We start from the raw sequence: 271,610 nt of genomic DNA, 5'->3' as shown, positions 1-271,610 counted from the left end.
GGCTTGCATCTGCATACAATAATTTATCTGGATGAAATATAAATGGTGGGATCAGATGTGTGTTTGGCTGGTGAGATGATGCCACCCTAGACACTGTATTGAATAATTCATTGACTGATGGAGGGTGGTGAGCAGCACTGCCTTGATGACTGATGAGGTTGAGGAAAAGACAAACTCACGCCCAGTTCTGTTCTACAACCCTGCACACTTCAAAGTACTAAGACTCAAGGATTAGTCAAAAATCTGATAAACCTCTCCACATACTTTGTTCTATATGAGCATGATATGCCCTAAAAGCGTCTGCTAGGCGAAGCGAACGTCGGTTCCGAATTAATCTAAGAAATCAGGAAATCGAATTAATTTACGTTTTTGCCAAGGTGTTAGAATAAGATGTTTGGTGCATTATTTCTCAAGTAAAAATATGTGCATGAAAACTAATCGTCTCAAGTTGAATGACAACACTTCAGTGAAGTATCCCGTCCACAGTTCCCACTCAACTTGTACTGTTGACTAATCACAGACGAAGGGGCGTAGGCTTCGGCTACCAAACTTCGATTTGCCTCAAGAGAAATGTGCGCCAGCAGCCCCCCAAAAACTCTGCCGAACTCCAACGAACAAAAACTTCACAAATGTGTCATAATATATGCGAACTGTTTCGAATGGGAAGGATGAAACAGGCTTAAAGTCAATTTATGCTTGATCTGTAAATGTGGTAGGAGGCTCCGTCTGACGCAATTGCGGAGCCCTTTAGAGGCATGCAGAGGCCAAATTGAGCTCCATACCAAAGATTTTTTTATAACTAAACCAAGATAGACCGCAGCTTGTCGTTTCCAATGTGAACAAATTTGTTATAGTGGGCAGAACAGGCGAGGTGGGCAGAGCCAAGCGATATCCTATTGGCGCTTTCTAGTACGTCAACTCCGTGAAGTGCGCATGTGCAATAACTACATTTGCCTTTGCGCTCCTTCTTAACATCGTCATTTTTTAAAACTTTTGCAAAGAGTAAAAGTCTACCAAACTAGTCCACTCTGATCATAACATATTCTAGTTTTGGAAAAAGAAAACTGTATTGAGATCAAATGTTTAATTGATTAAAACATTTGTAGAATGTCGGCCAAAATACATCTCATTCGATCTTCTCCCACTGCTCGCCATATTTTGGTAGTGAGTGAAACCGCCAACCGGATGCTTCACATATATACATCCAGTAATATCTGTCTCGATGTTCTATCTGTGTCCGTAGCACAGCACCATGCGCCTCCATGATTGGTTGACGGTAGGTGGGGGCGGTAAGTCGGGTATAAACACAAACTGACTTCCTTGACAACTTCCTTCACAAAAGTGCAGCACTTCACAAAAGTGCAGCAGTGCAAGAAATATGAATGCCTGTAGTAAATGCTGCAATTTTTATATTTAATTTTATTTCACCTTTATTTAACCAGGTAGGCAAGTTGAGAACAAGTTCTCATTTACAATTGCGACCTGGCCAAGATAAAGCAAAGCAGTTCGACAACATACAAAAACACAGAGTTACACATGGAGTAAAACAACATACAATCAATGATGCAGTAGAATAAAAAAATAAATAAAAAAAAATAATAATAATAATAAAAAAATAAGACTATATACAATGTGAGCAAATGATGTGAGATAAGGGAGGTAAAGGCAAAAAAAATGCCATGGTGGCAAAGTAAATAAAGTATAGCAAGAAAAACACTGGAATGGTAGATTTGTAGTTTGAAGAAAGTTCAAAGATAAAATATAAATAATATGGTGCAAAGGAGCAAAATAAATAAAATAAATAAATACAGTAGGGGAAGAAGGTAGTAGTTTGGGCTAAATTATAGATGGGCTATGTACAGGTGCAGTGATCTGTGAGCTGCTCTGACAGCTGGTGCTTAAAGCTAGTGAGGGAGATAAGTGTTTCCAGTTTCAGAGATTTTTGTAGTTCGTTCCAGTCATTGGCAGCAGAGAACTGGAAGGAGAGACGACCAAAGGAGGAGTTGGCTTTAGGGGTGACCAGAGAGATATACCTGCTGGAGCGCGTGCTACAGGTGGGTGCTGCTATGGTGACCAGTGAGCGGAGATAAGGGGGGACTTTACCTAGCAGAGTCTTGTAGATGACCTGGAGCCAATGTGTTTGGCGACGATTATGAAGCGAAGGCCAGCCGACGAGAGCGTACAGGTCGCAGTGGTGGGTAGTATATGGGGCTTTGGTGACAAAACGGATGGCATTGTGATAGACTGCATCCAGCTTGTTGAGTAGGGTATTGGAAGCTATTTTGTAAATGACATCGCCGAAGTCGAGGATTGGTAGGATGGTCAGTTTTACGAGGGTATGTTTGGCAGCATGAGTGAAGGATGCTTTGTTGCGAAATAAGAAGCCAATTCGAGATTTCACTTTGGATTGGAGATGATTGATGTGAGTCTGGAAGGAGAGTTTACAGTCTAACCAGACACCTAGGTATTTGTAGTTGTCCACAAATTCTAAGTTAGAACCGTCCAGAGAAGTGATGCTGGACAGGCGGGCAGGTGCAGGCACCGATCGGTTGAAGAGCATGCATTTAGTTTTATTTGTGTTTAGGAGCAGTTGGAGACCACGGAAGGAGAGTTGAATGGCATTGAAGCTCGTCTGGAGGGTTGTTAACACAGTGTCCAAAGAAGGGCCAGAAGTGTACAGAATGGTGTCGTCTGCGTAGAGGTGGATCAGAGATTCACCAGCAGCAAGAGCGACATCATTTATGTATACAGAGAAAAGAGTTGGCCCAAGAATTGAACCCTGTGGTACCCCCATAGAGACTGCCAGAGGTCCAGACAGTAGGCCCTCCGATTTGACACACTGAACTCTGTCAGAGAGGTAGTTGGTGAACCAGGCGACGCAATCGTTTGAGAAACCAAGGCTACTGAGTCTGCCGATGAGGATGTGGTGATTAACAGAGTCAAAAGCTTTGGCCAGGTCAATGAATACGGCAGCACAGTAATGTTTCTTATCGATGGCGGTTACGATGTCGTTTAGGACCTTGAGCGTGGCTGAGGTGCACCCATGACCAGCTCTGAAACCAGATTGCATAGCGGAGAGGGTGCGGTGGGATTCGAAATGGTCGGTAATCTGTTTGTTGACTTGGCTTTCGAAGACCTTAGAAAGGCAGGGTAGGATGGATATAGGTCTGTAGCAATTTGGGTCAAGAGTGTCACCTCCTTTGAAGAGGGGGGATGACAGCAGCTGCTTTCCAATCTATGGGAATCTCAGACGACACGAAAGAGAGGTTGAACAGGCTAGTAATAGGGGTTGCAATAATTTCGGCAGATAATTTTAGAAAGAAAGGGTCCAGATTGTCAAGCCCAGCTGATTTGTAGGGGTCCAGATTTTGCAGCTCTTTCAGAACATCAGCTGAATGGATTTGGGAGAAGGAGAAATGGGGGAGGCTTGGGCGAGTTGCTGTGGGGGGGTGCAGTGCTGTTGAATGCAGTAGGGGTAGTTAGGTGGAAAGCATGGCCAGCCGTAGAAAAATGCTTATTGAAATTCTCAATTATAGTGGGCTTATCGGTGGTGACAGAGTTTCCTATCCTCAGTGCAGTGGGCAGTTGGGAGGAGGTGTTCTTATTCTCCATGGACTTTACAATGTCCCAGAACTTTTTAGAGTTGGAGTTGCACGAGGCGAATTTCTGTTTGAAAAAGCTAGCCTTGGCGTTTCTAACTGCCTGTGTGTATTGGTTTCTAACTTCCCTAAAAAGTTGCATATCGCGGGGGCAGTTCGATGCTAATGCAGAACGCCACAGGATATTTTTGTGTTGGTTAAGGGCAGTCAGGTCTGGGGAGAACCAAGGGCTATATCTGTTCCTGGTTCTAAATTTCTTGAAAGGGGCATGCTTATTTAAGATGGTGAGGAAGGCATTTTTAAAAAATAACCAGGCATCCTCTACTGACGGGATGAGGTCAATATCCTTCCAGGATACCAGGGCCAGGTCGATTAGAAAGGCTTGCTCGTTGAAATGTTTCAGGGAGCGTTTGACAGTGATGAGTGGAGGTCGTTTGACCGCTGACCCATTACGGGTGCAGGCAATGAGGCAGTGATCGCTGAGATCTTGGTTGAAAACAGCAGAGGTGTATTTAGAGGGCACGTTGGTTAGGATGATATCTATGAGGGTGCCAGTGTTTGCGGCTTTGGGGTTGTACCTGGTGGGTTCATTAATAATTTGTGTGAGATTGAGGGCATCAAGCTTGGATTGTAGGATGGCTGGGGTGTTAAGCATGTCCCAGTTTAGGTCACCTAGTAGCACGAGCTCTGAAGATAGATGTGGGGCAATCAGTTCACATATGGTGTCCAGAGCACAACTAGGGGCCGAGGGGGGTCTATAGCAGGCGGCAACGGTGAGAGACTTGTTTTTGGAGAGGTGGATTTTTAAATTAGAAGTTCAAATTGTTTGGGTACAGACCTGGATAGCAGGACAGAACTCTGCAGGCTATCTCTGCAGTAGATTGCAACACCGCCCCCTTTGGTCGTTCTATCTTGTCTGAAAACGTTGTAGTTAGGGATGAAGATTTCAGAGTTTTTGGTGGACTTCCTAAGCCAAGATTCAGACACAGCTAGGACATCCGGGTTGGCGGAGTGTGCTAAAGCAGTGAATAAAACAAACTTAGGGAGGAGGCTTCTAATGTTAACATGCATGAAACCAAGGTTATTACGGTTACAGAAGTCATCAAAAGAGAGCGCCTGGGGAGTAGGAGTGGAGCCAGGCACTGCAGGGCCTGGATTCACCTCTACATCCCCAGAGGAGCAGAGAAGAATAAGTATGAGGGTACGGCTAAAAGCTATAAGAATTGGTCGTCTGTGACGTCCAGAATAGAGAGAAAAAGGAGCAGGTTTCTGGGGGCGATAAAATAGCTTCAAGGTATAATGTACAGACAAAGGTATGGTGGGATGTGAGTACAGAGGAGACGTCTAATTGACCATGTAGCACCTTTTAGTGGCATACATTTAAGACCAAGATCAGTAAAAACCTTTTAGGACGAGCAATATCGATGTGTGTATATATATATATATATATATATATATATATATATATATAGGCACGGCAGTTGCAACCAAAAATCGCAAATTTGGACTCATCAGACCAAAGGACAATTACCACCGGTCTAATGTCCATTGTTTGTGTTTCTTGGCCCAAGCAAGTCTCTTTTTCTTATTGTGTCCTTTAGTAGTGGATTCTTTGCAGCAATTCGACCAAACTTTTGACGAGTACTGTGTGTATATAGATATACACTGCTCCAAAAAATAAAGGGAACACTTAAACAACACAATGGAACTCCAAGTCAATCACACTTCTGTGAAATCAAACTGTCCACTTAGGAAGCAACACTGATTGACAATAGATGTCACATGCTGTTGTGCAAATGGGATAGACAACAGGTGGAAATTATAGGCAATTAGCAAGACACCCCCAATAAAGGAGTGGTTCAGCAGGTGGTGACCACAGACCACTTCTCAGTTCCTATGCTTCCTGGCTGATGATTTGGTCACTTTTGAATGCTGGCGGTGCTTTCACTCTAGTGGTAGCATGAGACGGAGTCTACAACCCACACAAGTGGCTCAGGTAGTGCAGCTCATCCAGGATGGCACATCAATGCGAGCTGTGGCAAGAAGGTTTGCTGTGTCTGTCAGCGTAGTGTCCAGAGCATGGAGGCGCTACCAGGAGACAGGCCAGTACATCAGGAGACGTGGAGGAGGCCGTAGGAGGGCAACAACCCAGCAGCAGGACCGCTACCTCCGCCTTTGTGCATGGAGGAGCAGTAGGAGCACTGCCAGAGCCCTGCAAAATGCCCTCCAGCAGGCCACAAATGTGCATGTGTCTGCTGAAACGGTCAGAAACTCCATGAGGGTGGTATGAGGGCCCGACGTCCACAGGTGGGGATTGTGCTTACAGCCCAACACCGTGCAGGACGTTTGGCATTTGCCAGAGAACACCAAGATTGGCAAATTCACCACTGGCACCCTGTGCTCTTCACAGATGAAAGCAGGTTCACACTGAGCACATGTGACAGACGTGACAGAGTCTGGAGACGCCGTGGAGAACGTTCTGCTGCCTGCAACATCCTCCAGCATGACCGGTTTGGCGGTGGGTCAGTCATGGTGTGGGGTGGCATTTCTATGGGGGGCCGCACAGCCCTCCATGTGATCGCCAGAGGTAGCCTGACTGCCATTAGGTACCGAGATGAGATCCTCAGACCCCTTGTGAGACCATATGCTGGTGCGGTTGGCCCTGGTTTCCTCCTAATGCAAGACAATGCTAGACCTCATGTGGCTGGAGTGTGTCAGCAGTTCCTGCAAGAGGAAGGCATTGATGCTATGGACTGGCCCGCCCGTTCCCCAGACCTGAATCCAATTGAGCACATCTGGGACATCATGTCTCGCTCCATCCACCAACGCCACGTTGCATCACAGACTGTCCAGGAGTTGGCGGATGCTTTAGTCCAGGTCTGGGAGGAGATCCCTCAGGAGACCATCCGCCACCTCATCAGGAGCATGCCCAGGCGTTGTAGGGAGGTCATACAGGCACGTGGAGGCCACACACACTACTGAGCCTCATTTTGACTTGTTTTAAGGACATTACATCAAAGTTGGATCAGCCTGTAGTGTGGTTTTCCACTTTAATTTTGAGTGTGACTCCAAATCCAGACCTCCATGGGTTGATAAATTGGATTGCCATTGATTATTTTTGTGTGATTTTGTTGTCAGCACATTCAACTATGTAAAGAAAAAAGTATTTAATAAGATTATTTCATTCATTCAGATCTAGGATGTGTTATTTTAGTGTTCCCTTTATTTTTTTGAGCAGTATATATATATATATATATATATATATATATATATATATATATATAATAAGGCAAACTGTGTGTATATATATACACACAGTACCAGTCAAAGGTTTGGTCGAATTGCTGCAAAGAATCCACTACTAAAGGACACAATAAGAAAAAGAGACTTGCTTGGGCCAAGAAACACAAACAATGGACATTAGACCAGTGGAAATTGTCCTTTGGTCTGATGAGTCCAAATTAGAGATTTCTGGTTCCAACTGCCGTGCCTTTGTGAGACACAGAGTAGGTAATCAGATGATCTCCGCATGTGTAATTCCCACCGTGATGCATGGAGGAGAAGGTGTGATGGTGTGGGGTGCTTTGCTGGTGACACTGTCAGTGATTTATTTAGAATTCAAGGTACACTTAACCAGCATGGCTACCACAGCATTCTGCAGCGATACGCCATCCCATCTGGTTTGGGGTATTAGCTATACGCCTTCCTATCTGGTTTGGGGTAAAGGGTGGCTACTTTGAAGAATCTCAAATATAAAATATATTTAGATTTGTTTAACTTTTTTGGTTACTACATCATTCCATATGTGTTATTTCATAGTTTTGATGTCTTCACTACTATTCTACAATGTAGAACATAGTAAAAATAAAGAAAAACCCTTGAATGAGTAGGTGTGTCCAAACCTTTGACTGGTACTGTGTGTGTGTGATGGGATGTACAGACATTATGGACAGTGTGTGGATAGAATGTATAGTATATCTGTAGAATATGTGCACAGCAATAGTTGAATAGAATGGACTTTACTAGAATACAATATACGCATATGCAGTGGCGATCTGTCATTTTGATCCTCACCTGTAAAAAAAAAATTGTTGCCTGTTTTGCATGTTATTTTGACATTAATACGTCTCACATCAGTTGACAAATAATGTAAAAAATATATTCATTCAGTTAGTAAAGCTGCATACAAACATAGTCTCTTTTATGCTTTCTTGAGTAAGGCAGCTCCAAAATTCAGGTGTTTCAGCCTAGCTCAGTGCTTTCTGTGGTGGTGGGGCAGCCAGCAGAAAATACGGAGCATAGGGGTTGGTAATGTTCTTTAGTTGCGCCGTGATTGGTTCAGAGTTCTGTCACTCATGGGGACACTATGTCACCACAAAATCTAAAGGGAGAGCTTGAAAATTCAAGCCCCTTGGGTGCTGCTATAGAGTTACATTTGAAGTGCCCCTCCAAGAAGGCTCAAGGTCATTGGCCACAGATAAAATGACGTCAAATCACATTATATCTACACTAGCTTTGATTGGACTGATCATGTCAACATCATACATTCAAAATCTTAGCTAGCAAGCTAGACAAGCAGTCATCATCATGAATCCCGTCGACAATCTCCTGGCAAATCCTTTTCAATCGTTGTCATATGAAGTGAAATTCTAGATAAAACATATCAGTGCTCATCAGCCATTGAACATAAACATTACACAACAAGTTGGAAATTGCAAATTCAACAGTGAGTGGTTTGGAAGGAATCAGGGGCTAACTGCAAGCGTTGCAAAGCAATCACTAGCCTGCTATTCAGTGGAGTGGGTGTGTGACCCAAGTCTGGATTTAAGGGTCTCTTTTACAAGATTAAAAGGATAAACATTCACATGCCATGGGCCAGAAAAGGTTGAAAACATTAGCCATGCTGTCAATCTCGCATGACTTCTGCTGCATTCAAAACAACTGGAAACTCAGAACTGGGAAATATCAGACTTCTGTGAGATCAAGACAACTGGGAACTCGGAAGAAAACAAGCTCCGACTGGGAAAATACATTTTCAATGATCATCCAACTCGGAATTTTAAGTCGGGAACTCTGGCCTCTTTCTTGAGCTCCGACCTGAAGATCACTGACGTCGTGATTTGACCTTATTTTCTTCAGAGTGCACAGTTGTCTTGAAAGCACCATAAAACCAGAGAATGCCAGACTTTGATGACAAAGGTTGATGACAACATTTTCCCACAAGGACCACCGTGCCACATTCCTGTTCAAGTGAGCACAGCACAAAGTGAGTCCAAAAATGGCTTGTATGCTGCTGCATAAATGATGTAATATGCCAGGGAGATATGTATACTATTAAATATTAAATAAAGGTTAAATAAAAAATACTGTAGCTAAGAAAGAAATACTAAGTGTATGTAGTGTAGTTGTAGTGTAAGCTGTTAGTAGCCCATGTACCCCGCCCTGATAATTTGGTCCCTTTCCCTCTCATAACTTAGCCTACTGTTCTGACTTAGTGGTGCACATTTAGCCTATAGCCTGTTTTAGAGAAATGTAATAATCAAATATTGTAAGGGCTTTCATTGTCTGCTTATATTCCCCCTTGCTCGCACACGCTTTTTCAGTTCTGCCCACAATTTTTCTATAGGATTGAGGTCAGGGCTTTGTGATGGCCACTCCAATACCTTGACTTTGTTGTCCTTAAGCTCTTTTTCCACAACTTTGGAAGTATGCTTGGGGTCATTGTCCATTTGGAAGACCCATTTGCGACCAAGCTTTAACTTCCTGACTGATGTCTTGAGATGTTGCTTCAATATATCCACATAATTATCCTGCCTCATGATGCCATCTATTTTGTGAAGTGCACTTCCTGCAGCAAAGCACCCCCACAATATGATGCTGCTACCCCCGTGCTTCACGGTTGGGATGGTTTTCTTCGGCTTGTAAGCATCCCCCTTTTTCCTCCAAACATAACGATGATCATTATGACCAAACAGTTCTATTTTTGTTTCATCAGACCAGAGGTCATTTCTCCAACAAGTACGATCTTTGTCCCCATGTGCAGTTGCAAACCGTAGTCTGGCTTTTCTATGGTGGTTTTGGAGCAGTGGCTTCTTCCTTGCTGAGCGGCCTTTCAGGTTATGTTGATATAGGACTCGTTTTACTGTGGATATAGATACTTTTTGTACCTGTTTCCTCCAGCATCTTCACAAGGTCCTTTGCTGTTGTTCTGGGATTGATTTGCACTTTTCGCACCAAAGTACGTTCATCTCTAGGAGACAGAACGCGTCTCCTTCCTGAGCAATATGATGGCTACGTGGTCCCATGGTGTTTATACTTGCGTACTATTGTTTGTACAGATGAACGTGGTACCTTCAGGCGTTTGGAAATTGCTCCCAAGGATAAACCAGACTTGTGGAGGTCTACAATTTTCTGAGGTCTTGGCTGATTTATTTAGATTTTCCCATCATATAAAGCAAAGAGGCACTGAGTTTGAAGGTAGGCCTTGAAATACATCCACAGGTACACCTTCAATTGACTCAAATTATGTCAATTAGCCTATCAGAAGCTTCTAAAGCCATGACACCACTTTCTGGAATTTTCCAAGCTGTTTAAAGGCACAGTCAACTTAGTGCATGTAAACTTCTGACCCACTGGAATTGTGATACAGTGAATTAATTATAAGTGAAATAATCTGTCTGTAAAAAAATGTTGGAAAAATGACTTGTGTCATGCACAAAGTAGATGTCCTAACCGACTTGCCAAAACTATAGTTTGTTAACAAGAAATTTGTGAAGTAGTTGAAAAACAAGTTTTAATGACTCCAACCTAAGTGTATGTAAACTTCCGACTTCAACTGTACATGGGGCATTAGCCTCTAAGGTGCAGGAGTGAGTAACCAGGTGGTAGCCGGCTAGTGACAGTGACTAAATTCAGGGCAGGGTACTGGATGGAGGCCGGCTAGTGATGGCTATTTAGCTGTCTGATTGCCTTGAGATTGAAGCTGTTTTTCAGTGTCTCGGTCCCAGCTTTGATGCACCTGTACTGACCTCGCCTTCTGGATTATAGCAGGGTGAACAGTCCGTGGCTCGAGTGGTTGAGGTCCTTGATGATCTTCTTGGCTGTCCTTTGACACTGGGTCCTGTAGACATCCAGAAGGGCAGGCAGTGTGCTCCCGGGTTCCATACCAGACGGTGATACAGCCTGACAGGAGGCTCTCAATGGTTCATCTGTAAAAGTATGTGAGGGTCTTAGAGGCCCAGCCACATTTCTTCAGCCTCCCGAGGTTGATGAGGCGCTGTTGCCCCTTCTTCACCACACTGTCTGTGTGGGTGGACCATTTCAAATTGTCAGTGATGTGTATGCAGAGGAACTTGAAGCTTTACACCTTCTCCACTGCAACCTCGTTGATGTGGATGGGGGCGTGCTCCCTCTGCTGTCTCCTGAAGCGCCTTAGTTTTGTTGATGTTGAGGTTATTTTCCTGGCACCACTCTGCCAGGGCCCACACCTCCTCCCTGTAGGCTGTCTCGTCATTGTTGGTAATCAGGCTTACCACTGTTTTCATCTGCAAACTTGATGTTGGAGGCGTGCATGGCCACAGTCATGGGTAAACAGGGAGTACAGGAGGGGGCTGAACACACACCCTTTTTGGGCACGCGTTGAGGATCAGCGTAGTGCTGTTGTTGCCTACCTTCACTACCTGGGGGCACCCTGTCAGGAAGTCCATGACTTAGTTGTACAGAGCGGGGTTCAGACCGAGGGCCCCAAGCTTAATGATGATCTTGGAGGGTACTATGGTGTTGAAGGCTGAGCTGTAATCAATGAACAGCATTCTTACAGTTATTTCTCTTGTCCAGTTGGGATAGGGCAGTGTGCAATGCGATGGCATCATCCGTAGATATACTGGGGCAGTATGCAAATTGCAATGGGTCTAGGGTGTTGGGTAAGGTGAAATGATCCTTAGCTAGCCTCAAAGCACTTCATGACAGAAGTGAGTGCTACAGGGCAATAGTATTTTAGTTCAGTTACCTTTGCTTTCTTGGGTACAGGAACAATGGTGGACGTCTTGAAGCAAGTGGGGACAGCAGACTGGGATAGGGAGAGATTGAATATGTCCGTAAACACTCCAGCCAGCTGGTCTGCGCAAGCGCTGAGGACGCGGCTAAGGATGCCGTCTGAGCCAGCAGCCTTGCGAGGGTTAACACGCTTTGATGTCTTACTCAAGTCGGCAACGGAGAACGAGAGCTCACATCAAGTCGGCCACAGAGAACGAAAGCTCACAGACCTCGGGAGCAGCCCGTGTTGGCGGCACTGTGTGATCCTCATAGTGGGCGACGGTGAGGTTTAGCTTGTCTGGGAGCAAGACGGTGTCCGCGACGTGGTTGGTTTTCCCTTTATAATCCGTGATTGTCTGGAGTCCCTGTCACATACGTCTCGTGTCTGAGCCATTGAATTGTGACAACTTTCTCTATACTGATGTTTTGCCTGTTTGATTGCCTTACGGAGAGCATAAATGGATTGCATGTATTCGATCATATTCCCAGTCACCTTGCCGTGGTTAAATGCGGTGGTTCGCCTGCCATCCATCCACGTTTTTTGGTTTCGTTAGGCTTTAAAATTGTCAGAGTAGGAACAACATTCCCTATACACCTCCTGATGAACTCAGTCATGTATATGTCAATGTTTTTCTCAGAGGCAACCTAGAACATGTCCCAGTCCGCATGATCGAAAACTTCTTTAAAGCCTATTTACACATTTTAACCACATCTGGTCAGAATTATCAGAATTTGTGATTATTATTTTAATTACAGCTACATTTCAAGAAACAAAATGTTCTTTATACATGCTTTACAGAATGTACAAGTCAAGATTCAAAAATACACTTGACAAAATGCAAAACTTCAACAAGTCAGAAAACAAGCAGCATTGTGAATATTGCCAGAGCATTACTGCTGAACTTTGGTAGAATGACAAAAACAAGATGTTCCGGGAGCAACACAAAGCAGACACTAAGACGTGTTGGTGAAAAGTGAGTCATAAATGTGTGATGGTTAAGCGATCAGCTACAATAACAATAATTATCCTGCAGAGAGTGTAATCTGTGACCCCTATTTAAGCTAATATTGAATGCAGTGGCATGGGCTTGGAATGGTTTTGTACCAGATGCTTTATCAAGCAATGCCACATGGAATGTCTCAAAGTTTTGATTCAAGCAGGAATGCGTTATGTAACAGTAAATAAAGAGCATGTGACAAGAAACACTTATGTTTACGCATTGTGTTTTTATAGCCTACCCAAATCTACATTTTATTCTGAAGTATCCTTGCTCCATTGCCAAAATGATTCAGTGATTTTATTTGAGCAAAGGAAACAGGTATGTTTCTACATAAACACTGCAGACTTGATATAAAGAGAACTAGTATTAAAAGCCTTTGTTTAAGCTTGTTGAACTTAGTACCAACATTTATGGCCAAATCTTTCAATGTTGTGGAAACCTCCCATACCAAGTTAGGATTCACCCAGGAGTAACTACAAAAATAATACTGACAGACATATATACATGCAACAAATAAAACAAAACTTACTGCAGTTTAGGAATAAAACGATTCTGCTTAGGTCTTGAGGGACATAGTATTGAATAGATGAATGACCATATGCACATACATTCTTCACAGTCCAAAGGTAAAATCTGGTCAGTATCTAGGGTTGATGAAATTGGGGGTAAAGGCATATTATCCTTCTAGGAATCTAAAATGGCATGCACACTGCATAATAAAACATACCACCATGAGAGGTAAGTGCCTGTAAAATAAGATTTTGAGGAAAATATGATCAGTGCATATAGGTGACGAGAAACCATACCTGATGGAGTGTTACTGAGAATGCCTGTTGAAAACCCTCTGATAAAACCATCACAAAGAGGCCACCAAAACCATGATTGTCAAATGTGCATGAACAAATATTTTCTTTGCTTTGACAGTGCGCGTTCATACAAAAAAAACAAAAAACAAAAAATGATGTTGGTATGACTGCCTCCGTTTGACACAAGGGAAAACAATCTGAGCTTAAGATACATTGATGAGAATAGGGGAAAATAATATTGCATATAGACACACCATGTCTGGTGTCAGTCTGAGTTTGTATAATAGCAGACTATTAGTCAATACAGATGGCTAGAGGTGGGATCCATTCAGTGAGGGTCCATCTTGACCTATAGGCCCTGTTCGGTACGTACCACTCACTGCTGAACAAGCAACGACTGGCGTCTCTGACCCCTCTAGTCCTGGACGAGAGAGCAGAGGTGGTCCTGGACTTGTACCTTAAATCATGAAGGCTGCTCCAACAAGTGACTGTAGAAATAATGTGGCAACTGCAAGTGTAAAGCACAACGCTCGGGAGATCCACCAACACTGCTGCCATTCCCTACTTCTGTACAGAGGACAGTGTTAGCACGTTTCAAACTTCTGATGTCTTAAAAATCAAAAAGGAAGCATCCAAAATGGCTCTTTGACAGATACATTCATAGTTTCCTCTAGAAAGGGAGGGAGTGGGAGGAAAGGGAGGTGGAGGGAATCCGGGAGGGGGGGGGTGTTAGTGTTAGTCACCTGTTCAGTCCTTTTTCAAATTCGTAGGAACAAATTGTCTCTGCATGATTGAAAGTAATGTAAACATACAAGAAAGCATTTTTGGCAGAAAGTGATACGTCTCTTTGGAGGTAGTGGCTGGAGCAGAGGACCAAGTGAGAGAGGATGGCCGGGTGTATAGGGGAGAGGCTTTATGTGGGGGAGTGGGTATGCTCTTGAGGCTTAGTCCTATAAGAGGCACTTATGTGGTCCTGTGTGCTCTGGGAAAGGGAGGCATCCCCCTTTCCACTCATCTCTCCCCCCACGCCAACTGAGGACACGTGGGGAGTCTTGTGCACATTCACTGGCTGCTGAGACAGACCTGGTTGGGGCACTGTAGACAGGTCCTCTCCTTTGCCCCAAAACAACCTGGAGGGAACATCTGCAGAGACCAAACATACATTATTACTCAACAAAAAGGGTTTGCATCCATAGGAGCTCATAGATTAGACTGTGCCAGAAAACTGACTTAAAATTAATGTGTCAGTTCACAGTAAGTCTGAGGTCACTGTTAGATAACATATCTGTGAAATCACTGTCTAAACACATCTCTGTGAGCTCATTGTTGACATGCAAGCCACTGAGGTCAGATAGCCTGTCTGTAGCTAGTCTCTCACCGGTGCTGTAGTGTTGTTCTGGGGGGCTGAGGGCTGTGCTCAGCCTCTTGGTGAGGTCGTGGCTGGTGAGGAAGACTGAGGAGTCCTGGTTGTTGATGAGGCTCTCCAGGGCTGTGTCCTCATGCTGGGTGTGCTGCTCCCTGTAGGACTCCTTGGGGAAGTGGGCCATGATGCCTGACAGACTCTTGTCAAGGGAGTCATCCTCGGCCAGGTAGGCATAGGGGCAGTACTCCCGGGTTCGAGAGTAGATGTTAGCGTTGTCGTAGCAGTCTGAGCAGATGACCAGCGGCCCTGCACCACCTGTTGAGGACAGTCAACTACAAACTCTTACTCTGAAACAAATCCAGACCTTTCAACAAACTGTGCTGTAAAAGTGTTGTTTAGGAGATCGAGTTTTGTTTGTTGGTTGGTTCTAATGACTAAACCCACCTGTAGGCACCCCAGCCAGTCCCTCGCGCGGCTCCCCAGGATGGAAGCTGCTCCGTCCCGTAAACAGAGAGCCCACGCGGCAGTGTGGCATCCCGTTGGCCTCGGTGTCCACCTCGCTGCCTGTGTCACCATAACACACACCTGGACAACACACACACAGGATGGGGACTCATCTTTCTGCTCACCAGTAGGGGCCAGTCAGTTTACCAGTCAATCAAAATTTGAGCAAACTGTCTTTAGTAACAGAGTGTAAAAACATTGTAATGTCAAAGGGCCTCAGATGAATGACACTGAATCTAGGAAGTCAGTATAGTAAGGTTACCGTCAGTGCCCTTGTGGACGTAGCCGTTGGACAGTGGTGGCATGAGCTGTTGGTGGCTCCCTGCTTCAGAGTTGCTGTATCCCTCTTGAGGCTCTGACAGCGTGCGCTGAGAGGACAGGTAGCTGGGGATGTCTGCCGGCAGGTTCAGCTCATCTGTGTTGGTGATGCTGTAGTCCTCGCTCTTCCGACGCATGTGGTAGATGACGATGACCCAGACCAGCGAGGTGCCCACCACGCAGCAGACCACCACGATCACCACGATGCCCACCGTGGCCCAGCCGTCCTGGTCGAAGCCGCCGGCCGTGTCACAGTTGGGCGATGGCGACACGCTGAGGTAGATGTGGCCGCGCTCCGTGCCCAGCGTGTTGGACATGATACATGTGTACTTCCCGGTGTCCGCCGGCCCCGTGTCCACAATGATTAGCAGCTGGTTGGCAGCAGCAAAGAAGTGGCGCTCAGTGAGGACCAGGGGCCCGTCGTCCTTGGTCCAGTTGAGACGGGGCGCAGGACTGCCCCCTGCGATACACTGGAGCACCGCCGTCTCCCCACGAGCTACCGTCCTGTCCTCCAGGGGACGCATTAAGGAAGGCATTTCTGGGAGGAGATTTACATTTAACAATTACCAATAAAATGATGACGATATAAAACTGTATGTATTGACCAGATAATTGATAATGAGATGGCAGTTTACCTAGAACAGTGAGTGTAGCGTTGGCTGACAGGCTTCCTGCAACGTTCTGGGCTGTGCAGCTGTACACACCCATGTCCTCTGTCTTTACATGGGCAATGAAGAAGATGTCATCGTCAGGCATGACGTGCATCCTTCTCTCCCGGGCAGCAGGGAAGTCTGTGCCCCCGTCTTTCTGCCAGGCAATCTGGGGTGAGGGGTGACCCTCGGCGGCACATTCCAGTCTGGCCATGGTGCCTGTACGAATGGTCAGATCCATGGGAGTCTTCAGGAAGGATGGTAGCTCTGAGAGGAAAGTAAGAAAAAAAGATTGAAGATCGCAATGCCTTGATATGGAAGCCCAACCATGCCAGCTCAAACTTAGATCAACAGCTCAATGCCAACCAAGGAACAAGTCATGATAACAGTTTGTAAATGTATAAAAAAAAAAAACTTTTGGGGAGAAAACTTTAAAGCCTCCACACCATTGACTGTGAGCTTGGCCCGGTTGGAGTAGTTGGCACCAAAATGGTTGGAAACTACACACTGGTAGCGTCCCTCGTCTGTGAAGTTGACGTTGAGCAGGTGCAGCACGGTGGTGTAGACCAACTCTCCCTCCTGGTAGCGGGCGTAGTTCTGCACCTCTGCATCGTACAGCACCTCCCCGTCCTTCCTCCAGGCCGTGGTCATGGGGGAGTCACTGCTGCTGGACGCCAGGCAGCTCAGAGTCACATTGGTCCCACGCAGGGCGGTGGCAGTCTCAGGGTGCTCTGTAATCCGGGGCTTCGGGAAGTCATCTGTGGGAGAGTGGAGGGAGTGCCATGAGTTAATTCAAAACTTCCAGAAAGGTTCTGAGACACGTTGTGTGATAATTGTCCCAGTCAGTAGCTAGGTTTCCATCCAATTGGCGACAGATAATGCCGATTTTTGAATATTCGCCTGATCAAAAACTATATGCGCATTCTCCCACAAGACAATGTGTTTTCATCAAATTGCAGATAAAAGGCTGTGCGTGATAACGTAGTGCACATAACATAACGTTTACGGATAAACTCTCCTGATGGTTTTATAAAGCGAATGTGCTCACTCTGGTTTTGGCACGTGCGCTCTAGCCAAAAGCTTGCAGACACAATGTGGGTATAGCCTACATTTGATTATTAACGACAAAAGAGCGTGATCATTTCTATTTGTCAAACGGCAGCCAAGCATCGATCATCACCAGAATAAAACCCTCAGTATTTATTGGAAAGGAGCATCAAGCTCATCACCATGCACTTTCACCACATCATAACTTGTTTATTCTGTAGCCTAATAAACAGCCTGCTTTCCCGAGTCGTAGTGGGAGGACCACACAAAATGTCATCATGTAACTCCAAGTTTACTTCCATATGATGGTTATTATAACAATATTTGCGCATAAAAGCGTTTCCACCACCATTTCGCGCATGATTAATTTTACCGACAAAAAGATCCCACTAATTTGCTGTTTCCATCAGGCCTGTTGTGAAATGTTTTATCTGACATGTACTTTACTCACATAGAAAGGTTGGATGGAAACCTGGTTAGTGAGATCTTGTCCAGACTAAATACAGCAGGGTAGGTAGCTAGGTGACTAACCACAGACGAACTCCTCCAGGCTGACAGACACAAGGTTGCGGCCCAGCAGGCTGGCAGGGTGGGCACACATGACTGAGACAGACTGCAGGAAGTGGTTGTCAGTCAACCACGGGCCCAGCCACTGCAGCTGGCAGTCACAAAGCAGGCTGCTAGTGTTCAGGACACTGAGGACAGGACATACAACCACAATATTATGAAATGATTCAAGCATTCTTCAATTTGTAAATATTGTAGCCTCTGCTACAAGGACTCAAGACCACCACCTCAGACATTAGTAGGTCCTACTTACAACACTTTCAGCTTCATGTGAGACAAAGAATCAGGGTGGATGGACATGATCCCATTCTTGCTCAGGTCGCTGTTGGCAAAAATAAATATGAATGAAGTGCTATGCAAGCATCATGACATTATCATTGGTTTCCTATGATACGAGCGCAATAAAACAGCTGCACTGGGGTAATCAGAACCATCTCCTGTCTCGGGCTTGAAGTGATAGCTGCTGAATCGTCTGTTAATGGAGACCAACCATCTCTGATGGGTTTGCTGTAGTGGTACTTACAGGTGCTCAAGCTCCTCCAGACCCTCAAAGGCCTTCTTTGTGATAGATTTGATCTTGTTCTGCTGGAGAATCCTGGGGGATAAACAGTCTCAGATGAAATATGCCTACAAATATTCTGCTGATATCAGTATCCATAGCAACAAAATGAATATATATTATGCAGAATGCCCTTACAAGGTGTTCAGTTTCTTCATTCCAACAAACACACCAATGGAGTCCTCAATGGCCCAAGAGATCTCATTATCCCGTATGTCTCTGAAATGCAAACAGAAATACAGTATGTAAGAAAGAAAATACTTTCCCCAGAATCAGAAGCACAAAGCTCACTCTGAGCCTCTTTGCTTGGTGAGAGAAAATAAGTTAATTTCTGCTCTGTGTGTCTAAACCAATTTGATTAATTTGGCAAATGTGAAGCGGCATACTTTACAGAGTGTCATAGCTCAGTGCTCCTGCAGTTCTGATGAGGGGATTAATTGGCTGCGTTTAGCATTTAACGGTTCACGGGTCCTTTTAAAACCTGCAGAGGGCTTGTGTTCACAGGACGGGTCATGGGCGCTTTTGTTTCTCCTTCCTCATGCCTGAGTGGCTCTCAAAAGGGCCTTAACCCTCTAATTCCCCTGCCACATAGGGCCCAGGGAGGTGTGCTGAACCCGAGCCCTGACCTCCCTCTCTTTGCAGCTCAATGCCTTCTTGGAACTCAGCACATCAATTGTGTTAGTGCCCCTTCTCTTCCCAGAGCAATTTTGGAAAGTATTTGGTTAATTGAGCCAATCTACTGGCTGGAGGCCACATTCACTATTTATTTTGTACTCAACATTATTCTTCCTGTCTCAAAGGTCTTTAAAAACAATTATGAGTTGTCTATGTTTGTCATTATTGCATTTAAACACTACACAGTCTAACTAAGCAATGGAAAGAGTAGTTCTATACAACAGGCAAAGACATGACGATGAGAACATGAAGGTGCTAGTTACTATACTACAGTTTAGTGGTCTACCATACAACAGTCTAACAGACTAATAAACAAAACAAAGCCAGGACAAATCAACAAATAAAACAAATACACAAACCTACTGTTGTTTGCAGCCTTCATCAGAATGCAGAGGCGCCAAAAACATGTTAGTGTTTATTGTGTTATGTGAATGCATAATGAGTGAATGAAAGGCACAGGTTTTTAAGAGTGAGGTGTGACATCCTTACAGTGAGCGCAGATTGGCCAGGCTGCTGAAGACTCCCTCTCCCAGGTGGCTGACCGAGTTATCTCCCAGATTCAGGTTCTCCAGAAGACCCAGTCCACTGAACGCTGTCTCCTCCAGCCGGGTCAGGTGGTTGAAGGACAGATCTCTGAGGAGGACATCCACAGGAGACAAGCTTGGACAATGGTCTTGTGCAATCACACTTTACTAAAACATCATGGCCCCTTAAGAATCAGCATGAATACATGTGAAACATAAAATGATCTGCAATACACCCTCCCCAAGTCCCAACTAGATATTGGTCCTTCAGTTTCATAAAAGGGGTCAAAATGACTCTTATGCAAAAAATGTGCAGATGCACTCCCATGGGGATGGGGTTAGGTAGAGAACACTCACAGTTCCTCCAGCTTTTGGCAGAACTCCCAGGCGTCTGGTCGGATGATGCCGATGGCGTTCTGGCTGAACCGCAGCACACGCAGCATGTGCAGGCCATACAGCCAGCCTTTGTTGACCTCCGTCAAGTTGTTGTGCTCCAGCTCTCTGAATACATTAGAAAACAAAGGACGGGGTATTAAAAAGACAGGGTATCACAACTCCTAATCCTACATGCATATAAACACATACTGTAACGATCGTTCTAATGGAAGACAATAAGGAAAAATAACTCACAGCTCCTCCATGTTGTTGAGCCCAAAGAAAGCACCATCCATCAGCTTAGTTATGCCATTCCGCTGCATCTTCAGTGATTTCAGTAAGTCCATCCCTTTGAAGGTCAGACTGTCCACTATCTTGATCTTGTTGCGCTTTAATTCCCTAGGGTAGTCAGACAGACAATTTAGAACCATTTGTTTTAACTACTTGAAAATAGTACAACATCGAATCTGTGAAATCTAAAAATTCAGTCATGAATGCAAACTTTTGAATAAAAAATAATAATATTTAACTGCTAATAATTACTACGGTAATGGATTGACTAAAGATTAAAATTGACTTACAGAAACTGCAGCTGGGGAAGCCTGAATACTTTGCATGGCAGCAGTGTTATTCTGTTCCTGTTCAGCTTCAGAACCAGCAGGGAACTGGAGATGTTGTCAAAGCAGCCAGGTTCAAGGACACTGATCTTGTTATTGCTTAAATTCCTGGGAGATGAAGAAACACAAAATGAACAACCCAATGACAACAAGTACAGTAGAATGCCCTTCTGGGTAATGGCCAAAGACTGGGTTATGACTTAAATGACCAGTTCTTCCCTCATTAGAAGAAGTTTACTATAGTTGGAAAACAATGCTACAAGCAGGACCCACAAGTATTTCAGCTGCATTGGTGGGAAGGCTCCAGCCTTGATCTCTGAGATAGAGTTAGATGACAGATCAAGTGTCTCCAAGGAGATGTACAGCTGCAGCTGATGCATCCACAGTTCTGAGATCAGGTTGTGGACCCTGTGCACAATGATCAATAATGTACATAATTATCAACATGGATCTACATGATGACACCATCAATGTGAACATGTGAAGACCCAAATAAACCTTAGCTATGAATAAGGCCGGGAAGACAAGTGATTCCTTTCTTTAACACTTCTCTATCATACTACAGGACATCTAGGAATCACATTGGTTATTGCACAACTTGCAAGACTTACAGGAGGATTAATGTGTTTTGACTTACAATGAGAGTGTTGTGATGTTTGAGGTAACTTCACCAAGGTATGGAACAGTTGTCAGATCATTGTGATTCATAGTGCTGAAAAGGAGATAGCATTATTTATTACATAACGTCACAGGTGAATTCCATTGCCACCTTTCACGTAGTCCACTACAGCGGATGTAGCATTTGTCTTTCCATCTTTACAAGAAAAACTAAAAATGATCACATCCAGATAATAGTATCTAGTGAGTTAAACAACTGATATAGACTTAGCTCGCAAGCTAACAAGGCCAGGTGGCTTGCTAAGGTAAGGAGCCACCACAGAGAACATGGGAAACCCACTGTTAACTAGGCTAGCTACTTACAGATGAGTAATCCCGTTAGGTGGATCCAGAGGGGCCAAGGACAACCTTTTCCTATTGCAATCCAGGATTTGGATTTCGTCTGATCCCCTCATACAAGAGCACGGAGCAGGGCAGGAATCCACTTCCCAGCAGGCACTCAAACTCAACAACAAAAAGAGGGCCGGGGGTCTGGGCCAGGCTTCCGCCATTTTAAAAGTCTAGCTAGCTATCAATACCTACAGTACTGTAGCTAGCTACTTTACGTGGCTCGCTTCTGACAGTTATGAAATATGTCTCAACAACAATACCAACCGATTCCTATAACTTGATATTAATAAAATAACCCCCCGCTTTCACGAGTTGGGAAACCCATTTGTCGCATAACATCGGGAAAGTCTTTCTTCCAACTTGCGCAAGGCATCCCACGTCCTACCACTGATTTTCCCCTTCTTTTCCCTTCGAATTTCCTTCCACTTCCAATCTCAACACAACTCCTAGCTAGCTTTCGTCAAGTAACCAAGATACTTCGTATCAAACGGCTTTGGATCGTCCATAGTGTTCTAGCTAATTTACCACAATAAATCGCTAACTACCAAGTAGACATGATTTCCCCGACTTCTGTTTAATCGAAGGAACAACAAAGGCGTCTTGGGTTCAGTCGTCACTAGTTACCACAGCCACAAAGTCATAACTACCGTCTTCTTCTTCTATGATATCATGGCGGTCCACAAACAATCGTTTAAGTGCATGCCGCCACCTACTGTGCTGGAATGTACGATCAATCATGATCTGCTCAATTCTGTACTACCATGAAGATAAAATAAAAAACGAATAAATCCCTACTAACTTCTACCACCCATCCCCGCCTACCCCATTAATTAAACGTTGTCTATATCATGCTCAAACAATCCACCCTTAGGATTGTTCAGCATATCAACAACCATTTCAACAGTAGCATCTGATACCCCCGATATCTCTTTTGCCGTCTCTACAATAACCTTCAACCTGGCATTTCTGCTTTCCACAACCCGAGTAGTATTGATAACCTTACCAATAAAAGCTATGAAGTCCACTTTATTAAGTGTCCTTTGACGCCACACATTCATGAGTTCAAGATTTCTGAGCAGGCCTCCAAACCATCCCAGACATTAGGCCCACTTACCACAGGAGTAGCCATAGAAGCACCATCCTTCCACACTGTAGTTCCACCGATCTGTCTTACAGCCTCCAGATACGATACATCATGACTAATTCTATATCTCTGAGCCTCTCTAGCCTCTCTCTGCACCTGGCATCCACCAAATGATGCACTGTGTTCCCGTCCCCAGATTACAACACTTAACCTCCACATTGCTCCCACATTCACCGTAATCATGTTCCCCTCCACACTTGGTACATCTTTTCCTTCCTTTACATTGAACAGCTACATGTCCCATGCTTTGGCATGTAAAACTCTGCAATGAGGATGGGACAAATTCTCTGACATTGAAACTAAGGAATCCTATCTGTACTTTCCCAGGCATAACCTTCTCAAACCTCAGAAGCACTGATAGGCTTTCATTTCTTTGACCTTCTTTTCAACTGATCAACCTTTTGGCCTCAATCCCTCTTCCTCCCTTCACATTTTCTTTAATATCATCTATTTACATAGATATTTGGACCCCAGGAATGACTCCCCCCAATCTAGCATAAGCACCAGGGACATGGCTTTTAATCTTCTTCCCATTAAGCTTTTCCATTTTCAGAATCTTCTCTTGCTGAGCCTGGCTACCACAAAATATGAACAATCTACCATTTCCAATGAACCAAGCTAATTTCCCTTCATCTACCTCTTTCTCTAGGGCAAGGTCATAACTATGGCTAAACCCCACCTATTTCTACAATATTTAAAACCTAACCTTATCCCCAATCTTAACCACACTGATAACCTTATATCTAACCTTAAATTAAGACACATTTGTGGCTGTTTTATGAATATCTGGGAATCTGGGAAAACTTGGAATATTTAGCCTAGGAAACATTTCTGGTTGGTCTAGAATGTAAAACAGTTAAGAAGGGAGACTTAAAATGGGATTGAGTGAAGTAGCAGCAAATATGTTGAATGAGCAACTAATGAGCCTCACACATTTGCCGAAATGACCTTATATCTTTCAGTCTAATATGCCTAGCAGCAAATATGTTGAATGAGCAACTAATGAGCCTCACACATTTGCCGAAATGACCTTATATCTTTCAGTCTAATATGGCCTTTGTAGCTCTTCATTAGAAGCATACTTTTTGTAAGTGTACTGAACAAAAATATGAACGCAATATGTAAAGTGTTGGTCCTATGTTTCATAAGTTGAAAATAAAGATCCCATGTTCTTTACGCAAAAAAAAGCTTATTTCTCTCAAATGTTGTGCACAAATGTGTTTGCATCCCTGTTAGTAAATAATTCTCTTTTGCCAAGATAATCCATCCACCTGACAGGAGTGGCATATCAAGAAGCTTATTAAACAGCACGATCATTACACAGGTACACCTTGTGCTGGAGACAATAAAAGGCCACTCTAAAATGTGTAATTTTGTCACACAACACAATGCCACAGATGTCTCAAGTTTTGAGGGAGCGTGCAGTTGATATGCTAACTGCAGGAATGTCCACCAGAGCTATTGCCAGAGAATTTATGTTAATTTCTCTACCATACAACGCCTCCAAGGTCGTTTTAGAGACTTTGGCAGTACGTCCAACTGGCATCACAACCGCAAACCTTGTGTAACCACACCAGCCCAGGACATCCACATAAGGCTTCTTCACCTGTGGAATGGTCTGAGACGAGCCACCCGGACAGCTGATAAAACTGTGGGTTTGCACAACCAAAGAATTTCTCAGAAACCGTCCCAGGGAAGCTCATCTGCATGCTCGTCGTCCTCACCAGGGTCTTGGCCTGAGAAGAAGTGGAGTAGTGTCCTCATCACAGATGGATCCTGGTTTCAACTGTACCGGACAGATGGCAGACATCGTGTATGGCATTGTGTGTGCGAGCAGTTTGCTGATGTCAACGTTGTGAACAGAGTGCCCCATGGTGGTGGTTGGGTTATGGTATGGGCAGTCATAAGCTACGAACACAATTGCATTTCATTGATTGCAATTTGAATGTGCAGAGATAACGTGATGAGATCCTAAGGCCCATTATCATGCAATTCATCTGTCGCCATCACCTCATGTTTCAGCATGATAATGCACAGCCCCATTTCACAAAGATCTGCACACAATTCCTGGAAGCTGAAAATGTCCCAGTTCTTCCTTGGCCTGCATACTTACCAGACATGTCACCCATTGAGCATGTTTGGGATGCTCTAGATCAACGTGTACAACAGAATTTTCCAGTTCCCGCCAATATCCAGGCTGCATCACATCCGGCCGTGATTGGGAGTCCCATAGGGCGGCGTAAAATTGGCTCAGCGTTGTCCCTGGTTTGGCCGGGGTAGGCTGTCATTGTAAATAAGAATTTGTTCTTAACTGACTTGCCTAGTTAAATAAAGGTTAAATAAAATTTACAAAATCAAAAAAAATATCAAGCAACTTCGCACAGGCATTGAAGGGGAGTGGGACAACATTCCACAGGCCACAATCAACAGCTTGATCAACTCTATGCGAAGATGTGCAGCACTGCATGAGGCAAATTGTGGTCACAGCAGATACTGACTGGTTTTCTGATCCACACCCATACCTTTTTTTTAAGGCATCTGTGACCAACAGATGTATATCTGTATTCCAAGTCATGTGAAATCCATAGATTAGGGCCTAATTCATTTATTTCAATTGACTGATCTACTTATATGAACTGTAATTCAGTAAAATCTTTGAAATTGTTGCATGTTGCATTTGTATTTTTGTTCAGTGTAATTAGGCTATAACTGTTAGGCTATAACTGTCCTCTCCGAGTTCAGCTGGAATTTAGCCCGAAAGGATTTCACAAATGTGATTGGTTGATGATATGACATTGGTGTATGTCTAGTCTTACGCTGTGCAGAATATCAGATATCAACAACAATTGGAGAAGTGTTTAACATCACCACTACCACATCCTTATGATATAGCCTATATCTTGTCATGTGCAACTTGACTGCAAAAGAGACAGGTTGGAATGTCAATTCTCATCAAATGAATAGGATCAATGAAGACACTCAAGTTTTTTAATCCTCTATCTCTCGACACATTCACTAAAATAGTCATGGCCTCTAAACCTTCCAGCTGTCTACTGGACCCTATTCCAACTAAACTACTGAAAGAGCTACTTCCTGTGCTTGACCCTCCTATGTTGAACATAATAAATGTCTCCCTATCCTGCGGATGTGTACCAAACTCACTCAAAGTGGCACTAATAAAGCCTCTCTTGAAAAAGTCAAAACTTGACAGGAAAAATTTGAAGAACTATTGGCCTATATCGAATCTCCCTTTCCTCTAATTTTTTTGTTTTGAAAAAGCTGTTGCTCAGCAAATCACTGGCTTCCAAAGACAAATAATGTATGTGAAACGCTCCAGTCTGGTTTTGGACCCCATCATAGTACTGAGAACAAACTCATCAAGGTTTTAAATGACTTTTTTAAAAAAGCGTCTGACCAACGCTCTGCAATTGTCCTCGTGCTCCTAGACCTTAGTGGCGCTTTCGACACCATCAATCAACACATTATTTTAGAGAGATTGGAAACACTAATTGGTCTACTCGGACAAGTTCTTGCCTGGTTTAGACCTTATCTGTCGGAAAGATATCAGTTTGTCTCTGTTGGTTGTGTGTCCTCTGTCAAATCAATGGTATGTTTCAAGTTCCTCTGTTCTAGGACCACTAGTGTTTTCACTATATAGGCTACCTCTTGCTGATGTCATTCAGAAACACAATGTAAACTTTCACTGCTATGCAGACGACACACAGTTGTACATTTCGATGAAACCTTGTGAAGCCCCAAAATTGCCTACCCTGGAAGCCTGTGTTTCAGACATGAGGAAGTGGATCGTGGCAAATGGTTTACTTTTAAACTCTGATAAAACAGAGATGCTAGGTATAGGTCCCAAGAAACAAAGAGATCTGCTGTCAGATCTGACAATTAATCTTGATGGTTGTACAGTCTTCTCAAATAAAACTATGAAGCACTTTGTTGTTATTCTGGACCCTGATCTGTTTTTTGACAAATGTATAAAAAATATTTTAAGAGCAGCTTTTTTCATCTTCATAACATTGAAAAAATCATAATATTTTGTTCAAAAATGATGCAGAAAAGCTCATCCATGCTTTGTCACTTCTCCTGCAATGCTCTACTCTCTGGCTACCCAGATAAGGCACTAAATAGACTTCAGTTAGTGCTAAATATGGCTGCTAGAATCTTGACTACAACCCAAAAATGTATCATAGCATCCAGTGCTAGCCTCTCTACACTGGCTTCCTGTTAAGGCTAGTCAAGGTTTTACTGCTATCCACAAAGCATTAAATGTACTTGCTCCTACAGTGAGGGAAAACAGTATTTGATCCCCTGCTGATTTTGTACGTTTGCCCACTGACAAAGAAATGATCAGTCTATAATTTTAATGGTAGGTTTATTTGAACAGTGAGAGACAGAATAACAACAAAAAAATCCAGAAAAACGCATGTAAAAAATGTTATAAATTGATTTGCATTTTAATGAGGGAAATAAGTATTTGACCCCCTCTCAATCAGAAAGATTTCTGGCTCCCAGGTGTCTTTTATACAGGAAGCAAGATAAGATTAGGACCACACTCTTAAAGGGAGTGCTCCTAATCTCAGCTTGTTACCTGTATAAAAGACACCTGTCCACAGAAGCAATCAATTAATCAGATTCCAAACTCTCCACCATGGCCAAGACCAAAGAGCTCTCCAAGGATGTCAGGGACAAGATTGTAGACCTACACAAGGCGGGAATCGGCTACAAGACCATCGCCAAGCAGCTTGGTGAGAAGGTGACAACAGTTGGTGCGATTATTCGCAAATGGAAGAAACACAAAAGAACTGTCAATCTCCCTCGGCCTGGGGCTCCATGTAAGATCTCACCTCATGGAGTTGCAATGATCATGAGAACGGTGAGGAATCAGCCCAGAACTACACGGGAGGATCTTGTCAATGATCTCAAGGCAGCTGGGACCATAGTCACCAAGAAAACAATTGGTAACACACTACGCCGTGAAGGACTGAAATCCTGCAGCGCCCGCAAGGTCCCCCTGCTCAAGAAAGCACATATACATGCCCGTCTGAGGTTTGCCAATGAACATCTGAATGATTCAGAGGACAACTGGGTGAAAGTGTTGCGGTCAGATGAGACCAAAATGGAGCTCTTTGGCATCAACTCAACTCGCCGTGTTTGGAGGAGGAGGAATGCTGCCTATGACCCCAAGAACACCATCTCCACTGTCAAACATGGAGGTGGAAACGTTATGCTTTGGGGGTGTTTTTCTGCTAACGGGACAGGACAACTTCACCGCATCAAAGGGACAATGGACGGGGCCATGTACCGTCAAATCTTGGGTGAGACCCTCCTTCCCTCAGCCAGGGCACTGAAAATGGGTCATGGATGGGTATTCCAGCATGACAGTGACCCAAAACACACGGCCAAGGCAACAGAGGAGTGGCTCAAGAAGAAGCACATTAAGGTCCTGGAGTGGCCAAGCCAGTCTCCAGACCTTAATCCCATAGAAAATCTGTGGAGGGAGCTGAAGGTTCGAGTTGCCAAACGTCAGCCTCAAAACCTTAATGACTTGGAGAAGATCTGCAAAGAGGAGTGGGACAAAATCCCTCCTGAGATGTGTGCAAACCTGGTGGCCAACTACAAGAAACATCTGACCTCTGTGATTGCCAACAAGGGTTTTGCCACCAAGTACTAAGTCATGTTTTGCAGAGGGGTCAAGTACTTATTTCCCTCATTAAAATGCAAATCAATTTATAACATTTTTGACATGCGTTTTTCTGGATTTTTTTGTTGTTATTCTGTCTCTCACTTTTTTCCCTCACTGTATCTGTCTCTCCGATTTGGTGTTGCCATACATACCTATACGTATGCTATGGTCACAAGACGCCAGCCTCCTTATTGTTCTTAGAATTTCAAAGCAAACAGCTGGAGGCTCCATTTTTATGAAATGGTCTGGAGATCCATGTGAGAGAGACAGTCTTAATCTTAACCTTTAAGTCTTTACTGAAGACTTTTCTCTTCAGTAGGTCCTATGATTGAGTGTAGCCCAGGGGTGCGAAAGGTGAACCGCAAGGAACTGGAGTAACAAACCACCCTTGCTGTCTCTGCCTGGCCGGCTCCCCTCTCTCCACTGGGATTCTCTGCCTCTGACCCTATTACGGGGGCTTAGTCACTGGCTTGCACGTACTCTCCCATGCCGTCCCTAGGAGGGGTGCATCAGGTTGTGCCAGGAGTTTTATTCGACTTGAGTGGGTTGAGTCACTTACGTGATCTTCCTGTCCGATTTTGCGCCAATCACCTTGTCCAGGTTGTCCACACCTCCTTTGTTGTGGTTGTAGTCCAGGATGATGGCTCGCTTCCTGTCCTCACGATCACTGATCTCAGCCATTTTGTGCAGTGTGCTCAGGAGGACCACATTCTTGTTCCTCTTTGGGAGGTAAGAAACTAGAGTGGTGGTGGGGTGAAGGCAAACTTTGAAGAGAAGGCCTCTCTCCCCCTTTGTTGCGAGGAGTGCAGGGGGGAGCTCAGGCTTGTTCTTTCTAACTGTGCCAACCATGGTGATCTTCCTCTTCAGGAGATGCTGGCTGAGTTCATAAGAGGTGAAGAAATTGTCACACGTGACATTGTGTCCCCTCAGTCCATCTGTCACATCAAGCACAACCCGCATCCCCTGCTTCTTCTCTGGGCCTCCACTGGTCGGCTTCCCTGTAGACTTGCATCTTACAAGCGTAGCTGGATTGTGCGTCACAGGCCACCCATATCTTGATGCCATACTTTGATGGTTTGCTGGGCATATACTGCCGGAAAGGACAGCGGCCTTTTGACAAATGAGATTGCTATCAGTAATTAGTATCAGTGTCACAGAAAACAATCACATAAATCAATGATATTACAGCAATACATAATACAATTAACAGTGAAAATCACTTACATTACAGATATGAAAATAAAAATGTACCTCCGAATGGAACCAGTTGCTCATCCACTGTTACTTCAGGCCCAGGGTTGTAGAGGTATGGCAGACGCTCCACCCACTTCTCCCAGACCTCTCTTATGGCCGCCAGTTTGTCTCTCAAACGTCTTGCAGGTCCTGACTCACAGTTATCAAATCGTAGCATTCTTGAGACAGTGTGAAAGACTTTCAGTGGCATTGTGGCACGGAAAATCGCCTTTCCACTCTCTGCATCCCAGAGACTACATGTAGCCTCGCCTCGGGACCTATACACACCTGCTAAGATTAGCCGCCCTATGTAGACACGCAGGTCAATCTAATCCATCCTTTTCCAGTTGTCTCCATATTTATGGAAACCCTTCAAGTTTGTCATCTCCAGGATGATGTTTTTCGATGGCTGGTGTGATGAACATGTAGAATGTTGAGGCAATGTCCTGGGCATGGGCAACTGCATGTCTTGTGGGCCCTGGGGTCGTCCTTATGACATTTTGTGCTGCCATCCTGCCCTGGTTGTCATATGGTGACAAGGACCATGCTATTTTGTCGTTCTTTGACAAAAACATCTCTCTTTCAGCTTGGGGGATTTCATCTGAAGATGATGCATCGTGCTCTGGGTTGTATTCTTCCCCATGTTCTTCTTCAGATACCTCCTCCTCTTCTAAATCATTGTTCTCTTGTTCGTCCTGGACATCTGAAAAAATCCGACCTATGACCTGTTGGGCACTGAAATGTGCACTCATGGCTTCAGCAAAGAGAGAACTGGGGGGACTGTCATCTACAGCACCTTTATAGCCTCTAACTGCATTCCCCATTAGTAAACAATGCTTTCAAGAAATTATTATTTTGTCTGAAATTTAGTTTATTTTGTCTAAAATTGTTTTTATTTTGTCTGTGAACTTGAGTCATGTGTGGGGTCATGGAGCGGAGATGCTGCACATGTACAAGAAAGTTTTAGTTTTGTCTGAGTTCAATCAGTAGCACACAATCTCAATGTCTCATTGTGTGTGTGTGTGTGTGTGTGTGTGTGTGTGTGTGTGTGTGTGTGTGTGTGTGTGTGTGTGTGTGTGTGTGTGTGTGTGTGTCAAAAATGGCGGGTCAAAAATGACCCTAAGACAATCTTTGTACCCAGGTGGTGTACAGCTTTCATGGAAATATGAACAAAGGCGATGTTTCACTTTTTCTAATGTTTGGGTCAATCTAGGAAAAATCATCATTCCACCTTTACTCCACACACAGAGTCACGTACAAAGCTCTCCCTCGCCCTCCATTAAAGCAGGAAGCACCAGTGACTCGGTCTATAAAAAAGTGGTCAGATGAAGCAGATGCTAAACTACAGGACTGTTTTGCTAGCACAGACTGGAATATGTTCCGGGATTCTTTCAATGGCATTGAGGAGTACACCACATCGGTCACTGGCTTTATCAATAAGTACATCGAGGACGTCATCCCCACAGTGACTGTACGTACATACCCCAACCAGAAGCTATGGATTACAGGCAACATTCGTACTAAGCTAATGGGTAGAGCTGCCGCTTTCAAGGAGCGGGACTCTAACCCGGAAGCTTATAAGAAATCCCGCTATGAGATCCGATGAACCATCAAACAAGCAAGGCGTCAATACAGGACTAAGATCGAATCGTACAACACCGGATGTGGCAGGGCTTGCAAACTATTACAGACTACAAAGGGAAGCACAGCCGAGAGCTGCGCAGGGACATGAGCCTACCAGACAAGCTAAATTTCGTCCTCCGCGACATGAGCCTACCAGACAAGCTAAATTTCGTCCTCCGCGACGCCATTTTCCAAACCTAGCCAACTTTTACCAACGAGCAGCATTATAGAAACTAAATACATTACAAAGGAACGTCTTGATTAGTGTTATGTTAGCTAGCTACATAGTTGCCTTTGTATCATGATAAAGTACTGTAGTACTGAAACTATTGAGGTTACCTAGTCAGCTACACTTTCAAACAAAGTCAACAACGCAGCCACTGCTAGCTAGCCTACTTCACCAGCCAGCAGTACTGTATCATTTTAGTCATTTTAGTCAATAAGATTTTTGCAACATAAGCTTAACTTTCTGAACATTCGAGACGTGTAGTCCACTTGTCATTCCAATCTCCTTTGCATTAGCGTAGCCTCTTCTGTTGCCTGTCAACTATGTGTCTGTTTATCCCTGTTCTCTCCCTTCTGCACAGGCCATACAAACGCTTCACACCACGTGGCCGCTGCCACTCTAACCTGGTGGCCCCCACGCGCACAACCCACGTGGAGTTCCAGGTCTCCGGCAGCCTCTGTAACTGCCGGTCTGCGGCCAACAAGGCAGAGTTCATATCAGCCTATGCTACCCTCCAGTCCCTCGACTTCTTGACGCTGACGGAAACATGGATTACCACAGATAACACTGCTACTCCTACTGCTCTCTCCTCGTCTGACCACGTGTTCTCGCATACCCCGAGAGCATCTGGCCAGCGGGGTGGTGGCACTGGAATCCTCATCTCTCCCAAGTGGACATTCTCTCTTTCTCCCCTGACCCATCTGTCTATCTCCTCCTTTGAATTCCATGCTGTCACAGTTACCAGCCCTTTCAAGCTTAACATCCTTATCATTTATCGCCCTCCAGGTTCCCTTGGAGAGTTCATCAATGAGCTTGACGCCTTGATAAGTTCCTTTCCTGAGGATGGCTCACCTCTCACAATTCTGGGTGACTTTAACCTCCCCACGTGTACCTTTGACTCATTCCTCTCTGCCTCCTTCTTTCCACTCCTCTCCTCTTTTGACCTCACCCTCTCACCTTCCCCCCCTACTCACAAGGCAGGCAATACGCTTGACCTCATCTTTACTAGATGCTGTTCTTCCACTAATCTCATTGCAATTCCCCTCCAAGTCTCCGACCACTACCTTGTATCCTTTTCCCTTTCGCTCTCCTCCAACACTTCTCACTCTGTCCCTACTCGGATGGTATTGCGCCGTCGCAACCTTCGCTCTCTCTCTCCCGCTACTCTCTCCTCTTCCATCCTATCATCTCTTCCCTCTGCTCAAACCTTCTCCAACCTATCTCCTGATTCTGCCTCCTCAACCCTCCTCTCCTCCCTTTCTGCATCCTTTGACTCTCTATGTCCCCTATCCTCCAGGCCGGCTCGGTCCTCCCCTCCTGCTCCGTGGCTCGACGACTCATTGCGAGCTCACAGAACAGGGCTCCCGGCAGCCGAGCGGAAATGGAGGAAAACTCGCCTCCCTGCGGACCTGGCATCCTTTCACTCCCTCCTCTCTACATTTTCCTCTTCTGTTTCTGCTGCTAAAGCCACTTTCTACCACTCTAAATTCCAAGGATCTGCCTCTAACCCTAGGAAGCTCTTTGCCACCTTCTCCTCCCTCCTGAATCATCCTCCCCCTCCCCCCCCTCCTCCCTCTCTGCGGATGACTTCGTCAACCATTTTGAAAAGAAGGTCGACGACATCCGATCCTCGTTTGTTAAGTCAAATGACACCGCTGGTCATGCTCACACTGCCCTACCCTGTGCTTTGACCTCTTTCTCCCCTCTCTCTCCAGATGAAATCTTGCGTCTTGTGACGGCTGGCCGCCCAACAACCTGCCCGCTTGACCCTATCCCCTCCTCTCTTCTCCAGACCATTTCTGGAGACCTTCTCCCTTACCTCACCTCGGTCATCAACTCATCCATGACCGCTGGCTACGTCCCTCCCGTCTTCAAGAGAGCGAGAGTTGCACCCCTTCTGAAAAAACCTACACTCGATCCCTCCGATGTCAACAACTACAGACCAGTATCCCTTCTTTCTTTTCTCTCCAAAACTCTTGAACGTGCCGTCCTTGGCCAGCTCTCTTGCTATCTCTCTCAGAACGACCTTCTTGATCCAAATCAGTCAGGTTTCAAGACTGGTCATTCAACTGAGACTGCTCTTCTCTGTGTCTTGGAGGCTCTCCGCACTGCTAAAGCTAACTCTCTCTCCTCTGCTCTCATCCTTTTAGACCTATCTGCTGCCTTTGATACTGTGAACCACCAGATCCTCCTCTCCACCCTCTCCGAGTTGGGCATCTCCGGCGCGTCCCACGTTTGGATTGCGTCCTGCCTGACAGGTCGCTCCTACCAGGTGGCGTGGCGAGAATCTGTCTCCGCACCACGTGCTCTCACCACTGGTGTCCCCCAGGGCTCTGTTCTAGGCCCTTTCCTATTCTCGCTATACACCAAGTCACTTGGCTCTGTCATATCCTCACATGGTCTCTCCTATCATTGCTATGCAGACGACACACAATTAATCTTCTCCTTTCCCCCTTCTGATAACCAGGTGGCGAATCGCATCTCTGCATGTCTGGTAGACATATCAGTGTGGATGACGGATCACCACCTCAAGCTGAACCTCGGCAAGACGGAGCTGCTCTTCCTCCCGGGGAAGGACTGCCCGTTCCATGATCTCGCCATCACGGTTGACAACTCCATTGTGTCCTCTTCCCAGAGTGCTAAGAACCTTGGCGTGACCCTGGACAACACCCTGTCGTTCTCCACTAACATCAAGGCGGTGACCCGATCCTGTAGGTTCATGCTCTACAACATTCGTAGAGTACGACCCTGCCTCACACAGGAAGCGGCGCAGGTTCTAATCCAGGCACTTGTCATCTCCCGTCTGGATTACTGCAACTCGTTGTTGGCTGGGCTCCCTGCCTGTGCCATTAAACCCCTACAACTCATCCAGAACGCCGTAGTCCGTCTGGTGTTCAACCTTCCAAAGTTCTCTCATGTCACCCCGCTCCTCCGCTCTCTCCACTGGCTTCCAGTTGAAGCTCGCATCCGTTACAAGACCATGGTGCTTGCCTACGGAGCCGTGAGGGGAACGGCACCTCCGTACCTTCAGGCTCTGATCAGTCCCTACACCCAAATGAGGGCACTGCGCTCATCCACCTCTGGCCTGCTGGCCCCCCTACCTCTGAGGAAGCACAGTTCACGCTCAGCCCAGTCAAAACTGTTCGCTGCTCTGGCACCCCTATGGTGGAACAAGCTCCCTCACGACGCCAGGACAGCGGAGTCAATCACCACCTTCCGGAGACACCTGAAACTCCACCTCTTTAAGGAATACCTAGGATAGGATAAAGTAATCCTTCTAACCCCCCCTAAAAGATTTAGATGCACTATTGTAAAGTGGTTGTTCCACTGGATATCATAAGGTGAATGCACCAATTTGTAAGTCGCTCTGGATAAGAGCGTCTGCTAAATGACTTAAATGTAAATAACTTCTATGCTCGCTTCGAGGCAATTAACACTGAAGCATGCATGAGAGCATCAGCTGTTCCGGACGACTGTGTGATCACCCTCTCCGCAGCCGATGGGAGTAAGACCTTTAAACAGGTCAATATTCACAAGGCCGCAGGCCCAGACGGATTGCCAGGATGTGTACTCCGAGCATGCACTGACAAACTGGCAAGTGTCTTCACTGACATTTTCAACCTCTCCCTGTCTGAGTCTGTAATACCAACATGTTTCAAGCAGACCAAGAACACTGCCTAAATGATTACCGACCCGTAGCACTCACATCTGTAGCCATGAAATGCTTTGAAAGGCTGGTCATGGGTCACATCAACACCATTATCCCAGAAACCCTAGACCCACTACAATTTGCATACAGCACCAACAGATCCACAGATGATGCAATCTTTATTGCACTCCACACTGCCCTTTCACACCTGGACAAAAGGAACACTTATGTGAGAATGCTATTCATTGACTACAGCTCAGCGTTCAACACCATAGTGCCCTCAAAGCTCATCACTAAGCTAAGGATCCTGGGACTAAACACCTCCCTCTGCAACTGGATCCTGAACTTCCTGATGGGCCACCCCCAGGTGGTAAATGGTAGGTAACAACACATCGACCATGCTGATCCTCAACATGGGGGCCCTTCAGGGGTGCGTGATCAGTCCCCTCCTGTACTCCCTGTTCACTCATGACTGCACGGCCAGGCACGACTCAAACACCATCATTAAGTTTGCTGATGACACAGCAGTGGTAGGCCTGATCACCGACAATGATGAGACAGCCTATAACGAGGTCAGAGACCTGACCGTGTGGTGCAAGGACAACAACCTTTCCCTCAACGTGATCAAGACAAAGGAGATGATTGTGGAGTACAGGAAAAGGAGGACCGAGCACGCACCCATTCTCATCGACGGGGCTGTAGTGGAGCAGGTTGAGAGCTTCAAGTTCCTTGGCATCCACATCACCAACAAACTAACATGGTCCAAGCACACCAAGACAGTTGTGAAGAGGGCTCGAGAAAACCTATTCCCCCTCAGGAGACTGAAAAGATTTGGCATGGGTTCTCAGATGCTCAAAAGGTTTTAAAGCTGCACCATCGAGAGCATCCTGACAGGTAGCATCACTACCTGGTATGGCAACTGCTCGGCCTCCGACCGCAAGGCACTACAGAGGGTAGTGCGTACGGCCCAGTACATCACCGGGGTCAAGCTTCCTGCCATCCAGGACCTCTAAACCAGGTGGTGTCAGAGGAAGGCCCTAAAAATTGTCAAAGACTCCAGCCACCCTTGTCATAGACTGGTGGTACCGGAGCGCCAAGTCTAGGTCCAAGAGGCTTCTAAACAGCTTCTACCCCCAAGCCATAAGACTATTTTGCATTGCCCCCCTGCTGCTACTGCTATCTATGCATAGTGACTATAATAACTCTACCTACCTATTACCTCATACCGGTGCCCGCACACACTGACTCTGTACCAGCACCCCCATATATAGCCCCGCTATTGTTATTTACTGCTGCTCTTTAATTATTTGTTATTCTTACCTCTTACTTTTTTGGTATTTTCTTAATTTGCCTCGCCTGGCTCACCAACTACTTCTCAGACAGAGTTCTGTGTGTCAAATCAGAGGGCCTGTTGTCCGGACCTTTGACAGTCTCTATGGGTTTGCCACAGGGTTAAATTCTCGGGCCGACTCTTTTCTCTGTATACGTCAATTGCTGCTGGTGATTCTCTGATCCACCTCTACACAGACGATACCATTCTGTATACTTCTGGCCCTTCTTTGGACACTGTGTTGACTAACCTCCAGACGAGCTTCAATGCCATTTGGGACGGCAGGTAGCCTAGTAGAGCGTTGAACTAGTAACCAAAAGGTTGCAAGATTGAATCCCTGAGCTGACAAGGTAAAAATCTGTCGTTCTTCCCCTGAACAAGGCATTTAACCCACTGTTCCTAGGCCGTCATAGAAAATATGAATTTGTTCTTAACTGACTTGCTTAGTTAAATTAAGATATAAATAAAAATAAATACAACTTTCCTTCCGTGACCTCCAACTGCTCTTAAATGCAAGTAAAATTAAATGCATGCTATTCAACCGATCGCTACCAGCACCTGCCCGCCCGTCCAGCATCACTACTCTGGACGGTACTGACTTAGAATATGTGGACAACTACAAATACCTAGGTGTCTGGTTAGACTGTAAACTCTCCTTCCAGACTCACATTAAGCATCTCCAATCCAAAATGTAATCTAGAATCGGCTTCCTATTCCGCAACAAAGCATCCTTCACTCATGCTGCCAAACATACCCTTGTAAAACTGACTATACTACCGATCCTTGACTTCGGCGATGTCATTTACAAAATAGCCTCCAACACTCTAGCAAATTGGATGCAGTCTATCACAGTGCCATCCGTTTTGTCACCAAAGCCACATATACTCCCCACCACTGCAACCTGTATGCTCTCGTTGCCTGGCCCTCGCTTCATATTCGTCGCCAAACCCACTGGCTCCAGGTCATCTATAAGTCTCTGCTAGGTAAAACCCCTCCTTATCTCAGCTCACTGGTCACCATAGCAACACCCAACCCAGCAGGTATATTTCACTGGTCACCCCCAAAGCCAATTTCTCCTTTGGTCGCCTTCCCTTCCAGTTCTCTGCTTGCCAATGACTGGAATGAATTGCAAAAATCACTGAAGCTGGAGACTCATATCTCCCTCACTAACTTTAAGCACCAACTGTCAGAGCAGCTCACAGATCACTGCACCTGTACATAGCCCATATGTAAATAGCCCATCCAACTACCTCATCCCCATACTGTTATTTATTTTTTTGCTCCTTTGCACCCCAGTATCTCTACTTGCACATTCATCTTCTGCACATCTAGCACTCCAGTGCTTAATTGCTAAATTGTAATTATTTTGCCACTATGGCCTATTTATTGCCTTACCTCCCTTATCTCACCTCATTTGCACACACTGTATATATACTTTTTTTTCTTCTATTGTGTTGACTGTTTGTTTATTCCATTCCATGTGTAACTCTGTGTTGTTTGTGTCACACTGCTTTGTTTAATCTTGGCCAGGTCACAGTTGTAAATGAGAACTTCTCAACTTGCCTACCTGGTTAAATAAATGTGAAATAAAAAAATACATAAATAAAAAACTGCATTGTTGGTTAAGGGCTTGTAAGTAATCATTTCACTGTAAGGTCAAATGCAATTTGACTGCTATGCCATTTTAGCCACATTTCCTTTTTGGGATCCTTATTATCCACCCGCACAGTAGCTGGTGGAATGCACATCCAATTGTTGAGTACGCCATTATACTCTAGAAGACTTATGCAAATTAGCATAGGTTTGGTTTGCTGGGTAATTGCAGCCTCATATTACATGCAGAAAAACACCCCCTCAACAATAGGGCCAATCCTTAGACCTGTATACACTACACCGCCATGTCTCATTCCATAATTCTGATTCACTGCAACGTAGCCCATCACCATGAATGTTTCCCAGGAGCAAGTTTCTTTGACCGGGCACCCTAATCTCTTTAATAGGAGAATAGCCACCGACAAGCCAGTAGACCAGATGTACCAACGGACATTTCGCCTCGACCTTGACAAAACTTCGAGGGCTCTTTACGTTGTCGGCACAGTGTTGAAAGTGAACCTGAACAGGTATGTGTCAATGCTACCCGACCCAGATAGAATTGTCTCTTCAGGCGGTAGTAGCTGGGTAGCCCTATTATTGTTAGCTAGTGTAGGAGACAAATTGACATTAAACACACTGATGTAATCTGTTTTTAAATTGCATTGTTGGGAAGGGCTGGTAAGCAAGCATTTCACAGTAAAGTCGACACCAGTTGTATTCGGCGCATGTGACATACAATTTGATTACCTTTGAATTAACAGTAGCCCCGTTTGTCCCCGGTTTCCTTGTTCTGACTATCACATGAACGCGGCATAAATCCGCATTGTTTTATTTCGTTAACGAAATTGTAAGCTATATGGCGATGCAACGGTACAATAAAAGGTGCACTATACAGAGATCGTGCCCACATTTCCTCGTTGCTAAAATTGTTTCAATTCAGACATTGAAAATGTGATAACAAGCAAGTATACCCATACGGAAAAGTAATGTGGCCATATGATAATATATTTATAAACGTGACAAACATTTAAAATGTTATGTATTTTAATAATATACATCTTACCCTCACAAAAAGTGATGTGTACAGTACCAGTCAAGTTGACACCTTATTCAAGGGTTTCTTTATTTGTACTATTTTCTACATTATAGAATAGAAGACAACACATGGAATCATGTAGTAAAAGTGTTACATCAAAACATAGAGATTCTTCAAAGTAGCCACCCTTTGCCTTGATGACAGCTTTGCACACTTGGCATTCTGTCAACCAGCTTCATGAGGTAGTCACCTGGAATGCATTTCAATTATCAGGTGTGCCTTGTTCAAAGTTAATGTGGAATTTCTTTCCTTAATGCATTTGAGCTAATCAGTTGTGACAAGGTAGGGGTAGTATACAGAAGATAGCCCTATTTGGTAAAATACCAAGTCCATATTATGGCAAGAACAGCTCAAATAAGCTGAGAAATTAGTCCATTACTTTAAGACATGAAGGTTAGCCAATACAAAGCACAACGAACTTTGAAAGTTTCTTCAAGTGCTGTCGCAAAAACCCATCAAGCACTATGATGAAACTGGCTCTCATGAGGATCACCACAGGAAAGACCCAGAGTTAACTCTGCTGCAGAGGATAAGTTCATTAGAGTTACCAGTCTCAGATTGCAGCCCAAATAGTCCGACAGTCCAGGTCACAACAGGTAATCCCACAGATATTGTTCTCTTTACTCCCTCTCTTCATATAGCACTTTGTTCAGGCTGATTCCTCCTTTATCCCCAAGCACTCCCTGGCTTAACAAACAACATCCTTGCCTCATTGGGGCAGGAAGTCCATATAAGGCTCGGGGGTGGAGCCAGCAGGCTACAAGATATCTCCCCTCAATAACCCCTCCTCACCTCTCCCTGCCTTCTGCCACAATACATAGAGTATATAAGCATATATGGGCATATGTTTCCACAATATATGCCACTACAAAACATACAGTATAAGTAATATACATATATTGCCATATTACTTTCCCATATGGGTAGTGTAGAGAATCATTGTACCATCTAAACAGCTGTGAAATTTATTTTCTATAACCAAAAATATTTTATTTTCAGCTGTTTTTGAAGCTGGTGAGCAAAGATCTACGACTTCTTAGACTTATTTCAATACGAATGACAGATCTATAGCTCATATTTCTATGTGAATTTGTTCGGGACACCCAAAAAGTTACGTATTGTAGCTTTAAGATACAATCAAAGACAGTACAGTATGAATATGGGCTAAAACTGCTTCTCCAATAGAAATCCCTGATCACATTTATAGGTGATGTCATGGCGACGTTGGCTAGATAAACTCATACGTAGAAACACGTCATCGTGTCTAACGGTCGTCTCGCACCGAACTGCCCATGTGCTCAAATATGGGTTGTCGTGTTTTATTTATTCATTTATTTGAATTGGATTAAAAATATTTACTAATGTCATGCGTTGGTAAAAATGTTTGATTTGAGGCTAATATACAATAATCTCTGTTATTGTTTGTGGAAAAATGTACCCCATTTGTTTTATTATTCAGCTATGAGTAAAATTAAGATGGCACACAAGATTGTAATAGTTACTATAGACAATTTGTCTCATGTAAAGTGGTGGTGCCATTATCTACATTTCATTAGCCTGAGAAGTTACATCAAATATCAAATGATGGTGATATATTTTCAAATGACTAATTAGGCTACATGATCAACTGACTATTTTGTTGTCATATATTTGGGATATTCCAACTGCATAAATATTTGGATCATTCCCTCTATTGGACTGAAAGGACTGTTTGTGCATGGCATTTGTATTCAGCGGAGGAGTCGGACCACATGTTCTTAAGAGGGAGTCTGCATCAGTGATGTCTTTCTGCTAGTCAACAGACTCTTTTGTTATTCTTACAAGCTGCCAATTCATATGACACCAGTCTTGCCAATCGAGGGCAAAGATACAGTGCAACTGAATTAGACGGGTTATGAACAAATATGGCCTATGATTTTGACGTTAACAGGATAGAAAAGAGTGTTAAGCCCAACACAAACCACCATTCTGAAGAAATAAACCTATCGTAGGGAATTCCAACTGGGATTTGAACCCAGGTCCAGCGACTGTCAAGCCAACACGTTAACTGTTACACCAAGAGGTAAGAACCTGTTGATGAGCTAGCTAGGTGTTGAGTTAAGGTCGCTACAATATTGTGGAACTGTCGTGCCTCTGAGGCTGTGGTAGGTTTATTGGAGACTCCACAAGATATTATTACACAGCAGATACAGATGGTTTCATAACAATGGTATGTGCAAAAAACGAAATGCTTCCTCTCAAGGGACATTTCTATTTGGTATTGTTTAGAGTAGCCTAGACTGTTGTTCAGGTAAATACTATTCTTCCGTGAAAAACTCTGTTCCTTTGGCATGGACCACCTCCCTGGTCCAGCCTGGAGCCCTGGACTTCAGGTGTTATGTTTTACAGCCCGAGCTTAATGTTTATAAACAGGTGTATACTTAGTATAAACACCTTGAGATGTAGTTTGATATATATATAATATATATACTGTAAGTACATCCTTATTGCCAGTATTCTTGTGAAATTATACTAGTGTAGGTTGACAGTCCAGTATTTCTCCCCCTTTGGTATGTTACTCATTTTAGAGGGATGTAGTAGACATCATACCTCTACGATGACTGTAACAATGTAACTGTAGAACGAGCACTACCATCTGCTGCCTCTGGAAATAGGAGATTATGAACTGTACTCACTGCTGGTGGTCCACTGCACTATAGGCACAGTATATTCACTTGTTCTCTTATATTCTTTTATTTTGTGTCGTTGACTGTACATTTGTTTATGTGTAACTCTGTTGTTTTTGTTGCACTGCTTTGCTTTATCTTGGCCAGGTCGCAGTTGTAAATGAGAACTTGTTCTCAACTGGCCTACCTGGTTAAATAAAGGTGAAATAAAAAGAAATAAATTGTGTTGTCTCTGTTATTGCTATAGATTTGTGCAAGCAAAGCATCAGGATGTGACGTGTAACTGTCACGTGTATGTTTTTCCCCTAGGAGTGCCCCTCCCAGCTCTACGTACTTCTCTGTGAAATGCAGCCCCAACGTGCAGTACAGGATCACCCCACCCCCAGCGAAGAGTGGACCAATCCCCACCCCTTTCAATGGGAATACAGTGCTTCTTCTCACCATGGACACTGCCAGCGAAGTGGAAAATGATAGCAAGGTAAAGTAGGCCACAGGCCTGTACTGCACGTTGGGGCTGCATGAAAACTACTCTGAGACATCAGTATGTGAAATCATATTAAAATAATCCAGAGTTGACTATTCCCCCTTGTGACTGAACACGCTGCAGGGAAGTATTTAATTAAGACAAGTATCCGCAGCTCCTCTCAAGAGTGGCATGCAAACCACACAGAAATAATGCCAATGTGGCCCTGTCTCAACCTGATACCAGAGAAATGTCAAACGTTGGAAAGTGAAGTGGTACACCACAGTGCCAGTCCTATTGATAAGGGATTCCAGGGTTATGTTAAGCCAGTGCCAGTTCCAAAATGGGCCGGGTGTCCAGATTCTCCACTGAAGTAATGTACTGTACATATCTGGACAGGAATATAACATTGAAGACCCCCCATCAAAACACAACCACTGCTTTGGTCTAGAGATGTTATTACTTTACCTGTGACTTTGTAAATGTTCTCCTTTGTTGCAGCTATCGGTCATGTTTTATGGAAAGAAGAAGGAGGTGTTGGGTAAAGCTGTCGTTCACCTCACCGCTTTTGGTATGTCATGTCATGCTGATGACAGGAGAGCACACACATATAAACTACTCTGACCCCATTAATACCATACCTTTTGTACTGTAAATCTGTCAGTTGTACATTTCGTGTTAGAGACAATCTGCGATTGCTACATCCATTTATGGATCTTTTCAAATAATGATATACTGTATATCCATTGATTCTTGAAGAATATAACCTCATTAGCGTAGGTCTACTATCGTACCACATCAGAACCCAAAATATAAGCTTGTTTTACTCCAGTGTTTGTAAGCTATGTAAACAAACACTCTATGGTCTCAAAACATGGTTAAAACTATCATTTTATATCATGAATGGTCATCTCTATGAATTTGTGGTTACATTTCTCTAGTGGTTATGTTAGCCCCATCCCTCAACTTTTTACAAGGGGCTTTGTTTGAACTGCAGATGGCCTCTTTAAGGTATATTTCATTAGTCTATTCTAGACCCAAAGCAGCTTATGAGCTTCAATGACACAGAGGCCCTGTCGATCTTACAGAGATCTCCCTGGATGTTGATGCTGATCGAGATGGCCAGGTGGAGAGGAACAACCCCAACAAGGTTAGTTATATCTGCTGGGTTTGTCCAGGCAGGTTGCTTTCAGCACAGATGTCACTATCTCTGTCTCCTAACACAGCAGGACACAGAAGGAGACGCTCTAACATGAATAGGCATGTCAGAAGATTAGTGTTCATGCTATAATCCTGGAAGATTGTCAATGCATTCATAGGAAATTCAATTGAATGTTGTACTTTTCCACTCAGCTGTAAATGTAATCTAACCTCTTGCAAACAAATTGGGAAAAGCTCATTTGACAGGGCAGTGTTTGTTTGTTTGTCCCTGAATGATCTTCAGGGATCCTGGATGTGGGGGCCTAATGGCCACGGTGCCATCCTACTGGTCAACTGTGACTCAGAACACACCTGTCGGAAGAGCCTGGACAGTGAGCATGCTGAGGTCACAAGAGTCTCAGGTATAACAACATCCAAGTCGTCCTGGTCTACTGAGCTGACAGCCAGGCTGACAGTGCTGCAGGCATTGCAATAAATCAACATTTAAAGGCTGCAGGTCTCTTGTGTGGATTCATTAGAGAGGAGCAGCAGTTATGTTTGTGTTGGCTAAATACAAAATGCCTGAGCTAGGAGTGTCTTGTTTGATTAGATGGATCCTTGTGTCTTGTGTGGTTGATGGGTTGACAATTGATATACATTAATGCCAATATTTCGAAATGTCAGATCTTAAAGATATGTCCCCCATGGTGCTGCGGACCAGTGGCCCGGCCAAGCTCCCAGAAGGCTACAAGTTGACCATGCACATCTCCCAGGGTGATGCAGAGTGTGTGAGGGTCTTCAGGACCAGGTCCACAGCAGGCATGCACCAAACACTGAGTGAGTCAAATAAATGATGTAATGAGTCCAGTCTGTTCAGATCTTGTATGTGGTGTGTGTGGCTGTCCTTGCATGTACAACGGGAGTGTCAAACTCATTCCATGGAGGGCCTGTTGTTTGCTGGTTTTATTTTTTTCCTTAAAATTAAGAACTAGACAACCAGGTGAGGGGAGTTCCTTACTAATTTGTGACCTTAATTCATAATTCAAGTACAAGGCAGGAACGAAAACCCGCAGAAACTTGGCCCTTCGTAGAATGAGTTTGACACGTGATGTACAATGTGTGTACAATTACAGTTTTATGGCTGAATATTATATTAATGGGAGGTTAAAGAAGTTAAAGAAAGTGTGTTTTATCACTTTACCCCAATTTGCTAAATGTTACTTAAGACAAAATCAAGATGTCAATATTCTTGCTGTTTTTTGTAAAAACATTTTTAAATTACAAATTAATTGGAGCAAATTCAGAATTTGTCATTGAGTTCAGGTCCAACAATTTTTTTATTTCTTTTTTTTATCCCACCGCCTCTGAAAGAGACACATACAGGTTGGAGCCACACTGGGTGCCTGTGTAGCAGGTGTTGTGGGGGGTTAAGTGCCTTGCTCAAAGGCTCAACAGTATCTAGGTTTTGATACCAGCAACCCTCTGATTGCCAGCTCACATCCCTGTCAGACCCAGGATTCAAACTTACGGTTGCTGGTTCGCCTCTCTAACCGCTAGGCTACCTGCCGCCCTGTGGTTAACTTGATAACATTTGTAAAGATCACTCTGCCAGATCCTGGTTGCTAATATTCTAATAGTTAATTTAAGTTTATGTGACAAAACAAGTAAATATAGTGTAGAGAATCCTTGTACCATCTAAACCACTGAAATATATTTTCCAAAACCAAAAATATTGTTGTTTCAGCTGTTTGAAGCTGGTGAACAAAACTAAAAGAAAAAGATGGAAAAACTAAACTTTAAAACATGAAGCATAGAAATAGTGCACATAGACCTGATCTACTGCTTCTTAGACTTGCTTTCAATGAGAATGACAGATTTATAACTCACATTTCTATGTTAATTTTGTCAGGTCATACAAAGTGTTACATATTGCAGCTTTATGCCAGCCCTATTATTTACATTTAAAATATTATTTACTGCAGCAGAAAACCTGTTTTACAAGAGCTTTGTGAAGGACTACCCACTAGTGGTAGGAGGTGAGGATCTGTCCAAGGAGGTACCTTGCCTCTGGGGAAACGCTGAGATGAACTTTTACGTTGAAGGCCTGAGGTTCCCTGACAAAGACTTTGAGGGCCTAATCAGCATCAACCTCAGCATGCTGGAGCCGAGCTCTCAGGTACGTTGTAGTTTAACACTTTTATTGTTTGTTTGTTAGGTGTGCTTGCTGAAAGCAAAGCACAACTTTAGAAACTGTTCATACTTCTTATTATTCCACTGGGAGCTCTAGGGCCAAAACCATAAAAGCTACCAACACCAAAACAACTTAAAATGTGCAGACTGGCACCGGTCAATGTGCTTGAGAAATAATTGTTTATACTACTTATACTTTTCACACTACAATCATTTTTGCATAAATCCCAATGCAATTTAATGGCCATAGACACGAATGGGAAAAATTCAGGTCATAACTAGTCTTTACCGTTTAAGCTAGAAACACCATTCAAACTTTAAAAGGTGCAGACCGATCTGGAATAGTGTGCTTGTATACAGCTTTTTGATACCATTTTATGCTTTTGAACTATAACCATTTAAAGTGTACTTAAAAGCTCCATAGGCTTGAATAGGAAGTATTTGGATTCGCCTCTGCTCTTGAACTGTTAAAGCTACAAACACAACCCCAATGTTGGCATGGGTAGACTGACTGAACTTAGATTTCTTCAACACAGCTTTTTCTACCATTCCTACTTCATAAACTAAAATGCTTGTTGTATCCCCATTTATTTAAATGGCGGAATGTAGACTTCAATATTCTAAACTGAAATCACAGGCACAAAACTCTCAGAATATTCAAACAAAAATATTTGGAGCTTAAAAACACTTGCTGTGTGATGATCTAGTACTTACCCTAGCCTACTATATTAGCCCACTATAACCTCTATTGTAAAATAGGTCACTATAATTAACACAGCCTATGAAAACTATTACTACTGCCATCACTACCACTACTACTACCATTTCACAACAATAAATACTTTGACTAGCAAGCACACCACATTTACTTCAATAAATGTCATTTTCTAGTTTAAAACTTCCAAGGTTATGTATCTTTATCCTGGACTCATGTTTTTTTTTTTTTTTTGCCAGGGCTTTCCTGAGACGCCCATCTTTACAGACAAGGTGGTGTTCCGAGTGGCTCCCTGGATCATGACACCCAACACACTCGACCCTGTGGAGGTTTTTGTCTGCAGGTGAGAGGCAATGATGATGATGATAAAGAAATTATGATGATGGCATTGATGTTGATGGAAATAATGATGCCAGCTGTAAACGTACTGAGACAAGTGTTTTTGTGCATTGGTAACACAGCACAACTGATAATGAACAGTTCTTAAAGAGAATGAGGAGGCTGGTGGAGAACAGTGGGTGCAAACTGAAGATTTGCCCTGAGGATATGAACAGAGGAGACCGTTGGATGCAGGTACTGTAAGCCGTGGGATTCAGCTCGTGATCTTTCAAGCCATTTTGTGCTTGAACTCTTTGTCACTTGAACACTTTTGAATTCCAACCTGTTTTCAATCTAAACAAAATGTCTTCCATATGTTTGCTAATCATTGTGAATTTAAATTCTAGGTACCCTCTTCTTTAAATGAAAGACATCAGAACAAAGACTGGTGTCTTGTTTCTAACTGCACAAAAAAATGTATAGAAATGTAATAGAGGTTTCTCTCTCAGGATGAGATTGAGTTTGGCTACATTGACTCTCCTCACCAACGTTTCCCTGTTGTTCTGGACTCCCCCCGAGACGGACACCTACAGGACTTCCCTTATGATGTGCTACTGGTAAGAAAAGGCATTCACAACACCTAGAGTTAAAATGTACTTATCTCTGAAATGTGAGTGGTGTGGTGGACCTGTGTCTTAACCTCTCTCTACCTGGTGCCCTCAGGGCCAAGACTTTGGCTATGTGACTAGGACAGCATATGGCAAGGAAGTGAGCAGCCTGGACTCGTTTGGTAACCTGGAGGTTAGCCCTCCAGTCACTGTAAATGGAAAGAACTACCCACTGGGTAGGATCATCATTGGAGTGGCCTTCCCCACGTGAGTGTAACATATACACCTTTCAAACCAAGGCATTTTCCCGCCAACTTTAGCATCCCACCAACTGTTTGCAGACTTTTATTTATATATGAAAGGTATTGCCGGTGACAAAGCTTCTACTTTTATTTCCGCCAAATGACCTAGTCATGATTGTGGTAAAGTTCTGCCTATGGCTTAGCATGAAATGTACTAAGGCATGTCACTTCACCCATCTCTATGCATAACCCTCCATGTGGTGAGCTTTCTTAACCACAACTGGATGGATTCATAAAGAATTACTGTGGGAATAAATATTCCTGAACGACGAAAATATGGAATAAAGTACGCTAATGCAATTGAAGGCATCAAATTGTTGGTTACTGAAACTCCCAAAGTAATCCAATTGTTATAATAGGCCTACATTTGAAGCAAAAGCCTACAGTGGGGGAAAAAAAGTATTTGATCCACTGCTGATTTTGTACGTTTGCCCACTTACAAAGAAATGATCAGTCTATAATTTTAATGGTAGGTTTATTTGAACAGTGAGAGACAGAATAACAACAAAAAAAATCCAGAAAAACACATGTCAAAAATGTTATAGAATTATTTGCATTTTAATGAGGGAAATAAGTATTTGACCCCTCTACAAAACATGACTTAGTACTTGGTGGCAAAACCCTTGTTGGCAATCACAGAGGTCAGATGTTTCTTGTAGTTGGCCACCAGGTTTGCACACATCTCAGGAGGGATTTTGTCCCACTCCTCTTTGCAGATCTTCTCCAAGTCATTAAGGTTTTGAGGCTGACGTTTGGCAACTCGAACCTTCAGCTCCCTCCACAGATTTTCTATGGGATTAAGGTCTGGAGACTGGCTAGGCCATTCCAGGACCTTAATGTGCTTCTTCTTGAGCCACTCCTTTGTTGCCTTGGCCGTGTGTTTTGGGTCATTGTCATGCTGGAATACCCATCCATGACCCATTTTCAATGCCCTGGCTGAGGGAAGGAGGTTCTCAGCCAAGATTTGACGGCACATGGCCCCGTCCATCGTCCCTTTGATGCGGTGAAGTTGTCCTGTTCCCTTAGCAGAAAAACACCCCCAAAGCATAATGTTTCCACCTCCATGTTTGACGGTGGAGATGGTGTTCTTGGGGTCATAGGCAGCATTCCTCTTCCTCCTCCAAACACGGCGAGATGAGTTGATGCCAAAGAGCTCCATTTTGGTCTCATCTGACCACAACACTTTCACCAGTTGTCCTCTGATTCATTCAGATGTTCTTGGTGACTATGGTCCCAGCTGCCTTGAGATCATTGACAAGATCCTCCTGTATAGTTCTGGGCTGATTCCTCACCGTTCTCATGATCATTGCAACTCCACGAGGTGAGATCTTGCATGGAGCCCCAGGCCGAGGGATATTGACAGTTCTTTTGTGTTTCTTCCATTTGCGAATAATCGCACCAAATGTTGTCACCTTCTCACCAAGCTGCTTGGCGATGGTCTTGTAGCCTATTCCAGCCTTGTGTAGTTCTACAATCTTGTCCCTGACATCCTTGGAGAGCTCTTTGGTCTTGGCCATGATGGAGAGTTTGGAATCTGATTGATTGATTGCTTCTGTGGACAGGTGTCTTTTTTACAGGTAACAAGCTGCAGTTAGGAGCACTCCCTTTAAGAGTGTGCTCCTAATCTCAGCTCGTTACCTGTATAAAAGACACATGGGAGCCAGAAATCTTTCTGATTGAGAGGGGGTCAAATACTTATTTCCCTCATTTAAAATGCAAATCAATTTATAACATTTTTGACATGTGGTTTTCTTGATATTTTTGTTGTTATTCTGTCTCTCACTGTTCAAATAAACCTACCATTAAAATTATACACGGATCCTTTCTTTGTCAGTGGGCAAACGTACAAAATCAGCAGGGGATCAAATACTTTTTTCCCCCACTGTACTTGCACGTGGTCAACTATTTCAGTACCCAGATGTTGTGAAAATAGGATCCTGAGACTCGCATGCTTTTGAAAACCCAGATTGCTATTATTTTCTATCAGTATCGTGTCTGTTTTAATTAACAAAATAAATATTGATTTCATGCATGGCGTAGCCATGTAGTATATAGGCTACACAGACCAGTATAACATAATTAAACTCAAAATATACCATTATATTCTTTTGAAAATACATTTTATTACTTATGTTTCTTAGGACCTAAAATGAATTATTAATGGATTTCATTGTAATGGAGTATATTCACTGGATTTATTCAAATCGATCCACATCTACTCCCAATCCTAACTTGCTGGCATGTGCATGGGAGATATAAAAGGCTTACCCCTGCACGAATGTGGTAAAAAAAACATTGGTCGATTTTTGTATTTTTTTTTATTTGTATTTTTTTACAGGCAACATACCGTAAGGACTGTCTGTAAAGGGTAATAACTAGGGGTTAGCTGCTTTGAAGGAAATTCATCAGTTTTTTTAGATACCAATATTTATCTTTAGTTGATTTAAGACTTCAATAACCTTCCTGGTACTTCCTTCTATAAAGTTCTTGTTAATGAGTATGTGGAACATTCAGATAAGTATGTGGCCAGTGGTGATAAGGCTTTTTGACTTTTCAGGGCTACTAAGGGCCGCAACATGACCAAAGTAGTGCAAGACTTCCTGTGGGCTCAGAAAGTCCAGGAGCCCATTGCGTTGTTCTCTGATTGGCTCCTGGTTGGGCATGTGGATGAATTCATGACCTTCGTCCCAGCTCCGGACAAAAAGGTACAAATCTTCTCAAGGAAAACATTTTTTTTTCACTCTTTCAAAAAATTCTAGTAAAATGACATTGCTCTGTAATCTAGAGTAGAAATTAGTGAGATCCTTTGAGCACCAGAATTGTTCATCCCATCTATTTGCACTTGGACATGACACGGACTTTGGCTGCCCTGTGGTTATGTGATAGTGTAAAGCTCTCAGGATGTCAAAGGAAGGGCACAGCCAATGTTGTCTTTGTCTCCCTTTTGCAGGGATTCCGGCTTCTGCTCGCCAGCCCCGATGCAAGCTACAAACTATTCAGGGGCTTACAGAATGACGGGCATGGACAAGCCAAAATGTTTGATGGTAGGCCTTTTGTTAGGGTGGGTATTCCCAAACTGGGGTACGTACGCGCAATGCCGTTGGGGGTACGCCAACATTTTCAAACAGTCCATTTAGATTTTCCAACCGGGCTAAACATTTGGGTGAGGTTTTTTTCTCGCTTGAGTAGCCTCGTTTCACTGCCAAAAATAAAATGAAACCATCTAGTGTTCAGAGAAATAACAACACAATGTCAAATACAGGTAGCCTAGTCAAATAATTAACATCCAATCACATTAACCTTTACTCTCTCGCGGGAATTCCACTAATGGTCCGTATGTAGCCAAATGTAGCTGCTGCTCATTCCGTTTGTTCAAAAATTGATTAATGGTTAAAAAAAGTAAGGCCCGCGTCCATAGAGACACATACCAGCTCTACTGGTAGTACTGCTAGTACCAGCAGTACTACACCTGCACCTGTCGACGACACAAGCTACCGAGTGGCTAGGACAGGCAAGCCCTATACTATTGTGGAGGACTTAATTCTTCCTGCTGCTGCGGATATGGCTGGGACAATGCTGTATTGTACTGGACAGCTTTGTGACATCAAATGGACTTTGGTGGTCAAGATGTGTTGGTATCTGTACTGATGGAGCAAAAGCCATGACAGGGAGACATAGTGGAGTGGTAACGTGTGTGCAAGCAGTTGCTCCCGACGCTACTTGGGTACACTGCAGCATCCACCGAGAGGCTCTTGCTGCCAAGGGAATGCCTGACAGCTTGAAAGATGTTTTGGACACTACAGTGAAAATGGTTAACTTTGTTAAAGCAAGGCCCCTGAACTCTTGTGTATTTTCTGCATTATGCAATCATATGGGCATCGACCATGTAATGCTTTTACAACATACAACAAGTGCGCTGGTTATCAACGGGCAAAGTATTGAGAGACGAGCTTAAAGTTTTCTTTACTGACCATAATTTTCACTTGGCTGACCGCTTGCATGATGACGAGTTTCTCACACGACTGGCCTGTTTTTTTTCTTGCCTGAATGATCTGAATCTAGGATTACAGGGACTCTCCGCATCTATATTCAACGTGCAAATTGAGGTTATGATTAGGAAGTTGGAGCTCTTCTGTCTGCATTAACAAGGACAACACATAAGTCTTTCCATCATTGTATGATATTTTGTGTGCAAATGAACTCAAGCGTACGGACAATGTCAAATGTGATATAGCGAAGCACCTGAGTGAGTTGGGTGTGCAATTACGCAGGTACTTTCCCTAAACGGATGACACAAACAACTGGATTCGTTATCCCTTTCATGCCCTGCCTCCAGTCCAATTACCGATGTCTGAACAAGAAAGCCTCATCAAAATTGCAACAAGCAGTTTTGCAAAATTTTTATTTAATCAGAAGCTACTGACAGATTTCTGGATTGGGCTGCACTCAGAGTATTCTGCCTTGGCAAATCGCGCTGTTAAGACACTGATGCCCTTTGAAGCCACGTACCTATGGGAGAGTGGCTTCTCGGCCCTCACTAGCATTAAAACTAAATACAGGCACAGACTGTGTGTGGAAAATTATTTAAGTCTGAGACTCTCTCCAGTATAACCCAACATTGCAGATTATGTGTATCCTTTCAAGTACACCCTTCTCATTAACCTGTGGTGAGTTATTCACAATTTTAGATGAACAAATAAGGTTTTATAAATAACATGGCTAAATAAAGAGCAAAATGATTGATTATTATATTATTATTTGTGCCCTGGTCCTATAAGAGCTCTTTGTCACTTCCCACGAGCCAGGTTGTGACAAACACACTCATTCTTATGTTTAATAAATGTATCGTATAGTGTGTGTGGCAGGCTTACAATGATGTCAAAAAACAATATTTGAGAGTGTGCTGACCCTGGTTCTAGATGGGGTACACAGCTGGAAGTTGAATGTTTGAAGGGGTACGGGACTATAAAAAGTTTGGGAACCACTGTGTTAGGGGACTCATTTCAGCATGTCTGTGTGTTTCACTGTATTAATAATTGTATTTGTCACTCATCAACACCAACTTGAGCTTTTTGATCCCACAGGTCTTGGAGCAGAAGAGATTACAGTAGATAAGATTTTGAGTGATGAGAAACTCAAGGCAGAAAACAACTATGTCCAGGTGAGGCCAGAATGACTAGTTACTCAGAAGCAAGCAGAGCTTTGCATGGCTTGGTTTTTTTCCAAGATGGCGTAGCAGTGCAGACGTGTTTTGTTCGTCCTCTCGTGTACTTTTGTATTTTTCGTATTTTTTTGTATATATTTCAATTTTATTTTCAGTCTCTTTTCCATTTTAGTTCAATTATACCTTCCGGTAACCTGCCTCACCCAATGTGATACGGAACCGATATTATTTTAACCTTATAGCAAGAACCATCTAGCGATCAGAAGCTAACCAGCTAATTAGCTACAAGCTATTTAGTCATTGTTAGCCACTGCTAGAGGCCTTTACCTTCTGCGCAGATACCAGCCCTTTTTTTAGCCTGGATAATACTCGCCAGCCTACCAGTATCGGACTGTCTCTCTACTACAACGCCGGATTACTTCCGTAATCCCAGGACCATTACTCCTGATCTTCACAGCTAGCTAGCACCCACCGAGTTACCTAGTACTGAAGCTATCCCTGAGGCCCACCTCCCGGCCTACTCAGTTGTTCACCCGGACTCCACCCAAACACGGCTTGAACCCACTACTCCACCAGATCCTCGCCGTAAGCTCTTGACCTTGGCACTGGATCACCGCTGCTACCGAGTGGCTATAGTGGCTAATGCCCCTGCCCCGAAGCTAGCACCAGTTAGCCGTGAGCCAGGTGCATCTCCCAGCTAGCAAACTAAATTACTACAACTGCAATACCTCTTTCACCATCTGGCTTGGATCCTTTGTCAACACGCGCCAGCATGACTGGTCTGCCGGACGAATACTCCATCTGCTGTGCCTTCAACCTGCCTCCGTCGGATGTCGGAGCAGATGCTTCTACTAGCCCTGGGCTACTAACTTTAAATGCCATGTCGCACGCGTGCTAGCGTAATAGCGACTACTCCGCGGCTTCCCTGTTCCATCTATTGCTGCCCCCTGGACCCTATGATCACTTGGCTACATAGCTGATGCCTGCTGGACTGTCCATATATCATGGTACTCCATTCTGTTTATTTTTTGTTTATCTGTCGGCCCCAGCCGCGAACTCAGGCTCTGTGTGTAGTTAACCGACCCTCTCTGCCCAGTCATCGCCATTTTACCTGTTGTTGTTGTTGTTTTAGCTGATCAGCTGTTGCTGTCTCGCCCGTTGTTGTCTAGCTAGCTCTCCCAGTCAACACCTGTGATTACTTTATGCCTCGCTGTATGGCTCTCTCAAATGTCAATATGCCTTGTATACTGTTGTTTAGGTTAGTTATCATTGTTTTAGTTTACAATGGAGCCCCTAGTTCCACTCATCATACCTCTGATACCTCCTTTGTCCCACCTCCCACACATGCGGTGACCTCACACATTATAACCAGCATGTCCAGAGATGCAACCTCTCTTATCATCACTCAGTGCCTGGGCTTACCTCCGCTGTACCCGCACCCCACCATACCCCTGTCTGCACATTATGCCCTGAATCTATTCTACCACGCCCAGAAATCTGCTCCTTTTATTCTTTGTCCCCAACGCTCTAGGCGACCAGTTTTGATGGCCTTTAGCCGTACCCTCATCCTACTCCTCCTCTGTTCCTCGGGTGATGTGGAGGTAAACCTAGGCCCTGCGTGTCCCCAGGCACCCTCATTTGTTGACTTCTGTGATTGGAAAAAGCCTTGGTTTCATGCATGTCAACATCAGAAGCCTCCTCCCTAAATTTGTTTTACTCACTGCTTTAGCACACTCCGCCAACCCTGATGTTCTTGCCGTGTCTGAATCCTGGCTCAGGAAGGCCACCAAAAATTCAGAGATTTCCATACCCAACTACAACTTTTTCCATCAAGATAGAACTGCCAAAGGGGGAGGAGTTGCAATCTATTGCAGAGATAGCCTGCAAAGTTCTGTCATACTTTCCAGGTCTATGCCCAAACAGTTCGAACTTCTAATTTTAAAAATTAATCTCTCCAGAAATAAGTCTCTGACTGTTGCCGCCTGATATCGACCTCCCCCTTCGCTCCCAGCTGTGCCCTGGACACCATTTGTGAATTGATCGCCCCCCCCATCTAGCCTCAGAGTTCGTTCTGTTAGGTGACCTAAACTGGGAGATGGAAAACTCACACCATCAATCACCATTCTTGGTTGTAATGTGACTATACCATCTGAGGTGATCATACTCAACTCAATTGTTCTGCCACACAAAGACCTCAACAGGAGCTTCAAAAACCAAATTATACTGTAGTTCATTTGCTGCGTTCATTTAGTGTCAAACTAATTAAGGATTGTAGCTTGAAGAACAATGTCACTGCCTCTGGGTTATTGTATATAAGATGACGCTGGGTGTTTGGAAAGATTGTGTAGGTTTTAGCCTTTATGAATTAAAGGATGTTATGAGATGGTTGGGAGGATGATAGTGGGTTGGTTAGATTACCTCGACATGAATGTCATCCCTGTACTCCCGTAACAAAGCGGCCACACACCTGTGTTTCGGTGGAAAGCTGGGGAATGGGCCTGGAGAAATGTAACCACTCAATTTCAGAGCTATGGATGCAACCATGTTGAGGCTAGACAGTGTTTTAACATCGGAGTGGAACCAGCTTTTATTATTTCGGGTTCTGATGGGGTGCGACAGTTGAACTAAGCACATGCGGTATGTATAAGTTCATCTTCAAGAATCAAAGTGGATGTGTGCACACAATTAAGTCCAATGGATGTAGCAACTAAGGATTCTAGTTTCACATCCCTATGATTAGCTCTGGATTCACTACCATGTAAGGGAAATTAAAACAATGGGTACAAAAAAAATGCATGAAATGTATGTATTCACTACTGTAAGTCGCTCTGGATAAGAGCGTCTGCTAAATGACTAGAATGTGATATGCTTAACACCCCGGCAGTCGTACAATCTAAGCTAGATGCCCTCAATCTCACACAAATCATCAAGGAACCCACCAGGTATAACCCTAAATCCGTAAACATGGGCACCCTAATAGACATTATCCTGACCAACTTGCCCTCCAAATACACCTCCTCTGTTTTCAATCAGGATCTCAGCGATCACTGCCTCATTGCCTGTATCCGCTATGGGTCTGCGGTCAAACGACCACCCCTCATCACTGTCAAACGCCCCCTAAAACACTTCTGCGAGCAGGCCTTTCTAATCGACCTGGCCCGGGTATCCCGGAAGGATATTGACCTCATCCCGTCAGTCGAGGATGCCTGGTCATTCTTTAAAAGTAATTTCCTCACCATCTTAGATAAGCATGCCCCGTTCACAAAATGCAGAACTAAGAAAAGATATAGCCCTTGGTTCAGACCTGACTGCCCTTGACCAGCACAAAAACATCCTGTGGCGGACTGCAATAGCATCGAAAAGTCCCCGCGATATACAACTGTTCAGGGAAGTCAGGAACCAATACACGCAGTCAGTCAGGAAAGCAAAGGCTAGCTTTTTCAAGCAGAAATTTGCATCCTGTAGTTAGGTACCACTGAGGCTAAGTAACACGGTCACCACCGATAAATCCATGATAATAATAAGCAATAAGCATTTCTCAACGGCTGGTCATGCCTTCCTCCTGGCTACTCCAACCCTGGCCAACAGCCCCCCCCGCAGCTACTCGCCCAAGCCTCCCCAGCTTCTCCTTCACCCAAATCCAGATGGCAGATGTTCTGAAAGAGCTGCAAAACCTGGACCCGTAGAAATCAGCTGGGCTAGACAATCTGGACCCTCTCTTTCTAAAACTATCCGCCGCCATTGTTGCAACCCCTATTACCAGCCTGTTCAACCTCTCTTTCGTATCGTCCGAGATCCCTAAAGATTGGAAAGCTGCCGCGGTCATCCCCCTCTTCAAAGGGGGTGACACCCTACACCCAAACTGTTACAGACCTATTTCCATCCTGCCCTGCCTATCTAAAGTCTTCGAAAGCCAAGTTAATAAACAGATCACTGACCATTTCGAATCCCACCGTACCTTCTCCGCTGTGCAAACCAGTTTCCGAGCCGGTCACGGGTGCACCTCAGCCACGCTCAAGGTACTAAACGATATCATAACCGCCATCGATAAAAGACAATACTGTGCCGCCGTCTTCATCGACCTGGCCAAGGCTTTCGACTCTGTCAATCACTGTATTCTTATTGGCAGACTCAATAGCCTTGGTTTCTCAAATGACTGCCTCGCCTGGTTCACCAACTACTTTGCAGACAGAGTTCAATGTGTCAAATCAGAGGGCATGTTGTCCGGACCTCTGGCAGTCTCTATGGGGGTACCACAGGGTTCAATTCTCGGGCCGACTCTTTTCTCTGTATATATCAATGATGTCGCTCTTGCTGCGGGCGATTCCCTGATCCACCACTACGCAGACACCATTCTGTATACTTCTGGCCCTTCCTTGGACACTGTGCTAATAAACCTCCAAACGAGCTTCAATGCCATACAACACTTCTTCCGTGGCCTCCAACTGCTTTTAAACGCTAGTAAAACCAAATGCATGCTCTTCAACCGTTCGCTGCCCGCACCTGCCCGCCCGGCTAGCATCACCACCCTGGACGTTCCGACCAAGAATATGTGGACAACTAGAAATGCCTAGGTGTCTGGCTAGACTGTAAACTCTCATTCCAGACTCCTATTAAACATCTCCAATCCAAAATCAAATCTAGAATCGGCTTTCTATTTCGCAACAAAGCCTCCTTCACTCACGCCGCCAAACTTACCCTAGTAAAACTGACTATCCTACCGATCCTCGACTCATCTACAAAATAGCTTCCATTACTCTACTCAGCAAACTGGATGCAGTCTGTCACAGTGCCATGCGTTTTGTTACCAAATCACCTTATACCACCCACCACTGCGACCTTTATGCTCTAGTCGGCTGGCCCTCGCTACATATTCGTCGCCAGACCCCACTGGCTCCAGGCCATCTATAAGTCTATGGTAAAGCTCTGCCTTATCTCAGTTCATTGGTCACGATAACAACACCCATCCGTAGCACACGTTCCAGCAGGTATATCTCACTGATCATCCCCAAAGCCAACACCTCATTTGGCCGCCTTTCCTTCCAGTTCTCTGCTGCCAGTGACTGGAACGAATTGCAAAAATAGCTGAAGTTGGAGACTTTTATTTCCCTCACCAACTTTAAACATCAGCTACCTGAGCTGCTAACCGATCGCTGCAGCTGTACATAGTCCATCTGTAAATTGCCCACCCACCCAATCTACCTACCTCATCCCCATACTGTTTTTATTTTATTTACTTTTCTGTTCTTTTGCACACCAGTATTTCTACTTGCACATCATCATATGCTCATTTATCACTCCAGTGTTGATCTGCTAAATTGTAATTATTCGCTCCTATGGCCTATTTATTGCCTACCTCCTCATGCCTTTTGCACACACTGTATAGACTTTCTTTTTTTTCTACTGTGTCATTGGCTTGTTTATTGTGTTATTGGCTTGTTTATTGTTTACTCAATGTGTAACTCTGTTGTTGTCTGTGTCACACTGCTTTGCTTTATCTTGGCCAGTTCGCAGTTGTAAATGAGAACTTGTTCTCAACTAGCCTACCTGGTTAAATAAAGGTGAAATAAATAAAAGTAATAGCCATGCTGCCACCCTACAGAGCTGTATAGACTGGAACAGGGATGTCCTGAAGAGGGAGCTGGGTCTAGACGATGATGACATCATTGACCTGCCCATCCTTTTCCATGTGATAGAGAACAGGGCAGTGGCCTACTACCCAGACATGGTGAGAATACATTGGTTCTACACTAGAACACCTCATGCTGATCCCTAACCCAGAACCAAAGTACTTCTTACTTTATTTCTGGGACCTATTATTCTTACAGAATGGCAAACCTCTCAAAAATGCTGCCAAATCAGCTTTGTAGTTTTGTGATGATTTTCTACATGTGATTAAGGAGTATGTTCAAGTCATCTACTACCCAAGTAGCCCAAGAGGCAGTTCCTAAATGAGGCATATGTCTCTACCTCCAGGTAAACATGATTGTGTTGGGAAAGAACCTGGGCATCCCTAAGCCGTTTGGGCCCAAGGTGGATGGCCGCTGTGCCCTGGAGGCAGAGATGACCTCCCTCATGGGGGGCCTGGGACTCAGCTGCACATACATTGATGACTTTGCCTCCTACCACAAACTGCTGGGAGAGGTTCACTGTGGCTCCAACGTACGCAGGGAACCGTTCTCCTTCAAGTGGTGGAACCTGGAGATGTGAAGGATTTGGGGGGGAAGGAACGGTTGTAGTTAGAAAGAAGGAATCATGCTTGAAATAAACAGCAGTAACAATCACCAGCAGCAGTTGCCTTCAAACAACCACAGTAGTCCTCCAACGGTATTACACCTTTGTCTTTATTAAACATATTTGGCTTCATTTACAAAAGGGTGAAAAGCAATATTTACAAACAAGACTTTGGAACTTGAACAAGGGCTTAAGCGGACTGTCAACGAGAAGAGCAATACAATCACCTGAATCAAGCACATTGCAAATTAGATATGTTGTTTGAATTGGCTGGGGGCTCAATCCAAATGTCTTGCATGTACCAACAGAACAACAGGACCACAGAGAAATGTGCAAATATAATCTGGAGCCACCAGAGGGTGTAATCCAACTACTGGTATTCAAGCATTTTACAAAGACTAGTGATACCTTTTGTGATAAAAAATTTTTTTAAATATATTTTGAGTTTGTGTGCAATACACACTGACTCCAAAGGCTCTGTTAACATGATGAAACTTAACTTTATCATCTTTCCAATTAATAGTATTTTATTTCATCGTAATCTTCAGAATGGTGTTTTAATGATTAAATGCAAGACTAACTGCATTTTTGATGTAGTGTTACTTAGACAGGGATCCTTAAGATTCAACTGAAAGATTGTATGAAAACCGAATGTTCTAATGTCAACAGAGAAAGCACAACTAAATTCCACATTGGCTCTTCATTTTATTGAAATAAAAAGTAATGAAAACCATGCCCTTCATATCAGTTATTTTCATCACATACATTGGAGGGAAAATGTCTCTACTCAGGCAATGTTAGACGTTTCACAAGAGACCCAGGTTCCATTCATTGAGAGCAGATATGTACAAATTAATAGACATCTGTTTAGTTTTACATTCAAACCAGTTGGTGATAGATTCCAGTTGGCAAAGTCCACCGTTGGATAGATTCCTTATATGAAGGGGGTTACCCTCCTACAAAGCAGCTTAACACAATCATCAAAAAGGCAACTTCAAGACTTGTCACAGTGTAATTATTTTTAGAAATAAGTCCGATTTTCAAACTATCAGCAATCTGAAAACGTAGTGCCGGTTTCCCCATCTTTCTCAATCAAAACCTATATGAAACTGATAAAGTGATTGTATATGTGCATTGTGCACTGAAGTTGACTGGTTTGGAGTAACACATCACAGGAACAGTCCAGGGACAACACCTATTTCGAGCATGGTACCAGTTCACTGGGGGTTGCAAGCAGATTTACACCATGCACAGTTGTATACACATCCAAACACATACTTTATTCCAAACCACTAGCTTGATTTAAAGAAAAAGCTGAAGACTGTAGTCACTGGACAGTAGCTTGACTTTGGAGGCTGTCTGCTTTGGTTAGGTCACCTTGGTGGAATGTCTGCGGTATTATCTACAGTATGGAACAGGGATGAAGACTGATGAGTCATTTAGTTTGGACACTGGACCTTATCAGTAATTCAATACTTCCATGTTTTTTGCTCAGCTTAAATGGCATGAAATAGGATGAGCATAATTGTTGAGTCAGTAAAAGATTTTCCATTTATCAACATCAACTGTGAACTGTAATTGTACAGTTTGTTAGGGGAAGTAGTGAAATTGAAACCAGCAGCAGCATGATGACAAAAGTACCTTCTATCAAAAACATGTAACATTTACTAAAAGTTACTAGTCAACATCCACCATTACACTCATAATTGAAACACAAGGATTGATGTGACAACAAAGGATCCAGGACACCAAGAGTAACACATGTACAGTATCATGGTGGAATGTGAGGTTGATGGGTGCAATAATGTAATTTCTTCCCACAATGGCAACAGGACAACACCCTGATATCCTCCTCATGCATTCCTCCTTAGCCTAACAGAAAGTCCTGTTGTACCTCATACATGGTCTCCTGCAAAACCAATCTATTGAATGCATAAGATCCACCCCTGCTTCGACCTTCAAAACAAAACAATAAACAATGCCATTGAGAAGACAAGGGAGACTATACAATGAGAAACCACATGAACAGATGCAGGCTAAGCGAATCAACAGACGACAGCCAGAGGCGATGCTGTGTGAGTGGCATTCCTTTTGGATGGGGTGCTGGACACTCCTCTCCTTCACCCCTCTAGGCATGCTGGGAGTCAGCCACATGGAGTTAGAATGAGGGTGGGCTGTAAGTGCATGTCCATGGACCTTGGCTGTACAGACTAGACTAGCCTACACCAGGTCTGCCTGTCCCAGCGACTAGCTCTGATCCTCCTCTGCGTCTGTGGTGGAAAACACGTGTGCTTGCTTCATCTCCTGCAGGGGGTGCCTCTTATGGGAATGCTGTGAGAGGAGAGAGAGATTGGGGTTAGACCCTATCTGGTCATCACACATAACCAATCCAAAAACAGACATGGGTAACACATGGTTAGTTACATCTACTGACTTGGAAAACTCCAGGTACCTGCTAATGGACACCCATGTAGTGATCAATGGGGAGAGGCTAACAATTCTGGACACACAGACAGACACAGAAAGAGATTGACAAGGTTAACAAAGACCACAATTACTGAACAACAATGAAGGGTAAGTTTATACATTTATAAGCCCATTTATTAACACCGATATATACCTGTATGTCAGTGGAGGCTGCTGAGGGTGCTGACAGCTCATAATAATGGCCGGAACGGAGTGAATGGAATGTCATCAAACCATGTGTTTGTGTTTGATACCATTACACTTTTTCCACTCCAGCCATTACCACAAGTCCGTCTTCCCCAATTAAGGTGCCACCAACCTCCTGTGCTGTATGTTAGCAGAACGAAATCTGTATTTGATTGTATTCCATTGTACACATCTAGTACAGTGAACGAGTGTAGATGTTACAGTGGATCTGATTATTAAAATAGTATAACCAATCTTACCGATGACGACTTATCCTGTGACCTCTCTGTCTTGTCTCGGCTCTCTGCCCTTTTGAGCTCTACCCTTTTGCCCCCCTCAGTCTGATGGGGCAGTGCAGGTGCTGTCAGGGAGGGGCAGACGATGGGCCATCATGACAAAGTAAACCTTTGGAGCCTTATGGCAGTATTGAAAACACTATTAAAAAGCTCACCTGGAGAGCCGACCTGGCTGGTGGCACTAGTATTGCTCATACTATCCTCTACCCAGGAGACGTACGCAAATGAGTCCTTCTTGTGTGGTGTTCCAGAAGAGCATAGACTCTCCTGCAACAAACAAAAACACAAGAGCAAATGTCAGTCAGGATATTTTTCGAGTGTGTGTCACAATTACATAGACATGAACCTCTATGTTACGGTGTGTTGTATGTTAGTGAGTGAGGGTGGGTGGGAAAACAATGGCACCTACCAGTCCAGTGTTGTATTCCTCGATGCACACATTATCGTGTTCCTCCACCACGCTGGCAAAGCTGCTAGCATTGGATGAGGAGCGGGACAGGTCCTGGGCCTCAGGGATGTATGGAGCCCTGCAACAGATGGCGGAACTACACACCTGGGTCACTCTGGGGTGACAGGAAGCCTACAGGTTAAGCACGTTGGGCCAGTAACTGAAAAGTTGGTTTATATCCCCGAGCCGACAAGGTAAAAAAATCTGCCGATGTGCCCTTGACCAAAGCACTTAACCCGAATTGTTCCTGGATAAGAGAGTCTACTTAAATGACTAAAATGTAAATGACCACTAATACACACTGCAAAAAGTGCAAACTAAATGTAACCGATGTGAAATGGCTAGTTAGTTAGCGGTGGTGCGCGCTAATAGCGTTTCAATCAGTGACGTCACTCGCTCTTTGAAGTAGGGTTTCCCCTTGCGTTGCAAGGGCCGCGGCTTTTGTGGCGCGATGGGTAACGATGCTTCAGTTGTTGATGTGTGCAAGGGTCCCTGGTTCGAGCCCAGGTTGGGGCGAAGAGAGGGACGGAACCTACACTGTTACATTGATGCTGTTGACCCGGATCATTGGTTGCTGCGGAAAAAGGAGGAGGTCAAAGGGGGGGTGAGTGTAACCGATGTGAAATGGCTAGTTAGTTAGCGGTGGTGCGCGCTAATAGCGTTTCAATCAGTGACGTCACTCGCTCTGAGACTTGAAGTAGGGTTTCCCCTTGCGTTGCAAGGGCCGCGGCTTTTGTGGCGCGATGGGTAACGATGCTTCGTGGGGTGTCAGTTGTTGATGTGTGCAAGGGTCCCTGGTTCGAGCCCGGGTTGGGGCGAAGAGAGGGACGGAACCTACACTGTTACATAAACAAGCCAAAACATCTTATATTGAGTGATAATTCACTTTTTTCCCCTTTTCTAGTTGTTTCTTATCAAGTTAAATTATCTAACGTCATATAATTTGTCTTATTTTAACCTAAAACAGGCTAAATACAAATAAATTATATTATTTCAAGATATTTTACCTTAATCATCATATTGAAGGTAAATTATCTTGAAAAATATCTTGAAATATTATAAATCATTTTTTGCAGTGCACACACACACATTCTTCAGCCTGGGTTCAACTGAGCCCTTTTGAGTGCTGTCAATTCACCTGGTTCTTGTGGTGGGCATCTCTGGTGAGCTCTGATTGGATGAGCTCTCTGATTTGGGGTCCTGGGAGATGTGTCCGCTGTCTGGGGTCCTCTGTGTGCTGGGGGACACTTCCCGACTGAGGGAGGTGGAGAGAGAGAGATCAGTGTGCAGTCACAGCAGCAAGATTTGTGACCTGTTGCCCCAAGAAAAGGGCAACCAGTGAAGAACAAACACCATTGTAAATACAACCCATATTTATGTTTATTTATTTTCCCTTTTGTATTTGAACCATTTGCACATCGTTACAACACTGTATATACATAATATGACACTTGACATGTCTTTATTCTTTTGGAATGTCTGTGAGTGTAATGTTTACTGTTCATTTTAATTGTTTATTCCACTTTTGTTTATTATCTACTTCACTTGCTAAGGCAATGTTAACATATGTTTACCATGCCAATAAAGCCCCTTGAATTGAGATGAGGATGCTAATGCCCATCGGTTTGTTGATTGGAAGAGTCAAACACCAACATGTCTCTCCAGTGACCTCACATATCTTCAGAGCTGCCAACTCTCACACATTGGCCGTGAGACACACGCATTTGACTCTCTTCTCGCGCTCTCACGGCTAGCGTGTTTACTTTTCAACTGTGCTCCAAATCGTTTTGAAATCAAACCACCTGCTCCTGCGATTCACAGCACTCTGAAACGCGGCACATTAAAGCATATGATTGGTCTAGTTATGTGAGAGATCAAGGGGATTGGATGCATGTTTTAAAGAAACGCCTCTCAGATTAGGGTGGCGCTGAATGGAGAGAGAACGTACTCCGCTGATTTTATATTTGTCTTAGTTTAACCTAAAACAGGCTAAATACAAATAAATTATATTATTTCAAGATATTTTACCTGTAAAAAGAGTAGCATGCTAGCACTATTTTATGTAAAATGTTGTGAACAAAATTAGGTTACTGTTACTCCCGTCCATAAATCTATTGCAGAATGCAGCCCTTTGACAGCATGTTCTAAAATCGATGTAATCCACACTTGCAACAAAAAGGCAGCAGACCTACGTTATGTTTTAGCAGGGAAGTTTTGTAGGGTGACCTGATTCGTAACTGTGAAAATAACTTTGTCGAACAGATTGTGAACCCAAAGTGTACATTTGATTCTAGAGTGGGGAAAAAATGTATTAATAATTTGGTTAGGGTGTAAGGGCAGATTCATGTCATCTTGTCTTCATTAGATTTTATTATCGATTTACTTTATTTAGTCTGATCAGTGAAACAATTCTAATTCTTAACACTGGGCTAAAACATAGGGTCATTTATTTTCTTATCAGCAAGAACACTACTGTTATTCCCCAAACGTATTTTATTATTCCACTTCTTACCAATTTTCCCAGTTTAACCACATATTTGAAATTTGATATGCCTACTATTTTTGCAGCCATTCATGGACAGTTTTGAATAAGGAATACAAATAAGCATTGGATATTAAAAGCTCCAGGAATCAAATATTATTTTTGACATGTTAGTATTATGCACATGCTAGGCAGAGATGGTAGGGGGACTCACAACTCATAAACATGTCATATTTTCTCTATGTGGAGTAAGATGATGGCAAGGATATTCAACTAGTAGGCATGAACCACCAGAATATTGATATTCATTAGATGTTTCTTGAAGATTGGGTGATTTTGAGAAATTAATTGTTATAACAAGAACATTTTCAAACACCCAGCACTTGGGAAACATACTCAGTGGTGGCCAACCCTCCTGGAGAGCAAGCAGGATTTTCTTCCAGTCCTATTTTAAAGAGATAGTCCACCCAAATTATAAAATGCTTGTGTCCTTACCTTGAAAGCAGTCTATGGACAAGGAGACTGTAATCTATGATTTGGTTACCTTCTGCCATCATCCATTAATATAACACAATATCTGTGCAGAGCCTTGGTGTAGTGGTAACACTCCCTGGCACATGTTGCATATAACTTTCTAGCTGATAACAGGGATCAATCCAACTTTCCCACTGTTTCTAGCATTTGCCTGTCTCCCTATTTCATTTCATTTCTATCTGATTGAAGTGTCAAACCACCTAAAAAATACCCCCCCCAAAAAATATTAGCATACTTTAAAATGTATCCCCCAAAATCTTAAAGTAACAAAGTGGTCGAATTTTGAGTGTTCATTTAATGGTCAAAGCATCCTGAATACACCTGACCTGTGGTTTTTATTTTGTTATTTTCCACTCTGGTCATAAACCTAAGCCATGTCAATATATATAGAATTGCAGGAAATGAGCTAGAAAACAGAACAATTTTCATAGTCCCCTTTCTAGGGATTGTGCCAGGGGTCAATGAAATTCACACAACAAATCTCACTCCAAGATTTCTTCAAAAGTTGGCAGCCCTGTATCTTTGAATGCCTCATCTCTCTCTTTACCGCGTTGTCTCCCATCTCTTGAGGCATAAAACCGTGCCAAGGTGCGGACAAACCCACTAGTTTGTAACCATCATACCATTGGCAAAAAAAAAACACTAGGCAATCTGATGTCGTACGTTTTGGGAGGTACTTTAGACAGAAATAAAAGTAAGGAGGTTGTTGGGGATGATAGGTAGGCGTATAATACGAATGTTTTGCAACCTAAACGTTGCGTGTTTGAATCATCTCAGGGACAACTTTAGCATCTTAGCTAATTATAAAATCTAGCTAAACACAACCATAGCATTTTGCAACTACTTAGCATGTTAGCTAATCCTACCCTAACATGAACCTATCCCTAACCTTAACCTATCCCTAACTCTAATCTAACCGGCTATCTAACGTTAGCCACTAATGCTAACGCAACTGAGACACTTCTGTAAAATGCAACCACGTAACAGCTGACAGCCATTTAGAGTGACTTGTGGTATTGGCCTGCACTTCTGATATGTTTAATTTCTCCATCTCTTTCTATCCATTTTCTCTGACACTCCCCATTTTCCTCTTTCATCTCCAGGTAGCCCAAGCCCTCCTCTCACCTCCTCTCCTGCACCTCCTGGATGTTCTCGATACCGATGGCGCTGCTCCGTCGGGTGCCGAAAGGCCCAGACTTCTTCCTGGTGGGGCTCTTTCCAGGAATGATCAGAGACTGGGGAGTAGTGGATAGGTTAGTCAGCCACAGTACTATATTCCTGTAGCATGACTTATAGTAAAACATGGAGGCTATAGTACACTGTCTAAGATATTACTTGGTCTGTTTTACAGCCAGTGAAAACGTGAATTCCATTCAAATATGAGTGAAAGGCATTTGTTAAATGTCATTGAGAGTCTGCACAATGACTCAAATGCCTTCAGTATATGATACTTGCTATCTACAACACATGATAAACGTTATGGGGGGACTAAAATGAAGTGACAGCGGCTTGTTGGTGAAAGACACTTTGAGATAGTCCATCACTTCATCATGAGTGAAAGAGAGGAATTGATACACGGAGTAAGGTAATAAACCAGTAAGTATTCTCACAAACCAAAACCCTTTTTGTGATGGATACTCTTCATAAACTCTTTATTACCTAAATGATAGCTTTATTATAACCCAGTGGTTTTACCCCACACTTGAGATGTTGAAAATGATTGCTTCATAAATGGATCTAAAAATATTGGTTTAGGCAGAAAGCAACAGTAATTGAGTTATGCAAAGAGACAGATAACCAGACAAATAAGCAAAGAAAACAGCAGAGAAACAGTGAATTAGAAGGGAGAATTATACATGAACCTCTTCTATTGTTCCTATCCCTATGGCACTGCCGCGACGTCCATGATACCTACTGGGACTTTTCCCTGGGACAAGTAATGACTGAATCACACAGGGCAGTAGAAAGCAGAGAAAGAGAAAGAGGGATACATAGAAAGAGATTGAGAGTTGCAGAGAAACGAAGTCACCATGAGATTTCATGCAGCAGGTAGCATTGGAACAGCAAGGTGCAAATTAGAACATGAGCTCACAGTATACCATAGGACAGAGAAGACAGGCGACATATTGAGCACACGTTGAAAGGCCATTCATATTGAAAGCTCGACTAGAGTCCGAGACCACAGAGTGGCATAACGTACTGTATTTGGTAGAGCTGGGATGATAAACCAAAAAGTATCGACACCGACCATACCGACAGCTTATCGTGGATATTTTGCAGATATTGTTCACTACGATAAGTAGCCTTTACTAAAGAAGTGTGATGTTTAAAATGAAATCAGTTTGCTAATATGGCCGATCGTTAATGGAACAACATTCAAAGTACTATTTTTAAGGGAAACATTGTGGTGCACAATGCTATAAACTTATCCTTCAATTTATCGTTATCGTGATCATTTAGTCAATTTATCTTGATTATGGCTTTTCAAAATAAAATATGACAGATAGAGAGAGATACAGGAGGGTCTGTCACAATCCAAAGAGTTAGTATGTGAAAGGGCAGATTTACTTTGGCGAACTAATTGAAAAACAGCAGCTGTTTCTTTGGATTGCCAGTCAGAGTATTCTGCAACGGTGTGTGTCACAAAGTGGAAATAGGTGCATTCATACAGGAGACTGTGTACTAACTTCTCGTCTTCACAACTGGCCGCCCGGCACAGCTCCATACCAGATAGGCTTCATGCAGCGACAATGCTAGGCTGCATAAAGAGGCTACAGCAGCACATGCAACACTCATGCCAGCAAGGTAACAAGGGAGGGACTCTGGGTAGTCAGACAGCTCAACTCATCTCTTCTCAACTGGCTCTCAGGTTGTCAGAGAAAGCAAATCTGGATTCAAAATGTTATGAGAGTCTGAGTCAAAAGCCCACTAAGTCTGTAAAAGGGCAGAAAGGGTATTTGGGATCATTCACATAAGAAAAACTTTAAAAAAGGTGCACTAGTGCCTACTTTTACACCTCAACAGATCTGTGAACTGGGTTTCACAATATGACAATTAATATGGTTTAAGATTGAGCATGACTGTATAACATTATCATGATATGAAAATGACAATCATTACTGTGAAATGAACAGTGGTTCATTTAAAAATGCCATGAAAAAAGTAATGGAAAATGGCAAACTATGGAGGTGACGGATATGAGGGTTAAGGCGGGGGGCACATATATGAAACAGTGTGTTAAATAAAGTGTTTGAGCACAGGTAGGATAGACAAGGAAGGGAGGAGTAAGGCGTTTGCTACAGACGGTCTAGGCCAATCCCACAGGGCTGAGAGGATAGGGTATGAATGTATTGGGTGTTGTTAGGGGAGGGTCAGTGTTTACTACAGGGGAGTCAGTAGTTAGGCCCACGTGGGCCTCTGGTAAAACCAAAAGGGTTACTTACTATCCCTGGGGTTTTGGGGGTCTCGGTAAAGCTGCTGCTGAGACTAGTGGAGACAGTGTGTGGCTTCTTGTTACTGAGGCCCATGGCATCCATAGACTGGCTTCTGCTGCGGATCACCCGCTACATAGTACAGAGAGAGACGAGGAGACACGGTCGGTGAGTGTGTATGGACCCTAACCCTCGCCTTAACCACACTAACCCTGATTCTAATGATAACCAGTGATGGAGATCATGCAGGACCATATTTGAACACTTGGGGGCAGTGTAGATATGTGAGAGGGATAGAGAGGCCAAAAGAGAGAAGATGTCTATTAGTGTAAGACAATTCCAGAGCTTCACACTGACAGGAAAGTGTAAAATAAGTCTGAGGTCTGAGAGTGGGTGTTCAGAGGAGAGTGATATAATCCTTCAATGTCTTGCAGGTGCTCAGTAGACTCATCCATGAATGATGTGGGGTGGCAGGCAGCCTAGTGGTTAGAGCCTTGGGCCAGTAACCGAAAGGTTGCTAGATTGAATCCCCGAGCTGACAAGGTAAAAATCTGTCGTTCTGCCCCTGAACAAGGCAGTTAACCCACTGTTCCTAGGCCGTCATTGTAAATAAGAATTTGTTTTTAACTGACTTGCCTTGTTAAATAAAAAATAAAATGTGCGGCGCTGGATAGACAGCGAGAGAGAAAATAGAGAGAGAGAAAAGAGGGAGAGAGACAGACAAGACAGAGCCAGAGAGGAAAAGAGCATAGTGGCACATGGGTTGCCATGCGAGCAGCGTCATCAGCTCGCTAATGAGAGTCCATTACAGTGTTCTTCAGAGACACATAATCACAGCTCCTCCACTGCCATGGCACACTGTCCTGCCCACACTCCACGCTCAGCCACCCTAATGGTCATTGATGAAGGACATAGAGTCAGAGTGCAAGATGCACATTGACAGGGATGCTCCCAACTCCCTGATCCTCGCCTGGTCACATGACACTAAAAGTGGAATGTGATACGGTAACAGCTAATTATGGAATCTTCAACAGCAACAGGGCACTGCCAGAGAGCACTTCCTTTTCTGTGCATTATTTTTCATGTTTGAATACCCAGAATCCCTTCCAGGAAATAATATTCAACCTCTCTCATGCATGTCATGTGCCCGATTAAGCTTGCACCTCGTATAGTGGAGGGTTACCTTAAAGGACTCAAAGAAGCCCCCCCCCCCTCCACCCCCATTCTCCAGTTTGTCCTCGTCCCCTCCCAGGCCCATCATGGACTGGCTGTTGATGTGTAGCTCCTCATACAGCGTCTCCAACAGGGCCGACCGTGTGCGCTCCTGACAACAACACACATTACGCCAGTCAGAACTATAGAAATCAATCGTATGTAAACACTTGTGCAACACACACACAAACACACACACACACACACACACACACACACACACACACACACGTGTAATGAGTATGTAAACCGACACGATCCAGTCATTCATCATCACATACAGCATCTACAAACACACAGACAGACATCATAGTAAAGTGGCGCAGCGAGAGCAGCGTGACTCCGCCCCCACACTGCACAGCATGCCGTGGCACGCTCGTGCTCTCACCTCCAGCTTGGCAAACTTCTCAGCCTTGTAACAGGCGTACTCCGCATTTATCAGCTTAGTGAACAGGAACTCATGGAACTCATGTCCCTAGAGAGGAAGGGGAGGAGGAAGGGCTACATGAATATGTTGTCCCTCTCATGGGCTCACCTAGTTTATGTATTACTTAGATTCATGACTTCTCACCTTTTTAAAGATGGCTGGGTCCGGTAGAGCGGGTCCGAAGAAAGGCACATCGTCTCTAGCTGTCACAGACACCTGGAGGGGTAGAAGAGAGGTGAAATGTATCCAAATGACAACAGCCCATTATGCTACCACTAAATCATATAATACTGGCTAGCCCCTAAAAACCTTTATGAGGAAGATAATGGGCACTCAGTTACTGATTGATTTCTAGTAAGGAATATGTAGGTTGCCTTGGGCCAAATCTTTATGTATTGAAATAGCAGGCTTGAGCAGGGTTATAGACTATGAGGAGTGTCCCTGGGCTTATAGTACCTTGTACGTGACGTTGTCTGAGCAGGCATTCTCCACCTGCACCACCACATAGGCATGCAGGAAGTTGGAGGCTATCATGTCTGGCACAAAGGGCGTGTTTTCCTCCTGAAACAAGATGGCCACGATGTCGTTGCCTATGTGCCTTTTCCTCTGCAGCTGCAAACACAACAGCACAAACAACAGTGTCACCATGAAGGACATAAACTTTACCACTGCATTAAGGTCAGCCAAGAACACCTAGATTAATTAAACAGGTAAAAACTCCAGTAAATGCATAGTACAGAAACAATTTGTGCTTACTAATTGTAAGTATGAAGCATCTCTCTAAAAGCAGTTTTCAAGTAACAGTTGCGGTCATGTGATGCATATTGAAAGGCATAGGGCAGCCTATAGCCCATTCAGTGAGTGGAGACTAAAAAAGGGACAGCCCAGTGAGCACCGTTTTGATTTCAATGTCCACAGACGTCCCTTCAAATCTGAACCGGACCAAATCTGAACAAATCATAGATGTCTAGGTTTCAGAAGTTTGGACAGTCAGTACACCACAGTACAGAACAGTTCAGTACAATACAGTAAATTAGAGTATAGTTCAGTACAGCAGAGTACAGTAATGTACAGTAAAGTAGAGTAGAGTATTTATACTTCAGTACAGTACAATACAGAGGAGTACAGTACAGAAGAGCACAGTAAAGTACAGTATAATTTACTATATTGTACTTTACTGTACTTTAGTGATTACCAACATTTCGGTTATTTTAAACGACTAATCGACCGACGTCGGATTAATTATTTGAATTCCATTTCGTTCTGTTTTTTTCTATGAGCTCAATGCGCGCATTGCGTAGTTTCTCTAGAGGTAAATCAGATCAAGCTTGAACTGTGCCATGTAGTAGGGAGTTGGAGATTCCAACAGGCACATATTCTACATAGTTTAGTGCAGAAAATGTGGTAATTAACTTCAATGACCATAATCCATTGCACGCCTACTTGTCCGGTCTGTATGTTTCTTTTAAGCCTGCTACGTTAGTGTGGGGCAGACATGGAGAGGGAGCGAAGAGACAGAAGAATGTGTGATCGAGAGGGATAGAGAGCAGTTGCTTCACAAGGTATCTCTACCTGAAAATACATTATCTAAGTGATTGATAGTTGGTATTCAGCAGTCATAAAAGTATGCCTTATTTACTTTGACGAACTACTAAAATTGTGATTTAGAGGAGCTCTATAGAGGAGATAATGACTTGGAATGAAATAATAAATTCATCAAATAAAATAAATGTAATATAAACAACAATTGAACATTTTTATTAAAGTAATGTGAATAAATTATGCTTAATAAGTGATAAGCAGTAATGGGAGGTCACTACCATCATGGGACTTTTATGAATTGTTTTATTCTGTGTTGTTACAGTATTCAACCCACATAATGCATAGTACATTTAATGTTGAAAAAAATTATCGAAACCAAAATCGAAATCTGTGATAATTTTCCGAAATTGAACCGACCTTAAAAAGTAGTAATCGCTCAGCACTACTGTCTCTTACTGTACTGTTCTCTGATGTACTGTACTCTACTGAACTAAACTCTCCTGTATTGAAATAAACTCTACTGTGTTCTGCTGTACTGTGCGGTACTGTGCTGTCCAAACTTGTGACACATAGACTTCTGGTCCGGACCGACCAAAATTGGTCTTGTTTGGGAGTGGAGCTCATTACAATAATAAGAAAAAATGGAAAATACATATTTTCAACTTCTGTAAAATACGTATTTTCAACTTCTGTAAAATATGTATTTTCAAATTTAATTCAGAACCGAAAATTAACCTAATTTCAATGTCTGGAAAACCTAATCAAATCAAATTTGATTTGTCACATGCGCCAAATACAACAGGCCTTACCGTGAAATAGACCTTACTGTGAAAATGCTTACTTACAAACCCTTAACAAACAATGCAGTTCAAGAAATAGAGTTAAGATAATATTTACTAAATAAACTAAAGTAAAAAATTTAATGAAAAGTAACACAATAAAATAACAATAACGAGGCTATAGGTTAGTCGAGGTAATTTGTACAAGTATATAGGGGTAAAGTGATTATGCATAGATAATAAACAGCGAGTAGCAGTAGTGTAAAAACAAAGTGGGGGGGTCAATGTAAATAGTCCAGGTGGCCATTTGATTAATTGTTCAGCAGTCTTATGGCTTGGCGGTAGAAGCTGTTAAGGAGCCTTTTGGACCTAGACTTGGCGCTCTGGTACCACTTGCCGTATGGTAGCAGAGAGAACAGTCTATGACTTGGGTCACTAGGGTGACTGGAATCTATGACCATTTTTTTGGGCCTCTTTTCAACTTCATTTTGGTCACTGGGAGATCATATTTCCCTGCACTGTGATTATAGGCCTCTACAGCTTAGCACTTGCTCTCTAACATGTGTTGACTCACTGATCAGTCACCAGTTTGACATGTTATTCTGCACACCACTGTGAACATTGGGGAGTTATTCATGACACCTGTTGATTAATGACATTCACTGCAGAGCAAAGCTCTGCCATAAAATAGCACAGAGCATACTGATAGTATGCATGAAACAGTAAGGCAAATATTTATTTTTAGGGCTTTAGCTGCTGAATTGCTTTATAGTCCTGTGTTTTACACATGAGAACAATCAACCATCTGTTTCAAGCTCTAAAGAAATAAGGAAGATGTTGTTGTTATTATCATAAAGGCTATATATCTATTCAATAATCACGCACGCACGCACACACACACACACACACACACACACACACACACACACACACACACACACACACACACACACACACACACACACACACACACACACACAGGGGCCAGTAGGTACCAGATGGTACCAGATGGTACCAGAACAGCCACTATGCATGAGGGCAGATGGACAACAAGAGAGTGAGAGCTGTCATGTATAACCATGGTGAAACACAGACACTCAATAATGATCTCAACACAAGCTCAACACCAAGTAAACCTCCACTTTGGACTGCTAGTTGTTTTCCTTCCTCTTCCTCTCAACACATTGTGTCTGTTCATCTTTTCATCTTTGGTGTCACACTGAATCTCTGCTCGTCTTTGCCTACAAGGCTATCTTCTGTGTGCCCACATGGCTCAGCTCTGTTGCTCATTCGTCTGCTGAGAATATGGACTCTCCTTGGGATGACTCTCCCAGGGGGGCAGGTGAGGTAGCTAAAATCACTCACAACAGCAGGATAAAGCATTAAGCCACCAGACTGTCATCAAATTGGAAACTACATGTTGCTCATGCCTAGCTACTCCACATCCATCTTCACGGAAGTAACAACTTGTCATGAAAAATAGCCCCTTCAGGTCAAAGCAGACAGGGTCACTGAGGACACCAACATGAGAAAAGAACAACAGTGAAAAAGCATAATAGTGTTTGTTCATGGTGGCTAGTCCCTCTGGCAAAAAATATTTTCCACAGATTTTACAAACCGGTACTTATTACCCAGTGATGTTAATCAATAGAAATTAAGTAGATATAATATACAGCCAGTCTACAGCTACTGACAGACATAATGACAGACAGGATAGGGCCTGTGAGTTGACTGAGACAGTTACCTGCTGGGTGTCTCCCTCTGTGTATGGCAGCTTGGTGGACACGTGGAACATGATCTCCTTGTTGTGAAAGTTAGTGTAGACTGACTCTGTTCCTGTCTGGCCATGGGTGACGTCCAGTCCCCCTCGGAATCTGCAGAGCCAGAGCGTGAACCAGACTGTTACAGCGGCAGCACAGGTAGTCTCAGTCTTAGTGCAACCAGACAGCCCATCCACACCACTCTGTCTCATCCATCATGCAGTGAATGCGAAGGGCATTTATTCCCTTCCACTCAATCATAATGTCAGTATCACTAAGAATATTATATTGCTCTAAATTGAGAGAATAAGAGCAGAACTACGGTAATAAACATAGATGTATTATCTCCATGGCTGAAAGACTGCAGTGTCATCACCCAGGGAGTCATGTCAAAGTAAATTCTAATCAATAAGAGACATGACCAGTCTATCATCTGCCATGCCAATGTCTTTCTAAGCCCACTCTTACCCTTTAAAGTCATGGAGCTCAATCTTGTCGCCCAGAAACTCCAAGAACTCCACAAAAGCAGGACTCTCGTCGCTGTTCCCAAAGAGCTCCTCCTCAGTGGTCTGCAGAGAGAAATACAAGGCCGTGAAGAGGAAGTAAGACATCTGAACTCAACAGTTCCACAGGAGGAAGCACAATAAATCCTCTTAGTTTTGGGAGGGAGAAGCTCAGACACCTATACTCTATTAAAAGTGGCCAAGCTGTCATGCAATGATGAGTAGCACAGTCATAATAACACTCCAAACTCAGGAACCCATCAACTGTTATACAGTATATATGACTTTATATGATTTTACTACCACAGGCTATATACCACTCACCTGGCCAAACTTCTGATAAATGACTCCAAACTTGAAGTTGTTGCTGATGACATGCTCATCAAAGGTGACAACGAGCCTTGAGGCCTGTAAAATGATAGTACATTCAGCAGAGTCAAGGTGAAGGTGACTACCTATTAGAAAAAAGGGTTCCCTCTGTGGAAAGGGTTCCACATGGAACCAAAAAGAGTTCTACCTGGAACCAAAAGGGTTCTACAAAGGGGTTATCCTATGGGGACAGCCGAAGAACCCTTTTAGGTTCTAGATACTGTAGCACCCTTTCTTTTTCTAATAGTGTAGCATCAATGTAGAGCAGTGATGGGGGGGACATAAATAGATGAGAAATACAACATTAATACAGCAATAAATGCTCCTTGCTGGACCATAATATTACTGTATAATAAAAAAGTAATAAAATAGTTTGCTACTCCATTGTACATTTCACGATGAATACAGAGCCTACCTTCGGGTAGAGGACTGGGTAAAATCTGTCCACGTTTACCTCTTCAAACACCAGCTGCAAAATAAAAATGTACTTTCAATTTTTCCTCCTGCCATTGCAACTTTATACAATAACTTTTGTTTCAACTCCACATCTAGGAAGTCCCTTTCCAACCATTGTCCACAACATGTCCTCTGGGCTCTGTCCGCCTACCTTGGCCATCTGGACCACGTTGGGGAACTCAGTCAGGCAGGAGATAGGAATCACATCATGGTGGGTTTTTAATTTGGTCCTAAAAGACAAAATGTTGGAACAGTCACATAGATATTCACCATTCTGTTTCTAGAGAGGGGATTCTATTTGTTTTCCATGGCAAGACCCTTCAACACTTTGGTGCCATTTCAAATGTGTTTCCTTCCCATTTTGTTGACATCCCTGCTGACGCAAATGTGATGCAGAACTATTGTAGAGAATCTTCCCTTGGATGCTGTGGAGACACAATGGTGATTTGCATAGCCTGCCTTGCCACAACCAACTATGAGCAACACAAACTGTTCAGACCGGCACTGTACAAAATTATTCAGGTGGTTAGTAAATTATTCTTGAAAATATCATTATTTTGACATAAAAACATTTACTTGAATAAAATGAGTACTTTACTCTTCACTTGTTCAACCAACCTAAAAAAAATGATTTCAACATAAGATAAATGCATAATATAAACAAATATTTGTGTGTAAAAACAACTACAAGGGAAATTGTGTTTAACTTACTCAGTTTTCATAATATTTCCTTTCATCTTAGGAATTTTAAGTTCTTCCAACAACTTGCCATGTGGCTCTGTTTTCAGAGCATTGTGGGTCATTTTGTTTTGTTCAACTTTACGATACTTTTACACAATGTTGTATGCATGTTTGAAGAATGAAAAGCACATTTCTATATTAGTGTCAAACAATTTGATATGCTTTGAGGTGTAATGGATCATGATGAACGGATATCAAAACCGTTGGGGAAACTGACAATCAATGATGAGACCAGCCATTCGCACCATTAGTAACATCATGAGAGCCACTTTTAACAGAGGCAATACATCAAGCTACAAAGCTTTCAGCTTTACCTCCAATTAGTGTTAGTGGAATGAGCACTGCGCTCAACAATTCCTGGATACAAATGTAAAGTGATTAAATATGTAAAGCCATGTTTAACACTAAGACACGATCAATAAAAGTAACTCATCAGAAATATTAAGTAGATCCAATGTACAAAATCAGTTCTAGATTTGATAAAATTAAGTTGATCTTCACCATTTTTTATGCTGGACTTAATATATTAGTGTTTGTGAAACACCATACCTGCAAACTGAGCACACTAACTAACACAACTACTCTCAGTCACACACCACCTGCAAACTCAGGCCACATTGGAATAGAGAGCCCCGTCTCAATATTTTCTGTCTTCATGGGTCATTTCTCAGTATAGCCCTTGAGCCAACTCAGTAAATGTTGGTATTTGACGTAACTGAGGTCGTGACTGTACCAGAAGCATGGAAACTGCCCAGCTGATCATTAGACAGCAGGTGGGCCACCCGCTCGCCAGCTTCTTTCTTCCATCAAGCGGGAGGGGGAAAAACAGCCACTACTGCTGGAGTGTTCTCTCAAGGGTCGTAAAATTCATTCACAGCTTTCATGGAGCGTTGAGTGCTGCCTCCCGCCTTGCTACTTTATCATTAGTGTTATAACGGGGAGGAGTTGAGAATTTCAGTGGCCTGTGTTTAAGGCTAGAGTGCTAACTCTGAGCTAAATTAACCTCTCTCTGACCACATAGTGGACCTCGATGGGGATGGAAATGTGGACAGGACTGCTTAGAGGCTGAAGCAGACCGATGCCCTCTCCTCTGCTCTGGGTCAGGTGTTATTGAGCACTTCATGGTGGTCAAGCGCCTGCAGTCCATTATTGACTATACTGTCCAGGAACAGTATTTGTACTGAGGAGGCCACAAAGAAAGAGAGAGAGAGAGAGAGAGAGAGAGAGAGAGAGAGAGAGAGAGAGAGAGAGAGAGAGAGAGAGAGAGAGAGAGAGAGAGAGAGAGAGAGAGAGGCACATGGGGAGAGAAATAAAGAGAGTGCTGGAGACAGAAGAGAATGGGGGAGAACGCCAGTGAACAATAGAGAAAAGAAACAGGAGAGGAGATAATGTGTAGAAGGAGGTGGCAGGGGAGAGATAAAGATAATTGTACCTTAGCAGCAAGCGGAGGTGCTCCTGGTCCCCGATGACGTCATACTTCATGGAGAAGACCAGGTGGCCCAGGGCAGTGTCCATGGAGTAGTAGTTAAAGTGTTCCTATAGAGACATTACCAGGAGATCCCCTCAGATAACAACTCATCCATGCCTCAGGCACTTGTTCATTAATTCTCTGACTGGCCTAGTTCCCCTCAGCTCCACTGCTCAAACAGACAGAAGGTCCTCCTGCTAACCTAACAGTGGTAAATACAGAAAATACTTTCATTTGTTAGAAACACAGTCTCCCCCCAGGAGAATGACTGGATGTAGGCTCACCCTGTGATGTAAGCAACCCGATGGAATCTGAGCTAGCAAAAAACATACTTCCTTCTATTTCCATTTCAGTTTCAATCTATTCCAATGTCAGCTGGAATAAATACTCCAGAAAAACATGGGGAGCAGAATGCTGCCTATAAGACTATGCTCACCTTGCCCATGAACTGTTTCCTGTAGATCTTGGCAATGCTATTGGTCTCCAGCTTGATGTGGGAGGCAGCACATGGCTGCTGCTCAGGCCCAGGTGTGGCACTGGATTTGTGATTGGTCCCCTCGATCCAGTAGCCTCCAAACTGAGGCAGCAGGATAAGGGGGAAGGGGCTCCTACGACCCAGGACCTGATATCAACCACGATGACACAGGTTAATGGTTACATGAAAACAAACACAATACGTGGAATTAAATTCAACAGCAGATAAAGGGTTACCACACTGTGGGTTCACACAGAATGTTTATGACGAATCACAAAGCTCTATATGCGAGACAGATTTCAGTTTCAGATTGTTTGTACCTCGTGAACGCTGGGGTAAGGGATATAGTCCTCCTCTGTCTGCAGAGAAAATCACATGTCATACTGATGAACAACATTGTTCTATTTCCCATCATAGTGCCCTCATAAATGCAGCATGTGACTTTTGTGTTCAAAGCACAATCAATCAATATACAAATGCTCAATCTACAAAGCCCATTACTTAAATGATAGGAACCTACATTACATCATAGACTGAAACCACTTTAACTCTGAGTGGGCAACCCAACTAAAACGGCACCATTTTTAGAGTGGCCAACACAATAAACTCAACAATGTATTCACATCTGTATTATCCCCTATTGTGACACTCAGAGCCTTGGCGAGCATCCCTTTGTTTGGATACAGACTGTCAACCCGCTGAGGATATGTTACAAAGTCTACCGTTCCTCGACTCACTTTGAGGGGTGGAGGGAGGATGCATCTCTGCTCGTCCATTCTGCTGCCCTGTGGAGGGAGATAGAGGCATGCCAGGGGACAGGTGATATACACAGTACACACACACTCACACAGCTGCACAAAATATTAGACTTCTTACTCCAATGCCACTTTTAAACATTTTAATATTCAAGTTCATAATGTCTCAAATGTTCCTCTATAACGAACCTTGGCATTACTGGTACAAAGGAAAAGAGAGACATGAGAAGCTTTCAGATGAAGGGCAATACATTGTTTCAACATATCAACTAGACATATGTAGCATCATGAGGAAGCAAAGGCAGAGAGAATTCAAATGTAAGTGGAAGAGAAAAGAGAGGGTAGTAACTGAAGCAGAGGAGTGACAGTGTGAAAGACAGGGGACAACAGGGAAGGTGTCATCAACAGCCAGATCCCAGACTACACAGACCAGGGGTCTATTCACAGTATCCAAGTTCAGAACGTGTTTGGGGCATCGAACAGTACTGTATAGAGCAGTGGTGGCATGCAACGCTCTTCCGTCGCAGCTTGCTCAAGCGAACAGCAAGATGAGCTTTAAAAGACAAATCAAGCAGCACCTCATGGCAAATGACCTTAACGTCCCTCATTTTCTGTATATAGTTGGTTTTGGATTTGCATAATATGTATGATATGTAATTGTTTATGTTCTATTATTTTTCTTTTGTAGTGTATTATGTTGCGCTTTTATGTTTTTATGTTTGTGGACCCCAGGAAGAATACAGTAGCTGGGGCTTATGCAACAGCTAATGGAGATACATACAAACACACGTCATTGAGATAATCTGAGTGAGTAAACAAACTTAAAACAGAAGCAGTTAAAAGGCCCACTGCTTCACGCAAGGAGCTAATTGGTCACTGTTCCAACAGGAAGAGTTTATAGCTTAGAATTAGCTTTGCTACACATAGAGATAGAGACTTTGATAGGCTCTTAAGGACCGATAGCTCTTGGAGCTGATAACGTAGATAAAGAGGGAATATTCCAATACGAAGACCCAGTATGTATTATGCAGTATAGTAGTAGCACTCATAATTCATCAAACCATCTAAGATCTGTGTCACTTATATACTCTACTACGCTGTGCTCATCAAATGAATAAGAATATGAGCTGGCTTTGTCTCCTAAACCCTAACAGTGTTACACAACAAATAAAGCACAAATGTTGTAAACAGGAAACAGGACGAAGACACTTTCCATCTCAGCCTCTCAGAGCACAGAGGAGAAACTACAAAGAAGACAAAGCAGTGAGGATAGTATACAGCAGAGCTCTCAGACCACTTACTGTACCTGCATCCTCTCGATCATTGCAAATAGGTCCGAGGTCTGAGGGAGAGAGACAGACAAATCGAAGAGGGAGAGTGGTTTACTGACTGGTAAAAAATGCTGGCTCTCCAGTGTTCTTCACATGAGATTTCACTTGTGTTCATCCCAACACATTTCTGGATATGGAGCTGGGAGTTTTGTTGATCCAAGTCCTATTTTCTTCACAGCCTGCCTGACTCCTCCATGGCATTAATGTGCTGCACTTCTTTCCCAGGCCTGTCACACCACCCCAGCACAACACCAGCCCAACTGAGACTCCATTCAGTATTCACTGAATTGCTCCTCCACACTGGAAAACAATCTCCTGGAAACACATATATATTCCTCTGAAGGAGTGCAGCCCAGTGCCTCTAAAGGCGGTGGAGGAATATTAAGGCTGCAAACAGCCACTAACCACCTCAGCTGACTTCCTGGCACTGTGTGTTAACTCTGGACACTCAAGGTGTGTTGATGAGTGACCGTAATACACTTAGCCCATTAGATCAACATGGAATGGGGAGAGTAGATATAAGTCAGCAAATGAAAACAAATGAGATACCTGGCTTTACAAACTGGTTCTAATATTACCCTCCGTCTGCCAGCGCTGTTAATTTCTAATCAATAGAAGTCTACTGTACAACTCCTGCAAGAAGTGAGGCAGAGATCCATCAGATTCATACTCCTCTAACCAAAATCAACACCAATACTGTAACCTCTTTGCAAACTCTATTCACTATCAGCTCCCATTAACTGCAGGATCCATTCTATCCCAGATAAGAGACATTCATATAGAGTAAGAGAAGTAATACCCACAGCCAGGCAGTTGTTCTCCACAGAACCTGCTACCCTGATGCTGTGCAGCTCCACCCTGACCACAACGCATCAACTAGGGGAGTTACCAAGTAAAGACTTTGTGAGCTAGAGCGTCACATAGCCAATGATAGCCCAGAATGTTGCGCAGAGAGGCCCTCTCTGTACCATGTAACAAACGTGGAATGAGGTGTCAAGCTGATGTTTCCACATGACAACATACATTTACTATGGGCACACCAGGACTTACTAAAAGGGTGCATACACACACTACTCACATACACACATGCTGACCAACATTGGCTTGTCTCAATAAAGCCATGGGTGCAACCCATTGTTCCCTGTGTGAACAAACAGTGTCATATGATACGCTGGTAGATCCTACTGCCGCCTTGAAAACAAACATAAGTGCAAACCAACATGGACAAAATTACCAGTGTGTATCGGAACCCAAAACTAAGATATTACTGTTTTTCATACAGAAATATTCACCTCACCAAATCTGTGATTGTGCAGTAATAACCTAGCCTGCACGTGCAGGACGACTGAACTATCTGCCTGAGACAAACAGACCGGTGAGAGGTGCTGACATGATAATGAGTAACAGTGATGGGACTGGAAACTGCACTAAAGACCAACCCTGACCTAATGGTCTCCTATACTAGACTCTCAATTGTCTCTGTAGCTACTGTAAACTGTCCTATCAAAACCAAGCAAACCAAATGAGTTGATCACACATCTGTCATGTTCAACCAATCTCTGTGCACATGAGAAATCAACAAATTAATATGAATGATAAGACACAGCTGTGCCTTCAAGTGAGATCAGCTGTTCAGACTGCTACAGAGTAATGTCGATCAGATATGCATTTAGAGTAACACTACACTGAAAGTTATCTAAGATCACAGTGATCTGCACTACAGTATCACTCAGTCTCTTACTCATTGACAACAGTAAGAATAAATACTTACATCGCTGTGTCGTCTCCTCTGGCCCCGTGTAATAACCGCAGGACTGATGAATACATGGCCACTCTTAGTCATCCTGAAGTCAGTCATAACTTCAAAACTCAGACTCCAAAAAACAGTGTGTCTCACTGTGTGTGTAGTGACCAGATGGTCAGAGGCCTGACTACTACTGTCACTTTACACTCTGTATTCTACTGCATCTAAAGACACAACAGGAACTGCTGCTGTGTCTTATGTCTAAATAGTTCTGCATGCCCATTAGAATGCATGGGTGTGTCTGTGCGTATAGGTCTGTATGTACTATATCTGTGTGAGCATGTGCCTGACTGTAAAGATCCTCCCCCTCTCTTCTTCTTTTCACACACTCTGTCTGTTCTCTAGGAAGTAGAGAGAGAGAGAGAGAGACACTGCGTTTCTCCACCTCCCACTGTGAATAAATATGCCTCTCTCTGGCTTATTTGCCCTGCCTCGCTTGCTTTGTACAGTTCTCTTTTTTACCCTTTCATATGGTGAGAATAATGTGTTCCTCTTTCTGTTCTTCCCCCTCTGTCTCTCAATCCAAAGGGCTTTATTGGCACGGTAAACATGTGTTTACACTGCCAAAGCAAGTGAAATAGATACTAAATTAAAGTGAAATAAACAATAAAAAATGTACAGTAAACATTACACTCACAAAAGTTCCAAAGGAATAGAGACATTTCAAATTCTCTCTCTCTCTCTCTCATAAATATCTGAGGACAAAAGCACCATGAACTCATAAACAATCATCAGAGGCCTTTCCCACTCTACAGCATTTCCCCAATAAATGTACTTCAAATAAAGCTTGTTTCTCCACCACACACTACAAACAACGACAAAGTCAAATGGTCTAGCTAAATTAATTTTCACACTGGTGATTTGTGATGTTTTATTTGTGCTAACAATGACTGTGTTTCTGTATTTAAATGTGTATGCATATCATATATTTATATAGTATTATACAGAGCGCATTTGGAATTAAGACTTAGGTATCAATATGTCTTCCCTGTTAAAATAAAGGTAAAATAAACACTGTGTTGAATATAACAAGAATACACATTGTCTAAACTATCATACACACAGCTGTCAAACTATGCAAACATACAGTCCACGAGTGCCATAGTCCACACATCCTCTGCGCTAAACACATATCATAAATATACATTCTGTACATACAGTAGTCTGCTCAAAACTAGCTTATTTACACTGTAAAGTAAGTCTACCTTCCAGTCTGAATAACGTGTATAAACTGCCTTCCATGAACTTAAGAAGAAAATGCTCAATTTATTGATGTGCTCTGTAAACACCATGGTTCTTGATGTTACAGTAAGACCCTCCTTCTTCCTGTATTGACAGCCATTTTCTCCAGGGGCCTTTATTGACCCTGTGAAAGTTTTAATAGGCCTGGTCTCAGATGACTCAGCAGGCTGCAGGAGCCCAAAGAGGGTCTGCTGATACTGCAAGGTCCAGGGTCAGAGGTCAGGGTATCAACATCTCATCTCTTCAACTTTCAGAACAACAAGAAGGGTAAACATTCTGTAGTATATTGGGTTGTATGTGTGAGTAAGAAGAAGAGAAAGAGAAAGAGGGAGGTGAGAAAGGGTAAGAGTCTAGTTGTATTATTATGTGGAAGTGTACACTTGTGTATTTTCTGGAACTCCTCCTCTCTCTGGTACTCACCCACTATCACATTTACAACCAATACTGACCTACTTCCTACCACAGAGAAACACATTTCAGAAACCTCTCAATGAAAACCGATTGGGTTCATTTTCTAATGGCGCTGCAGTTGTACAAGAAGATGAACGCTGTCAGTTCATCCACCAAAATACATTTCTGCAGAGAGAAAATCAATGGACAAAACACTAGAGGGGAGAGTTCTGAGTTTCTATAATGAGGAGGCTATGTATGCAGCATTAAACCTCTAATACCGATTGATGTCCTTAAATAAAATGGAGACACTTTACTGTGAAGGATCTTTTGTTGTACTGTAGGAAGAGCTTTGAGCGAAGCGTACATTTGCATTAATGGCAGCAGATGAAGTTGGATTTGGTAGGAGAACACATTGTACAGGCCAGGGATGGGCAACTGGCGGCCCACGGACCTATAAATACAATTTTTAAAAACTCAGTCTGGGTATCTACTTACTGTTGGGAGTTAGAGTAGTAGAATACATCAGGTGCAATTTCAACATTTTGATGTGCATAAGCTGTCACTCAATTAGCCCATGTCAGCTAAATTGTTTTAGATTGGTAAATTAGTCTTGCGGCCAGCTATCTAAACTTGTAGTAAGCATGGTTGAATTACTGACCGGGGTGGGGCTAATTGATCATCAGTTATTATATTAAAAACTGAAAACATTAGCCTCCACCCTATGGCAAAATATGTAGAATTGCAGGAAATTAGCTTTAAAAGTGCTCATTTTTCTCTACGCAATATGGCAAAATGAGTAGAATTGCATGAAATTAGTTATAAAATGCAGTCTTTTTGTGGCCCCACACCTATCAAAGTTGCCAATCCCTGGTCTAGGCTCTTTAGAATGTATTACATCTCATTTGTCAGTCTGTATACTCAGACTTTATATTAAATAACCGAACTTGGGTTCAGCAGTAATATCCTAAAAAAGGTAAACCCTGTCGATATTGTAAAGATGTGTGCAAATGTTTGAGAACATATCAGTGTATTATTATTAGACGCAAGGCTACAGGGTAATACAGTGCCTTCAGAAAGTGTTCACATCCCTTGACTTTTCACACATTTTGTTATGTAACAAAGTGGGATTAAAATGTATTTAATTGTCCTTTTTTGTCAACGATCCACACACAATACTATGTAATGTAAAAGTGGAAGAAAAATGTATTTTTATTTTTATTATGAAAAATAAAACACTAATATATCTTGGTTAGCTAAGTATTCAACCCCCTGAGTCAATACATGTTAGAATTCCATTTAACATTGATTACAGCTGTGAGTATTTTGGAGTATATCTCTAAGAGCTTTGCATACCTGGATTGTACAATATTTGCCCATTATTCTTTTAAAATTCAAGCTCTGTCAAGTTGGTTGTTGATCATTGCTAAACAGGCATTTTCAAGTCTTACCATAGATTTTCAAACCGATTTAAGTCAAACTGTAACCAGCGCACTCAGGAACATTCAATGTCTTCTTGATAAGCAAGACTGAACCAGATTTTCCTCTTATTGCAAACCAGATGCATGTTTTTGAATATTTTTCCTTCCTTTCACTCTGTCATTTAGGTTAGTATTGCGGAGTAACTATCCATCCTAAATGTTCTCTTATCACAGCCATTAAAATCTGTAACTGTATTAAATTAACCATTGGCCTCATGGTGAAATCCCTGAGCGGTTTCCTTCCTCTCCGGCAAACGAGTTAGGAAGGACGCCTGCATTTTGTAGTGACTGGATGTATTGATACACCATCCAAAGCGTAACTGACAACTTCACCATGCTCAAAGGGATATTCAGTGTCTGCTTTAAAAAAAAATTCACCCATCTACCAATAGGTTCCCTTCTTTTCGAGGCATTGGAAAACCTCCCTGGTCTTTGTGGTTGAATCTGTCCTTGAAATTCAATTCTCAACTGAGGGACATTACAGATAATTGTATGTGTGTGGTACAGAGATGGAGTTGTCATGTTAACCACTATTATTGCACACAGAATGAGTCCATGCAACTTATTACGTGACTTGTTAAGCACAGTTTTATTATTGTACTCATTTAGGCTTGCCATAACAAAGGGGTTGAATTATTATTGACTCTGTCACACCCTGATCTGTTTCACCTGTCTTTGTGATTGTCTCCACCCTCCTCCAGGTGTCGCCCATCTTCCCCATTATTCTCTGTGTATTTATACCTGTGTTCTCTGTTTGTCTGTTGCCAGTTCGTCTTGTTTGTTCAAGTCAACAGCGTTTTGGGTCTCAGCTCCTGCTTTTTCCAGTCTCTTTTCTCGCCCTCCTGGTTTTGACCCTTGCCTGTCCTGACTCCGAGCCCGCCTGCCTGACCACTCTGCCTGCCCCTGACCCTGAGCCTGCGTGCCGACCTGTACCTTTGCTCCCCTCTGGATTACAGATCTCTGCCTTACCCTGACCCTGAGCCTGCCTGCCACCCGGTCCCGTTGCCCCACCTCTGGTTTACTGACCCCTGCCTGCCTTGACCTGTCAATTGCCTGCCCCTGGTGGAATATTAAACTATTGTTTTTTCAACATGATCTGCATCTGGGTCTTTCCTTCATACCTGATAGACTCAACACATTTCAGCTTCTCATTTGTAATTAATTTGTAAAAATGAAAATAAAAAATCCACCTTGACATTATGGAATATTGTGTGTAGATCAGTGACCTAAAATCTCAATGTAATACATTTTAAATTCAGGGTGTAACAAAACAAAATGTGGAAAAAGTCAAGTGGTGTGAATACTTTCTGAAGGCACCGTAGACATCAACTATTGACATTTAAACACATTGAGAGAGAATAGATCTTTATTGCCATTGAAAGTAGCCTAAACACAAAAAAACTATCAGGAAGAGGTAGACAGTTGTGCTACTGTACCTACAGTGTACGAGGAAAGTATTCAGACCCCTTGACTTTTTCCAAATGTTGGTACATTACAGCCTTATTCTAAAATGGATTAAATGTTTTTTTGTCCTCATCAATATAAACACTATCCCATACAGCACTTTGTTGAAGCACCTTTGGCAATGATTACAGCCTCGAGTCTTCTTGGGTATGACGCTACAAACTTGGCACACCTTTAGGTGACTTTTATCAAACTCCAAGCAGGCGGTCATGTGCCTTTTTACTGAGGAGTTGCTTCCATCTGGCCACTACCATAAAGTCATGATTGGTGGAGTGCTGCAGAGATGATTGTCCTTCTGGAAGGTTCTCCCATATCCACAGAGGAGCTCTGGAGCTCTGTCAGAGTAACCTTCGGGTTCTTGGTCACCTCCCTGACCAAGGCCATTCTCCCCCGATTGCTCAGTTTGGCCGGGAGGCCTGCTCTAGGAATAGTCTTGGTGATTCCAAACTTCTTCCATTTAAAAATGATGGAGGCCACTGTGTTCTTGGGGACCTTCAATGCTGCAGAAATGTTTTGGCACCCTTCTCCAGATCTGTGCCTCGACACAATCCTGTCTCGGAGCTCTACGGACAATTCCCTCAAATCAAATCATAGTTTATCTGTCACCTGCGCCGAATAGAACAGGTGTACACCTTACAGTGAAATGCTTACTTAAGACTCTAACCAACAGTGCAAAAAACATATTAGGTGAACAATAGGTAAGTAAAGAAATAAAAACAACAGTAAAAAGACAGTGAAAAATAACAGTAGCGAGGCTATATACAGGCACCGGTTAGTCGGGCTGATTGAGGTAGTATGTACATGGTTAAAGTGACACTGCATATATGATAAACAGAGAGTAACAGTAGCGTAAAAGAGGGGTTGGCGGGTGGTGGCTGCCGGGACACAATGCAGTTAGCCCGTTTAGCCAATATGCGGAGACACTGGTTGGTCGGGACAATTGAGGTAGTATGTACATGAATGTATAGTTAAAGTGACTATGCATATATGATAAACAGAGAGTAGCAGCAGCGTAAAAGAGGGGTTGGAGGGGGGGGCACACAATGCAAATAGTCCAGGTAGCCATTTGATTACCTGTTCAGGAGTCTTATGGCTTGGGGGTAAAAACTGTTGAGAAGCCTTTTTTGTCTGGTATCGCTTGCCATGCGGTAGTAGAGAGAACAGTCTATGACTGGGGTGTCTGGGGTCTTTGACCATTTTTAGGGCCTTCCTCTGACACCGCCTGATATAGAGGTCCTGGATGGCAGGCAGCTTAGCCCCAGTGATGTACTGGGCCATATGCACTACCCTCTGTAGTGCGCACTACCCCCCTACGCACTACCCTCTGTAGTTCGATCTCATGGCTTGGTTTTTGCTCTGACATGCACTGTCAACTGTGGGACCTTATATAGACAGGTATGTGCCTTTCCAAATCATGTCCAATCAATTGAATTTGCCACAGGTGGACTCCAATCAAGTTGTAGAAACATCTCAAGAATAATCAATGGAAACAGGGTGCACCTGAGCCCAATTTTGTGTCTCATAGGAAAGGGTCTGAATACTTATGTATTTTTAATACATTTGAAATCATTTTTAAAAACCTGTTTTCACTTTGTCATTATGGGGTATTGTGTGTAGATTTGATGAGGGAAAAATAATAATTTTATCAATTTTAGAATACGGCTGTAACGTAACAATACTTTCCGAATGCACTGTATGTGTTCATTGCATAACACTTTAGTCAGATTTTGACTTTGTTTTTCATTGACATCAATTATAAGTAAAAATTAAACTGAAGTGGAAGTTAGAATTCCCCCTGGATGTGGGAAGTGAATGTAATAAACAAGTCAAAACTGTTAAAATCTTAGCTCATTGTCAAATGCACGGTGTAGCGCTCAATGGAAACCATGTGGAAACCATGCATACACACAGAGAAGGGATGTGGGCTGAATGATAAAAGGGAAATACTGTAGAGAAGTAATAACCAGCATAGTGAATAGATAACAGCTCTCTTTCTCAAGCCCCAACATCATATTGAGAGTCCAAGTACACTTTACCTTGATTTCCTTTTACAAGTCCTTTAAGCACACCGTGTTATTGCCCTAGGATAGATGCAATAAGGAGCCTCTCTCCCTCTGATGCACTCTCACTGCCCTCCCTTGCCTGGGGGTCTACACGCTACCCATTTTTGTTTTCTGACTTGATTACCAGAGCTACTCTGTGTGAGTGCAATGACGTTCCCTCCAACCATAAATATAACAGTGTGGCAACGCTTCAGTTAGAAGGCGCCTGATAGGCCCAGGACCTGAGGGAGAGACGATTCGCTGTGGCTCATCTGATACCAATGAGTTACACAGCAGTAACATTGACCCTATTGACCATGAATCAATGACTACGATCGCTACAAGGCTTTTGCATACAAGGACATGAACACTTTCAGCTATTCCTGACTATTTCGGTAGTGTTATAAACACATCGTATAACGGAAGGGATGTTGGTAACATCAGACAAACTGGGCTGAGGAAGATGGACCTGAATCCCCCATCACCACTGTAACCCATAGCTCACATCACAACTTTCAGCTCACTCCCACCACTTATTCCAACACCAGATCACTGAACTTCCCATCCCAGACCTGTGGAGAGACCTGCCAATGCTTTGGCCACGCCACTCTTCCGTCCAATTCTCTGCAATCATGCTCTCTGATTGACTAAAGGAGTGTTCAGTGTGCACAAAAGCCAATTGCCACGGGCCGGAGAAAATGCATCAGGATCCATTCATTGTGGCCGTCAGCAGCAGACTCCCACATGACCTTCCTCTGGCTAGCCGAGCTGAGGAGCACAAAGAGGCCTCAGTCTCCACTGCAGCAGCTGCTCTGGTCTGCTCTCCTCTGCTCTTCACACATCCATCCATCAGAGGGATTGACTGATGCAGAGGGCAGCAGTGTCTCCAGGACCACCACCACCACCAGAGAGACATCTGCAGGCTGAGGCACTGTGCCCCAGCACACAGCAGTGGGAATATGGACCGATATACACTACGGCAATACAGTCTGGACCAAGAGCATTTACCGGATACAGTTATATTGAAGTACTCTGTGATTCATATTCTGCTGAATATGTTTTATATAAGAATGCAATGCATAATCATGGACATTATGCATGACTATAATGGACAGCTTCTTGACGAGGTCACTCACCTATAAACGTGCGCATTACTGCAGACCTAATCTTTGAGTATTCCTCATGTCCAAATGAGTCACAGCACCACAGCATAAATGAATCACCATGAGAGTGAGTGAGTCATCTGAGTGAGTGACAGCGGGATTGCAGAGGTTGAGGAAGGACCACTAGAATCTAGACCACAGGAACTGTTTACCTCACTCTAACACTCCAGTTCTGTAATGTGAAGGGTAGATGTGGGTCTTTGAGAGACAGATATTCTTTATGAGATTATCTATGTGCCTGTGATGAGCTGGGATCCGGGAGCCAAAACAGTATGCTATGAAATATTTATTTCTATATGTCCAATTTATAGTATACTTTTTCATTTATTTTTAATAAAAACATTTTTACCCATTTTTCTCGCCAATTTCGTGGGATCCAATTGTCTTGTCCCATTGCCGCAACTCCCGTACAGACTTGGGAGAGGCTAAGGTCGAGAGCCGTGCGTCCTCTGAAAAACACGACCCAGCCAAATCACACTGCTTCTTGACACAATGCCCGCTTAACCTGGAAGCCAGCCGCACCAATGTGTCAGAGGAAACACCATACACCTGGCGACCGTGTCAGCATGCATCCAGCTTGCCACAGGAGTCGCTAGAGCGCGATGAGACAAGGACATGCCGGTCAAACCCTCCCCAAACCCGGACGATGCTGGGCCAATTGTGGGCCGCCCTATGGGTCTTCCGGTCGCGGCCAGCTGTGACAGAGCCTGGACTCGAACCAGCATCTCTAGCGGCACTGCTAGCACTGCAATGCAGTGCCTTAGACCACTGCACTACTCGGGAGGCTCAATTTATAGTATTCTGTAAGTCTCTCAGCCCCCAGCATCATAAAACTTTTTAAGGTGTTTGGTTGGTGCACCCACTAACAACTTCAGGACTATAAAACAAAAGCTTTTTCCTTGGCTGTTGGAATAACCTATGTATTATTTAATCAAAAGTAATAGATCAAAGGCCCCCACAAACAATAGCCTTGATAATAACTTTTGATTTTGACTTCAATGAATACCGGACCCAACCCCTGGAGCTTGTGGCATATAGGCCATCACTCAATGTGAGTGTAGGCCGTCATTGTAAATAAGAATTTTTTCTTAACTGACTTACTTAGTTAAATAAAGATTAAAGAAAAAAAAAGAAAAAAAAGAAAGAAAAAAAATATCAGAGCAGACTGTCCATGAGACTGGATCTGGAGCGATCTGATTGGTGACACCTTTCACCTGCACACAGAGCAGCACAAGGGAACACAACACAGAGAGGAGTGGGGATGAATAGAAAACAGGAGAGAAAGAGACAGGTAAGAGAGAGGCTTGTGAAGAGAGGTAAGAAGTCATGGCTGAATAGAAGAGCTGACAGGGTGGGTGCAGTGGGCGGTTTGGACCCCCCTCTTACCTTTGATAACGAGCGAGTGCGATACGAAGGGTGGGAGTGCGACAGCGAGGGCTCTAGTGTGTTAGAGATACGAGGAATCCTTCCATCCTCTTTCCTGTGGGGCACAGAGGAAAAGTCAGAGTCATTGACATTTATATATCATGACTTTATGTGGGTATGATTAGAGTCTATTTCAGTTGAAAAATCAGGTTAGGTTGTTTTTGAGTGGAAAATCTCTGGTAGAGATCACATACATAGTAGTGTGAATTCTGGCCTTTATAGAGTTCCAAGTTTGGCCCTCACCACATTAGAGAGAGAAACATGCTAACACTGTGGATCATGTGACTGAGCTGAATGTCTTTCCAGTCTCTCAATAGTAAATACTTGGGGTAAAACCAGACTTGTTTTTCTGCCTTGATCCACTAGCCTACAGTATTGTTTCCTGAGCCTGTGAAGTGGTGAGGACAGGCTATAACTAGGGCTGTCAGGAAACTGGGATGTCTGAACCATTGAAAAAGAACTACTAAGTAATTCTAATTGTATTATCTGAACAACACAGAGGGAAAAGGGAGGTTAAGATCTCCTACTCCTTCCCTCTGCCTGTGCACGTTTTCTCTGGTGACAGGATCTTATTAGCATTCTGGCTAGAGCTGTATACTGAGTCAAAACATGTTACTTCACACAACATCTCACAAAGCAGTCAACTGCTGGATTGACTGGCAGTCAGGCTTTTAACAGCCCATATAAAATCAATTAATGAGCCTCTGCATTCTGCACACAAACCTTGAGCAGAGGGCACCATTACTGAGCCTTTAAGCTGGAAGCGCTCTATTAACTTTAGGTGTCTCTTCTTGAAAAGCATGTAGAAAAAATTATTTCACCTTAAATTCCTATTTCTAACAATTCAAATAAGAATTTCCAACATTTATTTTTTGCATCTTGATGTTTTTTTGGTGCAATAACAAAGCTCTACCAGGCAGTTAAGCAGTTAGAAGAAGGTCACACCAGCAATGCCATACTAGAATTGCAATTTTCATTTTACAAAAATTACTTTATGTCTGTTTTAATGGCTTTTATAGGTAGGTAAACATTGTTAAATAAGAACTGATGTTATTATGGTAATTCTGTATGTCCAAATATGAATATTCGATTACATTGAAATGAATATGCTTTCAGGTGGTGTATAGTGCAATGTAGGGGTACGAATGTTTTAACGTTATAACGTTTAAATGAAATTGGGATCTTTAAAGTTAATATTTTTTTCACCAAATTTTTGTCACAGTGAAGCTGGCTCGCCTGCTTTTTCTCTTTGCTAATGATGCGAGTGTGTGTTCAGTCTTCGGTCTGTTGCGTATAGAATATCCTAGCCTATTCTTTGATGACAGGCCCTGCATTACTGAAGTTGCGAGACATTATAAGCCAAGAAATTATGAAAAAAAGCATTCCATTGCAAGATTGCAAGAAGATAGGCCTACTGCACGGTTCTGAATCCATCTGCATGGTGGCTGACATGCTTCAAGTGTGTCCCTCCCCTCTCTCTCCGTCCCTCACAAGCTCGCTATGAAAGATGCGAGTGCTTGTGTTCTCTGAAGTACTAATCAGTCTCCTCCGTTCCAAAAATACTGAATCTTAGGAGTCGATTCTTAGCGGAAGACGCATTCTTTTTCTACTAAATATCTTGGTAAGTCACAGTATTTAACAAACTTTAAAGTACGTTTTTAGGAGAGTGCAGGCAGCTCAAGATTATTTGCTTGACTTCTGGTTGCCTAGTGATGGATGTTAGTGCTTCTTCAGAAGCGGCATTCCTTTACAGAAAAGTAAAATGCCAGTTCAGTGGCGCTTCGAAACTATGGTAGTAGTGTTCAGACCCTTTGACTTTTCCCACATTTTGGTACGTTAAAGCCTTATTCTAAAATTGATTAAATTGTTTTTTTCCCCCTCATCAATGTACACACAATACCCCATAATGACAAAGAAAAAACAGGTTTTTAGAAATGTTTGCTAATATATTAAAGATAAAAAACATAAATACCTTATTTACATAAGTATTCAGATCCTTTGCTATGAGACTTGAAATTGAGCTCAGGTGCATCCTGTTTCCATTGATCATCCTTGAGATGTTTCTACAACTTGATTGGAATCCACCTGACAACCCTCTTGGAGTTTGACAAAAGGCACCTAAAGGACTCTGACCATGAGAAACAAGATTCTGTCACGCTTGTCGTCGGTTAAAGAGGACCAAAACGCAGCAGGTATGTGAATGCTCATCTCGACGTTTTAATAAGTACCAAATGAACACCAAAATAACAAACAGGAATACGATCGACAAAAACAGTCTGGCAAAGCATAAGGCTAAACGCAGAACAATCTCCCACAAATAACAAACACACCAGAATATATGGGACTCTCAATCAAAGGCAAACAGACAACACCTGCCTTCAACTGAGAGTCCCAACCCCAATTAACCAAACATAGAAACAGACACACTAGACTAAACATAGAATACATGAAAACCAAACAGTGCCCAAAAACCCCGGAATACTTAAATCAAATGCCCCTTCAACAAACACACCACCCCGAACCACATAAAAAGAATACCCTCTGCCACGTCCTGACCAAACTACAATACCAATTAACCTTATACTAGCCAGGACGTGACAGATTCTCTGGTCTGATGAAACCAAGATTGAAGTCTTTGGACTGAATGTCAAGCGTCACGTATGGAGGAAACCTGGCACCATCCCTACGGTGAAGCATGGTGGCGGCAGCATCATGCATTGAGGATGTTTTTCAGTGGCAGGGACAGAGAGACTAGTCAGGATCGAGGGAAAGAAGAACGGAGCAAAGTACAGAGAGATCCTTGATGAAAACCTGCTCCTTAGCTCTCAGGACCTCAGACTGGGGCGAAGGTTCACCTTCTAACAGGACAAAGACCCTAAGCACACAGCCAAGACAACGCAGGAGTGGCTTCGGGACAAGTCTCTGAAAGTCCTTGAGTGGCCCTGCCAGAGCCCGGACTTGAACCCGATTTAACATCTCTGGAGAGACCTGAAAATACCTGTGCAGCGATGCTCCCCATCCAACCTGAAAAAGCTTGAGAGGATCTGCAGAGAATAATGGGAGAAACTCCCCAAATACAGGTGTGCCAAGCTTGTAGTGTCATACCAAAGAAGACTCGGGGCTGTAATCTCTGCCAAAAGTGCCTCAACAAAATACTGAGTAAATGGTCTGAATAGTTACGTAACTGTGACATTTCAGTTTTTATTTATTTATACATTTGCAAACATTTCTAAATACCTGATTTTGCTTTGTCATTATGGGGTATTGTGTGTAGACTGATGAGGGGAAAAAAACGATTTAATCCATTTTAGAATAAGGCTGTAACATAACAAAATGTGGAAAAAGTCAAGGGGTCTGAATACTATCCGAATGCATTGTATCTCCAGAAAAGGTTATATGTCTGCATTTAAAAAGCCGTAGTTTACCCTTACAGACAAACATGTTGTACCCAAGGTGTTTTCAGGGTTATATGACTGCGTTAAATATAACTTTCGTGGTCATACATATGTAATAGGAAGAAAAACTATACAAAAAATGGTTGTTTAAACGTTAAGCAAAATTGTCCATTTGTCACATCCCAAATGGAATGTCCCTCAAAATGCTTTTCTTAAATTTCAAATCCATCCAGGTTCTTCCACCATGTTTCCCACATGTTCAGACTACATTGTGAGATAATATATGACAAAGAGCAGTTTTTTATTACTATTATAGGCATTATTTTACAGGCGACCTTAAGTCTGAATATTGATTAATTGACCCCATGGGTCATGAAATGTGATTTAACCAATTTATGTTGCCTAATATAGTGTGTTGTCAAAAATGTTATCATATTTTTCACCATATCAACCATGTGGTTGAACACTTTCTTGCAAAATTATTGCTTTTTAGCCTTTTTACATTTTAACTATTTATTTTCATATTCCTACTCTTCAAGGTCTCTACTTACAGAAATGATGCAAAATTAATCTCTCGCCAACTGAATTCCTGCCATTTAGCTCATATCTTTGGTGTCTGAGTTCTTACAGCCCTCTGAGTGGGCAAAGTTAGAGTGCCACAACACTGAACTACAACAACCCAAAAGGATACAAATTATATAAATTGATGCAGGAGTGCTGGGGGAGTTGACGAATCAAGTTCAAGTGAAGATTCTTTTCATATCCACTTCTAAAGCCATTGTCAAAACATGCTCAACCAGCCGGTTGAGAACAGGGTTAAAGGGTTAAGGAATAAGGATTGTCACAACAACCAATCTCTGGTTGGCATGGGAAGGTGAGCTGCTAATATATAAATCCCCCCACTCACACACAAATACACACACACTCACACCACATACGGTCACATGCATGAACACGCTCCGTACGCACACACACACACACACACACACACACACACACACACACACACACACACACACATTTCCATCACATGGCACAGGGGGTGGTTTGGAGGTTCAATAAGCCAATTTACCAAGCGGTCTTGTTTCTCAGAAATACTTTATCTGCAAATTGCAGCTCTACTCTGCCCATTAACCCTGCTGCATCCATCAGTGCACACCACTGAACATCACTGACAATACACTGTTGACCTGGAGCAGAGGTGTGTGAATACATTTCTTAATCTCCTCTATAGCCTTTAGCTACGCCCACTTTTGGCAGCACTTCCACATTCCGATTAGCCAGTCTGCCTACTTCCTGTGACACCGGAAAATAGCTATTTACTTGTCTGTCACAAAGTTCTTCTACACTCGGTGCATATTATCAAAATGTGATGTCAGGTTTGAAGATGTAAGTACTATTTAGCTAAAGTTATTGAACACATCAATAACATGTTAGCCGCCAGAGTGAATTAATTCATTGGACAGCTCAAATCCATTAGTTAGCTAGCTAGTTAGCGATTGTTAGCTAGCTAGTGAATTAGCTTTAGCCATTCATGTTATTTTGCTAGCTAGCTAGCTAGCTAGCTATTAAACTACTGTAGATATTTTTTTGTATCAAGCTAGTTATAGCTGATTTAGAAACCGTGGCTTAAGTCTCTACTCAAGTTACTTGCTAACTAGCTTTTTTTTTAAAGCTAGAATGGCTAACATTAGCTTGGTCTTGTCTAGGAATCAAGATGAGGGAAATATGCAAGATGGGATGTGTACAGCAAGAGAGAGGATAGGTGAAGCGAGAGGGATAACTGTGCCCAAAATCTTCTTCTCCAGCAGGTGGCATTTGTTTAGTTTGTTTTTGAGTTTTTGTATGGAGGTCAATGATAGTGTGTCGAATTTGGTCAACAAAAATGTGTATGGCTTATTTGCTATGTGAGGCTTATTTGATCGAATAGAAGTTTCGTAATGCTGAGGTTGTTACAAGTGTATGGATATAAGTAGGATGTGACATCCCGGCAACTTTACGAAAAAACACATTAAATCGGAGTTGTTCCTCTTGTTCACATGCATATCTGCCCTCTCATTGGCTAGAATGGTCCCACCTGCCTTGCTTCTTCCTGACTGCCTTGCTATTTTAATTGTATGAGAGGCCACTTGAGTATCTGGTCAATATAATGGATAATCTGTGGTACAGCTATCTGTGGTGTGCCAAGACGACATGAGAGCAAGCTGCTGCAAAGATAGGAAGGTTAGGTGCGACCTTGGTAGATTTCAATGCATTTTTTTGATTGGCTTTCTAAATTAACTGCTTTTTATGCAAAGTGTTTGCTAGATACATTATGATATAGCTAGCTAGCTGTGGTTCTCAGTATGCTGATTCATACTAAAGACTAAAAATGGGACCTGGTGCATCTCTGCTTGGCACTCAGCATTAAGAAGATAGATTGGGGGTGAGGCCCTGCGATAGACTAGTGTCCTGTCCAGGGGGTGTACTTCCGGCTCGCACAAGCTAATGCAACCCTTTCCTTTATGTCTTTCCTTGATACCATTTACACCTCTGCCCAACATGGGCACGATGGATAAATCATTTTCAGTCTGACAAACTGTAGGCTACTGATTAACAACAGGTAGCCTACAGCCTATGCGCCCTGTCACCTCTGGCCCGGGAAAACAAAGCCGTTACATCAGGCATTTAGCTATATAAGCCCATTGATTTGCGTCGGTACAAATTGTGAATGTGATCAATTTTACTTTTTAGCCAAGCTTCGGCTGGTTAGGCTACCTAGACCTTTTCATTCCAAATTATTGACTGAAATGAATTTATCAACATAGGGATGACATAGACTATGTGAATAACTTTTTAATTATAGGTGCATACTAGACGATGCAACCCTGCATAAAGCAAGCTCAGCCCTATTCTTTCTCTATTGTCCAATTGTAGTTGTTATCTCTGTCTCCCTATTCATCCTCACTAGGGTCCAGAAGATTTTTTAAATATAGTGACCTGATTAGAAAAACTCATTGCCCATTGTGAGTGTTTTACAGTTTTATGGTTGGAAAACTGTCCAATAGACATCTAAATATCCTTTCACTATTTACAGGAGTTCAGCTATCCAGAATACATCATTGTTCCAGTGCACCAGGGTAGAGAGAGGGGTGGAAACAGAGACATCTTCACTCTACACCTTCACATTTCATAAAGTTATCCCATGTTTGGTTTATGCATCATTATATATCATCCTGTAAAATAAAGTTAATTGTGTAATCTGTTTTCTTTAACATTACATTAGTAAATGTTGCATTAGATAATGCCAATCAATCGTATAATGGATTCAATCACCACTTGATGAAAAATGATGCATATCTCTTTTGGTTTTATTGGCAAACTTGCTGTAGTCTGATCTTTTTGGGACAGAATATGTTCTACTAATCTCTAGGCCATTTCATTCATCGGCAAAATTAGGGGGCAGGGAAGAAACTTGCCAGAAGTGAACATGGGTAGTATAGTAGTAGTTGGCTAGAATGCATTGGTGATTCACATAGTCCTATGTAAACATGTAAACAGGGGACATCCAAGAGAGTTTATGAACAGTAGTTCTTATAACATAGGTTGACCCTATTACGGCAATAATGGTGCTCTTTGTTTGCCTGCTTCTTTCATTTTGGCTCTATAGTATTTTCAGATGGCTGAAAGTGGTTGTCAGTTTCTATGTCACCCTAGGCAGGCCTAGACAGAAACGCTCCTTTACTAGAATTATTTCATAGATTCAATATGAAAACACAGTAGACAGAGAGCTCATGTCAAAAGCTTTTCTAAACCAAAAGCATGGCCGTCATTATACTGTCCCATTAAAAAGCAGGGCCTTGCTGCGCTTTTATGCCAAACAACAACAGCGCAACACGTTGGCATCAGGTATTAGTCTGGTTTAGATAGCGGCTGGGTAAAGCCCAGGCACTAATACACAGGGAGTCACTAAAGGTACGGAGCGATTAGAAGGATCAGCCTGAAACCTGTCACCTCACCCCAGGAACACACAAAGCCTGCTTAATGGCTCTGATCATGGGAGCAGAATGTGTGCGTGCGTACGCGTGCCTATCAATGGCAGCTTAAAAGCCACCTAACAATGCACACATACAGGGAGTGTATCATCATCATTTCACTAAGGGTGAGTTTTTACAGAGGGTGAGTTTTTACAGAGGGTGAGTTTTTACAGAGGGTGAGTTTTAACAGAGGGTGAGTTTGACAGAGGGTGAGTTTGACAGAGATAAGAGATGATGGTCTCACAGTGTGACTGATGACACCACCAATACTATCCTATATGTGTCACATCACAATACCAATTACCGGGACACCTACCATACGATGAATGTTCTAAAAAATACACTGATACACCAAGTCCAGATCAATGGTTTTGCGCACCTCTGAGTTAGAACTATGTAATCTATTTTATTTAATAGTGACACTGGCTTAACTGACAGATTGGTGCTGGTGGTCATCCATGCGTGCCTCAGTTAACATACTCTAACGGAGGAGTGATTGGCAGACAGAGGGAATGTCTTGGTTCAGGGCTAATCTGGGGAACTGAAACAGAGAATGAGTCATGCAACCATTACATAATACAGCTGTCCAAAAATAGCCCCAGGCAAAGAGGACAAGAGGTCACCAACCTTCAATCACAACTGATTAAGATGCCACTACCATGAATGCTATGTGTGGGTGTTTGTTTGTGTGTCCCACACCGACTGTGGAAACTTCCAGTCAGGGAGAGCATTTTAAACCTGGACAGCCTTCCTCCTCACAGTACTGCTGGGTCATGGGCTCTGATAAGAAAATGCAAATTGGCTCGCTCTCCTCCCCTGGTGGGTGTGGAGTACACCTGGAAATACAAATGAACTGGACAGGTTTGCATGTATTGCAACAAAATGGAACAACATTAATTTCTTTAGCCCCTGAGCTGCAGCAATAGAGTGAAAGAGAAAGAAGATAGCGAGAGAGTGGGAGAGAGAGAGAGAGACTCTGGAGGGTCCTTTGACCTTGAGAGAGAGGAGAGAGAGAGAGAGATAGAAAGGAGAGAGGAGAGAGTGAGAGAAAGAAGAAAGAGAGAGGGAAAAGAAAGTGAGTGAGAACATGTTTGCGCCAAGACAATAGCTCAATATCCTCAGTCCAATGTTCCCAGTTGGGTATAATCCATACCAGTCATACTGTATAAACATATCCAGCAGACCACTGATACGCCTGCAATGTGGAGGGAAAATACTCACTGATTATTGGTGCAACCAAGAGATGGATACCATGGTTCAAGATGCAGTAAAAATTCAATTTAATCTAGTGATTAACTTCAGCAGCAAAATCAAGTCTGTTGAGGAGTGCTTATATTATAAAGTTTTATACCAACATGTACTTAATGAATGAGGTATCAAAGCATAATAGTAAAAGCAAAATCAAGACACAGAGTATAAAACATTTTAATCCGAAGGTATTGAATGTGTCACTGACACAAATTGTTATCTCATCTGGATTGCAAACATAGCCTACAGACATAAAACCATGAATCCAAGCACTATCAGATTTTTGGATCGTTATCATGTATACAACCACTCTACTACGCCAACATGCTAAGTAATCCCCTGCCATCTTAAAGCTAACAACAGCTAGAGTTAATGTTCCTGCCTTCCTTTCCCTCTGCCCCACTCCACTGGTCATCTACCCACACACACATTATAGTTACCGGAGCTTATCCAGCCAGTCCAGCCAGCCAGGACACAAACAGACAGGAGGCAATCAAATCAACTGCAGCAGCTAATGCACAATGAAAGCAGAGTTACTTACTCTAGGCATCAGTGTGTGAGCAGAGCGAGCAGCGAGCAGAGAGCAGAGCGCAGAGGCAGGGTCCAGCATCGGATGAAGAAATAAGCGGAAGATCAGCACTGCTCTATGCAGCAGAACCTAGCCAGGAGACCGTTGATGGAAAGTGCTGGAGACACCTATATTCTCTCCTTCTCACTCTCTCCGTCTCTCACCTGCTCTTAGTTTCTCCCTCCCTCTTTTAAGTTGCTTGCTTCACAGAGTCGTCTTTCGCTATCCCTCACCACCAAATGTCTTCCCACTTTCTCTCTTTCCTTCTGTCACTCTACCTCTCTGTCTGACTCAGTCGTAGTGCTCTAACACCTGCTGTCAGAGCTCTGCCTCTCCTATCAGATGATACTGTGGAAGCTCCCCCTACCTTCCTCTCACACATATACTCCCTATCTCTCTCTTTTCCTCTCCATCCCCCTCTCTCTTTCTCTTTCCTCACGCACTCTCACATGTACACACACACCACATGCACATATTTTCTCTCTTTCCCTCTCTCCCCCCTCTCTCTCTCCTTTCTCTCTCTATTTCTCTAACTATAACAAGGGAGACGGAGAAGCATGTCCATCCAAGCTGTTAGTTATTGGTTCACTTAGCATTCCTCTCACTGTGACTCCTCAATAAAAGGGCAATGTTTATATGAGTGACGAGAGTGCAGTGGGTGCATGGAGTGGTGGAGACTCATGATGTGAAGTGCTAACTCACTCACTCATCCCCGTTGCGCCAGCTGGCGCATAGGGCAGCAACAAAGCCACTCCATTTCTGTCGGTCTCTGGCCATCGTCTCCAGCTTTGCTGATGTTGTTGAAGCTCGGTCTTGATTTATTCTCCGCCACGTTGTCTTGGGCCTCCCACTCTTACGTCTGCCCTCTGGAGTCCAAAGGACAGCTATTCTTGGGATAGAGTCTGTACTCTTTCTCATGACGTGTCCAATCTAGCTCCAGCGGCATCTCTTGAGTATGGCATCCATGGCTTCCTGCTTCATTTGCCTAAGTATGTTTGATATTGTGTTTGGTCGGAAGATGTGCATGATTCTCCAGACACAAGTTGTGTGAAAGATAGATTGTTTTTTCAGGTCTGCTTCTGTTATTTTCCAGCATTCTGAACAATAAAGTAGAGTTGCCAGCACACAGCTCTGGTATATTTTGAGGTTTTATTTGTGCTATATTGTCCGGATTTCCAAAACTTCATAAAAATTACTCTTGCTTTATTGAATCTGGTGCAAATGTCTTTGCTGGTGCCTCCATTATGGCATATTGTACTAACAAGGTAATTAAAACTGCGGGTGAACTCCAGGTCCTGTTCCTTGATTTTGCCTGCTTTTGCTGTGTTGATGTTGATGGATATGACCTTTGTCTTGCTGCAGTTGATAACCAGGCTGACTTGCTGGCCAAAGGACTGGACTCTGTCAGTTTAGTCTTGTAGATGTTGGTGTGTGATAAAAGAGGAAGGTAATCTGCGAAGTCAAGGTCTTCTAGAGTAGAATACAAGGTCCATCGTTCTCCTCTTGCATGATCTTCTGTTCACTGCATGACCCAGTCTTTTGACAGGTTGAAGAGTACAGCTGACAAAACACAACCTTGACGAACTCCAGACTTCACAGCAAAGCTCATGTCGCTCGTTCCCACATTGCATGAAAGGTCGCTGTAGAACAGTTTTCTGATGTTAACAACATGGGTAGGGATCCATAAATTCTTAAGATCTTCCATAAACTTTTCCAGTGGATGCTGTCAAAAGCCTTCTGGAAGTCAATAAAGTTGATGTAGAGTTTCCATTGCCACTCACTACATCGCTAAATGATGTTCCTGAGGGGCAAAGATCTGGTTTGTACAGCTCCTACCTCCCCTAAAACTCGCTTGTTCGTTCCTAAGCACTTTGTCTACAGAGGAAGACATCTGTTGTACGATAATCTTGCAAAAGATCTGGCTGGGAACAGATAACAGTGTGATGCCCCTCCAGTTGTTGCAATCGGATAGTGTGCCCTTCTTAGGTACCCTTGGTCCAATCTGAAGGTATCTTTCCCTTCATCCAGATGTTAGTGAAGATTGGAAAAAGGATGTTTGCAGCCAATACAGGATCGATTTTGAACAGCTCTGCATTGAGGTTATCAGGATCTGGAGATTTCCCATTCTTTAGTGACTCGGTGGAGCAGCTTCAGGTGTGTTAATTGGAGCCACAGGGGGTCCTCTATTGAGAACCTCTATGAAATGTTCTGTCCATCTTGCTTCCTGTTCATTTTCTGTAGTCAGGACATTGGCTGCCACCAATCACCAGGTTATTTGTGATGCAGAATGTTGCCAGTCTCTCACCGTTGTCATTCATCTCTCCACAGCCAAGCTTCCCCAGTGTTCTCTTGTAGTTGGTGTTGTAGGTGCCAACCTTTGCATTAAGGTCTCCGATGATGAGGAGCAGGTCTTGAGCAGGTGTCTTCTCTACTTCAGATTGGAGGGAGTTATAGAAAAGGTATTTTTCTTAAACTTTGTCATAGTTTTTATGGGAGCATAACGTTGGATTATTGTTAGTTTAGTATGTTGTCCAATAACTCTGGCTTGTATCATTCTGATGCTGATTGGTTTCCATTCTATTAGAGTTTTCTATACCCCTTTCTGTAGGATGATGGCGACACCTTGACGATGTTGTCCGTCCTTCCATCCAGAGTGTAGTACTGTTTCTCCAGTGCTGGTTCTCGTGGAACCAGAGCTAGTCCACCTGGCTTCACTCACTCCCAGGATATGTAGCTTGTATCTCCTCATTTTGTTGGTAACCTGTGCAAGCTTTCCAGATGGAAACATTGTTTGAACATTCCATAAGCCAACGTGCAGTTAGTTTTTGGTGTTCAGTGCTTTCATCTTCACATCGCCAGTTTACCATAGGCTTTCACTGATGGCGGTCATACAAGTCAGGGACTCTGGGAGATCTTCGCATCCAGTTGTTGAATTGTCATTTGTTGCGGTAGCCCCATGCCCAACCGTCCACCATTTCTGGTTTAGGGAGATTTTGGAGTTGATTTGTTAGCTTTTTGTCCTCCTGGTGATGGATTACAGTCTCATACCATGTGAGGCCAGACAGGCTTTGGGTCGTGTACAAGCTGCCCTGGCGTGTCAAGCCCAACCAACTCCTGCTGCTGTGTGGTGAAAGCCATAACTGAAAGCCAACAGAATATGTTGGTTTGGTTTTAGCAGTTCATACCAGCAGTGCGAGACCCACCAGCAAAGTGCTAAGAGGGACATTATCTACCAGACAAGATATAGTATCAAATCACTCAGTTCCCATTATCTACCTCATCACTCTGACAGGCTCTTCACTAACTTTATAAAACCACTTCTGCTCAAATGATCCCATCCAACCCATGCTCCATTTGACTCTATGGCTGACAGCTGACAGTCGCTCAAATACCTAAAATCTCAAGCTTTGATAATAGATTCACATATTAAAATAGTTAAATAGGCAACGGACAAAGTCAGGTATCAGCCAATGATACTAATGAGAGTCTGTCTTTCATAGAGGACAATTCCGATCAAACACAGCCAAATGAATCTGTAAATAGCATCATCATTAAACCACTATGTTTACCAGGTCTAGAAACCTCTCTCATCCCCCACTGAGCCAGACTGATGTCTCTTTCCACCTCCCCTATCAGTCCTTACCAGATGGGCTGCAACTTACAGAGGATCGTATCAGAGAAGCTGCCTCTCCTGGTTCCATGCTGCCTGCTCCTGTCCTCTTGCTCTGAGGCATGTTCTCTGGCTGCTGCAGCTCTACACTGGAGTAGGGTCCACCTGGACCTGCCTGGACCACTGAAACTCAGCTAGACAAAGGACCATGGTGGATGTCCATTGTTAGGGAAACCAAAGGTCATTGACGGAAAGAAGACATACGGCTCTTTTCAATCAGATCCACTGTTGTTTTGGGGGTGTCAGATGTGGAACTGCATTGAATCTGTCAATCCACAAGCTGTTCCTGGCATTATAACTAAAGTGGACATTGCCATTGGCTGCATGGAGTCACATTAACAGAAATTCCATGCAGCCTTGTTTACAAGTTCAAACACTGGAATGTGAGAACTAATCTACACCTCGATTAGGATGATAGAAATCTTCATTATTTCATTTAATGATTTTTCAATTTGAGCAGAATTATTCTTATATATAGCCTACACTTTCTCGTTTTTAACTTCTAACACGAGTGGGGTGGATGTGGCTTTGTGGAAATGATCGCAAGAGCAGCTGCTCGGTTGATTTGACGGCTCAAATGCAGTCCTGACACCGGCAAAACATCCGCTATGCGGGTGTCTGCTATCGGCGGTTAATGCTTGATCTGATTGAATCTAGGCCTTAGTCCTGTGGCCCACACCAAGTTCAGAGTGTAGTCTTACAAGTCAGTCCAGAGCTCCCTAAAGCCCATCCAGAACACCCCTCTCAAAACAGTTTTTTTTAAATTTGCTTTTAACAGCCGGTGGTTTCCCCCTGTCTCTCTCCCAGGTGAACTACTTTGGCACTCAAACAGGGAAGATCCTTTTACCTCAGATAACGTTTCCCCTCAGGAGACAATGACCAGACTAATTCACAGGCAGCCTGGATGGGCTGATGAGGCACGTGGCGTGTGAGGCTAGACACACATCTCAATCTGGGCCTCTCAGATTTTGGCATGGCTGCAATAGGATTAGCAGGGGATCATTGTTCCCAAACAGAGAGAATCAAAAGTCAAACCAGCTCATGGGGAGTCAATATCCCAAATCACTCTCATTGTCAGCCCAGGCAGGGATCCACAAAATGTATTTGAGGAATATTTAGAAAACGAATGTTCTTTGGACTGTGCTGCTAATTAAAGGAATGTACAATACCTCATTTGACTGGAGTTTAAACTGGAGATTACGCTCTCCCTCTCTCTCATCTATCAGTTTCTATTTTCATCCCTCTGTTAATTTTCTCCCTTTCCGTTCACTCCCTATCCCTTTGTCACTGTCTTTTCAGTCCCTGCAGTCATCTGTGGAGGCAGCTAGGCTAAACTCTACATTTACACACTGTCATACTGCAGATAATTCACTCTATGCTGAGAGGCTAACAATGACTGTGTAGGAGGAGGCATGGTCACACTTTATTTGGATAGTCCGGATAGTACATCTGTAGAAGCTCTACAGATGGTCATATCAACAAACTATCTGTTGATAAACAACTGCTCACTAAGGTTACGATTATGGTTAGATTTAGAACAAGTATGGGCAACTTTGATGGGGGTGAGGGCCACAAAAAATCTTAACTCATCATGAGAGGCTGCCGTGGCTTGCGGGTCAGCGTACCCACATCCATCCCCACACATGCAGTCATGTCAAATAGTGTCCCTAGCCTTTTGGGGACTGTCATGTCAAATAGTGTCCCCCTGCCAAAAAGTGTCCTTCCCTGCGTCACAATGGGATTTGATGAGTTCTAGCTTCCGTTGCTAGGGCTGTTGCTAGAATTTTCAAAATTCTGACCAGCCTACGTAATGAACTAAAGCGTACGTTGCTATTCTGGTTGCTTGGCTTTATTTTACCTAGCAGTTTTAGTTCTATATCACCTCATAAGTGCTCGCTTAGTTGTCACAAAAATATTACCTCATAATCGCTCTCCAAGGACAGCGTTTTTGACAGTGACTACTTGCTGACTACCTACTGCTTCAGAAGACCGAAAAGACTGGAAAGAGAACACTCTTTCTTTACCATATACCGGTTTTTACATAAGAAAATATTGTTAAATAGGAATAAATAATTTAACCTGTTTTTAGATTGACATTGCTAGCTACTGTACTTATTTACCTCAGTCTGCCTAGTCAGCTAGCTAGCCAGACAGTTGTATTTAGCTAATGTTAGCTAGCTAGCTAACTGTTATTGTAGCTTTCTGTTGTATGTAGCTTGCACTTCAACGGCATACCTTGAGAAGATTTTCTTCTATCTTCCAACTAGACAAAGTACTATGAAGGCACCACTGATCTCGACAAGAGGCGCAACATTCAAAGAGGGCTGAGAAATTCACAATTCAGGGTAACATTAAGCAGTTAACTTACATTAGATAACTGGAAGGATTTAGCTACAGTACCAGTCAAAAGTTTTAACACACCTAAACCTAGGGTTTTTCTTTATTTTTTTACTATTTTCTACATTGTAGTATAATAGTGAAGACATCAAAACTATGAAATAACAGATATGGAATCATGTAGTAACCAAAAAAAGTGTTAAACAAAACAAACTATATTTTAGATTTTAGATTCTTCAAAGTAGCCACCCTTTGCCGTGATGACAAATTTGCACACTCTTGGCATTCTTTTCCAACAGTCTTGAAGGAGTTCCCACATATGCTGAGTACTTGTTGGCTGCTTTTCCTTCACTCTGCGGTCCAACTCATCCCAAACCATCATCTCAGTCGGGTTGAGGTTGGGTGATTAGGAAGGCCAGGTCATCTGATGCAGCACTCCATCACTCTCCTTCTTGATTATATAGCCCTTACACAGCCTGGATGTGTGTTGGGTCATTGTCCTGTTGAAAAACAAATTATAGTTCCACTAAGTGCAAACCAGATGGGATGGCATATCGCTACAGAATGCTGTGGTGGCCATGCTTGTTAAGTGTGCCTTGAATTCTAAATGAATCACTGACAGTGTTATCACACCTCTTTCTCCATGCTTCATGGTGGGAACCACACATGCAGAGATTATCCGTTCACCTACTCTGTGCCACACAAAGACACGGCAGTTGGAACCCAAAATCTCTAATTTGGACTCATCAGACCAAAGGATATATTTTTACTGGTCTAATGTCCATTTCTCGTGTTTCTTCGCCCAAGCAAGTCTCTTCTTCTTATTGGTGTCCTTTAGTAGTGGTTTCTTTGCAGCAATTGGACCATGAAGGCCTAATTCACACAATCTCCTCTGAACAGCTGAGGTTGAGATGTGTCTGTTACTTGAACTCTGTGAAGGAGGAGTTATTTGGGCTGTAATTTCTGAGTCTGGTAACTCTAATGAACTTATCGTCTGGGTCTTCCTTTCCTGTGGCGGTCCTCATGAGAGCCAGTTTCATCATAGCGCTTAATGGTTTTCACGACTGCAAATGAAGAAATTTTCAAAGTTTATGTTTAGCAGATGTTATTGCGAAATGCTTGTGTTTCTAGCTCCGACAGTGCAGTAATATCTAACAAGTAATATCTAACAATTTTACATTTACAAAATACACACAAATATAAGTTAAGGAATGAAATTAAGAATATACACTGCTCAAAAAAATAAAGGGAACACTTAAACAACACAATGTAAATCCAAGTCAATCACACTTCTGTGAAATCAAACTGTTCACTTAGGAAGCAACACTGATTGACAATAAATTTCACATGCTGTTGTGCAAATGGAATAGACAACAGGTGGAAATTATAGGCAATTAGCAAGACACCCCCAATAAAGGAGTGGTTCTGCAGGTGGTAACCACAGACCACTTCTCAGTTCCTATGCTTCCTGGCTGATGTTTTGGTCATTTTTGAATGCTGGCGGTGCTTTCACTCTAGTGGTAGCATGAGACGGAGTCTACAATCAACACAAGTGGCTCAGGTAGTGCAGCTCATCCAGGATGGCACATCAATGCGAGCTGTGGCAAGAAGGTTTGCTGTGTCTGTCAGCGTAGTGTCCCGAGCATGGGGACGCTACCAGGAGACAGGCCAGTACATCAGGAGACGTGGAGGAGGCCGTAGGAGGGCAACAACCCAGCAGCAGGACCGCTACCTACGCCTTTGTGCAAGGAGGAGCAGGAGAAGCACTGCCAGAGCCCTGCAAAATGACCTCCAGCAGGCCACAAATGTGCATGTGTCTGCTCAAACGGTCAGAAACAGACTCCATGAGGGTGGTATGAGGGCCAGATGTCCACAGGTGAGACAGAGTCTGGAGACGCCGTGGAGAACGTTCTGCTGCCTGCAACATCCTCCAGCATGACCGGTTTGGCGGTGGGTCAGTCATGGTGTGGGGTGGCATTTCTTTGTGTGTGCTCGCCAGAGGTAGCCTGACTGCCATTAGGTACCGAGATGAGATCCTCAGACCCCTTGTGAGACCATATGCTGGTGCGGTTGGCCCTGGGTTCCTCCTAATGCAAGACAATGCTAGACCTCATGTGGCTGGAGTGTGTCAGCAGTTCCTGCAAGAGGAAGGCATTGATGCTATGGACTGGCCTGCCCGTTCCCCAGACCTGAATCCAATTGAGCACATCTGGGACATCATGTCTCGCTCCATCCACCAACGCCACGTTGCACCACAGACTGTCCAGGAGTTGGCGGATGCTTTAGTCCAGGTCTGGGAGGAGATCCCTCAGGAGACCATCCGCCACCTCATCAGGAGCATGCCCAGGCGTTGTAGGGAGGTCATACAGGCACGTGGAGGCCACACACACTACTGAGCCTCATTTTGACTTGTTAAGGACATTACATCAAAGTTGGATCAGCCTGTAATTGAGTGTGACTCCAAATCCAGACCTCCATGGGTTGATAAATTGGATTTTCATTTATTATTTTTGTGTGATTTTGTTGTCAGCACATTCAACTATGTAAAGAAAAAAGTATTTAATAAGATTATTTCTTTCATTCAGATCTAGGATGTGTTGTTTAAGTGTTCCCTTTATTTTTTTGAGCAGTATATAAATATATGGACGAGCAATTTCAGAGTGGCATAGAATAAGATACAGTAGAATAGTGTAGAAGACAGTATATACAGTTGAAATCGGAAGTTTACATACACCTTAGCCAAAAACATTTAAACTCAGTTTTCACAATTCCTGACATTTAATCCTAGTAACAATTCCTTGTCTTAGGTCAGTTAGCATCACCACTTTATTTTAAGAATGTGAAATGTCAGAATAATAGTATAGAGAATAATTTATTTCAGCTTTTATTTCTTTCATCACATTCCCAGTGGGTCAAAAGTTTACATACACTCAATTAGTATTTGGTAGCATTGCCTTTAAATTGTTTAACTTGGGTCAAATGTTTCGGGTAGCCTTCCACAAGCTTCCCACAATAAGTTGGGTGAATTTTGGCTCATTCCTCCTGACAGTGCTGGTGTAACTGAGTCAGGTTTGTTGGCCTCCGTGCTCGCACACGCTTTTTCAGTTCTGCCCACAAATGTTCTATAGGATTGAGGTCAGGGCTTTGTGATGGCCACTCCAATACCTAGACTTTGTGGATATGGATACTTTTAAACCTGTTTCCTCCTGCATCTTCACAAGGGCTTTGCTGTTGTTCTGGGATTTATTTGCACTTTTCGCAGCAAAGTACATTCATCTCTAGGAGACAGAATGCGTCTCCTTCCTGAGCAGTATGACGGCGCGTGGTCCGGTCCCATGGTGTTTATACTTGCGTACTATTGTTTGTACAGATGAACATGGTACCTTCAGGCGTTTGGAAAAATGCTCCCAAGGATGAACCAGACTTGTGGAGGTCTACCATTTTTTTCTGAGGTCTTGGCTGATTTCTTTTGATTTTCCCATGTCAAGCAAAGAGGCACTGAATTTGAAGGTAGGCCTTGAAATACATCCACAGGTACACCTCCAATTGACTCAAATGATGTCAATTAGCCTATCAGAAGCTTCTAAAACCATAACATCATTTTCTATAATTTTCCAAGCGGTTTAAAGGCACAGTCAACTTAGTGTATGTAAACTTGTGAAATAAGTGAAATAATCTGTTTGTAAACAATTGTTGGAAAAATAACTTGTGTCATGCACAAATTAGATGTCTTAACCGACTTGCCAAAATTATAGTTTGTTAACAAGAAATTTGTGGAGTGGTTGAAAAACGAGTTTTAATGACTCCAACCGAAATGTATGTAAACTTCCGACTTCAGCAGTACATATGAGATGAGTAATGCAAGATATGTAAACATTATTAAAGTGGCCAGTGATTTCAAGTCTATGTATATAGGCAGCTGCCTCTAATGTGCTAGTGATGGCAATTTAACAGTCTGATGGCCTTGAGATAGATTTTTGTTCAGTCTCTCAGCTTTGATGTAGTGGCTAGGGTGGTTGCTGTCCTTGATTATCTTGTTGGCCTTCCTGTGACATCGGGTGATGTAGGTGTCCTGGAGGGCAGGTATTTTGCCCCCTGTGATACGTTGGGCAGACCGCACCACCCTCTGGAGAGCCCTGTGGTTGTGGGTGGTGCAGTTGCCATAGCAGGCAGTGATACTGCCCGACAGGATGGTCTTAATTGTGCATCAGTAAAGGTTTGTGAGGGTTTTAGGTGACAAGCCAAATTTCTGTTACGCATTCTTCACCACACTGTCTGTGTGGGTGGACCATTTCAGTTTGTCAGTGATGTGTACGCCAAGGAACTTGAAGCTTTTCACCTTCTCCACTGACGGCGATGTGGATAACGGGGTGCTCCCTCTGCTGTTTCCTCAAGTCCACAATGATCTCCTTTGTTTTGATGACTTTGGGTGAGAGGTTATTTTCTTGGCACAACACTCCCAGAGCCCTCACCTCCTCCCTGTAGGCTGTCTCTTTACTGTTGGTAATCAAGCCTACTACTGTTGTGTCATTGGCAAACTTGATGATTGACCTTGGCCACGCAGTCATGGGTCTAGGAGGCTGAGCACACACCCCTGAGGGGCCCCTGTGTTGAGGATCAGCGTGGAGGACGTGTTGTTACCTACCCTCACCACCTGGGGGCGGCCCGTCAGGAAGTCCAGGATCCAGTTGCAGAGGGAGGTGTTTAGTCCCAGGATCCTTAGCTTAGTGATGAGCTTTGAGGGTACTATGGTGTTGAACGCTGAGCTGTAGTCAATGAATTGCATTCGCACGTAGGTGTTCCTTTTGTCCAGGTGGGAAAGGGCAACAGCATCATTAAGTGTGCAGATGACACAACAGTGGTTGGTCTGATTACCGACAATCACGAGACAGCCTATAGGGAGGAGGTCAGAGACCTGGCCGGGTGGTGCCAGAATAACAACATATCCCTCAACGTAACATAGACTAAGGAGATGATTGTGGACTACAGGAAAAGGAGGACCGAGCTCGCCCCCATTCTCATCGACGGGGCGGTAGTGGAGCAGGTTGAGAGTTTCAAGTTCCTTGGTGTCCACATCACCAACAAACTAGAATGGTCCAAACACACCAAGACAGTCATAAAGAGGGCACGACAAAGCCTATTCCCCCTCAGGAAAATAAAAAGATTTGGCATGTGTCCTCAGATTCTCAAAAGGTTCTACAGCTGCAACATCGAGAGCATCCTGACTTGTTGCATCACTGCTTAGTACGGCAACTGCTCGGCCTTCGACCGCAAGGCACTACAGAGGATAGTGCGTACGGTCCAGAACATCACTGGGGCTAAGCTGCTTGCTATCCAGGACCTCTACACCAGGCGGTGTCAGAGGAAGGCCCTAATAATTGTAAAAGACCCCACCCACCCCAGTCAGAGACTGTTCTCACTACTACCGCATGGCAAGTAGTACCGGAACGCCAAGTCTAGGACCAAAAGGCTTCTCAACAGCTTTTAACCCCAAGCAATAAGATTCCTTAACAGGTAATCAAATGTCTACCCGGACCATTTGCATTGGGTCATCCCCCCCCCAACCCGTCTTTTATGCTGCTGCTACTCTCTGTTTATCATATATGCATGGTCACTTGAAATATACATTCATGCACATAATACCCCAATTAGCCCGACTAACCGGTGCCCCCGCACATTGGCTACCCGGACTATCTGCATTGTGTCCCGCCACTTGCCACCCACATGTTGCTAGCTCTGCATTTAGTTATATGTCTGTCATATTGAGGTGCTGGTATCTAGCTATAAGTTAACCCTGATCAATCAAATGGATAGGTGTAAGCAATTATGGTAATTCCAACATCCTTTAACTAGGTATATTGGCTAGACAGACACTGACAGAGAGAGAGAGGTTGGAGGAGGAAGAAAGTGAGAAAGGATGAGAGTGAGAGAGAGGTGTGTGAAGAGTGAAAGATAGAGAAAGAGAGTAACAGGGAGAGAAATCAGTGCAAATGTACATAGACTTGAGTTTTTCGAAAACGCTTGTCTTTGAACTTGTTAGGAAATCACATCTACCTACGGGGAAAGGATACCCAGCCACACAAGAGGGTGATTTTCACTGACGAGAAGGAGGCCGTGATGACCGAGAAGCATGCTGGCCATTTGGGAGTGAAGCACATGATTGCCAAAATCAACCCACGCATCTTCTGGTGTGGGATTGTCAAGGATGTGGATAGCTGGGCAAGTGAAATAACCTTTTGTTTATCAATCACATTGCATTATATCTGAAAATATTTGATTTCAATGAATTTCATATCAGAGAGCACACAATGTTTAAATTTGTCACTGTGGTTAAAGGTCAGTACCTGTCTAGCCTGCTAGAAGTTTGAGTGGGTAAAGACTGTGGCGCTGTAGTTGAAGCCCATCAAAAAGTGTCACAATTCATATTTCGCCCTAATACGTTTTTTTGTTGTAATGGTTGCATTATTTGACCACAGCAGAGTTAAATATTATAGAATGTCAAATCAAATCAAATTTTATTGGTCACATACACATGGTTAGCAGGTTATTGCGAGTGTAGCGAAATGCTTGTGCTTCTAGTTCCGACAGTGCAGCAATATCTAACAAGCAATTCCACAACAACTACATAATAAACACAAATCTAAGTGAAGGAATGAAATAAGAATATGTACAAATAAAAATATGAATGGGCCATGACCGACTGGCATAGACTAGATGCAATAGATGGCAAAAAATAAAATACAGTTTATACATTTGGGATGAATAGTGCAAGATATGTAAACATCCTTATTAAAGTGGCATTAATAAAGTGACTAGTGATCCATTTGTTAGAGTGGCCAATGATTTCAAGTCTTTATGTAGGCAGCAATCACTCTGTGTTAGTGATGGCTGTTTAGCAGTCTGATGGCCTTGAGATAGAAGCTATTTTTCAGTCTCTCGGTCCCAGCTTTGATGCACCTGTACTGACCTTGCCTTCTGGATGGTAGCGGGGTGAACAGGCAGTGGCTCGGTTGGTTGTTGTCCTTGATGATCATTTTGGCCTTCCTGTGACATCGGGTGCTGTAAGTTTCCTGGAGGGCAGGTAGTTTGCCCCCTGTGATGCGTTGTGCAGACCGCACCACCCTCTGGAGAGCCCTGCGGTTGTGGGCGGTGCAGTTGCCGTACCAGACGGTAATACAGCCCAACAGGATGCTCTCAATTGTGCATCTGTAGAACTTTGTGATGGTTTTAGGTGACAAGCCACATTTTTTCAGCCTCCTGAGATTGAAGAGGCGCTGTTGCTACCCAGAACACGCCCTAGTCCGCGTGATCAAAACAATCTTGAAGCATTCCGATTGGTCAGACCAGCGTTGAATGGTCCTAGTCACGGGTACGTCCTGTTTGAGTTTCTGCCTATGGGGGGGGAAAGCAAAATGGAGTCGTGGTCGGATTTCCCGAACGGAGGGCGGGGGAGGGCCCTGTATGCATCGTGAAAGTTAGAGTAGCAGTGATCCAACGTTTGCCAGCCTGGGTACTAAAATTGATATGCTGATAGAATTTAGGTAGCCTTGTTCTCAAATTTGCTTTGTCAAAATCCCCAACTACAATAAATGCAGCCTTCGGATATAAGGTTTCCAGTTTGCATAGTCTAGTGGAGTTCCTTGCGGGCCGTCGTGGTGTCAGCTTGGGGGGGATATACGCCACAGTGACAATAACCGACGAGAATTCTCTTCGGAGATAATAATGACGGCATTTGATTGTGAGGAATTCTAGGTCCGGTGAACAGAAGGACTTGAGTTCCTGTATGTTGTTACAATTACACCATGAGTCCTTAATCATGAAACATACACCCCCGCCTTTCTTCATCCTTGAGAGATGTTTATTCCTGTCGGCGTGATGCACAAAGAATCCAGGTGGCTGTACAAACTCTGACAGCATGTCCCCAGAGAGCTATGTTTCCATGAAACAAAGTATGTTACAATCCCGAATGTCTCTCTGGAAAGCAACCCTAGCCCTAATTTCGTCTACCTTGTTATCTAGAGACTGGACATTAGCGAGTAAAATACTTGGAAGTGGTGGGTGGTGTGCGCGCCTCCGAAGTCTGACTAGAAGGCCGCTCCGTCTACCTCTCCTGCGGCAACGTTGTTTTGGGTCAGCCTCTGGAAACAGTTTGAATGCCTTGGGTGGTTCGAACAAAGGATCCGCTTCGGGAAAGTCATATTCCTGGCCAGAGTGCTGGTAAGTTGATGTCGCTCTGATATCCAATAGTTCTTCCCGACTGTATGTAATAACACATAAGATTTTCTGGGCTAACAATGTAAGAAATAATACATAAAAAAACAAAATACTGCATAGTTTTCTAAGGACTACAATTTTTTTTGCTTTTGTGTGTGTGTGTCAGTATCCTTACAAATATGAAAATCAGCATACTGTATGACAGATACGGATAAGAATGAAGAAATCTTCTCTCTAACACTTTAAGTGTTAGGGGTGGACCTCATCGGACCCTTCACGAAATCCAGGAATGGCAACAGCTGGTGTCTGATGGCGACCAATTATTTTACCAAGTGGGTGGAGGCAATACCCATTAAGGTCAGTAAGCTTAACTCTAAAATTCCATTCTGTAACCCATTAAAAAGGGTGCTTGGAACCAAAAATATATTTTCATTTTGTAATACCCATCAAGGACAAGACTGGCGAGGCCACCTTCAAGGTGATGATGGACATCTTCACCACCCACGGTTGAAGCTGAGGTCATCTTGAGTGACCGAGGTCGTGAACTCTGGAACAAGGTATGGATGTTATACAGTTGAAGTCGGAAGTTTACATAAACTTATGTTGGAATCATTAAAACTCGTTTTTCAACAACTCCACAAATTTCTTGTTAACAATTATAGTTTTGGAAAGTCGGTTAGGACATCTACTTTGTGCATAACACAAGTCATTTTTCCAACAATTGTTTACAGACAGATTATTTCACTCATAATTCACTGTATCACAATTCCAGTGGGTCAGAAGTTTACATGCACTAAGTTGACTGTGCCTTTAAAAAGCTTGGGAAATTCCCGAAAATTATGTCATGGCAAAGGACCTTGTGAAGATGCTGGAGGAAACAGGTACAAAAGTATCTATATCCACAGTAAAACAAGTCCTATATCGACATAACCTGAAAGGCCGCTCAGCAAGGAAGAAGCCACTGCTCCAAAACTGCAATACAAATGCCAGACTATGGTTTGCAACTGCACATGGGGATAAAGATCGTACTTTTTGGAGAAATGTCCTCTGGTCTGATGAAACAAAAAAAGAACTGTTTGGCCATAATGACCATCGTTATGTTTGGAGGAAAAAAGGGGAGCCTTGCAAGTGGAAGAACACCATTCCAACCGTGAAGGACAGGGGTGGCAGCATCATGTTGTGGGGGTGCTTTGCTGCAGGAGGGACTGGTGCACTTCACAAAATAGATGGCATCATGAGGAAAGAAAATTATGTGGATATATTGAAGCAACATCTCAAGACATCAGTCAGGAAGTTAAAGCTTAGTCGCAAATGGGTCTTCCAAATGGACAATGACCCCAAGCATACTTCCAAAGTTGTGGCAAAATGGCCAACAAAGTCAAGGTATTGGAGTGGCCATCACAAAGCCCTGACCTCAATCCTATAGAAAATGTATGGGCAGAACTGAAAAAGCGTGTGCGTGCAAGGAGGACTACAAACCTGACTCAGTTACACCAGCTCTGTCAGGAGGAATGGGCCAAAATTCACCCAACTTATTGTGGGAAGCTTGTGGAAGGCTACCCGAAACATTTGACCCAAGTTAAACAATTTAAAGGCAATGCTACCAAATACTTCTATCACACTGGGAATGTGGTGAAAGAAATAAAAGCTGAAATAAATCATTCTCTCTGCTATTATTCTGACATTTCACATTCTTAAAATAAAGTGGTGATCCTAACTGACCTAAGACAGGGAATTGCTACTAGGATTAAATGTCAGGAATTGTGAAAAACTGAGTTTAAATGTATTTGGCTAAGGTGTATGTAAAGTTCCGACTTCAACTGTAGGTCATATTCTGTCACCAATGTTTTTTGTGAGTGTTTTTTTTGTCACAATTTGTTTTAGTTTTTCCGTTAATCAGACATATTTGGTTGGTTAGAGTGTTGGGCCAGTTATCAAAATGTTGTTGGATCAAATCCCCGAGCTGACAAGGTAAAAATCTGTCATTTTGCCCCTGAACAAGGCAGTTCCCGGTAGGCCTTCATTGTAAACACAAATTTAACTGACTTGCCTAGTTAAATAAAGGATAAATAAAACAATTAAAAATTGTCAATAGATATCCCTTTCCTACCCCCTCCTCCAGGTTTGGATGAACGGACCAACCAACCCTCAAGACTGCCATGGGCGAGTCCCTTGATGGGTAGCAGGAATGGTGGGAAGACAAACTGAAGGTAATTAATTCTCTTTGCACACAGCAGAAGCGTCCAGGCCTCCACCAAGTACTCGCCCTATCGCCTGCTGTATGGACGGGAGTTGCAGCTGTTGACTGAGGTAAACAATGCAATTGTATATACAATTATTGTAATATTGTCTCGGTTGTCTTTCAGATTTGTGAATTACTTAGTGTTGTTTGTCTATTGCTATTTTTGTATAAAATACTTTCAGATCACTGAAACTCCACCGGAGGTGCTCAAAGTTGTCGAACCAGATCATAACGCCTTCAAGAACAATCTTCAGGCATGGGCTAAGAAGGATGTGGAGGTTTTTGACCAGGTAAAAATGATTGTCCGCTATTAATTTATTTTCTGGCCCTCCAAGAGATATGAAAGATATTTACTTGTAATAATATTAAATATAATTGCATTTATTTCTGTTATCAATCAAGGTGAGACTGAACATCGACAAGGTGCAGGAGAAACAAGAAGTGCTTCGACATCCGGGCAAATGGCGGTTTGGAAGAAGGACGAAAGGAAGGCAAGACCTGGGAAACCTCGCTGCTCTTTCACTCCAAGCTGGGGTCACCATCCATTATGTACCTCTTCAATTTAACTCTTCAAATGACTTTAGGACCATCGACTGTCCAAATCCCCCATGTGGTATCCCATCCATCAGAGCCAGTGAGTTACGATTAGTCTGATTCTCTGAGCTCAGAGCCGGAGGGGGACCAGCTTGAGGTAGGCTATACCTTCAAAAACTGTTGAAAAGTACATATCTCCCAGTTACAACGCTGCACTAATCCATCAAATTTTCTCACAGGTGGTTTGTGTCAGACTGGAGGTGGAAGGCATCGCCATGCCATCAGCAGTACCAACACTGGCCCAGGGGTTTGTCCAGATAGTGAAAGGCTAACCACAGGGTCACGTTAAGTAACCTCCGCTGCCAGGTAGGTACTGTTAAGGTGTATGACTCCAGTGATCATGACACCACCCCAGAGTTGAATCAAACATTTAATTTCAATTCAATAATTCAATAACTGTATTTTTACATACCTGATCTTACGTCTCTGTTCCCTTTAACTCTGCTCCTGTTCTCCAGGACCTAGGGGTTCTGCCCAACACCCAGATGTGGATCCACCTGATGTCCTCCATTACCAACCACCCTCCAACTTTTTATTACATCATCTACAGCTACTGCTGTTGTCATTATCTGCTTAGAAAGTTTATTGGTCTACCATAATGGGCACATAATATGTGAGATACAAAGATGAACTAAAAACCCTAGCATTGCAAACACTCTGAGAACAAGTGACAGGCAAAACCTCCAACCCACACAGCACCCACCCTCCTCTCTATTCCACACACCAGAATTCAGTACTCCAGTCTCTGTTTCCCATGCGAGTGTTCAAAAAATCTGTGAACATAAAATAATGACACACCTGAACCAAAAAAAGATCAATGTTTATATAGTTAAATCTTAAATATTGCCAGGTTGGTTTTCACAGCTGTTTCATGTGGTGTTCATTGTTGCAAATTGTAAGGTATCCCTTGATGGTATTTGTTAGTTCAACATTATTCATTGTTGTATCCTAACACCTACAATAGATACATATAGTACATTCAGAAAGTATTCAGACCCCTTGACTTTTTCCACATTTTGTTACATTACAGCCTTATTCTAAAATGGATTTAAAAAAAAATTCATCCCTAATCAATCTACACACAATACACCATAATGAAAAAGCAAAAAGAGGTTTTTAGAAATTTTAGCAAATTTATTAAAAACACAAAATATCACATTTACATAAGTATTCAGACCCTTTACTCAATACTTTGTTGAAACAACTTTGGCAGTGATTACAGCCTTGAGTCTTATTGGTTATGATGCAACAAGCTTGGCACAACTGTAATTGGGGAATTTCTCCCATTCTTCTCTGCAGATCCTCTCAAGCTCTGTGAGGTTGGATGGGGAGCATCACTGTACAGCTATTTTCAGGTCTCTCCAGAGATGTTCGATTGGGTTCAAGTTTGGGCTCTGGATGGGCCACTCAAGGACATTCAGAGACTTGTCTCGAAGCCACTCCTGCGTTGTGTTGGCTCCGTGCTTAGGGTCGTTGTCCTGTTAGGTCCTGAGCACTCTGGAGCAGGTTTTCATCTAGGATCTCTCTGTTCTGACCACTCTCCCAGTCCCTGCCACTGAAAAACATCCCAAAAGCATGATGCTGCAACCACCATGCGTCACCGTAGGGATGGTGCCAGGTTTCCTCCAGATGTGACGCTGGCATTCAGGCCAAAGAGTTCAATCTTGGTTTCATCAGACCAGAGAATTTTGTTTCTCATGGTCTGAGAGTCCTTTAGGTGCCTTTTGGCAAACTCCAAGCGGGCTGTCATGTGACTTTTACTGAGAAATGGCTTCTGTCTGGCCACTCTACTATAAATGCACGATTGGTGAAGTGCTGCAGAGATGGTTGTCCTTCTGGAAGGTTCTCCCATCTCCACAGAGGAAATCTGGAGCGCTGTCAGAGTGACCATCGGGTTCTTGGTCACCTCCTTGAGCAAGGCCCTTCTCCCTCAATTGTTTAGTTCAGCCAGGCAGCCAGCTCTAGGAAGAGTCTTGGTGGTTCCAAACTTCTTCCATTTAAGAATGATGGAGGCCACTGTGTTCTTAGGGACCTTCAATGCTGCAGACATTTTTGGTATCCTTCCCCAGATCTGTGCCGACACAATCGCGTCTCGGAGCTCTACGGACAATTCCTTCGACCTCAAATGTTATTAGCCACATGCACCGAATACAACAGTGAAATGCTTACTTACGAGCCCCTAACCAACAATGCAGTTTAAAAAAACATGGATAAAAATAAGAAATAGAAGTAACAAGTAATTAAAGAGCATTAGTAAAATAACAATAGCGAGACTATATTCAGGGGGGTACTGGTACAGAGTCAATGTGCGTCACCGACTAGTTGAGGTAATATGTACATGTAGGTAGAGTTATTAAAGTGACTATGCATAGATGATAACAACAGAGAGCAGCAGCGGTGAAAAGGGGGGGGGGGGGGCGTCAATGCAAATAGTCTGGGTAGCCATTTGATTAAATGTTCAGGAGTCTTATGGCTTGGGGGTAGAAGCTGTTTAGAAGCCCCTTGGACCTAGACTTAGCGCTCTGGTACCTCTTGCCATGCGGTAGCAGAGAGAACAGTCTATGAATAGGGTGGCTGGAGTCTTTCACAATTTTTTGGGCCTTCCTCTGACACTGCCTAGTATAGAGATCCTGGATGTCAGGAAGCTTGGCCCCAGTGATTTACTGGGCCATTCGCACTACCCTCTATGGGTGCCTTGCGGTTGGAGGCCGAGCAGTTGCCATACCAGGCAGTAATGCAACCAGTCAGGATGCTCTCGATGGTGCAGCTTTAGAACCTTTTGAGGATCTGAGGACCCATGCAAAATCTTTTCAGTCTCCTGAGGGGGAATAGCTTTTGTTGTGCCCTCTTCACGACTGTATTGGTGTGCTTGAACCATGTTAGTTTATTGCTGATGTGGACACCAAGAAACTTGAAGCTCTCAACCTGCTCCACTACAGACCCATCGATGAGAATGGGGGCGTGCTCGGTCCTCCTTTTTCCTGTTGTCCACAATCATCTCCTTTGTCTTGATCACATTGAGGGAGAGGTTGTTGTTCCTGGCACCAAACGGCCAGGTCTCTGACCTCCTCCCTATAGGCTGTCTCGTCATTGTCGGTGATCAGGTCTACCACTGTTGTGTCATCGGCAAACTTAATGATGCTGGAGTCGTGCCTGGCCGTGCAGTCATGGGTGAACAGGGAGTACAGGAGGGGACTGAGCACGCACCCCTGAGGGGCCCCGTGTTGAGGATCAGCGTGGCAGACGTGTTGTTACTTACCTTTACCACCTGGGGGTGGCCCGTCAGGAAGTCCAAGATCCAGTTGCAGAGGGAGGTGTTTAGTCCCAGGGTCCTTAGCTTATTGATGAGCTTTGAGGGCACTATGGTGTTGAACGCTGAGCTGTAGTCAATGAACTGCATTCTCACATAGGTGTTCCTTTTGTCCAAGTGGGAAAGGGCAGTGTGGAGTGTAATAGAGATTGCGTCATTAGTGGATCTGTTGGGGCGAATGCAAATTGGAGTGGGTCAAGGTTTTCTGAGATAATGGTGTTGATGTGAGCCATGACCAGCCTTTCAAAGCACTTCATGGCTACAGACGTGAGTGCTACGGGTCGGTAGTCATTAGGCAGGTTACCTTAGTGGTCTTGGGCACAGGGTCTATGGTGGTTTGCTTAAAACATGTTGGTATTACAGACTCGGACAGGGAGAGGTTGAAAATGTCAGTGAAGACACTTGCCAGTTGGTCAGCGCATGCTCGCAGTACACGTCCTGGTAATCCGTCTGGCCCTGCGGCCTTGTGAATGTTGACCTGTTTAAAAGTCTTCCTCACATCGGCTGCGGAGAGCGTCATCACACAGTCTTTCGGAACAGCTGGTGCTCTCATGCATATTTCAGTGTTACTTGCCTCGAAGCGAGCATAGAAGTTATTTAATTTGTCTGGTAGACTCATGTCACTGGGAAGCTCATGGCTGTGCTTCCCTTTGTACTCTGTACTGGTTTGCAAGCCCTGCCACATCCGATGAGCACCAGAGCCGGTGTAGTACGATTCGATCTTAGTCCTGTATGGAAGCTTTGCCTGTTTGATGGTTCGTCGGAGGGCATAGGGTGATTTCTTATAAGCTTCCGGGTTAGAGTCCCGCTCCTTGAAAGCAGCAGCTCTAGCCTTTAGCTCAGTGCGGATGTTGCCTGTAATCCATGGCTTCTGGTTGGGGTATGTACATGCGGTCACTGTGGGGATGATTTACTGATGAAGTGGTACTCCTCAATGCCATCGGAGGAATTCCGGAACAAATTCCAGTCTATGATAGCAAAACAGTTCTGTAGCTTAGCATCTGCTTCATCTGACCACTTTTTTATTGATCGAGTCACTGGTGCTTCCTGCTGTAATTTTAGCTTGTAAGCAGGAATCAGGAGGATAGAATTATGGTCAGATTTGCCAAATGGAGGGTGAGAGAGAGCTTTGTATGCGTCTCTGTGTGTGGAGTAAAGGTGGTCCAGAGTTTGTTTTCCCTCTGGTTGCACATTTAACTTGCTGATAGAAATTTGGTAAAACAGATTCAAGTTTCCCTGCATTGAAGTCCCCGGCTACTAGGAGCGCCGCCTCTGGGTGAGCGTTTTCTTATGGCAGAATACAATGCGGTCTTAGTGCCAGCCTCAGTCTGTGGTGGTATGTAAACAGCTACGAAAAATACAGATGAAAACTCTCTAGGTAGATAGTGTGGTCTACAGCTTATCATGAGATACTCTACCTCAGATGAGCAATATCTCGAGACGTCCTTAGATATCATGCACCAGCTGTTATTTACAAAATACATAGTCCGCCACCCCTTGTCTTACCAGACGCCGCTGTTCTATCCTGCCGGTACAGCGTATAACCAGCCAGCAGTATGTTGATAGTGTCGTTGTTCAGCCACGACTCCGTGAAGCATAAGATATTACAGGTTTGAATGTCTTCCGTGTAGGTCATCTATTTTATTTTCCAAAGATTGCACATTTGCTAGCAGAATGGAAGGAAGTGGGAGTTTATTCAATTGCCTACGAATTCTCCGAAGGCAGCTCTCTCCTTTGGCCCCTTTTTCTCCACCTTCTCTTCACGTAAATCACGGGGATCTGGGCCTGTTCCTGGGAGAGCAGTATATCATTCACGTCGGGCTCATCAGACTTGTTAAAGGAAAAAAAGGATTCTGCCAGTCCGTGGTGAGTAATCGCAGTCCTGATGTCCAGAAGTTATTTTCAGTCATAAGAGACGGTAGCGGCAACATTATTGAGAAAATAAGTAAAAAAGAAGTTACAAAAAATGCAATGAAATGAAAAAAAAAACACAATTGGTTGGGGACACGTAAAACGTGAGCCTTCTTCTCCAGCGCCATCTTATATATACAGGTATATGCCTTTCCAAATCATGTCCACTCAATTTAGTTCAAGTTGTAGAAACATCTCAAGGATGATCAATGGAAACAGGATGCACCTGAGCTCAATTTCGAGTCTCATAGAAATGGGTCTGAATACTTATGTAAATAAGGTATTTCTGTTTTAAATTTTTTATACATTTGCAAACATTTCTAAAAACCTGTTTTCACTTTGTCATTTTGGGGTATTGTGTGCAGATTGATGAGGGGAAACATTTTTTTAAAGCAATTTTAGAATAAGGCTATAACGTAACAAAATGTGGAAAAAGTCAAGGGGTCTTTCCGAATGCACATATTCAACCACAACGGTGTACTAATGAGATATGAGAGATTGAAAAATTGCATCATAATAGAGGAGTACTGAAATAATACTATTTCAGTGTAGATAAGGGAAGGGCAGCTTAAAATAAAAACATGCTAGCCAGACAAGCCAGTGTATGAATGAAATGTATTTGCATATGGATGGAGTGGAAACTCACTGACTTTGTGATCTGTAAGGTAAGTAACAATGTGTCAAGCAGAGTACACGTTTTCTTTGCTATTTCCGAAATGTAGCAATGTTTAAGACATGAATTTCATGTTGTTAAAATAATAACAAGGTACCCAAAAGTAGCTTGACGTAATGTTTTCATGATATTAGCTAAACAAAAAACTTCACGGAAATCAGCTTTGTTTGCATACTTTTTGGCAGGGGGAGACTATTTGGCATGACAGGGCCCTAAATGAAATTTTGTTGCCACCTCACCTTGCAAGCAAAATAATTTGACAGCGGAGAGAAAACAATTGAAGTTTTAGAGTACATTTTCCTGCAATTCTACACATTTTTCCAAGGGACGGAGAAAAGATTTAGCAATTTTATAACTCTTTGAAAAAAGATTGTGGGGGATTGATCCTACAAAAGGGTGAGAATAAGGTTTAGGGTAGGGGTTAAGGTAGGTGAAATTTACGGTTAGGATAAGGGGCTTGGGTTAGTTGATAGTTGAAATGTTACTGATAGTCTGTAGAGCAGCTACAGATGAACTCGTACCACTGCACATCGACTTTGTACTGGTACCCCATGTATATTGCCAAGTTGTTGTTACTCATTGTGTATTTATTATTACATGTTTTACTTTTTTACTATTTCTCTATTTTCTTTCTCTCTGCATTGTTGGGAAGGGCCCATAAGTAAGTATTTCACTGTTAGTCTACAAATGTTGTTTACAAATCATGTGACAAATACAATTTTATTTGATTTATTCAAATAAAATGTTACCAGAGTGCACAGACACTATATTGAGTGTGTTGCAGAGAGAGGTGAGGAGAGGGGCAATGGCCTCCTCACTGAGTGTGACTGAAGGAGTAACTTCATCAGAATAAGTAACTCCTGTCTGGCCTGTCCTGGGGCTGTGGGATTCTGACTCATCGTTCCCTCTGAGTCTGCTGGGACTAGGATTACATATGGCTGGCCGCACAGCAAATGAGAACCCTGTCAACCCTGCCTCCCTCCTCTGCTTCTCATAATTACATTGTGTTTGGAACTCTACCTCCATTGATTTTGGCAGCCCTGTGCTGGAAACACAGTGTGGAGTGAGACCAGAATGCTGCCCCTTTCCCCAGTTCCCTGCAGCTCAACGTGATTACACACAGGCAGGCAGCAGCATCCTGGTTCATTTCACAGTGTCAGCTCCAGTCACCAAGACCTCTGGGAATGAAGCGAGGCTGCTCTGCTCCGTAATGAGCCCCAGCCCAACCCAGGTGATCCTTTGTCCGTGTGCTTCAGTGTACTGTTCTGCTCTGCTCTCCACTGATCTTAGTCCAGGGGGAGCTAAGCTCAGACGTATTCCTCTGTGGCTTTTCCTCTGCTGACAAGGTGACTAATTGGGTGATTACCGTCATTAAGTGGACAGCCAGGGGTCTCAACAGGTGCTCCAGTGGACCTCAGTGGCTGACTGAAGTGCAGTAAACTCCAACAGCAGCAGCAAACAGCAAGGCCAGCCATACGCCAGTCTACCATGAATATACCACCAGATGAAAGCAGCAGAGTTAAATATAAAAACTGGCTTCAAAAGAACTGTTGGAGATGGATATGAATCATTCAGGTATTGTTATGCTGATGCACACAATGCCCAAAGCACTGGGATTTGTATAAGAACAATATAAGAACTGTGAATAGTTTAATTTCATTGTTACACTTATAAGTGGGTGGACAACATTCTTCAAACTGCGTCAAACCAGGCCAGATCCTTCTGACTGACGCATTAATTAGTCTGTGAATGACCAAGGCATGACAACGCACTAATAACAAGTTAAAATTGACATTCCCTTTGTATCTTCATTGAGGTAGCCTACACACTTCAATTCATCTAGCGGCAGCTCCTTTAGCCAATCCCCTGAGCTCATACTAAACAGATTATAACAACCCTTGATTAGATGAGAATGACTATAGGGAAGGCTCACAACTGCATGGGACATTACTCCCTCAATGAGTCTCATCTAATCGATTAATTGCATGAATATATGGACCCTTAGTGGAAGGACTCTGACTGATTAACTAGATCACAGCTAAGTGAATGCACTCTCACATGCTAATGCAGAAAGATGCCGCAAATCAACACAATTCATAACAAGCCTCTACGGATGGGAGGAAGGTAGTGAAGAGGACAGAACACACTGATGCGCGAAATGAGTTTCCTCTTCAATCCACTCAACTAGACACGCGAAGGAAGCATTTCTTAGTCATACACTACATGGCCAAAAGTATGTAGACACCTGCTAGTCGAACATCTCATTCCAAAATCATGGGCATTAATATGGAGTTGGTCACCCCTTTGCTGCTATAACAGCCTACTCTCTTCTGGGAAGGCTTTCCACTAGATGTTGGAACATCTCTACGGGCACAAGGGCACTAGTGAGGTCGGGCACTGATGTTGGGCGATTAGGCCTGGCTCACTGGAACTAAGGGGACTAGCCCGAACCATGAAATACAGCCCCAGACCATTATTCCTCCTCCACCAAACTTTACAGTTGGCACTATGCATTTGGGCAGGTAGTGTTCTCCTGGCATCCGCTAAACCCAGATTCATCAGTCAGACAGATGGTGAAGCGTGATTCATCACTCCAGAGAACGCGTTTCCACTGTTCCAGAGTCCAATGGCGGTGAGCTTTATACCACTCCATCCGACGCTTGGCATTCAGCGGTCCCGTTCTGTGAGCTTGTGTGGCCTACCACTTCGTGGCTGAGCCGTTGTTGCGCCTAGAAGTTCCACTTCACAATAACAGCACTTACAGTTGACGGGGGAAGCTCTAGCAGGACGAACTGACTCGTTGGAAGGTGGCATCCTATGATGGTGCCACATTGAAAATCACTGACCTCTTCAGTACGGGCCATTCTACTGCCAATGTTTGTCTATGGAGATTCCGTGGCTGTGTGCTGGATTTTATACACCTGTCAGCAACGGGTGTAGCTGAAATAGCCAAATCCACAAATATGAAGGGGTTTCCACATACTTTTGGCCATGTGGTGTATGTGGTATCACTGAGAAACATTTCCCTGCATGATTGGATGGTATTCACAGTCCCATGCATTATCATGTCATCAGATATGAGGGGGAAACTGGAGAGGTAAATGTGATGGATTGGCATTGAGTCATTAAAAGGAATGGGGAGGGAAATCGCTTTAGACAGCTCCCTTCCTTTGTCACCCTTCAACACATCATCTTCCTAAAGGTATGATGATGTAAGTAGATGATGATTTCAATTCTAATTTCTCTTATTGCAATGATAAGGTAAGTGTTACGGTGGAGACAAATTTTGAGGACAGGGGAGTTTTTCCCTATAGTATTAAAATGAGCCTATACAACTATAGCAGGGCAGATGGGAGATGGTCATATTGTTGGTCATATAATATTTCATACTTGAGTGGTAATGTGGGGGTGGGACATTATTTAACAGGGTATGATTGGTGCAAATTACAAATCTGGAAATGGGCGGATATGTGTGTGCCTCCAGCTGCCTGCTCTCTACTATGCATTAAACAGAAAAGGCACTTCGGCTAGAAGTGAAGTGTAAAGACATCTACACACTCTTAGTAAAACAGGTGCTATCTAGAACCAAAAAGAGTTCTCCCTCGAACCAAAAAGGGTTCTCCTATGGGGCGAGCCAAAGGAGCCATTTGGAACCCTTTTTTCTAAGCGTGTACAATCTCCACCAGTCACCTCATGGTAATAGAGGTCATACAGTAGAATGGGTTCTATCTAACTTGTGTAGACAACACCTGTCTGGATCACCACTTAGACAAATTGATTGCTCACTGAATGCTCAGCTTTCTCTGCTGTCCTCATGAGGCCAAGAGTACATGTTCAGTGACTTACAGTACCCAAAATAACCAGACCCCATTCCAATGCATAATGAGAATCAGTCAGGTAATCAGGATCCTAAGCACCCCCATTAGCAATTGAATGAGCAAATTCCGTCCTCCTCTTCTTTCTGTGCCATTAGAAATGCCAAGGGGACTACAGAGAGCAGTTTAACAGGTGAGACATTTACATTTACATTTCCGTCATTTAGCAGACGCTCTTATCCAGAGCGACTTACAGTAGTGAATGCATACATTTTCATACATTTCATTTAATTTCATGCATTTTTTCTGTACACACTGTGACACAGTTCAGCTTTTCCCCTCACGACCTGCTGCTACTACCTGCATGTGTTAGAGTGGAGAGGAGGAACATCCTGTTAATGAAGTCCTCCTCATCACTCACCACTGACAAGCACTTCATGACTTCATGACACAGTGCTCTGGGGCCTGAACGGGAACAAGGCTGTGGCAGCAGTCAGAGGTGATACCCATAGGGCTCACTGACTCGCAAATACACACAAGCATGCATGCATACTCACACACACACCACCTCATTAACATTCTCTAACTCCAACACAAACAAATTATTACACACACACACACACACACACACACACACACACACACACACACACACACACACACAGGACAAAGTTCTTGCCATTGCTTATAGCTGGTTTATGTCCTTGGGGAAGTGTTATTTCCAAAAGCACAGTTAAGACTAACTCTAAAAATGTCATGACATTCAGAAGATATATATATATATTTTCAGCGTGGCAGTGAAAAAGATTTAGAGGGTAAGCGGTTCCATAATCAACAGTAATAAAGTTTACAACTGTTTCACTACAGAACATTATGTTGTTAGAATTTCAACATCTTGAAAGGATTTGTAAGATACAGTATGTTGGCTTATCCCAAAACAGTTATTGAGGGGTAGAGGGTCTGAGATGGAGATGATTGATAATGAACCACAAGAGGGCACTTGCCACACATACACTGAGGGATGAACCGAGGGACGAACCGAGGCGGATGGGGTTTACTTTGTACCCACGGCACAAACTGGTTCAATCAACATTGTTTCCATGTCAATTCAACAACAAAAAATGTATGTGATGTTGAATCGATGTGGAAAACTGACTGGATATGCAAAAAGTCATCAACGTGTACTGTGTGGCTCAGTCGGTTGAGCATCGTGCTTGCAGCGCCAGGGCTCGAGGGTTTGATTTCCGCCGGGGACCCATATGTAAAAGGTATGCACACGACTGTAAGTCGCTTTGGATAAAAGCATCTGCTAAATGGCATATATCATATCAACGTAAAGGAACTTTATACCCCACAACTTTAAACCTAAATACAATGATTTTGTGTTGAATTCACATTAGTTGACTCAATGAACTCAATTAAATGTAAGTTAACAGGGTCATTCCACCAATTAGGTGCCTTTTGAGCTGTGTAACTTGGTGAAACAACTATAGTGTCTATGTAACCGATGTGAAATGGCTAGCTAGTTAACGGGGTGCACGCTAATAGCGTTTCAATCGGTGACGTCACTCGCTCTGAGACCTTGAAGTAATTGTTCCCCTTACTCTGCAAGGGCTGCGGCTTTTGTGGAGCGATGGGTAACGATGCTTCCAGGGTGGCTGTTGTCGATGTGTGCAGAGGGTCCCTGGTTCAAGCCCAGGTAGGGGCGAGGAGAGGGACGGAAGCTATACTGTTACATTGATGCTGTTGACCCGGATCACTGGTTACTGCGGAAAAGGAGGAGTTCAAAAGGGGGGTGAGTGTAACCGATGTGAAGTGGCTAGCTAGTTAGCGGGGTGCGCGCTAATAGCGTTTCAATTGGTGACGTCACTCGCTCTGAGACCTTGAAGTAGTTGTTCCCCTTGCTCTGCAAGGGCCACGGCTTTTGTAGAGCGATGGGTAACGATGCTACGAGGGTGGCTGTTGTCGATGTGTGCAGAGGGTTCCTGGTTCGAGCCCAGGTAGGGGCGAGGAGAGGGATGGAAGCAACACTGTCACATCTATTAAGTGCCAAATAAAGTACCAGGGTTGACGACTTCATCTTAAATCAGCCATAAATCCACGTGACAGAGGGAATAGAAGCTTGTTATGTGCAATAGTGAAGAGCATTTGAATGCAAGCTTCACACACATATTTCAATTGTTAAACATTTCTAGCCTGTCTATCTATGGGTAACAGGTTTGACGTGTTATGCTTGACCCACTCAGTTTTCTACCACAAAACACCAGAAAATGGCCATAAAGTGTAGAACAAGCTCACCTGCTTTTACGCTATGATTTGACTATTATATGTTCAATGTCTCGTTTGAAAAAAATATTTAAAAGAGAATAGTTTCACCATATTAAAGGGATACTTCAGGATATTTTACTTGCCAAGTGTCAGATGAACTTGTGGATACCATTTTTATGCCTCTGTGTCCAGTATGAAGGAAGTTGGAGGTCGTTTTGTGAGCCAATGCTAGCAGATACCCATAGTCTTCCAGTCATTACGCTAAGCAGATACCCATAGACTTCCAGTCATTGCGCTAATGCTAGTTAGCAACTTCCTTCAAACTGCACGCAGAAACATAAAAGTTCAAGTTCAACTGACTCTGGGGATGTAACGGGCGTCATATAAAGGGGACCAAGGCGCAGCGTGTTGAGCGCTCATCTTTACTTTTAATTAACACTTAAACAAAGAAAACAAAATGACAGCCAACAGTTCTGTCAGGTATACGAACAAAACAGAAAACAACTACCCACACAAACCAAGGGAAAAAGGCTGCCTAAGTATGGCTTCCAATCAGAGACAATGATAGACAGCTGCCTCTGGAAACCATACCCGGCCAAAACATAGAAAACAAACACATAGAATGCCCACCCACCTATCACACCCTGACCTAACTAAACAGAGAAAACACAGCTCTCCTAGGTCAGAGCGTGACAGGGGAAGTAGATAATGGTCTAAATTGCCAAAATCCCGAAGTATCCCTTTAAAACGAGAGATCAGTTCACATAACCGCGTTGACCTTAAAATGAGAGACAGTGTATTTTTTACTTTTAAACTAATCACTAATAACATGAAATAAATAATAATCTTCAGAAATGACATTGTCAAAGCAAGAAAATAACTATGGCTTTACAGTGATGGTGAAAACTTTGAGAAATTTCTGAGGGTTAAAATCTTCCTAGAAGTCACAGAGGATGCACAGGAGGACATTGAGAGCTTGGGACTATAAGGTTCTACCTGCAAAAAGATGATTCTGAGATAATTTGCTTTAAAGTTCTGAACCCTAATTGGTTTGAAAGGTGGCAGCAATTTTTTTATCTAGTATTCTTTTGAACTTAACAACATTATTTATTCAATAAAAACAAGGTATAATCTTTGGAAATTATTTCATAAATAGGACTAGTGGAGTTATGTCACACATGCAGCTAACACAGACATAATGTCTGCTCTACCCAAAATTACAACCAACTAATTGAAGCATTACCAGAAAAATGGAAGAGGCAAGTGGAAGGGGGGAAATGTAAGGAACTTGTCTGTCGGCCCTGTATTAAAGACCAAAAATGGTTAAAGAAAATTGTGATAAATAAATAAATATACCAGTTTCATTTAAGGATCAAAAACTGACAGCTGGGCCATATAAATTGCAAAATAGTTGGCAAGAGATTTTCAATGTACCGATTCCATGGCACATGATTTGTGAATTGAAACGCAAAACGAAACCGGATTCAAAACTTCAAATTTTCAATTAAAATTATTATACAAAATTATTGCAACCAATAGATTGTTATATACATGGGGGATACAATCTTCCCAGCTCTGCAGATTTTTCTACGAGGAGGAGGCAGAGTCATTGGATCATTTATTTTGGTACTGTGCATACGTAGCTTGTTTTTGGAGGGGTGGTAGGGTTTGCGGGGAATAATAAAAATATATTTTTAAAAAAGTGTATATGTGTATGTTTGTACATATGTATGTGTGTATACATACATACATACAGTCGTGGCCAAAAGCTATGAGAATGACACAAATATACATTTTCAGAAAGTCTGCTGCCTCAGTTTGTATGATGGCAATTTGCATATACTCCAGAATGTTATGAAGAGTGATCAGATGAATTGCAATTAATTGCAAAGTCCCTCTTTGCCATGCAAATGAACTGAATCCCCCAAAAACATTTCCACTGCATTTCAGCCCTGCCACAAAAGGACCAGCTGACATCATGTCAGTGACTCTCTCGTTAACACAGGTGTGAGTGTTGACGAGGACAAGGCTGGAGATCACTCTGTCATGCTGATTGAGTTCGAATAACAGACTGGAAGCTTCAAAAGGAGGGTGGTGCTTGGAATCATTGTTCTTCCTTTGTCAACCATGGTTACCTGCAAGGAAACACGTGCCGTCATCATTGCTTTGCACAAAAAGGGCTTCACAGGCAAGGATATTGCTGCCAGTAAGATTGCACCTAAATCAACCATTTATCGGATCATCAAGAACTTCAAGGAGAGCGGTTCAATTGTTGTGAAGAAGGCTTCAGGGCACCCAAGGAAGTCCAGCAAGTGCAAGGACCATCTCCTAAAGTTGATTCAGCTGTGGGATCGCAGCAGGCAGGTGTGAGTGTATCTGCACGAAAAGTGAGGCGAAGACTTTTGGAGGATGGCCTGGTGTCAAGAAGGGCAGCAGAGAAGCCACTTCTCTCCAGGAAAAACATCAGGCACAGACTGATAATCTGCAAAAGGTACAGGGACTGCTGAGGACTGGGGTAAAGTCATTTTCTCTGATGAATCCCCTTTCCGATTGTTTGGGGCATCCGGAAAAAAGCTTGTCCGGAGAAGACAAGGTGAGCACTACCATCAGTCCTGTGTCATGCCAACAGTAAAGCATCCTGAGACCATTCATGTGTGGGGTTGCTTCTCAGCCAAGGGAGTGGGCTCACTCAGAATTTTGCCTAAGAACACAGCCATGAATAAAGAATGGCACCAACACATCCTCCGAGAGCAACTTCTCCCAACCATCCAGGAACAGTTTGGTGATGAACAATGCCTTTTCCAGCAGGATGGAGCACCTTGCCATAAGGCAAAAGTGATAACTAAGTGGCGCTGGGAACAAAACATCGATATTTTGGGTCCATGGCCAGGAAATTATGCAAGAATGGGCTGCCATCAGTCAGGATGTGGCCCAGAAGTTAATTGACAGCATGCCAGGGCAGATTGCAGATTTATTGAAAAAGAAGGGTCAACACTGCAAATACTGACTCTTTGCATCAACTTCATGTAATTGTCAATAAAAGCCTTTGACACTTATGAAATGCTTGTAATTATACTTCAGTGTTTCATAGTAACATCTGACAAAAATATCTAAAGGCAGCAGACTTTGTGAAAATTAATATTTGTGTTATTCTCGAAACTTTTGGCCACGACTGTACAGTTGAAGTCGGAAGTTTACATATACTTAGGTTGGAGTCATTAAAACTCATTTTTCAACCACTCCACAAATTTCTTGTTAACAAACTATAGTTTTGGCAAGTCAGTTAGGACATCCACTTTGTGCATGACACAAGTAATTTTATCAAAAATTGTTTACAGACAGATTATTTCACTTATAATTCACTGTATCACAATTCCAGTGGGCCAGACGTTTACATACACTAAGTTGACTGTGCCTTTAAACAGCTTGGAAAATTCCAGAAAATGATGTCATGGCTTTAGAAGCTTCTGAAAGGCTAATTGACATCATTTGAGTCAATTGGAGGTGTACCTGTGGATGTATTGCAATGCCTACCTTCAAACTCAGTGCCTCTTTGCTTGACATGATGGGAAAATCAAAAGAAATCAGCCAGGACCTCAGGAAAAGAATTGTAGACATCCACAAGTTTGGTTCATCCTTGGGAGCAATTTCCAAATGCCTGAAGGTAACACGTTTATCTGTATAAACAATAGTACGCAAGTATAAACACCATGGGACCACGCAGCAGTCATACTGTTCAGAAAGGAGATATGTTCTGTCTCCTAGAGATGAACATACTTTGGTATGAAAAGTGCAAATCAATCCCAGAACAACAGCAAAGGACCTTGTGAAGATGCTAGAGGAAACAGGTACAAAAGTATCTATATCCACAGTAAAACGAGTCCTATATCAACATAACGTGAAATGCCGCTCAGCAAGGAAGAAGCCACTGCTCCAAAACCGCCATAAAAAAGAGACTACGGTTTGCAACTGCACATGGGGACAAAGATCGTACTTTTTGGAGAATTGTCCTCTGATCTGATGAAACAAAAATAGAACTGTTTGGCCATAATGACCATCGTTATGTTTGTAGGAAAAAGGGGGAGGCTTGCAAGCCGAAGAACACCATTCCAACCGTGAAGCATAGGAGTGGCAGCATCATGTTGTGTGGGTGCTTTGCTGCAGGGGGGACTGGTGCACTTCACAAATTAGATGGCATCATGAGGAAAGACAATTATGTGGATATATTGAAGCAACATCTCAAGACATCAGTCAAGAAGTTAAAGTTTGGTCGCAAATGGGTCTTCCAAATGGACAATGACCCCAAGCATACTTCCAAAGTTGTGGCAAAATGGCTTAAGGACAACAAAGTCAAGGTATTGGAGTGGCCATCACAAAGCCCTGACCTCAATCCCATAGAAGATTTATGGGCATAACTGAAAAAGGGTGTGCGAGTAAGGAGGCCTACAAACCTGACTCAGTTACACCAGCTCTGTCAGGAGGATTGGGCCAAAATTCACCAAACTTATTGTGGGAAGCTTGTAGAAGGCTACCCGAAACGTTTGACCCAAGTTAAATAATTTAAAGGCAATGCTACCAAATACTAATTGAGTGTATGTAAACTTTTGACCCACTGGGAATGTGATGAAGGAAATAAAAGTTGAAATAAATAATTCTCTCTACTATTATTCTGACATTTCACATTCTTAAAATAAAGTGGTGATCCTAACTGACCTAAAACAGGGAATTTTTACTAGGATTAAATGTCAGGAGTTGTGAAAAACTGAGTTTAAATGAATTTGGCTAAGGTGTATGTAAACTTCCGACTTGAACTGTTTATGGGTATGAGTATGTATGTATATGGATATACATATTTATCCCAAAAATATATGGGGGATTGGAAATGAGGCAGACAATTACATTGATGGAAGCAACAATCCATCCGCAATATTAAAGCTGATCCATCCCTCTAAAAATATATATTAAAAAAATCTGACATTTACATAAGTATTCAGACCCAGTCCTTTGTTGAAGCACCTTTGGCAGCGATTACAGCCTCAAGTCTTCTTGGGTATGATGCTACAAGCTTGGCACACCTGTATTTGGGGAGTTTCTCCCATTCTTCTCTGCAGATCCTCTCAAGCTCTGTCAGGTTGGATGGGGAGCGTTGCTAGACAGATATGATGCTGCAACCACCATGCTTCACCGTAGGGATGGTGCCAGGGCACTTTGAATTCAGGCCAAAGAGTTCAATCTTGGATTCATCAGACCAGAGAATCTTGTTTCTCATGGTCAGAGTCCTTAAGGTGCCTTTTAGCAAACTCCAAGTGGGCTATCATGTGCCTTTTACTGAGGAGTGGCTTCCGTCTGGCCTGATTGGTGGAGTGCTGCAGAGATGGTTGTCTTTCTAGAAGGTTCTCCCATCTCCACAGAGGAACTCTGGAGCTCTGACAGAGCGACCATTGGGTTCTTGGTCACCTCCCTGACCAAGGCCCTTCTCTCTCTATTGCTCAGTTTGGCCAGGCAACCAGCTCTAGGAGGAGTCTTGGTGGCTCCAAACATCTTCCATTTTAGAATGATGGAAGCCACTGTGTTTTTGGGGACCTTCAATGCTGCATAAATGGTTTGGTACCCTTCCCCACATCTGTGCATACATTTTTAATAAACTATTTTTGCTTCGTCATTATGGGGTATTGTGTGTAGACTGATGAGGAAAATGTTTTATTTAATCAATTTTACACTAAGGCTGTAATGTAACAAAATTTGAAAAAAGCCATGGGGTCTTAATACTTTTTTCCGCATGCACTGTATACACATATTTGAAGGTATGTGGACACCCTTTCAAATTTGTGGATTCAGCGTTTCAGCCACACCCGTTGCTGACAAGTGTATAAAAGTGAGCACACAGCCATGACCATTGACAAATATCGGCAGTAGAATGGCCTTACTGAAGAGCTCAGTGACTTTCAATGTGTCACCGTCATAGGATGCCACCTTTCCAACAAGTCAGGTCATAACATTTCTGCACTGTTAGAGCTGCCCCGATCAACCGTAAGTGCTGTTATTGTGAAGTGGAAATGTCAAGGAGCAACAACGGCTCAGCCACAAAATGGTAGGCCACACAAGCTCACAAAACTGGACCGCCGAGTGCTGGAGTGTGTTGCTCGTAAAAATTGTCAGTCCTTGGTTGCATCACTCGTTACCAAGTTCCAAACTGCTTCTGGAAGCAACGTCAGCACAATAACTATTCACCGGGAGCTTCCTGAAAGGGGTTTCCATGGCCGAGCAGCCGCATACAAGCCTAAGGTCACCACTCGCAATGCCAATCGTCGGCTGGAGTGGTGTGAAGCTCGCTATCATTGGGCTCTGGAGAAGTAGAAATGCGTTCTGTGGAGTGATGAATCAATCACCAGTCCGACGTAAAAATCTGTGTTTGGCCTATCCCAGGAGAACGCTACCTGCCCCAATGCATAGTAACAACTGTAAAGTTTGGTTGAAGAGGAATAATTGGGGTTGTTTTTCATGGTTTGGGCAAGGCCCCTTATTTCCAGTGACGGGAAATCTTAACACGAGAGCATACAATGACATTCTAGACAATTCTGTGCTTCCAACTTTGTGGCAACAGTTTGGGGAAGGCCCTTTCCTCTTTCATGACAATGCCCCCGTGCACAAAGCGAGGTCCATACAGAAATAGTTTGCCAAGATCAGTGTGGAAGAACTTGACTGGCCTGCACAGAGCCTTGACCTCAACCCCATCAAACACTTTTGGGATGAATTGGAAAGCCGACTGCGAGCCAGGCCTAATCGCCCAACAGTGCCCGACCTCACTAATGCTCTTGTGGCTGAATGGAAGCAAGTCGCTACAGAAATGTTCCAACATCTACTGGAAAGCCTTCCCAGAAGAGTGGAGGCTGTTATAGCAGCAAAGAGGGGTTCAACTCCATACTAATGCCCATGATTTTGGAATGAGATGTTTGACAAGCAGGTGTCTACATACTTTTGGACATTGTAGTGTATGTAGAGGACATTGAACAGAACAAGGCTATATCAAAATCTATATTTGGACAATTTTCTTTGGCATTTTAGCAAGTCTTTATTCATATAAATAAATCTGATTTATTGAATTTTCATGTGGTATATTAAAGGGCACTTCATTTAATATAACAGGCTTTTAAAGTGCAATATTTGTGCACAATATCTCCTTAAATACAAATACCTAGGTGTCTGGTTAGACTGTAAACTCTCCTTCCAGACTCACATCAATCATCTCCAATCCAAAGTGAAATCTCGAATTGGCTTCCTATTTCGCAACAAAGCATCCTTCACTCATGCTGCCAAACATACCCTCGTAAAACTGACCATCCTACCAATCCTCGACTTCGGCGATGTCATTTACAAAATAGCCTCCAATACCCTATTCAACAAGCTGGATGCAGTCTATCACAGTGCCATCCGTTTTGTCACCAAAGCCCCATATACTACCCACCACTGCGACCTGTACGCTCTCGTTGGCTGGCCTTCGCTTCATAATCGTCGCCAAACACATTGGCTCCAGGTCATCTACAAGACCCTGCTAGGTAAAGTCCCCCCTTATCTCCACTCACTGGTCACTATAGCAGCACCCACCTGTAGCACGCGCTCCAGCAGGTATATCTCTCTGGTCACCCCCAAAGCCAACTCCTCCTTTGGTCGTCTCTCCTTCCAGTTCTCTGCTGCCAATGACTGGAATGAACTACAAAAATCTCTGAAACTGGAAACACTTATCTCCCTCACTAGCTTTAAGCACCAGCTGTCAGAGCAGCTCACAGATCACTGCACCCGTACATAGCCGATCTATAATTTAGCCCAAACTACTACCTCTTCCCCTACTGTATTTATTTATTTAATTTATTTTGCTCCTTTGCACCATATTATTTATATTTTAACTTTGAACTTTCTTCAAACTACAAATCTACCATTCCAGTATTTCTTTTCTTGCTATACTTTATTTACTTTGCCACCATGGCATTTTTTTGCCTTTACCTCCCTTATCTCACATCATTTGCTCACATTGTATATAGTCTTGTTTTTTTTCTTCTACTGCATCATTGATTGTATGTTGTTTTACTCCATGTGTAACTCTGTGATTTGTATGTTGTCGAACTGCTTTGCTTTATCTTGGCCAGGTCGCAATTGTAAATGAGAACTTGTTCTCAACTTGCCTACCTGGTTAAATAAAGGTGAAATAAAAAAATAAAAAAATAAAAAAATATCAAAGGGACGCAAAAAGGCACTCATTTTGCGGAATGATCCACCAATATCACTGCTGCCATAATAGCAAAAGCAAGAGAGACAGTGACTGAGTGGTTGGACATAGTCCCCTTGTCACGTACACACGCACACACACACATCTCGCCGGCTGCTGAGAGAGAGGATGACTGAGGCTATGATGGATTCAAGAGGGATGCGATGGCATACTGTGTTTGATTTAGACCTGCTATCGTAAATCTGACCGAGAAGCTGCTAGTCTTACACAGTGACACCTTTCAGACCTGTATAATGTAGATGGAGTCCCGGACATCCTTCCTATGACTTGAGGATTAAACCCCTTCTTAGTAAGTCATACATGCCCTCCTAAATGATTGATAGCAGTGATGAATGAATTTAATAAATATAGATCAATGGTAGTTTCATTTTTAAGAAATAAGAGAAATTCTCACAAACAAACCTAAAAAAACAATGCTTTTCATGACTTTGGGATTTTCATCTGCCTGTATGTAGAGGCTGATAGAATTCACCAGAACATAATGACTTACTGAGTGCAGCGAGAGCCCTGTTCAGAGCTGCACTGTTCAGTGGCTAGAAGAAGCCCTGTTCAGAGCTGCACTGTTCAGTGGCTAGAAGGAGCCCTGTTCAGAGCTGCACTGTTCAGTGGCTAGAAGGAGCCCTGTTCAGAGCTGCACTGTTCAGTGGCTAGAAGGCGTTCCTTCCATTTGGTCTCCCGCTACATTAGCATGCGCTACAGACCTGTTTGGAACACGGCACAGAATGAACCCCCAATCCCCTCTTAATTCAATTCAGCAGAAGTACGGGCCAAATGTTACCGTCTGATGATCCTGCAGAATCATCCTGGTCCTCTATTCGCTCCTTCCACATCCCCCCTCTCCTGCTGCATTCACACATCTTTTTCTCATACTGCCAAGGATGGAATATTACATGGCCATACTTCTCAATATTAATTTTGTTACCAGATGCCCTGATCCACAGCCATGACATTAGGCTTCCTCACTGCCAATATACAGCGAGTATACAAAACATTCCATGACATTGACTGACCAGGTGAATCCAAGTGATTCAAGTGATTCAATATGATCCCTTATTGATGTCACTTGTCAAATCCACCTAAAATCTGTGTAGATGAAGGGGAGGAGACAGGGTAAATAATAATTTTTATACCTTGAGACAATTGAGACATAGATTGTGTACCCCTATTCAGAGGGTGAATGGGCAAGACAAAAGATTGAAGTGCATTTGAAAGGGGTATGGTAGTAGGTTCCAGGTGCACCCGTTTGTGTGTGTCAAGAACTGCAACGCTGCTGGGTTTTTCATGCACAACAGTTTCCCGTGTGTATCAAGAATGGTCCACCACCCAAAGGACATCTAGCCAACTTGACACAACTGTGGGAAGCATTGGAGTCCAGATGGGCCAGCATCCCTGTGGAACGCTTTTGACACCTTGTAGAGTCCATGCCCCAACGAATTGAGTCTGTTATGAGGGCAAAAGGGGGTGCAACTCAATATTAGGAAGGTGTTCCTAATGTTTTATACTCTCAGTGTATGTAACTGTCTGATGTAGCACTTCTCTAAGGAAACCCAAGCGTGGCTACAACAGCAGTATGGAACATTGAGCATAGACATATTTGGTACAATATAAACAGTAAATAAAGACATTTGCTGACATCCATGTGATGTTTCATGCCCTGTTATTCTGACTGTAATCAGTACTTAACCAGGGGTGGACAGTATCGCTGGATAAAGGAAGCTATGTAGTGACTATCTTTAAAACCTCTAAGATAATCTACAGTACTTTTAAAAGTGATCTAGAACCAACTATGCATAAAACTAAGTTATCCCACACAACATTAACTGAATTTCTTAATGTCAAGGAGTGGGGTAAACTCACCATAGACTTCTGGTCCTTGAAAAGGTCTTGTCGACACTAGAAAGAGAGAGAACAAAGAGAGATAGTAGATCAGACTTCTGTCCCACTCCCACTTCACCTGGTCTGGTTTAAGGTCATCTAAGACTGATGAAGTGTCTAGAACACCGCATTAACCAAAGACTACAATATCAAAACAGAGTTTTAGGTGAAACTTTGAGGTGCAAGCATCTGGGACTATTTTGGCTGAAAATAAAATCTACGACATTAATATACCTGTAAAAATCATAATTCAGAAGTGACTTTTAATAATAGTGTGTATTAAAAAACAGAATCAACCTCCATGGACCCCTATGGCACCAGATGAATGAGTCTATAATTTCCTCTCACCACTTCTCCTCTCTCTCTCCCTCCATCTCTACCTCCCTCCCTCCCTCCCTCCTCTGCCTGCCAACCAGCTGATGGGCATGCTCTCAGGCCGAGGCTGACACAGTCTCCTAGGTGAGTAGGCAGACTGGTTGAGGTGCCAGTCATACAGTCAGAGCCCACTGTAATACCCTGAGCAGGCTGGCACATCATTACCCAAACCCACTCAGTAATACCGGCACACTTCAAATGAAAGTGTTTTCAGCCGTAGCCCACCCAGCCAAGATATGAGAAAAGCCATAGCGAATAGGATTGATGAGATAGAGGGAGCAACATCCCGTTTTATTGTCTTGGCAAATTTTCCATGGATTTGTTTGTGGTGTTTGCACGTAGGAAAAGAGCGGTTGAAATTCTGACTACATTTACAGCGCTACATACAAATCAAACTGGCAAATGCTCTGCCTGGATCAATCACAGGAGCCGTCGTGGGGTTGATGCTGAATAAATGCTGAAAATTGGTCAATCGATCAAGCGCTAATCACCGCTTATCCCTGCTCCCTGAATACTAAGCCAATCAAACAAATGTCATTGTCATTCATAGCAAATCAAACTCAAATGAAAGCCATCCACCATGGAAAATAACAAACAGGCAATCAAATACCCAGCCGTCTCTGACGGAAAGAATCAGAGAAATTCTGAGTGGTGCAACATGCTTTAGATGTATTGGTGCCACTGGATGTCTCAGTAGAGCTGAAGGTTCAGTCTGTAGAGAAGAGCCATGGTTTCCCTTGGCTCTTTTTTGTCTCTAAATTGCTGAAGATATGAGTAACTATGGCTGAGGAGAGGAGGAACTACCGAGAGACTTACTACTTGTTGTATGAGATAAGTAATGTGAAAAAACGCAACATTTGCTTAACAATCCAATAACCAGAACCAACTGTGTAATTTCTTAAACAAACCTCGCAGGATCGCACTGTTAGTTGATCATACGAACAAGTAGTCCCACCTCGTCGTGCGTGACAACAGGAAATGGCCATGCGCTTTCTCCCTGTTTGTGTTTGACTGATAGGAATAAAAATATCAGGCTGTCTTTCAGGGGTCTCTCTGCTCTACTTTCTGCTGATTGAGGAAGAACCTCTGTTTTGCTGTTAACATTCCACGGTGGAAAACACGCCTACACAAAAACAATGTCACAACCTTCTACCACGGGACATGCATGTAGGCCTACTCATATACTATGAACAGTCAACCCTTTTTAAATACACTGCTATTACTGAATGGAAAAATAATAAACCATAACACACTGGCTGTAAATGTTACCGGGCATAACAAAAAGCTCACAACAACAATAAAAATACAGAACATGGTATCAAACCAACCATAAGAGTAAAAAACATATTTATTTCGGTCTTATCAAATAAATGGCAACGAGCATATCTTAGACAGTGATATCTAAAGCCTGCAGAGCCTAGAGGTTCTTCAAGGGAATCATACTGTGTCTTGCATGACACTTTTATCTTTCGTGTGTGTGTGTGTGTGTGTGTGTGTGTGTGTGTGTATTCACTCTCTTGTGTCTGACTGCTGTATATGTTGGCATTGGGAGCATGTATTTCCATGCAAATGACCTTGTTTAGATGTTAGTGTGTTGTTGTCTGTAAATGTATGGATAAAACACATTTACATGTGAGCGTATACAAAATTGCATGTTAACAGTATACAGTTGAAGTCGGAAGTTTACATATATTTAGGATGGAGTCATTAAAACTCGTTTTTCAACCACTCCACAAATTTCTTGTTAACAAACTATAGTTTTGGCAAGTCGGTTAGGACATCTACTTAGTGCATGACACAAGTAATTTTTCCAACAATTGTTTATAGACAGATTATTTCACTTATAACTCACTGTATCACAATTACAGTGGGTCAGAAGTTTACATACACTAAGTTGACTGTGCCTTTAAACAGCTTGGAAAATTTCAGAAAATGATGTCATGGCTTCAGAAGCTTCTGATAGGCTAATTGACATAATTTGAGTCAATTGGAGGTGTACCTGTGGATGTATTTCAAGGCCTACCTTCAAACTCAGTGCCTCTTTGCTTGACATGATGGGAAAATCAAAAGATATCAGCCAAGACCTCAGAAAAAAACAATGGTAGACCTTCACTAGTCTGATTCATCCTTGGGAGCAATTTCCAAACGACTGAAGGTACCACGTTCATCTGTACAAACAATAGTACGCAAGTATAAACACCATGGGACCACGCAGACGTCATACCGCTCAGGAAAGAGGGTGTGGTACTATAAAGTATAAACCAACAATAACATTCAAATGTCAGAGATGAACGGATCGTTTTTGGTAAGATTAGTTTACTTGACATCCCCTGTGCTGAATCTTTAACCACTCCTAAATATACTAGGTGTTTATGCAGTTCCTCCCATTTAAAATATTGATCATTTTCTTTTACATCTTCATCTACCCAAAATGATTGCCTGTGCTAAATTATACCCTCAAAACAGAACTTAAAATGGCATATGAAAAATGGTATTTTGCGTGGCCCAAATAGATGTCATGCATTTCTAGTTTAACATTGATTAAATCCTCTGGTTTGAAATTACTGCATGTGTCATAGTTTTGAACACGCTGTAGGAAGCATTATCTACTAATGGCAATTTCAATTTTTTTCTGTGTACGTGTGACAAAGTAATTTCCGCAAAGACAGAACACAAAGATAAATGATTTTGTGGCCTGAATTCTATTCCTGACAACAATGCATTTGTTGCCTAGGCTATTTGTTGTAATTTCCTTTCACCGCTTCTGTTGAAAGTTGGGGCATTGTCACGGCAACAGTCTTCCTATTTTCTCCTTGAATAAAACTAAAGATCTAATTGAAATATGTGCAGTCACAAACAAACCTTTCAATGTGTAGCCTATGTCTATGTTAGGAATAGACAATCCCTAAAGCAAAGTGACTATGCTTATTACTTCATATAGTTTCTCAATATTAAGTGTCAATTAAGTGATTTTCAAAGGCTTTCTAATTAATAAAAAAACATTCCCTGCATGTCTTTTCACTTCTCTGTAGAATGGAGTCCAATACAGCTACTGAAGGTTGAGATGCCCGTGGTTTAATTTTCAGGGCCTTTCTCTCAAGGATTTCTCTTTATACTAAAAGCATACAGTCAAAGAAAACAAACAGAGAACCTTGTCCAGCCTGAACAAGTACATACAGTACAGTTATGACAGCATGGCTTTTCACCATGGCATACAGTATTCCTTATTTTTACCTGAGGCCCACCACCTGTCACGACACCTACGGAAGGTGACGCCCCTCGTCGCCCGGGCGGCCGTCGTCGCCGGCCTACTAGCTGCCACCGGTTTATGTTTCACGTTCGGTCAGTTACGCACCTGTTTTGTGTTAGTAGTTAGTGGGGAAGGGTATTTAGGCTAGCTAGTTAGGTTTGTGGTTTGTGGGGGATTGTTCGTTGTCAGGGTTGATTGTTTGTTATGAGGTTCTGTGGTTTTCCCCCTTGGAGTTACGTTGTATTGTTTTTGGGCTGCGTCCCTGGTGAACGTTCTTTTATTAAGGGTGGTGCCTTTATTTTTGAACACCCTGCACTCCGTTCTTTGCATATTTTTCCGTGTGAATATTTTATTAAACTTCATTCCCGGAATCATCTTTCTCCTTCTCCTGATTCCTCAAGCCACCCGTTGTGACACCCACACTGTGTCCGCAAAAGGGTGGAGTATAGCTTTTTGAACCATGAGACTGAACTGGGTCTCGTTTAGCAGTTGCGATGTAACTTAAGCAGTACAATGATCGTCGTATCAGACGCATCGTTATTTACCCACCAACTTTTTAAGTGTTTCCCCCAAAAAACACGCAGAGATTCGCTAGGTGCATCGTTAAACCATGTGTCCATACCCATAGGATCGTAAGAAAAGCAGCGCAGCTCTCGGATCAGCTTATTCCATTCAAATCGTACCTTAACATTAGATTTATTCCACAATACTGATGACGGATCAGCTCCTAGAGCGATATTACCACCTATGGCTGAAATAGGTTATTGAGGCAGCTTATTATGCTTACCCAATAATAATGCACTAAATCATAGATTGGGTACATCATTGCGCACTCGTTGAAACACATTGCTGCAAAAATCCCAAAATATAACTCATATAAACCTCATTCTGAAGTGATCGGCAGTCACAGTCAGAGAGAAAGCCTAAACATCTTGACTCTACGTTTAGCGGAGATCTTCTGTGAATAAAGTGATGCGGAAGAGAAAAAAGGCATCTAATGATGCCCTTTGGCTGCTCTTCGAGTAGACTGGATCACTTGTAGACTGCAAAGGTTTTTAAGAACCACATTAATAACCAAGGCTCTGGAAGACACCTTGGCTACTAAAGATACATCGTAAGAAGGTTCTAATGATCTTAGCGCTTCAAAGGCTCTGAGAAAAGAGGCCCTGAACAGTGTTGTGTTTTATGTCTTGTTTATATACATTTCTTTGTATTAGTATTATCTCCCTATGTATTGTTCTTCTCTTATGTCCTGAGTTCCATTAAACATTTATGTGCTCGGGGATGCTGTGTATGAAAAGATGCATGCAGTTATAAAGATGTGACGAAAAATAAAATGGAAGAATAAAATGTTAATTTGGAGGAGACAAGGTCCATTTCGCAGAGTGCATAATTTACTCCACAATTCAGAGCACATTCTCACTGTGTGTGTATGTGGGCGAACACATGCATGTGAATGTGGTTCCTCCCCCACTTCTATAGCTGTATAAACTAAACATCCTAAGAATCTCCATCTGTCGATAGAATTCACTACAGTGCCAACCATAGCATGTAGAGCCTGAACAATCGGTTGATGCTGGGCTGGAGGATTATCAGCCTTGATGATCCAACTCTGAATCAAACTGTGTCCATGCACACTGTACACACTGAACTCGATGCACTGTTCTATTCACACAGTGCCTAAGGGTCAGCCAAAGTGGTGAGGTTGTACTCTGTCTCGTGAGTGAGATGTTTTCCTGCGTGTAGCTGTTAGTGCCCAAGGCCAGGGTCAACAAAATGATGGAAGTTATAGTTATTCCAGTCCCAAGGGGTTTGATGCAACTAGTCTACACAGCAGTATACGTCATTGAATGCACATCAGTGCTGTGCTGAAGTGTATCATTTACACATCTACAGTAGAAATAGACCCTTATAATGCATGAGCCACATTCACTGTCTAGCTAACCTCTTCATACACCATACCATTTCCTATCCACAGACCACAATAACATTGAATTAATTGTAACATCAGAGTGTATTTTACAGAGACCGTATATAACATATTGACCCATTTTACAGCGTCCTTTGAACTTTGGCCTCACCACCCGATGTCACAGGAAGGCGAAAAAGATCAAGGATGACAACCACCCGAGCCACTGCCTGTTCACCCCGCTATCATCCAGAAGGCGAGGTCAGTACAGGTGCATCAAAGCTGGGACCAAGAGACTGAAAAACAGCTTCTATCTCAAGTAAATCAGACTGTTAAACAGCCATCACTAACATTGAGTGGCTGCTGCCAACATACTGACTCAACTCCAGCCACTTTAATAATGGAAAAATGTATGTGATAACTGTATCACTAGCCACTTTAAACAATGCCACTTCATATAATGTTTACATACCCTACATTACTCATCTCATATGTATATACTGTACTCTATACCATCTACTGCATCTTGCCATCTTGATGTAATGTATCACTACCCACTTTAAACAATGCCACTTTATATAATGTTTACATATCCTACATTACTCATCTCATATGTATATACTGTACTCTATACCATCTACTGCATCTTGCCTATGCCGTTCGGCCATCACTCATTCATATATTTTTTGTATGTACATATTCTTATTCATTCCTTTACACTTGTGTGTATGAGGTAATTGTTGTGAAATTGTTAGGTTAGATTACTCGTTGGATATTACTGCATTGTCGGAACTAGAAGCACAAGCATTTCTCTACACTCGCATTAACATCTGCTAACCCTATGTATGTGACAAATAAAATTTGATTTGATCAATGCAACAAATTCCAAGCATCCCTCTACCCCAAAAAGCCAAAGCAAAAGGTTGAAGTGCACTTATTTCTCCAAATAAACAATCAAATCTAAAACCTATCATGAACCTCTCAAAGGCAAACTAATAAACATACACACCCCCACCATTCCTATCTTTGTGGTGCTGAGAATAAAAACAATAAAATGAAACAGATTACTCTTCTACACATGACTATTTTGTTTTGGTAAAGTTGACCTTGTCTTTACAACCTAGGAAAGGGGGCAGCTTGACCAAAACATTGACAAAGTAATTTAAGAGCTAATGATGTTTCATTGACCTCCTTATGAGACCACTTCATTAACTTCCAGCGCTAATCAGACGCTAACAAGCTGTAGTTTAGAGCAGACACTGTTGTTTGACCTTGGTATTATCCTTTCACTGCTAGCCTGCTGAAGATGTAAAGCATGATTCCACAGGGGATCTCATTTGATCTTAGGCCTAAGTACTCATCAATTCTTCAGTGATGGAGTGAATTCCATACCAGGTATTACTCTCCCCCACCGGCTATTTCTAACATGCAGAGAGACAGACATGAGTAAATGTTATCTTTTGTCCGAATGGGCTTCAACCTTACCCTCCATATGCTCCGAAAGTGAAGCTCCTCTTTCTCTGTGACATCCTGCTAGCTAGGGGCTGCTGAGGCTTTCTGGGGAGACTGTCCACATCAGCGGAGTTCAACAGCAAGTAAGCAATGGGAGCAGTCATACATCTCCCCTACCTCCCTCCCTTCCTTTCTCTTCCTCCCTCCCTCAGTTATTTTCTTTAAATCCTCTAGGCTGACGGAGGGTGCGTGTGTTTTGCAAGAGTACATTTCCTTCTGTTAAACATCCTTGCCCTCCACCTCCCTCTCTCCTTCCTTTCCTCCTCACTTCTCTACTCCGCTCTCTCAGTACGTCATATCTCCCTCAGATTAAGAGAAAGGTGCGTCCGACCATTCCGTTGCCCAGGTAACAAGCAGGTGCTCCTCTTCCTCACTTATACTGATTCTAAATTCATTTCCAGGCTATCAGAAAGAAAGAACCCACATCCCACTGGGCACAGACGTCAATTCAAAGTCTATTCCATGTTGGTTCAATGTAATTTTATTGACATTACGTGGAAACAACATTCATTCAACCAGTGTGTGCCCAGTGGGATGTCCTCAATTTCAATCCTCATCCTAAATAGGTAACTTCTTGTGCCATCTTAAATCCTCAGTTGTATTATCACTGAGTTATTCAATAGAACATGTCCTTTACTCAAGTAATCTTAATATTGCACAAGGGAAATGTTGTATTCCTTAGCAGCAGCAGACATATTCAAGGCTCTGACAAAAGTTTGAACAGTGTAAGTAAGATAATGACCTGTATTGATCTTGTACTTACCCCTATTGGAATCCCATTACCTTTTTCCTACCCTACAGTCAAGTCAGATAAGTCTATGTAAAAGTAACCCAGTACACCAAAAGGTTAAAGAGGTCAAACCCAAACAAACACACTTGCATCTCATGTAGAAATGTTGATCATACAGAAAGCTGGCAAAGGGTGTGGTATGTCAGTTGATCTGCTGACAGAGGGGGTCCTAAGCCTGTCAAGGTCAACCAAGGATGAGGGATGGGCCACCCCTCCGATTTGTTTTTTTCCTCTCCCTTCCTCTGCTCTGGCTTCTATATAAGTGTATTCCCCTCCTACCTGCCCACTGTACCATGGTCAGAGTGTCCCGTCCAGGAACATCTAGTGGTACAGGGTGACCTCTACTCCTCTGTTCTCCATCCATCAGCTGTGTTGTTGGGGTGCCCGTCGCACCTTCTCTTATTCAATTAGGCTCAGAATGGACTGAGGCTAGACATAGGCTCTTAATCAAATCACAAACATGCACAGAATAGGAGTGTCCTGCCCGCACCAGTCTGCTCCCCTCCGCTCGCCTACCTAATGCTTTTAATTGCTTGCCCTTGTCATTGAGTGGAGATTCATCAGACAACATCCAAGGGAGATATGACTTTAGGACGTGTCTTCTCCACAGCTTGGCCACAGCGTACTTCAGTAGTCTCTATCTAAAGTGGGCTGAGGTAATAAAAAGAATACCCAGGCGCTGTATTGGATTTTAGTTAGCCATGTTAGAAAGTCTTTCATTGTCGGCAGGGATTACCTTGTCCCATCGCGCACTAGCAACTCCTGTGGCGGGCCGGGTGCAGTGCATGCTGACACGGTCGCCAGGTGTACAGTGTTTCCCCCTGACACATTTGTGCGGCGGGCTTCCAGGTTAAGTGGGCATTGTGTCAAGAAGCAGTGCAGCTTGGTTGGGTTGTGTTTCGGAGGACGCACGGCTCTTGACCTTCGCCTCCGAGTCCATACGGGAGTTGCAGCGATTGGACAAGACAGTAACTACCAATTGGATACCACGAAATTGAGGAGAAAAAGGGGTAATAAAAAAATCTATTTCATTTGACAACTGATGATTATACTCTTTGTCTTCATCTAACTTGACCAGTGTTAATATGTCCTGTATGAACTAGCTAATGACAGAAAAACATGATAAAGTATTTGCATAATCAATCACATTTACAAGATTAAACTGATAAAAAAAACACATGTTCCTCTGGGGGAATTTAGTCTTGGTTCCAGCTATGCTGTCTGTGTGCTGTGTCTGATAACCATAGCTAGTGAAATGTAATTTGTGACCGGTTACATGAACTGAGGCATTTGATACTAGTTCCTACTTCACAGTAGGTCCGTTTGATAAAAATAAAAAAAATAAAAAACTTGCGTAGGATCCGTAAATATGAATAAACATTTCTAATTAGGAGCCTAGTTTAGCCAAGGAGAACGCACCGAGCTAAACAGGGAAAAAGACAGGATTGTTCCTGGCTAGTCATGATTAGCTGAGAAAATGGAGTGGTTGGACATGCCGAGAGAAGAGCCCTAAAAATATAAATGCAAAATGAAACAATTTCAAAGATTTTACTGAGTTACAGTTTCTAGAAGGAAGTCAGTCAATGGAAATACATTCATTCGGCCCTAATCTATGGATTTCACATGACTGGGAATACAAATATGCATCTGTTAGTCACAGACACCTTTAAAAAAAGGTAGGGGAGTGGATCAGGAAACCAGTCAGTGTCTGACGTGACCACAATTTGCCTCATGCAGCGCGACACATCTCCTTCATATAAAGTTGATCAGGCTGTTGATTGTGGCCTGTGGAATGTTGTCCCAGTCATCTTTAAAAAAATAAAATATTTTACCTTTATTTAACCAGGTAGGCCAGTTGAGAACAAGTTCTCATTTACAACTGCAACCTGGCCAAGATAAAGCAAAACAGTGCGACACAATCAACACAGAGTTACACATGGAATAAACAAACAAACATAATAGAAAAGTCTATATACAGTGTGTGCAAATGAAGTAAGATTAGGGAGGTAAGGCAATAAATAGGCCATAGTGGCAAAATAATTACAATTTAGCAATTCAACACTGGAGTGATAGATGTGCAGAAGATGAATGTGCAAGTATCTCTACTTGGGGTGCAAAGGAGCAACAAAAAAAAACAATATGGGGATGAGGTAGTTGGGTGGGCTATTTACAGATGGGCTATGTACAGGTACAATGATCTGTAAGCTGCTCTGACAGCTGATGCTTAAAGTTAGAGAAGGAGATATAAGTCTCCAGCTTCAGTGATTTTTGTAATTCGTTCCAGTCATTGGCAGCAGAGAACTGGAAGGAAAGGAGTTCAAAGGAGAAGTTGGCTTTGGGGGTGAACAGTGAAATATACCTGCTGGAGCGCATGCTACGGGTGGGTGTTGCTATGGTGACTAGTGAGCTCTCATAAGGCGGGGCTTTACCTAGAAAATACTTATAGGTGACCTGGAGCCAGTGGGTTTGGCGACGAATGTGAAGCGAAGGCCAGCCAACAAGAGCATACAGTTCGCAGCGGTGGGTAGTATATGGGGATTTGGTGACAAAACGGATGGCACTGTGATAGACTGCATCCAATTTGCTTGCGGAGTAGAGAGTTGGCGGCTATTTTGTAAATGACATCGCCGCCAAAGTCAAGGATCAGTAGGATAGTCAGTTTTAGGGTATGTTTGGCAGCATGAATGAAGGATGCTTTGTTGCGAAATAGGAAGCTGATTCTAGATTTAATTTTGACTTGGAGATGCTTAATGTGTGTCTGGAAGGAGAGTTTACAGGCTTCCACATATTCTAAGTCAGAACCGTCCAGAGTAGTGATGCTAGACGGGCGGGCAGGTGCGGACAGCGATCGGTTGAAGAGCATGCATTTAGTTTTACTAGCATTTAAGAGCAGTTGGAGGCCACGGAAGGAAAGTTGTATGGCATTGAAGCTCGTCTGGAGGTTTGTTAACACAGTGTCCAAAGGGACAGAAATATACAGAATGGTGTCATCTGCGTAGAGGTGGATCAGAGAATCACCTGCAGCAAGTGCGACATCATTGATGTATACAGAGAAAAGAGTCGGCCCGAGAATTGAACCCTGTGGCACCCCCATAGAGACTTCCAGAGGTTCGGACAACAGGCCCTCCGATTTTACACACTTAACTCTGTATGAGAAGTAGTTGGTGAACCAGGCGAGGCAGTCATTTTAGAAACCAAGGCTGTTGAGTCTGCCGATAAGAATGTGGTGATTGACAGAGTCAAAAGCCTTGGCCAGGTCGATGAATACGGCTGCACAGAATTGTCTTTTATCAATTGTGGTTATAATATCGTTTAGGACCTTGAGCGTGGCTGAGGTGCACCCATGACCAGCTCAGAAACTGATTGCACAGCGGAGAAGGTACGGTGGGATTCGAAATGGTCAGTGATCTGTTTGTTAACTTGGCTTTCAAAGACCTTGGAAAGGCAGGGTAGGATAGATATAGGTCTGTAACAGTTTGGGTCTAGAGTGTCTCCCCCTTTGAAGAGGGGGATGACCGCGGCAGCTTCCCAATCTTTAGGGATCTGACGATACGAAAGAGCGGTTGAACAGGCTAGTAATAGGGGTTGCAACAATTTCGGCGGATAATTTTAGAAAGAGAGGGTCCAGATTGTGTAGCCCAGATGATTTGTAGCGGTCCAGATTTTGCAGCTCTTTCAGAACATCAGCTGTCTGGATTTGGGTGGAGAAATGGTGGAGGCTTGGGCAAGTTGCTGTGGGGGGTCGAGAGCTGTTGACCGGTAGCCAGGTAGCCGTAGAAAAATACTTCTTGAAATTCTCGATTATCATAGATTTATTGGTGGTGACAGTGTTTTCTTAGCCTCAGTGCAGTGGGCAGCTGGGAGGAGGTGCTCTTATTCTCCATGGACTTTACGGTGTCCCAGAACTTTTTGGAGTTTGTGCTACAGGATGCAAATTTCTGTTTGAAAAAGCTAGCTTTTGCTTTCCTAACTGCCTGTGTATATTGGTTCCTAACTTCCCTGAAAAGTTGAATATCGCGGGGGCTATTTGATGCTAATGCAGTACGCCACAGGATGTTTTTTTGCTGGTCAAGGGCAGTCAGGTCTGGAGTGAACCAAGGGCTATATATGTTCTTAGTTCTAAATTTTAGAATGGGGCATGCTTATTTAAGATGGTGAGGAAAGCACTCTTCAATGGCTGTGTGAAGTTGATGGAATGGAATTCGAACACTTTTTTTGTACACGTCAATCCAGAGCATCCCAAACATGCTCAATGGGTGACATGTCTGAGTATGCAGACCATGGCAGAACTGAGACATTTTCAGCTTCCAGGAACTGTTTACAGATCCTTGCGACATGGGACCATGCATTTTCATGCTGAAACATGAGGTGATGGTGGTGGATGAACGGCACAATAATGGGCCACTCATCATGGTATCTCTATGCATTTAAATTGCCATCGATAAAATGAAATTGTGTTAATTGTCCATAGCTTATGCCTGCCCATACCATAACTCTATCGCCACCATGGGGCACAACGTTGACATCAGCAAACTGCTTGCCCATCAGACGCCATACATGTGGTATGCGGTTGTGAGACCGGTTGGACGTACTGCCTAATTCTCTAAAATGACATTGGAAGTGGCTTATGGTAGAGAAATGAACATTCAATTTTCTGGCAAAAGCTCTGGTGGACATTCCTGCATGCTCCCTTAAAACTTGAGACATCTATGGCATTGTGTTGTGTGACAAAACTGCACATATTATAGTGACATTTTATTGTCCCCGGCACAAGGTGCACCTGTGTAATGATCATTCTGTTTAATCATCTTCATGATAGGACATCTGTCAGGTGGATGAATTAGCTTGGCAACGGAGAAATGCTCACTAAAAGGGATGTAAACAAATGTGTCTTATTTTAGCTCATAAAACCTGACCAATATTTTACATGTTGCATTTATATTTTTGTTCAGTGAAGATAATCTTTGCTACTGCAGATTTATGGAAAGATAACTGCAAAAGTGGTACTACATTTCTCAAAAACATTGCTGCCATTAAGTTAGCCGGGTTTAAGAAGAGAGACTACTTTCGTGAGGGCAATGTCATGCTGACTCATGCATTTACTTGTGTGGGTGGGGTGGGGCTAAGGCTTAAGAGGGTGTGAATGATGCTGAATGGGCATAAACAAAGAAGCACTCTTTAGGAAGTGTGAAAATCTCATAATCTTCCAAAGGGCATTTCTACTACTTGTCTCCTAAGTTTATCAACTTTTGAAGCAGAATAACTTTCCCAGGTTTCCTTCAACTACAATGTAAGCAAATTACTTACATTTTACTTAAGCCTCAACAGAGAAATCTGGACACATTTCTCCAACAGAATGACAGCAGAATCCTCAAGATTGGGGGAGTCAAACTAATTCCATGGAGGGCCAAGTGTATGCTGGTTTTTCTTTTTTTCTTTCAATTAAAACCTAGACAACCAGGTGATGGGAGTAAATTACTAATTAGTGACCTTAATTAATCAATCAAGTACAAGGGAGGAGTGAAAATCCGCAGACACTCGGCCCTCCGTGGAATGAGTTTGATATGTGCTCTAGATCCATACTACCGTCTCCAAATTATAATTGTTGCAAGGTAATGCACTTTGAAGTGTTCTTTTGACTGCTGTTTTTCCACTTCCCCTCCAGAGATGTCCTTTGCTGGGATGCAAAAAAGGAAAAAAAACGATTTACCCAGAGTAATTTGTGTGGGGCAGGTGAAAGGGAAGGTCACGTTGGCGTAAAAAGTCTATGTCCGCCAGTCTCAATCGCCTTGGTGATGCATGTGCTCTACTAAAAGTGGGTGAGATATCAAATGGAACATCCAGATATATACATTACAATTATCAATAGGCAGTCCACGTCTACACCATAAGGGAATGGGTATGTTCTGTGGTCAGCCACAAGTAATCTGAAGATGGATATTGCTTAATAAGGCTTGTTGATGGGGAGACTTTATGTGAGTAGAGTTTCCAGCCACAAACAGGGCCGATGGGAGTGTATACTAACATTACAGTGCAATAGAACATTTGTATGGATTTATTTTCACAAATAATTTATCTCAGCACTATTTCTTCAAATATGAAAGTATGCCTTTCAACTAGAGGGTAGCTTGTCCAAAAGAGGTCTGCAGAGGGGCAATTCCACTGTAACGGAATTACGCTGAGACTCCAATTTTCTACTTTAAAATGTATGCCAAAAAAAAATACATTGATTTCAAAGTTTTCCAAACCATGAAACTCTATGCATAATGAATACTTTGAACAATTTACACAGAACATTTTACTAAAACGAATTTACAGGAAGAACTGTTTGTAAACAGAATAAAACTGAGGGAGATTTTAGTGTAATTATGTTACCAAACTTCGTATCTGCACAGTTCTTCCTATAAAAAAAGGTTATTTTTTTTGGGGGGGGGGGGTTAAGAGTAGTCCTTGTGTATAGAGTGCTATGATTTGATACACTTTGAAATCAATGTGAGTCTAAGCTTAATTCTGTTACAATGAAATTGCCCAGGGTCAACAACCCATTACATGATTCTCATGTTAACTGGGAAAGGCAATAAAAAAATAAAAGTATTAATCAATATGGTAGGGATAAAGCACAGCAAACAGAGGACATAGAAGGCACAGTATGTGCGGGTGTATTGTGATGGAACGTGGGGTGAGTGTTTTTGTGTTTGGAAAAGTGTGGAGTTAAGTGAGTGAAAAAGAAAAATGGTTGCAAATGCCGAACCCATGTGTGTCTGCGAGCAGGAGTTGTGACAGAGAGCTTTCAATTTTGTGCAGATATGGGATATACATTTTAAATAAAATTATAAATATAGTTTATTTATTTATTGTCCTATCATGATGGTCCCCAACCCTATAGCCTAAACAGCTGAGCGACCCACACACTAAAGATATGTTTTTATCTGTTTTATATGCCTACTGCAAGTAGCCTACACGCAGCCAAGACAGAAAGATAAACGCGGTCAGAGACTCACTAAAGCAGCACTGCCCCCTCAAGTGTCTGAGCCTGCCTGGCAGGGTAGGTCCAACAAAGCCAATGCCCCCGGATGGGTGAGAATAATATACAAGGAATTTTTCAAAGCTGCTAATGAGAACCTTGAAAACCTTGTACCTAGTGGGAATTCCGGTGGGGTGCCCCCACCCAGGTAGTGGCAGTGCTGGTAACACAAGCTGCAGTAACCCATTGGGAGGGGGTCACACTCAGAGAATCAGAGAGGGGGCAAATTATTGTGGCCCTGGTAGCACAAAATAATTAAAAGGTCTGACTGCACAGAGATGCTAGGGAAAATGGTCACAACGGGGGATCAGCGTGTGTGTGGTTCAGGGGAAAGGGTGTATCTGAGCTCCATCAGCTAGGACTTGACATTGGTTAATCAAATCTCCCCATTCTTGCTGAATTTTGCATGCCTTCTCAAACTGCCCCAACTCTATATAAACCTGCACAACAAGTCTTCTCTTGAGTTGGGCTCAGGGATGGAACAACTGTTGAACATCTAAGCTTGTGGTTGTTTGTGAGGGAAGGGTGGGGAGTGTGTACAGTATGTCTCTGTGTGTGTGTGTGTGTGTGTGTGTGTGTGTGTGTGTATCCCACATCTGTTGCTATGGGGTAATGCTGTTAGGGACAATAGGATGAATCATAATAATTGCTTGCCAAAAATGTAATTTTTGTAACGCCAATCCTGGTTATAGGTAACAACCCTTCGTATGAACTGCCAACATTATTGTGCATATTATTAGTTAATTGTGGAAATAAATTAAGATATGCAAGATTTTTTTATATATATATTTTTCTATAATTGTATACAAAACAATCGAGGTGAGGGTGTTGGAAATGCTTTTGACAGTTCATCTGCTTTTGTTCTATGGGTGGCACTGTGTGTTCTTTTTAAAGGATGGGTCCCAGTCTCTCAAAGGCCCTAAGGTCCAGTTGGCCAGTCACTGGGACGACAACCCAACCTGGGATGGGGGGAGGTTTTAGTGGGTGGAATAGTGGAGAACAATTGGAGGTTTACTCAGTAGCAGTGTAAATATCATGGTACAGCTTTATAGACACTCAATCATTATGGTACTTTTTAATGGTACATTTACAAACATATATTATGATAAATAGAATTGAAACTTGTATCTCATTATGGTAAATGGTGATATAAGTATAGCCAGCTATAATTGTAATGTCTTAGCAGATAATAAGAAAATAAGATCAGTATTTACCTGGCTAAAAGAGAAGGAATATAATATCTATTGTTTTCAGGAAACTCACTCAACAATTTTAGATGAGGTTGTGTTGAAAAATGACTGGGGGGGAGGTGGGGAGCAAATATACTTCTACCATTGGTAAAGAAAACTCAAAAGGGGTGATGATATTAATTAACAATAATTTTGATAAAATGTGAAAATTGTCCAAACAGGTTTCTTTTAAATTCTTTTAAATATGTTATTGGACCATAAACCGATTTGGCTCATTAATCTATATGGTCCAAATAGTGGGGGACTATAATATGGTTTTAAATACCTCAATGGACTGTAAAGGAAATCACACTACAAACTATCACCCTCATGCACTTAAGGAAATCACGAATATCATGGGACATATTGGAACTAGTGAATATATGGAGCCTTAAATATCCATACCTAGTGAGATAAACATGGCGGAGGCAAAATAATGCTAGTCGTCTTGACTACTTTCTTATGTCATTCTCGCTGGCACAATTTTTTTTATAAGTGTTGATGGGGGACAGAATGCAGTCGGACCAATACATTATTGGCATATACAGTACTCTTACAGAATTTCCAGGTGGGCGAGGATATTAGAGATGTAATCACAGCCTATTGGATGACAACTTGTTTTTAACCAGGACAGATACATTTAAAACTGACCTTTTCCGACATAACATAGGTATAACATATCCCCTTATTGTATGGAACCAATGTTCTCTCTAAGCTGCACACTTCCTCCAGGACTGCGGTGCAGAAAACATGCCATGCTGCGCAGAGACGCAAGAGATTGAACTTCACTAGGTTCAACCCATTAGTTTGCACTATATAGATCAACGTTTTTTGTGTGATCGAATCAACATTATAAACTGGGTGGTTCGAGCCTTGAATGCTGATTGGCTGACAGCCATGGTATATCAGACCGTATACCACGGGTATGACGAAACATTTATTTTTACTGCTCTAATTACGTTGGTAACCAGTTTATAATAGCAACAAGCCACCTCAGGGGTTTGTAATATATGGCCAATATACCACGTCTAAGGGCTGTTCTTAGGTACGACGCAACGCGTCCTTGGGCCTTATTGCTTAATTATATTAGCCCTTTTTCTATACAACAAACCAAAACAAATCTAACTTTGCAAGATTGAGTCTGTGATTTTGATGTAGGCAGAGCCAGACCACAACGGAGCAGAATTCTATTGGTGGAGGTAGCCCACTAGAGGTCTTTCAATCACCTGCGAGTGCACATTTGTTATTAGCTAAGTTATAGACAAGTATAGGTCAGCAATGGGGAGTTACAGCTTCCTACAAGAGCGTTTAGGCTACATTTCAAGCTGCCTTTGAAAAGCCAGTTGGGTAAAAAGCTTATGTCTGAAATTGTTTAACTTGGGTCAAACGTTTCGGGTAGCCTTCCACAAGCTTCCCACAATAAGTTGGGTGAATTTTGGCCCATTCCTCCTGACAGAGCTGGTGTAACCGAGACAGGTTTGTAGGCCTCCTTGCTCGCACATGCTTTTTCAGTTCTGCCCACACATTTTCTATAGGATTGAGGTCAAGGCTTTGTGATGGCCACTCCAATACCTTGACTTTGTTGTCCTTAAGCCATTTTTCCACAACTTTGGAAGTATGTTTGGGGTCATTGTCCATTTGGAAGACCCATTTGCGACCAAGCTTTAACTTCTTGACTGATGTCTTGAGATGTTGCTTCATTATATCCACATCATTTTCTTTCCTCATGATGTCATCTAGTTTGTGAAGTGCACCAGTCCCTCCTGCAGCAAAATACCCCCACAACATGATGCTGCCACCCCCGTGCTTCACGGTTTGGATGGTGCTCTTCAGCTTGCAAGCCTCCCCCTTTTTCCTCCAAACATAACGATGGTCATTATGGCCAAACAGTTCTATTTTTGTTTCATCAGAGGACATTTCTCCAAAAAGTACAACCTTTGTCCCCATGTGCAGTTGCAAACCGTAGTCTGGCTTTTTTATGGTGGTTTTGAAGCAGTGGCTTCTTCCTTGCTGAGCGGCATTTCAGGTTACGTCGATATTGGACTCATTTTATTGTGGATATAGATACTTTTGTACCCGTTTCCTCCAGCATCTTCACAAGGTCCTCTGCTGTTGTTCTGGGAATGATTTGCACTTTTCGCACCAAAGTACGTTCATCTCTACGAGACAGAACGCGTCTCCTTCCTGAGCGGTATGACGGTTGCGTGGTCCCATGGTGTTTATACTTGCGTACCATTGTTTGTACAGATGAACGTGGTACCTTCAGGCGTTTGGAAATTGCTCCCAAGGATGAACCAGACTTGTGGAGGTCTACCATTTTTTTTCTGAGATCTTAGCTGATTTCTTTTGATTTTCCCATGATGTTAAGCAGAGGCACTGAGTTTGAAGGTAGGCCTTGAAATACATCCACAGGTACACCTCCAATTGACTCAAATGATGACATAATTTTCTGGAATTTTCCAAGCTGTTTAAAGGCACAGTCAACTTAGTGTATGTAAACTTCTGACCCACTGTAATTGTGATACAGTGAGTTATAAGTGAAATAATCTGTCTATAAACAATTGTTGGAAAAATGACTTGTCATGCACTAAGTAGATGTCCTAACCGACTCGCCAAAACTATAGTCTGTTAACAAGAAATTTGTGGAGTGGCTGAAAAATTAGTTTTAATGACTACTCCAACCTAAGTGTATGTAAACTTCTGACTTCAACTGTAGTACTGCAGATAGGTGCTGGAGGAGGCCTGATACTCCAGGGCCTATTCTTGGTTACCAAAGTTGTGGCAAGGGTCATGTTATTTGGAATATGTCCTACCCCATGTAAGACATTCTGTGAATTCTCCTTTTTCACACCGTCATAAAAGTGTGATTACAGAAACTGAGAGATTCTTTGTGATTGCTTTTCCATCTTATGGTATTTCTAAAATAGCACGGGAACTTATTAATATGGCTAACTCTTTGAAAATTCTAGCGAATAGAACAGCTGAGAGTCTTGAGTTAATTACAGCTGAGATGGTTGACATTCGGACTGTGGTGATGCAAAATCGTTTGGCTCTTGATTATCTTCTGTCCGCACAAGGGGGTACATGTGCTGAATGCTGTACTTACATTCCTGATAATTCTGAGGAAATAACTGACCTAATCCAAAAGATCAGGACTGAGAGCGCTAAATATCATGATTGCAATCCAGATTATTTAGGCTTGGTCATGTGGTTGTCTTCCACATTTGGTACATGGAGACGTTTTTTGGTGAGCGTGATACTTCCAATAGTGGGAGTTGTGGTTATTTTTTTCATCCTCATCCAGGTTATCAAGTATGCTATTGCCCGATGTTTGTCTGCTAAAATCCGATGGTTATGTGATAGGGGATATCATAAGATTCATCAACCGTGCCTTTTTGGAGATGGGTGTCAGTCGTGTCCACAAGAATGTTGTGGGGATCATAAGGGTCTTCATCATCATACCAAGCCTCATGATTGTGGTCAGGTTCAGGAATGGCTGAAGAATTGCAACATTTACCTGGAGCTAACTCTACAAATAGCACTGCTGGGTGATTTGAAAAGTCATAGTCAATTAATCAATAATATTTTTATACTCTTAGCGAAAATGTTTATCTTTAATTTACAATGTGTAGAAACTATGAGAATAGAAAGGTTCAGAACCCTTATGAAACATTACAGCACATATATGGCAAATACTGGATGGTGTTCAGAGATAAATGAGAGGGGTTGAGGGTAGCTGAAGGATGGGACTAAAAACAAACAAAAGATAACTATTGTAAAATATACTGTGTCCATAAAATGTATATAGTATGTATAAGCTGGAAGTAGAAGCCTAAATGTTGTCCATTAGTTTACTCCAATTAGCAGAAGGGTGGTGGGGTTAGAGGAAAATAATAAAAAGGAAAACAATGAAAAAGGCAGATTTAAATTATTTTGTATTTTTTTATATTTACTCTCTGTCCACACAACTACACCCATGATGCAATCTGAAGGTTTTTCCCATCTAGTCTGCAAAGGTCTGATAAATGACCAAGAATCGCACACGTCATGGTTGGACAACGTCTGTCTTGCAGTACTGCAATGTGTGCAGGATTTTGTTGCAGTGTCTATTTGTTATCGACATTTCTCGTGTCCAAAAGACATGTTTACTGTTTCTCAACTACACACAGGATGTACAACAGCATCAGTTACAGGCAGCAACACTAAACTGTTCTAGATTACACCTATCTAAACATACTTTACATTGTTTGCGAGATCAAAAATATTATTATTATAATCCGAGTGTTCATTTTTGGAAGTTGCATTCACTTTAGCGCATCTAATTTGTAAACATTTCAACTGTATTAAATGATAACTTTTTCAAGTGCAAGAAGCTTTAGTGTTCTTATAGATTCAACGGAAAGACAATGTATTCCATTGAGCCCATTTCAGCCATTACCGGAGTGTGTTTGACAGGTCATTACAAACATTTCCACGGTCATACTGTTAACGGGAAAAAACGTCAGACACAAGCAAGAGTATAAGAGTTGCAGGAGTAAAATGAAAGCAATCAATCCAGCGAGATTTAAATGACAAGAGGATTTTGCACCCCTCAAACGCAGGAAATAGATGGCTGAAAAAGACAGATCCTCAGGTGTGCGGGACATGCTTGTTGCTAGTTCTCCACCCTCTCCACCACTGACTGACATCACAGTTCCACACTCTGTTGTTTTGTTGCCAAGTATACTTAGTGCCGCCCACCATCCCACCCCAATTGACTAACCAGACAGATGTTGTCAGAAGCCTTCAGCACCAATTAAATCAGGAAACATTGGCAGAGAAAAGGACACAGACACAGAGGCACAGAGAGATGAGTGTGATAGCACCTTTCCATGAAAAAAAAATACTGTTAACCATACTGTTTAATATGTTAGGTTAGATTGATCTGAATCAGAATTCATACAATGTGTACCCTGTACTATTAGAGTCCCCTACTTAAAGTTTAACAGTATCTACTAAATCACAATGCACTGAAAAGCAATACCAGTCAAGGAGTGGACTAATGCAGTCCTCTAAGAGCACCATCACCCCCTCTGTTCAGAAGAGGAACTACTTTCCATTTCAGATGTGCAACGGAGGGGATCATATTAGGGGCTATTTCAAAAGCTGTGTGTGTCATATTTCATGCACTATGTGATGTGTCACTTGCAAGCTACAGTTCTTTGTTGTCTTTTAACAAAAGGATCTTGCGAGAAACTCAAACTGCAATCGATTTCTTAAGGTTGAGTTAACAGATGCTGTCAGAGGCCCCGATACACCCCATACCAACAGAAGAGAATTAGAATAATGAGCCAGGTGAAGGAAAACATCTTCAGAAAATATATCCCATTAATTGACCAAGCCAGAGATGAAAATGATATTCAAATAGTAGCTATTTTATTATTGCCTGTCTCACATTGTAAAACACACATTAACAGAAAGATAATGAATAACCCTGTCATCAAAGCAGACAGTTTCCAGTAGAAAGAAACCAGTGGCGGTCAGTGCCGTTTAAGATGAGAAAAGACGATTTCTTTCCTTTTCCATTACAGCATATTGGATGACTGTCATTCATATTCCATTCACCCAGTTCAATGCAACATCGATAGGTTTAGGCTACTACATGATACTCAAATTTTCCCTATACCCATCATGAGGTTGCTACAACCTAGCCTGTGAATGAAAGTTTACAATGTAGGTGCTAACAGGTCGGGAGACAAATTTGGATAGACAGTGACATTCAATAACGCCTTGCACACTCTTGCCTGCATCTAGCTGATATAGGATGTAACCATTAGTCCAACAGTTGCAAACGAGAGTTCTGTTGGACAAATTCAAGTATGTTTACGCCCGTTTTGTTCTGTTTAAGAAACGGTTTTTAACAAAATTGGTGGAATTAATACACCCCTGATCACGTGTAAACACACAGCCACTTTGTATTCCTTCTCGCATCCATGCTCTCTCCTCCTCTCACCTCTCTCCAGCAGAGAACGTGTAATATGGCATAATCTTTTATCGCAATACTGCAGAGAGACATGGACAGAATCCCCGCCTGCCTGTCTCTCTCAACTGGACCAACCCACACAGACACTACAGTATAACAGATACACACCACACGCAACACATTCTCTTAGGTGAATACTGAGAGGCAGAGGCCTCTAGAGAAAAACAACAGAGAGATATGAAGGGAGGAAGAGGGAGAGAAAAGACCAGAGCTGATTTTTCTTTCAGCTCAACTAGGGAGAGAGCAGCCACGAGCCTGGGTTAATGACTGTGCAAACACAGAGGCTTGAAGGACACAGTTTGAGATCTATTTTCATTTATCCAGAGGCGAGGGACAGACACAGAGAGGGACAGACACAGTGGGGATGTCTCATCACACTGCTTTATTGAAATAACACAGGCTTGCCTACTAGCTCTCACTGCGTTATTAATGAATTAAGGTGTTTTAACAACCTTGAGCTGCTTATACCTAATGTAACAGCCTCACATACATTTTGAAAATCATAATGAAAAAGCAATCAATTACAGAACTTCCACAAAATGCCAACCTGAATCCCTGGAAACATTTTAGTCATTTAGCAGATGCTCTTATCCAGAGCGACTTACACTAGCAATAGTGGATCAGACCACGCGGAAAAGGAGAGGCTGAAAATAATACTGCTTCAAAAGGACTGATCTCACTGGGAGCTTTTGGATGAATGACAGATGCTGTTCCCCGGCAACACGCCACTCTTTGGGTTTTGCTCAACTCTATTGTTTCTATGTCTGGAGTGTGTTTCAGCACCCAGGACTGTGTACGTCTCTTTAATTACACACACACACACACACACACACACACACACACACACACACACACACACACACGTTAGTCTAGTGGTAGGGATTATCCCTGACTATTTCCCAGATCATGAACCTGATGCTTTTCAATGACAGCTGTATTGCTGAAGGTATGGACAGTGCTGAAGGTATGGACAGTACATTAGTGGAACGGCCCCTGTTCGTAGTGTGATCCCTGTGATAGGTCTGTAGTCCTTCCACCCTGCCCCCTCCGATAGCCTTCGTCTTCAGTCACACCAAAGGGCCACTGCCTTCTTTCATTTTCCTTTGTAGTGGGCGGCAGTGGCATTTACTTTATTTTAGTGCCATGGCCAGCCCCTGCTGTGCCTCACCCTCAGGGAACCAGGCTCCAGCCTCGCATGCTTATGACAACTATATAGCCTTGCGTGAAACACATGGTCCCAGGAACCACCTGGGGTAGGCCTATTTGGTTGCATGTAGTCCGGTCTACTGTGTATTCATAAGCCCCCCCCCCCCCTGTCAATAAGTATCCTAACAATATAATTACTTTTAGCCCCATAACCATAAAAAATGTATTACAGATTATAAACATCAGCGGCCCTCCAGTAGTTTTCTTCATCACTCGCTAGTATTTCATCGTCAGACATGTTTGTAAGTTGTTGTTTACTTTGTATAACTAATCAGTAATGTCTACACTTCTCCCCCGAAAAATAATCACATCTGTGATTGTGAATAAGGGCCTTATGATTCCCCCACGAGAGCACACATGCACAGTTGTTACCTATTTCCGCTATTGTTACAGTCGGCCACATAAAAAAATGATAGCAAAAATAATAGTTTTAGGTGGAAAAGTACACATTTCCTGACTCCGATAGTACGTGCGATTAAAAACAGCTATTTCGGCCGTACGCTTTCAATACAACAAGAAATGTGTCAACAAATTGCGGATTTCTCAATCGATCTTTGACTGACAACGTAGCAGAGCTAGCAGTGCACAAAGATACATCACAACTGAGCCGTGTGGCTCAGTTGGTAGAGCATGGTGTTTGCAACGCCAGGGTTGTGGGTTCGATTCCCACGGGGGACCAGTACGGAGAAAAATAATTATGAAATGTATGCATTCACTACTGTAAGTCACTCTGGATAAGAGTGTCTGCTAAATGACTAAAATGTAAAAAGTCACAAGCCAGCTTTTTGTGCAGATTTCCAGTTCTAGACTAGGGAGAGAGAGTGGGAAAAGGCAAACTAGTTTCAATGTATGGAATCAATTAGAACATTTTAGATAAACTTTCACTTTAATAAACATTTTATTTTACCTCTGTGTGCCTATTTCCAAAAATAAAACACACACACACACACACACACACACTCCATTACTCTTGCTGCAGTCTTCCTTTCAGTATATGGTACAGTGCATAGTACTGCACAAGTCATTTGGGAATGGATTGGAGGACAGTGTCTGTAAAAGCCATAAATAGTGTTGGAGAGTGAGGGGGTGACTAAAGCAGAGTGACAGAGGTGTAGGTCAACAGCAACATCCCATTTCATCATCATAATAGTATTCTGCTAAGGGATGAAAAACTGCCTCTCCCCCGGTCTTCCTTTCACACCAAACCCAATCACCATGGGTGTGTTGGGAATGATGGACGACCTGAGGCACTGAGAGATGCTAAGGGTAAAATACGAGTTTGGATTTGCCTTTATGGCATCTACGCTTGTAGGAATCCAACTCGTCCAGACAGCGAATTTGGCCCCTTGATAACCTATGGCTATTTCTACTAGTGTTTTATAAAATGTCAAAAAACAAAGTGTTATTCAAATGGAGTTTGATGTTTTAATGCAGTATAAAGTAGCACCTTGAGATGTGAACACTTTTTTAAGACCCATTAGAGCTATGGTAAAAAACAACAACCGCAGAGTAGTTTGTAATACTTAAACTAAAGCCAAGAATTCACACAGTAGTGCTGTTTTTACTACCAGTTGGATACAATAAACTAAACTTTAGCATTGGTAAAAATATTCCTTAGACCTTTATGTTAGAAAAGAGGTACCTAATGGTGAATAATTACATTGAATCAAATCCTAGGCCACTGTCTAAAATGGCTTTTTACAAGCCTTAAAAAACACAATAATTGGAATGGAGTTTTGTTTTTTTCAGAGAAACGGTGCTTTATTAATGTTGTCTTGTATGATTGGAGAGATTGGAAACCCAGATCTTCTGTGGCTATATTCTGAAGGCAATCAGGCTAGTCCCAGCAAACTGGGAACATCCGCTAATGCTAATCGCTAGTTAGCTGGCTAGCTAATAAATGTACTGAGTCAGCTAGCTAACACAGCCTGATACCAGTGTTGGTGTAGGCCTTAATCAGCATGGTGCTTGTGCAACAGTATCTTCTAAATCAAAGACGAATAGGCAAAGCATGAATATGTTGGCTACATGTAAGACACATTTAATGTAGCCAAAGATTATAGGTTCACCTAAGAAACAATGACCAACACTTTGGTTCCTAAACTGTCACAATAACTCCTCCCTAGTATTTTCATTTGTTGTCATGTCAACACTGTATTCAATGTGCACACTATTATATTCTAACTATAGAATTATAATAATCATTCTATTTCCATGATTCTAACAGTTCACCCAAATGTTTTCATCTAAATCGCAAGTCAAATCATAATTGCAACATTTGGTTAAAAATAAGGCCTAGTCTTTTTGCCCATACCTACGTGGCATTGTGAAAATGATCTCAAATGAGAAATGATCTCACATGCACAAACATTTTTTGGGTTGAAATGAACAGAATAAACCAATCAGAATGGAGAAAAACCCATTGAAATCACTTAGAATGTATGTGTTGCCATCGTAGGACCAAAAAGCTAATTTAGAACTTGTATTATTCAAAAACATAAAATACTGTCAAATACCATATCATACTATGATATGATATTTTGGCCATATCACCCAGCCCTAAAGGTGTGATATAAATCCAAACCATTATTACCTGCCCACCTATCCTCACGAGGTGGCACTGCACAGGTAAGGCCTAGCATATACAGTATGATGCAATATTGTAATATTCGTCGTAAGGATAGGACCAAGGCGCAGCGGGTATAGTGCTCATCTTCTTAATTTATTTAAAGATTACACTTAAACAAAATAAAACGACGAAACAGTTCCGTAAGGCAACACAGGAAACAACCACCCACACAACACAAGTGAAACAAACCTCAACTAAATATGGCAACGACAACCAGCTGCCTCTAATTGGAGGTCCTACCAAAAACCCAACATAGAAATAGAAAACTAGATTTAAACATAGAAATAGAAAACAAGAACCTAAACCAAAAACACAGAAACACACAAAACAGCCACGCACTGACCAAACGACAATGACAAATAACCCATTTTACTGGTCAGGATGTGACAAATATATACAAAATATTTCTTTGCAAACCCAATGAATGCCAACTGTTTTGGCTCAAACAATAGCAGAAACCTAGGCATAGGTATTTATAATTTTGTATAGTGATCAGAATATTATAGTTTCTGCTCTGTGTTACTGTCTAGACTATATATTAGGAACAGACAGTACTTGTCTAATTTCCATGTTCCCTGTGTTTCTCTCTCTTGTCAGGGGCAGGATTTATTTCCTCTACTTCTCCCTGGGCCAGCCTCTGGTCATGGTTAGGACCGGCACCAGTCCTGTGGTGGTCATGGTGAGCCCAAGACCCGGCCAAGACCTTGCCCATCTCCTGCTGTCCACCATAAGGCTCATCAAGACAGCGAGGACACATGGCGCGAGCAGATCACCAACAGAACTGTTGCCCCCATTATTAAGGTTTCTGTTCCAACGCTTATGTTGCTACTGTAGGTATCTCTAAAAAGGTTGTCTTTCAGGCCTACCTGATGACAGAGGTTCCACAAGAAGGATAGGTTGCAGCACAGTAATGTGACGATCAATAAAAGGCTGGTACCAGCATTAACAACCACTCACAGCAACTCTACTGACACTCTGGATGTTGTCTTTGGGGTTGGGGTTTTTCTGCCATCTGCATGTGTTTATCCTGAACTGCATTAGGCTGATCAAGTGAAGTTTGCATCATAGTCAACAGGTCAAGCTTCCTCCAGTTGAAGCCAAGGTTGCATAAATTATGCTGAATGGGCATAGGCTACCCATGAAAGGTACTTAAGCACTGAACGTTTATTTTTCTGTTGTGATCATTTTACTATACCGTATGAGCCAATAGAGGAGGCTTGAATTGATGGAGCTGTTAGCCTCTTGGCCTAGCCCAAGGCTTTAGCGATAGATGCCTCTACATCAGCCACTCAACAAAAGCTAGTAGCCATCAGAGAGAGTGAGTATGTGCCTTGCTTCCCTTTTAATTTAAATCTCACCTCTGATGGCTACCCCACTAGATCCCAAATGGTACATAATGCTATCTGCTTGTCACTACAGAACTAACTTATATACTATGAAACACATAAGATCTAGTGTTAACAAATCATGACTCAAGAGGTGGAGTTTTCTTTAGATTGATGAGATAATGCACACAAAGAGAGAGGGAGAGAGAGGGGGAGAGAGAGAGTGAGTCATAACTGTAACTCTAAAGGCTCATGATGCCATCCTCCAGTCTACGAGGGGGGAGGGGAGGAATCATCCATGGAGATGAAACTCACAGACCAAAACATGGCAACTCAACAGTAGTGTTAAATTGTCCCAACGGTTTTTCATACAAATAGACTGGGTTTTAGGCAGATCCTGGTGAGAACATGTTTGACAAGTTAACATGACTGGTATACCTTGACAGTTACAGACATAACAACAGTTGTGTATCACATGTTGTTGGGGAATAGTACCATGAAGGATGTGGGGATGTTTGTGTCTAATGAAAATGAGGCAGGTGGTAGCTGTTATATTACCCTATAGTTATAGTGAGTTCTTCTCTGCTTATGAGTGCAAGATAAAACAAAAAGGAGAGGAGAAAAATCATCTTTGCTGAATACATTCCCATTCCTCTTTTGCTGACTCACACACTAAACTTAAACTGCTTTGAGGGCCAGACCATTCATCACATAACATCCACAAGCTCTTTCTCTGCTAGTTCTAGCCAAGTACTAAACTCAAAATAAATTAGGCTATAGCGCAATAAAGCAAAATGAGAGTTTTTCTCTTGCTTTTTTATTTTATGTCAAATTATGTTTTATGGAAAGTCTCTGAACATGCATAGTCAAACTGCATTAGAGATGATATAGAAGATTCTTCATCAATCTTCGGTAACATTAGTATTTGGCAGGTAGCCTAGTGGTTAGAGCATTGTGTCAGTAACTGAAAGGTTGCTGGATCGAATCCCTGAGCTGACAAGGTAAAAATATGTTGTTCTGCCCCTGAGCAAGGCAGTTAACCCACTGTTCTGCAGGCGTAGTGGATGTTGACTAAGGCAGCTCCCCGCACCTCTCTAATTCAGAGGGGTTGGGTTAAATGAGGAAGACACATTTCAGTTGGACAACTGACTAGGTTTTCCCTATTCATACTGCCGCTTTTGGTTGATAGGATATGGGGATGCACAGCCTACGTTCAGCAGAAATAACAGGGGGAAATCTTCAGCTCCCTTGTATGATGATGAATCTATTCGGCTCAAACACTTTTCAAATCAGAACCTCGAAATCCCTCACAAAATTATTCCACTGTCACAAAGGAAACACAAGGTGATCGCCACATTATTTTGGAGAGATTGGAAACCCTAATTGGTCTACACCGACAAGTTCTTGCTTGGTTTAGATCTTATCTGTCGGAAAGATATCAGTTTGTATCTGTATATGGTTTGTCCCTTGAGAAATGAATGGTACGTTTCAGTGTTCTTCAAGGTTCCGATTAAGGACCACTATTGTTTTCACTTTATAGGCTACCTCTTGGTGATGTCATTCAGAAACACACTGTCAACTTTCACTGCTATACAGACGACCAACAGCTGTACATTTCGATGAAACTTGGTGAAGCCCCAAAATTGTCTACCTTAGAAGCCTGTGTTTCAGACATAAGGAAGTGAATCTTGGATTTTTTTTTATTTATAAACTCAGACAAAACAGAGATGCTAGTTCTATGTCCCAAGAAACAAAGACACCTGCTGTTTGATCTGACAATTAATCTCAATGGTTGTACAGTCATCTCAAATAAAACCGTGAAGGACTTTGGCGTTACTCTGGACCCTGATCTCTCTTTTTTCTTTCCTGCCTCAGTCTCCAGTGTCTATGCTGCAAGTCTATGTGCTGGGGCTAAAGTCTGTTTTATCTGGTGTAATTCTCCTATCTTATCTGTGTCACGACTTCCGCCGAAGTCGGCTCCTGTCCTTGTTCGGGCGGCGTTCGGCGGTCGCCGTCACCGGCTTTCTAGCCATTGCCGCTCCATTTTTTCATTGTTCCATTTGTTTTGTCTTGTTCCCTGCAAACCTGGTTTACATTCCCTAATCACACTGCATGTATTTTTCCTCTGTTCCCCCCCCCATGTCTTTTTTTGAAATAGTTTTTGTCGTGTTTCCTGTTACGTGCCAGGCTGGATTTTCCCCTGTATTTCCGTGGCATTTCACGAAGGATGTTTAATTGTTAAACATTTGCTAATTTTTGTAACTGTTTCGCGCCTTGCACTTTTCACCTTTGGCTGGAGGTTTTGATGCAGTGGCGTCTGTCTGTTTTATTGCCTCTGCCTAAATAAAGTGTGCGCCTCTTCACAACTCTCTGCTCTCCTGCACCTGAGTCCTCCACCAGTAGCGCACAACCTTGACAGAATTTCACACCACCCATGGAGTCAGCAGGAGCAGGTACCCCGGTCAGAGGAGTCGAGGAGCGCGTCCGGGAACACTCGGCAATGCTGCAACATCTCGGTGCCACGATGGACCGCGTTGTCCAGACCATGGATCGCTGGGAGAAACAGGAAGTCTCTCCAGCGCCTCGACCAGCGCAACCGGGGTTACCTCTACCCGTCCCTCCTGGATCCAGTCCCAGTGGGATGCGTCTCACCCTTCCTAGGGAGTATGATGGGAAGGCAGCACGGTGCCAGGGGTTCCTATTACAGCTGGACCTATACCTGGCCACCGTTCACCCAGCACCCTCGGGGAGGGAGAGGGTGTCCGCCCTCGTCTCATGCCTCTCGGGGAGAGCTCTGGAGTGGGCAAACGCTCCACTTCGAGGAGTTTATCCGCCGCCTTTTGGGCCGTATTCGACCATCTGCCCGAGGGTAGAGCGGCGGTGGAACGGCTCTTCCACTTGAGGTAGGGGACAAGGAGTGCCCAGGAGTTCGCCCTGGAATTCCGGACCTTGGCCGCCGGAGCAGGATGGACGACCGGGCCCTTATCGACCTCTACCGATGCAGCCTGTGCGAGGACGTCCGATGGGAGTTGGCCTGCAGGGATGCCACCATCACTTTTGACCAACTAGTGGATCTGTCCATCCGGTTGGATAACCTGCTGGTCACCCGTGGACGTCCAGAGAGGGCTCTGTCGGTTCAATCTTCCAGCACCCCCTGCTCCGGTGTCCATGGAGCTGGGAGGGGCTGCGCTTAGGGAGGCTGGAGGAGGGGCCTTCACGTGCACCATCGGTGGCCGCAGAGGGCACATTGCCGGTCGGTGCCAGGTTGGTCCCTCTGGGAGTCGAGGCAGCAGGCAGGGCACTCTGGCGTCACCCCAGGTGAATCTGCACCACTCTCATCCAGAGTCCTCTGGTGTCCACCTGTTTGTACCTGTTTGTTTTCCTGAGTTTCCCCCGCATTCCCAGCATAAGGCGCTCGTCGATTCAGGCGCGACTGGGAATTTTATCGGCAGAGCGTTCGCCCTTAGTTTAGGGATCCCCATTATTCCTGTGGTTAGACCTTTCCCGGTACACGCTCTGGATAGTTGACCATTAGGGTCCGGGCTAATCAGGGAAGCCACCATCTCCCTGGCCATGGTGACGCAGGGGGGTCATGAGGAGAGAATCAGTCAGTCAGTCTTCCTCATTAACTCTCCTGTGTTTCCCGTGGTACTAGGCCTTCCCTGGTTAGCTCGTCATGACCCCACCATTTCCTGGCAACAGAGGGCTCTCACGGGGTGGTCGCGAGAGTGCTCGGGGAGGTGTGTAGGGGTTTCCGTTGGTGCTACCACGGTGGAAAGTCCAGACCAGGTCTCCACCGTGAGCATCCCCCCAGAACATGCCGATTTGGCTCTTGCCTTCTGTAAAAAGAAGGCGACTCAATTACCACCCCATCGACGGGGGGATTGTGCGATAAATCTCCTGGTAGACGCTGCACTTCCCAGGAGTCACGTGTGTTCCCTGTCGCAAGCGGAGACGGCGGCTATGGAGACATATGTCTCTGAATCCCTGTGTCAGGGGTACATTCGGTCCTCCACTTCACCCGCCTCCTCGAGTTTCTTTTTTATGAAGGAGAGAGGTCTGCGCCCGTGCATTGACTATCGAGGTCTCAATCAAATCACGGTGAGGTATAGTTACCTGCTACCTTTCATCGCCATGGCGATTTAGTCAATGCACGGGGCACGCTTCTTCACTAAACTGGATCTTAGGAGTGAGTACAACCTGGTGCGTATCCGGGAGGGAGACGAGTGGAAGACGGCATTTAGTACCACCTCAGGGCATTATGAGTACCTCGTCATGCCATACGGGTTGATGAATGCTCCATCAGTAGTCCAATTCTTTGTAGACAAGATTTTCAGGGACCTGCATGGGCAGGGTGTAGTGGTGTATATCGATGACATTCTGATATACTCCGCTACACGCGCCGAGCATGTGTCCCTGGTGCGCAGGGTACTTGGACAACTGTTGGAGCATGACCTGTACGTCAAGGCTGAGAAATGCCTGTTCTTTCAGCAGGCTGTCTCCTTCCTAAGATATCGCATTTCCACATCAGGGGTGGAGATGGAGAGTGACCGCATTTCAGCTGTGCGTAATTGGCTGACTCCCACCACGGTAAAGGAGGTGCAGCGTTTTTTAGGGTTTGCCAATTACTACCTGAGATTTATCTGGGGTTTTGGCCAGGTGGCTGCTCCCATTACCTCACTGCTGAAGGGGGGTCCTGTACGTCTGCAGTGGTCAGCTGAGGCGGACAGGGCTTTTGGGCATCTAAGAGCTCTGTTTACCTCGGCTCCCATGCTGGCACATCCAGATCCCTCTTTGGCGTTCATAGTGGAGGTGGACGCATCCGAGGCTGGGATAGGAACCATGCTCTCTCAGCGCTCGGGCACGCCACCGAAGCTCCGCCCCTGTGCTTTCTTCTCGAAGAAGCTCAGCCCAGCGGAGCGGAACTATGATGTGGGGGAGCAGGAGTTGTTGGCTGTGGTTAAAGCTTTGAAGGTGTGGAGACATTGGCTTGAGGGGGCTAAACACCCTTTCCTCATCTGGACTGACCACTGCAACCTGGAGTACATCCGGGCAGCGAAGAGAGGGTCCTCGTCAGGCAAGGTGGGCCATGTTCTTTACCCGTTTTGTGTTTACCCTGTCCTACAGACCAGGTTCCCAGAATATGAAGGCTGTATGACAGAGGAGTGGCCCATGGATCAGACTCCCATACTCCCGGCCTCCTGCCTGGTAGCGCCCGTTGTGTGGGAGCTGGACGCAGACATTGAGCAGACATTGCGTACAGAGCCCGCTCCCTTCCAGTGTCCCGTCGGGCGTCTGTACGTTCCGTCTGCTGTCCGTGACCAGTTGATCTATTGGGCCCACACGTCACCCTACTCTGGTCATCCGGGGATCGGTCGGACGGTGCACTGTTTGACTGGGAAGTACCGGTGGCCCACCTTGGCAAAGGATGTGAGGGTTTATGTTTTCTCCTGCTCGGTGTGTGCCCAGTGTAAGGCTCCTAGACATCTGCCCAGAGGTAAGCTACACCCCTTACCCGTTCCACAATGGCCTTTGTCACACCTGTCGGTGGATTTTCTGACCGATCTGACCGAACACCATGATCCTGGTCATTGTGGATCATTTCTCTAAGTCCTGTCATCTCCTCCCTCTGCCTGGTCTCCCTACAAACTGCGGAAGCCTTGTTTACACACGTCTTCCGGCACTACGGGGTGCCTGAGGATAGTGTCTGATCGGGGTCCCCAATTCACTTTGAGAGTCTGGAGGGCATTCATGGAACCAGGATGTGGGCATGTTTCTGCGGTCTTATTGCCAGGACCGGCCGGGGGAGTGGGCGGCATTCGTGCCCTGGGCCGAGATGGCGCAGAACTCGCTCCGCCACTCCTCCACTAACCTCTCCCCCTTTCAGTGCGTATTGGGGTACCAGCCGGTTCTGGCGCCGTGGCATCAGAGTCAAACCGAGGCTCCTGTGGTGGATGACTGTTTCAGGCGCGCAGAGGAGACATGGGAAGCCGCCCATGTTCACCTCCAGAGAGCCGCGCTGTGCCAGAAAACCAGCGCGGACCGTCACCGCAGTGAGGCCCCGGTGTTCGCACGGAAGCTGGGTCCGCGGTTTGTGGGGCCATTCAAAGTCCTGAGGAGACTGAACGAGGTGTGTTACAGGTTACAGCTCCCCCCCCGATTACCGTATTAACCCCTCGTTCCATGTGTCTCTCCTCAGGCCGGTGGTGGTTGGTCCGCTCCAGGAATCTGAGGTACGGGAGGTTCCTCCGCCTCCTCTGGACATCGAGGGGTTCCCGGCGTACTCCATTCGTTCCATCCTGGATTCGAGGCGTCGGGCGAGGGGCCTTCAGTACCTCATGGAGTGGGAGGGGTACGGTCCGGAGGAGAGGTGATGGGTTCCGGTGGCAGATGTGTTGGACCCTGAACTGCTGCGGGAGTTCCACCGTCGCCGGCCGGATCGCCCTGCGCCTCGCCCTCCGGGTCATCCCCGAGGCCGGTGTCGGCACGCCGCTGGAGCCGCGTGTCAAGGGGTGGTACTGGTACTGTCACGAAGTCGGCTCCTCTCCTTGTTCAGGCGGCGTTTGGCGGTCAACGTCACCGGCTTTCTAGCCATCGCGGCTCCATTTTTTCATTGTTCCATTTGTTTTGTCTTGTTCCCTGCAAACCTGGTTTACATTCCCTAATCACACTGCATGTATTTATTTCTCTGTTCCCCCCATGTCTTTGTGTGAAATTGTTTTTGTCGTGTTTCGTGTTACGCGCCAGGCTGGGTTTCCCCCTGTATTTCACGAAGGATGTTTAATTGTTAAACATCTGCTTATTTTTGTGACCGTTTCGTGCCTTGCACTTTTTACCTGGAGGTTTTGACACAGTGGCGTCTGTCTGTTTTATTGCCTCTGCCTAAATAAAGTGTGCGCCTGTTCACAACTTCTTAAGTCTCTCTCTCGCTCCAACTCCTGGCTGGTCGTGCTGCTGATCAAGTTTCTGCTGTTCTGCCTGTGGCTATGGAACACTGACCTGAGGTGCTGACCTGTTATTGATTATTGGCTGCTGGTCATCTATGAACGCTTGAACATCTTAAAGAATAACCTAGCCTTAATGGCCATGTACTCTTATAATCTCCACTGTGCACAGCAAGAAGCGGACTGGCCACCCCTCAGAGCCTGGTTCCTCTCTAGGTTTCTTTCAAGGGAGTTTTTCCTAGTCACCGTGCTTCTGCATTGCTTGCTCATTGGGGTTTTAGGCTGGGTTTCTGTATAAGCACTTTGTGACATCTGTTGATGTAAAAAGGGCTTTATAAATACATTTGATTTATTATATTGATAGCAGGATTGGCCAAGTTAATGAATTGTTTAAAAAAAAGACATGTGCAACCTATATTGATTAGTCTTACTGCTGCTAAAAAATGACTCAAGTTACCTAACTGTAGATAACTGAGCAACCAGCTACATAGATAGCTGCACTCAATTATTGCACTGGAACTAAGGGTGGATTTACATTAGTAAAATATGTCTAGTGAGATCTCACTCTCTTTAACATCAGATTTGCAACTTTTCTGTTTACACTAGCCTAGCCAGGTAGCCTCGTGGTTAAAAGCATTGGGCCAGTAACCGAAAGGTCGCTGATTTGAATCCATGTTAATGTTAATTAACCCTAATTTTAAGTCGCTCTGGATAAGAGCATCTGCTAAGTGACTAAAATGCAATGGTGTGGCCAAAACCACATTCCTGCTTCATGTGAGTGCAGCTATTAGCACACTGTAAAAACACCATAGTATATTGACAAACAAAATAAGGACAGCAATTCAAACTGTACAGGAGCTTCTCATCTAAACCATATTGCACATAGTGTTGCACACTTGATTAATGCAATGATTCACACATGTGGATATTTTAATTTTCAATTTGGCTAATAGTCTATTGGTATTAAAGGGGCAGTGCAGTCAAACATGTGATTTTCATTTTTATTAAAAAAAATTACACTGAGGTCAAAAAAACACTGACATTTGGAAAATGATGATACACTAAAGGGCATTAAGAGCTTTTTGAGAGAAAAAAAACACCTGGATTTTCAGCCTGTTCAGGTGGGATGGAGTTTTTGGCCCACAGCATGACATCACAATCTGATTATTTTGACCAATGCCCAGTCATTTTTTATTTGCATATGTATCCTCCTATTTTTAAGGGGTAAACGGGGTAGTCACTAGAGTCTAGACGATCCTATCCGCCAATCAGGGCTGTGAATGTTATTATGGCGAAAGAAGGCTCAGGGAAATAGGTGTGCCTAAACTTTTGACTGATACTGTATTTGGAATTACTTTCAATAAATAATAACTATGTGGTGTAGATGAGATTTGAAGAGATTTGAACTGGATCCGTCTATTTGCACTACACAAGTATCTCTTTCTGTCGTCAAAGAAGTGTTGTGTAAAGAGGCCCTAAACTGTGATTTCCTACAGAATCAAACCATGTAAATTGGGACCTGCAATTTTGGGGGTGGATTTTGGGACCTGTCCTCTATTTCTATAAATAATCAGTGGTGGAAAAAGTAACTAATTGTCATTGAGTAAAAGTAAAGATACCTTAATAGAAAATGACAAGTAAAAGTGAAAGTTTAGAAGTATTTGGTTCTAAATATACTTAAGTATCAAAAGTAAATCTACTTGCTAAAATATACTTAAGTATCAAAAGTAAAAGTATAAATAATTTCAAATTCCAAAAAAACATGCCACCATTTCCTTGTTTTTTTTATTTACAGACAACCAGAAACATAAGCATTTCGCCGCACCTGCAATAACAAATATGTGTACGCGACCAATACAATTTGATTTGATTCGATTTTTATGGGTAGGCTACAGTATTGCTGTGCAGTAGGATTAGGAGCATGACATCAGCCTAGCTCATTTAATTTCAGAGCCTATACAAAGGCAGGTAATAGAAACACAATCATGCATTGATAAAAATAGAATGACAATTGTGGGCTGTAGCATTTACTTTTAAATTGTTCGAAAGGACAATAAATCTTGCAGAATGTGCGGCCCGTATTTGCACTCGCTAGGCGGCAATCATTTGTACTTTGGGAAAGACACTGCAGCATTCTGCCCAGACCTCTACATAAATGCGATCAAATTTGCCATTAAGCTTTCTTTTAGGAACTATCATGGCCCAGTTCCAAAATCTCCAATCATACAGCAAATAAGGGCGTCTTTGTTACCATAAAATCTAATCATTTGTGGTGCACGCAAATCCTAGAATCTCCATGTACACCAGAATTAAGTAAGTAATGTACGCACGGTTGTTAAATGAGGCCCCTGGACTGGAGAGATATTAAAGAGAGAAGGAAAATGAAATACCTATTTCTCCTATAAATACTGAACAAAAATATAAATAGAACACGTGACAATTTCAACGATTTTACTGAGTTACAGATCATAAAAAGAAATCAGACAATTGAAATAAATCCATTAGGCCCTAATCTATGGATTTCACATGAATTGGCAGGGGCGCAGCCATGGAGGGCCAGGGCCAGACAGTCAGAATGAGTTTTTCCGCAAAAAAGGGTTTTATTTCAGACAGAAATACTCTCCAGTTTCATCAGCTGTCTGGGTGGCTGGTCTCAGACGATCCAGCAGGTGAAGACCGGATGTGGAGGTCCTGGGCTGGCGTGGTTACACGTGGTCTGCGGTTGTGAAGCTGGTTGGACTGACTGCCAAATTCTCTAAAATGACATTGGAGGCGGCTTATGGTAGAGAAATTAACATTTCATTTTCTGGCAACAGATCTGGCGGACATTCCTGCAATCAGCATGCCAATTGCACCCTCCCTCAACTTGAGACATCTGCGGCATTGTTTTGTGTGACAACTGCACATTTTAGAGTGGCCTTTTATTGTCCCCAGCACAAGGTGCACCATTGTACTGATCACTGTTTAATCAGCTTCTTGATACTGTATGCCACACCTGTCAGATGGATGGATTATCTTGGCAAAGGAGCAATGCTCACTAACAGGGACAAATTGCTAAAAAAAAAAAAAAAAAGTGCATATGGAACATCTCTGGGATCTTTTATTTCAGCTCATGAAAACATGGGACCAACACTTTACAAGTTGCATTTATATTTGAGTTTAATATAGAACAATCATTTGGAGCTCTGGGTATAGACCTGTAGTTGAAGTCGGAAGTTTACAACCACTCCAAAATGTTTTTCAACCACTCCAAAAATGTCTTGTTAATTAATAGGGATAGGTATCCCGCTGACGGGACGCCTATCCCTATTAATTAACAACATCCAGTGAAATTGGGGGGCGCGCAATTCAAATAGATAATCGTAATATTAAACATTATGAACATACAAGTATCTTATATCGGTTAAAAGCTTAAATTCTTGTTAATCTAACTGCATTGTCCAATTTACAATAGGCTTTACAGCGAAAGCATACCATCCGATTGTTTGAGGAAGGCGCCCCACAACAACATTTTTCAACCAGCACAGGCTTCATAAAATCACAAATAGCGATTAAATAAATCACTTACTTTTGAAAATCTTCCTCTGTTTGCAATCCCAAGCGTCTCAGCTACAACATGAATGGTCATTTTGTTAGAAAAAAATCCTTCTTTATATCCCAAAAAGTCTGTTTAGTTGGTGCCATCGATTTCGGTAATCCACTCGTTCAACACGCAGACAAAGGAATCCAAAAAGCTACCGCTAAACTTTGATCAAACAAGTCAAACTATGTTTCTATTTAATCCTCAGGTACCCGAAAATGTAAATAAACTATAATATTTCATACGGAAAGAAGTTCGTTCGATAGAAAACAAAAATTAGCAGACTGATTTTCCACTGACTCTTTGTACCAAAACTCAAAATTCTTCTTCGTTTTGAAGAAACAAGCCTGAAACCTTGAACAAAGACTGTTGACATTTATTGGAAGCCATAGGAATTGCAATCTGGGAGCTAGAATTGCATAGCTTAACATTATAAGAGCCTGGGACGTAAAAAAAAGTTGGTTTTTCTTTAGATTTTCGTCTACCATATCAATTGTTTTATAGTCTCATACATTATTTTAATATTTCTACAAACTTCAAAGTGTTTTCTATCCAATGCTACCAATTATATGCATATCCTGGCTTCTGGGCCTGAGTAACAGACAGTTTACTTTGGGCACATCAGTCAGGCGGAAATGTAGAAAAATAACATACTACAGTTTTGGCAAGTCAGTTAGGACAACACAATACATTTTTCCAACAATTGTTTACAGACAGATTATTTCACTTATAACTCACTGTATCACAATTCCAGTGGGTCAGAAGTTTACATACACTGTGCCTTTAAACAGCTTGCAAAATTCCAGAAAATGATGTCATGGCTTTAGAAGCTTCTGATAGGCTAATTGACATAATTTGAGTCAATTGGAGGTGTACCTGTGGATGTATTTCAAGGCCTACCTTCAAATTCAGTGCCTCTTTGATTGACATCACGGGAATATCAAAAGAAATCAGCCAAGACCTCATCCTTAGGAGCAATTTCCAAACGCCTGAAGGTACCACGTTCAAACGTTTTGGGTTCAAACGCCAGACTATGGTTTGCAACTGCACATGGGGACAAGGATCATACTTTTTGGAGAAATGTCCTCTGGTCTGATGAAATAAAAATAGAACTGTTTGGCAACAATGACCATCGTTATGTTTGGAGGAAAAAGGGGAACGCTTGCAAGCCGAAGAACACCATCCCAACCGTGAAGCACGGGGGTGGCAGCATCATGTTGTGGGGGTGCTTTGCTGCAGGAGGGACTGGTGCACTTCACAAAATAGATGGCATCATGAGGAAAGATAATTCTGTGGATATATTGAAGCAACATCTCAAGACATCAGTCAGGAAGTTAAAGCTTGGTCGCAAATGGGTCTTCCAAATGGACAATGACCCCAAGCATACTTCCAAAGTTGTGGCAAAATGGCTTAAGGACAACAAAGTCAAGGTATTGGAGTGGCCATCAGAAAGCCCTGACTTCAAGCCTTTAAAAGATTTGTGGGCAGAACTGAAAAAGCGTGTGTGAGCAAGGAGGACTACAAACCTGACTCAGTTACACCAGCTCTGTCAGGAGGAATGGGCCAAAATTCACCAAAGTTATTGTGGGATGCTTGTGGAAGGCTACCCAAAACGTTTGACCCAAGTTAAACAATTTAAAGGCAATGCTACCAAATACTAATTGAGTGTTTGTAAACTTCTGACCCACTGGAAATGTGATGAAAGAAATAAAAGCTGAAATAAATAATTCTCTCTACTATTATTCTGACATTTCACATTCTTAAAATAAAGTGGTGATCCTAACTGACCTAAGTCAGGGAATTTTTACTAGGATTAAATGTCAGGAATTGTGAAAAACCAAGTTTATATGTATTTGGCTAAGGTGCATGTAAACTTCTGACTTCAACTGTATCTATAAAACTCCTGAGAAGAGAGGCACGGCAGGTCAGAGTACTAATGTCAGTTGAAAATACAAAATACAGGAGGCCTTAACGTGCTATAGCAGATAAAACAGGCAGAGCGCAGAATGCATGCTGCCTCCGGGCAGATGAAACACTCACATCAAAACACAACCATCCATCCCTCTCCAAATCGATTCAGTACTGAGGCGCGTAACAAACAGAAAGGGCTGAAGCCATGCATACTCCTCCTGCTGCTGCCTCCACGCTGGGGCAATAATCTGAGCCCATGGAGTCACCAGACTGGCCAGTCCCATTTCAAATGCCACATTCATAACCCGGAGTTATTCTCACTGCTGCTGCTGCTCGCATCAACAGCAGGGAATAGTGCTGCAAGTGCTCTGTTTGTTCCTGGCTGACAGACAATGATGACTGGCAATGTTGTGTTCATCAGTTCACCAACAAACACACTACAGGTTCAACAAACAGCTTGATTTCATTTAGCTCTCAATATTGTCGGCAGTGTGATACACATGTCCATTTTCTTACCTGTTTTATGTCTGTGTATTCTCCTCTTACGGTTTTCCTGAAAAAGAGGAAAGGACCTTTAAAATTACAAAGAAAACGTAAACATCCTAATTAACACCCTAACAATTTCAGGATTTGATGTATTCTACCATCAGTGTTGGAATAACATTTTAACTAAAATATATTTTTTTTCTTGAAACTTGTCATAGTCACTGGCACACTAAACTGCATAGTGCTGTGAATGCCATCTTTCTGCATAAGTAAACTGAATTAAACTTTCAGCTGCATGAGTATGCATCATGAATATCAATTATTCCTAAAGTGGAGCTGTGAAAATGTGCAGGCAGTTCCATTGTGTGGGCTGATGGAAATGCACATGGGCGGTTAACATCACAGGTTAATGCCAGAACAAAGCCACCAGGAAAATTCTTACTTTGGGGGCTGGGTGAATTGATATGTATGGCAACATACACTGAGTGTAGAAAACATAAGGAACACCTGCTCTTTCCATGACATAGACTGACCAGGTGAATCCAGGTGAAAGCAATGATCACTTATTTATGTCACTTGTTAAATCCACTTCAATCAAGGGGAAGGGGAGGAGACAGATTAAAGAAGGATTTTTAAGCCTTGAGACAATTGAGACATGGATTGTGTATGTGTGCCATTCAGAGGGTGAATGGCCAAGACAAAAGATTTAAGTGCCTTTGAACAGTGTATGGTACTAGGTGCCAGGTGCACCAGTTTAAATGTGTCAAGAAATTCAACAATGCTGGGTTTTTCACACAACAGTTTCCTGTGTGTATCAAGAATGGTCCACCACCCCAAGGACATTCAGGCAACGTGACACAACTGTGGGAAGCATTGGAGTCAACATGGGCCAGCATCCCTGTTGTTAGGTTCTTATTTTTCAGAGTAAATAACTCACGGACACTAGTGAAGCTTTAACCAAGTTTAATTCTTCCCAAAGGTTCTGTACAGCTCGTTACCTGTATAAAAGACACCTGGGAGCCATTAAAATGCAAAACAATTTATAACATTTTTGACATGCGTTTTATCTGGATTCTTTTAGTTTTTTTGTGGGACACAAAAAAAGGCAGTGTAGAACACAATTGCCCAAAATGCATTGCTCCAATAACTTTCAAAAGATTGTCCCGAAGTTTGCCCCCCCCCCACAAAATGAATTTCCTATGAATTAAGTCGCACAAAAATGTGCATTTTCCTACAAATTCAGTCGAACAAAAATGTGCGCATTTTCACACGAATTAAGCCACACAAAAACGCACAATTTCTGTTGAAATAATTTTTTTACATATTTGCCTGAATTGAGTGTGTGATAGTGTTGATTAAAAACTGCAGTGTGTTTATCTCAAAGTAAATATTTGCTGCAGAGATGAGCTTATTGAATCTGACTATGCTGTATTTAGCTCAGACAGTCACGTGTTGAACAAGAAATAAACAATGTACTCTGACAATTATCATTGTGACTCTACCAGCATCATCAGTTATACTGTAATCTGTCAGCCACTATGTCTAATTAGTGGGAAAAACAGTAGGTAATTAGTTAGTTTGTTATCAAGATGGAGGCCTGGGCAGGCTACACTCATTAACTCATTGGTAATGAGGAGCTGGAGGGAGAGACCAAGGACAACAATACTCAAACATATTTATTTATATCATAGTTTTTAAATGAATACCTCCTACATATCCTTCTTTCCAGGTGGAACTAGAATATCAGTAGCCATGGGGCAAATTATACTGTACAACTATAGAGAAATACTGATATAGAAGTAATAGAAAAAGTACCACTGACCTTTCACAAATCAATATTTTTTAAGGTACAATGACGCAACATGAATGTAGATGACATACTATCAATACAGTGATACGGTGATATATCCGCAACCTTGATTATGATGAGAGGCTTCATAGACACGGTACCAGTCAAAAGTTTGGATACACCTACTCATTCAAGGGTTTTTCTTTATTTTCACTATTGGCTACAACGTAGAATAACACTTTTTGCATTATTTAAACCAAATTGAACATGTTTCATTATTTATTTGAGGCTAAATTGATATTATTTACGTATTATATTAAGTTAAAATAAGTGTTCATTCAGTATTGTTGTAATTGTCATTATTACAAAGATTTTTTTATATATTTTTTTATATATACATTTTTTTATTTATTTATATATATATATATATATTTAATTGGCCGATTAACCGGCATCGGCTTTTTTTGGGTCCGCAAATAATCGGTATCGGCGCTGAAAAATCATAATCGGTCGACTGTGGTTAACAGTCATTCAAGCCCAGCATACAGTGGGGGGAAAAAGTATTTGATCCCCTGCTGATTTTGTACGTTTGCCCACTTACAAAGAAATGATCGGTCTATAATTATAATGGTAGGTTTATTTGAACAGTGAGAGACAGAATAACAACACAAAAATCCAGAATAATGCATGTCAAAAATGTTATAAATTGATTTGCATTTTAATGAGGGAAATAAGTATTTGACCCCCTCTCAATCAGAAAGATTTCTGGCTCCCAGGTGTCTTTTATACAGGTAACGAGCTGAGATTAGGAGCACACTCTTAAAGGGTGTGCTCCTAACCGCAGCTTGTTACCTATAAAAAAGACACCTGTCCACAGAAGCAATCAATCAATCAGATTCCAAACTCTCCACCATGGCCAAGACCAAAGAACTCTCCAAGGATGTCAGGAACAAGATTGTAGACCTACACAAGGCTGGAATGGGTTACAAGACCATCGCCAAGCAGCTTGGTGACAAGGTGACAACATTTGGTGCGATTATTCGCAGATGGAAGAAACACAAAAGAACTGTCAATATTCCTCGGCCTGGGGCTCCATGCAAGATCTCACCTCGTGGAGTTGCAATGATCATGAGAACGGTAAGGAATCAGCCCAGAACTACACAGGAGGATCTTGTCAATGATCTAAAGGCAGCTGGGACCGTAGTCACCAAGAAAACAATTGGTAACACACTACGCCGTGAAGGACTGAAATCCTGCAGCGCCCGCAAGGTCCCCCTGCTCAAGAATACATATAAATGCCCGTCTGAAGTTTGCCGATGAACATCTGAATGACTCAGAGGACAACTGGTGAAAGTGTTGTGGTCAGATGAGACAAATGGAGCTCTTTGGCATCAACTCAACTCGCCGTGTTTGGAGGAGGAGGAATGCTGCCTATGACCCCAAGAACACCATCTCCACCGTCAAACATGGAGGTGGAAACATTATGCTTTGGGGGTGTTTTTCGTCTAAGGGGACAGGACAACTTCACCGCATCAAAAGGGACGATGGACGGGGCCATGTACCGTCAAATCTTGGGTGAGAACCTCCTTCCCTCAGCCAGGGCATTAAAAATGGGTCGACCCAAAACACACGGCCAAGGCAACAAAGGAATGGCTCAAGAAGAAGCACATTAAGATCCTGGAGTGGCCTAGCCAGTCTCCAGTTCTTAATCCCATAGAAAATCTGTGGAGGGAGCTGAAGGTTCGAGTTGCCAAACGTCAGCCTCGAAACCATAATGACTTGGAGAAGATCTGCAAAGAAGAGTGGGACAAAATCCCTCCTGAGATGTGTGCAAACCTGGTGGCCAACTACAAGAAACGTCTGACCTCTGTGATTGCCAACAAGGGTTTTGCCACCAAGTACTAAGTCATGTTTTGCAGAGGGGTCAAATACTTATTTCCCTCATTAAAATGCAAATAATTTTATAACATTTTTGACATGTGTTTTTTACGACAATTTGTCATACCGTGGACTCATGAACATCAAGGATTTTAGAGACACTTTTGTAACCCTTTCCAGCTTTATGCAAGTCAGCAATTCTTAATTTTAAGTCTTCTGAGATCTCTTTTGTTCGAGTCATGGTTCACATCAGGCAATGCTTCTTGTGAATAGCAAACAAAAATTTTGTGAGTGTTTTTATAGGGCAAAGCAGCTCTAACCAACATCTCCAATCTCGTCTCATTGATTGGACTCCAGGTTAGCTGACACATGACTCCAATAAGCTCTTGGAGAAGTCATTAGCTTAGGGGTTCACATACTTTTTCCAACCAACACTGTGAATGTTTAAATTATGTATTCGATATAGACAAGAAAATACAATAATTTGTGTGTTATTAGTTTAAGCACACGATGTTTGTCTATTGTTGTGACTTTGATGAAGATCAGATCAAATTTGATGACCAATTTATGCAGAAATCCAGGTAATTCCAAAGGGTTCACAAACTTTTTCTTGCCACTGTAGTTTGAGAAAACGTGTTCGTATCAATAATTGATCTACCAATGTTTCTGCACCTCTGCACACAGTTGTGTCACCTGCACAGACAAAATCTGCATAACTAGCCCACTTCCTCTGGATGGTAAAATAGCATGGCCGTATTGGATTTATCTCTAAGTGAGAGACAGGAGAAACGGCAGTAAAATACAGGGTTTATAAAGGTTGACAAGGGCTTTTCTTTTGGAAATCAATACATCAGCATCCCAGAAATACATTGCCAGAGAATAAAAGAGATAATAACTAATACCTTTATACTGTGGTAAAGAAAGCCTTCTTTTTCTTGAATCTATTGATTTTAGTATTTTTTGTTCATGTTATCTGCTAGATGTGACTGTTACCAAAAGCTCAAACCCATGGAGGCTGTTGTTGTATGCCAAAAGAAAGGCCACAGCAAACTGACCCTCATTTTATCTGAAGTTCAGAAAATGCAGAGAATAACGAAGAGAAACTGGGAAAGATGCTCAAGCTTTACATCTCAGAGTGCAGTAGCTAGGCAGCATGTTCACCACCAGGTGTCTTTGTATAATACCATGACACGTTCCACCAAAATAATGTTGACTATAAAACCTCTCGGGCTATAACACCTACACAGAACCCCTCGGACAACAGAACCCACACACATCCATCTGATGATGATAGCTGTGATCCTCCATCTGCAGCATACAGAGAAACCTCTTCAAGCAGAACAGAAAGGAGGAGGAGGATGTTACTGTTATCTCACATTCAGCTTGCTCCACGGAGACTGGGATGAAGTTCTGTGAACAGATCAAGTGACACATGCAGAGCATGTGCAATTTTATCGAACAATGTTCTCCTATGGTAAATACATCATAGGGCTTGACATTACACATGTAGTCATACATGACATTAGGCTAATGTTTTAAACATTATTAAAAATGATCTGGTTTTGGCTTCTCAGACACATGCAATAGTGCTGAGTGATTAGTGCATTTTCAGGTCAGTTCTAAAAAAAATTAGCAAGATTTACTATTATGGTTTCGATTATTTTTTTTAAACTCAATTTGAATACTGTAAAAACACAGAATAAAACAATAAATAAAAGTCCCATGATGGTAGTGACTGCCCATGACTGCTTATCACTTATTAACCTTCAGTTAATTCACATTACTTTAACAAAACATTTGTTGTGTATAATACATTTGTTTTATTTGACGACTTTATTATTTCAAATCATATTTCAAATCATAATCTCATCTCTCTAGAGCTGCTGCCTATGCTGTCTGACAAAATCACTATTTTAATAGTAAATAAGGCATATTTTTATCAATCACTTAGATCATGTATTTTCAGGTAGAGATACCTCACGAAGAAACTGCTCTCTATGTATCCCTTCTTGACCACACATTCATCTGTCTCTTATGTAGCAGGCATTAAAGAAACACAGACCAGACAAATAACCGCGCAATGGATTATGGTAGAACATTGGCCTGTTGGAAACTACAACTCCCTACTACATCGCACAGTTCGGATGTGATCTGATTTAGCTCTGGAAAATATGCAGTGCAATGTGCACATTGAGCTCACAGAAAAAATCTGAACGAAATGTAATTCAAATCATCTTTAATATTCAATTATTACATTTGAAACTTAAAAGTGAATGAGTAGAACTATCTAAATATTTCATATCTAGAGCATACAAAATTGTTTACACAATCTCAAGAATGGCGAACACTAGAATGGCACCGGAGTGGATGGCTGCCGTTTTACCGGCTCCTAACCAAATGTGCTATTTTGTTAATTTTTTTGCGTTGTTTGCAACTTATTTTGTACATAATGTTGCTGCTACTGTCTCTTATGACCGAAAATAACTTCTGGACATCAGAACAGCGATTACCCACCTCGAACTGTACAAAGATTGTTTTCTATAATGAGTCCGATGCGAAGGATATACTGCTTTTTTAGGAACAGGCCCAAATCCCCGTCATTTGGGTGAAGAAAAGACGGAGAAAAAGGGGGCGGAGGTCGGGCTGCCTTCTGAGAATTCATAGGCTAGTTAGTAAACCCCCACTACCATCCGTTCTATTGGCCATCGTGCAATCATTGGAAAACAAAATGGATGACCTACGATCAAGAGTATCCTACCAACGGGACATTAAAAACTGTAATATTTTATGTTTCTACGAGTCGTGGCTGAACGACAACACGGATAATATAGAGCTGGCGGGATTTCCATGCATCGGCAGGACAGAGAAGCTACGTGAGGGTGTATGTCTATTTGTCAATAACAGCTTGTATGCTGTCACGTCTACTCCCGCTCCCTGGCATCGTCCTGCACCTGGGGCCACGTGTCGGGGGGACGGGACGGGGACGGGGACGGGGGGTAATTGTCACGTACTCCCACTCCCCCTCTCCGGCACTCGACCTCGCTAGTTTACTTATCATTACACACACCTGGCACCATCATTACGCGTACCTGTGCATCATGAGACTCACATGGACTCCATCACTTCTATGATTACCTCCCCTATATCTGTCACTCCCTTTGGTTCATTCCCCAGGCCGTATTAGTTATGTTTTCATGTCCAGACGCTACTCTTGTTGTGTATTGTTCCATGTTTAATGAATTATTAAATTCACCCCCTGTACTTGCTTCTCGACTCATTGCTTGCCTGAGGTAGAGTACCATATGATAAGCTGGAGACCACACCATCTACCAAGAGACTTCTCATCTATATTATTCGTAGCTGTCTACTTACAGTACCACCACAAACCTATGCTAAGACTGCACTCAACCAGCTGTATAAGGACATAACAAGACTTTAATGCAGGCAAACTTAAATCCGTTTTAACTCCTTTGTACCAGCATGTCACATGTGCAACCAGAGGGAGAAAAAAATCTAGACCATCTACCTACACACCCCTCACCCTCCATTTGGCAAATCTGACCATAATTCTATCCTCCTGATTCCTGCTTACAAGCAAAAACTATAGCAGGAAGTATCAGTGACTCGCTCAATACAGAAGTGATCAGATGACGAGGATGCTATGCTACAGGACTGTTTTGCTAGCACAGACATTAATATGTTCCAGGACTCATCCAATGACAACGGTGAGACTGCGTATAGGGAGGAGATCAGAGACCTGGCAGTGTGGTGCCAGGACAACAACCTCTCCCTCAAAGTGTGCAAGACAAAGGAGCTGATCATGGACTATTGGAAAAGGAGGGCCGAACAGGCCCCCATTAACATTGACGGGGCTGTAGTGGAGCGGGTCGAGATTTTCAAGTTCCTTGATGTCCACATCAGTCGTGAAGAGGGCACGACAACACCTTTTCACCCCTCAGGAGACTGAAAAGATTTGGCATGGGTCCCCAGAGCCTCAAAAGGTTATACAGCTGAACCATCGAAAGCATCCTGACTGGTTGCATCACCGCCTGGGATGGCAACTGCTCGGCATCTGACCGTAAGGCACTACAGATGGTAGTGCGTATGTCCCAGTACATCACTAGGGCTAAGCTTCCTGCCATCCAGGACCTATATACTAGGCGGTGTCAGAGGAAAGAACTAAAAATTGTCAAAGACTCCAGTCACCCAAGTCATAGACTCTTCTCTCTGCGGCAAGCTGTGTCGGAGCACCAAGTCTAGGACCAAAAGGCTCCTTAACAGCTTCTACCCCCAACCCATAAGACTGCTGAAAAATTTATAAAATGTCCACCCGGACAATTTAAAAATGTTTTATTTCACCTTTATTTAACCAGGTAGGCCAGTTGAGAGCAAGTTCTCATTTACAACTGCGACCTGGCCGAGATTAAGCAAAGCAGTATGGCAAAAACAACAACACAGAGTTACACATGGGATAAGCAAACGTACATTCTAAGTCAGAACCGTCCAGATTAGTGATGCTAGTCGGGCGGCCGGCGGGTACGGGCAGCAATCGGTTGAAGAGAATGCATTTAGTTTTACTAGCATTTGAAAGCAGTGTCGTGTCTTTGGCATCATTAAAACTGAAGACTTATTTATCAAATAACTCTGTAATTATTATTACGCGATTAAACTGATTAATCATGTAACTGTTATTAACTAGGAAGTCGGGGCACCAAGGAAAATATTCAGATTACAAAGTTATAATTATCCTAATATAACTTTCAGATATTTTAATATCTGATCAATTAGTCTTCGAATTAATGAATTATTTACCTCACATTAGTCTCATTCCAAACGTCGTAAATTCTTGGTTATCTGCACGAACCCAGTCTTCACTATGAGTCATCCATACATCAATTGTCTTAAAATCATTTATTTACTAACTAGGTAATTCACAGAAATGCATAACAAAAACAAACAAAGTAGATATGGTTACAAAGAAATGATAGAGGAATGTGCCCTAGTGGGCTAAACTGGTATGGCGGCTTGTTAGACAAAAGGAGAGTGGGGGTCAGCTGAGGACAGTGACACTGGAGATGCGCGTTCACGAGACTTCGCCATTTTTTTCTTTCTCTCTTTGAATGAATACAACGTTGTCTGGTTGGAATATTATCGCTATTTTACGAGAAAAATAGCATTAAAATTGATTTTAAACAGCGTATGATTTTAAAATGGATTGAGTCAGAACTAGGGCTGGCACAATTAACGTGTAACCGACGGTTATGGATGAATTTTTTGGTGTGTGAAACAAACAGCTTACTGGGGACGGCGGGGTATTTCTGCAGTAACATGGACTTTTAACAACGTGATAAAAACTTTGTTGCTCCTTGCTGAAATTTAAAATGTTCATTCAAATTATGTTAACTGGTGTGGCTCATGCAATGGAATGTATTTTTTGTAATGTCAGTTGAGTTAAATCAACAAATCACAACACATATAAATGGGTACACTCCATGCTTTTTCTTCCTGCTTTGCACCTATGGGTACACTAGCAATGGCCGCCAGTCCACTCATTATGCCATTACTGACTTGAATGTTCTATTCATTCTATTTCTATGGCAGCACATGCAGTCAGGAGCGGAGGAGAAAATGTGAGTCAATAAAAAAAAACTGTTGCTATCAAAAGATTATTAGGGTGACTGCGGTCATTTAGCTGGCTGATTACCGTCATTGAAAATTCCATGACCTTCACAGCCCTAGAAAACGATACTTTCTCCAGTCATAAAGTGCAGGAAGAAACCAGCCACTGTAGTCAAACTGATGGATATGTCTGTGTGTAAGTACGTACGTGGCTGAGACGTGAGCCTGAACACTGTGAGTAGTGTTATAGTACGGCAGACAGCATTAGCGCCTCATTAAGGTAATTGTATCTCTGTGCTCCTTGCTCCCTACTCCATGGGGAGCTGCAAAACAATTTAGTTTATCTCCCTGGCATTTCACTTCAGCATGTGCACTGCGTGTGCTGTGTGCATCAGTGGAGGCTGCTGAGGGGAGGTTGGCTCATAATAATGTCTGGAATGGTGTGTAATGGCTGGAATGAAATGGTAAATGGCATGAAAAACATGTGGTTGATACCATTCCATTCACTCAATTCCAGCCATTATTATGAGCCGTCCTCCCCTCAGCAGCCTCTACTGGTGTGCATGCCTCCCAGTGTGGCAGGATGTTCTCTCTCTTTGTGTGTTGTTACCTACAGTAACAAACTACAGATTACAGTTTATTAAGAAAAATCATAATTTGTGTTTCTTGTGTCTGGGCTTATTCATCCACACTATGGGGCAGTATCAGACATAGGGAATGTATGGCTTTCCTACCACTTGTCAGTATTTGGTATCATACTTACTTTATCCAGTCACGTAACACCCTTTGCAGATATGGCTACCTTGCGCGCTGCTCTGAATAAATGTAATTGAACCGCTGAAAACCATCCCACTTACTGGCCAACAGATTTTCTCATGGAGTTTTCAATAAGGTTATCTTAAAAGAAAAAAAAACATCCGATTAAATACAGTGTACCTTTAAGTTATAATATCTATAATATCTGTAATATCAAGAGAACGGGTTCAGAATATTAAGGTAATGAAAGAAAATGATCTAAATACAGTTGAAGTCAGAAGTTTACATACACTTAGGTTGGAGTCATTAAAACTATTTTTTCAACCATTCCACAAATTTCTTGTTAAACAAACTATAGTTTTGGCAAGTCGGTTAGGACATCTACTTTGAGCATGAGACAAGTCATTTTTCCAACAATTGTTTACAGACAGATTATTTCACTTATAACTCACTGTATCACAATTCCAGTGGGTCAGAAGTTTACATACACTAAGTTGACTCTGCCTTTAAACAGCTTGGAAATTTCCAGAAAATTATGTCATGGCTTTATAAGCTTCTGATAGGCTAATTGACATCCTTTGAGTCAATTGGAGGTGTACCTGTGGATATATTTCAAGGCCTACCTTCAAACGCAGTGCCTATTTGCTTGACATCATGGGAAAATCAAAAGAAATCAGCCAAGACCTCAGAAAACTAATTGTAGACCTGAAGGTACCACGCTCATCTATACAAAAAAATAGTACGCAAGTATAAACACCTTGGGACCACGCAGCCATCATACCGCTCAGGAAGGAGGCGCGTTCTGTCTTCTAGAGATGAACGTACGTTGGTGCGAAAAATGCAAATCAATCCCAGAATAACAGCAAAAGGACCTTGTGAAGATGCTGGAGGAAACAGGTACAAAAGTATCTATATCCACAGTAAAACGAGTCCTATATCAACATAACCTGAAAGGCAGTTCAGCAAGGAAGAAGCCACTGCTCCAAAACCGTCATAAAAAAGCCAGACTATGGTTTGCAACTGCACATGGGGACAAAAGATCGTACTTTTTGGAGAAAAGTCCTCTGGTATGACGAAACAAAAATATAACTGTTTGGCCATTATGACCATCATTATATTTGGAGGAAAAAGGGGGATGCTTGCAATGTGGATATATTTAAAGCAGCATCTCAAGACATCAGTCAGGATGCTCAAGACATCAGTCAGGAAGTTAAAGCTTGGTCGTAAATGGGTCTTCGAAATGGACAATGACCCCAAGCATACTTCCAAAGTTGTGGTAAATAGGCTTAAGGATAACAAAGTCAAGGTATTGGAGTGGCCATCACAAAGCCCTGACCTCAATCCTATAGAAAATTTGTGGGCAGAACTGGAAAAGCGTGCGCGAGCAAGGAGGCCTACAAACCTGACTCAGCTGCACCAGCTCTGTCAGAAGGAATGGGCCAAAATTCACCCAACTTATTGTGGGAAGCCTGTGGAAGGCTACCTGAAACATTTGACCCAAGTTAAACAATTTAAAGGCAATGCTACCAAATATTAATTGAGTATATGTAGACTTCTGACCCACTTGGAATGTGATGAAAGAAATAAAAGCTGAAGTAAATTATTCTCTATTGTATTATTCTGACATTTCACATTCTTTAAAATAAAGTGGTGATCCTAACTGACCTAAGACAGGGAATTTAAATGTATTTAGCTAAGGTGTGTGTAAACTTCCAACTTCAACTGTATATGCATATCCATCTCCGTTTCAGCACCAATTCGTACATTTAAAAATACTCTGATCTTGTAGATTATTAGGGTTAGGAAAATATTTATGAATCCTAAAAAAAATAGTTTGGAGAGCCTTTATGCACGAAAGAAAGAAACCTAGACCGTATTCATGGTTTCCTCGCAAGTAGAGGTAGTGGAATTATTAAGTATTTAAGTCAAGGTCAGAATACGTAGACACACCTTCATTTATTCAATCACCATCCCAAACGAATAGTGGGTGGAATGTATATTGAGGAACCAAAGAAATAAGGTGTTTGCCGTACTCCTAACTACCGGTACCCAAAACTACACAACTAATCACAACAGCAATACCATTGCCTTTAACAAATCTTAGTTCAGTCACCAGTTTAAGTTGAGAGTGGGGGTATCCATGGCATTTTCCAATTATGTTCCTATTTTGCAAGTCCAAAAAATTGAGAACCTTTCATAATGTTGCCAAACAAAGACTCAACAAACTTACCTGAGACTCCCTGTCTCTGCCAGTCTGTCCCTGCATATCTGTCCCCAACTCTGCTGTCTGTGTGCCATCATTGTGAAACATTTCCATTAGAATTTCATTTCTTTCTTATGAACATTTTATCAACTAGTCTTTGAGATATTAGGCTACTAGGGTTCTTACTTTGCGTTTTGGTGTACTGAAAAATACTCTGATGTCCGTCTTTTATTTTTCTGCCATTTTTCTACCTGGCTGGCTGGCTACACACAGTGTGTAGGTTATTTACAGTAGGAGATGGGCTTCTATCATCTTATCTTTTATCATTCTATTTGGGCTTCGATCTAAAAGGTAGCTAGCAAATGTGAAACGGATTAAAATGACAAGAGTTGACAGCTGTATGAGTTCACCATTTACACAACATATGCTGCAACCTTTTGTAATTTTAATAGTTTGTTTCATATTGGCTGGCTTCCAACAATAGCTGAATTTGCAAAGCTAGCGAGCACCAATTCCGTTTCAGTGGTGTTTGCTATAATCTTTGCTACCCGGGTTAAATAAAGGTGAAATAAAATAAATAAATAAAAGTTCCCTTGCGACAATTTAGCTTTTGCAAAGAGACCATTAAATATATTTAAGACAATGGTAGAAGAGAGTGTAGTTCTGTTCAGTTTGGACTTCAGTTTATCGCTAACCTTATCACAGGGACTTTGAAGCACTAACTTACATCATCTGCGTGCTGATCTTGGAATAAATTGACGATAGCAAAGATTCCATCTTTGACGAGGCCACATAAATGGATTAGGTACTAGCTAGCTTAATAGTTAATATTTGCCCTCTAGCTCTGCATATTCAGCTAGTGTGTGTGCGCGATTGACTGGATTAACCTCACGTCAGTTACGTTCATTGAGTGCCTTTCAGACAGTGGATACCACCCCTCTGTTACCTTGCCAACTAAGGAACTGGCAGTGGATCAAACCATTGTGAGGCAAAGGGTGGGGGGGTTGCAATCTTTTGAAACTTAAAAACGCGCTATTAAGTGTCTATAATCAGCACAATTGCTTTCATTGCGTATTATTCATATTATTTAAATTACATAGTTATGTTTCAGTGATATATTGGGGGGGACAAATCATATTTTTCCCAGGATGGGGGGGTCGTGTCGTCCCCCCCCGGGATTTCCGCCCCTGGGTTGGATAGCATGCTATTCTCATGCTTAAGTTGAAGGTCAGAATACACATAGATAAAATAGTGCATAAAAAAGGAATTACGTTCCATTTACGCATGCTTAACTCGGGTTGGAATTTCCCCCTATGTGCATTACTTATGTGTCAATCAAATATCAGCTCAAGCTGGGAATTTCAAACCTCTGAGTTACACATTGTTACATGACGACCAATGTCACTCCAGGAAGCAGAATGCTAGGAGAAACAGGAACAAGCTGAGATGTGATTGACATTTGACGGAGCGGAAAGCAGACAAACAGGTCATCTGTTCGTCACAAGAGTGACTCATGACCCTTGCAGGCCTATAAGCGTTGCAGAGAGCCCCAGCTAACCTTCCCTCTTCCTCCTGATGTCATGATGCTGAAGGCGAGCTTCACAGGAGCATCTGGACCTTGGCTGCACACTGCAGTATCCATTTCCTAATTCCACTCCAGTCAATAGGCCACGCTTACACAACTGTGACACACACACCAACTGTTCAGAAAACAATACATTTACGTTACTGAGATCAACTTATTTTCAAACCTTTAAATATTCTGATTGACTTGACTGTCCAATAATCACTCTTCTGTCCATGAATTAGACCAAAGAAAAGCATTGAGTCAGGCCTTGCTGGGCCCTTACTTTTATGTAAATCCTTAATGTTGACTTGGAAAAGATCCTTGTAGCAGGGAAGCAACCCAAGAAACCAACCATCAGCTCTCTACGTCTCCCTGGCCATTAAGTGGCTATTGATAGGGTGGTGGTGAGTCCATCTGTGGTCTAGATAATGACAGAGGCGGTGCCAGCCAAGGTCCCCATGCACACTGCCTGAGTAATGGTGGAGGTGGCACTGCCAAGATGCCCACTGAGCGGATAATGACTCTTATACTGGGTTCATCCTTCCTTCCTGACCTTTTAGCAGGGTTGGGGAATAAATGATTCCATGTAATTAGTTACATGTAATATATTGTCCACCCACTCTACCCAGAGTGGGTGAAAATGTGCTTTGGTGGTGAAATTTCACTTCCTTATGTTATAAAATACATTTTACCAAGAAAAATATGATTATTCACGTTGGGGTCTTTCGTGAACATATCATTAACATTATTTCCAAAAAGTCTGATTTCGTAAACTAATAAATCTGTTGACATTAGGATTGCACATTTTGGGGAATATTCAGAGGTGGAAACTTTCCGTGGGAATTAACAGGAATATTTGGGAATTTGTAACGGGTGTCGTTGGGTAGAGATGACCAAAACGCAGCAGGAATGTGGATGCTCATCTTTATAATTTATTAAATAAAGAGAACCTCAAAAACAACAAAACAAAGAACGACAGAAGACAGTTTCACAGGCTAAGACAACTAGCAGTGCAAAAGATAACTACCCACAAAATCCCCAGGTGAAAACAAGCATCTAATATATGACTCCCAATCAGGAACAATGACATACAGCTGTTCCTGATCGGGAGCCACACAAACCACACAGAAATAGACAGACTAGAAAACCATAGAAAACCAACACTAGAACATATACTCAAACCCCAGACTACATACACCAAACACCCCTTTAATAACACACACAACCCCAACCATACAAAACAAATACCCTTCTGCCACGTCCTGACCAAATTATAATACAATTACTCCCTCTGCTGGTCAGGACGTGACAGAATTAAAGGGAATATATGGGAATTAACAGAAACATATGCAAATGAATATTAATACCGTTTCAATGTAGATGTATTTTGCATTGGATATATTTAACATATCATATGAAGACAAAAACATAAACCTTTTACCTTATCATAAGTAGACATAATTGCAAATGATTAAATCCTTCCAATAGAAAGAAAAAAAACTATTTAGTTGCAAATTGAACTTTAATTAAATGAGTTGACTCTTCACATGGGATGATTTCATTGAACAACAAAAGAAAGGGAATATTGAATGATCCCCAATGATCCATCGCTTCTCCCAAAAACATTTTCAACATACTGTAAAATGATAGTCTAGAAACAAAAGCTTTGGTTGACTTCCATGTCTTCTCTGTGGACCTCCTCAATGTACACCTCTTGAACATCAGACTCTGAGGCCTCATCTTCACTGTCACTTTCCAACCTTGTTGAGGATGGCTTGTAGCAGGCTCAAAAAGACTCAACATTTCCCAGGTGGCCACCAATTTCTCAAATCTTGTATTGGTCAGCCTGTTGCGTGCTTTGGTGTGTGTGTTCCCAAACAAGGACCAGTTGCGCTCTGAGGTGGCTGATGTTGGTGGGATTTGGAGGAAGATGGAGGCAACAGGGGAAAGAGCCTCAGATCCACAAAGTCCCTTCCACCAGGTGGCTGATGAGGTATGTTGGCACAACTGCCATATTGCATCTCCATCCTAAAGCCCTTGCTTGGAAGAGGACTTCGCCAGACTGCCAAGAACATTGCCATTATCCAGGCCAAGGTGGCAAGACACGATAGTGATGACACCATAGGCCTTGTTGATCTCTGCACCAGACAGGATGCTCTTGCCAGCATACTTGGGGTCCAACATGTACGCTGCAGCGTGTATGGGCTTCAGGCAGAAGTCTTCACGCTTTTTGATGTATTTTAGAACTGCAGTTTCCTCTGCTTGGAGCAATAGTGAAGTGGGCAGGGCAGTACAGATTTCTTCTCTTACATCTGCAAGCAAAGTCTGAACATAAGACAGGATGGCATTGTCTCCCTCAATCCGTGCAATGGCTACTGCTATAGGTTTCAGGAGTTTCAGACTGCTTACCACTCTCTCCCAAAATACATCATCCAGGAGGATCCTCTTGATGGGGCTGTCCATATCGGCAGACTGTGATATGGCCATTTCTCGGAGAGACTCCTTCCCCACCCTCAAACATGACAACACCACCCCAATGGACGTTGCTCTTATTCTTCTCACTTTGCTTGTTGTGGTAGATTGCTGCTATAACTTGATGTCCCTTCACATAGCTAACCATTTCCTTGGCTCTCTTGTAGACGGTATATCCATTGTTTTCAGTGCCATGATGTCCTTGAGGAGAAGATTCAAAGCATGAACAGCACAGCCAATGGATGTGATGTGAGGGTAGGACTCCTCCACTTCAGACCAAGCAGCCTTCATGTTACAGCATTGTCTGTCACCAGTGAAAATACCTTCTGTGGTCCAAGGTCATTGATGACTGCCTTCAGCTCATCTGCAAGGTAGAGACCGGTGTGTCTGTTGTCCCTTGTGTCTGTGCCCTTGAAGAATACTGGTTGAGGGGTGGAGATGATGTAGTTAATTATTCCTTGCCCACTAACAAACGACCACCCATCAGAGATGATTGCAATACAGTCTGCTTTCTCTATGATTTGCTTGACCTTCACTTGAACTGTTGAACTCTGCATCTAGCAAATTAGTAGATAAAGTATGTCTGGTTGGAGGGGTGTATGCTGGGCGAGGAACATTCAGAAATCTCTTCCAATACACATTGCCTGTGAGCATCAGAGGTGAACCAGTTGCATACACAGCTCGAGCAAGACATTCATCAGCATTTCTTTGACTACGTTCCTCCATTGAGTCAAAAAAACTTCTGATTCCAGGAGGACCATGAGCTGTTGCTATCGTTAAGGTGTCTGATTCATCATTTTCACCTCGAATAGAGGTAGAGGGACTTTTGCTTGTTGTGAGCGCTGAGCGAACTTTATGCACTTTGCCAGATGATTCTGCAGCTTTGTTGCATTCTTCACATATGATTTGGCACAGTATCTTTTCCTTCTACATTAGCTGAAATGAAATGTCTCCACACATCCGATAGTGCCCTTTGTTTTTTCCTGTAAAGTGTAATGTCTGCTTCCAACTCACACCCTCAAACACGTAGATCCCCTGAACGCAGCTCACTTTCCAGCTCACTTTCCAGCTCACACTCTCAAACACCTAGATCCCCTGGAAGCAACTCACTCTCAAGATCCCAATCATCTGAATTCTAATCACCTGTTCACACACCTGTATGTCATTATCACAGACTATTTAGTTCAGTTCTTTGCACCCCATCACTGTGAGGTGTTGATGTTTTGTGACACACGTCATTCAGAGCGCTGGTTTTCCAGTGATTTATTCCTCCTGTGTATGATAGTTTTTGCCTGCCTCACTAACGACACCTTTTTGCCTGTTCGCTGCCTGTACTGTAGCCCTTTAGGTAACAGGATTTCCTGTTATCTACCTATTTCCTGATCTCCCGGACTACGTTACTAGCCTTTTCCCTGCCTGTACTATTGCCCTTTTGGACCCCCTGTGTATGACGTTCTGCCTGCCCCTGGACCCAGCTACCTGCCTCCTCCTGTGGTCCTTTGCAATAAACACCTGCTGCGCCCTGCATTTGAAACCAGCTCTCTGTCTCCCCTCGTGTTCATTACATAAAGATGAGAAAAAAATGAGTTAAAAAAAATACTACAATTCCATGTACAGATAAATTGTTCAACTCCTTTGTAAGATTAATGTTTTCAAATGAAACATGTATGGAAACAGGTGAATTAACACTCCTCAGTTAGCAGGCTCAAGCAAGCTAAAACCCACATGGCAGCAAAAACTAATTAGCAGAAATTGTTAACAAGTTAGAAATGTTTTAAACATACTTTGCTGTGGGCTACTATTTACTAGTTAACAAAAAATATTGTATGTCATATAACATATATTCACCCCATCCAGTAATGTAATCAAAACTTACCAGAAAGCATGTAGTCCTTGGCTCAGACAGTGTAGTAGTATGGGCTCAGTTGCATCTCATTAGTGTGCAAGATCTTGAATCAGCTGTACATGTAATGGAAGAGTGCACTGCACATGTGATGGAAGAATGCACTGTGCATGCAGAGGTTTGCAATTCCTTTGAATTGGGGATAATATGCCACAAGAGCTAGAATTGCCATATATATATCCCACAAAAAAAAGTTCACTGTTATAAGCTAACTTTTTTGATGAATTTAAGCAAAACTCCCTAAATTCCCAGGCTTAACTTCCCATGGAATATTTACGGGGGAAAATCTGGAAATTTACCGGAAAGTTTCCGGCCCTTTGCAACCCTAGTTGACATAGAGGTGCAGGGCTTCTCATAACAATTTTTAAGTATTTAACATTTTGTGGTCATCTTCAAAATTACTTCCACGGTTCGCAAAAAGCTAAATTAGCATGACACTAGCTGATTTAAATGTAAAAGGCTTTGAAAATAAAAATATTGGTATACGCTCAGTGCTCCGTTGATATTTCACATAGAGACGCTTGTTTTTGAACAAAATCTTTGAAAAATAACAAGAATTTTGAAGTCATATGAAAAGCGTATATCAAATATGAAATTAGTACATGTAATGTCTCAAAATCGATAGCCATCTTACCGCTATATTGTTTTCTGTCCAACGGATTCGAAATGAAAGACGATGAGTTCAACAGGAAAGTGAGCCTGTCAGGTAGCCAGTAGCTTTAATTCTTGCACAGAATGCAGCCTAGTTGACGTGATGCAATTTTCCTGATATTTGACCTCTTTTTTCTCTGGCCTCCATTGATTTAGTGCCCCTAATTCTGACCATCCTACAAGTGTAAAATCTCCCAAAACTTTTGAACGGATTATGATAGGGACATGAGGTTTGGACCGTTGGTTTTCTTAGATGAGTATCTATTATTTTACCCATTGGTCAAAAGATGCGTTTTTGATTGGACACCCTACATGTGAAAATACATTATGACACCTTTCTGATTTCTCAAATACATGAAATTTGCATTTAACAAAGGCACAAGTTTATGTTTGTTCCACCAGAGCAAGTCTGACCACGAGTCATAGACCACTATGATGACACACCAAATGCGTTTGATAGATCCCTTTTGTCTTTTTCTAATGCCTCTTAAACACCCACAACAGTGGAATCCACTTTTTCGTGCTGAAAGACGATGGCCAGAGCTTATCCATGATGTTGCACAACAATGTAAGTCAAAAAGTCATTGTTTTAGTGAAAGTATGATATTTGGGCTTGAGTTAGAGCAATGGGACAGGACTGTAACTACCAATTGGGGGAAAAAATGGGTAAAAGTACAAAAAAACTATAATAATAAAAAGATAATGATATCAAAAAGATGTACACCAGGACAACCTGCCACTGAGTGGTACTAGTGGTAAAGAAAGAGGGATGGGTCAATACAGCAAAGTGGCCCAATTCCATCTTCAGATTGGTGAAGATATTGATACAGTAATTTCCCAATAAAACAAGACTCCAAAACATACACTAGGGTATTGAGCCCTGCCTTGCTTTGGTAGAGCGAACTTGTTGAAGCATCAACAGCGGTATAGGGTGTTGGCTTCCTCCTCCCCTAGCGAAAAGCACCATGCTCCTACTGTTTGTCATGTAGTAATTCACCTTCAGTGACCCTGCACGCATACCCCCCTTTCAGAGTTTCCTAATTTCTATGCACATTTTAATGGGGAGAAAATATGATCACCCAAGGACATGTATGAAAAATAAGTGGAAGGTCATTATCATAATATCAAACACATTTGTCATCCCCCATGCAAGCAGTAGGCATTAAATATAGTTGTATGCGACCGTCCTTGCCATCTCTTGAGCACACAACCATACTTCTGTAGTGTTGCACCTTTATGAACCATTCTACACACCTATTCAGAACCAAATCTGATTCCAGAGAGAATAGAAAAGGCAAATGGAGAAAAGCTCCAAGACACCCTATCAGGAAATATCTACTTTCTAGAGGCTCCATGTATTCATCTCTGGACATTTGGAGAATGCTGCACTACAGTGCACAGGAAGAGAGGCTGCAAAGACTGAAAGAAAAAGGTTTGAAATATTTCTCCATTAAAACTCAGCTGCCTCATAGAACACAACTAGAACAAGGAGAGAGAGGGGAAAGAAAGAAAGCAGTGGCCTCGGGAGTGTCATTGTCGCACCCAGACTGAGCCCTGTGTGGAATCCACTCACAGCAGGTTAGATGTGCTCCCCAGTGGCTCCAGGCATTACTATTAAACTGATTAATCATTGCTCTTCATGTTACACCGATGACCCCACTGACCCCACAACTCTTTAAACAATGACTCACAAATCAAATTCTATTTGTCAAAAAAGCAAAATACAACGGTGTAGACTTTACCGTGAAATGCTTACTTATGAGCCCTTTCCAATGACGCAGAGTACAAAAATTATAATACAAAGAAAAATAGTAACACAAGATTAATAAAATACACAGGAATTAAGCGATATACAGGGAGTACCAGTACCAAATCAATGTGCAGAGGTATTAGGTATTTGAGGTAGATACTCTATATATACAAGTATGTGGACACCCCTTCAAATGAGTGGATTCAGCTATTTCAGCCACACCCGTTGCTGACAGGTGTATAAAATTGAGCATCTTGAAAGGCTGCCTCACCCCTTGGTATGGAAAATGCACTGCTCTCAACCGCAAAGTGCTACAGAGGGTGGTGCGGACAGCCCAGTACACCACACGGGCCGCATTCTCTGCCATCCAGGACCTTTATATCAAGCGGTGCCACGTTGAAAGTCACTGAGCTCTTCAGTATGGGCCATTCTACTGCCATTGTTTGTCTATGGAGATTGCAAGACTGTGTGCTGGATTTTATACACCTGTCAGCAATGGGTGTGGCTAAAATAGCCAAATCCACTAATTTGAAGGGTTGTCCACATTTGTTTGTATATATAGTGTATTTGGTGGTCAGCTTGAAACATGTTGGGATTACAGACTGGGACAAGGATAGATTGAAAATATCTGTGAAGACACTTGCCAGCTGGTCTGCACAAGCTTTGAGAATGTGCCCTGGTTTTCCGTCTGGCCCGGCAGCCTTGTGAGTGTTAACCTGTTTAAAAGTTTTACTCACAGCCACAGAGAGCAAGATCACGCAGTCATCTGGAACAACAGGGGCTTTCACGCAAGACTCTGTGTTGTATTTCTCGAAGCGAGCATAAAAGGCATTTAGTGTAGTTTGGGAGTTCTGCATCACTGGGCCACTCATGGCTGGGTTTCCCTTTGTAAACCGTTATCGTCTGCAAGCCCTTCCACATACGACGAGCGTCGGAGCTGGTGTAATAGGATTCCACTTCCTCCTATATTGTCATTTTGCATGGTTGATTCCTCTTCGGAGGTCGTAGCGGGCTTTCTTGTATGCATCCATGCCGGGTCCCGTTCCTTTTAAGCATTAAATCTATCCTTTAGGCTAACGCGAATATTTCCTGGTTTTTGCTTTGGATACATTCGTATAGTCAATGTGGGGACGACGTCATCTATGCACTTAATGATGAAGCCAATGACTGATGTGGTAAACGCCTCAATGCTATCAGATGAATCCCGGGAACATATCCCAGTCTGTGCTAACAAAACAGTCTTATAGCCTCCTGTCTGCTTCGTCGGACCACTGCTATTGTCAGCGCCTCACTGAGACCGTTCAGGGGTTACTGTCTGTTAGCAAAGAAGTTGGTCTGATGTTCCAACAACATCTACAGTAGGCAATTTCATATTCTAGACACACAGTAAACACAGAGAATTGATCAATCTCACACCAACATCAGGGGGACATTTTGACAAAGTGTTTTATAACGGTGGAGAGGACAAGACAAAAATCGAATAACATTTCAGGATTCTTTTGATAACCTACTCTGTCTCTGCGACGGTGCGTGTGGTTACTGGAACGATAATGTATTCCATGTTTCTATGAAATGTAATAGTGAGGCAATCAAAAACAAATCTGTGTGCAAAACAAAAGGCACAGCATATCTTAGGCTTGTCTCAGAGAATCTATAAAACAGCTGGCAGGCATGCATTACGCATGTAAACAAATCAGACACACTGTTAAATTATTCTGAAAAGGGAGGAATGAAGAATTTGGTCTGGAGCTTCTGTCTAGCAATAACCAGAGCCATTGTGTGATAAGGCATATCTTAACAAGCGCCTTCCTGGAATACTGAACATAGTTTCCACTCTTCTCGAAGGCAGAGAGCCACAGTAACTATGTCTTACTTTGCCTTTCGCCGTCATAATAGACGCAGCAAATTACTTTCTGGCCATAAGAAAATGTTTCCATTTGAATGCAAAACATGGGCAGTGACCTTGCACTTAGAGCACAGTGAATTAGTTTATATAATGAAGACAAACTGGAGAGGGTGGGGGAAATCAGAGGAAGGGAGCGATAGAAAAAAGGACGGCAATTAGGGAACCGTTGTCAAATAAGAGTGGAAGGAAGTCAATGTTCAGGTCCATAGTAGTAAAAGACTGACAGTTATTCATTGGTTAAGCAGCTGAAATGGCTATTATGATAAAGAAAAATAAAGGAAACCATTATAACATAAGACCCTCTACAACTTCAACCATCTTTTAGTTGATGCTGGAGTAATATACTGTACTGTATACACTGGACCAAATCAGTATTCTAAAAAACAGTATATGATCTCACAATATGAAACCACTACAGAGCGAGAATAATCTGAGAACCAATTATAGAATCCTTAGATTTGAATCAATTAAACTTGCCTTTCCACATACCATTACAGCGACTATAGGGATTTGTTTTACATACAGAACGAGGATAAATCAGCTTGCTACTACTGAGTATGTATGTTCTCCCCCCAAAAATTCTGCATTCATTCCTTTTTCGAATGTTTTATTTATCTATATTTTTATCACATCTCTATTTCAGATAAATGGTGTGGTTTACAGATCTTCTGAATATTGCACAGTATTACATTTTATTACTGACTGGAGGCTGCTGAGGGGAGGACGGCTTACAATAATGGCCGGAATGGAGCAAATGGAATGGCATCAAACAGATGGAAACAATGTGTTTGATGTATTTGATACTATTCCACCTCTTCCGCTCCAGCCATTACCACAAGCCGTCCTCCCAAATTAAGGTACCACCAACCTCCTGTGGATTCCATTTTTAAATTGACTTTTTATTAACGTAAAAAAAGAGAGATTTAATACAAGGTCAATAAATACAGCATCACCGTTAACTGTGTGGGTAACACTAAAATTATAGACAACCATTTACATGGAGTACATTCAGCATCTGAATCAATTGTATGCTAATGTTATGTTGTTGTATGCTGTGTTGAAAGCATGGAAATAGTAACACCTGAGATGTTCCATCCTCACTAATTATTTCAGGTCGGCTTCACACCAATGCAAATGTTGAGTGAATTGGGCTCTCCTGTTTTATCGATTTTCATAACAGGAGCTTAACACCTGAGGATAACCCCAAACCTAACCTGCATTACATCAAAGTCATTGGTTACACCACACATGAAGCCACCTATCTCTTAAAACGGTCACAATCAAGAGTGTGAGCTGTCAGCCATTTACCTGTGGCCATTGACACTGGTCCCTGCAGCCATAGAGATATACCAGCGCTGTTACTAAGGACAGATGGATGTGTCCATCACGTTGGACAAGCCAAATTGCCATGGAATTAAACCTGTGTTACACAGAGTGGTGTAAATTGTCCATTACAGATACATGTCTGTGTCAGTTGACTGAAGGGAAACAATGGATTTCTCGCTGTGTAAAAAAGCCAGACACTCTTAAAGCACCAGACACTCTTAAAGGGATCAATAGAAAGGTCATAAACTGCAGGTAGAATCCTTAGTTGCTATATAAATTAATTATACATACCCATTGATTCTTAGAGAATTTAACTTAGAAATACTGTTAAACTGTCATACCCCATCAAAATCCAAAATATACAGTAACGTTTAACCTAAATGTAAACAAACATGGTTAAACTATAATTATAATTTTGATATCATCGATGGCCAGTCCTTGCATCCGTAGGTCTGTATGAATTTGAGAGTGATTTATTTCTCCAGGCCAATCCCTCAGCTTTTTACTAAAACAGAGGGGTGACGCTTTGTTATTTTTTCAACTAAGGATTTTAGTTTTAAAGGAAAGCCACTGGTTTTGTTCATTTTCAGCTGCATATATGATTGATTATTTCATTTTTTTAAATTATCACTCTTTTTTTGTAATATCATGATTGCTTTCGAACATGCTCAATTTCAATGTCTGCATAGAAAACAAAAGGCTAAACTTTTATGATTTATGTAACCTAAGAAAAACAGTCTCTAACAGGGAATCGCAAATTGACTGACTTCCTTATGCATGCATTGTAAAATAAACACATCAGGAAACAACTCAGACAGACAGACAGAGAGAGACTCGTTGGAGCATACATCCTGCAATCGAGGGGGCAAACACTGAGTCATGGGGAAAGGATGCTCATGGTGTGCCTACTGGCACTTCAACCATCAAAGACATGTCTTTATATAGCTCTGCCCCTCTATCTTACAAGCAACCCTTTTTGGAAATGTCAAAAGACAAGGCAATCAACATATGTTTTATGGTGACAGCTCTTCAGGTACTGTAGATCCAGAAATGAGTCATTCTGTTCTAAGTCAAAATCATTATTTTTAGCCCTTCACAGATTACAGTTTTCATTTGATCAAAACCCATGAATAAGAAAAAATATTTCAGCAACATCCCACTCATTCACTTGGGTGTAAGTTTATTAACGTTTATTACAGTAGGTCAATATGTTATTCAATTTGCAGACTCGCCCATTAAAAGTCATTAAAGAAACTTGAAAATGACAAATTTAGCAATTTCTGCAGAATTTTCATGTAAAACCTAACTGGAATGATAACCATGTCATTCCCAGACACTTCAAACACCTCAGATATTATTTTCAGACCAACAATACAATTATTCTGTGTTCACTCCATAGTAGGACGGAAAAGCTCTGAGAGAAAATACAGCACATTCGTAAATTATTCAGTCTTCTTGACTTTTTCCACATTTTGTTATGTTACGGCCTTATTCTAAAATGGAATAAATACATTTTTTCCCTCATCAATTTACACACAATACCCCATAACGATAAAGCAAAAAACAGTTTTTTAGAAATGTTTGCAAATATATTAAATCTAAAAAACAGAAAATACCTTATTTGCATAAGTACTCAGACCCTTTGCTATGAGACTCAAGATTGAGCTCAGGTGCATCCTGATTCCATTGATCATCCTTGTGATGTTTCTACAACTTGATTGGAGTCCACCTGTGGTAAATTCAATTGGACATTTATTTGGAAAGGCACACACGTGTCTGTATAAGGTCCCACAGTTGACAGTGCATGTCAAAGCAAAAACCAAGCCATGAGATCGAAGGAATTGTCCGTAGAGCTACGAGACAGGATTGTGTCAAGACACAGATCTGGGGAAGGGTATCAAAAACGTTCTGCAGCATTGAAGGTCCCCAAGAACACAGTGGCCTACATCATTATTCAATGGAAGAAGTTTGGAACCACCAAGACGCTTTCTAGAGCTGGCTGCACGGCCAAACTGAGCAATCCGGGGAGAAGGGCCTTGGTCAGGGAGGTGACCAGGAACCCAGTGGTCACTCTGACAGAGCTCCAAAGTTCCTCTGTGGAGATGTGAGAACCTTCCAGAAGGACAACCATCTCTGCAGCACTCCACCAATCAGGCCTTTACGGTAGAGTGGCCAGATGGAAGCCACTACTTTGGAATGTCAATGCCAATGCCATGTCAATGGCTGTGCGAAGTTCCTGGATATTGGTGGGAACTGGAACACTCTGCCGTACGTGTCGATCCAGAGCATCCCAAACATGTCAATGGTGAGTATAAGAACTGGGAAATGTTCAGCTTCCAGGAATTCTGTATAGATCCTTGCGACATAAGGCTGTGTATTATCATGCTGAAACATGAGGTGATGGCAGGGGATGAATGGCATGTCAATGTGCCTCAGGATCTCGTTACGGTATCTCTGTGCATTCAAATTGCCATTGATAAAATGCAATTGTGTTCGTTGTCCGTAGCTTATGTCTGCCCATATCATAACCCCACTGCCACCATGGGACACTGTTCACAACGTTGACATCAGCAAACCACTCGCACACACGTCGCCATATACGTGATCTGTGGTTGTAAGGCCGATTGGAGGAAGTGCCAAATTCTCTAAAGCGACGTTGGACGCGGCATGATAAATAAATGAACATTCAATTCTCTGGTGGACATTCCTGGAGTCAACATGCCAATTGCACACTCCCTCAAAACTTGAGACATACGTGGCATTGTTTTGTGTGCCAAAACTGCACATTTTACAGTGCTCTGTTATTGTCCCCAGCACAGGGTGCAACTGTGTAATGATCATACTTTTTAATCAGCTTGTCACACCTGTCAGATGGATGGATTATCTTGGCAAAGGAGAAATGCTCACTAACATGGATGTAAAGAAATTTGTGCACAATATTTGAGAGAAATACGCTTTTTGTGTGTATGTAAAATTTCTGGGATCTTTTATTTCAACTCATGAAACATGGGACCAAGACTTTACATGTTGCATTTATATTTTTGTTCAGTGCTGGTTTGTAACAAACAGCTTTGAAGGATATTGGGACTTGGAGTGTTGGCTTCAGTAAGTCCTGTGCAACACCGCTGTACTCAGAGGGCCAACTCTGCTTAAAATATCGGCGCCCCAAGTCCCATTCAAATTAATTTGTCCTTCTCCCAAACTATTAGACTTTTCTGGTGGTAGCACATTTAAAACGTTCTCATTCATTGACTCACTTAAGGCCCTTTCTCACCAAGTCCATTATTTTCAGCCAAATAATTCGGACGAATAAATAAATCTTGTTTATGACTCCATTCACACCAATTGCGAAATATCATCCTGCTGCAATTATATATTCGGAACAGGTTAAATTTTTGCGTCTTTTTTCGCATGCGAAAATAAGCTGTTGACCAATAGAAATTGTTATCTGGGACACTGACAGGCCACGCACGGCCACTTAGAGGCCTGTGGGTTTGTTGTGTGAATGGATGAATTAATTTCTCTCTGCTTTTTATTTTACGTTTGCAATGAATCAGCGCAGCATTGCATCAATTTAGCCAACACATCACACCAGAGCTTCACATCGCTCTCACCATTATAACTTCACCGCAAGTTCATTGCCAACACTGTAGCCTATTTTATAGCCATTCAGCAAGCAAGAGGATCGATCTATGCTTCTCTCCTCGAATAGGCCTAGGCCTATTAGTTAAGTAAGTTTCAAACTATATTGCTATTCACTGCCTATCTAGGCTACTCGTTCAAGAGCTAGAGAGACGAACAAGAGATAGGCCAGTGCAGTTGCCAGCGGAGATGCGTGAATTGTGCAAGAAGGGAACAATGAAGAATACAGAGAGATGTGTAATATATTAATGCATCATTCTTATTATTTAGATCCAAGATGGCGTAGCAGTCAGGCGTCTTTTGTCTATGTCTTGTCGTGTCCCGTGTATATATCTTTTTATATATTTTTTTCTTCACATATGTTTTTTTATATTTTTCTTAACCCCAACTTCAAAATACTCTCCTGCAACCCGCCTCACCCAATGTGGTATGTATCTGCTATTTTCTTTACTTTAGAACCGGAACCCCCAACAGCAGCTAGCCATCTAACTAGCTACTAGCTAGTAGTCAGCTAGCCACTGCTAGAGGTCATCAGCTAACCTTTAGCCCGGACAACTCCTGCCAGTCTGGACAACGCGATTCAACCCAGAGCTTATCGGACATCTTTTTCTCCAGATCCCCGGATCTTCACCTGGATCATCGCAGCTAGCTAGCTGCTATCCGATTGGCTTCTCCTGGCAAAAATCTCTGTCCCGAAGCAAGCACCAATTAGCCTGGAGCTAGCCTGTGCTAAGCCCATCTCCCAGCTAGCTGAAGAGGTCCATCAGCCACTCCTTGGGCTACAATACCTATTTTGCCAATTGGCCTGGACCCCTTTTATTGCCGATACGGAGCCCCGCCGATCCATCACAACTGGACTACCGAAGTCATCCGCCCGAGGGGGTTTTCAACAGGCTCCTCCATCGCGATGTCCCCTGAATGCCCATCTCCTAGCCGCGGCCTGCTAGCTGTCTAGAGCATACCGGAATGTTCGCTGAAGAGGTCCATCAGCCAATTTTTTGGGCTACTATACCTATTTTGCCAATTGGCCTGGACCCTTTTTTTACACGGACACCTGCTGATCAATCACGACTGGTCTGCAGACGTAACAGCACGAAGGGGCTACAACAGACTTATTCCGTTGCGACGTCCCTCTAAGGCCCTTCTGATAGCCTGCTAGCCCCAACCCGTTAGCTGTCTGAATCGCCGTGTCTCCAGCCCTCCCAGCAACTCACTGGACGAAATGATCACTCGGCTACGCATGCCTCTCCCTAATGTCAATATGCCTTGTCCATTGCTGTTTTGGTTAGTGATTATTGTCTTATCTCACTATAGAGCCTCCAGCCCTGCTCAATATGCCTCAGCTAACCCTCTTGTCCCACCTCCTACACATGTGGTGACCACACCTGGTTTAATTGATATCTCTAGAGACAAAACCTCTCTCATTGTCACTCAATGCCTAGGTTTATCTCCACTGTACGCACATCCTACCATACCTTTGTCTGTACATTATTCATTGAATCTATTCTACCGCGCCTAGAAACCTGCTCCTTTTACTCTCTGTTCCGAAAGCACTAGACAACCAGTTCTGATAGCCTTTAGCCGTACCCTCATCCTACTCCTCCTCTGCTCCTGTGGTGATGTAGAGGTTAATCCAGGCCCTGCAGTGCCTAGCTCCACTCCCATTCCCCAGGCGCTCTCATTTGTTGACTTCTGTAACAGTAAAAGCCTTGGTTTCATGCATGTTAACATTAGAAGCCTCCTCCTTAAGTTTGTTTTATTCACTGCTTTAGCACACTCTGCCAACTCGGATGTCCTAGTTGTGTCTGAATCCTGGCTTAGGAAGGCCACCAAAAACCCTGAAATGTCCATCCTTAACTATAACATTTTCTGACAAGATAGAACTGCCAAAGTGGGCGGAGTTGCAATCTATTGCAGAGATAGTACAACAGAACTCTGCAGGCTATCTAGGTCTGTGCCCAAACAAATGTGCTTCTACTTTTAAAGATCCACCTTTCAGAAACAAGTCTCTCACCATTGCCACTTGCTATAGACCACCTTCTGCGCCCAGATGTGCCCTGGACACCATATGTGAATTGATTGCCCCCAATCTATCTTCAGAGCTCGTGCTGTTAGGTGACCTAAACTGGGACATGCTTAACACCCCGGCCATCCTACAATCTAAGGTGATGCCCTCAATCTCAAACAAATGATCAATGAACCTACCAGGTACAACCCCAAATCTGTAAACACAGGCAACCTCATAGATATCATCCTAACCAACCTGCCCTCCAAATTCACCTCTGCTGTCTTCAACCAGGATCTCAGCGCGATCACTGCCTCATCGCCTGCGTCTGTAATGGGTCTGCGGTCAAACGACCACCCCTCATCACTGTCAAACGCTCCCAAAAAACAATTCAGCGAGTAGGCCTTTCTAATCGACCTGGAAGGATATTGACCTGATTCCGTCAGTAGAAGATGCCTGGTTATTCTTTAAAAGTGCTTTCCTCACAATCTTAAAGAAACATACCCCATTTAAAAAAATGAACCAGGAACAGATATAGCCCTTGGACCTGACTGCCCTTGACCAGCACAAAAACGTCCTGTGGCGTACTGCATTAGAATCAAATAGCCCAGCGATATGCAACTTTTCAGGGAAGTTAGGAACCAATATACACAGTCAGTTAGGAAAGCAAAGGCTAGGTTTTTAAAACAGAAATTTGCATCCTGTAGCACAAACTCCAAAAAGTTCTGGGACACTGTAAAGTCCATGGAGAATAAGAGCACTTCCTCCCAGCTGCCCACTGCACTGAGGCTAGGAAACACTGTCACCACCGATAAATCCATGATAATTGAGAATTTCAATAAGCATTTTTCTACGCCTGGCCATGTTTTCCACTTGGCAACCCCTACCCTGGTCAACAACCCTGCACCCCCCACAGCAACTTGCCGAAGCCTCCCCCATTTCTCCTTCACCCAAATCCAGATAGCTGATGTTCTGAAATAGCTGCAAAATCTGGACCCCTACAAATCAGCCGGGCTAGACAATCTGGACCCTCTCTTTCTAAAATTATTAGCCGAAATTGTTGCAACCCCTATTACTAGCCTTTTCAACTTCTCTTTCGTATCGTCTGAGATCCCCAAAGATTGGAAAGCTGCCGCAGTCATCCCCCTCTTCAAAGGGGGAGACAATCTAGACTCAAACTGCTACGGCTGCAGCATCAGGGGGAACGAATGCTACTTCTGATTGTGATTATTGTTCCAATTTCCCTTTCCCTAAGTTTAGCATTGTAAAACAATAGGGAATAAAACGATCAATTAGATTAAACTGCAAGTGCTTCTTCAAGACTCCTGAATATACACCACAGAGTGTAGATTCTGAGATTGTTGAGTAGGTCGCAATGTTTTATGGTTAATCTTGAGTTCACTCTAATTTTCATTTTACATAGAAGAATTAACACAGGCATGTTCCAGAATATAGAAAGAGGGATACATGGGTTCCAGCTCAAGTGTTTTTAAAGACAAACCTGGGAAATTTCAAGGCAATGGAATCTTAGTTTATATCTTTGCTTATTTAGCAGACTTATTTCAGGAAAATGTTGGGCTGATACCAATGAGGGATGCTCAGATGGCTCCTAAAGTATTGGCATATCTGCCAACAGATCATCTGGATGACGTTAACTTACTTAATTGCATAGAAAACTACTGGAGGGAGGGAGCGTTGTAGTTTTCCAAGGAACTTCATGACAACGTCTTAATATGGTAACAAGAGCAACGATGACAACATCACCAATGACAACAGTCTGTCCCTGAAATACACGGCCTCATACGTACATCATCAAGTGGAATTTACATAAACAAACCAAAAACTGAACTAGGCCAACAGACTATCAGCATTGGCCAGCGGCAAAATTGAGCCGTCAGTAGGCTCCCACTCTTTCAGCAGAAAATAATGGAATTTTTCTGTTTTATTCCTGTGAAGTGTAGAGGCCCATTAATTACATCCAGAAGGTCAGTCTAGAAGGAAACAATAAGCAAATAGCTTTAGGACCCTGGACTACATAGCACCCAAGCAGCTGTCAGTTTCTCTTCACAGAGAGGAGGGGACAATGTAAGCCTATCCACCCATAAGCAACAGGGGAATACTATGTTGATGTTAAGGCTTGGAGACACTGACAGTCTTACATTTTTCTCTCAATATAAAATATCTCAATCCATGAATTTCTGGAGAGTGCAGTGTTTTTTTAACCTTAGTTAACAGACCTTCCTTGTTGTTGCAAATGGTTTGCACAAGCAATCAAAAACCCATACTGAATCAACTGCTAATTTGTTTTTCCAATTTCTGCTGAGACATAAGGCTGACGAAGCAAACTAACTGTTGATAGAGAGAGAGATAAAATCGTCTGCCTGCTTGCCCCCGCTCCACAGCAGGCAGCACTGAGTCTAACTCTCATTGCTGAGATGGAAAAAATATCTCTGGCAATGATACAAACAGACAAGGGTCAGAGTCTCATTCACCAGGCTTATAGCTTGCACCCAAAGATAATTAGTCATAGTATACTGTAGATAAAACATCTAGATATGACTAACAGGTATTAGTACACTGAGCAACCCCCGGAAAAAAATGACTTTGACACTGTTGACCTAAAGCCAACTGGTTTTTAATTCAGCTTTTGTAACTGGAAATTAAGCCTTTATCCCTTTTCTGGATTGGGCCTTCAAGGATATATTTGGAAATCAAATCATGTATTTATCAACTGTAGTTGCCATCATAGTAAGGTAATAGGTATTCATGATCAACTAGAGGCCATGGACAGTACTATTACAGGTGCATAATAAGGAGCTGTGTGACACCTGCTATATGGACTTTATTTTACAGCGGGCCATACGTCTAAATGTTATTATTACAGTCTTATAACGTTAACTACCTGGTAACATGCCTACATAACAATATATCAACTGTTCTGTTTCACTGGGACTCATAGAGCAGAGTCGTGATATACAACTTGATATACCAGGTAGTAAGAAACTGTGTAGGCTGCTACATCATAAATAAAGGAGTTGCCACTCCTTACTGCGCTCTCGACAGGCTACTAGAGCGCAACAATGTATTGTGCTATGTACATCAGCGGAGCGTGTTATGGTCAGTGAAATAAACACGTGAGGGTTGTTTCGGCAGATCGTTCGCTAATTTAGGTATAGCCTAACATAGAAGACAAATTAGATGGTTGAACGTTGCGCTTTATGAGACTTGATAATCAGTGAAAGGAAATAAAAACTACAACCATATGGACACTATAAAATGCAACACGCCGACTCTTAAAAAACAAAAACAATATCTTACCTTTTGGTGGAGCCCGTACGGCTGAATCCACTGGATGAATCGGTTCTTGTATGCTTGGCGCGCGACTAACCGCAATACAGGTGAACTCGTTGAAGGAAGGCTGCTTGCATTACTCAAAAAAAAAAACAGTTAATCGATGTTTCTTCACGTCTCAAGCGTTTGGGTAGCTCTCAATGTTTAATTTGGCCAATTCTCCCTATTCAGAAAGCCTGAGCAGAGCAGTTGTGATGTTCGACAAATCCGCTCTCGACGTATCAGCGCAGATCTGGTACAGTGTAACCTAACGTAGCAAGTGAAATAAACAGTTTTTCCTTGAGATCTTATAAAATATGCTGTCACTGTCACGTGCTCAATCCCCACAGACCCCTCAATACCCAATGTTCGATACACGCCAAATAGTAAGGTAGCAAAAAAAAGCCATCCCTACAATGGAAGAATAAAGACTATCATATTTTATTATCGCCAATTAAAAATGAATTGTCCAATCTCATTGACCAGCACTCACTTCTGTGGAAGGGAAGATGTGTTTGTAGGCTTAGCCTTTTAATATTTTCTCACTGTTGAAAAAAATATCTATATTGATTGATTGATTGATTGATTGATTGATTAGTCATGTTTATGTTAACATACAGGCTACGTGCTGATAATCGTTATTCTCCTTGATAGAATACCAGCAGTAGATTGTTATCTTCCCTTTAGAAGAAGGCTGCTCAAATTCTATACGTCCCCCCCCCCCAAATACTTATAGACCTAGAAAAACAGCATTGGCCAGCAGTTTGACACACCCATTGGCCCAGGGGGAAACTGGCTCTCTTCTGATCTGACTACTTGACAGGACATGTACAGGGTGATATACAGATGAAAACTTTTATTCAGTCCTCCCACCCTCTGCTCTGTTAAATATATCTCTGTTCTTTTACATCCCTCTCCTTTAACACCTGAAAGACAGAGTGAGTCTGACTCAAAATGTATTTTAAACTGAAATATCTCTGCCATTTTCAAAGTCATGACCCCTCCGTCTGTGACTTTTCTTAAATAAGTCTCATCCATCTTCATTTCTCCCACTCTCCCTGTCAATCAAAGATAATAACAGTAAATGTACTTCCCTGGCTGTATCACAACGTATCCCAGACAGGGTAACTTGTTTTAGTCATGGACCATGTCAGTACAAGAATCATGCAACAAGTGAATAACAGTCCAGTATCCATTCTTAAAATACACCAAAAATATTACTCCCTGTTGAACTGCATGTTTGATCAGTTTTTACTGATGATAATCTTGATTTTAATCTTGGACTTGTTTCATATGATAGTGTCACACTTAAAAGCACAAATGTTCATAAAGTGTATACAGATGTAAGATCTTAAATTGAGCCAGTTTGCTATAGCAGGAACATAATCCTGCAGCAACAGGAAATGTAAATTATTACATGAATGTCAAGTAATGTAAATTTTTGTAGGGGCTTATACATTTTTCGTAAGGGGAAATCAAGTCAGAAATTTCAGAGTGGAAATTTCAAACTTCGCCTTTTACAACCTCAATATACCCTACAAGTTTAAAATGTCCTGCGTTGCAGGAAAGTTTTCCTGCAACAGGGTGATCAAATTAAGATCCTACATCTGTATCATTTTATCTCATCCTCTGTTTAATCAGAGTATTTGATCTCTGCTTTTCATAGAGAGATGTGAAACTCGTCTGCTACCGGTGAACATACAAAACATACTGATATCCAAGTCCCATTTCCACAGCCACATTAGCTCTCTTGAAACTCCTCAAGACCTTTAATGTCACGTCGTGTGTGTAGGTGGCAGGGAAGTCAGGCGCAGGAGAAACAAACTTGGTGTAACTGGAGTAGTTTAATAAAGTAAAAACAAACTCCAAAGCCAAAGTACATAATAAAATAAACATGGGTACAATAACCCATCGCGCACCAATCCAACAACACGAGCACATAACAACAAACAATCTCTGACAAGGACATGAGGGGAAACAGAGGGTTAAATATACAACATGTAATGAATGGGATAGGAACCAGGTGTGTAGGAAGACAAGACAAAAGCAATGGAAAATGAAAAATGGATCAATGATGGCTAGAAGACCGGTGACGTCGACCACCGAGCACCACCCGAACAAGGAGGGGCATCGACTTCGGCAGAAGTCGTGACATTTAATATATTTTCAAGTGTCTTGTATATTTATCATCATATGAATGGAAGGCTTTGAGACAGATATTCTGCTATTAGTAGAATAGATCTATGTATCTACGACAAGGGCCTTTGAGTGACTCACCATTGAGTTCCTTTGTAATCTTTCTTTCAAGAAACAGTGCTTTCGGAAAGTATTCAGACCCCTTGACTTTTTACACATTTTGATAAGTTACAGCTTTATTCTAAAATTGATTAAATAAAAATCATCAGCAATCTACACACAATACCCCATACTGGCAAAACGAAGACAGGTTTTAAGAAATAAAAAAACAGAAGTATCTTATTTACATAACTGTTCAGACCCTTTGCTATGAGACTTGAAATTGAGCTCAGGTGCATCCCGTTTCCATTGATCATCTTTGAGATGTTTCTACAACTTGATTGGAGTCCAACTGCGGTAAATTCAATTGATTGGACATGATTTGGAAAGGCCCACACCTGTCTACATAAGGTCCCACAGTTGACAGTGCATGTCAGAGCAAAAACCAAGCCATTCCTCCAAGCCAAAGGAATTGTATGACCCCAAGAGCACAATGGCCTCCATCATTCTTAAATAGAAGAAGTTTGGAACCACCAAGACTCTTCCTAGAGCTGGCCGCCTGGCCAAACTGAGCAAGGAAAACCATATCTGCAGCTCTCCACCAACCAGGCCTTTATGGTAGAGTGGCCAATCGAAAGCCACTCCTCAGTAAAAGGCACATGATAGCCCGCTTGGAGTTTGCCGAAAGGCAGCTAAAGACTCACAGACCATGAGAAACAAGATTCTCTGGTCTTGTGAAACCAAGATTGAACTCTTTGGCCTGAATGCCAAGTGTCACGTCTGGAGGAAACCTGGCACCATCCCTACGGTGAAGCATGGTGGTGGAAGCAACATGCTGTGGGAATGTTTTTCAGCGGCAGGGACTGGGAGACTAGTCAGGATCGAGGGAAAGATGAATGAAGCAGAGTACAGAGATCTCTAACTGAGGTGAAGATTCCTATTCCTACAGGACAACAACCCTAAGCACACAGCCGAGACAACACAGGAGTGGCTTCAGGACAAGTCTCTAAATGTCCTTGAGTGGCCCAGCCAGAGCACGGACTTGAACCCGATGGAACATCTCTGTAGAGACCTGAAAATAGCTGTGCAGCAACGCTCCCCATCCAACCTGACAGAGCTTGAGAGGATCTGCAGATAAGAATACAGGTGTGCCAAGCTTGTAGCATCATACCCAAGAAGAATCGAGGCTGTAATCACTGCCAAAGGTGCTTCAACAAAGTACTGAGTAAAGGGTCTGAATGTGATGTTTCAGTTTCTTTATTTTTAATAAATGAGCAAAAAAAAACGTTTTGCTTTGTCATTGTGGGGTTTTGTGTGTAGATTGATGTAATCATTTTTAGAATAAAGCTGTAACGTAACAAAATGTGAAAAAAGTCAAGGGGTCTGAATGCTTTCATGATCGAAGGCACTGTATAAGTGAGGTTAAAGGCCATTGAAGCTTTTCATTTTTGGTTAAATATAACATTTTTAAACCTATTATTCAATAATTTGTTGTTGTACCTCTACTGTACTGTATGGTAAATTCCACCCCATTCCAGGACTCAATTTATTAGCTCCCAAACATTTTAAAGGTAATTAAAAAGCGGAAAGGCAAATGCCTTGATGACTGTCTTCTCAACTGTAATACATGCAAAAAGCCTCCAGCACCGGAGCCTTTCTACATGTCATGACATCAATTAGTGCAAGGTTTACGGGCAACTTAATGGAAAGCTAATTAATTACAGCAACCTGCTGCTTGCCCTCTGTGTGGTTCCTCTTTTGTCACTGAAGAGGCCTGGAGGGGTGCTTACACCTGCACAAGTTGCTCGGAAATGACTGAACAGTTCAATGTACAAAATGCACAGTGGCCTTTTTGAAAGCTCTTTCATTCCAGTGCTTTGTGTGGAAGGTCATTAAAAAGCTTCTTACTTCATTCAGAACCAACTTTGTGACTTGGGAAACATCCGGTCCCTTTTTATCTAAAAGTGAAGTGAAAGACTAGCCTCTCAGCTGATCACCCTGACTTTGAAAACTCTGTAAAAGTGTGTATTTGGTGGAGGTCCAGTATGGTCAGGCAGGATGTGGCCTTGTAATCCTTCCAGAGCAGAGCACGCTCACTTTCTTTCTCTCTCTCTTGCTCCCCCCACCCCACCCACGTCCTCTCTCTCTCTCTGACTCTGGCTATCGACCCACTCAGTCCTCCCACACAGCAATAGATTTTGGCTTGAGGTATGGTACTGATCATCAACAATCATGTCAAATCAATATATACCCAGATGAATCATTTGCAGCTTTTCTCAGAAACCAAGCTTTTTTTTTAATTACAATAACAAATCCTTGCCAGGTATAGCTGGTAAGCAGCTTTAACAATCAAATTGATCCAGCTTTCTAAATCATTTATTTGTTTGACTGGGATGCTCATGAAAGGATAGGGTAAAAACGGTTTACCTCCACCCACAAATATAATATTTGACCCTTATAAATAACTACCATCTGCTGCACAACAAAGCCACTGGGCTCTGATGACAGTAATAAGTGGCTGCTGTGCAACAATGGCAACACTGCTCTCTCTGCATCAGCATCTGACAGACCTGCCTGCAGATACACTACCTTTGAATGCATACCTGTCAATCCTATATATTTTGTCTGGGTAAAGATGGAGGGTATCTCGTAGAACTAATACCTGGGTTAAGCTCCTATAGGAGGACTTCAACTAAATGATCCCCAACACCTGTTCAATGGATGGACATTGAAACCCTTAGGACTGAGGCCAGTGCTATTATCCAAACCTTAATGGAGAGGCAGAAATCCATTGCTTGTTCAAAGCAAATAAATCTTCTTTCCTCACCTGATTGCTATTCCCTTTGTTATTGCCCTTCTTGTTATTGGATTTTTATTTTAATGTCAAATTCTATTTCAGAAATCAAAGCTTGAAATTCAGAACACAAATGGAGATTATGGATAAATGTCATCTTGAAAGTTATTGCCAAGTGAAAGAAATTACATTTCAATAAAGTTTGATGAATAAAGTTTGATTGCTTGCAACATGAAATGAGTCATTAAGTGTTCACTGAAGGTACATTTCACACCTAGTGTACATTCCATACTTTGGGAAGCAGACCTGCAAAACATGTAGGACTACCATCCACTAAGTATTGGTACCAAGGTTACTGAATGTCTCTGTAGGACGAAGAGCACTCAATGGTCTTCCATAAGTTGCTTTAAAGGCACATACCAATTTTATGGAGCCACTACAGGAATGTGAGTGGCTGTAAGCCTGATAAGGTTATCAGAAGATTTGGTTTGGTAACATCTTCATTTTGAAATTAAACACATTTGCTACACTCTTTTTCTGCTACTGCGGTCAGCCCTCATTGGAGAGTCTGACTGCATTTACTTTTTTTTTTTACATTTACGTCATTTAGCAGACGCTCTTATCCAGAGCGACTTACAAATTGGTGACTGGCATTGTGATGTACAGTACCACAATGTACTGTACTAATGTAACATGCTATTAAAGTGCATTTCAAGGGCTGAGACAGAACACAGTCTGTCAGAAGTGGATCAAGGCTGTGGATTCATTATTCAGGCCCTGCCTGGCTACAGTGGAGAAATATGCAGTGATATGTCATCATCGTATGCCCCGAAATGAGATGCATTCTCATCCCATTTAGAACCATGCACAAGAGGTTGGTGGCACCTTAATTGGGGAGGATGGGCTCGTGGTAATGACTGGAGCGGAATTGGTGTAATGGTATCAAATACATCAAACACGTGTTTGATGTCATTCAATTTGCTTCGTTCCAGCCATTATTATGAGCCGTCCTCCCCTCAGCAGCCTCCACTGGAACCATGGCTTATGAAACAAGAGGTAGTAGAGCCTTGATTAGGAGAGGGCTTCTCACATACTTTATTACACACTCCTGGTTTTTCATCTATTTCTGAATACATTTTACATGTACTATGTAAGTACAGCATGCTGTGAATATAAACCCTAATGAAAAAACCATAAGCTCAGAAAGGTCTCAATGATCTCAAAAAGATGTTATACAGTGACAATGCGTTTTAAAGATCCTACAGGATGTTCCCCTATATAGTACTATATGCATTCTTCCTGATGTGAAGCATTCAGTATTCTATCACCTTAATGGACTAATTGGGCCAAAGCAAAGGGGCTGATTATAATAATGTCTTTCCACTCCATACCTCCAACTCAATACTGGGGTAATGAAGTTAACACTCACACTGACCTAATTCACCATTGTGATGTTCATGAGCCCTATCTGATTATGAGGAAAAATAGCCTTTGCCTCTAACAATGATCTGAGCATGAGTCACGCTCTTCTTCCACAGCACTCTCCCGCAGAACATTCCGACCCATCAGGAACATGGTACAGTATTAATAGATTCTCTTCCAATCAAGGTTGTTTATTAGCCAGGATGTGCTTACAGATGTAGGATCGTAATTTGATCACTCTTTTGTTGCTGCAGATTTTCCAGCACAGCAGGAAATGCAAACATGTAGTGTATTTGTAAGTGTAATTTGTAATTTCTACTTTGAAATTTCAGACTTGATTTGCTGTAACAAAAAATGGATCAACCCCTACAAAAATGTCCATTAATTATAATCACCATAAAACTTTAATTTCCTGTTGCTGCCGGATTATTGTGTTTCTCCACATTTTGTTATGTTACAGCCTTATTTTAAAATGTATTTAAAAAATATATCTACACACAGTACCCCATAACGGCAAAGCAAAAACTGTTTTAAAAAAAAACATTTTTGCTAATTTATTAAAAATAGAAAACAGAAATACCTTATTTACATAAGTATTCCGACCCTTTACTACGAGACTCGAAATTGAGATCAGGTGCATTCTGTTTCCATTTATCATCCTTGAGATGTTCCTACAACTTGATTGGAGTCCATCTGTGGTAAATTCAATTGATTGGACATGATTTGGAAAGAGATCTGGGGAAGGGTACCAAAAAATGTCTGCAGCATTGAAGGTCCCCAACAATAGTGGCCTCCATCATTCTTAAATGGAAGAAGTTTGTAACCACAAAGACTCTTCATAGAGCTGTCAGGGGAGAAGGGCTATGGTCAGGGAGGTGACCAAGAACCCGATAGTCACTCTGACAGAGCTCCAGAGTTCCTCTGTGGAGATGGGAGAACTTTCCAGAAGGACAATCATCTCTGCAGCACTCCACCAATCAGGCCTTTGTGGTTGAGTGGCTAGACGGAAGTCACTCTTCTGTAAAAGGCACATGACAGCCCGCTTGGAGTTAACCGAAACGCACCTAAAGGACTCTCAAACCATAAGAAACAAGAAGACTTGAGGCTGTAATTGCTGCCAAAGGTACCAAAAGTACTGAGTAAAGGGTCTATATACTTATGTAAATGTAATATTTATATTTTTTTATAAATTAGCAAACATTTCTAAAAACCAGTTTTCGCATTGTCATTACGGGGTATTGTAAACTGTAACTTCACAGAAAATGGAAAAAGTAAAGTGGTCTTAATACTTTCCGAATGCACTGTATCAGAGAGACTTTTACATTTTACATTAAATGGTGTGGATGTATAAGAGAGAGATTTTCATTAATGCCGATGGGGATGAGGATGATAATGATGATCATGATAATGATAACTTGATGATAATGATAAGTGCTTTCTTTGTAGTTACTTTTCCCTTAGGTGTAACTGTGGTGATGCAAATGTTCCACACTGCCGCAATTTAAAACAAATTGGTCTGATAGCCATTGTGCTGTCACACCCTGATCTGTTTCACCTGTCTTTGTCCTTATCTCCACCCTCCTCCAGGTGTCGCCCATCTTCCCCATTATCACCGGTGTATTTATACCTGTGTTCTCTGTTTGTCTGTTGCCAGTTTGTGTTGTTTGTCAAGCCTACCAGTAGTTTTCCCTTGCTCCTGTCTGTTTCTAGTTCCTGTTTTCTATTTTTCCCGGTTCTGACCATTTTGCCAGCCCTGACCCTGAGACTGCCTGCCGTTCTGTACCTTTTGGAATCTGATCTGGATTACTGACCTCTGCCTGCAATTGACCTGTCGTTTTTTCTGCCCCTTGTTCTACTAATAAACTTTTGTTACTTCGACACTGTCTGCATCTGGGTCTTCCCTAAAACGTGATTATGCACGATGCCTGGGTGGAATGGTCTAAACATTCCTCTGTAATCAACATGTAATTCATGTTTATAATAGACTTTTGTTATTATTGACAATGTTAACTTTGATGAACTGGCTGAGAAATCACATGGCAGTGAGAAAGCTCCAGCCAGTCTGTCGACCAAAATTGCGGCAATACATTTTTTTTTCAGGGGAAGACCTAAGGAAAGAAAGTGGAATCATACTGTAGAAATTAGCCAATTCTAACAAAAACCTTTATAATTTACTGTTGAAAATACACCTCATAACTCTTCCCACTTCACGTTTATCCAATAGTATTTAACCCTGATGTCACACAGTGCTGCAATCAAGGAACGTTTCTTGTGTGTTACAGTCAATGGCCGTAGATTATTTTTATTTATTTGTAAGATGTCCTCTCTCCTCTCCAGGGCTGGATGAGTGCATTTTAAATCCTTAGAGAAGGAGGAACTTGGAGAGGAGAGACAGACTGCTTGGTCCGTTGAGCAGGGGATCAATATGTCCCAATTTAATATGTATGTTTGTGTAATCAGCTAGTGCATTAGTGGTGGGCACCCCTGAGTAAAGAGCCTCACTGACTGGTGCACCCCATGATTGTAAAGCAGGCAGGCCCATGAAGAGAGAGTGGGGGTGTTTAATTGTATTTTCTGCGGGTTGAGGTGCAAGGGGTATTTTTCCTCAGTCAAGACCTGGGTGAAATTTGATAAATAGTTTGTTTGGTAGGTGACTGAAGCTGTATGTGTTGGTATTTGTGAGAGAGCATTCATTGTGGACTTAGCCCTTTACTTAGTCCTGTACAGTATCTTCAATATTCAACATGATCTTGGTTCAGATCAAAATGCACAGAGGTTGTGGTAGCCAGTAGTGACATGGGTGTGCTCATCATCAATGCACGTGAACTGCTACACCATGCATGAAATACACATTTGTGAGGATTCATTGAATTCATCAATCAAAACAGGTATTTCTTTCTGATCATTCATCATGTGGCAGATGGGTTATGAGCCATAAAAACTATAGAGAAACTATACCTAGGGAGAGCACAGCTGCACATATGCTGCTGTATGATCGTCCACACATTGAAATGGAACATACCTACCTTCTCCCACCACTGTGGTCATATCATTCTTTTCCAGCATCCTGCACCATCACACCATCACTTTATCATCACCATGCAGCTTCATTCCTCCTACCCCCAGAGGCCTTTCTAACCTATAACCAGGTGGGAGCAGCTCAACAGAAGCTCCAAACCAAAGATGACAAAACCAATCCCCAGTGCTTAGTCACTCAAATGTTTGCACAGCTCATTTACAGGAAATGTGCTATTACTGGGAGACTTCTGATTATTTCTATTCAACTATGTAAGCATTGTTTGCTAATTAATGGGTTAGTGAGATGGTGTGCACCTTGCAACATACATTCAGCTGGGCTTCTGCTCTTTTTCTGCAGCTAGCTTGTATTTTTGTCACGTCCTGACCAGGTAAAGAGGTCATTTGCCATAGTAAAATGGTCAGGGCGTGGCAGGGGGTTGTTTTGTGTGGGTTTTGGGGTTTTTGTTTCTATGTGGGAGTGTTCTAGTTTTCTATTTCTATGTGTTGTTTTTCCATGTTTGGCCGGGTATGGTTTCCAATCAGAGGCAGGTGTCTTTCGTTGTCTCTGATTGGAAGCCATACTTAGGCAGCCTGTTTTCCTTTGGGGTTTGTGGGTAGTTGTTTTCCGGTCTAGTCTAAGTACCTGACGGGACTGTGTTGGTCGTTTTTGTTATTTTGTCAAGTGTCTTCATTAAAAGATTGAAAATGAGCACTATCCATGCTGCGTCTTGGTCTCCATTTCACGACCCCTGTGACAATATTTTGATTTGTTCGTACTGTGTGCGTTGAGCCCTCTTAAAATGTGAGCAGTGATAATTGTTCCACCACGTAAGCACGTTCCACAGAAAAACTCATCGTATGCAACTACAAACATTATACACCAGAGATGAGATTAAGATGTTTTTTAGTCAAAAATCTAATCAAATCAAATTTAATTGTCACATACACATGGTTAGCAGGTGTTAATGCAAGTGTAGCGAAATGCTTGTGCTTCTAGTTCCGACCATGCAGTAATATCTAACAAGTAATATAACCTAACAATTTCACAACAACTACATTGTACACACAAGTGTAAAGGAATGAAATACGAATATGTACATATAAATATATAAATGAGTGATGGCCGAACGGCATAGGCAAGATGCAGTAGATGGTATAGAGTACAGTATATACATATGAGATGAGTAGTGCAGGGTATGAAAACATTATATGAAGTGACATTGTTTAAAGTGGCTAGTGATACATTACATCAAGATGGCAAGATGCAGTAGATGGTATAGTGCACAGTACATACATAAGAGATGAGTAATGTAGGGTAAGTAAACATTATATAATATAAAGTGGCTAGTCATAAATTGATTACATACATTTTTCCATTATTAAAGTGGGTGGAGTTGAGTCAGTATGTTGGCAGCAGCCACTCAATGTTAGTGATGGCTGTTTAACAGTCTTATGGCCTTGAGATAGAAGCTGTTATTCAGTCTCCCGTCCCCGCTTTGATGCACCTGTACTGACCTCGCCTTTGATGCACCTGTACTGACCTCGCTGCTGCGCCTTCTTCACCACGCTATCTGTGTGGGTGGACCATTTCAGTTTGTCACCCATGTATATAGAGTCAAATTGCCGCTGATCCCATTTTGGTTGTGAAATGCATGAGTGCTTTTACCCCACCTTTGTGTTTTTCTTTCTAATTTGTGTGGGTTGCACTGCAGCATGCTGAATGTCCTTCTACATTATGGCTGAGCTGGGGCTCAGAGTCAGAAAGTCCTGTCCTGGTAGTCACAGTGACTGAGTTAGGTCCTCTCCCAGCGGTTGTGGGGTGCTGGGTTCAGGAATAATATACCCCAGGCATGTCACCTTAGGTCTGCCACAGGCCGGGCCAAAGAGGGACAGAGTGTTTCTCCTCCACACTGAGAGAGAGCAGGCACCAGCATATAAGCTCAATATGGCTCCTGTGGGACGGGAAAGCCGTCTCTCTGTGGCAGACCCTGGTGAATTATGGATGCCTTCCTCCCTGAAGCAGAACCACACAGCCATGTTGTTATGACTGTGACCAGCTTGATCTCTCTCTACACCTCACTGAAACTTCAGTGAGGCATTTCTTTATTCTGTGCAGCCATTTGTAAGGATTGCAAATACACATCCAATTGGTTCTTTTGTCCCCTCTCCTCCCCCCTGTAACTATTCCCCAGGTCGTTGCTGTAAATGAGAATGTGTTCTCAGTCAACTTACCTGGTAAAATAAAAACATAGATACACGATAGAGACATCCGGACCCATTCATTGAAATGTAGCGTAGGTTCTTAGCACCAAGAAAATGGACCAGCAGCTGTTAGACATTTGCCTTCCTAGTAGGGGTATTACTTTATCATACCATTGACAGAATGACCTCATCAGCAAAGACACGTTAAGAGCACTTTTGTGGTCTCATTCTAATTAGTAACATTCATTACAATATGATGGCAATGCAGTACTATAAAATAAAGAGCATAAGTATGTGGTACATTTTCACAACTCCTAGTGTAACGTCTGCTTCCAACGCACACTCTCAAACACATAGATCCCCTGAACGCAGCTCACTCTCCAGATCCCCATCACCTGAATTCTGATCACCTGTTCACACACCTGTATGTCATTTACACACTCTATTTAGTTCAGTTCTTTGCACCAATCATTGTGAGGTATTGTTTGTTTTGATACACATTTCTATTCGGAGCTCTGTTTTGTTCCTGTATTAGTCCTCCTGTGTATTGTAGGTTTTTGGCCATCCTCACTAACAATGCTTTTTTGCCTATTCCCAGCCTGTACTTTTGCCTATCGGATTTCCTGTCATCAACCTTTTGCCTGATATCCCAGACTACGTTACAAGCATTTTCCCTGCCTGTACTTGTAACAATCGTTGTTGAAGGGGGACTAAAACGCAGCGGATAAAGTGCTCATCCTCTTATTTATTAAAGAAAACACTTAATCAATACAAAACAAACGACGAAAACAGTCCAGTAAGGTGCATAGACTGTACTAGAAACAACCACCCACAAAACCCAGTAAAAACAAACACAACTAAATATGGCCTCCAATTAGAGACAACAACAACCAGCTGCCTCTAATTGGAGGTCATTGACAAAACTCACATAGAACTAGAAAAGCTAGATAAACATAGAAATAAGAAAACCTGAACCTAAACCCACAATACCCAACCACACAAAACAAACACCCCCTGCCACGCCCTGACCAACTACAATGACAAATAACCCCTTTTACTGGCCAGGACGTGACAGTACTGTTGCTTTTTTGGACCCCCTGTGTATGACCCTCTGCCTACCCCTGGACCCAGCTACCTGCCTCCTCCTGTGGTCCTTCACAAATGAACTCCTACTGCGCCCTGCGCTTGAAACCAGCTCTCTGTCTTCCATGGTATTCATTCAACTTAGCACAAAACACCAAACTGGTCACACTTGCAATGCAGCCAGTCTTTCATTCAAAACCTGTCATTGTTTATTAATTTGGATTGTAAACATCTCTCACCACAACCATTGATTCAAAATATATTTATTGTGAACATCGGTTTAATCACCAAAACAAAACATAATTATATATTATCAATTGAGTCGTTTTAGCTATCAGTTAATCCAATAGCAAACAGTGCAAGATACTGTATGTGTTTCAAATCATCCTTAGAAGTGCTGAAAGTAATAACCAGTAGATTACAAAGTTTTCACATAAGGCGCCACTTACATTACCAAACAAAATTTTGAGAAAATCTATAATTTCCATAATATCTATCCAATATGTACTCAAAGGTGAAAAAACAATCATTTTATTTTTCAGATATAATTGCAACATAGGTGTACTGTCTAATCAAATGTAAGAAATGAAAGTTGAATGAAAATAAAACAACGTTTAGCACGCATTATTTTGCATCAAGCCCATCTTGAGCATTTGGCCATAAATTCTCATCCACATCACAGTGAATGTCCTAATTTTTCATGCACTGTGGGAAGAACCTTTTGGCATGGTGAATCCAAGCTTAACATCACTCTGCATTGATGTCGTCGCATGCCTCATCTGTGGCCAGAAGGAGGGTGGCACGCTCATGGGGATGGGGTTGTGGAAAGGAGAGTATGGGGGCAGGTATAAGGTATAAGGTCACTATTCGGGGATGGGCCCGAAACCATGCCTGAACCACCTGTGCATGGTGGAACCTGACATTGTCCCACTCAATGACATAGGTGACCCCTTCACCTTGACAGGCCTGCTCAATTTCAGAGAAACACAATGAAGTGTGCAGCGTTGTAGAATCCAAATAATGGTCTACGTCCTACCACACCATCTTCAGAGATAACTGTGTACAGTACATAGAGATGTTTCCCCCATGTAGTCCAGAAACTTGGACGGTCGCCCGTTGGCTGATGAGGTTCTGCCCACGGCGTCGAGTTTTGGCCAGGTTGAAGCCTACCTCATCAACAAATATATACTTGTGATGGTTCACAGCAGCATCAAGCACCATCACCCTCTAAAAATATATTTTGATTAGTTATTTTTACAGTATAGATCCAATATGATATTGTGAAGTAGCTTGTGCATGAAATAGTAACAGTAATACAGTATATAGTGTTGTACCTGACCATAGTCGGCCCGGAATTGTTTCACCCGGTCGTTGTTTCTCTCAAATGGCACCAGGTAAATGTGTTTCAGAAATGCATGTTGCCTCTTCAAAAGGCGGGTGATTGTTGGTAGGCTGATGGATGACTCATTGGCAAAGGTGTCATCGTTCTCAATGGCCTGCTTTATTTCAGACAGCTGACAGCCATTCCTGGCCCTCACCATTTCCACCACTGCCCACTCCTGCTGGTCGGTCAGCACACGTCCTTGGCCACCACCATGGGTCTTCTGTCAATTCTGAGGGTAGAACAGAGTATACTGTCAATAGATCATACTGTAAGACTACTGTAACGTTTTGTGAATTTACATGCATTATAATATGTAATTTACTGTAAATGTAATGGTTAAGCATAGTGCATATCCTTCAGACTTACTGGTTTTCTTGGCGAAATCTTCTCATGATTGAATTGACAGTTGATCTTTTCAGATTGGGGTGAACTAATTTGACAGTCTCTGCCATGGTAAGGACTCTGTTTAACATGCGTTCAATGACGATGACCTGGGCTTCATTAGACACAACAGTTCCCTGCCATCTGCCTCCCTCTCTCTGATGTCCACCTCTTTGACGGGGCCCATGCTCACCTCTTCGATCTCTTTGACGAGGCCCATGCCCACCTCTTCGATCTCTTTGATGGGGCCCATGCCCACCTCTTTGATCTCTCTGACGAGGCCCATGCCCACCTCTATGATGGGGCCCATGGCCAACTCTTCGATCTCTTTGACGAGGCCCATGCCCACATCTTTGACCTTTTGGATGGGGAGATTTGCCCACCTCTTTGACCTCTCTGACGGTCCCCTTGTCCACAACCTCCTTGATTTCTTCCTCTCCCTTGCTGTCTATGCTGCTCCATGTTGAAATAAATTGCAGGTGTTCACACACCCCCTTTTATATTGTGACCAATTGTGGTTACCACAATGTTAAATCAATTAGCAATAACGAGTGGTCATTATGTATGGTTATCATGTATCATACATGTCATTTAGATGTTTTCAATTTACAAATATATTTTATTTCTGTAGTTCTCAAAATCCATATATAGCAGTCAAACCAGTTTAAAATCTATAGGTTTACTAAACGGTTAAGTGATTAACCATTAAGGGCAGTTGGATTAAGTGATGGTCAAATGTATTTTAAGAAATTAGAAGAGAATCATATGAAAAGTACTGTGAGCATTTCATTGTGAAAGGCAATTACTTTATATGAAAGGTATTAGAATATGAAACACTATTTAGGTTTGGTGAAAGAGTAACTGCGATTTTGAGTGTTGTACTTGAAAATGTGTGTGAAGTTTTGAGAAAATATTATGATAATCTATTTAGAGTTTTGTACTAAGAGTTGTGAAATTTGACCACATACAGTACATTCAGTAAGTATTCGGACCCCTTCCCCTTTTCCACATTTTGTTATGTTACAGGCTTTTTTCAAAAATATTTAATTTAAAACAAAAATACCTTATTTACATAAGGACTCAGACCCTTTGTTATGAGACAAAAAATTTAGCTCAGGTGCCATTTTCCATTGATCATCCTTAAGATGTTTCTACAAATTGATTGGAGTCCACTTGTGGTTAATTCAATTGATTGGACATGATTAGGAAAGGCACACATTTGTCTATATAAGTTCCCACAGTTGACAGTGCATGCCAGAGCAAAAACCAAGCCATGAGGTTGAATAATTTGTCCGTAGAGCTCCGAGACAGGATTGTGTCGAGGCACAGATCTGGGGAAAGGTACCAAAAAATGTCTGCAGCATTGAAGGTCCCCAAGAACACAGTGACTTCCATCATTCTTCAATGGAAGAAGTTTGAAACCACCAAGACTCTTCCTAGAGCTGTCTGCCAAACTGAGCAATTGGGGGAGAAGGGCCTTGGTCAGGGAGGTGACCAAGAACCCGAGGGTCAGTCTGACATAGCTCCAGAGTTCCTTTGTGGAGATGGAAGAAACTTCCAGAAGAACAACCATCTCTGCAGCACTCCACCAATCAGGCATTTATGGTACAGTGGCCAGACGGAAGCCATTCCTCATTAAAAGTCAATGTCAGTCCGCTTGGAGTTTGCCAAAGGACTCTCAGACCATGAGAAACAAGTTTCTCTGGTCTGATGAAACCAAGATTGAACTCTTTGGCCTGAATGCCAAGCATCACTGTGGGGATGTTTTTCAGCGGCAGGGACTGTAAGACTAGTCAGGATCGAGGGAAAGATTAACGGAGCAAAGTACAGAGAGATCCTTGATGAAAACCTGCTCAGGATCTCAGACTGGGGAGAAGGTTCACCTTCCAACAGGACAAGGACCCTAAGCACACAGCCAAGACAATGCAGAAGTGGCTTCGGGACAAGTCTCTGAATGTCCTTGAGTGACTCAGCCAGAGCCCAGACTTGAATCCCATCTAACATCTCTGGAAAACCTGAAAATAGCTGTGCAGCGACGATCCCCATCCAACCTGACAGAGTGTGCTAAGCTGTAGCGTCATACCCAAGAAGACTAGAGGCTGTAATCGCTGCCAAAGGGGCTTTAACAAAGTACTGAGTAAAGGGTTTGAATACTTACACAAATGTAATATTTCATTTTTTGTATATATACAGTACCAGTCAAAAATGTGGGCACACCTACTCATTCAAGGGTTTTTCTTTATTTTATACATTGTAGAATAATAGTGAAGACCAAAACAATGAAATAACAGATATGGAAATAACACATATGGAATCATGTAGTAAGAAAAAAAGTGTTAAACAAATCAAAATGTATATTATATTTTAGATTCTTCAAAGTAGTAGCCACCCTTTGCCTTGATGTCAGCTTTGCACACTCTTGGCATTTTCTCCACCAGCTTCACCTGGAATGCTTTTATAACAGCTTGAAGGAGTTCCCACATATGCTGAGCACTTGTTGTCTGCTTTTCCTTAACTCTGCAGTCCAACTCATCCCCTCACTCTCCTACCACCCCTACCTTGTCACAACACAACTGATTGGCTCAAACGCATTAAGAAGGAAAGAAATTCCACAAATTAACTTTCAACAAGGCACACGTGTTAATTGAAATGCATTCCAGGTGACTACCTCATGAAGCTGGTTGAGAGAATGCAAAGAGTGTGCAAAGCTGTCATCAAGGCAAGGGGTGGCTACTTCGCAATAAATAGTACCCGCAAAACAACAGTCTCAACGTCAACAGAAAAGAGGTGACTCTGGGATGCTGGCCTTCTAGGCAGATTTGCAAAGAAAAAGCCAAATCTCAAACTGGCCAATAAAAAGGAAAGATTAAGATGGGCAAAATAACACATAAACTGGACAGAGAAACTCTGCCTAGAAGGCCAGCATCTCGGACGCCTCTTCACTATTGACGTTGAGACTGATGTTTTGCGGGTACTATTTAATGAAGCTGCCAGTTGAGGACATGTGAGGCGTCTGTTTCTCAAACTAGACACTCTAATGTACTTGTCCTCTTGCTCAGTTGTGCACCGGGGCCTCCCACTCCTCTTTATATTCCGGTTAGAGCCAGCTTGCGCTGTTCTTTGAAGGGAGTAGTACACAGTGTTGTACGAGATCTTCAGTTTCTTGGCAATTTCTCGCATGGAATAGCCTTCATTTCTCAGAACAATAATAGACTGACGAGTTTCAGAAGAAAGTTCTTTGTTTCTGGCCATTTTGAGCCTGTAATCGAACACACAGATGCTGATGCTCCAGATACTCAACTAGTCTAAAGGCCAGTTTTATTGCTTCTTTAATCAGGACAACAGTTTTCGGCTGTGCTAACATAATTGCAAAAGGGTTTTCTAATGATCAATTAGCCTTTTAAAATGATCAACTTGGATTAACTAACACAACATGCCATTGGAACACAGGAGTAATGGTTGCTGATAATGGGCCTCTGTACACCTATGTAGATATTCTATTAAAAATCAGCCATTTCCAGCTACGATAGTCATTTACAACATTAACAGTGTCTACACTGTATTTCTGATCAATTTGATGTTATTTTAATGGACAAAAAAATAGCTTATCTTTCAAAAGCAAGGACATTTCCAAGTGACCCCAAACTTTTGAACGGTAGTGTAAAAAAAACATTACAGTTTTCACTTGAATGGGAATCATGGTCACATTAATTCAGTGCCACCCTACCACCTTTTGTCTACAATTGCCCTTTCGAACCCAAGACTCAGATCCCAGCACTGGTGACATAATTGGGACGTATCCCCTGCTGTGCTTTCAACACATCATATTGTCCTCCATTATGTTCCCTGTAAAGCTGTCTCCTCCCCCATGTCCTCCTCACCCCTTTCTGTTTGCTTCAGCTCTTCAGCATCCACCCAATGCTGCCATGCTGCTGCCCTGCTTGCTGCTGCTGCCTGTTCTGGTAGCCTCGCTTTCTCTCTTTCAAGGTTTATGTAATTGTTGCTGCTGGGATTGTGTCACTCCCTGACATCTTTCAGCATTTCAAATTGTCACAGTTCGTCACAGCTGATGTATGGTGTCTGCAGACCTCATGGAAGAAACAACTGAACATCAAAAGAAGGAAAATGCCAGTTGGAATGATAAAAGCATATAAAGCTATCCCACTGAATATGCCTTGGATTTGATTGAAGAATAACTCATTTGAATGAACCCCCTGCAAACCACTGTCAGACTGTCTTACATTCTAAAACCAAAAAGCACCATGTTTTAGTTGAGTTGTCTGTATGTGTTCTGACATCAGTAAGCCATTTGGAGGGCAGAGAGAGAGAGAGGGAATGGCTGCATCCTTGCTAAAATCATGCAATCCTGGGAATGACAGGATTTGCTTAACGGTGGCCTTGACGACATGCCGTCACCGTAATTGCTATCAGGAGGGAAACGATTTCAGATGAACTATAGAAACGAGGATAGAGGTATTCTCTTCCCCATCCAGATGTCATACCTCTGTGATTCCTGTGACTGAGATGGGGATTACCATAACAAACCCTAATCATTGTCAAGGATCTAACACACAGATCTAACACACAGATCTAACATACAGGACTAACACACAGATCTAACACACAGATCTAATACAGATCTAACACACAGATCTAGCACAGATCTAATACAGATCTAACACACAGATTTAACACACATATCTTAGAGATTCTTGTGTAGGGATTCCTATTTTACAGTATATTTTTAAGCTTATTTTACAGTTTAGTCTCACCTAGGTCAAAGGGACTCTGAGGGACTCTAATTATGACAATTCCTCTGATTCCCCTGAATCATTGGATTTCAGAAGGAGAATGTAAAATCTAGCTGAGGTCTGGGGTCAAAGCTGTCTGTCAGGCTGAGAGTCAAACTGTGGGTTTCATTTGAATTTCCGCCTCATGTTACTGCATGCGATTTAAAATGCACATTAGAAAGTATAATGTATGTGAACACATCCAAGAGATGAACAATGACAATAGTCATCACTTGTTGTTGATTTTCTGCAGGACTCGGTTCTAGGCCCTCTCCTCTTTTCTCTATAGACCAAGGCACCCGGTGCCTTCATATCCTCCTCACATGGTCTCTCCTATCATTGTTATGCGGATGACACTTAACTACTCTTCTCCTTCCCTCCCGTCTGACACCCAGGTGGTGACACGGGTTTCTACGTGCCTGGCAAACTTCTCCGCTTGTATGTCGGCCAACTACCTCAACAAAATGGAGCTGTTCTTCCTCCCAGGGACCCTGTTGTCAACCATCACGGTTGACAACCGCAGGGTGTCATCCTCCCAGAGCGCAAAGAACCTTGGCGTGACCCTGGACATCACCCTGTCATTCTCTGCAAACATCAAAGGAGTGACTTGCTCCTGCAGATTCATGCGCTACAACATCCGTAGAGTACGACCTTTCCTTGTACAGGAAGGGGCACAGCTACTAATCCAGGCTCTAATCACTAATCTAGACTACTGCAACTCTCTGTTGGCAGGGCTCCCTGCTTGTGCCATCAAACCCCTGCAACCTATCAAGAATGCCACCGCCTGCCTGTTGTTCAAGCTCCTAAGTTCTCCCATGTCATGCCACTCCTCCGCCCACTCCACACTCGAAGTTTGCATCATCTTCAAAACAGTGGTGCTTGCCTACAGAGCTGCAAGGGAAACTGCCCCTCCTTACCTTCAGACTATGCTCAAACCCTACATCCCAACTCAAGCAATCCATTCCGCCACCTCTGATCTCTTGGCCCTCCCACCCCTATAGGAGGGCAGCTCCTGCTCAGCCCAGTCAAAACTCTTCTCTGATCAGGCACCCAAATGGTGGAACAAGCTTCCCCCAATTCAGGACAGTGGTGTCCCTGCCCATCTTCCAAAAATGTCTGAAACCCTACCTGTTTGAAGGGTATCTTAAATAAGTCTCACGGCACCCCCGACAACACCCCCACCCCCTGTATATATATGACAGGAGGTTGGCGGCACCTTCATTGGGGATAACGGGCTTTTGGTAATGGCTGGAAGAGAATAAGTGGAATGGTATCAAATACATCAAACAAATGGTTTCCTTGTGTTTGATGCCATTACATTCCCTCTGTTCCAGCCATTATTATGAATCCAAGATGGCGTAGCAGTCAGACGTCTTTGTCTTGTCGTGTCCCGTGTACATATCTTTTTTTCTTTGTATATATTGCGTGTATATTTTTTATATTTTTAACCTCAATTTCAACATACTCTTCTGCAACCCGTCTCACCCAATGTGGTATGAATCTGCTATTTTTTATACTTTAGAACCGGAACACCCAACAGAAGCTAGCCAGCTAACTAGCTACTAGCTAGTAGTCAGTTAGCCACTGCTAGCGGTCATCAGCTAGCCTCAGCCCGGTCAACTCCTGCCAGTCTGCACAGCGCAATTCAACCCAGAGCATATCGGACTGCTTTTTCTCTACCACATCTCCACATCTACGGATTTCTACCGCAAGCTCTGAACCTTTTCACCTGGATCATCGCAGCTAGCTAGCTGCAATCCGAGTGCCTGCTGCTGGCTAACGTCTCTGTCCCGAAGCAAAGCACCAGTTAGCCTGGAGCTAGCCTCGTGCTAGGCCCATCTCCCGGCTAGCTGAAGAGGTCCATCAGTCACTTCTTGGGCTACAATACCTATTTTGCCAATTGGCATGGACCCCTTTTACTGCCGACATGGAGCCCCGCCAATCCATCACGACTGGTCTACCAACGTAATCCGCCCGAGTGGGTTTCAACAGGCTCCTCTGTTGCGACGTCCCCTGAAGGCCCATCTGCTAGCCTGCTACACGTGGCCCGCTAGCTGTCTGAATCGTCGTATCTCCAGCTCGCCTAGCTACTCACTGGACCCTATGATCACTTGGCTACGCATGCCTCTCCCTAATATCATTATGCCTTGTCCATTGCTGTTCTGGTTAGTGATTATTGTCTTATTCCACTGTAGAGCCTTCAGCCCTGCTCAATATGCCATAGATAGCCCTTTTGTTCCATTTCCCACACATGCGGTGACCTCACCGGTCCTAAACGATATCATAACCACCATTGATAAAAGACAGTACTGTGCAGGCGTCTTCATCGACCTGGCCAAGGCTTTCAACTCTGTCAATCACTGCACTCTTATCGGCAGACTCAATAGCCTTGGCTTCTCAAATGACTGCCTCGCCTGGTTCACCAACTACTTCTTAGATAGAGTTCAGTGTGTCAAATCGGAAGGCCTGTTGTCCAGACATCTGACAGTCTCTATGGGGGTGCCACAGGGTTCAATTCTCAGGCCGACTCTTTTCTCTGTATATATCAATGATGTCGCTCTTGCTGCTGGTGATTTTCTGATCCACCTCTACGCAGACGACACCATTCTGTATACATCTGGCCCTTCTTTGGACACTGTGCTAACAAACCTCCAAACAAACCTCCAAACAAACCTCCAATTGCTGCCCGCACCCTCCCGCCCGACTAGCATCACTACTCTAGACAGTTCTGACTTAGAATATGTGGACAACTACAAATACCTAGGTGTCTGGTAAGACTGTAAACTCTCCTTCCAGACTCACATTAAGCATCTCCAATCCAAAATTAAATCTAGAATCGGCTTCCTATTTCACAACAAAGCCTCCTTCACCCATACTGCCAAACATACCATCGTAAAACTGACTATCGTATCGATCCTTGACTTCGGCGATGTCATTTATAAAATAGCCTCCAACACTCTACTCAGCAAATTGGATGCAGTCTATCACAGTGCCATCCATTTTGTTACTAAAGCCCTATATACTATCCACAACTGCGACCTGTATGCTCTCGTTGGCTGGCCCTCACTCAAACACTTGTCGCCAAACCCACTGGCTCCAGGTCATCTATAAGTCTTTGCTAGGTAATGCCCCACCTTATCTCAGCTCACCATAGCACCATAGCAACACCCACCCATAGCACGCGCTCCAGCCGATATATTTCACTGGTCATCCCCAAAGCCAACACTTCCTTTGGCCGCCTTTCCTTACAGTTCTCTGCTGCCAAAGACTGGAACAAATTGCAAAAATCACTGAAGCTGGAGTCTTATATCTCCCTCTCTAACTGTAAGCATCAGCTGTCAGTGCAGCTTACAGATCATTGTACCTGTACATAGCCAATCTGTAAATAGCACACCCAACTACCTCACCCCATATTATTACTTACCCTCTTGCTCTTCTGCACCCCAGTATCTCTACTTGCACATCATCATCTGCACATTCATCACTCTATTTTTAATGCTAAATTGTAATTATTTCGCAGCTTTGGCTTGTTTATTGCTTACCTCCCTACTCTTCTACATTTGCACATTTGTGTTATTGACTGTATGTTTGTTTATGTGTAACTCTGTGTTGTTTGATTTTGCCGCACTGCTTTGCTTTATCTTGGCCAGGTCGCAGTTGTAAATAAGAACTTCTTCTCAACTGGCCTACCTGGTTAAATAAAGGTGAAATAAAAAAATAAAAAAATAAAAAAAATTAAATGAGCCGTCCTCCCCTCAGCAGCCTCCGCTGATATATACAGTAGGAGTAAAACGTTTGGACACACCTACTCATTCAAGGGTTTTTCTTAATTTTACTATTTTCTACATTGTAGAATAATAGTGAAGACATCTAAACTTTAAAATAACACATATGGAAAGAACACATGGAATCATGTAGTAAGAAAAAAAGTGTTAAACAAATCAAAATATATTTGAGATTCTTCAAAGTAATCACCCTTTGCCTTGATGACAGCTTTGCACACTCTTGGCATTCTCTCAACCAGCTTCATGTGGTAGTCATCTGCTATGATTTTCAATTAACAGATGTGCTTTGTTAAAAGTTAATTTGTGGAATTTCTTAATGCATTTGAGCCAATCAGTTGTGTTGTGACACGGTAGAGGTAGTATACAGAAGATCTGGTGAAAGACCAAGCCAAAATCATGGCCGGAACAGCTCAAATAAGCAAAGAGAAACAACAGTCCATCATTACTTTAAAACATGAAGGTCAGTCAATACGGAACATTTCAAGAACTTTGAAAGTTTCTTCAAGTGCAGTCGCAAAAACCATCAAGCGCTATGATGAAACTGGTTCTACCACAGGACTACCACAGGAAAGGAAGACCCTGAGTTACATCTGCTGTAGAGGCTAAGTCCATAAGAGTTACCAGCCTCAGAAATTGCAGCCAAAATAAAATACGTCAAAGAGTTCAAGTAACAGACACATCTCAACATCAACTGTTCGGAGGTGACTGTGTGAATCAGGCCTTCATGGTCAAATTGCTGCAAAGAAACCATTACTAAAGGACACCAATAAGAAGAAGAGACTTGCTTGGGCCAAGAAACATGAGCAAGGGACATTAGACCGGTGGAAATCTGTCCTTTGGTTTGATGACACCAAATTTGACATTTTTGGTTCCAATCGCTGTGTCTTTGTGAGACGCGGAGTAGGTGAACGGATGATCTCTGCATGTGTGGTTCCCACCATGAAGCATGGACGAGGTGTGATGGTGTGGGGGTTCAGATTGCTTTATCTTCTGGTTTTAATGTAAACAACCCAAAAGCACATTTTAGATTTTTTCAGAAAAGCCAAGACAAAGGTGAAAATAGAAATGTGTCCACAAAAACCTGAAGATATGATTTTTAGGAGGTACAATATTTCAACAAACTATTCCAGGTATTTTAGATTTGATGATAAAGCAAGGGAAGAGGTTCATGTTTGTAGATCAGCAGGTTACAGAGTAACATTTGTCAGCATTGAACCAAGGTCCTCAATGCTGCTAGTAAATTACTGCTATAGTACTGTAGGCTACTCAGATACAAAGGGTGTATCAATGGCCAACCCTGTGTTTATGTAAATAGGTCCCAGCTGCAAACACCATTCTGGAAAGTGCATGAACAAGAAGCTACAGGAGAGAGACATGGCAGCTGGAAAAGGCTTGCCTCCCATCTGCAAATGATCTACACAGTATCAAAGTTGACATGATGCGCAACGCTACAGATATCAAAACACCCAATGAAAAATTCAAGCCCAGTTTAATGACTGTGATAGGAGAACACTGATTATGGATCAACAACATTGTAGTTACTACACAATACTAACCTAATTGACAGAGTGAAAAGAAGGAAGCCTGTAGAGAATAAAAAACATTCCAAAACATACATCCTGTTTGTAACAAGGCACTAAATAATGTATTCAAAAAATGTGTCAAAGCAATCAACTTTTTGTCCTGAATATGAATTGTTTGGTGTGGGGGTGCTTTGCTGGTGACATTGTCTGGGATTTATTTTGAATTCAAGGCACGCTTAACCAGCATGGCTACCACAGCATTCTGCAGTGATATGCCATCGCATCTGACAATAGACAAAGCGAAAATAGTGTTTTAGAATTTTTGGGGACATTTATTACAAATAATAACAGAAAAATTACATTTACATAAGTATTCAGACCCTTTGCTCAGTACTTTGTTGAAGCACCTTTGGCAGCAATTACAGCCTTGAGTCTTCTTGAGTATGACGCTACAAGCTTGGCACACCTGTATTTGGGGAGTTTCTTCCATTCTTCTCTGCAGATCCTCTCAAGCTCTGTCAGGTTAGATGGGAAGTGTCTGCACAGCTATTTTCAGGTCTCTCCAGAGATATTTGAGTCCGGGCTCTGGCTGTATTAAAAAAAAAATCTACAAATCTGGGTTTACTTTGTCATTATGGGGTATTGTGTGTAGATTGATGAGGAAATGTTTTTTATTTAATCCATTTTAGAATAAGGCTGTAATGTAACAAAATGTGGAATAAGTCAAGGGGTCTGAATACTTTCAGAATCCTCTGTATATATATATATATATGACTGTGGTTAGACTCTCTCTCTCTCTCTCTCTCTCTCTCTCTCTCTCTCTATATATATATATATATATATATATATATATACTGCTCAAAAAAATAAAGGGAACACTTAAACAACACAATGTAACTCCAAGTCAATCACACTTCTGTGAAATCAAACTGTCCACTTAGGAAGCAACACTGATTGACAATACATTTCACATGCTGTTGTGCAAATGGAATAGACAACAGGTGGAAATTATAGGCAATTAGCAAGACACCCCCAATAAAGGAGTGGTTCTGCAGGTGGTAACCACAGACCACTTCTCAGTTCCTATGCTTCCTGGCTGATGTTTTGGTCACTTTTGAATGCTGGCGGTGCTTTCACTCTAGTGGTAGCATGAGACGGAGTCTACAACCCACACAAGTGGCTCAGGTAGTGCAGCTCATCCAGGATGGCATATCAATGCGAGCTGTGGCAAGAAGGTTTGCTGTGTCTGTCAGCGTAGTGTCCAGAGCATGGAGGCGCTACCAGGAGACAGGCCAGTACATCAGGAGACGTGGAGGAGGCCGTAGGAGGGCAGCAACCCAGCAGCAGGACCGCTACCTCCGCCTTTGTGCAAGGAGGAGCACTGCCAGAGCCCTGCAAAATGACCTCCAGCAGGCCACAAATGTGCATGTGTCTGTTCAAACGGTCAGAAACAGACTCCATGAGGGTGGTATGAGGGCCCAACGTCCACAGGTGGGGGTTGTGCTTACAGCCCAACACCGTGCAGGACGTTTGGCATTTGCCAGAGAACACCAAGATTGGCAAATTCACCACTGGCGCCCTGTGCTCTTCACAGATGAAAGCAGGTTCACACTGAGCACATGTGACAGACGTGACAGTCTGGAGACGCCGTGGAGAACGTTCTGCTGCCTGCAACATCCTCCAGCATGACCGGTTTGGCAGTGGGTCAGTCATGGTGTGGGGTGGCATTTTTTGGGGGGCCGCACAGCCCTCCATGTGCTCGCCAGAGGTAGCCTGACTGCCATTAGGTACCGAGATGAGATCCTCAGACCCCTTGTGAGACCATATGCTGGTGCGGTTGGCCCTGGGTTCCTCCTAATGCAAGACAATGCTAGACCTCATGTGGCTGGAGTGTGTCAGCAGTTCCTGCAAGAGGAAGGCATTGATGCTATGGACTGGCCCGCCCGTTCCCCAGACCTGAATCCAATTGAGCACATCTGGGACATCATGTCTCGCTCCATCCACCAACGCCACGTTGCACCACAGACTGTCCAGGAGTTGGCGGATGCTTTAGTCCAGGTCTGGGAGGAGATCCCTCAGGAGACCATCCGCCACCTCATCAGGAGCATGCCCAGGCGTTGTAGGGAGGTCATACAGGCACGTGGAGGCCACACACACTACTGAGCCTCATTTTGACTTGTTTTAAGGACATTACATCAAAGTTGGATCAGCCTGTAGTGTGGTTTTCCACTTTAATTTTGAGTGTGACTCCAAATCCAGACCTCCATGGGTTGATAAATTGGATTTCCATTGATTATTTTTGTGTGATTTTGTTGTCAACACATTCAACTATGTAAAGATAGAAGTATTTAATAAGATTATTTCATTCATTCAGATCTAGGATGTGTTATTTTAGTGTTCCCTTTATTTTTTTGAGCAGTGTGTATATATATATATATATACAGTACCAGTCAAAGTAGCCACCCTTTACCTTAATGACAGCTTTGCACACTCTTGGCATTCTTTCAACCATCTTCACCTGGAATGCTTTGAGACGCATCTAATGCAAAAAGCAGGATAAAAAAGAAATGGAACGCACCTAAGCACAGGCAAAATGCTAGAGAAAAACCTGGTTCAGTCTGCTTTCCACCAGACACTGGGAGATTAATTCACCTTCAGCAGGACAATAACCTAAAACAAAAGGCCAAATCAACACGGGAGTTGCTTACCAAGAAGACAGTGAATGTTCTTGAGTGGCCGAGTTACAGTTTTGACTTAAATCTACTTGAAAATCTATGGCAAAGACCGGAAAAAGGTTGTTTAACATTGATCAACAACCAATTTGACAGAGCTTGAATCATTTTGAAAAGAATAATGGGCAAATGTTGCACAATCCAGAAAGACACAGCTGTAATCGCTGCCAAAGGTGATTCTAACATGTATTGACTCAGGGGGTTGAATACTTATCTAATCAAGATACAGTATATTACTGTTTTATTTTTACTAATGTTAAAGTATTTGCTGTGGTAGATTTTTGTAAAAAAAATGCCAATTAAATCCACACAACAAAATGTGGAAAAAGTCAAGGGGTGTGAATATTTCTGAAGGCACTGTATGTATCAGATAAAAAGGTGCACTGAACGTTTCCTATGCAGCATTATGAATAAACCACGAGAGAGTGGTGAGACTCCATAGCCATAAAGTCCCAACCGTATAGTCAGTATATTCACCCATTATAAACTCAGCAAAAAAAGAAACTCCTCTCACTGTCAACTGCATTTATTTTCAGCAAACTTAACATGTGTAAGTATTTGTTTGAACATAACAAGATTCAACAACTGAGACATAAACTGAACAAGTTCCACAGACATGTGACTAACAGATATTGAATAATATGTCCCTGAACAAAGGGGGGTCAAAATCAAAAGTAACAGTCAGTATCTGGTGTGGCCACTAGCTGCATTAAGTACAGCAGTGCATCTCCTCCTCATGGACTGCACCAGATTTGCCAGTTCTTGCTGTGAGATGTTACCCCACTCTTCCACCAAGGCACCTGCAAATTCCCTGACATTTCTGGGGGAATGGCCCTAGCCTTCACTCGCTGATCCAATAGGTCCCAGATGTACACAATGGGATTGAGATCCGGGCTTTTCGCTGGCCATGGCAGAACACTGACATTCCTGTCTTGCAGGAAATCACATACAGAACAAGCAGTATGGCTGGTGGCATTGTCATGCTGGAGGGTCATGTCAGGAACCACCTGCAGGAAGGGTACCACATGAGGGAGGTGGATGTCTTAGCACTGTCTTAGGCATCTCACAGTATGGACATTGCAATTTATTGCCCTGGCCACATCTGCAGTCCTCATGCCTCCTTGCAGCATGCCTAAGGCATATTCATGCAGATCAGCAGGGATCCTGGGCATCTTTCTTTTGGTGTTTTTCAGTTAGTAGAAAGGCCTCTTTAGTGTCCTAAGTTTTCTTAACTGTGACCTTAATTGCCTACCGTCTGTAAGCTGTTAGTGTCTTAACGACCGTTCCACAGGTGCATGTTCATTAATTGTTTATGGTTCATTGAACAAGCATGGGAAACAGTGTTTAAACGCTTTACAATGAAGATCTGTCAAGTTATTTAGATTTTTACGAATTATCTTTGAAAGACAGGGTCCTGAAAAAGGGACGTTTATTTTTTTGCTGAGTTTATGTGTAGATAGGGGTCATTCAGAATCTACTGTTTTCTGTTGTCCCCATGTGATTACATGTGTGTGAGGGGAATGTGCACTCACCCAAATGTTCTCTATGTCTGAATCTCTTCTATAGAGAGTGAGAGTGAGTGTGACACGGAGAGGGAGAGGGAGAGAGAGAGAACACAGTCTCTGACTGCATGATTTTCAAAGCTTCCTTCCTTTGATGCAGGGAGAATCGCATCTGGCCACTTACCCAGACACGGACACACACTCACTGATGCACATTTACGCTCACACACATAGACACCCAGGAACGCACGCACGTGTACACACAAACAGACACACACACATCTACACTTACATAGGACGAGACACTTTTGTTTCCCTGGCAATAGCATGGTGGCACTCAGGAACCAATAAGGATCTTCTCCTACTTGCTTATGAAAATACTGTAGTATACATCAAACCATTAACTACATGATTTAGATCGGAAAGCATATAAATTATTAGAAAAGTAGCTAGGTTTTAGAGCATCTGTAGTCACTGATTACAATCTGAACTCAATTCTTGTGAAAATAAATAACCCAGCTAATTTCCATGTTTCCCTGTATGCTTGTTTTATTTTATTGATTAAAAAATCCAACCACACATCTTACAAAAGAAAAGAAGACCATCAGGACATTGACATCATAGCACACTGTTTTACAAAAGATTGTTCTGTTGGAGGTTCATATTCACCCAACATACACACAGGTGCTTTTACAAAATGTAAATTAATACTGTACTAAAATTTTGAGAAAATAAAAACATCTAATAAATTAGACATCTAATAAATAGTATATATCATTCAATGGTTCATGTACAAAGTTGAAATAAGATTGTGTTAATAGTTATCTCAAACAATATTTCTTCAGAGAGCAAATCTGAGAAAATAAAGGCAGCTGTGTTTATTATGCAAAAATAGATGTACAACTACCGATACGAGTAGTAACTAAAACAAAAAATATTTATACATTTGGGTTCTCTACTATCTATTGTATTTACATTAAACGTCTTGTGGCCTCATTATATGCAGTGATGGATTTCTTCAACTGTTTTATGCAAACATCATGTGTTAATAAATGTGTTTATAAAATGCCCAAACATAATTGTCAGAAACTTAACACACAAAGTACATTGCATTTGATTTCAGTCCATAAGTGCATCTTTTGCTCTCCATCACAGGGTCGGAGTTCAATCCGACATATGCCAAGTCTTTGGTGCCAACATTGATCCTTCCATTTGATGACTTAGGGCGACTTACAGTCAATGAGGTTGCAGTGTTTAACCGACAGATTGTTGGGGGAGGAGACAGTACTATAGAGTCCCATATAATTTCAAAGACGCATACATATATTTGCATGCATGTGAATGCACACAAAGTCGTCATGGAATGATTACAATGGATGTTTCTTGTGGAGTTCTGTTTGGGTCAAGGGCCATTACGAAAACCATTTAAACCACTTTAAAACCATATTCACTTTAGACTCGCTGGATTAGCCTATATTTGATAGCAAAACATATTCTGCCTACCTTTTGATTTCTAATAACATAGACCTGTGAATGTAGGGAGAGGTTAGGCTAACCATGTAGTTAAAAAAACAACAATGACATCTAAACCAAACTCTTTTCATTAACATAACGGGGTTCCACATTTTGTAGAACATTTTGAGCCATGCTCCAACTACTATTACGGAATATTTTTTTGTGACAAAACAACCAACATTGTGGATGATAAAATGCCGCTAAAAACTTTTCTCAAAATGCCTTATAAAATGAAAGGAAAACTTATTGAAGTGGCACAGGTGGAGTCGCCTGATTCAGCCACCTATACAGGGTTGTCAGCTATGTGTCACAAAACATAACTGAACAATATAACAGCCCCTACAGTGCTGAACTATGCAAAGGCATTGTGGAGTTACAATAACAAAAATCACAACTTTTCTAGAAACATGGAACATTAGTTGTGAGTCTGACCCCAAAGGGTGTAAAAGTACTTTCAGGATGAAGCAGACCTTGATAAGGCTGGAAGCCACATTACATATTAGACCCTGTTTGAAAGGAAGCCTGTTGTGAGGGACTTAAATTTCGTTTTAGCGGGGGGTTACGCTCATATTAGCATGCAGTGAAACAGGCTTACGTTGCTTTTCAACAGTTTGCTCTTATGAAGAAGCAGATGAGTGATTCCAATGATCAAATCTACTGTCATAATCAAGGCGCCAACTACCATCACAAGTGCCAGAGTAGAAATATCTCAACTAGTCCTATGATTTCATAGTGTAAAATTCATGCTCATGGGTATTGCTTGGGAATTAAATATTACATGTACACATACAGTACTTACAGCCAAAAAGTATGCACCCAATGTTTGATAACATTTTTCTAACAGTGCTGTAATTCACTAAGAAATAAACCTCATAAAAAATGACTCTTCATGATTTGATTTATTTTTCCATAAGAAACAAATATTTCTAAAATAATCAAAAACCTATCTGGACAGAAGTTAAACATTTGTTGGTCAAAAAATATTTACATGGCATGCAATGTCTTGAGGGTCTTGATTGATCCAGTAAATAATTTAGGTCATAAACAGAGGGTCTGTGTAATAAAGATACATATTGTTATATGTAGCCTCAGACATCCCCTATGTGGAACACAATAACCATTAACTGTGGTTTAGTCTCTGGACTGGCAAAGCAAGTCAATTTGTGGTACGATACAGTAGAAGGCCTTTCATTGAGGGCACTGCTCCCCCTGTTGGAAAACAGTACAAATGTCATATTTCAATTCCACAACAATTGCTCAAATTTGCTGTGGCTACACTGTTGCTACACAGTATGCTCTGTTTCATCAAGTAACAAAGGGAACAAAAACACAAATTCTGAACTTTAAAATCATCCCTTACTTCAATGAGAAGTACTGAGACCTACATAAGGGACATAAGCATGGATATCTAAACTGACAAAATGAGTAAGGCAACAGACAAAATAAGAGAAAATAAAGTAAAAGTAACTTAGCGGTGACCGTTGTATAATTGAAGACCCCCCTTTTCGTTCTTCTAACCATCTACCATTCCAACCCACCTTCAGCCACCCATGTCCCTGCTCCCACCAAGTTAGTGTTGTGATGAGAAGAGAAAGGAGCTAGAGACGTTGAGACAGGGGATCGGGAGGGGGGATCAGGGCATCTGTTCTCTGCTTGGTGAAGATGCCTGAAATGTAATGACAACCAGTGTGTCAGTTTAGTAGTCAGTTTGCACGCAGTTAGTGAGTGGTCCCCTCAGGTTGGGGTGGCCAGAGAGGGTTCAGGGCCGGGCCTCATCAGCGGGAGTGGAACGAGGGGAGAGGGGAGGGACAGGTGCTTAGAGCTGAGAGTCAGCCCCCAGGCTGTTGAGCTCCTCTGGCGAGTGCTTCTCTCCACCAGTGCCAGCCGACTGGCGGAACCCGGCTGAGATCTCGTCAAACGTCCGGCCCTTGGTCTCAGGCACCTTGAAGTAGGTGAAGATGAAGAAGCTGATCAGCAGTATGGTGAAGATGACAAAGACATAAGGGCCACACAACTCCTGTAGGGCGAGACGGAGAAGAGAAGAAGAGAGAACATTGATGACACAGTTTATTAAGCAGTCGGCTCCAAACGAACATGTATTCAAACTACCAGTTCATATATATCAAGATTAGTATTTCTACAACATCTACCATGTTGAGCATCTGACTAACAAGGTTGTGCTCAGTGCTTACCGCTACATACGGGAAGGCCATGCCCACTATGAAGTTGGCAGTCCAGTTGGAGAAGCCAGCCACAGCGAAGGCCGAGGGCCGGGGTCCCTGGGAGAACAGCTCAGCCACAATGAACCAGGGGATGGGACCCGGGCCGATCTCAAAGAACGCCACAAAGGCAAAGATGGCCACAATACTCACGTAGGACATCCATGGCAGCTTTTCCTGATGGAGGACAAACAGACAGCAGGGGGTTAAATTACTGGTATTCATTCTACATATTACATTAACAAGGACTAGTATGAAAAAACCAAGTGTTTTTCCTCATTGATTCCTTATGAGAGCTGCTACCATTATGTGAAGTGTGTTGTAGTTAGTCTAAGTACCAGCAGAGCTAGAGCAATGGTCATCAGGACGGCAGCGCCTGCCATTCCTATCAGCCCCAGCAGATGGAGAGACCTGCGTCCAGTGCGCTCTACCACAAACAGCTGAGGAACGGAGAGAGGGTTGAGTTATACTGTCTAAACACAAATGAAGTGCATCATGCATCGTGTGCACCAAAAATGACACAAACACACCAGTATCTGCCATAGTTACTCACCGACACCACAGTGAAGGCTGTGTTGACCACACCGGCACCAATTGTAGCATAAACAGGCTGAGCAACTCCGGCCCTCTCAAAGATATCGGTAGAGTAGTAGAAAACCTGGAGGAAACCAACAGCATATTTTAAAGTTACAAAATAGACATGGCAGTATAGGTGTTTGTGTATGTGGAGTGTGTGTTAGGGGTGAGAAGTATGAGAAGTAACTCACAGCGTTGATGCCAGACAGCTGCTGGGAGAGTTGGAGCATGACGGCGATGAAGATGGGCTGGCGGTAGAGTGGGGAGCGGAACAGCTCTGGGATGGTCACCTTCTTCTCCCTCATCATCTGCCTGGCCTCCTCCTTCATCTCCTGCATGTCTGCACTCACGTCTGTGGTCCCACGCAGCTTCTTCAGGACTGACAGAGACAGAGAGAGAATGGAGGTTACATTACAGTCTGCTAGGGCTGGGTCACTCCATACCTGGTCAATTCAGACAATTTTGGGATTAGTTTAAATTCAACTAATGAATTGAAAATAAGCCATTATTTTCGATTCAGAATTTTTTCAAGTCATTCAAACTGACAGACCTGAAATTTGCTGAACTGATGACATAAAGCGTATGAATGTGTGTTTGTGTGTAAATGTACTCTACTCACCAGTTTTGGCCTTGTTCTCCTCGTTGCGGTTGATGAGGAGGAAGCGGGGGCTCTCGGGGCAGAAGGGCAACAGGGCACACTGCGCCAGGGCTGGGATGAAGGTGAAGCCCAGCAGGAAGGGCCACAGAGATTCGTTCCCCATTAAGGCCTCCATGCCAAACACCTGAACCAAAACACATTGTTAGACCACCATCAGATTAAGCCTTCTTGTGCAAACTTCTGCCATACCTTACTTATTTGTTAACCTAAAGACGTACGAGCAGCCAGACCGAGCCAGTCTCAGGGATGGCTAACTCTGGAGATCCATTCGATCTATAATAATAATAATATATTCCATTTAGCAGACGTTTTTATCCGAAGAGACTTAGAATCATGCATGCATACATTTTATGTGATCCGGGCAATCAAACCCACTATCCTGAAGTTGCAAGCGCCATGTTCTATCAACTGAGCGTTAAATCCGCTTGTGTTTTTTTTGCATGTTTACGTGTGGAATAATCTTCAAAATCAGACATTTTATGATTCGCTGCTTCTAGGGCAATTCAGAGGGCTGATTGAGGACATATTTACTGAAACATATATTTATTTTCTATGATTGTGTTCTGTATCTCTGTTTTGCTTTGGTAGTGTATTGATGTGTATATTTTTGTAATTACTGGGCTCATCTGTAAATGAGACCTTAGCCTGACTCCTTTTCAAAATAAAGGTACAACATTTTGTTTCGTTACAGCCTTATTCAAAAATGTATAAAGTTGTTTATTTTCCTCATCAATCTACACACAATACCCCATCATAACAAAGCAAAAACAGGTTTTTTGAAATGTTTACTAATCTATAAAAAAATTGAAATATTACATTTACATAAGTATTCAGACCCTTTACTCAGTACTTTGTTGAAGAACCTTTGGCAGTGATTACAGCCTCAAGTCTTCTTGGGTAGGACACTACAAGCTTGGCACAGCTGTATTTGGGGAGTTTTTCCCCTTCCTCTCTGCAGATCCTCTAAAGCTCTGTCAGGTTGGATGGGGATGGTTGCTACACAGCTATTTTCAGGTCTCTCCAAAGATGTTCGATCGGGTTCAAGTACGGGCTTTGGCTGGGCCACTCAAGGACATTTAGAGACTTGTCCCGAAGTCACTCCTGCGTTGTCTTGGCTGTGTGCTTAGGGTCGTTGTGCTGTTGGAAGGTGAACCTTCGCCCCAGTCTGAGGTCCTGAGCGCTTTAGAGCAGGTTTTCATCAAGGATCTCTCTGTACTTTGCTTCGTTAATCTTTCCCTCGATTCTGACAAGTCTCCAGGTCCCTGCCGCTGAAAAACGTCCCCACAGCATGATGCTGCCACCACCATGCTTCACCGTAGGGATGGTGCCAGGTTTCCTCCAGACGTGACGCTTGGCATTCAGGTCAAAGAGTTCAATCTTGGTTTCATCAGACCAGAGAATCTTGTTTCTCATGGTCTGAGAGTCTAAGGTGCCTTTGGCAAACTCCAAGCAGGCTGTCATGTGCCTTTTACTGAGGAGTGGCTACCGTCTGGCCACTCTACCATAAAGGCCTGATTGATGGAGTGCTGCAGAGATGGTTGTCCTTCTGGAAGGTTCTCCCATCTTCACAGAGGAACTCTAGAGCTCTGTCAAAGTGATCATCGTGTTCTTGGTCACCTCCCTGACAATGGCCCTTCTCCCTCGATTGCTCAGTTTGGCCGGACGGCCAGCTCTGAGAAGAGTCTTGGTGGTTCCAAACTTCTTCCATTTAAGAATGATGGAGGCCACTCTGTTCTTGGGGACCTTCAATGCTGCAGAACTGCAGAACTGTTTTGGCACCCTTCCCCCTTCTCAGAACTCTACGGAGAATTCCTTCGACCTCATGGCTTGGTTTTTGCTCTGACATGCACTGTAATCTGTGCGATCTTATATAGACACGTTTGTACCTTTCCAAATCATGTCCAATCAATTGAATTTGCCACAGGTGGACTTCAATCATGTTGTAGAAACATCTCAAGGATGATCAATGGAAACAGGATGCATACATTCTCATAGCAAAGGGTCTGAATACTGTAAATAAATAAGCTTTTTGCTTTGTCATTATGGGTAGTGTGTGTACATTTCTGAGGATTTGTATTTACTTAATACATTTTAGAATAAGGCTGTAACGTAACAAAATGTGTAAACAGTTAAGGGGTCTGAATGCTTTCTGAAGGCACTGTATTATCCATTATTCTCCATATAATATCCTTGTGGACACTGGCACTGACCTGTGCCATCAGGATGCCCGTGACAATGCCCAGCTGGTGGAGGGTACCCAGGGCTCCTCGAAGGGCAGTGGGGGCCACCTCACCCACGTACATGGGTACAAAGCCAGTTGAGAGGCCGGAGTAAAGTCCCACCACGAAGCGCCCGATGATCAGCATCTCCCACGACCTACCCATCTTAGAGAAGCCCATGAGAGCAGCGGAGACAAAGGCCAGCACGTTGGCCATGAGCATGGAGTTCCTCCTGTAGGCAGCACAGAAATAGTCATGTCAATTACAGTCCAATTATTGTACAAACCTTTACATGTCACACATATTAAATAGTACATAGGCCATCCATGTCATATAATCTCACATAACACAGTTGTAAATAAACATTGTGAAGTTACATATTTACCTGCCAAAGCGGTTGACAAACAGGCCCACGGAGAAGGAGCCAAAGATACCGCCGACAGAGAAGATGGCAACGGAGATGGCCCACAGGGTGGTGAGGGAGGTCTTGGGGATGGGCTCATTGTAGCGTTCGACCCATGTCTCATTGAGGAACCTCTCAATAACCTAGCAGAGAAGGGAAACGAAACAGTGCCAAAGAAAGAAATCACAGTCAAATGTTCACTTGTTTTTTTAATTGAAGTTTCCTTGTCCTCATTGCCATTGGCCAGGTGACTGCTGTTTTGGTGTCTGGCCAGTAGATGACGGTATAGGATTGGATTTCAGGGCCATGTTTCGTACGAAAGCGTTCTGAACGTTGTAGATAGAATTGCCACAAATAGAGCCGGCATTCTTATTCTACATGTCAGAGATGCATGTTTGTCCTACATAGCATATTTCTATCTGAACGTTCCAAAAAGTTGCGTCCTGCTGAACACGCCCCTCGTTTTCCTTCAACAAGGAAGTTTATGAAAGAGCGAAGTGTTGGGTTTCAGCCCCTTCCCCCACAGTGACTTATCAGTGTTGACAAAAATACATAAGTCCGCCCAGCTTGTGATGGAAGTTAAGTAGTACAGGCTGGGAGGAATGTGCCCTCTATCTAGAACTTCTAGCACTCAGCACTGAGCCCTGCCTCCTCCTGTCCTCCTCTCCCAAATATCACCGCTGGCTCCCGTCATGTGCTTTGCTGATAGATTATACAATATACTTTTTTACCGATACTTACATAACGCTGAGCGATTCATATAGAACTGATAATGTATGTATAAGTCAGCTGAGGGGTAGGCTGTTCAAGATATGGCATAGGGTATATCATACATTATACAGACCCAGAAAGTTATCCTAATTATTCTGCAAAGAAGTGATGACAAATCTTATATAGCCTAGCCTAGTCAGCCTAACACTGTTAATAGTGTCCAATAAAATAAACATTCTTACAGATAGAGAATGGCTGGTGTCTGACTCAAGACCTAGCAAGCACCTGGCCACAATGAAATACACTGTTCATTCATGACCGTTGACCCTGCTCTGATTAAAGTGTTACTGCCTCTGTGGACTCCTTCCTGGCTGGGCAGGCAGTCAGGTCTGTCTGTGCTACAAGGTGCCCAATTTGGAGCGGGCAGGGAGGCAGAAGGACAGACAGGACAGCAGCCCAGGGCCCTTGAGAGACACCTAATCTAATCAGTGCTGCACTCTTTAGAGCGGAGGGCCTGCGTCACAACAACCAGCATCACTCCATCCCTAATCATAGAGAAAGAGAGAGAGGGGGAGGAGGGTTGGGTTGGGGATAATCTAGGGTTTCCATATACAGTAGTAATGCTGTTCTCACATTTACCCTAAATCTGGATGTGTCTCTATGTTCAGCAACACTGTCGTTTCTGTGAACACTTCCCTGCACTCTGTATGTTGCTCCTAAACGGATGTGGCATGGTGTGGTATTACTGAGCATGTGTCAGTGTGCTTACAGTATTAGTGTTTTATTAGAATGTTTCTTCCACTTTGACATTGCAGAGTATTTTGTGTAGACTATTGACAAAAAATGGCAATTAAATACATTTTAATCCCACTTTGTAACACAACAAAATGTGGAAAAAGTAAAGGGGTGTGAATACTTTCTGAAGGCACTGTATGCATTAATCAATATCAGTAGTACTATAAAATAATGTAAAACAGTGCTGGATCCCAGACAACAAGTGGCAGCGCAAGGTAGCCACTTATGACATAATGACAGACAGATGAGTGTGTGTGATGGAGCAATAAGTTGTCTCCTGAGAGGGGAACACCAGGAGGAGTAAACTCAGACTGCAGATTAGTGGGATGAAGGGACATGTCCACAGAGCCCTCATTTGCCAAAGTTAAGGTAGAGGGCCTGTGTACCCCGTGTATCTAGAGTAGAGGCTGACCAATATGTTTTTCTGGGGTCCAATACGAATTCCGTTTTTTGGGGGGAACAAAACTTACCGATACCGATATATCTGCTAATATACTGTTTTACGCCGGGGAAATTAAAAACCAAACAACTATCCAAGAAATATGCTTCAAATGTTGATTTCTTACATTGTGACAATAATGACATATCATGAGAATGGACGCAAGTGTTCAGATAAGCATGAGATTCACGTTTTTCATCCTATTTATTGAATATCAGTTACCGGTGGAATTATCGTCCGATACTGATATAGCAGTAAAAGGCCAAGATGTAAGGGATACATTACCTTGGAAATAATGGACAACACAGCGGGGCGAGGTAGAGCTGAGTCCCTTTGCAGAGTTCATTTTTCCAAGGTAATGTTCAGAATGGTGGTGTTTATCCCGCTTATACCACAATTGCCAAAGAAAACAATACTTAAGCACACATTTACCGGTAAAAATAAAAAAATATATATTTTCATTTTTATAAGCAAATTCATACTTTCTCATCATTTGGTTGCTCTCATCATCCAGCAAAGTAGCTGCATTTATGTTTATTTAAGCTATTTTCTATTGACATTCATTTCGATACATCCATAACAATGAGCTGATGATGCCCCCGTTTTGCCTGGCATAGCTAGAAAAGTTGGCCTTCTCATCAGGACACTTGTTGACACTGACTGCTAGTTACAAGGAGATCGCACTGCATATCAAACACTAGGCTTGAAGATAGCTAAATAGTTTGTTGCTAGTAAACCTGCCAATATGACAACCGAATTCTAAAATATCAGTTGCTGAAATCAGCTGGTCAAACTAGAAACGTGGGAGGATTTGACAACTTTAGTGGCGGAGGGCAGAGGAGAAATATATGTTCATCACTCACCACGTCAGGTGATCAGATGTTCCCCAAAAAATATGTCTCTGCAAAAACAAATCAATGCCAGTAAGCCAGCTATTTTTTATCCTCGTTGGACCTGCGTTTATAATGTATTCAATTTTAGTTTGTGTGGTTGTTGGATTAGCTTTCTGTAACTTTGTAGCAAGTACTGTCTGCATGTGTAGGCGGATATTGCGTCATGATTGCAAGGCGTCCTGATATCTTTTCAAACTTTTCCACGTTATCTGGTTTGTGTCCATTCTTGTATGCCCTTCTAGCCAATCAGAAACAAGTATTCAACAATGCTGTGGTATAACATCTGATAATATCGGTAAACCGATATATCGGTCGGGCTCTAGTATCCGGGCAACAATGCACCTGGAACTTTGAGCAGAGCTGAGCACCACAAGGTTTGTTCAGACAAAGAGAAATACTGTGTGTGGCTTAGCCCTTTTACCTAAACTAAGAGATTCTTATGGACCACATGATCAAACATCCCCAGGCTATTGTGAGCTTTTAGTAAACAAAACCATTCTGTAGAGTTAGCACCTACAGTAAAAAGCTGTCCAGGGGATACACTTACATGTGCAACAGTTTGAAGGTGTAGGGTCAAAGAAACTTGTTTAAGTTAATGGAAAAGAGGTTCATTTAATTGATGGAGTCAGATCTCACTAAGAGCTCCTAAATTATGTTTCCTTAACGGGGTGAGTAGCACTCTCCTGGCTTTCTCCTCACCTACAGCATGGAAACACTCCTTTACACATGAATCACATCACAGAGGTCCTCTAATGGAGAGAGCCTTGGACGAGATAGGCCTACGTCGAGTTATTATTAGCCCCCTTCTTTTCACGTGTTGCAGGGAACATCTTGTCTGGCCTAGACAGGCACAGGGGGAGTCCTGACTGGGAAAAGGTGTCAGTGACGATTTGAAAACGGTGTCGTTGGGATAAATATAGACAAGCCTTCCACGCCCAATTCCGATCAGACACATCAGCCCCCCCTCCCCACCCAATCTCATCCCTGTGGACTCACCTTCTGAGGGGCGTTGATGACACCTGTGTTGTAACCGAACTGCAGCGAGCCAATCACCGCTGTTCCTACTGCCAGCATCAACTGGAAGGTTACTTGCTGCAAAGAGACAGGAGAGAGTCAGTTAGAAATCACCTATCCTCCAAATCTTGAAGGTACCTGGAGTTGACAGGCTAATTGTCTTATGATAACAAATCTGTAGGCGAAGTTATCCCATTGATGCCATTCCATATAGGCCTAGGCTAGATAGGCCTTTAGGAATATTTTGAGTGAGAACCTCAGTACTGTACTGTAAGGGTTAATCAACTTAGTTTTACAACATCCATTGACTTCATCCTGTTCTACTAGTTAGACAAGTAATTTCACTATGAACACCCTGAAGAGTGACAAGCACAATGTCCTGATTCTCCTGACTCATGTCCTTTGCATGGACCTTCTGTGTTGTTTTGACTGCACATCACTTTAATGAATGTGGCCGTGGTAATGTTTTAGTTCCTAAATGCTTTTTGTCCTCCTCCAAAATGTAAAAAAACTTGCCTAACTTGAGCTGCAGTTTCCGTAGAATGGGCTAGTATCCGACATTGTGCAATAGGTGGTTGTACTGCCCCAAATGCGTGTGATAGTGACGCAACTTGCAAGAAGGCAACCTAGCCTCAGTCCAAGCAGACAGGAGGGGGGAGTTCATCCTCAAACTGTCCACCTTAGGTGGTTGACTGTAAATATTGGTGCATTAGGATCATGTGTCCTCACCCAGCTCTCTCAGGGGAGTGGTGGTTTAGTCCCAGGCATTGTTCTTGTTCCGGTTAGTTCTAAAAATCATTTGATGGGCTTAATCCCAGTGGAGCCCCAAGGCAGGCAGAGATTATCCTCATACCATCAAGTTAACACACACACATAATCCTTTTCAGATGAGCCATTATGCCACTTTCACATTTCATGTAGTGTGTCTGTGGCTAAGTCAGTATTGTAGGCATATTGGGGTTTAGGCTACCCATGAGTCGATTTTTTGAGTTGGTTACAATCGTGTGGAGAAGAGGTATGTGGGTTACTGGTAATGGGAGTTTTCCACTGTTTGGGAGTTGTCTGTATCTGTGTTGATGTTTTGGTAGTGACATGGCTGTTCTGTTAAAGTTAGAGTTAGCCTTAGTGGTTCACACCAGTAGTGATGGCAGCTGAGATCCACTTTCTTACTCATGTTGTGATGTGACTATATTGGGATTCCAAACTTAAAGCCAGTGTAGTTATGACAAGGTCCCACATGTCTGTAAAATGTGTGTGAAAGTGAACCCTCCCAAAACTGACACATAGGCTTTAACACATTGTTACAAAAAGTACTCAACTATATAAACTAAGATATTGAACTTGCATGATTTCAGAGTTGCATCATTGGTTGTTATAGCCTACATGTGTTTCTTATTCATGGGTTAAACTAGGCCCACAAGCAGGACTATCTGACAGGGAAAAGGGTTTATATAAGGCAGCTTTTAAGGGCAGTAGTGAAATAAGCTTGTTAATGTCTTAAAATATTTGGTCTTAAAATATTTGTTGAGAAGAAATACTCAAGGCTATTCTAAACAAAAGGGGAGGAATAACATTTTAGTGAATTCTGAGATTCTTGCCTGAGGGTATGAGAGGGTAGGAAGCTAGTAAGTTTGGAAACACTCACTGCGCAGTGTAGCTCAGTAATAGAGACCCAAAAAAGGGCAGGCCTGAAAGTTTTGTGGCCCCACCCCACAGTAGCAGGTTGACCAATAAGGTTCCACACAATGAATGAGTAGATGGGGTTCAACGAGTGCATCACTGGGTTGTTATAACCAGCCCAAGTACAGGATGTGAACACACACCACACACAAATACACATGTTCAGGAATCCAGAAGTTTTAAAGCTGTTGGCAAGGTTCTTAAAGGAGCCATGCTTCCTTTCAGTGAACCAGTTATGTCATTCTTATATAGACAATAACTCCCTTTCGTAAAAACACCAGTTTCGAAATTAGCAAGAGACACAGTCTTCCTTCAACACCACACTCATAGGCTACCTCCATCTTGTTCACTCAAAAGATGTGCAAGATTTAAATGGCCACTGCTTGAGTGAGTCTGGGACCCTTTACCACAGACAAACTGGTTTGCAAATACTCCATAAATATGGAACTTCACTGGAGTGTGTGTTTGGATATGTATGTGTGTGTGTGTGTGTGTGTGTGTGTGTGTGTGTGTGTGTGTGTGTGTGTGTGTGTGTGTGCGTGTGTGTGTGAGGAACTATGAAACACTCCTCTGTGACATTGCGTTTAAACTACATACCAGTGCGTAGAGGGAGACCATGCCTTCCCCCTGGCCTAAACACACACACAAACACACACACTGCAAGGAGGAAGAGTTAGGGCAGATCTTGTGTTCTATGCTATCAGAAAACATTCCAGTGTGTCCTTCCTGAAAGGGGATGGTCATGTATCATTTACCTTGGAAACAATGAAGTCACACCCTCCAGCTCGGAGATGGTTGTCGCAGCCTTACAGACTAACACTGGCCATTTAAACACATCATTTCACCATCTTTGTAAAACAGCTGGCGCCACCAGCCGGGTTAACATTCCGGCTAAAGATGTATTAATTTGCATTCAAATGTTTACTTTGAGTCATTTGATTAGTTAAGCTATACAAAAGGACCTTGTTATCACATGATGACTGATGACTCATGCCATGTTCAATAAGGAACTAAAGGTACAGGTTATATAATAAAACAACAACATTGTCAATGAAAACAGCTTTCATTGAGACAAGAAAATCAGGAGAGTTTAACTGGCATACCGACAGCATATTACCATTTTTAGAACGTGTTTATGTTAACATTTTCCTGGTTCTGTCAGCGCAACTGAACCTCCATGCAAATACATCTCCTTCTCCTCAGGAGTGAGTCTGTGAATTTCTGCCCAGTCACAGTGATGTGGCTGGCGTATTGTTGACTGTGGCTTTAGGCCTAGTTGGTTATAATTGAATGAATCTAACTTGGAAAAATACAAATGGAATATTTAGATATACAACCTTTTTCCAAAAAAGTGTTTTGCATGATTACAATCAACGTTTACATTTCAGGCCTGCCTCATCTAATGCCTCATCAGTGAAACCTCTTCACATCGATGTGATGCATGAGATGAGCAAACATCTAAAGTGATCATTCGGCCTGTCCTTTGAGTAACAGTTTACTCAACAAAGTCCAATGGTTAAATTCTTGGAGGTAGTTAGGTAAATGAGATCTACTTCATAAGATCAACACAAGCAGTCCATTAAGGAAACACTGACGCAGGAGCCAGTGTATACTGTGCTGATGAATGACGATGGTGAGACTGTTCTTAAAAGGAACGAAGAACAGGGGTTGGACCAAAGTTGTATGTAGAGTTGTGAGAGTCAATTCCAAGTGTAAGATATAACCTTTTTTCACATAAGCACTTTGCTGCCTAATGTCTGTGATGAAAGCCCTAAAGCAGACACTACTGGTTTTTGGAGGATGTCTGGTGAAATAGAATTACTTCCTGCTCTGTAATGTTTACAGCCACATCTTCCCTGTAAATGGCACCTATAACGCAATAGTTTAGTTCTAGTGAAATGAATCACCTTTGTCTATAATCTAGAATTGTCAGTGGTCCCTCTCTTCTAACACCCTAGCCTCTTCTAAAATGACTGCTGGTACACGTTGCATCATATTGAGTGGTAGTCTGTGAGTAAACTGTTGTGGACAGATCTAAGTAAACATAACTGGTATCGTAGAATCTGTGTGGAAGGAATGTGATGCCTGGGATAATGAGCAGCAATAGTTCCGGTGTTTGGCTTTTTTCATCACTGGTTATTTGGACAAATCATTCTTTATTTAATTTATCTGTTTCATAGTGTCAGTTGTTTTTCTTTTTCTTCAGTTTAGTCACATGATTTCTCAATTTGCAGTACGTGTGCCCATCAGTTGTGCAGCCAGACTTATTTGCCATTCCTTTGGCCTCATCCCTCTCAACTATACAATTTTTCAATTCCTCATCAATCCACAGGGATTACATTTTTTGTATAGTCATTTTCTTAATGGGTGCATGCTTATTAATCACTGGGATAAGCAATTTCATAAATGTGTCAAGTGCAGCGTCTGGTTGCTCCTCATTACACACCACGGACCAACAAATATTCTTTACATCAACAACATAGAAATCACTACAAAACGTATTGTATGACCTCTTATACACTACATTAGGCCCAGCCTTTGGAACTTTGGTCTTCCTAGATATGGCTACTATATTGTGATCACTACATCCAATGGATTTGGATACTGCTTTAAAGCAAATTTCTGCCGCATTAGTAAAGATGTGATCAATACATGTTGATGATTTCTCTCCTGTGCTGTTTGTAACTACCCTGGTAGGTTGACTGATAACGTGAACCATGTTGCAGGCACTGGTTACAGTTTGAAGCTTCCCAGGCTGCAGGTACTAGTTACAGTCTGAAGCTTTTTCTTAAGTGGGCAGCCTGATGAAAGCCAGTCAATATTTAAATCAACCAGAAAATATACCTCTCTGTTGATATCATATTATAAAGCATTTCACACATGTTATCCAGATACTGTTAGCACTTGGTGGTCTATAGCAGCTTCCCACCAGAATGGGCTTTAGGTGAGGCAGATGAACCTGTAGCCATATTACTTCAACAGTATTTAACATGAGATCCTTTCTAAGTTGTACAGGAATCTGGTTCTGAATATAAATGGCAACACCTCCTCCTTTGGCATTTCTGTCTTTTCTGTAGATGTTATAACCATGTATTGCTACCACTGTATCATCAAAGGTATTATCTACGTGCGTTTCAGAGATTGTCAGAATATGAATTTAATCTTTTACTTGCAAATGATTGATTTCCTGAACCTTTTTTCTTAAACGACATATGTTAACGTGGGCTATTTTTAGCACTTTCTGGGAGGCTTGATTGTTTTCATTGCTTTACTGGGAAGCTTAGCAGAGGCAGACATGCTCATGTTATTTATGTTAGCGCAGGGTGAGCTGCACACAGTGGTCTTCCTACTAGGGCACACCACCTCAGTGCTAACAGTATAACTCTGGTTCATAGGCCCATGATTACTGCATGCAATAGCTGTGTGATCAACAGAGCCATTCAGGGCAGTAAAAGGGACATACATTATGTTACTTGCATTGTGTCTTCCAATGCCCCTAGGATAATGTACATTTGCTGAAGCATTATGACCACTCAGCAACACAATGGTAGGGATTAACTGAGCTGGGCTTGGGTCATGGTCTTAAACATACATAGAGGTCAATGGATAGACTGGGTGGTAGGCATGCAGACAGACTGTTGTCAGACTGTCTGCTACTAGACATATGTGTGTATTTAAGATCCATCTCATTTCCCACTGATTCTGGTGCAAGAGTTGGTTCAAACCTAACACAATCTCAGATACAGTACAGCTCTCAGGAGAACAAGAGAATGGGCCTTACAGATGTAACCAAACTCTCCTTCACATGAATAGCAATTAGCAGAGAGGTCAGTACAGTGTGTACAATATCTTCCACTTCTTCTAGGAAACTAATTAGGCTCTACGTTTGTGCCAGTTTCAATTACAGCATTCCCAGATCTCTTAATCCCATATTTTATAGAAAAGAGTCATTAGGCCTCATTAGAACAAACACATTGACACATACATTAACGGGCATACTGAAAGGGCAGTCATGCAGAGGGAAATACAGCTAGTGGACCGTCTTGAAGGAAGGCAGTGGATTGAGTGGAATTAAGCTTTTAGAAGGAAGGAACTGAATGCCGGCTTTGGGCTTAATCAAAAGCCTAAACTGTCAGCTCTGCCAAAAATGTAACTGTTTCTTAGAGAGTTATTCCACTCAACACAGACCAGGTCAACTGTATGCTTGACCCCAATTACCTTGTTTCTTACCCAAGAAAAAAGAGGCCTCCACTGAACAAAAAAAAAGCCTATTGTTTAGAGTCGAGCTTTGAAAGGACTCACAATTTGTACACTAACTGCCCATGAATTCAAGTCATGTTTTGATTGTTACGCTTTGCGCCGGAGAGGAAAAGCCCTATTAGTTGAATGCTTGTTATCTAGTCTGTAAAGGGAACAAAGATGTTAGATGGTATTGTTATTTGGAGAGAGGAAGTTAAACAGCCACTAGGTGAGCAGTCAAACAGGGGCGGTGTCTATCTGAACAGGTGTATCAAAGTGAGGTCAAAAGGTACTACCTTGCAGACAGATGGGCCAGAATATCATGTGTGCTTAGAGATGAGTATGGACAAATGCTTAATATTATGCACACATGATTGAACCATGGCTGGTGACAGCTTGATGGCTTTTTGGCTGTTAATTTTCAACCACACCCTGGGTCACCAACACCTGGTTCCACCCACACGCTGACTGCACCTTCCCTGCCCTGCTGCACACACCCAGAGATCATAAAAACCAGCCCGGTATGAAAATCCCAACCACGAGATGCTGATTAATAACACGCTCAGCGCGGTATTAGCCTGGACGCACGCTCAAAGCTCAAGCTGCCTGTCGAAAGCAAAACACTAGCCTAATGGGAATTATGGCTTTGACCCCCTGGTGTTTTCCTACTGTGAGTATTCCCCTGTTCGGACCGCCCCTGGCCATCTGCAGTCCTGGTATCTGTGGGAACAGAACAGGACCATTCCCATCACGTCCATGACATAGCTTTACAGCTGAACGCCAGGAAATCACACAGCTCTGCCAAACCAAAAAAGGGGATACAGAAAAATAACAATATACATGTTCACCATGTCGACCAGAAGTAAACAGTAAGCGAGGACTGGGAGGGACTTTGAAGTTGTCAGGGGGTTAACTAACCACACAGGATCAGCGGTAAGAGTCAGCCATATCAGAGACCAGACGAGTCACGTCTCTTCCTTTTACTACTGTAAACCAACAATAAGCAAATGTTACATTGGACAAATAAAAAAATGAATAAGTGAAGACCTCATATACTGTGATAAAACAGATCATCTCAATCTAGACTTTAATGTGCTGCCTTCCTGTGAGTAATGGCATCATGCTTACATGATACAGGCATGATGTCAACAGAGGGGATGCAGGTTTATTAGCCAGGATACAGGTATTTTATAATCTTTAAAAAGGGATTATGAATAGCCAATTAGGGGCCACACACGTAGGCATACCGCACGATACGACTTGATGCTGGCGCGCATGCTTCATTTCCCCAGCAGCCGGATATCCCACTTTATCCAAATATGCTGGTGAGCATTTACATTTCAATTGAATGAAACAATGAAATGGTGAGTTAGGCAGTGTAACTTCTTGAAAAAAAGTCTTACCATTCTGAAACCATTGACATTAACAAGCGAACCCAACCAGTTTTTCAGAGAAGCTTGTCCCTTTCTCTCTCTCTCTCTCTCTCTCTCTCTCTCAGAGGCACAGACAGACACACAAACACACCGTTTTGTATATTGGTTTCTAACAATGCTTCTAACTAGTCGTTAGCCTCACTTAAGAGTCACAATTACCTTGCCGCCTGAATCCATCGCCGCAGCGTGGCTTGTCGATATTATTGCTGGCAATCTTTAAATGTCAAGACTTTAGTTTGGGTAACTTCCGCGGATCTTCTTTTGGCTCAAACGACGTGTCTCATTTTTACAGATTCCCGTTTAAAAAAATATGACTGATACAATATGTCATAAAAAATAGTAGCTTCTTCTTTATTTTCAGAGTAATTCTTTGCTTCCAAAATGACTTCAGTTCATCTTGTTTATTCCCCCAGTGTTATTTCTGCCATGAGCTCAAAACTTCAGATGAATTATGTCCCAAAGTTTAATTGGGTTGTTGAAGTAGGTCGTTCTTCGAGTAGCCTACAGACTGTTCTTTAGGGAAATAAAACCGTGAATATATGTCCTCTAGTCCGACTACAGTGATTGGCTGACGCAAGAGTTTAGTTCGGCCCATGGAGGTGTGTAGGAGGCCGGTTTCTATCTCTAAACTTCTATTGGTTTAAACGTGCACCGCTTTCACGAGGTTCCGACATTCATTCCGAATAGTGTCACGTCGGTGTGTTGAAGAAATGAGGTAGGTAGTTGTGTTAAGCACATCCTCCTTAATGTGTTTAATTGCACTGATACATTTTCTGGTGTAATTACAATTTGGTGGAGGCGCGAGCCATGTAATAACATGGTTATTATTATTCTGGTCCGCCGCATGCATCAAGGGGGCGCAAATTTACCCACCATTGCTGATAGTTTTAGTTCATGGCGTGAAATGACACTGACAGTGGATGATGCGCCACCTTTTCATCTAATTTGCAAACCCCAAGTAGGCTATTTATAGGCTAACGTGATCTCGCCTACTATAAGGATAGCATCTTCATACTTAATAATTGCTCTCAGTACTTTATCCCAATACTAACAGAGAACAGGTAGCCCAGGCCTTCTAATGATAACTTTGAAGGACAGCCCTGGTTATTAGGCACACACACAAAAAAGCATCCAGTCAGTCATCCTTTGTTTCTCAGCATCTTGCTGTGTTCCTGTGTGTTCAGTCCTTCATAAACAATGTTTCAAACATCCAACATCTGATCTTTGACCAACGCTGGTGATGTGACATGGGTGCCCTCTATTCAAAACCATATTGTGATGGAGATGTTTGTTATTAGAGGCGTGTAAAAACAAATATTTTCATGTGAATAAATGAAACTGCGTAATACCTTTTGTTTCAGATGGCTGGGAAGTGTCCGGTCTGAGCGCATGCAAAAAATTACAAAAATAATCTTGAGTACAGAAAGGAAAATGCGTGTGTTTATACAGTGGAAATGAAAGAGACGGGAACAGGAGAAAAAAATTATAGAAATGGAAGAAATGTGTTCCCTTTTAGTTTCATCTATTCCCTTTGAAACCTTGAAAAAACAAAAACAGGCAAATACAGAGACAAAGGCCGGTGGGTATGCCATTTGGAGCGACCTGGCCTAAAGCAACAGGCTGAGGTACAGAGGTAGAGGAAGACCAACATGGTATTTCACATATTCTGGGGGTTTGTCATGTCTGAATAATCATGAGGCAATCTCAAATCAAATTTTATTGGTCACATACAGTACAGCTGTTTAGCAGATGTTATTGTGAGTGTAGCTAAATGCTTGTGCTTGTAGCTCTGACAGTGCAGCAATATCGAACAAGTAATATCTAACAATTCACAACAAATACCTAATACACACAAATCTAAGTAAAGAAATAGAAAAATAGTATATAAATATATGGATGAGCAATTTCATAGCGGCATAGGCTAAGATGCAATAGATAGTATAGAATATAATACAGTATATACACATGAGATGAGTAATGCAAGATATGTACGAAACACTGAGCTGACAAGGTAAAACTCTGTTGTTCTGCCCCTGAACAAGGCAGTTAACCCGCTGTTCCTAGGCTGTCATTGAAAATAAGAATTTGTTCTTAACTGACTTGCCTAGTTAAATAAAGGTAAAATATATATATTAAAATGACTAGTGTTCCATTTATTAAAGTGGCCAATGATTTCAAGTCTGTATGTAGGCAGCAGCCTCTCTGTGTTAGTGATGGCTATTTAACAGACTGATGGCCTTGAGATAGAAGCTGTGTTTCAGTCTCTCGGTCCCAGCTTTGATGCACCTGTACTGACCTCACCTTCTGGATGATAGCGGGGTGAACAGGCAATGGCTCGGGTGGTTGTTATCCTTGATGATCTTTTTGGCTTTCCTGTGATATCGGGTGCTGTAGGGTGTCCTGGAGGGCAGGTAGTTTGCCCCCAGTGATGCGCTGTGCAGACCGCACCACCCTCTGGAGAGCCCTCCTGTTGTGGGCGGTGAAGTTTCCGTACCAGGCAGATGCTCTCAATTGTGCATCTGTAAAAGTTTGTGAGGGTTTTAGGTAACAATCTAAGTTTTGATTTGTGAAATAAAACATTGTCACTCAAAACTAGTTCCACTGGTGACACTAAAAATAGCCTAGTTATTTTCTGACATACCCTTGTGATGCAAAATCACAAGCTTATTTACCAAGGAATGTTGTAGGAATGACAAGGCTGAGGAATTAACAGATCATCAAAGATTGTCAAAAGGTGTTATACACATTCAGGAGTTATAATGCAGTGCTAGAACACCTGATTGTTGCTTGTTGCTGTTTAATTTATTTGCATAATCTTACCAATTACTGATTGACCTGGCAGATAATGTGTTCTTAGTCAATTTACTATATAAAATGAATACATTTAAAAAAAAACACTAATCTTGAATCAAACAGACAATGTAATGTCTAGTAGTCTCGCTTTCCAGATTCATGGCACTCCTCAGCGGTTGTGTGAAGAGACTGAGTTGTGTCTAATTGACTAGCATACTCTGCCTTGAGTATGCTAGCGTTCAGGTCATGTTAGAGTACAGTTGACCATGTAAAGAAGCATTGAGATGACAAAGTGTGTTTCCTCTCTGATCCTCTGAGCCTTATGGTCCGCAGCACTCAGATACAGGATGAGGGGAGGAGGGAAGAGGTGTAGAGTCACTTCATTACAACACACACAATGCGCCAATCTTTTGTTAGAGATGGCGGGGAGGCGTCCTGCCATTTAAATAGAAAGAAAATAGCCAAGAGAGCGGAATTGGAAAAGGGAGGGAGACTGGGAAAGACTGACAGATTTAGGAACTGTGTTTTTTTTTGTCTTTTAAGAATTTCCTTTGAAATCTATTAAAAACAATAACAGACATGGCTTTAAACAAAGAGGGGGTGGATACTATGAAAGGTCCTGTATTGTGCACTAAATCAAAAGCCAAGGATGCCAGTCATGAGAGGGTCACATTGTCCTCTGAAATGGAAGCAAAAAGATTACAGGTAACACATTACAATTACTCACAGTGAAAACATTATTTGCCCAGGTTAGGTTCCTATTTAAATATTCAACATGTTACCTGCAGTAAGAATGCGTAAACTCATGACCTGACTCATAGCTTAGTTGTCCCCCCACCTCTTCCATAGGTTTTTGGAGCTTATAGGTTTTCTTTACCTCTGAACACAAAGCTGCAGGGCAAATTTACAGATGAGCAAAAGCCAATTACTCCATTTATTACGAGGCCATACGATACGTGGTGTCACGCCTGCTCCTGCTCTTCCTCCGAGCGCCAGGATCCCCAGCATTACGCACTCAAGCCGCCATCATTACGCACACCTGCCTTCCCCCTTCACACGCATCAACGATCATTGGACTCAATTACTTGTGTCATTACTTTCCCTATATCTGTCTGTCCCCAAGCTCTGTTCCCTGCTTCGGGATTAATTGTCATATGTCTGTGTTACCCATGTTCTGACGCTGTTCCTGTCTTGTTCTATGTCTGTTCCCTATTAAATGTTTGACTCCCCATACCTGCTTCTCCTCTCCAGCGTCACTTCTTACACGTGGGCTCATGCATATTCTCCTGAGCCTCATTCACCAGCCTCGTTGTCTCAATAATGCATTACTCAATAGTTGCTCTTGTCAGAGATGTTCTCATTGAGTGTTCTTTAAATGGCCCTCTCGTCATTGCCCAATGCTCCGATTAAGCTGAAGCCTATTCCATCACTATTGTCTTAAAAACTAATGAGGCTTAGAATGTGGTTAAACTTCACATTAAAAAAACTCCAACCACATTTTGGACCTAATCCAAGGAAAGTCCTGGAAGGTGAGTCATGATCATCCATCCCCATGCTCTAATTTGAAACAAGGCCATGTGCTCATGAGCAGTTGATAAGAATGAACCTATCAGTTATCTGAAGCAGCATTCACACAATGTGTGGCTGTCAAAAATGAGGGCCACACATTCTCCAATGTCCAGAACCTTCAAGTATCTGCCTTCTCTTTCCATGTCTAGTCCATGTCCTTTTGAAAGACTCATCTACACTTATTGTAACATCTCACCTTTATTCATTGACTGGAATGGAATCTTTATGTTTTCAATTGAAGTGGAACACATGCAGATGGGCGTATCTTTCTGCTATACTCATTGTTTTCCTAAGGGAGTAGGAGGAGGGCTACTGAGAGCTGGTTTTGATTCATACCGGGATGACGAATTTCAAGGATTTGTATCAGCGGAAATGCGACAATAGAAAGCATCTTACAAGATTGATCCATGAAAGACAAAGAACAAGAAGCGTGCCTTGCATCTTTGCTGGGGCTTATCCTCCAACTGAGCAGGCAGACGCTCTCTGGAGACATGCAGACGCTTGGGCTTGGGCCTATCTGAGATACACTTCAAATGCCTTCTTTCATTATGTAGCCACAATGCTCTACGTCAGTGATGCCTTTATTTCCTCCCACTGCTTGGGTGCCTGTCTGCCACAAGACCTGCGCCCGTTAACCCTGTTTCTCTGGGGAACTTTAACTCATTATTCCTCTGTGGCTGCGTATTCTGATTTTAACCCGTGGATGTCCTTTTCTCAAAATAACACTTGAAAGTCTGCTGCAAGCAAACAAACTGTGGTGTTCATAAGTGAGAGTAGAGAAACCCAAGAGCGTGAGACTGTAGTAGGAGACACAGGACCCTTTTAGAAGACTATAGACCTTCTATTAGACATTGTTTTATGTCACCAATGGAAGAGTAACAGGTCTAGTCTATAGATGAATGGGCTTCTTTGGCTCAGTAATGCAATGTTTGGTGGGCCAGGGCCACTGGCTGACCTGCCATCCAACTTTTTCTTTGTCACTTGAATGGTACTTGGCCAGCTGGCACCATCGCCAAAGCCATGCCTGTCAATGATCGTCCTCCTCATTGCATGTTCCTGTCTGCCCTTACAAAAATATATGTTTTCACGTGGTGTTGATCTTAAAGACAAGACTCTCGTTTATCTAACCACACTGTCCGATTTCAAAAAGGCTTTACAACGAAAGCAAAACATTAGATTATGTCAGGAGAGTGCCCAGCCAGAAATAATCAGACACCCATTTTTCAAGCTAGCATATAATATCACATAAACCCAAACCACAGCTAAATGCAGCACTAACCTTTTATGATCTTCATCAGATGACACACCTATGACATTATGTTATACAATACATGCATGTCTGTTCAATCAAGTTCATATTTATATCAAAAAACAGCTTTGTACATTAGCATGTGACGTTCAGAAAAAGCATACCCCCCGCAAACTTCCGGGGAATTTACTAACAGTTTGCTAAATTACTCACGATAAACGTTCACAAAAAGCATAACAATTATTTTAAGAATTATAGATACATTACTCCTCTATGCACTCGATATGTCCGATTTTAAAATAGCTTTTCGGATGAAGCACATTTTGCAATATTCTAAGTACATAGCCCAGCCATCAAGGGCTAGCTATTTAGACACCCGGCAAGATTAGCCTTCACCAATATCAGATTTACTATTATAAAAGTTTGATTACCTTTTGTTGTCTTCGTCAGAATGCACTCCCAGGACTTCTACTTCAATAACAAATGTAGGTTTGGTCCCAAATAATCCATCTTTATATCCGAATAGCGGCGTTTTGTTCGTGCGTTCCAGACACTATCCGAAATGGTAAACCACGGTCGTGCGCATGGCGCAGAACGTGACAAAAAATTTCTAAATATTCCATTACCGTACTTCGAAGCATGTCAACCGCTGTTTAAAATCTATTTTTATGCAATTTATCTCGTAGAAAAGCGCTAACATTCCGACCGGGAATCTGCAATAAGCTAAACAGCCTAATGAAAATACTCCACGGGGGGCTAATCACGCACGCGCCTCATTCCATTGTCACCTAATGGGACACTTGGATAAGGCGATAATCTGTTTCAGCCTGAGGCTGCCTCGTAATCGTTCATGATTTTCCGGGTTCTGAGAGCCTATTGGAGCCCTGGGAATTGTCACGTTACAGCTAAGATCCTTACTCTTCAATAAACAGATGCAAGACGCACGACTCCTTGTCAGACAGGCCACTTCCTGCATGAAACCTTGTCAGGTTTTTGCCTGCCATAGGAGTTCTGTTATACTCACAGACACCATTCAAACAGTTTTAGAAACTTTAGGGTGTTTTCTATCCAAACCTGAACAATAATATGCATATTCTAGCTTCTGAGTTGGTGTAGGAGGCAGTTAAAAATGGGTACATATTTTTTCCAAAATTCTCAATACTGCCCCCTAGCCCAAACAGGTTAAATTCCACACATGAAACCATATTTTCACATCTATTAAATGCAGAGTTACCATGTTAACACCACATATTCACATGTGAGGAGAATAACATGTTTTCATCTCACATGTGAATTACACGTGAAAAACATTGCAAGTACATTCACATGTGAAAATTACATTTGCTGTTTCATATGTGAAAAACCTCCACATCTGATTGTTTTTCATATGTGAACTTGCAATTCCACATGTGAAAGTTTTTCACATGTAAAACTGCAAATTATATTTTTTACATGTGATTGTTTTTCACGTGAACTTGCAATTCCACACTTTTAGATTTTTTACATGTGATTGTTTTTCACATGTGGAATTGCAAGTGCACATATAAAAAACAATCACATCAGAAAATAAATTTGCAGTTTCATATGTAAGGACACTCCAACTGTGAAAATCTCACTTTTTCACATATGTGGAATGGCAAATTCACATGTGTGGGTTGAAATAATGTTATTCTCCTTACATGTTCAAAGATGGTGTTAACATGTTTCAGCAATGTTTCCACCAGTGGAATTCCTGTAGGGTGACCACATCTAAAATAAAACTGCGGGACAAGGAGAGATATTGTGGGACATTCGCTGAACAGTATGATAGAGTAGGTCAGGGCGTGACTGGGGGTGTTTGTCCATTTTTGTATTTCTATGTTTAGTTTCTAGTTTTGTATTTCTAGGTTGGTTTTTGTTTGGCATGACCTCCAATTAGAGGCAGCCGGTTGTCGTTGTCTCTATTTGGAGGTCATATTTAAGTTGCTTTTGTCCCACTTGTGTTTCGTGGGTGATTATATTTTGTGAGTGTGTTTGTTCCTCCTGCGTCACGGTTTGTTGTTTTGTTCCTTCAGTTTATTTTTGTATCGTATTAAGTTTCACAGACCAATAAATATGTGGAACGAAACCGACGCTGCATTTTGGTCCGATCATTCAAACAGCCGTGACAATACCGTGATTTAGCAAGACATTTAATAGAAATTAAACACATCTACAGTTGAAGTTGGAAGTTTACATACACTTAGGTTGGAGTCATTAAAACTCGTTTTTCAACCACTCCACACATTTCTTGTTAACAAACTATAGTTTTGGCATGTCGGTTAGGACATCTACTTTGTGCATGACGCAAGTAATTTTCCAACAATTTTTTACAGACAGATTATTTAACTTATATTTCACTGTATCACAATTCCAGTGGGTCAGAGGTTTACATACACTAAGTTGACTGTGCCTTTAAACAGCTTGGAAAATTCCAGAAAATGATGTCATGGCTTTAGAATCTTTGGGAGCAATTTCCAAACGCCTGAAGGTACCACGTTAATCTGTACAAACAATAGTACACAAGTATAAACACAATGGAACCACACTTCCGTCATACTGCTCAGGAAGGAGTGTCACGACTTCCGCCGAAGTCGGTCCCTCTCCTTGTTCGGGCGGCGTTCGGCGGTTGTGATTATTTGTTTGCGTAAAATTGCAACATTACTCATATCTGCTGTCCTGCGCCTGACACATCCACACCAGCTACACACAGACGCATTACAAGGAGACGCGTTCTGTCTCCTAGAAATGAATGTACTTTGGTGCGAAAAGTGCAAATCAATCCCAGAACAACAGCAAAGGACCTTGGGAAGATGCTGGAGGAAACAGATACAAAAGTATCTATATCCACAGTAAAACGAGTCGTATATCGACATAACCTGAAAGGCCGCTCAGCAAGGATGAAGCCACTGCTCCACAACCGCCATAAAAAAGCCAGACTACGGTTTGCAACTGCACATGGGGACAAAGATCGTACTTTTTGGAGAAATGTCCTCTGGTCTGATGTAACAATAATGCACCATCGTTATGTTTGGTTTAAAAGGGGGGACGCTTGCAAGCCGAAGAACACCATCCCAAACGTGAAGCACGGGGGTGGCAGCATCATGTTGTGGGGGTGCTTTGCTGCAGGAGGGACTGGTGTACTTCACAATATAGATGGCATCGTGAGGCAGGAAAATGATGTCAATATATTGAAGCAACATCTCAAAACATCAGTCAGGAAGTTAAAGCTTGGTCGCAAATGGGTCTTCGAAATGGACAATGACCCCAAGCATACTTCCAAAGTTTGGCAAAATTAGCTCATTTTCTGTGTATCGCATCTCCTTTTATCGCAAAGTGTGATTACCCAGTAAAGTTAATTTAAAATCTGGTATGACAGGTGTTCTCAAGAGATATTCATCTATAAATGTTAGATTGACAATATAAATTTAAAAAATCTTTTCGAATAGTAATAAATGGAATTATGCGCTGTTTCCCGGGACGCATTTGAGGGGAAAATAGTCAGTCAACGTTACGCGCCGATGTAAAATGCTGTTTTTATATATAAATATGACCTTTATTGAACAAAAGAATGCATGCATTGTATAACATGATGTCCTAGGTGTGTCATCTGATGAAGTTTGTAAAAGGTTAGTGCTGCATTTAGCTGTTTTTGGGTTATTTGTGATGCAAGTGGTTGGTCGGAAAATGGCTATGTTGCTGCTTTTTACGATGGACTCATCTAACATAATCTAATGATTTGCTTTTCCTGTAAAACCTTTTTGAAATCGGACGACGTGGGTCGATTCAGGAGAGGTGTATCTATAAAAAAAAAATATATATATATTAATAAAAAATAAAAAAAATGATGATTTTTTTTAATGCTAATTGGCGATATGATTTTTCGCTGGATTTTGATCCCGCTAACGGGATCAGACGCTGAAGAGGTTTTAAGGACAACAATGTCAAGGTATTGGGCCATCACAAAGCCATGACCTCAATCCTATAGAACATTTGTGGGCAGAACTGAAAAAGTGTGTGCTAGCAAGGAGGCCTACAAACCTGTCTCAATTACACCAGCTCTGTCAGGAGGAATGGGCCAACATTCACCCAACTTATTGTGGGAAGCTTGTGGAAGGCTACCCGAAACATTTGACCCAAGTTAAACAATTTAAAGGCAATGCTACCAAATAGTAATTGAGTGTATATAAACTTCTGACCCACTGGGAATGTGATGAAAGAAATAAAAGCTGAAATAAATAATTTTCTACTATTATTCTGACATTTCACATTCTTAAAATGAAGTGGTGATCCTAACTGACCAAAGACAGGGAATTTTTACTCAAAATAAATGTCAGGAATTGTGAAAAACTGAGTTTAATTGTATTTGGCTAAGGTGTATGTAAACTTCCGACTTCAACTGTAGCTACCATAACATAGCAATGTTTATTGTTGTCAGGGAAAAAATACAAACATTTTACACCGGAGAAGAATTCTACTGTCTGAAAAGGTACAGACCCAGGGCCAGCGTTATGGGTGGGCAGGAACCGTACCTCTGTGCCTTTCCAAATGAAATATTGAAATATTGATCATTTATTTGACCGTTTAAATACAGAAGACAACAAATTGACAATACAAAATTCATAACAGTTCCCGCCTTTGGGACAACGATTCACATTGTTAGGGCGGGGACATGAGCATCTCGTCATTATATACAGATCTCTGGTTTTGGTTTATTTCACAACCATTATGAGTTTTGTAAATATTTATATTGTATTTTGATTGGAGTGCTCCTTGAGAAATGAGTATGTGTCTGGTTGCTATGTCCTGATAACGTAAAGGGAGCGCGCACGCCTGAGCACGCATAGACATAGCCCTACCTGGCCTGCTGCATGCAAATGAGGTATGTGCCCATTTGGCAGTGTGATTTCTGATTGTCATAACTCACCATGTCCACCACTAATAATCTGAGTTTGTCAGACATTTTTTCTTCACCTCACACATTGTAAACGAAGTCTGTTTTTATCATCCATTGCAAATGATAGTTCCTCAGTAGGCTTATTCTCTAATCGCCAAGCCTCAGTGTGAAAGTGTAAACTATCATGATCAGATTATCCCATATACCCAGTGGAAATGTAATAAAAAAACAGCTGTCTGTCCCTAGCTCACTGGCGCAGGGTACACTGTTGCAAGTTCGCTAGTGACAGCTTTCCCGGATCCAGTTGATGATTTAATACAAT

At 42.5% G+C, this 271,610-nt stretch overlaps 4 protein-coding genes across 18 annotated transcripts; 1 reads left to right on the top strand and 3 right to left on the bottom strand.

Annotated features, from left to right (window-relative positions):
• Positions 1-12,355: 12,355 nt before the first annotated feature.
• On the bottom strand, positions 12,356-22,285 carry LOC106583004 (leucine-rich repeats and immunoglobulin-like domains protein 2). Of its 2 annotated transcripts, none has more exons than XM_014166713.2 (17): positions 21,621-22,285; positions 21,277-21,351; positions 20,913-21,047; positions 20,604-20,747; positions 20,278-20,421; positions 20,005-20,148; positions 19,613-19,756; positions 18,587-18,667; positions 18,413-18,484; positions 18,143-18,211; positions 17,854-18,017; positions 16,722-17,033; positions 16,261-16,542; positions 15,570-16,163; positions 15,248-15,388; positions 14,819-15,135; positions 12,356-14,583 (listed from the first exon to the last, which is right to left on the bottom strand). In XM_014166713.2, the coding sequence occupies exons 1-16, from the start codon at positions 21,806-21,808 to the stop codon at positions 14,858-14,860; spliced, it is 2,967 nt and encodes a 988-aa protein (XP_014022188.1). In that variant the 5' UTR covers positions 21,809-22,285; the 3' UTR covers positions 12,356-14,583; positions 14,819-14,857. The 2 variants fall into 2 exon arrangements, with proteins under 2 accessions (XP_014022188.1, XP_014022187.1); XM_014166712.2 differs by having other exon boundaries at positions 14,819-15,118; positions 21,621-22,283.
• Positions 22,286-38,366: 16,081 nt separating this feature from the next.
• Positions 38,367-59,769, top strand: LOC106583007 (protein-arginine deiminase type-2). 3 transcript variants are annotated; one of them, XM_014166726.2, is made up of 16 exons: positions 38,367-38,667; positions 42,212-42,380; positions 42,867-42,936; positions 43,454-43,515; positions 43,810-43,927; positions 44,190-44,342; positions 45,608-45,681; positions 46,650-46,753; positions 46,872-46,983; positions 47,238-47,345; positions 47,452-47,603; positions 50,196-50,343; positions 50,589-50,682; positions 52,723-52,799; positions 58,405-58,530; positions 58,779-59,769. In XM_014166726.2, the coding sequence occupies exons 1-16, from the start codon at positions 38,492-38,494 to the stop codon at positions 59,010-59,012; spliced, it is 1,977 nt and encodes a 658-aa protein (XP_014022201.1). In that variant the 5' UTR covers positions 38,367-38,491; the 3' UTR covers positions 59,013-59,769. The 3 variants fall into 3 exon arrangements, with proteins under 3 accessions (XP_014022201.1, XP_014022200.1, XP_014022199.1); XM_014166725.2 differs by having other exon boundaries at positions 45,491-45,681; XM_014166724.2 differs by having other exon boundaries at positions 38,368-38,667; positions 45,488-45,681.
• Positions 59,722-213,416, bottom strand: LOC106583006 (rap1 GTPase-activating protein 1). 12 transcript variants are annotated; one of them, XM_045705841.1, is made up of 24 exons: positions 213,106-213,416; positions 180,351-180,387; positions 140,111-140,146; positions 91,670-91,763; positions 79,349-79,396; positions 78,932-78,970; positions 78,573-78,758; positions 78,101-78,204; positions 76,079-76,157; positions 75,887-75,940; positions 75,427-75,510; positions 75,068-75,168; positions 74,584-74,713; positions 70,975-71,130; positions 70,663-70,734; positions 70,480-70,566; positions 70,063-70,203; positions 68,892-69,011; positions 66,574-66,683; positions 63,571-63,687; positions 62,394-62,547; positions 62,140-62,251; positions 61,949-62,049; positions 59,722-61,367 (listed from the first exon to the last, which is right to left on the bottom strand). In XM_045705841.1, the coding sequence occupies exons 5-24, from the start codon at positions 79,385-79,387 to the stop codon at positions 61,284-61,286; spliced, it is 2,070 nt and encodes a 689-aa protein (XP_045561797.1). In that variant the 5' UTR covers positions 79,388-79,396; positions 91,670-91,763; positions 140,111-140,146; positions 180,351-180,387; positions 213,106-213,416; the 3' UTR covers positions 59,722-61,283. The 12 variants fall into 12 exon arrangements, 11 of the variants coding, with proteins under 11 accessions (XP_045561797.1, XP_045561795.1, XP_045561798.1 ...); XR_006761434.1 differs by lacking the exons at positions 91,670-91,763; positions 140,111-140,146; positions 180,351-180,387; positions 213,106-213,416 and adding exons at positions 61,471-61,536; positions 80,673-80,708; positions 82,469-82,841; XM_045705839.1 differs by lacking the exons at positions 91,670-91,763; positions 140,111-140,146; positions 180,351-180,387; positions 213,106-213,416 and adding exons at positions 61,489-61,536; positions 80,673-80,708; positions 82,469-82,840.
• Positions 213,417-242,499: 29,083 nt separating this feature from the next.
• On the bottom strand, positions 242,500-261,292 carry LOC106583009 (solute carrier family 2, facilitated glucose transporter member 1). The gene is made up of 10 exons (XM_014166728.2): positions 260,922-261,292; positions 253,393-253,488; positions 249,541-249,701; positions 249,147-249,387; positions 246,898-247,060; positions 246,470-246,657; positions 246,256-246,360; positions 246,041-246,142; positions 245,676-245,879; positions 242,500-245,500 (listed from the first exon to the last, which is right to left on the bottom strand). Exons 1-10 carry the CDS (start codon positions 260,937-260,939, stop codon positions 245,300-245,302), a joined length of 1,479 nt encoding a protein of 492 aa, XP_014022203.1. The 5' UTR covers positions 260,940-261,292; the 3' UTR covers positions 242,500-245,299.
• Between the last annotated feature and the right edge of the window lie 10,318 nt (positions 261,293-271,610).

This window comes from Salmo salar, chromosome ssa22 (genome assembly GCF_905237065.1).
Source record: "Salmo salar chromosome ssa22, Ssal_v3.1, whole genome shotgun sequence".
Lineage (NCBI taxonomy): Eukaryota > Metazoa > Chordata > Actinopteri > Salmoniformes > Salmonidae > Salmo > Salmo salar.
This window is presented reverse-complemented; position numbering and strand designations above follow the sequence as displayed.

Excerpts from the sequence above, each read along its gene's own strand:
- LOC106583004 (XM_014166712.2), bottom strand. The coding sequence starts at position 21,808 with ATGGCGGAAGCCTGGCCCAGACCCCCGGCCCTCTTTTTGTTGTTGAGT. Across the intron at positions 20,748-20,912 it reads CCAATGCAGCTGAAATACTT|GAATTTAAGCAATAACAAGA; the intron begins GTGGGTCCTGCT and ends TTCATCTCCCAG. Across the intron at positions 16,164-16,260 it reads CGCTACACTCACTGTTCTAG|AAATGCCTTCCTTAATGCGT; the intron begins GTAAACTGCCAT and ends ATCTCCTCCCAG.
- LOC106583007 (XM_014166724.2), top strand. The coding sequence starts at position 38,492 with ATGAATGTTTCCCAGGAGCAAGTTTCTTTGACCGGGCACCCTAATCTC. Across the intron at positions 44,343-45,487 it reads AGGCATGCACCAAACACTGA|CAGAAAACCTGTTTTACAAG; the intron begins GTGAGTCAAATA and ends TATTTACTGCAG. Across the intron at positions 46,754-46,871 it reads GTGGAGGTTTTTGTCTGCAG|CACAACTGATAATGAACAGT; the intron begins GTGAGAGGCAAT and ends TTGGTAACACAG.
- LOC106583006 (XM_045705837.1), bottom strand. The coding sequence starts at position 82,555 with ATGACTGACTTCAGGATGACTAAGAGTGGCCATGTATTCATCAGTCCT. Across the intron at positions 78,971-79,348 it reads TCCTCCCTCCACCCCTCAAA|ACAGAGGAGGACTATATCCC; the intron begins GTGAGTCGAGGA and ends TTTTCTCTGCAG. Across the intron at positions 70,204-70,479 it reads AGAAGTTTGCCAAGCTGGAG|GAGCGCACACGGTCGGCCCT; the intron begins GTGAGAGCACGA and ends TGTTGTTGTCAG.
- LOC106583009 (XM_014166728.2), bottom strand. Across the intron at positions 247,061-249,146 it reads CGGGCATCCTGATGGCACAG|GTGTTTGGCATGGAGGCCTT; the intron begins GTCAGTGCCAGT and ends GTTTTGGTTCAG. Across the intron at positions 245,880-246,040 it reads CCATTGCTCTAGCTCTGCTG|GAAAAGCTGCCATGGATGTC; the intron begins GTACTTAGACTA and ends GTCCTCCATCAG.